At 34.1% G+C, this 288,358-nt stretch overlaps 21 protein-coding genes, 1 non-coding gene and 1 pseudogene across 30 annotated transcripts; 16 read left to right on the forward strand and 7 right to left on the reverse strand.

The window, feature by feature from the left end:
• Nucleotides 1-4,401: 4,401 nt before the first annotated feature.
• Nucleotides 4,402-7,770, forward strand: LOC100266996 (GTP-binding nuclear protein Ran-3). The gene is made up of 8 exons (XM_002285271.3): nucleotides 4,402-4,643; nucleotides 4,782-4,851; nucleotides 5,391-5,447; nucleotides 5,534-5,651; nucleotides 6,073-6,162; nucleotides 6,262-6,441; nucleotides 6,558-6,635; nucleotides 7,405-7,770. Exons 1-8 carry the CDS (start codon nucleotides 4,503-4,505, stop codon nucleotides 7,472-7,474), a joined length of 804 nt encoding a protein of 267 aa, XP_002285307.2. The 5' UTR covers nucleotides 4,402-4,502; the 3' UTR covers nucleotides 7,475-7,770.
• A 1,776-nt stretch (nucleotides 7,771-9,546) lies between these two features.
• LOC100261810 (cytochrome c1-2, heme protein, mitochondrial) lies at nucleotides 9,547-16,255 on the reverse strand. Of its 2 annotated transcripts, none has more exons than XM_010656440.3 (9): nucleotides 16,078-16,255; nucleotides 15,952-15,984; nucleotides 15,780-15,838; nucleotides 12,400-12,620; nucleotides 11,681-11,960; nucleotides 11,530-11,601; nucleotides 10,666-10,782; nucleotides 10,509-10,574; nucleotides 9,547-9,813 (listed from the first exon to the last, which is right to left on the reverse strand). In XM_010656440.3, exons 1-9 carry the CDS (start codon nucleotides 16,079-16,081, stop codon nucleotides 9,697-9,699), a joined length of 969 nt encoding a protein of 322 aa, XP_010654742.1. In that variant the 5' UTR covers nucleotides 16,082-16,255; the 3' UTR covers nucleotides 9,547-9,696. The 2 variants fall into 2 exon arrangements, with proteins under 2 accessions (XP_010654742.1, XP_002285312.1); XM_002285276.5 differs by having other exon boundaries at nucleotides 15,771-15,838; nucleotides 16,078-16,253.
• A 19,429-nt stretch (nucleotides 16,256-35,684) lies between these two features.
• LOC100263507 (cytochrome P450 734A1) lies at nucleotides 35,685-38,833 on the forward strand. The gene is made up of 5 exons (XM_002281329.4): nucleotides 35,685-36,183; nucleotides 36,809-37,032; nucleotides 37,137-37,378; nucleotides 37,473-37,902; nucleotides 38,200-38,833. Exons 1-5 carry the CDS (start codon nucleotides 35,904-35,906, stop codon nucleotides 38,647-38,649), a joined length of 1,626 nt encoding a protein of 541 aa, XP_002281365.1. The 5' UTR covers nucleotides 35,685-35,903; the 3' UTR covers nucleotides 38,650-38,833.
• A 10,928-nt stretch (nucleotides 38,834-49,761) lies between these two features.
• Nucleotides 49,762-56,517, forward strand: LOC100256713 ((6-4)DNA photolyase). 2 transcript variants are annotated; one of them, XM_002285291.5, is made up of 14 exons: nucleotides 49,764-50,266; nucleotides 50,913-50,984; nucleotides 51,156-51,236; nucleotides 51,435-51,614; nucleotides 51,688-51,759; nucleotides 53,173-53,259; nucleotides 53,414-53,512; nucleotides 53,583-53,666; nucleotides 54,179-54,265; nucleotides 54,402-54,473; nucleotides 54,552-54,665; nucleotides 55,173-55,260; nucleotides 55,349-55,444; nucleotides 56,019-56,517. In XM_002285291.5, exons 1-14 carry the CDS (start codon nucleotides 49,886-49,888, stop codon nucleotides 56,198-56,200), a joined length of 1,695 nt encoding a protein of 564 aa, XP_002285327.2. In that variant the 5' UTR covers nucleotides 49,764-49,885; the 3' UTR covers nucleotides 56,201-56,517. The 2 variants fall into 2 exon arrangements, with proteins under 2 accessions (XP_010654743.1, XP_002285327.2); XM_010656441.3 differs by lacking the exons at nucleotides 55,173-55,260; nucleotides 55,349-55,444 and having other exon boundaries at nucleotides 49,762-50,266.
• Nucleotides 56,518-59,048: 2,531 nt separating this feature from the next.
• On the forward strand, nucleotides 59,049-70,315 carry LOC100251589 (cytochrome c oxidase family protein). The gene is made up of 6 exons (XM_002285295.5): nucleotides 59,049-59,456; nucleotides 59,632-59,726; nucleotides 59,835-59,885; nucleotides 69,054-69,120; nucleotides 69,257-69,336; nucleotides 69,917-70,315. The coding sequence occupies exons 1-6, from the start codon at nucleotides 59,285-59,287 to the stop codon at nucleotides 69,980-69,982; spliced, it is 531 nt and encodes a 176-aa protein (XP_002285331.1). The 5' UTR covers nucleotides 59,049-59,284; the 3' UTR covers nucleotides 69,983-70,315.
• Nucleotides 70,316-75,417: 5,102 nt separating this feature from the next.
• Nucleotides 75,418-81,372, forward strand: LOC100246445 (uncharacterized). 2 transcript variants are annotated; one of them, XM_002285299.4, is made up of 10 exons: nucleotides 75,418-75,619; nucleotides 76,185-76,275; nucleotides 76,540-76,654; nucleotides 77,964-78,000; nucleotides 78,076-78,145; nucleotides 78,297-78,401; nucleotides 78,824-78,974; nucleotides 79,259-79,341; nucleotides 80,822-80,915; nucleotides 81,015-81,372. In XM_002285299.4, exons 2-10 carry the CDS (start codon nucleotides 76,245-76,247, stop codon nucleotides 81,100-81,102), a joined length of 774 nt encoding a protein of 257 aa, XP_002285335.1. In that variant the 5' UTR covers nucleotides 75,418-75,619; nucleotides 76,185-76,244; the 3' UTR covers nucleotides 81,103-81,372. The 2 variants fall into 2 exon arrangements, with proteins under 2 accessions (XP_002285335.1, XP_010654745.1); XM_010656443.3 differs by lacking the exon at nucleotides 75,418-75,619 and adding an exon at nucleotides 75,878-76,080.
• Nucleotides 81,373-82,600: 1,228 nt separating this feature from the next.
• Nucleotides 82,601-88,094, reverse strand: LOC100855293 (protein tesmin/TSO1-like CXC 3). 3 transcript variants are annotated; one of them, XM_059739532.1, is made up of 12 exons: nucleotides 87,889-88,094; nucleotides 87,289-87,452; nucleotides 86,989-87,157; nucleotides 86,744-86,806; nucleotides 85,959-86,241; nucleotides 85,573-85,642; nucleotides 85,416-85,487; nucleotides 84,855-85,032; nucleotides 84,675-84,773; nucleotides 84,359-84,425; nucleotides 83,015-83,625; nucleotides 82,601-82,677 (listed from the first exon to the last, which is right to left on the reverse strand). In XM_059739532.1, the coding sequence occupies exons 1-11, from the start codon at nucleotides 87,946-87,948 to the stop codon at nucleotides 83,033-83,035; spliced, it is 1,818 nt and encodes a 605-aa protein (XP_059595515.1). In that variant the 5' UTR covers nucleotides 87,949-88,094; the 3' UTR covers nucleotides 82,601-82,677; nucleotides 83,015-83,032. The 3 variants fall into 3 exon arrangements, with proteins under 3 accessions (XP_059595515.1, XP_059595514.1, XP_010654746.1); XM_059739531.1 differs by having other exon boundaries at nucleotides 82,601-82,757; XM_010656444.3 differs by having other exon boundaries at nucleotides 82,601-82,757; nucleotides 84,855-85,029; nucleotides 87,889-88,093.
• Nucleotides 88,095-98,195: 10,101 nt separating this feature from the next.
• LOC100241131 (periodic tryptophan protein 2) lies at nucleotides 98,196-112,222 on the forward strand. Its single transcript, XM_010656446.3, has 8 exons — nucleotides 98,196-99,572; nucleotides 100,208-100,459; nucleotides 100,552-100,644; nucleotides 100,872-101,243; nucleotides 109,148-109,492; nucleotides 109,745-109,972; nucleotides 110,085-110,289; nucleotides 111,741-112,222. Exons 1-7 carry the CDS (start codon nucleotides 98,328-98,330, stop codon nucleotides 110,253-110,255), a joined length of 2,706 nt encoding a protein of 901 aa, XP_010654748.1. The 5' UTR covers nucleotides 98,196-98,327; the 3' UTR covers nucleotides 110,256-110,289; nucleotides 111,741-112,222.
• Nucleotides 112,223-112,549: 327 nt separating this feature from the next.
• On the reverse strand, nucleotides 112,550-117,237 carry LOC100263408 (monothiol glutaredoxin-S15, mitochondrial). Its single transcript, XM_002285315.5, has 7 exons — nucleotides 117,115-117,237; nucleotides 116,391-116,484; nucleotides 115,145-115,279; nucleotides 114,928-115,027; nucleotides 114,352-114,418; nucleotides 112,860-112,938; nucleotides 112,550-112,779 (listed from the first exon to the last, which is right to left on the reverse strand). The coding sequence occupies exons 2-7, from the start codon at nucleotides 116,460-116,462 to the stop codon at nucleotides 112,720-112,722; spliced, it is 513 nt and encodes a 170-aa protein (XP_002285351.1). The 5' UTR covers nucleotides 116,463-116,484; nucleotides 117,115-117,237; the 3' UTR covers nucleotides 112,550-112,719.
• A 1,422-nt stretch (nucleotides 117,238-118,659) lies between these two features.
• Nucleotides 118,660-119,270, reverse strand: LOC104880310 (uncharacterized). The gene has a single exon (XM_010656625.2). The coding sequence runs from the start codon at nucleotides 119,261-119,263 to the stop codon at nucleotides 118,667-118,669; it is 597 nt and encodes a 198-aa protein (XP_010654927.1). The 5' UTR covers nucleotides 119,264-119,270; the 3' UTR covers nucleotides 118,660-118,666.
• Nucleotides 119,271-124,482: 5,212 nt separating this feature from the next.
• On the forward strand, nucleotides 124,483-132,394 carry LOC100265278 (uncharacterized). Of its 3 annotated transcripts, XR_786579.3 has the most exons (13): nucleotides 124,483-124,726; nucleotides 125,439-125,543; nucleotides 125,669-125,787; nucleotides 126,310-126,464; nucleotides 126,539-126,627; nucleotides 126,721-127,267; nucleotides 128,639-128,746; nucleotides 129,627-129,871; nucleotides 129,962-130,044; nucleotides 130,802-130,913; nucleotides 131,558-131,632; nucleotides 131,711-131,955; nucleotides 132,043-132,394. XR_786579.3 is itself a non-coding variant. In XM_010656448.3 (12 exons), the coding sequence occupies exons 1-12, from the start codon at nucleotides 124,634-124,636 to the stop codon at nucleotides 131,891-131,893; spliced, it is 1,914 nt and encodes a 637-aa protein (XP_010654750.1). In that variant the 5' UTR covers nucleotides 124,483-124,633; the 3' UTR covers nucleotides 131,894-132,394. The 3 variants fall into 3 exon arrangements, 2 of the variants coding, with proteins under 2 accessions (XP_010654750.1, XP_010654751.1); XM_010656448.3 differs by having other exon boundaries at nucleotides 131,711-132,394; XM_010656449.3 differs by lacking the exons at nucleotides 124,483-124,726; nucleotides 125,439-125,543; nucleotides 125,669-125,787 and adding an exon at nucleotides 125,805-125,939 and having other exon boundaries at nucleotides 131,711-132,394.
• Nucleotides 132,395-132,717: 323 nt separating this feature from the next.
• On the reverse strand, nucleotides 132,718-133,654 carry LOC100258268 (late embryogenesis abundant protein 1). Its single transcript, XM_002285324.4, has 2 exons — nucleotides 133,485-133,654; nucleotides 132,718-133,306 (listed from the first exon to the last, which is right to left on the reverse strand). The coding sequence occupies exons 1-2, from the start codon at nucleotides 133,536-133,538 to the stop codon at nucleotides 132,890-132,892; spliced, it is 471 nt and encodes a 156-aa protein (XP_002285360.1). The 5' UTR covers nucleotides 133,539-133,654; the 3' UTR covers nucleotides 132,718-132,889.
• Nucleotides 133,655-136,062: 2,408 nt separating this feature from the next.
• Nucleotides 136,063-137,255, forward strand: LOC100260068 (late embryogenesis abundant protein 2). Its single transcript, XM_002285328.4, has 3 exons — nucleotides 136,063-136,371; nucleotides 136,471-136,554; nucleotides 136,760-137,255. The coding sequence occupies exons 1-3, from the start codon at nucleotides 136,342-136,344 to the stop codon at nucleotides 136,952-136,954; spliced, it is 309 nt and encodes a 102-aa protein (XP_002285364.1). The 5' UTR covers nucleotides 136,063-136,341; the 3' UTR covers nucleotides 136,955-137,255.
• Nucleotides 137,256-144,401: 7,146 nt separating this feature from the next.
• On the forward strand, nucleotides 144,402-166,610 carry LOC100253140 (uncharacterized). The gene is made up of 10 exons (XM_002285333.4): nucleotides 144,402-144,729; nucleotides 149,582-149,707; nucleotides 150,271-150,358; nucleotides 154,635-154,720; nucleotides 154,810-155,028; nucleotides 161,762-161,946; nucleotides 165,201-165,359; nucleotides 165,493-165,573; nucleotides 165,658-165,712; nucleotides 166,170-166,610. Exons 1-10 carry the CDS (start codon nucleotides 144,619-144,621, stop codon nucleotides 166,371-166,373), a joined length of 1,314 nt encoding a protein of 437 aa, XP_002285369.1. The 5' UTR covers nucleotides 144,402-144,618; the 3' UTR covers nucleotides 166,374-166,610.
• Nucleotides 166,611-172,975: 6,365 nt separating this feature from the next.
• LOC100248007 (uncharacterized) lies at nucleotides 172,976-174,641 on the forward strand. The gene is made up of 4 exons (XM_002285340.4): nucleotides 172,976-173,104; nucleotides 173,485-173,851; nucleotides 174,121-174,232; nucleotides 174,327-174,641. Exons 2-3 carry the CDS (start codon nucleotides 173,490-173,492, stop codon nucleotides 174,209-174,211), a joined length of 453 nt encoding a protein of 150 aa, XP_002285376.1. The 5' UTR covers nucleotides 172,976-173,104; nucleotides 173,485-173,489; the 3' UTR covers nucleotides 174,212-174,232; nucleotides 174,327-174,641.
• Nucleotides 174,642-191,516: 16,875 nt separating this feature from the next.
• On the forward strand, nucleotides 191,517-198,985 carry LOC100242878 (uncharacterized). Of its 2 annotated transcripts, XM_002285342.5 has the most exons (9): nucleotides 191,517-191,762; nucleotides 193,354-193,545; nucleotides 195,990-196,069; nucleotides 196,479-196,538; nucleotides 196,737-196,970; nucleotides 197,037-197,099; nucleotides 198,177-198,245; nucleotides 198,560-198,605; nucleotides 198,699-198,985. In XM_002285342.5, exons 1-9 carry the CDS (start codon nucleotides 191,753-191,755, stop codon nucleotides 198,767-198,769), a joined length of 825 nt encoding a protein of 274 aa, XP_002285378.1. In that variant the 5' UTR covers nucleotides 191,517-191,752; the 3' UTR covers nucleotides 198,770-198,985. The 2 variants fall into 2 exon arrangements, with proteins under 2 accessions (XP_002285378.1, XP_059595517.1); XM_059739534.1 differs by having other exon boundaries at nucleotides 191,555-191,762; nucleotides 198,560-198,985.
• A 1,787-nt stretch (nucleotides 198,986-200,772) lies between these two features.
• On the reverse strand, nucleotides 200,773-202,092 carry LOC104880256 (UPF0481 protein At3g47200). The gene has a single exon (XM_010656452.3). The coding sequence runs from the start codon at nucleotides 202,090-202,092 to the stop codon at nucleotides 200,773-200,775; it is 1,320 nt and encodes a 439-aa protein (XP_010654754.1).
• A 2,191-nt stretch (nucleotides 202,093-204,283) lies between these two features.
• Nucleotides 204,284-207,450, reverse strand: LOC104880257 (zinc finger CCCH domain-containing protein 39). Its single transcript, XM_010656453.3, has 2 exons — nucleotides 205,919-207,450; nucleotides 204,284-204,732 (listed from the first exon to the last, which is right to left on the reverse strand). The coding sequence occupies exons 1-2, from the start codon at nucleotides 206,634-206,636 to the stop codon at nucleotides 204,500-204,502; spliced, it is 951 nt and encodes a 316-aa protein (XP_010654755.1). The 5' UTR covers nucleotides 206,637-207,450; the 3' UTR covers nucleotides 204,284-204,499.
• Nucleotides 207,451-211,740: 4,290 nt separating this feature from the next.
• Nucleotides 211,741-214,509, forward strand: LOC100244699 (disease resistance protein SUMM2-like; annotated as a pseudogene).
• Nucleotides 214,510-228,777: 14,268 nt separating this feature from the next.
• On the forward strand, nucleotides 228,778-231,587 carry LOC109123129 (probable disease resistance protein At1g61300). The gene has a single exon (XM_059739811.1). The coding sequence runs from the start codon at nucleotides 228,933-228,935 to the stop codon at nucleotides 231,438-231,440; it is 2,508 nt and encodes an 835-aa protein (XP_059595794.1). The 5' UTR covers nucleotides 228,778-228,932; the 3' UTR covers nucleotides 231,441-231,587.
• Nucleotides 231,588-258,647: 27,060 nt separating this feature from the next.
• LOC100251408 (disease resistance protein SUMM2-like) lies at nucleotides 258,648-260,685 on the forward strand. Its single transcript, XM_059739843.1, has one exon. It carries the CDS (start codon nucleotides 258,844-258,846, stop codon nucleotides 260,683-260,685), a length of 1,842 nt encoding a protein of 613 aa, XP_059595826.1. The 5' UTR covers nucleotides 258,648-258,843.
• An 18,880-nt stretch (nucleotides 260,686-279,565) lies between these two features.
• On the forward strand, nucleotides 279,566-281,742 carry LOC104880311 (uncharacterized). Its single transcript, XM_010656628.3, has 2 exons — nucleotides 279,566-279,819; nucleotides 279,909-281,742. Exons 1-2 carry the CDS (start codon nucleotides 279,566-279,568, stop codon nucleotides 281,740-281,742), a joined length of 2,088 nt encoding a protein of 695 aa, XP_010654930.3.
• Nucleotides 281,743-283,367: 1,625 nt separating this feature from the next.
• On the forward strand, nucleotides 283,368-283,461 carry LOC132254382 (small nucleolar RNA Z122). Its single transcript, XR_009466662.1, has one exon. It is a non-coding gene; the product is annotated as a small nucleolar RNA Z122 (small nucleolar RNA).
• Nucleotides 283,462-288,358: the final 4,897 nt, after the last annotated feature.

Below are 288,358 nucleotides of genomic sequence, written 5' to 3' on the forward strand. Positions count from 1 at the left end.
GAAATTGAGGGCGAAGGCTGGCTGGAATTGGGTCCAATCGTCGATTCAAGTGGTTTGTGGCCGGTTCAACCACCCAATGGTTTAAAGGAGAGGACTAGACTGGAACCACTGGTCGACAGTTAGATTGGCTGGTCCAATCCGGTTTTCAAAATAATGCATTTTTTGTACCTTAATTACATTTTTTATGCTTTAATTTCAATTTTCAAACCTAGTACTATAGACACATTCCTTATATCATAATTACATTTTTCACATTCGTCGTATCTCAATTACATTTTTGATACTCTAATCATTTTTTTTTATATATATTTTACTCACATTCTTCAAACTCGAATTACATTTTTCAAACCTTATTCACATTCATCATATCAAATCACATTTTTATACCTTAATAGTATTCTTCGTAACCAAATCACAATTCTTGTAATTTAGTAATTTGGTAATAATTTCTAGACCAATCATATTCTTCATATCCTAATCACAATTTTTATATCCTAATTATATTTTGAATACTTAAGTCATAATTTTAGTATCTTAGTACCTTAGCCATATTTTTATAAATAGAAACTTCTATATAAAAAGGTAGAAAATCTTCTATAAAAAGCATAGGCTTATTATATATCCATAAAAATTACTTTTAAATTTTTTAAAATTTGAGCTAGTTAGCAAAAAATAATAATAATAATAATAATAAAAAAAATAATTCTCAAATATTCACTTTCAAATTTTTGAAACTTTCAATAATATAAACTAGTTACAAATTCATCCTTTAATTAAATTATATTTATAAATACATAATCATTTAAAATTGAAAAAAAAAAATTGACCACAGGTTGAATGCTTTGTAATAATAAAATTATAATTCATTAATCAATAGCAATTAAATTCGTTCATTTAAAAAAAATAATATAAAAGATATAAAAATTAATTAAAAATAAAATAAAAGTAGTTTCTTTTAAATTTTATTAAAATTTTATTCGCAGATGATTTTGCAAAGTCTATTAGTTCATAATTTTAATCTCATTTGTTTTATTTAGTTACTACTTTTAAGTTTATTCTTTATTTTTTGAGAAATTATTAAGGGGTGTGTGTGTTTTTTTAAAAATTATTTAAACTTTATAGAGAATATAAATTTTACAAAAAAATTCAAATTAGATAATAATAATAATAATAATAATAATAATAATAATAATAATAATAAAAAGATAGAGGAATATTTTTGAATTCTTTTAAAAGTGAACTAAGGGGAGAAGAACAAGAAAAGGGGGAGACAACTCATGTTTAATGGGTCTACCCCTTTTGTTGTTGATCAAAGACTCAAGTTTAAATTGAAGGCCAGGTAAGCCTTACTTTTTGGACAAATAACCTAGGACCATCCTTAAAGCATATCTTGGGTCTCTTTAGCATATTTGCATGTTATATATCGAGACTAATACTATTAATGATGCTACATAACCTTGGTGTTTGCCTTATTACCCTCGATAGTGGGGTTATCGGGTTATCCTATTCTTATTTGGACTTCAATTCTCCAATGGATCTACTAACTCTGTTTAACCATAATAGAGCCCCAACCAAATTCAACAACATCCTAAACATGTTCCCCTCGTACCTTCAAAAATAATTTTATATGGCTTTCCAACGTGGATGATTATTTTCATCAAAGGAGGGTTGATTTTCTATAGATGATTCCACTCACCAAAGTTCCATGAGTCAAGATTATGCAAGAATTGAAAAAAGAAACTATTTGCTTTGATACATTTGAAAGTTTGAATCTCGACTCTTGAAACTACATAAGGGGTAGAGGGAGTTGATTTCAATCTAAACAAAATCAAATTTTTTTTTCACAATGGTAATTTTCTCAGATCAATTATGAAATATTTAAAAATAAAAAATAAAATTTAATCCCATAATAGACACATGATCTACGTGGAAAACCACCTACCGAGTTTATCAGAAACTCTATAAATGTAAAAATCACGTATAGAATCTATTATAGAGTATATTCATTAAAAATAAGAGATCCAAAATACAAATTTACTTTGACCAAATGTTAAATTCTTCCAAGGGTCTTGCCAACACTTACACTTGTTTTCATATGCCTATGACACAACACTTTATGCTCCTTAGTGAACTAGTTAACAACTTGAGGGGATGCAATCAACCATCACAAGCTAGTCTTGATCAAGAATGAGACTTTGGAGAGTATTGAGAATGTACAAAGTATAATGGAAATAATGTTACCCCACATGTCTCTCATTCAACAAAATAAAGTATATTAATACTCTAAAAACCCTAGTATGCTAGGTTGGTGACAAGAAAAAAGTCAAAATAAAAATTAACAAAAATATGCAAAAGTGGTCTTGAGCTCTTAAGTCCTCATAAGGACCACTTGAGTGTGAAGTCTAACTAATTCTTCCTAACTATACACCCGAAAGAGGGGTAAATTGAGTATTGGTCAATTTTAACAAATTTTAACTCTTAATAATGTGAAATGACAAAATAAATAATATTAAAGATAATGGGGATTAAAAGGTAATAAAAAAAAGAGATGCAAACAGTGTTTTATAGTTGTTTGACATAATCTTGACCTATGTTCACTCTTCTCAAGCCCTAAAACCAAACATAGGGTTCTATTAGTCTTCTAAGAATTCAACTAAGCTTTAATCAACTTTACACTTAGATTCTTGGTTTTGAAAAACCTTTTATAATTTCCACTTAAGGGATGTTTCACTCTTAAACTATTTCATAACTTACAATTCAAAGGGATGATATTACAACAACCCAACAATAAGTTGCACCGCAAGAAATACAATGATAAGCTAGGGTTGATAATGGTGCATTAGGGTATATAAGTTTTAGTCCAATTTTCATTCAAAAGACAATGTGATAGCTCTTAGGATTGATGAACAGTAAATTCAAGGTACCATTTTAGCAATAAATGAAGTTTGAATGAGATGCGTTAGGAAATTAGTCATATAGACATGATTTCCCTTGATCAATTGGCCTAGACAATCAACTGTTATGCTACTTGTTGGTGGTAAGAAGATACGATAGGTAGTTATGGGAGCTTGTAAAGCTCAATCGATTGAGTTCGGTTGCCAACTAATTAAGATTCTTAACTAAATAAACAATCATTTCAAAAATGTGGAAAAACAACTCAAAGGTCACTTAATGATTGATACCCATGCTTCCTTCATAGTTTTGAGAAAAATGAAAGTTTAAGCTTAAATTAAGGGGATTAACTGATGAGACTTCTACTAACACATTTTAAAAAAGCTTTTTCGAAATGTTTTTGACCAAGTTTAGGTTTTTCTTAAAGAAATTTTCATCCAATTTATAAATGAAGAAAACTAGCTTTAAGAACCTTATGAATGAGTTTTGTGCTTTAAAAGGTAAATAAAATGCGATAAACACTTAATGCACCATTCGAAATTACAAAATATAATCCCAAGTGTCTTCAATTTGTTGATATCCTTACGATACCTTTGTGATCTTCATTTTGCTCTTGACTTGTCAATAATATTTAAATAAACTAACATCCTAGAACTTAATAATCTCATTAGTCACTTCAACCTTATTTTGCAATCATCAAAATATACAACAGGGAAACCTTGGGTTGACATTGAGCACCTCAGATTGTTTGAGCGCTCAAAGCCTTTAACCACTTCTTTGGGTTGGTTCTTCATAGAACTTATTTTTTTGAATCCATTAGACCTACATATTCTAATAAAACCCAACTTTCATTTTTTATGCTATTATTCACCCAAACAAACTTGATCATACTTATGACCTTTTTGTATGAATTAATGATGATTTTCAGTGTTCAAAGCTAGTATAAATCTTAGAAAGTATGTAGAGTTAGATGTAGTAATATTTGAAATAAAATTATTAATCTAAACTAACTAATCTAATTCACTTATAATATCTATTTTAAGGCTATGTTTGATTACCGAAAATTTTGAAGGAAAATATGAAAGAAATAAAATAGAAAGAAAAAGTAAAGGGAGAAAAAAATAAAAAAGTAGATTTAAAGTTGATAAATTATTTTTATATATTTTTTCAAACTCATTTAACTTATTTAATTTTTTTATATCAAAATAAAATAATAGGAAAATGTATAATAAAATCAAATATAATAATTCTTTTTCCCTTGATAAAAAAAAACCCTAAAGCCTATTTGAAAAAACGGAAAAAGTGAGACAAAACAATTGGGATAACAAAGTATTTTCCAGTATTGTACAAAAATGGAAACAAAATTTTAAAAAATGAAAAGAAAAAGAGAGAGAAAAAATAAAAGTGGGAAATGTGGGGCAAATGGAATGAAAAATTCAGTTCAAATATCAGGCTTTAGACGGAATGGGAATCCGACACCAAAATCCCAGAACTTCTGCTCTGTTTGTGCCCTACATAAAACCCTATTAAAAAAGTAGAAGCGGATATCGGACCACGTGTAGGGTTCAAATTCAAGCGGCGTTTTGAAGCGGGATTCGATCCAACGGCTCATGCAATCGCGTCAAACAAAAGCCAAACCTCAAGCCCACCGCTTCTATTTATCTACTATCAAAACCCTTCTCTCTATCTACAAACGCAATTCAAATTCTCACTCATCTCTCCGTCTCTCTTTCTCTCTCTTCATTCATATGGTGACCTCCTCCTCCCTCTTGATCTTTTATTTTCAATCTAGGGTTAGGGTTAGTTTTTTTTTTTTTGTTTTTTTTTGTTAAATCTAATTTTTTCATGATCTGATCGGCTGCTGTTTTTGATTGTTTGGTTTGGTTTAGGCACTTCCGAATCAGCAGACTGTTGATTACCCGAGCTTCAAGCTCGTCATCGTCGGTGACGGTGGCACAGGTATAATTTTGTTTTATCTAAAAAATGTTATGCTATGTTTGGTTGGCCAGAAAGTGTTGGAATATTACGATTTTAAATATTGGATTCTTGACACTGTTTGGGAATCGGGTAATGGGAAAAATCTCTGTTTTTCTTACCGGATTACAGGGAAAGAAAGTAGTACAAGCTTAAAGGTTCAAACTTTGCTTGTGTGTGTGGTTTTTTAAATCATGTACTCATTTTTTTTCTCAGCAATCAGTGGAGGGTTATGAGGTTTCGAGATCTTTTTTTTAAACGTTGAACTATTTGAAAAAAAATTCTTATATCTTATGTTATTATTGTTGTGATGTGGAAAAATGAACAAATTAGTTTTTCATTCCCCGGGATACCCGATCAGCATGAAAATAAAATTCAAGATTTTCTTTTCCACGTTTTACTAACAAGAAAGTGGGGATTTGGGGTTTAGATCTGCTTTTTGTTTGTCTATTCTCTTCAAGGCTTTCAATTGAAATCTTGTTTATTCAACATCAATGTGATTTATCTCAATTGTACTGCTTCAGGGAAAACCACCTTTGTCAAGCGGCATCTTACTGGAGAGTTTGAGAAGAAATATGAGCGTAAGCTATTATGATTTGTTTGAATCCTTCATTGTGTGCTTCTGGTTATTATATATTGACATATATTTGAAATCTCTATTTTGCAGCAACAATTGGTGTTGAAGTCCACCCATTGGACTTCTTCACAAATTGTGGTAAGATCAGGTTTTATTGCTGGGATACAGCTGGGCAAGAGAAGTTTGGAGGGCTAAGAGATGGCTACTAGTAAGTTGTCGCCATCAAGTTTCGTTCTTGTGTTTTTTGGTTAATTGGGAATTTATGGAATTAACAAACTATATTTTGGAAGATATTCTGCCTCTTTGTTCTATTTATTCTTTCCTCTTTCCTTGGTTGGGAAAAGTTGTTTGAGGGTTTCAAGTAAAGAACTGATCTACAATGATTTAGATTGGAAGTAGTTACCTTATGGGCGATGATAGTACAGAGTCCTCACTTATATTTCAATAAGTGTTTATGACACTTGTATTAGTGAGTCTTGCAAAAGATTCTACCTTTACTGGTGGAAGAACATGGCTGGAACATGTTTTGAAGTCATCTAAAATTCATCTTTAATACATGTCTTATTTGTTAGTTAACATTGCTTTTTCATATACATCATAATAATGGTATGTAAATTCCGTATATGCAGTATTCATGGGCAATGTGCCATAATAATGTTTGACGTCACTGCTCGATTGACCTACAAGAATGTTCCCACATGGCATAGGGATCTCTGCAGGTTCTTTTTTGTGTGTGCCCTTGTTTATTCATTATATTGTATCATATAGTAAGGATATTTCACTGGTAAATTTAAATTGATTTTCTGTCATAATGTCAGGGTGTGTGAGAATATCCCAATTGTTCTATGCGGAAATAAGGTTGATGTTAAGAACAGGCAGGTGAAAGCGAAGCAGGTCACATTTCACAGGAAGAAGAATCTTCAGTACTATGAGATTTCTGCAAAGAGCAACTACAACTTTGAGAAGCCTTTCTTGTATCTTGCCAGGAAGCTTGCTGGGTAATTGAAAAATTGTTAAGAAGTCATTAATTTCCCTTTGTTATTTGTCCTGTTTCATTGTTCTACACTATGTAATTCTTTGTTATTTATGGTTAATCATTCACTACATGCTGCAGGGACGCAAACCTCCACTTTGTTGAGTCACCTGCTCTTGCTCCACCAGAAGTGCAAATTGACATGGCTGCACAACAACAGTAAGTGATAACATTGTTTATATATATTGATTTGTGATACTTGTGATCATTGCACTCTCTTTGCAATATTTACCATATCCTTGCTTCTGTTGTTAGGTGTTTTGGAATAGAGTTCACTGTTCTTAGAATTACAAGAACATCTGTGATCAATTAAAACTAAATGTTTATATTCGTTTAAACTGAAGTGAGAAACCATTACCTCATTTTACTTAATGATGCCAATGCCAATGTAGTCTTTTTAGTTTTTCCTTATCTTATCTCTATTTCTATAGAATATATAATCATATAATTTAAGCTTTTAATCTCTACTGGCTCATATTTGTCTATAAACGACCTTGGTTCTGTAGTTCACAATTAGAATTCTGTAATTTATTCTGATTTACAATACTAGAAAGAGGTATTTGTATATTGAACAAAAGCTTACATGTAGTTAAATCAGATATTTGCCGTCAATTATTTGATTAGTCGGTAAGTTAGCACCCTGTGATGGATGTTTTCAGTGCTATTTACATTGATTGTTATAGGGTAGTTGTGTATTGTGTATTGTTCGAATACAAATGTGATGGTACAAACATTTATTTATTTGTTTTTCTATAATATTAAATTGATTGAGAAAAAAAGGTTGTTTTTCAGAATTGATACAGGATTTTGATTATATGTGCAAACAATATTTGTGGAAGAACATATTTTGAATGTACAAAGATGAGAAATCACATTGAACTGTATTTCCTCCAAGATAATTAGTTGTAACATTTGGTATTTTTTGCAGGCATGAAGCTGAATTAATGGCAGCTGCAGCACAGCCCCTTCCTGATGATGATGATGATGCATTTGATTAAGTGACTGTAGAAGCTTTATCCAAATTGATTCTTTCAGAAAGTTAGAAGTAGGTTTTGGTCCTGGGGAATTCTCTACAATGTATGCTGCCTGCTGCTGTTGCTTATTGTTTGGATTGGTTGGCCTTTGGTGGTTCAGAACACTGGGGAATAGTGCCTCTGCTTTGGTCCCTAGAGTGTTGTGTTTTACAGATTGATATATAAGTATCTTTGCTTCTTTCATCTCCCTTCTACTTGGAGGGAACTATTTGATTAAAAAATTTTGCTCTGATTATATTTACCTTTTTATTTTAGCCAAATTTGTTCAAAGCTAAAAATTATGTTGCTACGAGTTACTCGACTAAAATCACCAAAAACACTTGGGAGAGGTCAATATTTCCTGCAATTCTCAATTTTGGGAAGAAGTTCTTAGATAAGCTGATAGTGGAAAGACAGCAACCTAATATGGCGTTCATTTGAGGCAACCCGAATGAGTGTCCATGATGGGTGCTCATTTTTTAACCGGACGAGTGGGGTTTGGTTTGGTGACTGTTCTTGAAAATTCAAGAGAGAATAGTTTTTTAACTCGGAAACTGGGCAGATCTTTGACAAAATATTTTTCGGAATTATTCCTTAATAGAGTTTTGTTTTCAATTTTTTTGAAAACAATTGAAGATTATGTTTAAGAATTAAAAACTGTTTTAGAAAAACGTTGTGAAACAGGCTCTTGGGTGTCCGAGGCAAACTATTTGTTTAAGCACTTGGGTTAGGTCCTTTCGGCCCTTGTTTCAGACAAACGGAATCAGGTATTAGGAAAAGCAGCTTGAGTGATTCATCATTTGTCCCCATATCAATCCTTATTGAGTCAATAGGCAAACAAGAGTTCATTAGAAGTCACCAAGAGGGCCCTAAACAAAACAGGCTATGGATCAGAAGATTCACAACTTTATTCCAATTTTACTAAATGGATCAGAAGATTCACAACTCCACTATGAATATACATATCCTGCACTCGTCTTGCTTAATTTTTTATTTTTAAAATAATAATTATAACCCAAAGACCAACCCCTTATACATGGACAAAGTTGTAAAGGTGTATACCCATTCAAATAATTGCAACCCTCAGACTGCCCCTTTAACTCCAGTAGAGTTTTCAGGGAAAGGATTATACAGCAAGTAGCCAGATCATTGAGATACTAGCCAAATCAATAGCGAGAAGAATCCTTGGTAATTGCCAGTTAAACCCATGTCAAGATTTTGGGCAAAAGGGGCTCTGCTACAGAGCCTACGATTGAGAACACCCATTGCATTGCCTCGACTACACAACTTTCTTGGAGCACGTAGTGAGACAAATTATTGAGACAGCAAATATGCTGTACCTACCACAGCACTGCCAAGACCGCCTGGTAAGTGGTAACAGAACCTCCGCTGCCACCTGCTACACCATCAATACCACTCAACCCACCCTACTCCTCCCCCCCCCCCCCAACAAGGCCACCACCATTACCATCGGTAATGTTCTCTTTGTATGGCAGTATACCATGCATGGTCTACCCTTCATTTTTTCTTTGGGGAAAAAGCACAAAAACGTTCAATAACAATAAGAAAAAGGAGTAATACTGCAACTTCCAATCCAACTCTTTAGCTTGTTGACACTCCTAGCACAAAAGTCCCTCATTTTGCAAAAGATAATATTGCATGGTATCAAATTTGGCAGAGAAATTTAGGAATAACAGAAGGATATTAAAAATAAAATAAAATTGAACATTACTCTTGTCGCTTCTCCAAGGAAGCGCTTTTCATATGCTTAACTAATTGCTGCACATGGTGGATGAAAGGATGAACTGACTTTTGCGATGGCAACTAGTTAAAAGAGATGATGACCCAGATAAATCAAAGTGACATAGAATCTACCTTTGTTATTTGCTTTAATTTGGTAAGAGAGCAGCTTCTGGTAGGAATAAAACCTTAGAGATGAGCATCTTCTCTAAAATTAACAATTCAAGCAACGATTTGGGTCAAAATTTCAAAATATTTTCAGGACTACCAATATTTCACATATGGCAGCAGCTTATTCTTTCCTCAAAAAGTATTAGTTGCAGCAGAAACTAATTTCCATAGCCATTCACTGTCTAGATCATTTTAACTTGAATGAAAAATAAAAACCTAGATCATCTACTAGAGTCATTATTACAAATTCCAATTCTCTCAAATACATACATAAATTAAACAAAATAGACAGGAGATCAGTTGACAACATCGACAATCAGCTTACGGGACTTGAAGATTGACCATTTTAGGCGTCGGTAGTAAGCTGCTTGGAGAAGTGCAAGTGACAACACAAATATCCATTTAAATCCCATCTGCATTTTTTAAAAGCCAAATTTGGTTAGAAATAGTTATTGTTACTTGGAAAAAAATGCTCTTTTTCACAAATAATCCATCTCGATTCCCATTTCTAATAATTGATAGATGGCAACTCCAAGATTATGTTACCATTTTTCTTGGAGATAAGGAAAGTGATAAGTCACACAGTTTGAGATGGATGGTTAGGGATGCATAAATAGAACAGCTCTTTTATTTGAAGAATGTCTTGAGTCCAATTAAGATAAAGTGCATCTAATGGTCTGACCTACTTTTCTAAGGGACCCTTTCTCTGAGGATCCAATTAAGATCATTGGAGTAACTCATTTGATGACTGCAAAACTTTTGTAACATCCTTTTTTTTTTTTTTACCTTTTTTGGAAAGGTTAACACTTTTATAACATCTTAACCAAACCAAAAAAAGAAAAGGAAATGAAAACCAGGTGAACCAAAATCATAATATTCTCTTATCTCTATATATGAGAGGTTTCAGGTTCAATTCCTAACAGAGACAAAAAGGAGAAAATAGTCCCCCTATATATATATATATATATATATATATATATATATATATATATATATATATTATTGTGTACAAATATTTTTTAGTATAATGTACTAGTAAAAATAAGAATTCAGATATAAGATCTTTTCTTTGTGCATAAACTGTTGATTGATAGAGATATAACATTACCAGTTTTCTCTCTTCCATTTCTGGCTCTGCAGCCCATGATAAAAATGTGACAACATCTTTCCCCATCTGTGCCAACGTTAAGATGAGAATATCAGTTTTTCCATACCTTCAGTATGAAATTTGCAAAATAAAATACATTGAAAGCACAGGATGTTACTTGTGCTTCTGTGGCAGGGGTACCATCTTCATACTCAACAGCACCATCGATGAGCATTTTGGGCATAGCTATTGCCCCACCAGGGAAATAAGGATTATAGTGCAGCCCGTCTCGAATCTACAGAAAGAGTTCAATGACATCAGGATGGAACATTCATTAAAAGAATGCAGAAAGAGCAATCAAATGATGACAAAACCCAAGTCAAGATGATTATCGGTTAGAAATAAAATAATTCCTCGCCCTTTTGCAAAGTTAGAAGTTAATGTTGCTTACCATAAGAAGCTACAAGAGTATTTTACATTCAATAGCATGCAATAACATTTGTATGTTGCTCTCTGTTGTAGCAATAGAATAGATATTGATTAACATCTAATGCAAAAATCTTACAAGTGATCTTGTATGGCATTTGGTGTGTTTGCTTCTCAGCTATAGTGCAGTTTCAGGATTAAAAAATCAAATATATTTTCTTTTTCCTTTTCCTTCATTGCTATCTCCTGAACTACAGGACCAACCAGGCGTGGTTTTAAGTGTTTCAGTGCCATCCAGAAACTAACAGATGACAGCTGATATGAAGAGAGCCATTTTCTTAACTCCACTGTTTAAGTTCTTCAGTGACTCGAGATTTTCAAGAGACCAAAGAAACCAAAAGGAAAAAAAAAAAATTTTAAAAAAATTGTTCCAAAGGGCTGTCTGTAGTTTCTTCTATCAGAATGAATGACATGGGTATACGACTTTCAAATCCATGGCAATATCCATGAACCTGGACATCATCACATAACTGAAAATATGGCAGATAAACTCAGATTTCAGTACCTAGGTATGTTCTATTACATGTTTATATATAATCTGAGATAAAGAACTTACTGAAACACCAGCTGGAGGATCACGGTAACCAGTTAAAAGAGCAAATACATAATTCTGACCATTGTGGCGGGCCTGAGAGGACAAAGAGTCAGTTATTGTAGGGGTGGACAGCCATTCACTTCTATCAAGGGATCTATAACAAAATTAATACCTTGGTGATGAGACTTAGATCTGGAGGATATGCTCCTCCATTAGCAAATCTAGCTGCTTGTTCATTTGCATAAGGCTGAGGAAAACGATCACTTAGCTTTCCAGGGCGAGTAAACATCTCACCTTCATCATTAGGCCCATCATCCACTTCAATCTCAGCTGCCATAGCCTTCGTCTCTTCTTCAGTGTATGCCACACCCACAAGATCACGAAATGAAATTAAAGACATTGAATGGCAAGAAGCACAAACTTGCTGGTAAACCTGGTGACCCCGCCGAATCCTGTTCTTGTAAAATCAGCATAAATGTATCAAGTAAAACTGAGAGAATGGGAAAAATTAAGATGGAATTTTTGCATAAATGTGTTCCTCCATAGAGGAACCTGAGCTTAACCACTGAGATCAGGAAATCGGAAGGTTTAGACATTTCCTAGTGACTACTGGGAAAACCAGAAAATCTGGTCAACTGCATCTAGCTTGCACCTGACTCAATGCAATAAGTTCTCCTAAGTCTGAATGTATTATCAGAACCATAGTTCAATTTGTTCACTCCTCAAGACTGAAAAAACTGTATTGGATATATTTTTCCAGAACAAAGTTGATAGGGCAGAGCTGGAAAGCCCAAGGGAAGGCCTTTGAACCGATGTTTAGTTTCTCAAAGTCCTATCAAGACACTTTTCTATAGATTGCGTAATAGATAACATAAGATGTAATCTGCTTACGAAGCATGGTCATATGAACTGAGAATGCCGCTGTGAGGCCATGGATAGTTTGGACATGCCAGGCCATGTTCAGCCTCATCTGAAGAAGCTATTGTTGCAAAGCTCAAAAGGCCTGAAACACCTGCCCCAAGTAGTGCAAGCACTCTTAGGGATTTAATGCCAGCAACTCCAGGTCCATTTTGGTCCTGCTTCAGAATAAGTAATGGTGGGGCTGGAAGAGCCTACAAATGATGCTACAGCCCTGTTAAATAAAAAAAGAAAGAAGGAAAAAAAGAGGAAGAAAGATATATCCAAGAGTAACAAGATTTATAAAATTGTCATATATCAACTGAAATGAAGATCACCATTAGGAACAAAACCAGGACCAGTTCAACCTAACTAGACCTCGTGCTGGGATGGTTTGGCAAATTTTATTATCCTGACAATGGTTTAACGGCTCATTTAAAGGCAGCAGACGGTCAACCAACTCATGACAGAACCAAGCCAAAACACTAAACTTATTATTTTCCAATGACTAATTGGGAACCCATACATTGTTCAACCACTTCTTCCATCCAAAATATCAAAGCCCTGGCAAGTCCAAGCTATGGCTGGTCAAACACACACCAACCAATTGACATGGATGGTCACCCACACAACAAATGATTGACACACCTAGTCAACCACACACTTGGTGGACCTAATGAACTAAGGTGTCATCTATGTTTACAATAAATAATTTAATATGATTCTACAAATGGAAAATGTATGATAAAACATGGACATGCAACCAACCCAAGTCTGTCAGAACTCAGAAGCATGAAAATATCTCCAAAATTCCATCATTCTAAATCCAAATCCTCAAGAATGATCCAATAAACTTGTGTCCATCAAATGTGCAGATCTATCTCCCCCATGATGCTTCCAGGAAGATAACACACTCTTCCATGATCAACACTCTAGTCCTATCAATGTCAACATTTTATCACCCTGTACCTTATGAGGACTATTTTCTCATCTAGAGTCTAGACACCCAGTTAAATCACATTTTCTTATCAAATGTTTAATTCTTAGCTCTTTTTGTTAATTAAACATAAAGATAATGATCAAGCTATGCAATGCTATCAATAGATATCTGTTGACACCTTGTTGCCTTTCAAAAAGAAGGAAGATATATATATGTGTATATATATATAGTCCTTTGTCAGATAAGCATGTTTTAAACTTCCCTATTTTTGCCCTTTGAATGGCTACAGTCATTAATAGTTATCTTAACCCAAAATATACCATGAACATGTGCATAAATCCCTTTGTTTTTCAGTCTATATTTCTATTTCTTTTTCATTTTGCCCCAATTTAAATCCACCAACCATTCCTTTTCCCCCTTTTGTTCAGGATGAACTTGTTATCCTAACATAAAGCCTGCAGAGAGCTCAGGTATCAGTTGATTCCTGAATGTATTATGATTAATTATAAATATCACTAATGTCATTATGGAGCAGAGGTTTTCAAAATGTCCAGCCTTGAGGGCATTACTGTGTTTTTTAATGCTAGTTCCTGCTTAGCATTTTAATATACAGTGTCACCAAGGAATTGATATCAATATCTAATTATCTTCTCCACTTTGAGGATGACTTACAAATTATTATACTTTTAAAGGCTCCTGGCTGGGCAATGGATAAACGAATTTGGGGATCCTTAAATTACACACCTTTTTTTTAATAGGTACCTCAAATTACACACATTTCTCATCCTTTTCCTCTCTTATCACTGATTTCTTCTATCCTTTATCCTTTACAATTAGATGAATCAGGTACACTAATGAGTTGGTTCCCGCAAAGCAAACGTCATTCTTTAATATTTCTGAGGGAGCTAACTTTTAGGATGCAGCTTTTTCATCAACCTTAATTATGAAAAGGAGTAAAGAGTCAATCGGTGCACATTACAAACCCAATAATATCTATATTATCCTATTAAGGGAGCCAGGTAGAGGAAACAATGTCTTGAATAATTGAGAAGGCCTTTCATTCTCCAAGGGTAACCAATAACAAAACATCAATTTTTTTATTTTTATTTTATCAGAAATAACAAAATATCAAAATTATCACTTTAGTTTGCACTTTGTCCATTGATCGCTTTCAAACATACTCTAAGGCTCCATTTGATTCTTGGAAAGTTCGAAGAAAAATTATGAGAAAGAAAGTAAAGAGGAAAAATGGAAGGAAAGGAAAAGCTAAGGAAAATTAAAAAAAGCAAGAAAGTTTTAAAGTTGATAAATTATTTTTGCATGCTTCTCCAAATCCATTTCTCTTATTTTCCCTTCTGTATAAAAAATAAAGAATTTGAGAATGCATAAGTTTTTAACTAATTGCTTGTTTGGATATATCTATATTTTTTCTTATAAAAATAGAAAATGGTGGTAGATTCTGTATAAGATATAGAAACTCTTATATAACAAGCATGAATTTACTTTTTGTCCTTAAAAATTACTTTTAAAAACTTAAAAGTTGAGGTAGTAAAAAATTTTTAATACATCAATTTTTTTAAACAGTTTTCATAAGTTACTGTCTTTTCAAAGTAAGTCTCAAAGAGTTCTTGCATTTTTATATAGGAGTTTCTATCATTTTCTGCTTTTAAAACTGGAAAACAAGAAATGCATCCTTACGACACCTAAACTTTATTATATTTGATTTTCACTTATAACCTCCATGGTAAACAAAACATGAGATTTTGGATTCCTTCCTATTTTTTTCTCCTTTACCTAATACTTTCCATGTTCCGAAGAAAACCTAAAAGAATGGCCTGAACTTACTGTACTCCTATTATCTTGGAATCTAAACAAAAATTAAACTGAGAAAGGGGCTCCTAATCATACTTAAAAATGTCAAAGTGGAACTGCCCAATCACATGATTTTTACCTTTCATCACATGGGATATTTGACGTATCATAGTGAACATAACTATACATACAAGTATACAACATAGACCCCAGCTGCCTTCCAGTTATCCATCCACAGCCTCTGACTTTCCCTTATTTTATCATGTCAGCAAGACAAATGATAACAAAATTTGACTTATTAAACTTGCAAATATTAGCTTGTTTTGTTATCAAATTCCTCAAAAAATTGAAATGAAAATTTCTCACTATTAACTCATCCCATCAAACTGACTTTTGGCCAATTTAAAGTACTAAATTGAAGGAATATGTTATAAGGTATCAATCCGTTTTTCACCCTGATACGACAATGTCAGAAACCAAACACAACTGGAGACAACAAAACTAATAGATAACGTGAACCCTAAAGTGCAAATATCAATTCATAAAGCACCAACTGAGATTCAATCATCAAATCAACAACATAAAGATAGGTAGAAAAAAGAAGATTATTTACAGCGGAGACCTCAGAATCATATCTGCGGCGACTGAGCCTCGAGAAAAAACGGTTGATTCCTGAAAAACCTGAATTGGGTCCAATTTTCAGATAAAAAAATTATTGAAAAAAAGGCCGAATTAAGAAAGTAATGAAATTAGATTTCGAAAAAAGAAAAAAACGAAAAAAATTAGATGAGTACCATCGCCTCCGATCCTGATCTTCCTCCCAAAACCTGGGATAAAAAGAAAAAAAAAAGTTTAAAATTGGAAATAAAAGATGAAATCGAAGCAACATTCAGAGAGTGAAGAGAGAAAGAACTACTTACCCATGATTCAGATTGAGAGAGAAACGGTGAAGGTGATCAGTGAGCAGAGATTAGAGAGAATTTTTGAGAGAGGAAGCGATGAGGGTTGAGTGGATTAATCAACGCCCTTGAAAATGAGCGGCTCTCGATTCGTCGAGTCACTCGGTGGGGCTGCTCCCACTCCCTGCCGCCATTTTTTAATGGAATTTCATTTATATATGTGCCAATATTTATTTATTTAAAATCGTTTTTAATATAAAATTATAGAATTAATATTAACGTTAAATCCGAAAGCTTCCATGCTGGCAATTCGTAATATTTGATGATGCTAACGTTAATAATTAATTCTATATATTTTAAAATTTATGATTTTCCCTTTCACTTGGAGTTTTAAAGTAAAATCACAATAATAAATTATTTAGATCAATACTAAATATGAAAATTTTATGGAAGGCGTTGATTGAAATCATTTTTAAGAATAATTTTTTATTTTTTAGAATAAAAAATATTTGATAATCAAAATATATTTTTTATTTTAAAAAAAATAGATAATATTTTTTTTAATTATTTTTTACTATTTTTATTTATTTTTTAAGAATTATTTAAAAAAATAATTATATAAATATATAAAATAATTAAAAATAAAACATTAAATATAAAAATTATTTTTAAAAATAATTTTAAATTTTTAAACAGACATTTATTTTACAAAAATCATAAACAATTTTTAAAAATTATTTTTTAGAATGTTTTTTTAAAAATAATTACCAAAAAAACCACTTTGTTTTAGAATTTTAAAAACAATTCTAAAAAATAATATTTGAAAATAGTTTTTAAAAATTATTCTCCAATATTTTATAAAATGAAAGTCAAATTTGAAAAAAAAAATGTATTTTTTATATATTTTTAAATGACTTAAAATAGTTTTTATTTATAGTATTTTTTTTAATCATTCCCAAGATTTTAATAATTAATTTTTAAAACTAAAAATAATTCAAACAAATGTTTTTTGAAAACATTTTATTTTCTACAAATTTTTTTTTCTGTTTTTTAGTTGCCTAATTTATTTTTCTATTTTTTAAAACTATTTAATAGGATCGAGTTTTATTTAAGAAGATGTTTCGAGGTGGAAACAAAAGGGCTACTGAAATCTATATAAAAGGTTAAAACTAGCCACGCCTGACGCCCATACCTGGTGCCCAGGCCCTGCTCACGGGAGGGACCTATTATTTGATCTTAGTAAGTGACATTTGTTTTAGGTTATGCTTGGAGCTCCGCCAATAACAATATTTTATTTTTTGAGGAAAAAAAAAAAACCTTGGACAAAGGTTATTTTTAAAATAGTTTTTTTTTTTTTATAATTATTCTCAATATAAGGTATTTTTATATTATAATTTAATTATTTTAAAGTATTTATACTCATTTTCTAATATTTGGGTTTTTTTGTTCAAAAGCAAGAGCATTTTGATAAAAACATAAAGTTACGTCCAATAGTGTTAATTAATTAATTAGGATTTAAGCTGATTGGATTAGGTAACTTAAGCCTAGTTTGGATTTAAGCCCACAAAAAGCCCTATATAAACTCTCTTAGTTGTTTAGGGTTCAAACTTTTATCATTTTTCATTTTCTAGGGAGCCGCCAAAGAGAACCCTAACCACTTTCAAGGAAGAAGAACATCGAGTAGATGAGTAGATGAGTTATACGATGTTTAATATCTTCATTGGCTTGTAATCGATCTACAAACATTCATATTATAGGTATGTGTTCTAACCTCTCTAGATTTAATACTTATTTTGATTTTTGTAGTCATAATTTTCTATTGCATTAGATTTAGAGAACCTAAAGATAGATAGCATGTACCCTACAAGATCTAGGACCAAGAAATGGAATAATCTAGAGTTCCTACCAATTGGTATTAGAGCTCTATGGTGGGTTCTAACATGTTGGATCCATATAGGATATGCTCACTTTATTTTGCAAGTTGTGATTCTTCATGGGCTAAAGGATGAATGAATGAATGAATGAATGAATGAATTTGATGGTCATATTTGTGATTTATTATTATGAATGTGGTTGTGATTGAAATATTCCTTTTCTAGATGGGTTGTAAGCCATAAGGGTACACACTTTTTATTTTATTATAAAAATATTTTTTTTAATAGATGGGTTATAAGCTCCATTATCATAATATAGAAATTTTTATTATTGTAAAAATTTTAATTTTTATATCCATCTATGGTTACCTTAACTGAGAAAAAAGAAGGGTTCTTAAAGTTTTTCTTTTGAGATCCTTTCTTGACTTCAAGAGAAAATAAAGATTCTTGAAATTTCTTTTTTGAGATCTTATGGTGACCTAAGAGAAAAGAAGGATTCTTAAAAGTTCTCAATTTTTTAGATCCATGGTAGCACATTAACCTGATTTTTTTTACTCAAAATCAAAGATGTCTCCCATAAGTTTCTTAGGGCAAACCGTATATGGTTTTGAAGCTTAAAAAGTAAAAAAAAAAAAATCAACACTTCAAATGGTTTACAAATCGAATTTAAAACGAGGGAGATATGACCAATTAAAGCAAGATTGCGCAAAGGGCATATAGTATTGGTGTTGAGTTTGGGCCAAGATCTTTTTGGTTGTTTGAACTCAGTTTGGGCCTTTTTTTGGGCTCAATTGTTTACAGTAATATAGTTTTTTTTAAGGTTTTTCAATTTTCACTAACTCTAATATTTGGTTGTATGATTATTTTGGTTATTTTGATTTTATTTTGTTAATATGAAATAATTTTTTTTTATAGATTTTTCAAAATTGGAAAACTTATTTGAATTGGAATGTGATTAGAAAATTTTATTTTAAGAAAAAAAATTTAGTTGAAAAAATATTAGGAACTCTCTTTCTTTTTAAACTTATTTTTTAGAGATTTTATTTTATTTAAAATCTTCTCTTTTTGAGATCATTAAGAATAATTTTTTTTAAGAGCTCTTATTTTTCTAAATCTTTATAAAATAATATTTTTTTTCTTTTTACATAAGATTCGAATTAAAGAAAATAAGTTAATTTAGGAAAATTCATGATAGATAATTTATAATTAAGAAGGTTACCAAAATAAGTGTTATAAAATAAAGTATTTTGATATTCTTAATAAATTTTCATGAGAAATATCTTTCCAAATATTATTTATTTAGAATTGGATGGTTCAATTTTTATTTGTTCTTTCCCTTTGGAACTTTCCTTTTGATTTAGGCTAGGTGGTACTCCATGTTCTCATAACACCTATGGTGCGTTTTAATTCAAGTAATAAATAAAGATTTTGAAAAATCTCATAATAGAAAATTTATGATAAAAAAAGTTACTAAAATATTTTTTATAAGTTTAAATAATTTAATGAGAATAAAATATTTTAAAAACTTTCTTGATACCAACTAATACTTTTGGTACACAAGTGTCTCAGCATAGCGAGAGATTTGTATCCTTTGGATTATGATGAAGTAATGAGTTGTGTTGGTGCTCATTCTTGAAGACTAAATGAAACTAACATATGTAAGTTGATCTATAAGAGGAAGAAATGAGTAGATAGAAATGTTGAGTTTTATATTTTGGTAATACCCTTTAAGATCTAATGAAAATTTTTATAATATTTATTTTCTAAATTGGAAACTCTAGTGTTATAAGGAAATTGTTAATTTGTAGGATTTTGAAAATTTTGAAAGCATCTTTATTCAAGAAGTAACTTTAGCTCTCTTATTCAAAATTCCTCATAACATTAACTTTCCTTATTCCTTATACTTTTCCAATTTAATAAATATTATCATGAAATCTAATTTTCATAACGATTTATTCCTTTAAAATTACCAAAATCTTTACATTTAGTAATTTTTTAATTGATAAAATATTTTATGAAAAACTTTCAAAAAATATTTATTTTTTAAAAGGAATCAAACACTCAATTTTGGAAAGTACCTTCAAAATATTTTATTCTCATTAAATTACTAAAACTTCTAAAAAAATATTGTGGTAACTATTTTTATCATAAATTTTGTATCGTAAGATTTTTCATCCATAATTTTCTTGTTTGAAGGATCACTATAGGTACTTTTTCTAGGTACTTTTTCTCTCACGATGGGAGAATTTGGAGAACCACCTCTCTCAAATAAGAAAGAAAGCTCTAAAAGAAAATAGCAACTCAAAAATAGCAACATTCAATTCTAAATAAATAATATTTACAAATATATTTATCATGAAAATTTATTAAGAATACTAAAATACTTTATTTTATAACACTTATTTTAGTAACCTTCTTAATTTAAATTATTCATCATGAATTTCCTAAAATTAACTCATTTTTGTATAAAAAGAAAAAAAAATTATAAAGATTTGAAAAAATAACAATTCCAAGAAGAAATTTTTTTACTTTAAGATATTTCAAAAAGAGAAGATTTTAAATAAAATAAAATCTTTAAGAATTAATTTTAAAAAGAAAGAGAGTTCTTAATCTTTTTCCAATTAATATTTTTCTTAAAATAAAATTTTATAACCATGTACATTCTAATTTAAATAAGTTTTTCAATTTTGAAAAATACATGAAAATTTACTTCAAATTAAGAATACCAAAATATATTATTAATTGCTATAAGACATGACAAAATATAGCATAAAAATATAGTCAAGGAAGTAATTAAAATTTTCTCATGACTTTTAGGGATCTTGTTGCATATTTGGAAATTAAAATTTAAATAAAATCAAAATGATCAAAATAGCCCTACAACTAAATATTAAGGTTAGTGAAAATTGAAAAACCCTAAAAAAGCCAACTTGCCACAAAAATTTAAGCCCAACAAAAGGCCCAAAACGAAGCCCAAACAATAAGAAAGAACTTGGCTCAAACTCAATCCCGAAATAACATACCTTTTGTGCAACCTTACTTTAATTGATCATATATCTCTCGTTTCAACTCTAATTTGTGAACCATTTAAAGTTTTGGATTCCTAACTTCTTAATCACACAAGAGTTATGGGCATTAGTAAGACGATTTTTTGAAAAATGTGCGAGAGAGCGAGAGAGAGGGTTAGTGCGAGAGAGGGCGAAAGCGACGGAAGGGAGCGAGGGGAGCGGCGAGTGCCAGATGGGCATGAGGGCGACGAAGAAGGTGAAGGCTTCGTGGGGGTTAGGAACAGGGCCAAGAAAGGAGGCTTTGGAGTGGAATCAAAATGGTTCGATGTGGAGGTACGGGAGCAGAAAGGTAAGGAACAAGTGTTGATTGTAGAAAGGAAAGGGGGAATCTCCTCGTGGGTCAGGTTGGGTCCAAATAGCATCGGAAGCTTCATTGATGGGTTGGAGGCTTGTATTGGGAATGCAGGAACCGGAATTTGGGAAAAGCAGTGGAAAGATAGTGGGAGGTCCTTTCTTATGGTGCGTAGCCAAAACAAGGGGGGGTTGTTTATCAGGTTAGGGGTTACAGATATGGGAAATAAAAGGTTTTGTATCTTTATCCCGAAGGGAAATGGCTCTAAAAATGGGTGGGTGTTAATGGCGGGGTTGCTACGCCGGTTGGGGTGTTACGACAGGGAAACGAGGCTACAAGCAAAAGGTGTGACGCCCCTGAGGTCATCGATGGGGAAATCCTACGCGGAAGCAGTGGTATATTCTGAGGAGAAAGCGATAGCAGTGGCGAGGGTGGAGCTAGGTAAGAGAGATCTGAGTCGGAGTATGGGGAAGATGGCTCAGTGTTTGGTGGGGAGCTGGGACACCAGCTTTGAGGTAGGGGAAGATCTGAGAGACTGGGGGACAAAATTGGCAAAACTTTGGTGTTTGAAGGGCAACTTAGGAATTGCGAAAATGGAAAGGGGCAAAGCCCTTTTAGAATTTGGGATTTTGGCCGAAGCAGAGAAAGCCCTAAAAATTGGGGGTTTCTCGTGCCTGGGGTCTCCGCTCAATTTGCAGAAATGGAGGCCCGAGTGTGGGTGTCTACAGGAAGGTAACAAGAGGAGCGAGGCTTGGGTGCGGGTTCTGGGTTTGCCTGTCTCGATGTGGGAGCGGGATACCCTTAAGAGAATAGGGGATGCTTGCGGGGGCTTCATCGATGTCGATCACCAGACGGAGATGTTGGAAGACCTGCAGTGGGCGAGGATCTTGGTGAAGATTAAGCAGGAGAGGCTCCCCAATGAAATGGAAATTCGAACCGAGGACCACCGTTATGTGCTTTCCCTATGGTGGGAACTTAGACCGACTGTGAGAAAGGTAAGGGATGAAAAGGGCAAAGGCATTATGGTCTCAGATGGCGAGGACGGGGGTGAAGGCTATGCACGCGCGGGGGGGCGAGTGAGGGGGTTGGTAGGAGGCTCAAGCCTCGAGGTCCGGTTGCAGACTGATGATGGGACGAGGGGCCAGTTTTCGGGGATGGGTCTGACTGCGGGTTCGGACTCGGATCTGGTGTCGGATGGGCCCCATGAGTTGTGTGGGTTGGCGAAGCAGTGGGCCGTTGGGCCTCATGAAGTCTCTGATTCGGCTCTGCCTTGCGATTCTGGGCTGATCCAGATTGGGCTGCCTTCTGACGCTGGGCGGGCTGCGAAGAAGAAGTTGATAGGAGGGGATGGGTTGGGGAGTCAAGGCCGGGGCTTGCCTCAGGTCTGTAATAAGGATGAGGCCCATGTGAGGGGGGCTCGGTTCAGTAATGGGGTAGGCCAAAGCTCTGAGGGGGGCCTTGAACAGCCTTGGTCGTGTTTAACGGTGAAGAATGGGCTGTGGAGGCCTTCGAATGAGGAGCAAAGGGTGGTGAAGAACTCGATGACAGATGAAGCTTTAATGGAGGAAGCCTTGAGGTATGGGACTGCCCCTAACTACTATGGTCCGTTGGTGTGTGTTCCTCCTTCTCCCCCTTCTTATTCTTATTTTTCTGGTCGGACTCCATTGGGGGAGTGTTACGACCGTTCTGGGGTGGGTCTGGATGATTCCCAGAAGGTAATGTTGGATCGGAGAAGGGGTGAAAGGACGTTTGCAGCAATGAAACCCATGGATCGCTGGGAGATGGGGGAAGACAATAATGGTGCGTTGGGAGCTTGTGGACAGGACCTTTGCCTTGTTGGAGAGACGGTTCCAGAAATTAGGGACTGGAGGGAGGCCAGCTGGGAAGAGAGTGAGCTGGCAAGGTTCAGCCAGTTCTTGGGGTTCCCTACAGCGGGCTTAGAAAAGGAAATATTGGATTTTATGGTCAAAATTAGAGAAAGAAGGGAAAAAGTGCACCGCAAGTCTCTATTAGAAAATTCGAAATTTGAGAGGGAGCTGAAGAGGCTTGAGTGTACCATTAACTATGATGGGGGAAGGAAGAAGAAAGGCATTGTTCAAGGAAGAGGGGGCCAGTCTCCAGATGATTTATGAAGTTAAAACTGGTGAGTTGGAACGTGCGGGGAGCTAACGATAGCTCTAAAAGGAAAGTGATAAAGGCTATGATTAGGAGTCAAAGGGCGGATTTAGTTTGCATTCAGGAGACGAAAATTCAGAATATGACTGAGGGGGTGGTGAGGAGCATCGGATCTGGAAGGTTCCTTGATTGGGGGGCTATGGGAGCCCAAGGCTCTGCGGGTGGTATATTGGTTTGCTGGGATAAGAGATCTCTGGAGCTTTTGGAGTTGGAGGTGGGTATTTATTCTATATCGTGTAAGTTGAAGACTGTTGAAAATGATGTGGTCTGGGTTTTTACTGGTGTTTATGGGCCGTGTAATAGAAAGGAGAGGGAGTTGTTATGGGAGGAATTAGGTGCAATAAGGGGTATTTGGGATGAGCCTTGGTGTATAGGGGGGGACTTCAATGTTACTCTATCCCAAAGGGATCGGAGCAGGCAGGGTAGCCTTAGTGGAGCAATGCGTAGGTTTGCTCAAGTTGTGGATGACCTTGCCCTCATCGATCTCCCCTTGCAGGGGGGCGTGTATTCTTGGAGTGGAGGAAGGAATAATCAGAATTGGGCGAGATTGGATCGATTCCTGGTATCCCAGGGATGGTTAGATATCTTCAGGGGGGCTGTTCAGTGTAGGCTCCCTAGGCCTACCTCTGATCACTTCCCTATCTTGTTGAAGGGGGGAGGGATGAGCCGGGGGCCCTCTCCATTCAGGTTCGAAAATATGTGGCTCAAGGTGGAGGGGTTCAAGGAGCTCCTTCGGGAATGGTGGCAAGGTGGGGAAAGAGTAGGCAGGGCTAGTTTTAGACTGGCTGATAAAATGAAGGTGATGAAGGAGAAAATTAAAGTCTGGAACAGGGATGTTTTTGGTAGAGTGGAAGTGAATAAAGGTTTAGCCCTTCGGCAAATTGAGTTTTGGGACAGGGTGGAAAGTGGCAGGGACCTGTCAGAAAGAGAAGTGGATATGAAAAACGAGGCCAAGGAGAACTTCAAGAAGTGGGTTCTTTTAGAAGAAGCCCATTGGAGACAAATGTCTCGGGAGCTGTGGCTTAGAGAAGGGGATAAGAACACTGGGTTTTTCCACAAGATGGCTAGTGCCCATTGGAGAAATAATTTTTTGGATAGAATTATAATAAATGGGGAGGAATTGGTGGAGGAGCAGGAGGTGAGGGAGGGGATTGTCAAGGCTTTTCAGCAGCAACTAAGGGAAGAACCAGGGTGGAGAGCTGACCTAGGGGGGTTGCATCTTAAAAGTCTTGATCACAGTGAAGCTGAAGCTTTGGAGGTCCCCTTTACTGAAGAAGAAATTTTCGCTGCTCTGATGGAAATGAATGGCGATAAGGCTCCAGGCCCGGATGGGTTCACTGTGGCCTTTTGGCAAGCTTGTTGGGATTTTGCTAAGGAAGAGATTCTTGAGCTGTTCAAGGAATTATATGATCAGAAGTCTTTCGCAAAAAGCCTGAACGCCACCTTCTTGGTCATCATCCCAAAAAAAGGCGGGGCTGAGGATTTAGGGGAGTTTCGGCCCATCAGCCTGTTAGGGGGGCTGTACAAGCTTATGGCTAAAGTGTTGGCCAATACGCTGAAATTGGTGTTAGACAAGGTGGTCTCGGTTGATCAGAATGCGTTTGTAAGGGGGAGACAAATTATAGATGCCTCTCTTATAGCTAATGAGGTGGTTGATTATTGGCAAAAGAGGAAAGAAAAGGGGCTGGTGTGTAAGCTGGATATTGAGAAAGCCTATGACAGCATCAGCTGGAGCTTCCTTATGAAGGTCTTGAGTAAGATGGGCTTTGGATCACGTTGGATGGATTGGATGTGGTGGTGTTTTTCAACGGCAAAATTTTCCGTCCTTATTAACGGGGCTCCAGCTGGGTTCTTTCCCAGCTCTAAGGGTTTGCGTCAAGGAGACCCAATGTCTCCTTATCTTTTCATCTTGGGCATGGAAGTGCTGAGTGCACTCATCAGGCGGGCAGTGCAGGGGAACTACATCTCTGGCTGTAGGCTTAGAGGCAGAGGGGGGGAAGAGATAATGGTGTCTCATTTGCTCTTTGCAGACGACACTATCATCTTCTGCGAGGCCAGCAAGGACCAATTAACACATCTTGGATGGATCTTGGCGTGGTTCGAAGCGGCTTCCGGGTTAAGGATTAATCTGGCCAAGAGTGAGCTGATACCAGTAGGGGAGATTGATAATGTTGAGGAAATGGCGGTGGAATTAGGCTGCAGAATTGGAAGTTTCCCGGTTAAATATTTGGGGCTGCCTCTTGGGGCTCGGCACAAGGCCTTGCCCATGTGGGATGGGGTGGAGGAAAGATTGAGGAGAAGACTCGCCCGCTGGAAAAGACAATACTTGTCAAAGGGCGGGAGAATCACCCTGATAAAAAGTACCCTAGCTAGCATTCCTATCTATCAAATGTCCATCTTTAGAATGCCCAAGTCTGTGGTTAAAAGGCTGGAGAAACTTCAAAGAGATTTTCTTTGGGGAGGGGGTGACACGGGTAGGAAAATCCATTTAGTCAATTGGAAGGTGGTGTGTACGCAAAAGGATAAGGGGGGCCTTGGCATAAGGAGGATGGGGCTGTCGAACAAGGCCTTATTGGGCAAGTGGATTTGGCGTTTTGCTGTAGAGAAGGATGTGTTGTGGAAGAAGGTCATTGGGGTGAAGCATGGGTTGGAGGGTGGGGGCTGGAAATCAAAGGAAGCCCGGGGGCCTTTTGGTGTGGGAGTTTGGAAGGAAATTTTAAAGGAAATGGGCTGGTGCTGGAACAATATGAAGTTTAAGGTGGGGAGGGGGAATAAGGTTAGGTTTTGGACTGATCATTGGTGTGGTAATGAAGCGCTGTCCCAAGTGTTTCCTCAGATTTTCGCTTTGGCTGCATGCAGAAATGCAGTGGTGGATGAGGTGTGGGACCCAAGGCTTGGCCAAGAAGGGTGGAATCTCAGGTTGGGTAGAGACTCTAATGACTGGGAGCTGGGTCTGATTGAGGAGCTGCTGTTTCTGCTAAGGGACATCAGAGTAACCCCTGAGGAGGACTCAGTGCTTTGGAAAGGGGGAGGTTCTGATAGTTTTCGGATCCGGGGGGCTTATAATCTGGTGGCAGCCCCTAATACTCTTGTTTTTCCCGGAAAAAATATTTGGGTGGATATGGTCCCTTCAAAAGTGGCTTTCTTTGCGTGGGAGGCTACTTGGGAAAAAATTCTCACTTTGGATAGGCTGCAAGTGCGTGGGTGGCAGCTCCCAAATTGTTGCTTTTTGTGTGGTTGTGAGGAGGAAAATGTAAATCACATTCTTTTACACTGTACAGTGGTTAGGAGCCTTTGGGAAATTGCCTTTGCCTTATTCGGGGTCCAGTGGGTGTTTCCAGAGAGGGTCAAAGAGGCTTTGTTTTGTTGGCAGGGTTCTTTTGTGGGTAAAAAAAGGAAGAAATTATGGAAGTCCATCCCGCTTTGTATTTTTTGGACGGTGTGGAAGGAAAGAAATAGGTTAGCTTTTAGAGGGGGTTTTTTGGCTATTCAGACTCTAAAGAACTCTTTTGTATGTAATTTGTGGAGTTGGGCTAAGCTGTATAGGGGAGAGGAGTCCTCTTCACTTCTAGGCTTCTTGGAGTGGATAGCGGTCCCCTAAGGGTCGGTGAGGGGTTTCTTTTTGTTGTTCCCGTGGCCTTGGGGCTGCTTAGTATACCTTTTGTATGCGGTGCGGCCTTTTGGCCTTCTTTAATATAGCTTCTGCTTTTGCCTATCAAAAAAAAAAAAACTTCAAAACTATATGTGGCTTGCCCTAAGAAACTTATGGGAGGCAACCCCAATTTTTAGTCAAAGTCAGGGTTAAAATGCTATCGTGGATCTAAAAAAAAAAACTTCCAAGAATCCTTATTTTTTCTTAAGTCATCATAAGATCTTAAAAAAGAAACTCCAAGAATTCTTCTTTTCTCTAGGGTCACCATAGGATCTCAAAAAAAAAAAAAAAAAAAAAATTCAAGGATCTTTATTTTCTCTTAGGTCACCATAGATGGATAAAAAACGAAAGTTTTACAACAATAAAAATTTCTACACTCCTATAATGGAGCTTACAGCCCATCTATTGAAAAGAAAATATTTTATAATAAAATAAAAATTTTATACCCCTTATGGCCTTACAACCCATCTAAAGAAGAAGTATTTCGATCACAACCATATTTATAATATTAAACAACATATATGGCCATTATATTCAGTTATTCAACCCTTTGGACCATGGAATGAATAAACACACCCTATAAAACAATGTGAGCACCTTATAAAGGATCTAACATGCTAGAACTTACCTTAAGGCTCTTATACCAGTTGCTAGGAACCCAAATTACTTTGTTACCTAACTTAGATCTCATACAGTGCATGCTATGTATCCTTAACCTCTCTAGATCTAATGCAATAGAAAACCATTACTATAAAATCTAAAATAAACATTAGATCTAGAGGTTAGAACACATACATGCAATCTATATGTTCCTATATCGTTCTCAAGCTGATGTCAAAAAATGCCATAGAACTCATTTACCCAATGTTCTTCCACTTGATCTCTCCTCATATGTTAGACATGAGAAATGTGTGGGTTTTTCTCTTTTTTCATTGAGGTGGCTAGTTTTTCTCTTCGGTGGTTCTCTAGAAGACAAAATGACAAAAGTCTAAACCCTAAACCCCTAAGGGTATTATATAAGGCTCCTTGTGGGTTTAAGTGACTTAAGCTTAGATTGGGTTTGGATCACTTAATTATTTATCTGCTCTTTCATTGTATTTCATCATTTTTGTGTGGATAAATTATTCTTTTATTGGAAAGATTAATTTTTGGCTGCTCACATTATTGGACTAAGCTCCTATTGATAGTCCAACTAGTCAAACCAATTGATCCAGTATGGCATTTAAAACAATTGAAACAATGAGGACTATGTGATGATTTCTTTGTGTCAATTTGATCACTTAAGTGTAATTTACAAAATAATGCATTTATGTGCTACAATTTATGCAAACTATTCATATAAAATTCAATCAACATGCATTTTTAATCAAATAGTTGACAAAAGTAAAAAATTAATGGCAACCAATGTAATCAAATTGTCCAATTATATTGTAATTAAGTCTAATTCCCTCATAATTTCAATGAATCTATCCTCACTAAAGGGTTTGGTGAAAATGACCATTAGTTGATCTGTGATACTTACAAACTCTATCTAATTCCAATACGCTTTCTTTCGAAGTGTTGAATGTTATTTTTAGGTATATTAATGGCTCTAATATTATCCTATTTAATAGGGACATAATCATAGAGTATCCCAAAATTTAACAAGGTTTGTTTCGTTTAAAGAATTTGTGCTTAAAGGAAAAAAATTAATGTATTATTTTAAAATCAAATCTTATTCTTATTCTTATTTTAAAAAATTGATGAATGACAATAAAATTGATTTATCATTCCTATTCTCTATTCTAACAGTCCAAACATGGTCTAGAGGTAAAGAGTTTAATGAAAATCATCAAAATAGCTATGGCTACTAATACGGGCAAGCAGGCCCAGTCAACTAGTCCAACCCAGATAAGCTCATTATAGGTTTGGACAAATCCTGACCCAGTTAGGGGGCACGGAATCTTTGTTTAGGTAAATTGGGCCCCAAAACGATCTAACATTTGGGTCACTGAGCCCAAAATAGGAAGGGTTGTAGACCCACTGATTAATAGACGCTCCTCTCGTCTAGTAGTTGCGGATCAAGCAGGCCCAGTCAACTAGTCCAACCCTGATAAGCTGATTATAGGTTTGAACAAATCCTGACCCAGTTAGGGGGCACGCAATCTTTGTTTAGGTAAATTGGGCCCCAAAACAATCCAACATTTGGGCCACTGAGCCCAAAATAGGAAGAGTAGTAGAACCCACTCGAAACATTTGGAATCGAGCCACGTGACCAGTGGCTGCATGGAAGTGATGGAAGTGATCATGGTACACGATTATGACTAATTATTAATAAATGTAATTTTAATAGAAAACGTTACAATATTCCACCAATGTTTATTGAAATTTAAAAATATATAAAATAAATTATATCTTGTAATTTTTCTTTTTTGATTTAATCAAACCTCCTTATTTAAATTCTATCCCAACCTGAAAAATGTTGAAAAATAAAAATAATTAAGAATTTGTTTGAAAGTGATTTCATTTAAAACATTTTTGTTTATACGTGTTTTTGAAAACATTTTTATTACCCGAACTATTTTTTTTTTATATTGATTAGTGTTTAGATATAAATTAAAAAAAAGAGAGTATTTTCACAATGTTTTTAATGATACAATATACAACAAAAAATAATTTTTAAAAGAATTACTTATAAGATGATTGCTGAAGAATCATTTTGAACGACTCTTTTAAATTTATTTTTAAAAGTATTTTTAAACATTAGAAAACGTTTTTAATTTCTTTTAAAGTTACTACAAAGCAAAATATATATATATATATATACTAAACCAAAACTAGACCCAAAGAAAGTGAAAAAATGAATCATAAACATAAAAAAGGGGATTGTAATGTGAATGCATCATAAGGTAGCAAGTTGCAGGCAAGGGACCAAAAACTTCTCTTTCTCTGTCACAAAGAATTTGGATTCTCTGGTCATTTGGTTAGGTCTTTATCATTCCCATGAGGATAAGGGACATCCCCCTGCAATAACCTACCCTCTCACCCTCTCACAATATCTTTTGCCTAAGAGAATGGAAAAAAGGAAAAAGAATGAGAAAGAGCAAGGGAAGTAGTAGCATATATGTTGAGAGAAACAAAAGATGGGGAATTTTGAGTAGTTTGGTTGCTTGGAAACCAACCATTTAGTAGATACATAAGAGGATGTTTTATCAACCTACCAAGACACATGACATGTGGGGAGGAATCTTTGGGATATATAAAGATTAGGGCACTTCCATAGGGCATGGGGAATAATAATCCATAGATAGAGTCAACTTTATCAAGTGGCAAATTTGTGAACTCAAAATATGGGCACCTTCCAAGATGAACAAGAGTTGGGACCCCACCACCCTCCACCCAAAAAGAGGCCTTTGATTTTGATATTTAGGTATCTCCATATTCTTTTAGTGTTAGCTGCCCCAAATTTGGATTTCAAACATCCATCCAATTGTAGTTAGACTTGGGGTCAAAAAAGTTAAAAAGGGAAAAAGAAAAAAGAGAGATAAAATAAAAAAGATTGACTAAGTAGCTTAGCTGGTTAATACTATGGATTAAGAATCAGATCCCAAGTTTGACATTAAGTTCAGATTTAAGCTTTTCATAATGAGATCTTCTAAAAGCTCTGGACAAAGATTTTCAAGAAATCATGGCTAATAATTAAAATTACTCAACTTATGCTATAACTTTTTGACAACATGATCCAATTAAACTTCGGGAAAAATAACTTTTTGGACAAAGTAATTGTGTTCATACACATATCATAACACGAATTTCACGAGGTCTCCTGAAAAGAAAAAAAAAACCCGAAGAGGTAATCATTGAACTTCAAATTTGGTTATCATACTTAAAAGTGTACAAAAATAAAATAAAATCTAGGTCGTTGAATAAAAGCATAAATAATGAAATCCAAGTACAAAGAATGACATAAAATACGATTGAATGACAGTGAGACACAAAACAACAAATACGTAAAATAATAGAACTTAAATATATATATGTGACATGAACAATAGGTACGAACGAGAAAATTGATCCAATTTTTTTAAAAAACATTTTGATGCTATAAACAGAAAAGATTGATGAGATGTAATGAGAAGTAAATGATTTAGGGGTTAGCGGAATTCAAGTAACCTAGACATTGAATTCTAAAAGTCATCTCATTATCAGCTCAGAAGGGATGAATATGGAAGGCTAGGCTACAAAGTAGGTTTATAAATCATAGGAAAATGACAAGTTTAGAGCATGGAATTGTGATGAATATGAGAGCTTAGACCATTGAATAGGCCTATAAAATCATGGGAAACAAACAAATTTAGAACATAGACTTGTCAACTTCATTAAAAAAGTGAACCTGCCCATTCTCATGAACTCCCATCAATCTCATGCTCCATACAAGACACTTGGAAAAAAATAAAAAAGAAGAAACAAAAAAGAAGAAAATCAAACATTACCTTCTAAGATTCAACAAGTGGGAATTCAACATTTGCTTAACCAAAGATGTAAGTCAATTTTCAAGAAAAAATACAATCTGAAAATGAAAGGAAACCCAATAGTTGTTTTTCATGAAGTTAACAGAAACAGTGAGACAAGAATTGTTTTGAAGAGACAAAACATAGATGCGGCAGCTTCTTGTTTTTACAAATTTATGTCAACTTCAAGCAATTTTAAATGTTGAGTGCATGCATGGAGGGTGGTAAAATAGTATTCACATTTAAAAACCAGTGGAAACTCAGCCCATGGATTCATGAGAGGGGCAAAATGGTCATAAAAATGGTTTTCAACACATTCTAGGGTTTCATAGGCCTTAGTGCCACACGGATTTTCTTAGGGAAATCTAATGTTGGGAAGTCTTAATTTTAATTCGAACACTTTTGATAATTCCACAATTTTCACATGTGAATGCTGAAAATTATTACAAAGCATTGTGAAAACAGCATGGACAGCTTTGAAAATGTCATTGTTTACCTAGTGTTTGGCAGGAGGGATTAATGACAAGAAAATGAAAGAAAATGAAAGGATTTGTCTTTTCTTTTCCCTTGTCTGCCATGCCAAATAAATAAATGAGAGGAAATTGTCCATTGTCATCTTTTGGTCTCCCATTCACAAAAAAAAAAAAAAAAAAAAAAGGAAAAAAGGAATTAATTGATAAATAATAATTTCTTAAAATTTCTATTTTCTTCTTGAACTGTTGTTGTCACCTCATGATGCCTTCTATTTTAATAAGCTATTTGAGCACATTGAATGAAATGAGAGATCACTGTTAATTATTTTTTGCTAAATAATTATTGGGTATTTTATTTATTTATTTTTTTTCTTTGATGCTTTGTATATTAACCCCTAAATAAAATATGAAATTAGCTTCAAACTAGGGCAACTGTCCCTAACCTTAGAGATGATTTGTCACGTCAATAGCTGGCCAATTGGATAAGTTTGCCAAAAATAGAACAATGACATTTTGGATTCATCTCTTATTTTTAAAAATTAAAAAAAAAAAAGGAAAAATAAATAAAAATAAATAAATAAAAGGTCATATGGAACATAAAAGATGTGGGGCTGGAGCAAACCCTTATTTGTAGGATGAATTTGGGGACAGATGTTCCAGAGGCAATAATCACTGCATTGAAGATTCTGATTAGAGTGTGAATTTGTTGGTTTCTCACATGGGCATGCCTCCCCCCCTTTTTCTTTGGGTTCTTCTCATTTGTCTTGTTATCCCCCTAAACATGCATACATTTTCCCTTTTATCACTTTCCCAATTTTCTTCAATGCCAAACAAGAATTTTGCATTCATATATTGTCAATTCTCAATTATTGCATACCAAGTGGGTCAATTTCTATCATTGAATCTGAATAATTTGTTTCCATGATATTGGTCCAATTGCCTTTTGTTTATTCTTTTATTGTTTCTCATAATTAGGTTTAATGAGTTGAAGTTCAATAATACCGATTGAAGTTTGAAGATGAATCGTTCAAATGATTATAATAGTGAATGTCATAAAAAGATATGACATATTCTCATTGTACATTAATTTGTTTTTAAACGAGATGATATAAGTTTTATTCAATAATTGGTGTTAAGAGTTAAGGGTTGTCTTCCAAACTTTTTAACTTAAAAGATAGATCATTGATGATGATAATGTTGATTATCTTAAAAACGTTTGATCTATCCTTATAGAACTCAAATGATTTATTTTGAAATTATAAAAAATATATAATTTTATGTATCAAATGAAATTATTGGAAAGTGTTTTAAATTCTTAATTAATATAGATTTTTTTTTTTGCAAAGAATATTTGTATATAATATTTTTTATATTGATGTTGTAATATTAGATTTTCTTATAAAATAAAGAAAATTATTAGGAATATCTTTATAAATATTCTAAGTTATAAGAGGAAAAAGTTATAAAGATCTAAGGATAAATGAGAGACACTTGATGGAACGATGAGGCTTGTGGTTCATGATGTGAATACAGAGAGTAAAAAAACATGAAATATTTCAAGAACCCAATAATTGTATTTAGTTATATCATCTATAATATTCTTTATGATATATATAGTTGATTATTTTATCTTTATATTATTAAATTAACATTGTTTACATTAAAACTTCCACTAATGCAACAAATATCATATTAAGATTTTAAATCTTATTAATCGTATTATTCATACTTTGATCATATTTTTCATACTTATTTATATTTTAGTTATTTTTTCTATGTAATAACCACATTTTTCGTATCCTAATAATTATGTTTTTATCTTACATGTGTTCAACGATACACCGAAAAGCAACTATGAAATCAATGTAGTATTGACTAAAACTAGATCTCATAAGAAGAAGAATTGTAAAACCATGTGTTTACATGGTTAACCAAAGTCATCAACTAACATTAGAATTTATGTAAAATGTGACCCGTACCTTAGGTGCCTCCACCATGTGCATAACAATTATTGATTAAACTAGATTTGATGTAAAAATGTTTTTACTTGTTTTTTTAATATATTTCGAAACGACATGAAAAATTATTTATATTGTAGTAATAGTCAAAAGTATTGATTAGAAAGTGTAGTTAATTTTTCAAATGACATAATAGTAACCGCTACTGATGTGTTTTAAAAATGAAAAAAAAAACTTTCAAATATTAGGAATCGGTACTTTTAACTCTTTTCAAAATCATTCTCAAATATGCTCTTACCAATACCATAGAATCAAATAAGATTTGGTATGTTTTATCATTTACGAGTCATTACATTATAACTATTTAACTGTAATTCCACAATAAGAAAAAGACAAAGCATGTATGCTCTTGCTATTATATTTTAATTTTCCAATAATTAAAAAGAAGAAAAATGTTGTAATTCATGAGTCTGGCCAAGTGGAAGACAGACACCAAAATGGTCCAAAACCTAAATCCCAATACCAAAACCAAAGAGTTTGGTGTAAAATTGGAGGACCATTGAGGGGCAAATGGCCCCAACATGTCTTGGGATTATTAAGGCAGGATTAGGGATGGTGTCCTAGAGTGGGGCACCTATGGCTGGGACAACAAAAACAAAATCTCTCCTCTTAACAAAGGAAAAGGAGAAATAAAACCCTTGTCCATGTGCAGATATTAAAGGGCAACCTTCAAAAAGACCAACCCTCCAATATAATTTCTTTGGAACCACAACCCTTCTCATCAATTCTATTAATTATGGCCCATCCTCTATACTTCTTGCTGTTAATTATTTCAGTGACTGCTTTTTAGAATTTAACTTTTTCTGTGTCTTCAATTAAATAATTGAAATAAAATATAAAATAAATATATGGTATGGGAAAACTTATGTGTGTCCAAATTTGTTTCACATGAACATCTCTAGTGGGGTTTTTCTTCTGCTACAGTTTGGAGTAGTGTGTGGTGGGACAATGTTTGTGCCTGTGAAAGAGTGAGATTGATGAATGGAAAATGATTATGTCATAAAATGGTAAAAAAAGGAAAAGGAAAAGGAAAAAAAATCCATAGTACAATCTGAATCTTTTGGGATGATGATGGATACATCACCTTCATATAGGCCTATTTCCCACTCCCAAAGGCCCCATAATTGGATTAGATTAATTCTTAGCTCAAATTCATGGTTAATTTAAGCCTAATTCGATTACATGGTAAGTATTAAGCTCTAAATATAAGTTTTCAATTATTTTCAAATATTTCAATCCAATTGAACTACTGAGCTACACCTCAAGCTTGACCTCATAAATGGATGAGAATTTTAGGCTGATTCTCCATTGACTTTCTTGTATGACAAAAATTGTCCAAATAAATATTTTAAAAAATGGTAAAAAAGAATGTACTTTATTGAACATTAATTCACTTACTGCAAACTTGAAAATAGATTTTCTATTTGGCTTCAAGGGGTCAAAGAAGTTAGTTGAGAGTTAGGTTTAATTAAAGGTTTACGTGAGGGATTTCGGAAAATTTTTAGACTTTTTGTCAGAATGCAAATCTTAAATAGGATAAGAAAAAACAAAACAAAATCTGGGAACATCCTTATGATAAACTAATGAGGGTGTGATACTCTCTTCAAATGATTGAAATTTACTAAGCCCACTTCAAAAGTTGACCCTCAAAACTCCATGGCACCACCCCTATATGGCCTTGTGCATATCTCCTCGCTTCTCTCCCTATATAACAAAGCACAAAGCCACGCCTCTCTCTGTCTATCTCTCTCTCTCTCTCTCTCTCTCTCTCTCTTTCTCATTGAAAGATAAACAAAGAAGCAAGTATGGAGGAATACTTCTTGCAGTGGTTTTGGCCTCTCTTCTCATTCATGGCTCTAGTGTTTGTGTTGAAGGTTGTGGATTATCTTTGGTGGAGACCCAAGAGAATTGAGAAACACTTCTCCAAGCAAGGTATCAGAGGACCCCCATATCAGTTCTTCATAGGCAACATAAAGGAGATTGTGGGGCTGACCTTGAAGACTTCATCTCAGCCCATGCCTCTCTCTGATCACAACATCCTCCCCAGAGTTCTTTCCTTCTATCATCACTGGAAGAAAATCTATGGTATTTTCTGTTACCCTTTTATTATATATGGCTTCTTGGTTTTCAATTTTTAGGCCATTCTGCTACCATCCCCATCATGATTTTCAGAATCTGTGAGCTTCCCTTGACTCTCTGTATTTGAGTTGTTTCAGACTGAAATTAATTCTCCAATATATTCCCAAGTCATTTTCTCAGTGTTATCATCTTTGGATAACTCTAGAGAGGTATTTCTCTAGTTTAAATGATACCTAGCTAGCCTTTTTGTTTTCTTTCTCTCTCTGATTTCAATACCATAGCTTGCTGATGATGGAAGTTGTAGGCTTTTGGTGTCTTTTTCTTCCTTCTTGTTTTTATTTTTCCCTTGTTTTCATCTGGGTTTCAATGCAGATCATTATTATGAAGTTGTAGGGCATTTGGGTGTTGTGTAGTGCCCTAGTTTAGGGCACTGTCCTCTCCTCCATTCCAACAAATCTCTCTACACTTTGCTCCATCCACTGTCCTTTGTAAAGTTGTGGTTCTGATATTGTTTCCTTTTCTCTTTCCTCCCTCAGCAAACTTGTTATGTATCCATTATTTAGGGTTAGCTTCTCTTTCACCAGTTACTTTCTGTTATTTTTTTTTGACATGAGACCATGACCATTTGCAGGTGCAACCTTCCTGGTATGGTTTGGACCGACATCTCGCGTCACCATCTCAGATCCAGTACTCATTCGAGAAATATTTATCTCCAAAGCAGAATTCTATGAGAAAAATGAGTCACACCCTCTTGTCAGAAAGCTTGAAGGTGATGGCTTGTTGACCCTCCAAGGAGAAAAATGGGCTCACCATAGAAAGATCATCTCACCAACCTTTCACATGGAGAATGTCAAAGTAAGCTCCACAAATCAATTCAAAAGAAAAAGAAAAAAAAAACAAAAAAGGGTATTTCTCCTTTAAATTATTTTAATTTATTTTACCTTTGCTTTGGATGCTAGCTAATGATTCCAACCATGGGAAAAACCATGGCGGCAATGTTGGACAAGTGGTCAACAATGGCGAATTCAGACGAGGTGGAGATCGAAGTCTCAGAATGGTTTCAAAGATTGACTGAAGAAGTGGTTACCAGAACAGTCTTTGGGACCAGCTATGAAGATGGAAAATCAATTTTCCAGTTGCAAGCCCAACAAATGGTATCTGCCATAGAGTCCTTTCAAAAGGTCTTCATCTCTACGTACAGGTAATAATCATTATTATCCTCCTTTAACCCAAATATGCTCTCTACTATTAAAAAAAAAATAAAGGGAATGACTTTTAATTTTCTATCTTTTTAGATTCCTTCCCACCAAAAAGAACAGAGATTCTTGGAAATTGGATAAAGAAATCTCAAAATCTTTAGTAGAACTCATAGAGCGGAGGAGAAAATATCCAGTGGCAAATTCATGCTCGGAAGATTTGTTGGAGGTGATGATCAGGGCAAGTATAATGGAAGATAATATTGAAACAATAAACTCCAATTCTTCGGTTTCTTCTTCTTCTTCTTCTTCTTCGTCGTCGTCATCTCCGATCACAGTTTTTGACATTGTTGAAGAATGCAAGAGCTTTTTCTTCGCCGGAAAACATACGACGGCGAATTTGTTGACATGGACAACAATTCTCCTAGCAATGCACCCTCAATGGCAAAAATTGGCTAGGGAAGAGGTCTTGAGAGTGTGTGGGGCACGTGACATCCCAAGCAAAGATGATTTTTCAAAGCTTAAGACGGTACGTTATCTCTTGTTTTACCTTTTTGTCTTTACTTGTGGATTATTAAATTATCAAAACAACCCAAAAAATTTTGGAAAAAAAAAAAGAAAAAAAAAAGGAAAATCATTTTTTTTTTTAAAGACTATGTGATAGGTATTGAAATAGGTGAGGTAATGGAAGGATTTTTCTGCTGTCGTTTCACTAAGTATAGTACTGTGGCATATCTTTTTGGTCCCACCCACCTATTTGAATTGATAAAAAACGAAATCATTTCATTGAATTTAAGATCATTTCCAATGGTTTTTCATTTTTCAGCTGGGTATGATCCTGAACGAGTCACTGAGACTGTACCCACCAGCAGTGGCCACGATCAGACGGGCCAAAGCTGATGTTCATCTTGGAGGGTGTATGATGATCCCTCGTGGGACCGAGCTCCTCATCCCCATCTTAGCCGTCCATCACGACCCAGGGCTGTGGGGCCAAGATGCCAATGAATTCAACCCCGCTCGATTCTCGCAAGGTGTGGCCCACGCTGCCAAGCATCCCATGGCATTCCTACCCTTCGGGCTTGGTGCCCGCAGGTGCATCGGCCAAAACCTAGCCATTTTGCAGACGAAATTGGCCATGGCTATGATCCTGCAACGCTTCTCTTTCAGTCTGGCTCCCACCTACCAACATGCACCAATGGTTCTAATGCTCCTACATCCACAGTCTGGTGCACCCATAATTTTTCGTGAATTATCAGACACCATGAACTATTCATAGCCATGGATCATATATATATATATATATATATATATATATATTCGTATTAACAAGCTTTTAGATGAAGAATTAATAATTTATGTTTTGATCATGTGAGTGGATAGGATTGTTGAGTGGTTTAATACATTTGGTTTATTTTTACCATAGGATTAAATTTAATGTTATTGTCTCCTTGATTGACCCATGTTTTCATCCTTGGCTACTGACCACAAACCAGGGATTTTAACCAATGGTGGTGTTAAAATTAGGTGGTTTGGTTTTACCTTTGTGCTCTATCCTTCATTTCTTCTCTTTGTATAATGTATGGATTTCCAATTCAATATCCATTTTTGTATAATTTTATATTCAATGTTATATGATAGTTTTATGACTTTTAATGATTGATAGACTTTATTTTTGTTTTTGCAACTATATGATTTGTCGAGCTCTTTAAGATTTTGGTATATTTGATTTAAGATTTAGTGTATAGTGCCAAATTCGGACTAACTTTCGAGTATAAATTCTAAATATGAACAAATTTTAGGGTTTGAAATTCCATCATCCTAACCAAAAGTTGACTTCAAAAACCACAAATTTAGGTGATTCTTACTTTGACGCAAGGCCAAGCCCCACTTGGGTTAAGGAGTTAATAACCTAAACTCAATTCAAATATTAATTTATTTTTCATATTTTATATATTTTATGTCAATGTAACTTATAGAGTTTAGACTGTTGTATAATTCTAAAAGTAGAAAGTTACAATTTGAATCCACCTACCCCGGCCATAGTTGTCTAAATAGATTTGAAAAACAAATGAAGTTTTGATCCTCTTGCTTAGTCCTCTTTAAAGTCTTAAGAGATGGAAATATAGAGGCATTTTTAATTTATGTCAAACTAAGGTAGGGACCCTTAATATTTATAGACATACTTTATGACTATATCCCATCAAGAAAGTGATTAGATAGTAGTGGACAACAAAATATAGGTAAGATTTTTCAGCCTCCATTAGATGATATTACATTATTTGGTAGTCATCAGGACTTCACCCATCATTTATTTGAAATTTAAATCTAAATAAAATATCTTGATGTGTGTACCATTAAAAGTATATCACGTCACATGTTTCTAAACTTCTCCCACTTGATCCGCATATCAAAAGAGTTAGCTTAAGAATGATAAATTATTATAGCCATAAGATACCGAAAAACAATGGGCTAAATCAATTCATAAAACAACTTCATTTACCCAAATAGAAAATCTCAATGCATGAATCATGGTGGTTATGTCCTTTTCTTGATAGATATTTCCCTCTATATTAAGCACAACATTTTCTAAATGAATACTATATCACTTTATAAATGAACTTCTATAAGTCGATTTAGGTGCTATTTAAATAATCCCAAGGGATTAATTAGTCATCATAAACTTTTGTGTGCACAAAAATAAATAAAAATTGCTTCACTAATTGAAATAATCAAAATAAATATTTTAAAAAGTTAGAGAACAAAAGCAATATGTAACAATATCGTAAAACTTCAAATGTCATTGACGGGAAGTTTATAGAAGTTGCAAACCAAGTGATTAATTGTTATCATCATCACTAAACCTTTCATGCTCTTTCATGTATATCTTTTCTTCAAGATTCACATTCAAGAATGAAGTTTTCAAATTCATTTAATATAACCCTATATCAAAATAACTACTAAATTCGTAACTATTCTAAAAGAATCTTTCTTGGAAACTAGAGAAAATGTTTTCTGATATCGATAATCAAGTTTGGCTTTATATCATTTTATGTTTCCATATGCATTTCTTTTGTCTTGTCAACCCATTTACAACCTATGGTTGTATGATCAAATTGCAACCCAATTAGATCACAACCTTGGTTTTTAGCAATAGATCCATCTCTTTTGTCATAGCATCATACCAAGACAAATAGCTTTCTCCATTAATGGCTTGTAAAAATGAACTTGGATCATTATGAAGTCTAACATTAAAGTCAAATTTTTGAAAGTATACAATATCAACACTAGAAATTGTTGATTTCCCTATTCTTAAGAATCTTCTTAATTCTGTTGTCTTGTTCTCATCTTGTAGAGTTTGAGTTATAGGTTCTACATGTTCTTGATTTAGTGGTTGTACTTGAATTGGTTGCTCCTCAATAGTTTCTAAAGTATTGATTTGGTAAGAAATAATTATATCTTCTTGAGGACATGTTTCAATAATTTCCCTTTCTCCATCAAGTTCTATGTTAATTTCTAGGATATTCACTTCCACTTGATCTATGGTCCTTTAGAAATTTAGCATATCTAGCTTCAATAATTCTTAGGAGTATGAAAGACAATAAAATGTATACTCCTTGAAGTTCACCTGACAGCCTATGAAATAATCACTAATTATATATTCTTGGGTTAAACTTCTTTAATTGAGGATTATAAACCCTAGCTTCAACTAGACAACCTCATTTGTGTAAATGACTTAAACTTAGTTTCCATTCATTCCAAAATGCAAAAGGTGTTTTAGGAACTATTTCAGAATGAACTTGATTCAAAATTTATACTCGGCTATTGACCAAAAATTAGGGACTTTAACCAATAGTACTATTAAAATTGGGGGTTTTTACCTTATACTTTATCCTTGATTTGTTCTCTTTCTAATGTATGCATTTCCAAACTCAATATATATTTTTGTATAATTTTATATTAGCTTGGTGAATCATGACCACTCGATAGCTAATGTCATGATTCATCCTAGGTTTTATATAATTTATAATCATACACACTAGTATACTCACAATGGGAAAACCATCTTGATGATTAAGATAATTTATCTCTCCAATTAGAAGGTAGTACACTACCGATCATCTTACAATAAACCTAGAGACCCAAAATATACTCAAAGAAATTAATGTTAGATAGATAGGGAAAACTTTATATGTCATATGCAAATCAGATAATTATGATACATAACTAATTCACAAGTATCACCATAGTTCTCATACATACGACAATCAATGGCAATTTGATATCATCATAAAAACATCGATCTCCATATTAACTATTCAAAACAATAATATAGTATTGCGAAATAATGGACAACAAGATCTGAAGGTGGTTCTGGTACCACATGTTGTACAATTCTAAAGATTTAGAATAACTCAAATTTACTTACCTCTAGCCATAATAATCCAAGTAGATTTGAAAAGTAAAAGAACTTTGTATTTTCTACTAGTCTTTAAAACCTTAAGAAATGAAAATATATAAACAAAACTTATTTTTCATATACATTTGGATAGGTTAAAGAACCTCAATATTTATAAGTAATCACCTAATCAGTTTTCCCCATCAATTAGAGTGGATAACAAAATATCCCTATTTTTCAAGCTCCACTTTGATGTTATGTTATTTAGTAGTTACCACTTCACCAACCATTTATTTAAAATTTAAACTTAAATAAATTTTCGTAACACATTAACCTTTAAAATATAAAGTAAGACATTTTCAACATAGATATCAAAATTTGATATTTATTAAATATAATAAAGTTCTTCATTGACAATATTTATTTTGAGATGGTAAGTTCATATTATTAGAAGTTATTAATAAATTTAATTTTTATATTAGAATTATATATTTAGTTACTATATATTTGTTTTTTAGGTTACTATATTATAATTATTTTCTTTCTTTTTAGAAATAAGGGTAAATTTGTGTTTATTTCATTTTACTACGTTTATTTAAATTCTAATGGTATTGTACCTATTTTCAAAAGAATTCATAATAAGAAATCTTATATTTTCTTTTCTCTTTTTCTCTTTGAATCATTTTTTAATTTCAGCATGGTATTAGAGCAAAATTGATCTTTAATGGGACTTTTGATTTGTGATCTCATGGAATAGAGTTTAATCTCATACACTGCCTTTGTATCTACTTGATTGTGGAATTCTTATATATATATATATATATATATATAGTAGGTGATCGTATCGTTCGATTTTTTTTTTTTTTATCCTAGTATTTGATTTTGTTTTTGCTTTCTTCTATTCGTATATACTTTCTTTTGTTTAATGGTTATTTGTTGTTTATTCATCATGATTGGTGAACAAGATGATTCTCTTCAATGTATTAGTGTGAGATTGGATGGAAAAAATTATTCCTATTAAAGTTATGCGATGAAAAATTTTATAAAGGGTAAAAAGATGTGGAGTTATATTATTAGCACTCTACATAAACTTATGAATGAAAAATATGAAAAATTTGAAAAATGTGTAGAATAGTTAGATGTTTAGGTAGTAAGTAATTCGAAAATTAACATTTGGATCAACAACTTCATTGATAATTTGATAAACATACAGTTGGTGAAATATGAAACGACTAAGGAGATCTATAAACATTTGGAAAAATTGTATATGCAATCTAATTTTGCATTTCCTCTATTTGTTTGCTGGATATGAATCCAAATTCTATATATTTCTATTTGTTTGATATAAATCCAAATTCTATTTGTCTCTGTCTATTGGATATGAATCTAAATTTTGTTCATCTCTTCTTTTTCTATGGTTTTATGGCTTCTTCTGTCTATCTCATTTGATCTTTCATTCCTTGATAGTTTTATGTCAACTTTCATCTCTCTTTCATTTATGATTTTAGTTTTATGTCTTCTTTTTTTCTTTTTTCTTTTTTTTTTTTGCTCTATTTCCTTGATAATTACTTCTTCTTTTTCTATGGTTTCCGCTAGCTTGTACTCCAAACCTTTCTTTTCTAGTTATATTTTCTTCCTTGAGTATATACCTTTTTCATTTCTATTGAATCTCATAATGTCTCTAAGTCTCAACTTGTTCATTTAGATCATTTCTTAGATGATATATATATATATATATATATATAGTTTTTCTTCAAATACTGGTACTTTGGTTCTTGATTATAATGTTTCTTCCTTTCCTCATACGGCTACTTTTATATCTTCCGAGACTATGGATCCTCCTCTCTCACATTTTTCTCAACATCTTCCAAGCTATGATTGAGAAATTTCCTGCTTTGCATAAGACTAATACTTAGGATTTGGTAACTTTACCATCTGTATGGTATGGATTATAATGAGACTTTTGCTTTTATTATAAAGATGACTATTGTTCATACTCTTATTGCAATTGTTTTTTTTTTTCTCCCACTCAAATGTATTGTGACAACATGAGTGCTATTCAATTGCTCACAACTCTATCTTTCATGAAAGGACCAAGCATATTAAGATTGACTGTTATCACCAATGTTTTCAAAATCGGATCGATTATTGAATCGAAAAAGTTATCGGTTCACGGTTCACTGGTCGGATTGACAATCGAATCGGTGACGTCATAAATATATATTTTATATATTATTAAAATTAAAAATAATTTTAAAAATAAAAATGATAAATTATGAGTAACCGAATATTTTCATAAATTTATTTTAAATCATAATATTTTCATTAATTTGAATTAAAATTATAATTTTAGAAACCATAAAGTTAAAAAAATTACAATTGTAAGTTAAAATAAATAATAATGGAAATAAACTAATAAAATAAAAAAAATATAAATATAAAGAAAATATGAAAATATGAGTGTGGACCCCGCATTTCGGCTCATGCGTTTTCCCACTCGATGGCGAGCTCGATTTTTATATTTTTGAAAAATTGATTTTTATTGATTAAGAAAAAAAAAATGACTTGGAGTCGCCACTTATTTTTGTTTTATTTTTAAAAGGGTAAACAAAATAAGAAAGAAAAACCCTAAATGTGACTCCTTATTTGAAAAAGATGATCTACGAAAAAACCGGATCGGGTTCGGGGGTCAAGTTACTTATCGGGAAGGTACGGTATGGATCGTAGCACCCCTCTAAGTCCCTAAAGCCGGGTCTCTACTAATAAACTGAAGCTGACGTGACAATCAATGAGGAAATCAGCGGATACTCAAATCAAACTTGCACATATGAAAATAAGAGCGTGCATAGAGAATAATCAAAATGAGAATGAGTGCGTACCTGGACCTCCAGTGACAAATACGCTATCATGAAAGCAAGATCAATAAACAAATGAATATGTACATATACTTATACGCATGTCAAGGAACAGAATAAATCAGATATGAATGACGATTAAATCAATCAATCAATCAATCAATTATAAAATCACCTATGTGGGGCCCCCACCAAAGCCCGTTTATTTTTGCATGAATTAATTCTGTAAATTCTATCATTTAGAATTACAGAATTTAATCCTTGCTTATTTTAAAAACCTATTTAAAAAAAGCAGAGGAGATGTGAGGATCGCTCGCCAGAAAAGAAAATGGCGGCAAAGTTTTATTAAAAATGGGATTTTTGATACCTAAGACTCTAAGGATGAAAAACTTGGATTATTTAAAGAAAAGGATTTAGAAAGCTATTTTTAAAACCAAAAAGAAGAAATGGAAGGTGACACGTGGCCAAGGGTGGTCATACATAGTTCAGGCAAGGGCGGAGGCTTGAGTTGGAATCATTTGCTCCAAGCATTCTGCATGAAACACGTGGCTGCAGGGTAGCTAGAGTAGCTATGTTTAGGTGTCTTCTTCTTCGTGATGAAGTGACGTAGGGCAACCACCCAGAAGAACTCAGGGAATCCCACTGTAATCACCACACTTGGCATTTCCCGCATCTTTCTCCTTGCGAATCAAACGAATGGTAAGGGCATGACGCACAATGCTCTCAGCTGGACGGAGTGCATTTGCTTCTGCCAGCGTTTTCTGAAGCTCGTCTTCAAACTCGGATCAATCCCATATTAAGTAATGAAAGGGATTTTGTGAGGAAGAATGCACCCTGCAGCCAGGGAGTGCACTGAAGCCTGCTGGAGCTGATCTTCCTCATCGGAATAACCCAGAGTGCCGTCCGGAATAACGCCGTCAACTGCAATCGGAGTCGTGGTCACCACCGGAGATTTTGATGTAGATGATGCCGACAAAGGCTTCACCCTCAACTCTTCCAATTGATCCCTATTCATACACAGAACTCCCTGCTCATCCGCATCTGTCAACACCAAACAGTCCAGCGCCTTATGCTCTGCGTGGTTTCCTTTAGATGTGAAACAAACTAAATGAACTGCAGGCTGAATTCGGTCAAAACCAAGCAGGCGAGGTATGTCAACACAGGTGCGCACGTGTTGGAAGTAATCTAGTGGCTCTTCAACCGTCCAGTCATGAACATCTTCAGTTACGCGCCATGGTTCGTCATCGCAGCGCTCAGCCGCGTCAACTAGTCAGGTCTTGCTAAGAGCGCCGGCGATTCCTCCAGCAAGAAGCTGCAGTACTGTCCCTATCTGCGACTGCTGATGTAATGACTTCCGCTGCTGCGTCAATTTGCGTGCAGTCCCACTTTCCGTGTGACCATATCTCATTCAAGCATGCTCACAGTCACCCATACCTAGTGGACTTCACTTCTCTTCACTGCCTTTTTGATTCTCTAAGTCTTATAATCTGGCCATCATCCCAAGTCTTCAATGGGATATTTCTGATCGCAACTCCCAACAGTCTTGCTAGTAACTCTTCAAATTCATGCATCACCAACCCATTTGAAACGCCAAAACCCAAACCCTCTTTCTCACTCACAGTCCATGCATAGAACAAGATTCAAAAACGAGAATGTGACCACCATAGTCCCTTCAATCCAACTGATTATCTAGATGCCATCGAATGAACCAGAAACTAAAGGGTCTCAACAGCAAAGACACCCTGAGATTGAATGAACTCAGGATGCCTCATAAGGGGCTTGCATATAGCCTCCAGGAAAAACCACCCTGACTCAAACTTTTCAGGTGGAGATGGGAAAACCGATACAGTCAACAACCAAAGCATCAAGGGCAGAGGGAAACCGCAAACAGAGTACTCATAATGGACACTGAATGAACCCCATGAACTTCATTTCACACATCAGTCAATAGGCTCAGATAGAAGAGTGAATTGAAACTGATTTCAAATGATTTTTAAAAATGAAAACAAAGGTGGGAATACTGATATCTCATAAGAGACCCCAAAACAGGGGATATAAAACCAGTTAAGAATTAGACAATGAGGCAAAAGCAAGCAAACCCAAATACAAGAAAAACAAACTGAAAAACCCAACAAACACATTCAAACACCAAACTAGAAACTCATGGATATCCGGAAGCAAGATAAAAATGATAATGAACATAGGCCATACCTGAAAAACCTCCTTACAAACGAGAACTCGCCTGGTTTCAAACTCTGTTTTTCTTTTTATATCACCTCTGGATCCCCTCAATGCTCTCTGGAATCCTCTCTATCTTGACCTCCAAGCCAAAGGAATGACCTGCAACTTCCAGCTTGCTTCTCCAAGAACCTCCTCTGAAAGCTCCTTCCTCTAAAAAAAACTTATACCCAGAAGCTCCCTAAACTCTCTCCTCTGCTTCCTTCAAAAATCTCCTCCGGTAGTCTCTCCTCTAAGCTACAAACTCACCCTCAAACTTTCACCCTCTTCTCCTCTGATTTTTCCTTTCGTTTTTCTCTCTAGTGTTTTTTCCCCTCCTCTGTTTTTCTTTTCAGTGTTTTTCTCTTCCTCTGTTTTTCTCAAAGGTCTCTGCTCTCCAGCTTGCTCCTCAAGAATGGATACCCTCCTTTGCAATGGAAAAACACCCACCAAAACCCCTCAGAAAAATCTCTCACCCCCCTCTCCTCTGATTTTTCTCCATTTTTCTTAGCTTCCCTCTCTCACCTAACAAAAAATCTCTAACGGCCTGCTCAGAGAGCTCCTCCAGCTGCCAGACGACACCCTCCTGCATCTCCATGCAGCTGGCAGTCCTCAAAAATATCTCATAACTGCCTGAAGAATCACTTTACAGGTGTCACCACCTGGTTTGCCTCTCAAATCCACTACTTAATCCTTCAGCAGCCTGTCAAGAGGCACCACGCGGCCTCCTAAAGCTGCTCCACCTGGCAAAATTTGCTACAACAATTACCTCCCAAAGTGGGGGTCTACAATGAGTAAAGACTCATAATCTTGTGTTTTTATATTTAAATATTATTTTTTGACATTTTTATTTTATAATTCATATTTAACAACACATATGAAATGTGAAGATTGAAATATTGATATGTTATTGAATCATTAATTCACTATTTTTTTTTTAAATTTAATTATAATACCAAAAAAGATAATTTTTCTATCACATATCTAATTTTCATCCAATGACAAACTTCTATGTATATAATTGGTATTTTCAACCAATATCAGATTTATTTGTATATAATGGATATTTAAAAAAAAAATTCTTTGAAGATAATCAATTCAAATATCAAGATTTTTTTACTTATTTAATAACTAAATTTAAAATTTACTAAATTAGAAAATTAGAGCCACAAATTAAGTCATTTTGACATTTCTATATTAAAACTTTAAAATTTTCAAAATTTATTGAATTATTGAATTATTACTTATGGAATGAGTCAATGTTATGACTGTTCGAATGCGTCATCGTGGAGATGGTGTTCGATATTACTTCGCAGTCGAGATAGGTTGTCTTCAGGATGGCGCGGTTGTCGAGTCAATAATAACGTTATACTCGAGCTAGAGAAGAGGGGGTGATAGAAACGCATTTAGCTAGAGGGGGGGCGACAGTGACACAGAGCGCTTCACAACCATGATAGTCGCCGTCAGGATGGCATCGCCATCAAGATGGGTCGCCGTTAGGATGACATCCCCTTCAGGATGGTGCAGTTGTCAAGCTGATGACAACATTGGACTAGAGTTAGGGGGTAACAACGACACAGAGCAGAAAGTAAAGGGAATGAATTTGAAGGACAAAACAACGTCGTTTTGAAAGAGAGAGAGAGAGAGAGAAACCTTTTGAACAGTTCAGTTCGCCCAAAACCGGTCAGGTCAGTAGGTTCACTAGTCCGACCGTTGCTTCTAACTCTTTGAGGTAGATTAAAAAATTGTCTAGCTCAAAGGTGCGAATCATACTAGAACGGTGACTGACCGATCCGGTTTGGTTTTTAAAATCATGGTCACCGCACTTGTCATCATCTTAAGTATAAGAATCTTACTTTGCCTTTTGTTCCTTCTTTCAAACATATTGCAGTTGTTTACCAAGTCACACCTACTTCCGTGTTTTTAATTTTTGGTTGGCAGACTCTCAATGTTTCTTACAGTTTATAAGAAGATGTTAGAAGTTATTAATATATTTAGTTACTATATTAGAAGTATTTTCTTTCGTTTTAGAAGTAAGGGTAAATTAGTGTTTATTTCCTTTTATCGGGTCTATTTAAATTCTAATGATTTTATGCTTATAATTTTCAAAAGAAATCATAATAAGAAATTCTAGATTTTTTTTCTCTCTTTTTCTCTTTGAATCTTTTTTAGATTTCATCACATATCATCTTCAAATTCTATCATGTCAAACAAAATAAATAGAGCTAAATATGAAGCAAAAATAAAAAATTGATGCTCTTGGTAATAATTATGTATGATATGAATCATGCAGATGTTATTTATTTATTTATTTATTTATTTGTAAGATCATAATTTTGTTAATTTTATATCCATTGCAAATTTTATCTTCTCCTATAACATATTTATTCTAAGTATAATTGCACCATTTTGTAAAAAAAAAAAAAATATTATCTATACTTAGTTAAATGGCTGCCTAATTGATATTTATAATGAAATATATACAACCATCCACTTGGTCAGCTAAGAGAACTTGCTTTAAATCTAATCAAATAATACTTCAGTGGAAAATTCCCAATGGAATGTGACATTAGGTTGACTTCTAAATCAACCATGCCACCAAAGTCTACCCTCGATTCAAATTGATCTAGTAAATTAGAAGCAATAAGAAGTCAGTGGACATTTTTCTTGAGCAAACATTTAGTGTATAGGATCAGACTATACGATTTCTGGGCCCTGGTTTCAAGTTAACTTTGGGCTGGGCCCAATCGTGAATCACAATTGGCCCATCAGTTTGGGTTCAACCCGGCCCGGGCCCGTTCTCTTCACTATTGATCCCAACGGCTCCTACGTCGTGCCTACGTGGCTTCTTATGGGACCAATCATATCACTTCCCCGACTTCAGATCTCTAACATATGCCATTTGCGCACAGCGCAGTGTAGCAGCTCATCCCACGACTAAAAACCTGAGATGTCACCCCAACTCTCCCCCTCCGCGCACGTTAGACAATACCCCTTCGACCCATTTAACGCGGGAAACACGTAAACCACCTGAAAACCATCAAATGCGAGTCTCACTCTGTCTCTCCTCACCCAACCGTTTTCTCCAATCTTGTCATCGACCCAATTCTCCGAACCCGTCAATGGCATCAGGGTCGAGTTCTCTGATGTGGTTCCGGAAAGGGCTTCGAATCCACGACAACCCGGCTCTGCAGCACGCAGCTAAGGAGTCGAATTGCGTGTACCCTGTGTTTGTGATAGACCCCTATTTCATGGAGCCTGACCCGAATGCATTCTCTCCGGGGTCGTCGCGGGCTGGCCTGAACCGAATCCGGTTCTTACTGGAGAGTTTGGTGGATCTTGATTCTAGTCTCCGGCAGCTGGGTTCGCGCTTGTTGGTTCTGAAGGGAGACCCCGGCGAGGTTATAATTCGGTGTTTGAAGGAGGTAAGCCTTTCTCTCCCCCTCTCTATACATATATAACTGTATAATTGTATTCTCTCACAACGTTTAGTTTGATTTTCTTGATATAATGAAAAAAGACTTTGGCTTAATCGCCTCAAGTTACCCAGCTTGATATACAGAAAAGCAAGGGTGGTGGTTTACCATGATTGTTCATGAAGTTGTTTGGACCTCTTTCTTTCTTTGTTCCACCACTTGATGAACCCTTGTGCAAGAGGAGGTGATTGGCTAAAGCCCAAATTTAGTAATGAGATTCCTTAGATTTGATTGATGGGTTTTTTTTTCCACCATGGGGAAATTTGACCAAACTTGGATAAAATTAATCACTAGAATCTTAGAGTTGGCTTAATTTGTGTTAAAAATAATGTAATAAACGAGACCTATAATATGTATAAATGTTTATTTGGAACAGAGTGGATTCAATTTCAAATTAATATTTCAGCTTAAACTTGGAATACCTTACACAAAGTCATGGTTAAACTCCAAAATTGTCAATTCAAGCATTTTGAATACTTGTTTATGGTTTTTTTGGTTGTAATGTTGTTAAGTGAGTGCATTTTAATTGCAATCATCTTATTAGTAAAGCTTATGGATGTTCACCTATATATTTTCATGACTTTTGGCTCTGCAGTGGGAGGTGAAAAGGCTTTGCTTTGAGTATGACACAGACCCGTACTACCAAGCTTTAGACATTAAAGTTAAGGTAAGAATTTTCTTTAAGAATCAGAAGTAATTGTCTTCCAATGGCCAAAAAATGATACGAATTTGTGAATTCGATTGGTTTGTGGTAGTGTCTCAAAAGGTAATTTAGTACTGTACTGATGTGCATCAATTGTAGATATTAGGTGACAAACTTTTATGCTTGTTTCATCAGAATTATGCTTCTGCTGCTGGAATTGAGGTTTTCTCTCCTGTGAGTCATACTCTCTTCGATTCTGCAGAAATCATACAAAAGGTAAGCTTGCACTACAATATTGCTTGGGTTTTTTGGTTAGACCTGCAAAGTTCTTTTAATGATAATTCTTTCAAGTGGAAGGATGTTGTTTACTTTCTTGTCAAGAAGTAACGATGACTGAAAGCTTGTGTTTGATTTGTTTGGGTTCTCTACTAACGCAAGGTTATTTTCTGTCTGCTATGACTAATTTATGAAAAGAATGGGGGAAGGCCACCATTGAGTTATCAATCATTTTTGAAGCTTGCCGGGCAACCCTCATGGGCATCATCCCCACTCTTAACCACACTTTCCTGGCTTCCACCAGTAGGAGATGTTGGAACTTGTGAAATTTCAAATGTTCCAACTGTTAAAGAACTTGGCTATGAAGAGATTGGACAGGTTTGAAGTTACTAATTTTGTTAAGCAAGTGCCATCTCTAAGAAATCTTCATGAGAAGAATTTTTTTTTGCAGGATGAATCGACTCCTTTCAAAGGTGGTGAATCAGAAGCATTGAAGAGATTGAGAGAGTCAATTCGTGACAAGGTATATTTAATGTATTGTAAAGAATCCCTATTTAACCTTGCACATCTTGCTTAAGAGAAAAGTTAAAGTGACATACTAGGGGATACTATGGTAGACATAATTAAAATCATTTCAGAAACTAGCTAAATTCTTAAGGGGATTTTTTATTATTTTTTTATTTTTTCTATATTTGATGCTTGATCTACATATTGAAGCCTTCTGACATCAAGTCACAGTGTGCTTACATGATTGAAGTAAATTTATTGGAAATTTTTTATTAATTCAATATCAACTTTATATTTTTTAACATTAAATTTTACCAATGAATTTTTTTTCAAATTTTCATGTCAAATTTATTGAAGTTGTTTATATCTGGGTATTTGACTCTGAACGTAATGCAATTTACCAGATTTGATTGAAAAGAATAGGCATCCAAACAATGGTTGTGCGTGTTTCAGTAATAGAAAATATTTTGACATTTGTCAATCCTCAGAATGAAGTCTCCACTTATGCATAATTTTCAAAACCCGACATGCTTGGAAACCATTCAGCTCACATTCAATCAACAGTGTTTGGAATATCCTTTTGTTGCTCATAAATATATAATGGTATGTTGAGTGAAAGTAAAAATGCAAATAATGGGATTACTCACGTTGCACTTTTTGGTAGCTCAACTAATGATTAATATAAGTTGGCTGATAATGTTAACATCACTGTAGACAGTCTTTCTGGCTTTCTGGCCGAAAGAGGAGCAAAGCTAATGGTGTCTCATTACTCCAAGAGCATCTACATAATTTCCTGTTACAATTTCAATTACGATGTAAAAGCTTTTTGGAACCTATGAATTTCCCTTGATTTTTCATTGAGTTAACCTTATTTTTGACTAAATCCATTACTTTTATTATCATAAACATAATGTTCATGTGATGTTTCATATCGGATAGAGGAGAAAGTTTCATGTGCTATATATGTAGAGGTTTTTCTTAACCCTGTAGATGCGTTTTAAAGTCGTGAGGGCCCGTTTGGGTCTAGAGCGAACAATATCTACATGGTTGGGTACAGGTCGTTACAAATGGTATCAAAGTTAATCCCCGACCCTGGTGTAGGGGTTTGTTTAGCCCCATAGGGGATGTTTGTCTGTTTGGCCCCACAATCCCATAGAACATAACGAGAACGTTGTGTTTGCATGGGGTGAGAGTTGTTTATGATGGCTCACATTGGATAGAGGAGAAAGTTCCTGACTCTATATATGTAAAGGTTCCTCTTAACTCTATAGACGCATTTTAAAGTCATAAGGACCCCTTTGGTTTAGAGCGAACAATATCTACATGGTTTGGTGCGGGTCATTACAGTTCAAGTTTTTGCCTCTCATTTTCTACTAAGAAGCATGTAGTAGTGACACTGATATGACTTTGTCTCATCTTTCTAATATAGGAATGGGTGGCCAACTTTGAGAAACCAAAGGGCGACCCATCTGCATTTCTGAAACCGGCTACAACTGTTCTATCACCTTATCTGAAAGTGAGTTATAAATAGAAAGAGCTATCTTGATGATTGTCATTTCTTTTTCTTCTCACTAGGATCATAATTTTTAGACCCAAAAGAATTCAAAAGAAACTCATAGTTTCACTTGCATTTCTTTCCTTTTCTCCCACCTTTTTCATCTATTTGGCAGTTTGGTTGTCTATCTTCCAGATACTTTTATCAGTGCCTTACAGATGTTTACAAGAATATGAAATGGCACACATCACCACCAGTTTCACTTGTTGGACAGGTAAGTTACCATCAATTCAGTATTCCTGGTTTCTGATGCAGCAATCTAAAAGCACCTTCAACCGGTGTAGTTGTTATGGCGAGATTTCTTCTACACCGTGGGTTTTGGTACTCCTAATTTTGATCGCATGAAGGGCAACAGAATATGCAAGCAGGTAATTACAACACACTTTACACTAAAGTTCCTCTGTGCTAGGTGCTAAATATGCATGGATTTTTGTTACTTTTCTCATTGTATCTTAAGTGTGTCCTCAGTTGTAATTATAATTTTCCACTTGGTTATGAGTTATCCTGGGATGTTGCATTAGACTAGGTAAGGTTCAAAAGAAAAATACCTTCTTGTAATCAAAGCATAGGATGAGTAAGATACTTATAATTGAAACAAAATCTCTCCAAGAAAAAATTCTCCTTAATCAGGAGGACAAAGGGTAACTTGAAGCTTGCTAACAGAATTAATTGTAATTGTTTAGTGTGAACAGATTTTGATATCTATCTAGAATCTTCTACAATTCAGCTCCCTATCTCAATGAGTTTTTCTACAAGAATCATAATCTCTTACCTATTAGCAGGAAAAAAAAATGCTTTCTTTTAAGATTCTTGAACATTATGCATTTGTGAGATTCCATATTTAGCACAAGTCTTGACAAACAACTATATGGAAATGTAGATACCTTGGAATGATGATGATGAACTGCTGGCAGCATGGAGAGAAGCCAGGACAGGATATCCTTGGATTGATGCTATCATGGTCCAGGTTAGGTCTGTTGCATCCCTTTGAAATGTAAAGTTAGTAGTTTGAATGATCGTCCATCCAAGGTATACGCTTCCTTTATATCACAATTGCCATGTTCTGGCATTGTTTGAAGTCAATTGTGTGTTTGCTGTTGCAGCTGAGGAAGTGGGGTTGGATGCACCATCTTGCACGGCATTGTGTTGCATGTTTTCTAACTCGTGGGGACCTGGTGAATGACTTTTACTCTCTTGTCGCATCATTTTCATATTCTCCTTCTATTTCCTGACATGAATTATTTTGTTGTTAGTTCGTTCATTGGGAAAAAGGACGAGATGTTTTTGAGAGGCTCCTGATTGATTCAGATTGGGCGATTAATAATGGGAACTGGCTATGGCTATCATGCTCCTCATTTTTCTACCAGGTGCCAAACATAATTTATATTACATCATTTACAAGTGCTCATGATAGTGTTTCTCATTAATAAGTAGTGACTTGCACCTGAACCTCAGATCCAAAACATGGATTCTTAGCCTTTGTTGTGGGATTCTTGAAGCATATTTAGCGGTGCATGTCAATGCAAAATGAACCCCTATAAGCATAAATGCTAAAAATGAATGTGATTGGATGACTTTGGATAATCTGATTCAGAAACTTTCTGTGGCAATTTCCAAAACTGAATGAAATTTCATGGTAAAAACCCTAAATCTTGTTGTTCTTTCTTTTACCTTGAATAATGTTCAAGGCAGAAGTAGTTTATCAAGTTTACAGTCCTTCAGTTGCGAGCCACATATACAAAAACTCAAGTATCTGGGATCATCTATGTGCTTAAATTCATGATTTTCCCTTATGGATTTTATTGTTTATATTGTGCAATCAAATGAAGATGTTCTGAAGTTTTTCATATTTCAATGATTTCCTTGTCAACCAGTATAATCGTATCTACTCCCCAATCTCTTTTGGAAAGAAATATGACCCCAATGGTAATTATATAAGGCATTTTCTCCCCATCCTGAAAGGTACGTTGAAGTTCCTTTTGCTTCCATCACATTCATGTCGCTGTCATCATCTACTGTAAGCAATTCATAATTGAAAATCAATATCCAGATATGCCAAAGGAGTATATTTATGAGCCGTGGACAGCTCCACCAAGCATCCAAGCCAAAGCGAAGTGCATAATTGGAAAAGATTATCCAAAACCAGGTCAGTTATCATGGTGGTCTTTGTTAAATGCTTCCTATACCCTATATTTAGGCTCAACTGCAGTTCATTTCAAAACAAACTATACATGGATTATGAATTATGTAACTGTGATATGCTCACTCATAAAGCTAATTTCAAAGGAAATAGTGGTGTCATTCTGCATGTTTTGCAGGGATTTTTGTAAAAAAAAGGTAAAAGAAATAAAATAAAGTCGTCGTCCCTTACTGTTATCACACCTTTTGGGTCATTCAGGGACATAGATGCAATCCTTATTTGATTTGAAATTCCAGCAATTCGAATGCCGCTCATGCTAAAGCAAGTCTGTTCTTGAGAATTGGGCATGGAAATCTTCTTGTTTGTTTAAAGCTTGATGCTAGTTGTTGTTTTAATGTGATGAATCTCTAAGAGATGCCCACTATATAGTGATATATTTTAGTTATTCATCTAGAACTGTTTAGTGTTTACTAATTCTCTTTATGCCTTAAAGACTTCTTTTCCCCATTTGATCCTGGTTGGACTCCACATATTCTGTAGATGTGATCTTTATGCTTACCGTCTCTATATTCTGTTTCAGTGGTTTGCCATGATTCTGCAATCAAAGAGTGCAAGAGAAAGTTGGCAGAAGCCTATGCATTGAACAAAAGGTTAGACGGCTCGGTGACCGAAGAAGATCTGAAAAAGTTGAGGAGAAAATTGGAGGAAGATGAGAACCCAGAATCCAACACTAGCAGGACAAGACAAAAGTTAATTGGCTGAACTCCTGGTTATTGTTTTCTCAGCTGGCAAGCCTGACACAATGCGGGACGGACTATGACATGCACCATCGCTGGGGTGGGAACAATGGGTAATAACCATCTGACTTACGAACTTAGCAACAGACTCAAGGTATCTTCTCTTCATGAGAAACCCTCACTTGACTCAGTTGTCCATTTTGTTATGAAAATGCTCTCTATGTGGTATATACAGAGCCCTGTGTCACTAAGAACAGTTGTTTAGCATCAATTTTATGGTTTTTGGGATTTGGTTAGTGTAGATTCAGTGAACAGCTAAAAGAAAATTCAGTGTTTGCATCATGTGACTTTTGATATCTTCTTGATCAGAAAAGAAAAACAGGTTGATATTTCTAAGATAAAATAATAAAACAGTAGATAAAACAATGGGCAAAATTACTTGCGTGTTAAAACCCTCTTAATTACGGGGATTTCAACACTATGAAGACAAAATTTCAACCTTTCTCTCAATTAAGAGGAGAGAACATAAAAACCTATAAAATGATGAAAGCTTTTAGTATAAATAGTGTAGAGGGTGGAGGCTTTATTTTATAACACAAGGAAGTTCCCTCTTTTTGTCTCCTTTCGATGTGGGATGACTTCAACATTAACAACTTACACTTGGGAATGTTTGCACTTTCATTCATTGTAATGATCTGTTCGCTCATGTAGACAGTGTTTGCTCAAAGTATAAAGGATTCCCATGATTTTAAAAGGAGAAGTTTACTCCTTTCCCTAACCAATGGGAAATATCATACAATTACCTTTACTCATAATGTCCTTGTTATATCCCTTAGAATTGTAGACACCCTCAAATGTCAAATAGGATCAAAGGTTGGTTATGGTAACATTTTGTAATAACTCAGTCCTTTTCGTATAGATGTTAGCTACCCAGGCCCTATAGGGTTTGTATATCTTTAGAAAGTGTCTACCACTGTTTAAAAACTTCTTTCCTTTATTGACATAATATGACATCTATTTAAATTTTCTTATTTGTTTTCTAGAAAACTATTGAATGACAAAAATTATTTAAAATTTTGTACATTTTTTAGTTTTTCATTAAAGAATAAATTGAGGATGAAAAAAAAAACAATATATATGGAGTTTAGATTTATTTTTAATTTCCTTAAATATCTAATTTAGACTTATTTTTAATTTCCTTGAATATCCAATTTTTCTCTTCATTTTGTTGAATTTGTCATTTCCATTCATTTTTCTATGATTCAATGGATGGTTGGACATGGATTTACTTTAAACCGTGAATTTTTTTTGAAAGAAAGCAAAGAGTGGAACAAAGTGCAATAGAGTAAATTAAGATTTTAAATAGTCTTCATATTTTAAATCTTTTTTTTGTAATTCATGAAAAATCAAACAATAAAAAAAAAACAAATATAAGGGTTTGTATGGGAATTATTTTTTAGACTAGTTTTTTGTTCCAAAAAAAAAGAAAAAAAAAACACATGAAATATGTTTGACAATCAAAAACTAGTTTCTATTTTTTGTTTTTAAGAATAGGAAACAAAATATTTTCAAATTATATATTTTCATTGTTTTCTAATGATTGTTTTAAGAAATAATTATATGAATATGTAAAATGATTTAAAAAAAACACTACATATAAAAAAATATTTTTAAAATATATTTAAAAATATTAAAAATAAGTAAAAAATATTTTAGGTTATCCAACTTTTGTTCTAAAAACATTAGTGAACAGTTTTTAAAAACTATTCTCAAAAACTATTTTTTAGAATTGTTTTAAAAAACAGTTAACAAATTCACCAGCAAAAATTTTGTATTTACAATATGAAACTTCTTGTAATGAAAAGTTAAAAGGTTAATTTGAAGAACAATTCCAAACCAACTTCTTGGGATATTTTGGCTTTAAAATAATTATCTTATTTTTAAATATTATATTACAAGGGTTAGAAAAAAAAAAACTTGAGACTCTTTTTGAAGGGAGTATTGGGATAAAATGATGTTTGATAGAAGTGACAAAATAATTATAAGCGAAAAAAATTAACTCATATTTTGTTGAGAGACTTTAGACAATAATTATGACACTTTTTGTTTTTACAAAAATATTCTTCTTTCTATTTTAACTATTTAAGAAATGATAAAAAAGTAAATGCGATGATGAAAACATTTATATTTGATGGATATTATTTTAGGACAGAAGTTTATTTTTGGAATTGATGATTGTTATCCCTTTTTAACTAAATATTTAAAAAAAATTAAAATTTTTGACTTTTTAAGGAAAATAATAAATTAAAGCTATTTCAAAATTTTCAAAGGGAATAAATTTCTAGGGAATTATTTTTTAATAAAATATTTTTAAAATTAAATAAATAATAAAAATCTATAATTTTATAGAAACTTGAGGTGTGTATAAAAAAAACTTCAAATCTTATTTATTTTATGATTACTCAGGGTCATTGAAAACCCAATTTTTAAAATCTAACCCTTTATCCATTTTTTTTATTATGATAAAAATATCTTTATTTTTTTCTCATAAAAATAATATATTTTTTTTTAAAACCTATATGTAAATACTTGAAATAATTAAAGACATTTATATTAAAAATGAATCCATCTTTTAAATAAAAATATGAAATGAGTTAAATTTACAGGGATTATTTCATACTTTTAAATAATTAATTCTTAATTTTAATAAATAAAATATTCTTGAAAATACCTGATTTAAAAATTATGGATTTATTTTGTTTTAATTAATAAAATGATGAAATTCAGTTTTTGAAAAATACTTTATTTAAAAATTATGAATTTATTTTGAAAAGAAAATAAAAAGGGTAAAAACTCTCATTTTCTGTCCTTGGCACGTGGGAACGCTAGGTCAACCCCAGACTTGGCTCCACCCCTAGCCATCAGCCACCACACTAGTTCTCCATCACGCCTCGCTCTCCAAAACATTTCACATTCCCGTTTTGCCATTCCCAAACACAATCAATAGAGTCCGAGAAAGTGTGGAAATAGTAGTGAGAACGTCTGATTCCTCCTCATCTCCCAAGGGGGGCGACCTGAGATCATTCCATACCCTACCGCTCAAACCACCATGTGGAGGGGAAGGCTCTCTGCTCAGCTCCAAACCCTAGCTCGTTCCCGATCCGCTGCCAATCTCACCCGCTTGGTCACCGGGGACATCAACCGATCCTTCATTTCTCCATCTCCCGCGCCGTTTCGGCGAACCGCTTCTCTCTTTTCTCGCCAGTTCAGCGCCGAATCCGGTAATTTCTCTTCTCAAATCCCGAATTGGTCCGGTCGGTTGCCGAGAAATCGCAGGAAAACTTCTGGAAAAGAAAATTTTAAATCTGAGAACGATTTCTTGCCAGCTGAACTGAGTGTGAATTTCTCGCAGATATTTGGATTGTCATGTGATTTATTTCTTATCATGATTTGTAGCTGACAATGCTGTTTCCAAGGAAAAGAAGAGAGTTGAAGATGTAATGCCTATTGCGACCGGGCATGAGCGTGAAGAACTTGAAGCTGCGCTTGATGTGATTTTATTTTTTGTGTTATTGCTTTTTCTTGATCTTGGATTTTTTTTTATTTGTTTGGTTGTGATGGAGAGATGATTATGGTTTTGATTGGCTTGTTTCATTTAGGGAAGGGACATTCTGGATGCAGACCATCCTGTTGGTCCGTTTGGTACAAAGGTTAGTATTATTTGCATTTTTCAGGATTCAGCCAATTGCTTTAACTGACTCAAGGTCAAAGTCAAATCTGTTATTATCGATTCTCAATGTGTGGCTTCACATTTGATTCCTTGAGTACTATTTGGATGGGAAATAAATGCTTAATGGTTTTTATTATGATCGATTCCTACATTGGATTGCTAGCGCGGAATTAGATCATAAAATATACCGGTTTACTAGGGTGTCATTTGGATACACTTACTGAAATTTTAAAAAGAAAAATTAGTAGGAACTTCTATATGAAATGTAGGAAATCTTTTACAGAAAGTATAAACTTATTTTATGTTCTTAAAAGTTATTTTGAAAAATTAATATCTCAATTTTCTTAAATAGTTTTTAGAAACCACTGTCTTTTTAAACTGAGTTCCTATGTTTTAGATAGGAGTACTACTATTTCCTATCTTTAGAAACAAAAAACAGGAAGTGTATTCAAACGACACCTAAATTATTGATTGGATATGAAATGATTTTATTTCTTTTGGTTAATGCCATTGACATGCATGTATTTGTTATTCTTTATGAGTGTTCAAGAAAAGACCATTTTAGGATTTCAATATGTGGCCTCATCTTTTAATTTATTGGGTTAGTATGTTAAGTCTTATGTTGTCAAAAGAAAAAGGCAATGTTAAGGTGATAGGGACTTCTATTAGTCTAAGGCAAAATGCGAAAAACAAGGTGATATGTAGATTATAGTAGCTTATAAAGAGTATACATATGTTTACTTATTTGATACTTAATTGGTATAAACGTGGTCTTCAAAAGTCAACACTATTAAATTTTCATCCCTTATTTTTTTATGAGTAAAGCAAGATGTATTATGAACAAAAAGCACTAAAACAACGTTCTGAAGTACACAAGAAGTATACAACGACCCGCTCAAAAGCGAAAACAAGAGGAGAGGGACCAAGAAAAAACTACGCCTCCCTGAAAAAGAACCCACCCAATCCACAAAATCTAAAATCGAAGAAGGACCAGAACTTAAAAACAACCTAGACCAATTCCATAGGTTACAAAGAAAAACGTATTTTAGATTTTGAATGGATTGTTCCTCATTCTTGAAAGCTCTTCTATTTCTTTCCTTCCATATGGTCCAAAATAAGCAAAGAGGAGCTGTCCGCCACACATTTTTTCGCCTTTTACCCACAAAAGAACTATGTCATCCTAAGAGGTGTCTCCAACTGAAAAAGAAAGAACCCAAAGCACACCAAACAAGGAGAACAAAAAATCCCATAACACTCTTGTCTTGACACAGTGGATAAGAATGTGGCCAATGGTTTCTTCCTCTTCAAGACAAAAGAAACATCTATTTGCCAAAAACCACCCTATCCTCTTTACACAGTCCAACATTAACACATTTTCCCAAGAAGCCTGCCAAGCGAAAAAAAAACCCACCTTTGGGGGAACCCATGATTTCCAAATCATAGTAACTTGAAATGGCATTGTACTTTCTGTCTCCAAAGTCGAGTATAGGGCTTTAATAGAGAACTTATCATCCTTCGGTCCTATTCAAATCACTTTATCTTCCTTTTCCCCACACACACTACTCCCTTGCAAACTCGGAAGAAACCGCTCCACCAATACCCCCCAATCATTTAAGGCCCTAGAAAAATGAAGGGCCCAACATCCCCCCTTCAATTGGCAAGTAGGAGAGCAGGGTCTTTCCTACACAATACAATGTGGAATTCTTGGGCCCCTATAAGAGCTAGCTTTTTTTCTTGGGAGGCAACTTGGTCTAAAATATTGACACATGACCAACTTAGAAGGAGGGGATGGAGGATGCTAAATAAATGCTACACGTGTAAGGCTGCAGAGGAAATGAGAGATCATATTATGTTGCACTGTCAGAAGGCAAGCCTATTGTGGCAATTGGTCTTTGCTCTATTTCATGTACAATGGGTGATGCATTCATCTGTGAGAGGGTTTCTCTTAAGTTGGAATAGTTGCTCAATTTGTAAAAAGAGGAAAAAGGCTTGGAAAGTTGCGCCACTTTGCATATTTTGGTCTATTTGGAAGGAAAGGAGTTTTGAGGATAAAGAAAGTTCAAATCAAACAATCAAAAGTTCTTTTTTTGTATATCTTTTGGGATTGGATTAGAGTGTACATGGGGTATAGTGTTATTTCTTTGTTAGAATTTGTGGATTGGTTAGGCTCACCGTAGGATGCGGTCGGCGTTCTTGCTCCTATTGGTTTTTTGTAAATGTATACATCGTGTATACTTTTTAATCCATTGCTCCTTTACTTATTAAAAAAAAAAAAATCCCCTTTCAACTATTGGGTGCCAAACATCCGCCACCCAATCCTCCTTAGAATTAGCAATAGCATAACATCCCTTATGGTGTGATAAAGGTTTGTGGGGACAAAAATTTAACTATAAAAAAAACAGTGTCTTATAAAATTAACAAATGGTAGTAATTATTCAAAAGTGTTAAATATTATACCGCACATCATAAGAAACATCATTTTCTTTAGAGAAATTCATCGTTTCTATTCTAAATTCCCAAACATTTAAAAATCAAAATAAAAAAAATAAATAACAGAATAAACATCCTAGAGAAGCTTTAGGCATCATAAACATGGTCATCATTGAAATTAAAAAAAATTGTCATCACTCCCATGAAGACTAGATTGATAGCCATCCATCTCATTAGCACTACAATTGAATTAAATTATAATCCAAGTATGTTTACAAAGGCAGTTGGCTCTACTCCTTGAGCCTTATGGGCATTCGCTATGCCAACTCTGATGTGGAACCTAGGATATTTCATCATAGCTTTGGATTCTACAACTAGCTAGGACTTTACGAAGATGTTGCACAAGCATAAGTGATGTCAAGTTTTTTCGGTTTGAAAACAAACTATTTGAAGTGGTCTAACAACTTTGTCTAAGAAGGTAAGCTGATGGCCTAGGCCTCGTCACCTTGCCTAGGTCTTCAAGAGGCAATTTTTATTTTTCGGGTCTCGCATGGTGGCCTAGGCGATCTAGGAGGTTGCCTTTGATAACATTGGTTAAGTCTTGGTACAACCAAGACAACTACGTTTAAATTGATATGTAAAATGTAAAATTGAATCTTCACCATGTCTCCAACTTCTTTGGGGATATAACAAGATTGGTAAAACAAAGGATGTCTCAAAGTGATTTAAATGTTTTTGGACATGTCAATATATTCATTGGTAGACATGATGATGGGCTAAGGAGTAAAGATAGACCTTTGAAGTGATGTTTTAAAATACCAAAATGTTTGTTCACGCAATGGATGCGCCCACACAATCACAGGAAAACATGTGTAAGAGTGTGCTTGGTGGTTGATACTATTTTCAATATCCTTGATATGTCTTTTGACATGTCTTATTGTTCATTGATATGATTGTTGCTACTATGATTTGATTCGCTATGTTATATAGTTGTTGCTATTAGTGTTTTAAAAGGCTATCGAGGCTTATGCCTTGAGGCTCGCCTAGAATTATTAATGTCACTTTTTAGTTCTTTTTGGGGCATCAGTATTACTTTCTTAATTTGGTATAGCTCTTTATCTGAATTTCTGCTGCCTAATTTGTTATTTTGTCACTCGTGTTTTGTTACTTCATTGAAATTAGAGTTAAGTATAGATGTTAACTATAATTAGGATAATTGTGATGGAAAATCAATATTTTATTTTAAATGTTCATGTCTATGCTGAATTATCTTATTTTAACCCATAGAATCAATCAACTTATCAAAAACTTGGAAAGAATTTCATAGTTTTATTTATATCAAGAATCTTAAAAGCTTTTGCTCAGGTATTAAACAGAATGTGTTGAATCTGTGTATTATCTGTATCCCTTTGTCAAAATTCAATTGTTAAAAACAACATATATAAAGATTGATGGGTCTCTAGCTTGGAAACATGTTCCATAAGCTTGTCAGTGGGTTGCTTTTCCTTTTAAAAATGGTAGATGTACATGATTGAATTTTCATACCCAATAATTTGGGCCTTTCTATAAATTTTTAACATGTAGGAAACTTGGAATTTTTTTTGCAAAAGTACATATTTTCACAAATTCAAGATCAGTATTCAGTTCAATTTTTATACTTCCTGTATGTTGAAAATTTTACCCCTTTTTTTCCTTGGTGCCTATTTTGCTCATTAAAAAAATGGAAGTAAACTTTGATGCATGAAGATAAAAAAAACTATATTTTGGTATCTTGATATGTTGGTAGATGCCAAAATTCAAAGGGGTTTGTGTGTGTGTGTGCGTGTATAGATATTAAGAAAAATCAAGATGCAAGATTTGCATGTTATGCTTCATTGAAATTTTTTTGCAAAGTCACCAATTTCCCCAGTCAAGATTGATATTTGGTTCACTTTGTATATTTCCCATATACTAAGATTATCCCCCCTTATTTCCTTGGCACCTATTAATATGGATCACTAACTTGCCTGTAAAAGCTTTTTTGATGTATCCAAGTGATAATGCTATGAGCAGGTATCTCTAAATGTTGGTGGATGCCAAAATTTAATGTGTATATTTTTAAATATTGTATTTAAAGGAAGATACAAGATTTGGATCAAATGCTTCATTTGTGGATACCAGCTTAGATTAATTTTATTTATTTATTTATTTTAATAGGCAAATAAGAATAGATATGTATATAAATATGTAACAAAAGTGTTAATCTAAAGTGGCAAGCACAGTACACAGGAAGCATACATGTAACACAAAACATTTAAACTACAGCAGCTACAACCCTCACTTTAGAACTTGGAACACAACCATTCTATAAAATCTAACAAAGAACATGGACCGGCTTGACCGTCAACTAAAAGATATCCATGAGACCACATGTACAGATTAGTATCACTCTGTTAGTATCATTTCCCATCTTAGGTTAGTATCACTGTTATCCTGAACCAAGCCTCATCTTGATCTCCATTTTCCCTCCTTGCAAAAAGTTTTAAAAATTGACTCAGACCCATTTTAGTTTGATTTAGTTCCATTTCATACCGGCCGAATATAATCTTCCTATTAGTTGATATAATTTTGTTGATAACAATTAAGTAACCAACATCAGCTCCCATGGCTGGTTTCATGGCAGTCCCATAGCCATCTCTTCTCTCACTAACTAACACACTCATATTGTATTCAATCTTTTCTTTATGCTCATTTTCTGGTTTTTTCACTTTGACAATCCCATGGGTGGTCCCTCACTCCCTCTCCCTGTGCTTCCCTTACATAATACACCCCCCCCTTCTCTCTCTAACACACTCATTTTTTATTCAATCTTTACACTCATTTTCTGGTTTCTCACCATGACAATCCCATGGGTGGTTTCTCTGAAGTCCCTTTGCAATTGTCTGAGCTTATAAAACCATCTTACGCAACAGTCCAAAATTTTGTCCATTATCATTAACACATTAATTTTTGTTTCAATCTTGTCCTTATGCTCATTTGTTGTTCATTATCTCTCCCTCCCTTTTCTCTCTGGTTTCTCACCATGCAGATCCATGGGCATTGCTCTTCTACTGTTTTATGCTCAACACACACACACACACACACACACAATCTTCTAAGATCTTGTCAATTACCACAAACACATTGATTTTTATTCAATCTTTCCTTTATGTTCATTTTCTGTTCATTGTTTTTCTTGATTGTCTAAAAATATAAACCATGCAGCGCAGTTCACCTATGCCATTTAATAAAATAAAATTTTGCATTCAGTATCATAGTTATTCCTCCACCTTTTGGATTACTCATCCAAGATAATGAAGGTGATCGCTTTTTGGTATCTCAGCCTTCAAATTTCCATGTTATGCTATTTTTCACTTCTAGCTTTCCTAAGGTTGCATTTTGGAACATTGGATTTTAGTAGATTCTTGAATCATTCTATCTACTAGGGGATAAGGAAAGATATTTTATACTTCTAACTTAGGGATTTCTGGATCATTCTTTTGTAATAAAAGAATAGCCTATTTTGGTTTTTTCAATTAAATATATCTTATCAGAAGCCACATTTTCGGTGGTCCACTCTTTAAATGTGCAAACTGTCACTTGTAGGCTCATAGCTAGTGGAAATAGTGAAGGTCCAGTGCCTAACACTCCAGCAACATTGTTCATGCTAAAAATTCTTTTGGCCTTTGTTCATGTTTGCTTGTAGGTACATAATTTACTTTTGGTCTTTGGTCATGTTTAGTCTTAATTTCCCAAAAATTTATAGTTTTGACGTATATGTTTGATGCCCTGATTGTTAGTGCAACTTCAATACCATGCTTGAATATAATAAGTTTTCCTCTATATATTAGGATGCTTCTAATAATCATTTTCTGATAAGCAGATGTTCTTTATTTATCTACTAAAAATAATGGGTTTTGGGCAGAGGTGAAGGTAGATTGAGTGGTATATTTCAGCAGCATCCTAATCCATTATGATGAACAGAACTCAATGGGATTTTGTTCAACACTAAAGATGGCTTAGGCAATCTCATCACCCCATTATGTATCATGACAGTGGAAGCTCTTTGTATGCTAATTCATGGGGTGTCTGAAAATGCATTGTTTAAGGGTTTAAGGTGGAAGGAGGGTGGAAGTGATGATTTATGAAAGAATTTTTTTCCCCCTAACAGCACCGGGAGGGAGGAATTACTTCACCTAGGAACCATCTTACTTTTCTTTGGAGTGGTTTTTTGGTTGAAAGTTAATTTGAGTAAGGCAGACTTGATTTCATGGGTATAGGGGTTGATCGATTTTGTGGGGGATCTTGGTTATGGGGAAGACAAATCCATAACTGGGAGCTTAGTGAAATGGAGACTTTTTTTATAAACACTGCAAACAAAGGCAACATGAAGGGATGAAGGATAGTATTAAGTGAAAGGAGGAGGTTAGGGGAGTAGGGTGGGGGGAAGGTGGTGGTGGTGATTATTGAGGTAGGTAGATCCATAACTAGGAGCTTAATGGGATCCTGGCCTTTTTTTGAAGATTCCAAGCGAAGGCAACATGAAGAGATGAAGATAGAATGGTTTGGTTGGAATAGAAGTGTGGTAAATTCATAGTTAAATCTTTTTACTTCTCTTTGTCCATGAGAAGAATAGAGACTTTCCCAACAAGCACATCTTAAACCCATGGATATCAACAAGGGTTGGCTTCTTTGCATGGGAAGCAGTCTGGGGGAAGATCTTGATATTAGATCAACTTAGAAAGAGGGGATGGATATTATTGAACAGATGTTATATGTGTAAAGGAGAAGAAATGATTAATCATATGTCCCATCGTTGCTCAATGGCAATAATCCTGTAGTTGGTTAATTCTTTGGTATGGTTTGGGTGACGCACTCTTTAGTAAGTGTAGCTCTCTTGACTTGACATGGTTCGTTTGTTGATAAAAAGCAGAAGAAAGCTTGGATAGATAGTCGCTCCTTTGTGCTTATCTTGAATAATTTGGAAAACATGGGTCATTTGACAATATTGAATAGATGGATCAAGCAACCAAATTGTCCTTTATATATAATTTTTTAGAGTGGGTTAGGGTATATATGAGTTTTTTCAATGTCCATAGCAAACTTTGTTGATTGGATAAGCTTTAAGGGGAGAGTTTTGTTTTTTGTTTCTCTCCTTTTTGTTTGCCTTTGGCTCCTTTGTATACACTGTATATATTTTAATGTGCTCGTTTGCTAGGCACTATTAATATTTTTGTTTTTTGCCAATAAAAAAAGTGAATAAATAACTTTTGCAACTTGGGGATACAAGGGACCTTTTTGTTCAAAGGTTAGTTATGCTAGACTGGTTCAGAAGTGAAGTGTATTGGCTCTCTAAAAAGATGCAGAACTAGGGGTTCCCTTTCTAGGTGAATTTCCATAATACGAATGGTACTTCTTCATAACTCTCTGATGATGGATTTGAATAGTAGAAATTGATACTTTCATAAGCTTCTGATGTGTGAAAAGAGATGAGGAACCAATATATCTTCTTATGCATGGTGGGGCCTCTTTGGAGTTTCAGGCTTTTGTCTTCTCTCTGGTCAGGATCGTGTGGATGATACGTTGGTGTACTAGAAGAGAGATGATACTGGGCTGGCTTGTTATGGGAAAGGGCAAGAGGAAGAAAAAGTTGTAAATTAGGCTTCTGTCTTCTATCTGGTCAGGATCATGTGGATGATACACTGGTGTATTAAAAGAGAGATGATGCTGGGTTGGCATGTTATGGGAAAGGGCAAGAGGAAGAAAAAGTTGTAAATTAGTGTTTCATATTATGTTCCATGGGTTTGGGAGGGAGAGAAAAAAGAAGAATATTTTTAAGATGAGAAAAGGTTGGACTTGAAGTTGATAATTGCGAGGTTCCTATTCCTGTGGCTTAGTAATGGTGGGATTGGATCTAATTATTTTCTTCCCTCTTCCCTTTTTGCTCAGGGTATACCTCTGTGTACAGGACCTTTACCTTCTTTTGTTTCTTTTCTATAAATGGTTTGTTCATCAACGTACAAAACTCTTGGGTAATACTTGCAAATTTTACAAGTTAAATTTTTAGGCTCTTCTAAGCCTTAATCTGTAAAAGAAAATGGTCTGCCTTAGGCCCTCCGACTCTCACCTTCAATGCATTTAATCCAATTTGAGTCTTGTATTTCCCTTAACTCCTCTAATTCTCACCATCAATGCATTTAACAACTTCCTATCTTCTAAAGCTTCCCTCTTACCAGGATTTGTGATTAGGGTAAAACTCTTAATGTATGTCGTTAGAACCTTATATTCCCCCTCCACATGGTTGAACTTGCTCTACTGCGTTTCTTTTGGTGTTTCATCTGAGTTGTTTCTCAGCTTCCTTTGTACTTGTATTCATTATTCATTGTCTTGGTGCAAAATTGATGGAATTCTATGGTCATATCTTCCAGATTGGATGCAGATTGACTAATTTATTCTTGTAAGTTACTGCTGACTAGGGGATCCTGTTTATACAGTATTTATATTTTAATTTGGTCTAAACTCTTCACTTCACTTAAAAACTTCCTGAACTTGTTCAAACCATGCCTCTTGAATGGTATGATTCTTTTTGCTAGCTGATGATTAAGATGATGCCTGTTCTTTTTAGTTCATGCCTTGGTGCCAATGATTTTGGAAGTAGTATTTTGTTAGTCCATAATTTATTCATTTTGTTTGCTTATAGGAAGCACCTGCTGTGGTTCAGTCTTACTATGATAAAAGAATAGTTGGGTGCCCTGGAGGTGAAGGAGGTAAGCCTCTGTCACTTACTCTCTTTAATTATTATTTTCCATTTATTTATTTCTTACAATTAATTAATTTGCATCCCATTAAATTCTTTCTAATTTTGGTTGCTCTGTTATTTATTTATTTGTTTTTCGTCTGCAGAGGATGAGCATGATGTTGTCTGGTTTTGGCTGGAGAAAGGCAAGTCACATGAATGCCCTGTGTGCTCACAGTATTTCACGGTAAGTTGAGGATAACACCTGAACTGATCACTAATTATTTAGTCCTGTTCTGGCATAGATGAAGGTGACTCTGGATTTGGATATGAAGCTTTATGTCTATGCTAGGATCCAAATTTGTTTATGTAACCCGGACCTCTATATGAAATATATAGGATTAGATTTGAGCAAGGATTCATATAATGATATGAATTGAATCCAGTCAAACTTGATGTGAATTTTAAAACTATTTTGCAACTATTAAGCTATTTTTCCAGTCCTTGGGAAATGAATTATTGAGATAACGAGTTTAATTCTGACAGTATCTGAATCTAACCTCATTCAGTTCTTAGTTTTAATATATCCTTTCTGGACCTGTAAGATACTGATTTACATTCAAATGTTCTCTGATATCCTCTAGGTGTGCAATAAGTTGACTAGAGAACTAAAGTAAATTCTTGTCTCATTTCTTGTTCTTTGAATATGGGATAAGAAAGACCAGAAAACTAGTGTCACAAGGCTGTATTTAACACTGTACAGTAAAAATACCCAGCTTTTTAACTTTAGTGAGAAATTTCCTAATTATTTCATTCATGTTTCACAGCTGGAAGTCATAGGCCCAGGAGGACCACCACCACATTGGGATGGTGATGATCATCATCATCACTGATTGCTGCTTTTGCCATTTTCATACCGGAATAAAATCTGGTGAGATGTTGGGACGGTTTCTAGTATACTCTGCAGCTTCAGAATTCAAAAGCGTTGTGTTTTGTTTGTTTTTGGTTGGCCCCTAATTCTCATGGCAGTTGCTTTGGCAACAATTGGATCATTTTTGTGGTTTTTAGACATGAGGTAGTCATCTATTAGAACTATGAATACTCTTAGTGTTCTTGGATGCATTACCAAAATAATCTATGGCTACCGCTTAATTCTTTTATGGAGCTTCTTGATGTAGAGCAAGCAAGGGAACTATAAAATCTTTTGCCCTGTGTTCTTTATGTTACTCTTTATCTCCCCCCTCATGTTTTGCCACCTGAGCAATGGTTCAGTACATCATGAGTACTGACAGCTCTATTCCACATTTAGCAAAATCCCATTGGTTCTACCAAACATATATGCGTTACATCTGAGCATGACACCTGAAATATTGGTCTGGTAGTACACCATGAGTGAGAACCGAGTCATGATCCATGTGCCGTGTCTGGTGAAGTACACTCCTTGCTAGCTGGCCATCTTGTTGGAGATTCCATTGCAATACCTGAGGGATGAATAATGGATGTACCATAGGCACGAGCATGGAATGAGATGGTCAGAAACCATTGTAGGTTGGAACATTTAGTCATGTAGATCCACCGAGTGTCCGGCTGCTAACTGCCAGGCCAGGTGTGCAAGAGAAATAAGTACCTGTGGAATTCCCAGTATTTGGAATTTTATCATATCCCCATCCCTCTCTGGCACGTTCCATTACCAGAGTCCTGAACTTGTGTCAGGAATTTATCTTGGTTTTCTGTGCGAACAGATGTAGAGTGAGTAGAAGACAAAACTATAGTCTGAACTCGGTATTTCCAAGTTGGTCTGTGAGGGTCCGCTTGAGTTCATCAAGGTTGTAGAGTGTAAGGCTTGATCTAATCTGATTAGCTCAGCCAATGAGGCTGGTTAGGAGATTGTCTTCATAAAATGAGCTCTTAAAAAGGAAATGCAATTTTATGGTTTGTTGGAGCAAGAAGAAACAGTTGAAAATGACTCTTTGCCAAATGTGGCTTACAAAATGGGAAATCAGTGGGGTTTGTATCCTCTCTCAGAAAAGAAAGATAAAATAAAATAAAAACGAAAGCACTGACATGGTGTCGGCATAAGTTCCAAAGAGTGGAAGAAAGTTTAAAAATGAAGCAAGCGAAGAGGATGATGGAGGTAATTGTTGAAGAATGTGATGGGAATGAAAGCGGAATTGATTCAAAGCTACCATCACAATCTTACCAATAATGAGAAAGGAACAATATTTACTTTTTATATGGGAATAATGGAGAGAGACAAATGCATGGAGATGTAATGCCACACATGCCCACCATTATTCCCTCTTTCTGGAGTTTCCTCCGTCAAGATTTGCCACATTTTCTTTCAGTCTCCAGTATCATTCTCTCTCTCACCAAACACCCCTCTCCCCACACCCATTAGATTTATGACTCATGTAGGGAAAAGCTTCTTTCAAGAAACTCCTAGGGTTTAAACAAAAGATAATTGGTGGGAAAAAGTTGGTATGATTTTGATTCCCCTCAGGATCAGTGGACAGGGAAATGGGAACAGATTTAGAGATTTGGTTCTTTCCATATATTTTTAAGCCTTTTTTTTCTTTTTTCCATCTATGTCTTTTCGGCATTTGTTCCTCTTCCTTCCTACTTCCTACTTCACCCTTCCCAAGCGGGAGGTGGAATTTCATTAATAAATTAATGGATTCTTTCTTATTCAAGTATTCAATACATTAAAATTAACGAATCTACCAGGGTTTCAACTCCCAAGGTTTGGTCTCTGAAATATGTTGGAAGAACTCCACATTACCCAATACATTTTGCCTTAAATCTAGCCAATTCCTGCCCCTTTTTTTGACAGGATTTTAGGGTTAAGTCACTCTCAAAATGCTGTTTTTTCTATGTGCCCAAACAGACCTTACAACAAAGAAAATGACTCTCTCTCTCTCTCTCTTTCAAGGAAGGGAAATTTCCTCATAGTCTCTGCTCACCCACTTTCATCCAAAATTTTCTTCTGTCTAAAAGGACCACCCTACCCCTATGTTCTCCCATCATATAGCCCCCATCTTTTAAATTACCATATATCATTATTAATCCCTGATATGACCAGATTCTCTTTACATTTATTTTTGTTAAAAAAAATACATCTATACTCTGCCCTCAAAAATTCCAAAAACAGGGCCATCACTTTACAAACTGAAGTTGACAGATGAATCATCATGTCTTCCAAAATATTTTGAAAATCTAACCCATCATTTATTTTCACTCCCATTTTTTATTTAAAAATAAATATAAATACTTGAAATAATTGTCAAAAATAAATTAATTTCATAAATATGAGAATTATATTTAAAAAATAAATATAAAAATATTACCCAAACCTCATGTTTATAAATTAATTTAAAATAAATATCTTCAAAAATCATACATGTAAAAAAATGAAATGCTTTTGGTTTAGGGTATGGGAAAGAGATGGCTGCCTTGCTCCACTAACAAAAGGGTAGCTGTTTGATCAAAAGATGAAGTAAAAAACAAGAGCAAATAGGAAATGTGAAGACAAAATGATTATGGAATTGAAAAATGGCTCCAATTTCTTGAACAAGTAATGAAAGCCACATTGAAATTTTATAATCTCCAAAAGCAAAGTAGTGCCAACAGCATATCATGTCTCTCTTAAACAAACCACCACAATTGCAGAATCAACCATTTTTCTTACTTACATTTGATTCTTGTCTTTGCTTGTGGGGTAGGGGGTTTGGGAAAGGGGTTGACAAACCCTACATTTCTTCCAAATTTTAATTTTTCCCTCCCCCCAAAAGGAGGGAAAAAAGAGCCCTAAAGTTGACCTAGGAAGGAAGTAGTATGCGATTCCAAGCAGGATGGAATAATAATGTACCACATTTGTGTTTTAGTCAAACACTTAAAATATACACTTACACTTTTGGAACAATATAAGGATGATACATAAAGTTTTTTTTTTTTTTAAAAAAAAAAAAACCCTAAAAATATTATTGGTAAATTATGAACTTTAACACTCTTGTTCGCATTAGGGTTATGTTATAAACTTAAAATATTTAAGTGGATGTGTCCCTGAGGTCGGGTTCAAGTGGTGAAGGGATGGTGAGGGTTTGTGGGAGATTCCAAGTTCAAGTCTTTGATCGGAACAAAAATTTACTTATGAATAAAAGATTGAAGAGGATATTGTGTGTTATGCAGAATTTTCCTTGTGGGGCAAGACCAATTTTCACAAATCCTAGAAAGAAAAAAAGGGAGGAAAAAAACCTAATTACACTATGGTGCATAAAGGACTAAAGCACACCGACCCAGCTGAAATGGGGCCACTGATTGGTAAGATTGCACTTCAAAATCCAACTTGTTGATGGAAGGATTTTTGTCAATGGGCATGTTCCATTGTGGCTATTGACTAGAACTATGGTAATTATCACAGATATGTGGTGAAATTAGGATCATATGTTGCGACCAATTTGAGTTGACTTCAACTTTATGTTGATCTTTTATTTTTAAGTAACATTTTTTAGTATATTGTTCAAAAGAACAATTCTTAATTGTTTTGAGGAACAAAAAATTGTGGGGAACTCAAATGTGAAATAAGTTTTCTCAATTCTTTCTCAATAAAAGTATTATATATTTATATATAATATAAAAGTTTTTAAAGTATTTTTCATATTTTTAAAGTATTACTCCAGATAATATACAAAAAAAAAAAAACTTAAAATTTTATTTTCAAAAATAGTTTATTTTATAAAAATTCTTAAAAAATTTTCAAACACATTAAAAATTTATTACTTTTTAGTTCTACAAAATATAAATAATTGTTTTGGAGAACAGTTTTCAAACCATTCTAAGTACATCTAAGAACGTTTCATTGAGGTTTTTCCTAATTCTTTTTCAAAATTTTAAGTTCATTAACCATTTAAATAGTCATCTCTTAAAATCAAGTCCTATCAATAAAATCAAAGAAAATCTAATTGGATCATGACTGATAGTCCACTAAAATGGATAAATTCTACAAGTTCATCTGCTTATAAGAAAGATATTGACTAAATCCTCTTTACCAAAACTAAGTTGGGTGGTCCATGCCCTCTGCAATCACCAAGAAGATCTTTTCACATTCATCATTTGGAGGAAAGGACTAAACTTGAATTTTTGTGGATGCAGAAAATGCATGAGTAAGTGGTATTGAAGTTATTGGTGGAAATGATGAATGGGGGAAAGGTGGTGGCTTATTCAGACTCCCATGAATCTAGTTTTTGAATCATTTGTATGGTAAATGGAAAATATTTAATATTGGGGGCCTAGAATGATTGCCAATCATGCATCCAATAAAGGCAACATGGTGCATCATTATTTAGCAAATTTAGATGATTTGATCAACAAAGTAAAAATTTTGTAGATTGATTTCCATGCAAAGTTGTTGAGAATAATTGGAATGAGTTTTGTCTAATTTCATCACCTTCATTCATAAACTTGACAAGTAAATTAAGTTGGTAAATTGACTTAAAAATAAAAAAATTGCTAAAATTGATCAAACTTAGCTAAAATTAATTAAATCAGTTCGATTTATAATAAATATAAAGTTTAATTTAGTTTACAAAATTTAAAAATTGACTTTTTCGATTTGGTTTTTGGATTTTTGTGAATTTTCTAATAAATAAAAACTAAACCAGACTACCACTTTAAAACTTTTTTCTCTTTTAATTTATGAATTTTTAATATTGGATAAGTGTTTTATATTTATTGTTGTATATATTATGTCGGCTTTATTAAAGTAATTCATTTTTATAAGACTATAATTAAATTAATTTTTAAATACTTTCATTATAGTATGGGTTAGAGATTCTAAATAATTTTGAAATTTAAATGAGATTAATTTTAATTATTTTTAAAGACAAGTTGAATTTAAAAACTAAATTAACTTGTATTCAATCAATCACCTCAATCAAATCGATGTTAAATAAGTTTGATTTGATTTGATTTTCCATCACTAAAAAGATTCATTCTATTTTTATTTAAAAATAAATAGATTATACCAATTTAATTAATTTTTCTTCAAAAGATCAATTAAATAATAGAAAAATCTATACTTTGAATCCTTGAGTTGATTGTATCTCCTACATGTTTTATTTTATTTTTAAAAGAAAAATAGTAAGAAGTGGAAAAAGGGTTTTGGACAAGTTTCAAATATAACTTTTATTTTGATCATAAAAAAAATAAAAAATCAGAGAAAGGGCAATTTAGGGTTAAAAATTTGTTCACATTATGAAAGGATGGAAAGGGTAGTATAGTCAATGAAAATATTGGAAGAGAAAGGGGAAGTTTTGGACTCACCCTCGGCTCAGCATATTAGAGATGTCTGTGAGGACTGAGGAGTAATTAGTAATGAGCATTAGCGAACAGAGCAGGAGGGGAGAGGAGAGGGAAGGAGGGTATAGAAGAACCATATAAACAAAGGAAGTGGGAAGCCAGAAAGCATGAAAGGAAGGGAAGCAGAGAAAAGTTGATATGCTTTTTATTGTGTCCTTACCACATTAGAAATCAAGGTTGGTGGCCCAAATGATGATTTCCGTATTAATGAGAATTTATCCATTAATTTCTGGTGTTGCTGCAAAGTTTTATGCCATTTCTCATTGAAAAATTGGAACTTTCTGGTTAATGGGTATCCATCAATCATCACAAATGCATAAACAAATGATTGAAACACGATATTTTTATTTTTCCTTTTACAAATTGGATTATTCTTGCTTGTTTTGAGTAATATTCTTGAGTTGCTGTTGGGGTTGCTTTAGTTTTTGGCCATTGCCCACAAGCATAGATTCGCTCTATGTTGCAAATCCAAGAGCCTTCCTAGCTGGTGGCTCAGGAATGCATGAATGTGCTCTGCTCTGCTTTGATTCTCTCTGCTCAAAAGATTGTCTGCTTTTGTCCTTGTCTTTACCTCTCCTTTTCATGGATGCTCTATCTTTTTGAGTTTCTAGGCGGTTTCAGGCACAATGTGTAGCTGGTGCACACAAGCATAGTGTTGCATATTCATATGTTTTATTCCATTTTCACCCTACCCATTTGTGTATAAATACAGTTTCTCATTTTGGGTTTTCTTCATTGCAGTACCTCTTCATATTCATTACAATAGGTGGCCTCTTTACTGCACTTGCCCGGTCCGTGACGATGAGCTACTCTAATCATTCTATGGGTTCTGGTTTGTTCCTTTTCCTCCTTCCATTCCAAATCTTTTCATCTCAATTATGCATGTGGTTTTGCTATTATTAATGGGAGCCCTTGTGTGGGTTCTGTTTGGTTGTCCTTTTTCTTTCATTGTGTTTTCTTTTATATGGTATGTATCAGATATGATGAATGATGATTTTTTTTCCCCTTTTTGGGATCATCTGTGGAATTTGAATTATTTTTCTCTTATTTAAAAATTATTATGGTTTTGAGCTGACTTTCTTGCTAAAAATTTCAGGTAGTAGAACTGCAAGAAGGACCTTTGAGTTTGGAAGGACACATGTGGTGAGGCCCAAGGGAAAACACCAGGCCACAATAGTTTGGCTACATGGCCTTGGTGACAATGGCTCAAGGTATTGTTGCTGTTTTTTACCATTGCTTGCATTCTTTTGAACATTTTCTATGATTTCTTTATAGCATTCTTGTAATTAGAAGTTCAATGGGTACCATTTTTATTTTCATATTTTGTTTATCTTCTCTATTTTTCGTTTCTTTCTTAAGCGGCATGTATCTAAGAATCCTGCTGAAAATCCAGTTGCTGCATCCCTCCCTTTAAAATCCTTGTTTGAGCTTCTAAAGCCCTTCTTCCAATGATGCATGGAAAGACTTGGTTCCGTTTATTTTTCTCTAATAAGATGGATTTCATTCCAAATTGGTTGACAGTATCGGTCTTCATCATTGAATTCATCTTGCTATTTGTCTGTGACTCCAAAATTTGTTAATACAACCACCATGTTCTCTGCTTATAGTTTCTGTGAACTTGCATGAATGAAAAGAAGTCTAAGATGAGAACTAAGATTTTTTTTTTTTTTTTTTTCTGTATTTATTGTTTATTCCCCAAAGTATCATAGTATAGTTGAAGCACTTCTATGGTTTTATTCCCTTTCCTTTCATACTTAGTACGCATCTCATATTTGAAGGGTGGACTTTTTTGTCCCAAAGACAAGAATAAAAAGGAGTTTGAGAATGTCAATATCTTGGCATGTTTTTTGTGTGGGTTCCATGTGATGTTAAACTTTTTTAAATCTTGAGCTCTGCATTCTTTTCTTTGAGATTCTCATTCTGAATGATACAATGGGAGAAAGCAGCAGCGCCGTGAAATAGGAAAAAACCTGATCTTTTGGCCTGTCTTTTTCTTGTCTCATTTGATGCTGAGCTTAATTGGGGAAGGCTTAAATAGGAAAAAGAATATATGCCAGATGCTTCATCGAGGGACCCCTAATTCACTAACTCTGTTTTCCTACCAACTGATCAACCAGAGATAACCTTTTGATACAGGATATCCATACATGTATTTTTATACAACCTTTTTTAAAATCCCTAAGTATGTCATGCTTACATAAATTCAAGGTACTACTAGCTCTGATCCATTGTTGAGCACTTTGTGTTTATTAACTTGACCGTATTTGTGATTTTCTGCCGATGGGATTCTCTCTTGGCGCAACTAGCATGGTCCTAATGTTATTTTATATTTAACATGATGAAGTGTGTATTTCTTAAATTTTGCCATATCGATTATCTACCTGTTGAGAATTTGAAAAGCTTCATCTGCAATTGGACTTGTCATGCTTTATGGATTGATTTTCTAAGTCTTATGACTAGCTTAAGAATGTTTCACAAATGTACATGCTTCCTCACTTTGTGCTGTGTTTACTCTTTCAGTTGGTCCCAGCTCTTGGAAAACCTTCCACTTCCAAATGTAAGGATTTGTTTTTTTAAATTGCTTTTGGGCTTATAAAACCACAAATCTTACTGTTCAAATTCTATGATGCAGATAAAATGGATTTGTCCAACTGCTCCTACTCGTCCTGTTGCAGTACTCGGTGGATTTCCTTGCACTGCATGTAAGATTAATTTCCATTTGCTTTTAGATGAAGGGTTGATACTAATTCTTTTTTATCCATCTCAAAGCCATAATTACAGCCAGCTTCTTTTGCTTACTATAATACTGTGAATTGATAACCATCATCTCAAGTGCTTATGTGATGATATCAGGGTTTGATGTGGGAGAGCTTTCAGATGATGGTCCAGACGATTTGGATGGTTTAGATGCATCAGCAGCACACATTGCAAACTTGTTGTCAACTGAACCTGCTGATGGTAGGCCATTCCCTAGTTACTCCCAAGTCTAATCTTAATACACAATGAAGATCTTCTTGTGTAAAAACTTCCTTAAATTTTTGTAAAATAATTTCAAAAATCATTTTGATTTCCACAATTAAATTCCATTTTTATGACTGCAGTTTAACCCAAAGAAATAGTTCAAAACCTAAGTCCATAGTTTAGAACCTTGGTCTTAGTGGAGTAGGTGATGGCATTTTTAGGGTGAACTTCTTTAATCTTTTGTCATTTTCGTAATTATGTATATCATGTTATAGAATATCCTGTTGTGTGGTAAATTTGTTGACTTTTAGGTTGTTTAGGGCATTATAATGGATTTGTCTTCTTACAACAACTTCAGCATCATTACTTATCAAAAAAAAAAAACAACTTCAGCATCATTAAATTATATTCTTTGACAGTTAAACTTGGTGTCGGGGGCTTCAGTATGGGTGCTGCAACTGCCCTCTACTCTGCCACTTGTTATGCACAGGCGAAATACGGAAATAACAGCCCATACCCTGTCAATTTAAAGGCAGTTGTTGGCTTAAGTGGCTGGCTTCCAGGTTCAAGGTATGACTTCATTCAGCACATTCCTTCTCAAGCCAAACCCATCTATGCTCCCTCTCTCATATGATTCCAAATAATTTTGTTGCTAGTGGATGGTTCAAAATAATCTAATCACTGAAGTTTTCTGACTTATAATATAAATTTGATGGACATTTTCGTGGTCAGGACCCAATGTTTTTCTTTTGTTTTTTTTAAACCACATTTAGTACAGAAAGGATGGCAATAGGGATGAGGATTCAGATTTTAAATATTCCCATATTTAACAATTAATGGTTATTATAATCCAGGAGCTTGAGGAATAAGATAGAAGGATCACATGAGGCTGCAAGGCGTGCTGCATCGTTGCCAATTATGCTCTGTCATGGAATGAGTATGTTTTCTTACGGTCTTCACTTTAAGTCTTTACTTTGCTGATTGTATGGCCTCAACCTCTAACATTAGAAAGCCTGCATCAGGCATTAGATGACACTATATTTCCCCTTTCATGACTGGTAATTCGTAGCGATTTGACTTTTATATTTAGTTTCATGCTAAATTCCTGAAGCTGACCTTGGCTTATCCCAAAAAAAAAAAAATAGTATCTGAATAAACGGGACCAAGCTGCTTCCACCATCATTACTATACCTGTGATTGGGATAGGCTACCCCACCCTGTTCCACTGTCTACTCTGCCAGTGGCCTCATAATATTCATGAAAATGAGCTACACAATAGGCTTGGTACTGCACCTTGGTGATCCAGCTAGCAGTATTGGCATGTAGTCATGCACTATCACACATGTGTTCAACTTGTCCAATTATAGTGCATAGGGGCCTACTTCTAGGAAAAATCAAGTGCAAGCATTCATGCACCTCGAGCTTGTTGCGTCTGGTAGATTTTGCCTCTGATGATAGAAATGGGGATCCAATGTTAAAGGGGTCCCACCAAGGCACTAAAAACACTAGGCTAGTCATCTTTCATTGATTTTGTTGGAGATAATCCATTGCTAATTCATTGCACCTGACATCAATTGATGAGTTCATAAAACTATTACTTCAATCATTACAAGATACATTGCATAAATAACTTATAAAGCATGTTTCATTGTCAAAGAACCTTACGTCAGAAATAAAGTTCTCCATTACTTCATTATGAGTCGTCTTCAAAGTCCAGATTACATCCCATAAAATCTTTTAGAAAATTGTTATATTCTTTTATTTTACTTCTATTTGGTGAAATGTTCATCTATCCCCATTCTAAAAAGATCATATTAAATTAAATAAAAATAATAAATAAATAAACAAATAATTCCAGTAAGAAGCAAACGTTTGTTTTGAAAGCAAAAGAATGCAAATAAGAGCGAAGGATAAGCAAAATAAAAGATCCTTCAATGAAAAACAGAAAAGAGAAGAATAGAAAGGAGAGACATACACCAAAACTCAGGACATAAAACAAGCAAACAAGAAGCCCAATAACACCAAGAACAACTTAACAAGTATAGTGACCTTAAAATACCTGCAACACTGCTACAACAATAAAATATGGCAAGAAAAAAAAAACACAGGTCCTCTTGTGGTTAATTTACAATCCATGTTTGTATACTACCTTATCAAAATGTTATGATGTGTATGCCCCAATAGTAATAGGTGTTTGGGAATTCTATCTGCTACATAGAACAGATTAACTGTTTTAAAGTCTTTGCTAGCAAAGTGAAGAGGGAATCTCAAAGGCCACGTATTTATGAAGGTCATGTTACGGATTTACCATAGAATAGGGTCTTCCTAAAATTTTTGGAGAACAAGATTGTCATTTGTACAACTATATATCCTGTTAGTCTAAGCATTCTTACTCTTTCCTTCAATCTACCTTGCAGATGATGATGTAGTGGCCTATAATTATGGAGAGAGATCCGCCCACTGCTTAAGTTCTGCTGGATTTCGATATCTTACATTCAAAGCCTATGATGGGTATCTAATTGACTTCCTCCATTGGCAAGATCTAACTTGCTTTGATGATTGGTAAATTGAAGATGAAGTGTTTTCTAAATGTTTGGTTTGACCGTGCAGACTTGGTCATTATACAGTTCCCAAAGAGATGGATGAGGTCTGCACTTGGCTAACTGCAAGGCTGGGGCTTGAGGGGTGCCACTCATAATCACAATTATGACATGGAATGAAATTTTCAAACTGCGGCTAGTAAGGAGAAGGAATGGGGAAACAATAACAGGGAAAAAGCATACACATCAGCGGAGTAGTTACAGATGCGGGGTGTGGGGGTATATGGTATAGTTACATTGACCTTAATTCCCTTTGGTCATGTCTATCATAAAATAAAGTTTTGGATATGCATTTTCATTTGGCTTGTAGGCACCTAGATGTGTTTTTCTGTTCATTAATGTTATTCAATCTAGTGGGTTGTGGTTTCTGATTCTTATGTGAATAGAGCTGTGGGGTGCTATTATGGATCCAAAAATCAAATGAACCTTTTTGCTGCTTGACCTCCTTACTAAATTACCATGCAAGTTGGTAGGAACGCCCTAAAATGGGTTGATATACCCTAGCAATAATACTGGCATTTACTAGGGCTACCCATCATTGATGTTAGCAGTTAGAGGATACTGAAAATTGACCCATTACTAGCACAACATAGAAGATTATTTACCTAATAGCAACTGTATACTTAAGGAAATTTGCTTCCTTTTTTGAGCGTGGTGGAGGAAACTTGAGAGAAGTGATTAAAACTTGGGGAAAAATAAAACAGAATTATTCTCCAAAAAAACAATGTAAAAACTGCAAGTTAATTTTATGCCCATTTCAAGAAGTCCCTGACTTGGTGCTGAACCTATGAGCAACAAAGTAGTAGAAGCCAGCTTCATGTTCCAAGTGAAAGAGCTTGCCAACTGGGTATGTTAAGGTAACTTAAAAATTGGTAACAGATTGTCTACTTGAATACTGATGAGCATAAAAACATCCTCCAGTCAAGAGACTTAAACAAAAGTACGTTTAGTTTTGTGAGATTTCAACATCCATTTTCTGAATATAATCTACCAAAAGTGTCAATATTATTCGTTTCAATGAGATGTCTACCCACTTGTTATTCACTTTCTATATCCTCAACACACAATCCTCTTCGACAAGAACACTCCCATACTAAGAGGCTCATTGGTTCAAGGATTGCTCCGTGTTTCCATTCTTCTTACTGTTCCCTCTCTTTTATATGAAACCGGTTTATAAGATCAAGAAAACTTTCTTCACATGGCTTGTATTGTATAACAATTAACAACCAGGACCCAGCTGCAAATCAAGTATAAGTCTAAAAGGACTAGCTCTTGAGGGACTGAACCATCAAAGGAACTGAAAAATGCCATTCACTTTTATTTGAGAGAAGTAATAGAATTCCATTATATAGAAAGGTAAGCTGGGATCAAAGCACCAGCAAACGTTATTAACAAGTCCAATCTCCTTGTCAGATGAGTAAATTAGAAAACCGTCAATGACTATAAATCTGTAGTATCCACATGAAATAACAGATGAAGTGAATTGATGATACTAATGACTACCAAGAAATGGTACCAAATTAGTCTGCCAAGTTTGCACCTGCCCCATCAGAGAAGGTTCCTATTCTGACTTTCCAACTCCCACCAAAAACGGGATGATCCTAAGAGCCATAAAAGCACTGATAGGTACTTCAATTATGCACAGAATTGTGGTTGGCCACAATTACATAAACCTGGAAAATTGTTATTGAGCTGTAAGTCCATATTGTTTGTAAACATCCTATCCATGTAGGCCAACCGCATATCATTAGCCCTACAATAGTAACAGAAAAAGAACCAAAAATTAGGACCTCCATTGGCAATGATGCTTAAGAGCCATGTGTGTTGATTTCTGTAGAATATCAGAACTGTTTTTAGCCTACCTCGTGATAAGTCGTAAGCAGCTTAACATACTCATGTTCCCCAGAAAGCACTTTCCAGCATAGAATATCTAGTGCAATTTGGGGAAGAAGCATGTAAGCTTCTTATCAATTGCAACATTAAAACAAAGTTAGTATTGTCGCTAATTACCTCACTCCATGCAAGCAGTCACTGATTGCTGGTGCTGTCATTGGGATGACTTTTGATTTGAGGAATACCATCTTTAGAATTACTACACCAGCTAAAAGGACGGACAGAAGGTGTACCCAGCCTTATGATTGTCTGTTCATTTGTCAAGCTTGGTGAAGGTCTTAAACTCGTATCCTTCAATTGAATTTGTGGAGGAGACACGCACTTCTGATTTGATGAGCAAGCTTGCATTGGTCCGTTGGGGGAAGAGCTGAGTATCTTTGGTGTATCATCATCCTTTGTCAAGGCATGTTGCGCACTGTCAGAACTGAGTTCTTGTGGGGCCTCATTCCCATGTCGCAGAGGCACAAGAGTGTTGGATGAACTGCTCCAATGAAGGGCACCAGCTGATGTCTGACTGTTATTTCCTCGATATAATTCAGCATGCAGAACTTCAGGGAAGTCTCTTGGATTGGGTGAAGCTGAGGAAGCCCCTGCCCCTGAGTGAGGATGAGACAATGGAGTAATTTGGTTGATATCAGTAATTCCTTCCCATTCTGGGGAGAATTGATCTGCTCCCCCCATGTTCAGCTCCCCATGACTTTGAACTCCCCATCTTTCAGCCCTTCTATCTGTGATTCAAACATTATAGGTAATAGGTCTGTTAGTAACTTCAAAGGAAACTAAGAAGATGAAGAAATCAATTCCCATTTCCATTCAAATTTGAATTTTTAGTTTACTCCTAAATAACAAATTCCATCTTAAAGTTCATGTGCATCCACTTCCAGTGACAACTGTTAGCCATCATTTACATATATGAAGACGGCCAAAAGTGGTAGCATGTAATTCAACCATCCAGATAAAATTCCATGGTATCAAAGCATGTAGTCCATGGACTAAATCGTGGGTCTAATCTGAACTTCTGCTAGAAAATTCCAACATTAAGATCTACATTTATCACAACCTGGTTTTCAGGAAAAAAAATGTCTGAGTGATCTAACTTTACCCAGTTAATATGAGGTTCCTCATGACATAGATATCAAGAATGATAACAAGCCAGTATCATCTGCACCTACATTTTTTAGCAAGAAATTAAATTAACAAGCATGTCCTCTCAGCCACCATAGCCGAAGGTCATCCATCATCATGCCCAATTACAGACAAAAACAAGGATAAGCTTAAATTCACTATACGCCCTCATATAGGCTTCGGCCATCTCTGAAATCTGAACTATATGTACTTCATATTTCAAAGGGCAGCATTTTTTAATAAATTAGAATTTTTTTCATTTTATCTGATGAATTTCATTATATGAGCAATAATCTAAAAGAAATTGGAGAATAGAGAGATGAGTCTAATTCTAACCTGCCTTTATGCCGAAGGAATTTCTACAATCCTCACATCGGCATCCATCAGAGCATCCAATTCCAGCCTTGAAGTAGAGGGAAAGACAAAAATTTCCAGTCAGAATGGATCAAAGCAATCTGATTTCAACTGATTTCTTACATGGCCTCCACATCATCCTTCCCTTTCATTTGAAAACAAAATGACTATATTATGGGACTAGTTTAAAAAATGTCATGCCACAACTTTGGGATGAGGAGCCAGTAGAACTGAGTCTGCAATAACATCATACTTCTGGGTTTAAAAGCTTGAGACTTAAATCAACAGAAATATAAACCTGATAGCATTCACAATATTTTTTCTGACACATTGACTTCTTGCAATTGCATCCTCTCTTATGCCTGGCTGATGATGGGGTCGTCCAGTTCCCATCTTCCTGCAGGACATTGTCAGCTCATGAGATTTCCAATTCCTCAAGTCAAAAGAACAACACAGAAACTTAGAGAAAGGGGCTTGCCACACTAGTGTCAGTGTCAGGGTTTACAATCCTTGGAGCAAATGCAAGTGGATCACGGGATTCGATTTTCTCTCGAATGATTTGTACCACGCCTTCATTTTCAGACTTGTTCAAGCAGTTAGAGCATGCACAAGAATCTGTACAATACACTCCTGCTGCAAGGCAGTCACAGTAACTGCTAAGAACAAAAACTAGGGTTGGCACAAACTGTAGCAATATAAAAAAAGTTGGATATACCATTTTCTAATATGTTACTTTAGGAATTAATATAATTTTAATGTGAAATAAGATATATGTTATATTACAGAATAATGTTTGTTTAACAGAAATTGAAGTACAGGCATATTTCATTAGTTTATGGTCACCTAACATTAATGACACTGAAATTTCTCCTAGCATCAAGATGACAAGAATTAAAGGTTCCCTGGGGGTTTTTTCAAATTGCATAACTACATATGTTGTTGGAAGAACATTAGATCTAAGAAGACTGCAGCATGCAATGCTATTATTTATACAAGAAGAGAAATTCTAAGATGCAATCCATACACGAATCTTACTTACAGTTTCAAGCATTGGGTCCTCTTACAATTGCAATGCTTGCGATCACTCTCAGTGGTGTGTGTTGCTGTCTTCCTGGACATATCACAAATCCTATGTTCAGCAAGCAATATGAAAAAGATAATGAGATATCAAAATATATAATAAGATGAACACTAGCCTCATCTTTCTTGGACTAATTCGGTTTAAATCCGCGGTCATATCATTAACTTCTGAAGTAAACAAGTTCCCTGCACATAGAGCCATCCACTGTTCAGTAAATTTCATCAAAAGAGACCAGTCTGGAGTTCTCATACCAATCAATGTTTGAAAAATGACAGAACTAGATGCCACTACAGCTTTCTTTCCTGCCAACATTCATTGGCCTGAACTAAGATTTCCCTAGATACACTAGATGAACAAGAGCCACTAACTGAGTCATCTGGTAAATCATGGCTCCCTAACTTCTTATGTACTCAGAAATCCAGGCAGCTTTCACATCTGCAATCATATCAGAGCCTACTAATGCAGTTCTTCCAATGCTATTTAAGTGCAGGCCAAAATTACCTGGAGCTAAAATGGCTGAGTTTCCAGCCATTCCAGTGAGAATTTCTGGTATTCTTGCCGGGCATAGAGACCAATGGGAAAGCAATGGTGAGTGACTAACTGGTGTCTGGTTTCTGAAGATTCCTCCTTGTTGAAATGAAAGCTGACTCTCAGGTAACCTTGAACTAGCATAATTATTTGCCAGTCTCCAAGAATTGTGACTGTTCTCAGTCGTGACAGAATTGCAAGCACCTGCAATCTCAAACTGAAGATGTCTATGCATACCTTGGTGCTGACCAGCCTCCTGCATTTAACAACAGCAATTATTCCACTAAATGAAATCTTTAAAACAAAAAATAAAAAATAAAAAATCAAATGGGTGGTGTACAGAAACATATGAAGTAATAATCCCTTTTTACAATTGTATTCTTTACTGAAGCTTCTAAAAGTAAGTGATATGCATTTGTCCAATACCATAGACAGGATTCCTTAACAAAGTAAAAACAATATACTAGAAAAAGAGTGCCCCATACTCTATAGAGCCTGTAGAATTTTCCTCTTAAATAAACCCTTCAAGGGTAAAGTCACATCTTCCTCCAAAGTTATGCATACTAAGCCATTGAAATTTGAATGGAATGCTTTCAAAATGAGGGTCTTTCCATATGCACAACAATTTTTTAAGGCGGAACACTTCAGTTACAAAACTTGAAATCTAGAGATACTAAGAATGGTAAACTAATACACTTCATCTTGAGAACTTCACAAATTGTAGATTAGGAGAAAAAATTATCATAGTTACATTGTACCTCAAAAGATCCTTTGAACACTACTCTTGAACTTCTGAGACAATCTTCATATGACACAAAAGTCTGCAAAGGTTTAACAAATGACTGATAAGTACAATAACATTTATCCTGCTGTTCCCCTGCATTCTGCAACATATTGTGATTAACAATGTAAAAACTCTCAACATAAACACACCTCTACTATCAAAATCAACTATGATAATCATATTCTATTTAGAGAAACAGAGGACAAAACCCGTCTTAACCTGAGACCCAAATTGTTCAGAATGTTGTGCTCCTGAAGTAGGGTCCCAAAGTCCATTTACTTTTCTTGTTGGTACATCTGGTAGATCATTCAACCTTCCATCAACCCCCTGATGACCTGTGGGTGCAACCAGTGTATTCAAAACCCCATCTGCTGCAATTATGTTTCCACTGCCAACACACACGAAGAGCTTTCAATAGATGCTTGAAACATTGGGACATATGATCTGCTGCTGAATTATATACCCAAGTAACAGCCATTGAAAATCAAGTGGTTTACAAAAATTTAAGATATAAAACACCTTGTGAGAAGACTGCTTTCCCGCTGCATATCTATATGGGGTGATGCAAACACAGGTGGTGGAGGTGGCAAATTAGATTCTGAAAACTTTTGTGGGTACCACACTCTGTTGGTTGAATTTTTTGGAGGAAGACTGCTGATTAAATTGAAATTGACAAAGGCCTCCTACAATTGAACAAGAACAGGAGACATGTCAATCGAAAGTTGCATTCTTGCATTAAAACATGAGCCTTCAGTATCATTTATTCCAAAATTCTATACTCATATTTCCCTCTGTAAGTAACCAAACACTGCGTAAAATCCATGATCAAGTCTGCAACACATTCAATTATAAGAACCAAACCTCAAATGCCATTGATGGACTATAAACCCTAGACCTTCTTCTCCAATCAATCTTCCAAAATAAAATACAAAACCATGCATTTTGTCAAGGAAAAAATAATTCTTAACACACTCAACTGTCAACACTCCCTAAAGCAATATCCTTTAAGAAAAGCACACAAACAAAGATTCAGAATTTTCATAAAAAAAAACACTCGACAAAGAAATTCACTTATAATCACAAATCAAAACTTAAAAATGAAAGAAAAAAAAAAGTTACTCCGGGGGGACGAGACGAAGGTGGGGAAGGAATTGGACGACGTCTAGGAGGAGAGTCCATGAAAGGCAGGTGAAAAGTGAAACCCTGCAGTGATCTGGGAAACAAAGTCTTGAATTTTCTTGGAGAAAGAAAATGAAAGAAAATTCGAAGAAACTGTGACACAGTTGTATAGTTTTTAAACTAAGCGGGAAGTGCCGCGCCGTACTATGCTGTGATCTTGCGGTTATAACGTATATCACATATGCCACGTGCGTTAGTTTCTTTCATTTCTTTAGATTTGATTTGGGTTGAACCATGATTAGAGATTTTTTTTTTTTTTTTTTTACTTGGATTAATAACAGATTTTATCTTTTATTTGGATATCAAAATTTCTCATCTAGAATATCGGAAAAAAATTATCATTTAGATTTTAGGATGTCTAGTATGAAATTTAGGTGGTTGGATGAGAGTTATCTAATCGGACAAAGTTTCTTATCTAGATTATCGGATGCATGTGATAAATTTTAGTCATTGAATAAAAATACAAATGAATAGAATTAGAATAATATTACAAATTTACATAAACCTTGGAGTAAATAAATGAAACTGAAATACATACGTGAGATATCACTTTATTATGATTCATTGTTAATCTTCGAAAATAACGGGTTTTATGACTTATTGTTAATCTTCGAAAATATCGGGTTTTGAGCCAAAACAACGCTTTTATAGGAAATAAATAAATAAATTTAATAATTTTGCTCCACTTATGCCTAAAATGACCCTTTTTATCATGTACAAATCACATCATTAATATATATATCTATATATATATATATATATATATTAAATTTAAGTTAAAGCCTATCAATTGAGGTTTCATTTTTATGAGAAAATGATGTGGCACTCACCTAAAAGAAATTACACTGAATATAAAATTTAAAAGGAGCCTAAGAGTTATAATTTTATGGTCAAATTATTTTGACCCAAAATTTAAAAATATCTTTCATTAAGTTTGATTATTTTATAAACTATAAGAATATATTTGAATGTTACAATGATTATATAAAAAATATTTTTGAAGAAGAATAAAAAATCAAGATTAATGTTTTGGTATTTTCTATTTATATTTTTGGAATGATTTATGTATTTATTTATTTATTTCAAAAGTGAAAGAATAGCTCTTATTTTTACCGGGAGAGAAGCATTTTTTTTAATTTATTGATTTTCTTTATATTAAAAAAAATCCTATTTAATTTGATTATGGAAAATAGTAAATAAAATAAAAAAAATTATTAGAAACTTATACATTCTCAACTTATTTAATCTTTATATAGAAAAGATAAAATAAACGAAATAAATTTCAAGTAATGTATAAAAAAAATAACTTATTACTTTTTTTTTTTTTCATTCAAATACAATTTTTTTAAACCATAATTCTTAAGGAATTAATTATGGGATAAAATTTAACATTTAGATTGTAGGATGTCTACAATGAAATTTAGGTAGTTGGATGAGAGTTATCTACTCGATCATCGAATGTATGTGATAAAATCCAAATTATTGAATAAATGTACAAATGAATGGAATTAGAACAATATTACAAATGTACATAAACTTTGTTACAAATAAATGGAACTGAAATACACACGTGGTACCATTTGATTGATGACTCATGGTTAATCTTTGATGTTTATAACAAAAATATCAAGTTTTGAGCCAAAATAGTCATTTTATGGGGAAAAAAAATTAAATTTAATCCCCTACTTATATTTAAAATAGTCATTTTATTAGAGTCATATCATTAAAATATATGTATTTTTATTAATTTAAGTTGAAGGTTCAATTGTCAATTGATACTTTATTTTTGTGGAAAGATGACTTGGCTCATGCCACTAAAAGAGGTTATATTGAATATAAGTTTTAAAAGGGATCTAAGAGGTATATTTTTGTGGTCAACTAAACCATTTTGACCCAAAATTCAAAATTATCTTTCATCAAGTTTGATTATTTTATAAACTATAAGAGTATATTTAAATGTTACAATGATTATATAAAAAATATTTTTCAAGAAGAATAAAAAATCAAGATTAATGTTTTGGTATTTTCTATTTATATTTTTGGAATGATTTATTTATTTATTTTATTTCAAAAGTGATAGAATAGCTCTTATTTTTAGTGCAAGAGAAGCATTTAAAGATTTTTTTTAAAAAAATTATTGATTTTGTTTATATTAATTTTTTTTATATTTAATTTTATTATGAAAGATAGTAAATAAAATAAAATATAATTAAAATTATTAGAAACTTGTACATTCCCACCTTATTTAATCTTTATATAGAAAAGTTAAAATAAACTTAATAAATTTCAAGTAATATATAAAAATAACTTATTACTTTTAAATCTTTTTTTCATTCGAATACAATTTTTTTAAACCATAATTTTTAATGAATTAAATTATGGGATAAAATTTCTCATTTAGATCATAGGATGTCTAAGATGAAATTTAGGTCGTTGGATGAGAATGATCTAATCCGACAAATTTTTTTATCTAGATCATTAGGTATATATGATAAAATTTGAGTTGTTAAATAAAGGTACAAATGTACATAAACTTTGGTAGAAACAAATAGAATTGAGATGCACACGTGCTATCATTTGATTGATGACTCATGGTTAATGTTCGATATTTACAACAAAAATATCGAGTTTTGGGCCAAAACTGGGAAAAAAAATTAAATTTAACCACTTTGTTAGGCATATGTTTAAAATGACTTTTTTATTTCCATGTAAGAGCCTTATCATTAAAAAATATATTTTAAAAAAAAAATTAAATTGAAGCTTCATTTTTGTGGAAGGATGATGTGGCCCTCACTAGATTGGAAATAGGTCACATTGAATATAAGTTTTAAAACATTTTGACTCAAAATTCAAAAATATCTTTGATCAGGTTTGATTATTTTATAAACTATAAGAGTATGTTTGAATGTTACAATGATTATGTAAAAAATATTTTTCAAGAAGAATAAAAAATTTCTATTTATATTTTTGGAATGATTTATTTATTTATTTATTTCAAAAGTGAAATAACAACTCTTATTTTTACTGCCAAAGAAGAATTTAAAGATTTTTTTAATTTATTGATTTTGTTTATATTAAAACTTAATTTTTTCATGTTTAATTTTATTATGAAAAATAGTAAATAAAATCAAATATAATTAAAATTATTAGAAACTTATACCGTCTCAACTTATTTAATATTTATATTAAAAAATTAAAATAAACCAATTAAATTTCAAGTCATATATAAAAATAACTTATTAATTTTAAATATATATTTTTCGTTCAAATACAATTTTTTAAAACCATAATTCTTAATGAATTAAATTAATTCACCCAATGATACGTAGGAATATACAATTATGACATAGACATTGAATCACACAATGGACACAAGACATACCTAGGAAGCCTCCTACAAAGTTTCAATCAAAATATTTATAGAAGCAAAACCTAGGGACCTATCAATGACGAATATAACCTACTAAATATGAAAGAGTTATATAGTATGAATGTTATCTACTCCCATGAAACTTATAGATAAAATAACATACTCTCAAGTTCTCATTTTTTTAAAGGTTTATTGAAAAGTTTTTTTTTTTTTTTTTTTTACACCCAAACCTTAATTTTTAGTCACTTCATATTAAGAATTTTTTTTTTACAAATTTTAGAAAAATTTAAGAGCAAATATATATTGGGGCTTAAACGCCTTTAACACAACGCTTGAGCATCCTTTGTTGGACATTTGGACATTTGACTGTGTTTTTTCTTATTTTATTGACAAATTGCACCCTATTAATCATAATTGTTTTTAAGCTTCCCTTTTTGTCTTTTTTACTCAAATGTACACTTTTAAAATTATTATTACTAGCAAAATTGTTAACTTAATTGTTACATTAACAATAAATAATGCAAATAGCTACTATGATATACCTTCTTTGTTTTTTTTTTTTTAATGAAAATCATAGCATAATTCGGTTATTTTAAATCTTAAAAGGGTATTGTTTGTTGGAAAGTGTTTTAAATGAAAAAGGTTATGAAATGGAGAATAAAAAAATAATATATGTATTTGTAGACCATAAAAATTATGGTGACCTCATTTTGAACTTTGGTTTTGGGTCTAGTTCATCTTCCATATTTTTTGGGCCTTTTTTTTATTTAAATTTGAGCCTAAATTCCAAGCTTATTTCTTACTCATTCTAATCTGAATAAATTCTAACCCTTCATTTTCACTTTGATATCTACCATCCATTTCAAAGTGAATATCAATGACTTCATTTTCACCTTTACAATCGCCTAAGCCATTTCTTCTTCTTCTTTTTCTTCTTTTATATTTCTTTTTTATTCATTTCTTCTTCTTTTTGTTTCTCATACCCATGGTCGCCTCACACACGCACACACCATTCTCACTACCGATTACACATTTATACCATCCCCACTGGCATCACTCCCCCATGACCCCTCATCTCTTTTTTTTTTCTCTCTCTCTCTCTCTCTTTTTCTCTCTTTTGCCCCTTCTTCTCTATCCCTCTCATTCTCACCCATACTATCCCTTACTACTACCATTGCCTCTCCTTACTGGCACAACCCACTGCTGGTGGCCATTATCCCCCCAACGAGGTGTCCCCACTCCGATTGACACCTCTCTCTCTCTCTCTCCCTTATTTCCCTCTATTCCTCTTTTTTCTCCTTATATTTCTCTTTTCCTTTCTTTCTTTCTTCATCTTACCCACCATACCCATTTTTTCTCTAATTTCCCATGTCACCATTCTTCTCCCACATCGATCACCATAAGTAGAAAACCTCACCACCGCATGGATTACCACCATCTTCATGCTCATAGTTGCTTCATTACAATATTTCATCTTAGGCATGGTTCAAAGTTGCAGTATTGGTCACTAACTCAGAGGGTCCTAAGGTATATATGTCGTCATATATCGGCTTAAGGTATATATGTCGTCATATATCGGCTTAGTATCGGACGATATGCAAAATAAGATAATTAGAAAGTTCAACAAATTATAAAAATATTATGTAAATTATAAATAAATAAATAAATAAAATAGGTACAATTAAATAAGGTCAAAAAATTTAACAAAACAAAATTAACTCATATTTAACACTATTTAAATAGTTATAAAGACATCTATTGAAAGTTATTTGTGATAATGTTAAGAATATAAATTATTTTATTTCAAATATAATAATATATTTACCAAATTAGGTACTTAATTCTCATTTTACCAATAAATGTATTTTATATTTTATTTCATAAATGATATAACCATATAATCATATCATATCAACCACCCAAATGTATAAAATATAACCATATAAAATCATACCAGCCACCAACATAACCATTAAATATAAATATAAAGGTATTTGACATTAATTTTTTTTTTTTTTACTTTACCAATTTCTCTTCCCACCCATAGTCCACAATACCCACGCAATACCCATGACTGCAAAATTCTAACTCCACAACCCATATTAGACAGGAGAAGTGGAGATGAATCTGATTGTGAGGGAAGGTTGCCAGATCAATGAAAGACCAAAGGTTTCAATCCACTTGATGAACACCATCGCGACACTATCAACACCACATCAAATATTAGGATAGAGCCTTAAAAATATGATATGATGTAATAGGCTCTTGAACTTTATTATTCATTTAATAAAGTCCCAATTCACTTTTATCTATCATATTTCCATGCACTATACCTTATAAGCACTCTAGCTTGCATTTTTTGCATTATATGTAACTTGGGTGCATTAGAGGTTTCATGGAAGATCCAAGTCATAAGTTTATTGCAAATAGATGACTTATTCACAATCAATTCGTGGGTCTAAGCAACCCATTAGAGGTTGTAGTGCACCATATCCTAATTGGAGATATAACTAATCTTAATTATTAAGATAGGTTTTCCATGGTAAGTGCACTAATGTGTATGGTTACACATTAGACAATATTTATGGTAAGTCATGACTTAAGACTATCAAGAAGTCATAACCTCACCAAGTTGGTTCATTGTATTATCTCTCAAACTTAAGAGAATATTGAGTTTGTGCAGAAGTTAGTAGTGGTTTTGACCTATGGGTGAAATCGTAAGTTGATCATATATTCCCTATGGATTAGATCACTATTATTGAAAATTGATAGCAATAGGTTTTCTCAATAGAAACATCATGATATCTCTTGAGATTAAGATAGTGTGTCTCATTGGGTGATTCTAAGGAAGTTTGTTCATAGAAACTATGGTCATAATAGTTCCTTAAGTGGAACTTGACATAGGTTCTTTAAGAGCTAAGTGAGAAAACAAAGACTATACTTAATTAAGAAAAACACTCAAAAGGGGGGGGAGAGAGAGAGAGAGAGAGAGAGAGAGAGAGAGAGAGGGGGGGGTTGAATTGGGATTTTCAAAACTTTTTAATCACAACAAATTCAAACACAATATAACCAAAATAAAGAGATAGAGTTAGAGAATTCAAACTCAGGTTTATAGTGGTTCGGCACTTTCTTGCCTACGTCCACTCTCTTCAATTTCCTAATCGAGTGAGAGTTCCACTAACTTGAAGCTTCAACCAAGCTTCCAATCTTCTTACACTTGGATTCTGGCTCCAATGGGCTCTTATACAATCTCTTCAAGATTCAAATCTCTTGAAGGCTTTAACACTAAAATTTTTATAAGAAATAATCCCTCAACCTAGCTTAAGGATAGCTCAAATACAAGACAAGGCTAGGATAACACACAAGAGTGCACTAAAGGATATGCAAGTGGTGATTTAATGCACCATGAAGGAAATGAGAGCTTTTTGATCAAGAACAGGTAGGTAGACTATTGAATGCAAGTGTTCTCTTATCAATAAATGAAGTGGAGCTCTCAATTTATAAGTTTCTAAGCTCGGGAGGCAAAAACAACAAAAGGTAACCTCGTCCAGTCGAGCTAAGGGTCGACCGATTCACTAGTCGTTGGAGCATTTAATGCTTGACAGGTTACCGTTGCCTCGACCGGACCTCGATCGGGAAGAAAAGACTACTGTGAGAAAGAAAAACTTTTTGGCATCCCTCGACCGGTCCTCGATTGGACGAGCACAACCGATCGACCGGTTCCTCAATCAGTTGAGCCGATTGGCCATAACATCGACTAGTTGAGCCTTTTTTGCCTCGAAAACCTATTTTTTTAATTTCTTTCTTTTCTAACATTTAGGCAAGGTCTTTAGGTGAATTATTAAGCCAATTATAAAACATTTTGCCTAAGGTACATTAGTTAAAAACTCGGGTTTTAATGAAATCGAAGTTTTAAAGAATAAACCGAGTTTTTTAAGATGCATGAAACGTGTGAAAATCCTAAGTGCACTCATGCATTCATCTTACATTAGTTTCCTATGATCACAAGTCTTCCAAGCGTCTCGATCTTGTATCAATTTGGTCCTTTGATGAATTTTCGAGTTTATGCTTGAGATTCTTAATCATTAAACCAATTAGTCACTTAACCATGGTTTGTTATCATCAAAACCCGATTAGGATAACCCTTGGGCTAATACTAAGATATGTCATTGAACACATAATAGGATTATTTATAACTCAAGAACAGTAGAGATAGTCTTGAAAGGCTACTAGCTTTCACCTTATTAGACTACAAACACCAATTCACGGAGATACTAGATGCAATGAATAGTAGGTCATGAACTTGAGCACATGGTGTCTCACTATTATTTACATAAGATACTATGAGTTCAGTTGCTTTTTTGTAGTGGGATGTTGAATCAACTTCAAAATTGAATTATGAAGGAATCAATACTCATATGGGTCTTATTGATCCCCACTCTGAGCTTATATACCTTATTGGCATGAGTTATGAGGGTCAGATTGACTCAAGGTTCACTTTTTGTGCATAAGGTCATTTTGGTAATTAGGTAAGGTTGCATAGGAGTAAGTGAACAAGGTTTTTGGATTTAGCTAATTGATTAATTAGTAAGCCATGTTGGGTTAATTAATCAATCAGGACCGATTTTAATCTAAATTAAGTGACCTAAGCCCTTAGTTGGCTCAAGTCATTTAAATCAAGTGAGGAACCTTATAAATACCCCCTTAAGGGTTAGGGTTTCTTTTTTTTTTTTTCTTTCTAAATAGTCATTTTCCACTTCTAAAAAAGCGAGAAAGAGTTATAGTCTCTACCCTCCCTTTTATCATCATCGAAAGTATGACAAGATTAAGGTTCAAGACATCAGGTGGAAAACTCCAGATTAACGAGACTTATTATGACTTCGTTCTTCATCTTCATTTCGTGGAATCGATTCAGAAGCATCTGAATCTCAAGTATGGTTTTCGTTATCATATTATAAATCTATATAAAGATTTTAAAATGTTTTTTTTTTTCGTTGTGCATAGGATTTAGAAAAGCCTAGGATGGTTATACATGTTCCTAACTTGATCCAAGCTTAAAAACTAGAGAGATCCAAGATTTTCCCATCACCAAAGCTCCTACACTCTAGCAATGCTCGATTTTCAAAAAATCAGGTAAGTCCTAAATCGTTTGTGTTTTCATCATTTGGTTGATTCTCTTCTTATAGTCTTCCAAAAGGGTCACATGTTGGGTTAAATTTGTTTTTTCTCCTTTTTCTTTTTTCATCTTCTCATTAATGCATTGAAAGATTCAATTTCAGAATCATGGGTATTTGATTTTGGGGAATCCCTGGTTTTTATTAAAAATTTCTAAATTTTTCTTATGATTGAAAAGAAAGGAGAATCTTCGTATTATGTTAGAAAATTTTGTGTAACTTAACCGAGTCGACCGAGTTAACTCAAAATCTTAGTCGAGTCAATCGAGTCACACTGAGTCTCACCAGTTCAATGTCAAGTTCATGCATTATATGGTATCTAGTATCGAATTCATAATGGTAGTTATCGAGGCATATACGACTCGACTGAGTCTTACCAGACTTGACTAGTACTTTGAACCCTCATCTTAGGGTTTCAAAATGGGCGAGTTTCCTTGATCTTAATAGTGTATGTATGTGAATTTGGATATTGTTTCTAGGCTTTGAATTGAGTTTCTTTTTATTTATTTATTTGTATTTTAGCCTTTGTATGTTTGGATATCTATTTGGGTTTGGATATTTCTATTGGGCCTTTTGGTATTAGATTTAAGGTAATTTTTTTAGATGTTGTCTTGGCATATTGATTTTAGGCTCTGGTTTGGGCTTCATTTAGTGAGTTTAGGCTAGAGACATTATTTCCTTGGGGCTATTGATTTTTAATTTGGGCTTGCATATGTGTTTTGGGCCTAATTAAATTTATTTGGCATTGGATTGGGATTGGATTATGGGATATTTTTGTTGGGCTACTGATTTATTGGTTCGGACCCTTAGATATTTGATTCACTATTTTGGGCTTGATCATGTTATTGCCTTCTCATTTTGGGCCTTATTTTCTATTATGCATGAGCCTATCTTTGGACACTTCTGCTTGGAGCATGAACGCTGAGCATGTGGAGGCCAGATTTTGCTGAAGAAAATGAGGCTTGGGAAGCTTATAAAAGGGCACAAAAACCCTAGGCTAGTAAATTTTTTGTTTATTATATATATATATATATATATATATATATTAAAAAATCTAACTTAAAATTATTAAAAATTTTATTGACCAATCTATAATTATATATATATATTTATTAAAATTATCATAAATTCCTTTAATATGTATTTATATTCATTTGTTTAAAAAAATCATAAATAACTAATAAAATTATTAATTTTATTGAAATATTTTTATCACATTTTGATAAAAAATAAAATAAAATAAATCTTTCAAAATTTTTAAATACGTTTTCATATAAAATATTTTATTTGAAAGTTTATATGGAAAGTTTCATTAACAAATTTGTTTGAAATTTTTTGGGTTTAGAATATATTTAAATTATTAAAATTATTGTATTTATCTTGTAAAATTAATTTTTTTATATTTATATTTTCTGAAATATTAAAAAAACCTAAATTTTTAATTCTTTAAATATTTTAGTGATTTTTCTATGTATGAGATGTAAATTGATTAGTAAAAGATTTTAATGAAATGGATATTAAATTTATATCATAATTATTATTTTTTTAGGTGAATTATTATATATTTTCAATGAATTTTTATTATCCATTTTTTCAGAAAATTAATTTATTAACTTCAAATGATTTCATCTTAATGCATCTTAGATTCTTAAACCAAGGCCTTCAAAATTTGGAAGAAACGTGACTAGGGAGAGCTATTTCCAGGATTATTTCCTATCCGAGCCATGTCGGGACTAGCACGGATTTGCAGCCAAACAAGGACCTTAGGGTTTTACAAGGGTTTTACTCACAGGATGCGCCATCGCTACTGCCGGTGACCTCTTCTGCCAAAAATCATGAATTTCAGGTTTCAAAACCTCCTGGGAGCTCCGTACAGAGGTGGAAACGTCGTCGTTTCGAACAACACTCTCCTCATCTCTTCCGTTGGCAACCGTATCTCCGTCACCGATCTCCTAAAATCCCAAACCCAAACTCTCCCTACACAGTCCTCCTCCAACATCGCCCGCATCGCCGTCTCTCCTGACGGCAATTTCCTCCTCGCCGTCGACGACCGCAACCGCTGCCTCTTCATCAACCTCCCCCGCCGCATCGTCCTGCACCGCATCTCCTTTAAAAAGCCCGTCTCCGCCATCCGGTTCAGCCCCGACGCTGCCCTCATCGCCGTCGCCACCGGAAAATTGCTCCAAATTTGGCGCTCTCCCGGGTTCAAGAAGGACTTTTTCGCATTTGAATTGGTTCGGACTTTTGCTGATTGTGATGATAAGGTCACTGCGCTGGATTGGAGCCCTGATTCGAATTACGTGCTCGCTGGCTCGAAAGATTTGACAGTGAGGTTATTTTGTTTGAAGAAATTTGATAAAGAATTGACTGCTTTGAATAAGCCTTTCTTGTTTTTAGGGCATAGAGATTCAATAGTTGGTGCATTTTTTGGCGTGGATAATAAAACGAATAGGGTTTGTAAGGCTTATACGATTACAAGAGATTGCTATATATTTAGTTGGGGTTATAGCGACAATGAAGGTAAGGTTGAGGAATTGGGTGGGGAAGATTCAGAGCCCCCCTCTCCAGGTACCCCGGAGAAGGGGTCGGATAGGGATGGGAAAGGTGGTTTGGAGGCAAATGTTGGAATGAGGGTGAAGAAAAGGAAGGGTTTTGATGATATTGGTGGTGATTTGGTAGAAGAGTGTGGTAATTTGTTGCATAAAGGAAAATGGGAGCTGTTGAGGAAGGATAATTTTAGTCAGGCGCCTGCTAAGTTGACCACCTGTGATTATCATCGGGGGCTTGATCTTGTGGTTGTGGGGTTCTCAAATGGTGTGTTTGGGCTGTATCAGATGCCTGATTTTGTGTGCATTCATTTGTTGTCAATATCCAGAGAGAAGATCACAACGGCAGTTTTTAATGACCTTGGAAATTGGTTGACATTTGGATGTGCAAAGCTTGGGCAATTGCTTGTGTGGGAATGGCGATCAGAGAGTTATATACTGAAACAGCAAGGACATTACTTTGATGTGAATTGTCTTGCATATTCTCCGGATTCGCAGCTCTTGGCAACCGGAGCAGATGATAATAAAGTCAAGGTGAAACAAATATGGGGGATGCTTAAGGACATTAATCTTGTTTTTATATCATATGGGTTATTTGTCTTGTTTGTACCTCAAAATGTCATTTTCAGCTCTTTGCTTTTGCTGTCACATTTGCATATGATTTTTTAAATCAAGATGTGTGTTTGCGTGGTGTGTTATTTGCCAACTATCAAAGTGATTTTAGCTTATAGTTTTTTTTTTTTTTTTTTTTTTTTCAAATCATCCTTGATTTTTCTAAGTGCCTTATCTCATTCCCATAGCCAGTCAGTTGGAAGCATACATATGCTTCTTTATCGGTTTATTCAATCTTCCAGGGTTTGGATCCTTGTTCTCTGGTTGATTGCTGTTAAAAGAGGAGAAAAAAAAAGGAAATACGATTTTGAGTCTAATCTCTATGTTGATTTGATTTGAAAAAGGCAAAAGTTATTAACTTAGCGTAAAGTAATATTGAGATTGATTGTGTGGGGCCTTTTGTTTTCTGTGTTCCGCGTTCAAGAAAATTAATTTCTTTTATTTTCTCTACATTTTCTCCATAACCAAACGGATAATTATTAATCACAGATAGGAAATCTCATATCAAAATACCCTCAAATATTGTTTTCTGAAGTTGCATGCTTGCTTTTCTCCAGGTGTGGACTGTTTCCTCTGGTTTTTGCTTCGTAACATTCTCTGAGCACACAAATGCAGTCACTGCATTACATTTTATGTCTAATAACAATTGTCTGTTAAGTGCATCTCTGGATGGGACTGTTCGTGCTTGGGATTTATTTCGATATCGGAATTTTAGGACATTTACAACCCCTTCTTCCAGGCAATTTGTTTCTTTGGCTTCTGATCAGAGTGGTGAAGTTATCTGTGCTGGAACTTTAGATTCATTTGAGGTACTTTCATTATGAATTTTCACACTGCACTCCTATAGCTATATTTTTTTTTTTTTTTTTCTAATACAGTATTTTTAATACATATATTTTAGATTTTTGTTTGGTCAATGAAGACGGGCCGCTTGTTGGATATTCTTAGCGGTCATGAAGGTCCTGTTCATGGGTTGATGTTTTCTCCTACAAATGTGAGTTGACTTACACTGTCAGTTTGTCTGCTCTGGCTGTATTTTACCTATACATTCAAATTAAAGTGGTTATTGTATGTATATTTCTAGTGATGATGTTAAGTTTGGTATCTACACTTCCAGTGATGTTCTTTAGTTTCTAGGAAGCATTAATTTCACAAATACTGACTATTTTAGATTCTTTCCTCATTTGGAACTTAAATGGGATGTAATGTTTTCAAATCTAGGCAATCTTAGCTTCATCTTCATGGGACAAGACTGTTCGATTGTGGGATGTTTTTGAAGGAAAGGGTGCTGTTGAAACATTTAACCACACACATGATGTTCTTACAGTTGTTTACCGTCCGGATGGAAAGCAATTAGCTTGCAGCACATTAGATGGGCAAATCCATTTCTGGGATCCAATTGATGGTTTGTTAATGTACACAATAGAAGGCCGTAGAGACATTGCTGGAGGACGTCTCATGACTGACCGTAGATCTGCAGCTAACTCCAGTTCAGGGAAGTGCTTCACAAGCTTATGTTATTCTGCTGATGGGAGTTACATATTAGCTGGAGGAAGTAGCAAATTCATTTGTATGTATGATATTGCTGATCAGGTGAGTTTGCTGAATGTTTTTGTATGAAAATAACTTTTTTCCTCTTCCAGAGGCCTTGTGCTTTTGTTTTCACACTTCTTAATTACTAAGTATTTGATGCAAACTGTTTCTAGACTATCATAACCATTTCATTTTGTCTGTGATTAAACATCATTAATGTGATAGTGCATCGATTTCTGATTTTTTCCTTGGACATTTGTGCACTCTATGAATTTCCTAAATGCTTATAATTGTGTAGATTAAGTCTCCAACCAAGATGTGAAATAATATTACAGCTAACACATGGTTGGGGCTTCTTAATAACATCTATGCTCACTATGTACAATGTTTTTTTTTTTTTTTTGATAAGCAAGCACAAAATGTATTAAAGGGCAAACCGCCAAAGGCATACAGGGAGTATACAAACGCAACCACACCCCAAAAAACGTAAAAGACGAGCAGCCTCAACGGCCCTTAAGTAGCCGCAAGCCACTCCAAAAAGATTAAAAGCGAAGAGGACTCCTCTCCCATGTACACTCTAGCCCAACTCCACAAGTTACAAACAAAATAATTTTTGAGTTTCTGTATGTCTAAAGAACCCCCTCTAAAGGCTAATCTATTTCTCTCCTTCCCAACCGTCCAAAAAATACACACCGATATGGAATTCCAGATTTTTTTCCTCTTTTTCCCCACAAAGGAGCCCCTCCAACTAAGTAACACCTCTATGACCGTCTTTGGGAACACCCAATGAACCCCAAACAAGGCGAGGATAATATCCCAAAGAACCCTAGCCACTGTACAGTGTAAAAGAATGTGATTTACATTTTCCTCTTTACAACCACACAAAAAACAACAATTAGGAAGCTGCCACCCTCGTCTTTGGAGCCTATCCAACGTAAGGATCTTCCCCCATGTAGCTTCCCAAGCAAAAAAGGCAGCTTTAGTAGGGACCTTGTCCACCCAAATGCATCTAACCGGGAAGTTGAGGGTGTTAGGAGCAGCCAGCAGGTTGTAAGCATGTCTGACTCCAAAAATACCTTGACCTCCACCTCTCCAAACCACCGAGTCCTCTTCTTGGGAGATCTTGACGTCCCTCAGCATGTTAAACAAAGCTCCTATTAAATCCAGCTCCCAATCATTTGAATCCCTAGCAAATCTGAGGTTCCAACCTCCTTGACCAAGGCTAGAGTCCCAAACCTCGCTGATTGTTGCATTTTTGTGCACCGCCAAAGCAAATAACTGAGGGAAAATTCTGGACAGCTCCTCATCACCACACCAGTGATCAGTCCAAAATTTTACCTTAGTCCCCTTGCCCACCTTAAACCTAATGTTATCCCAACACCAATTTGCCTCCTTCAAAATCTCCTTCCAAACCCCGACTCCAAAGGCCCCGCGAGCTTCATTTGTCCGCCAACCAAGGCCTTCTTGACCATATTTCACCCCAATCACTTTCTTCCAAAGAATATCCTCTTCAAAGGCAAACCTCCAAATCCACTTGCTCAATAAGGCTTTGTTAAGGAGATCAATCTTCCGTATACCAAGCCCTCCATTCTCCTTTTGAGTGCACACCACCTCCCAATTGATTAGATGTATTTTCCTTTCCATTCTCCCCCCTCCCCAAAGAAAGTCTCTTTGTAACTTTTCAAGCCTTTTCGCTACTAACTTGGGCATTCGAAAAAGGGACAATTGATAAATAGGAATGCTGGCCAAGGTGCTCTTGATGAGGGTGATTCTCCCGCCCTTAGACATGTATTGTCTTTTCCAAAGGGCTAATCTTCTCCTCATTCTTTCTTCCACCCCATCCCACATAGAAATGGCCTTGTGATGGGCTCCAAGGGGTAGCCCCAGATAAACTGAGGGAAGAGCTCCCACTTTGCACCCAAGTTCCACTGCCATTTCCTCAATTTCTTCAACCTCCCCAATAGGGATTAGCTCGCTTTTAGCAAGGTTTATTCTTAGACCAGACGCCGCCTCAAACCAAGCCAAGATCCAGCTTAAAGAGGTTAGATACTCTTTCTTAGCTTCACAAAATATGATTGTGTCATCCGCAAAGAGTAGATGAGAGACCTCCATCACCAGCCTCCCTCTACCCCGAAGGCTGCACCCTAAGACGAACCCCCCCCCCCCAACAGCCCTTCTTATGAGTGCACTTAGCACTTCCATACCCAGGACAAAGAGATAGGGAGATAGAGGATCACCCTGACGCAGCCCCTTGGAACTTGAGAAAAAGCCTGCCGGTACCCCATTTACCAGGATAGAAAATTTGGCAGTTGAAATGCACCATCAAATCCACTCCATCCACCGAGTCCCAAATCTCATCTTTTGTAAGACCTTCATAAGGAAGTTCCAGTTGATGCTGTCATAGGCTTTTTCAATGTCCAATTTGCAGATCAGCCCCTTCTCCTTACGCTTGTGCCAGAAGTCGATCACCTCATTAGCTATAAGAGAGGCATCCAAAATCTGTCTCCCCCTCACAAAGGCGTTCTGGTCCATTGCAACCACCTTTCCAAGGACCTTCTTCAATCTATTTGCCAACACCTTGGCCACGAGTTTGTACAGACCCCCTAACAGGCTAATAGGCTGAAACTCCCCAAGATCCTCCACTCCCCCTTTCTTAGGAATAAGAACCAAGAAAGTGGTGTTGAGACTTTTGGCAAAAGATTTTTGCACAAAGAACTCCTTGAATAGATCCATGATCTCCTCCTTCACAAAATCCCAACATGTTTGCCAAAAAGCCCCTGTAAACCCGTCTGGTCCAGGAGCTTTGTCTCCATTCATGTCCATCAAAGCAGAGTGGATCTCTTCCACAGTGAAAGGCACCTCCAAGCCTTCAGCTTCACAGGAGTTTAGGCATGGGAGGTGCAGCCCCTCAATATCCGCTCTCCAACTTGGCTCTTCAGTGAGAAGTTGCTGGAAATTTTGCACAATCCCCTCCCTTACCTCCTGCTCCTCAACCCTCCACACCCCATTGATTTTGATTCTGTCTAGGGAGTTGTTTCTACGATGGGCATTGGCCATCCGATGGAAGAAACCTGTGTTTTTGTCCCCTTCCTTCAACCACAACTCCCTTGACACTTGTCTTCAGTGGGTTTCTTCCAGAAGAACCCACTTCTTGAAGGTTTCCTTAGCTTCCTTTTTCATTTCCGTTTCGCTTACTGACAGGCTCCTTTCACTTTCCACCCTATCCCAGAACTCAACCTGCTGGAGAGCCAAGTTCTTGTTAACTTCTAGTCTGCCAAACACCTCCCTATTCCACTCTTTGATTTTCTGCTTCATCACCTTCAGCTTAGAGGCCAATCTAAAACTGGCCTTCCCCCTCACCACAGTCCCCTGCCACCATTCCCGAAGAAGGTCCTTAAAGCCATCTACTTTCAGCCACATATTTTCAAACCTAAACGGAGATGGGCCTCGTCTTAACCCTCCACCCTTCAGCATAATAGGAAAGTGATCAGATGTGGGCCTCGGCAGCCTGCATTGAACAACCCCACAAAATTTATCCAGCCAGCTCTGGGTCACAAGGAATCTATCCAATCTTGCCCACGCTTGGTTATTCCTACCCCCACTCCATGAGAACACACCACCTTGCAGCGGAAGATCTAGAAGCTCTAATTCATCTACAACCTGGGCGAATCTTCTCATTGCACCACTTATCCTTCCCTGGCTGCTCCTTTCTCTTTGGGATAGAATGACATTAAAATCACCCCCTATACACCACGGGTCACTCCAGATGCCTCTAATTGCCCCTAACTCTTCCCAAAAAGCTTCCCTATCCTCTCTAGAAAACGGCCCATAAACACCTGTGAAATTCCAGACGAACCCATCCTCCACATTCCCGAGTCTACAGGAAATAGAGAACTAACCCACCTCCATCTCAATCACTTCCAAGGTTCTTTTATCCCAACAAATCAACACACCACCCGCAGAGCCATGAGCATCCAAAGCACCCCAGTCCAGGAACCTCCCAGAGCCTAGACTCCTTACCACTCCCTTAGCCATTGATGAAATTTTTGTCTCCTGGAGACAAAACAAGTCCACCCTTTGACTCCTAATCATGGCCTTAATCACCTTTCTTTTGGAGCTATCATTAGCTCCCCGCACGTTCCAAATTAGCAGTCTTAACTTCATTAGACTTCCAACATCTGATCCCCTCTTTCTTGCATACCATTCTTCAGCTTCTTCCCCATTTCGTAATTAATGGAGCATTATAATCTTTTCAGCTCTCGTTCAAACTTCGATTTGTCCAGAAGAATTTTACTATGGACTTTTTCCCTCCTTTTTTTGATTTTAACCAAAAAGTCCAAGATGTCCTTCTCCAAGCCTTTTGTCGAAAACCCCAGAAATTTGCTGAATCTGGCCAATTCACTATCTTCCTAATCAACCTCCTCCCATCCTTTGTCTTCCTGTGGGACTGTACGGATCAAACGTAGCTCCTCTCCACCTCCTCCATTACTGCCATTGCTAGCCTCCATCAACTCCCAATTGGCTACTGCCCCTTGCTCCATAGACCCTAGTCCATTGACAATGCAGCACTGAGGTTCTCTCTGGGCTACCTCCCAACCAACCCCAGAGAAGTCGTAATACCCCAAAGGAGTCCGACCAGAAAAAGGAGGAGAGGAAGAGAAAGCAACAGGGACCAATAATCCACCAAGACTAGAAGTGTTTCCATACCTCTGAGCTTCTTCCATTAAGGCACCGTCAGTCTTTGGACTCTCCACAAGGCATGGTTCCTCCATCTCCTCCTTGCTCTTCAACCAGAAAGAGGAAATGCCTGCATCTGGCCCTTTCAGCAGACGTGGGCCAATCCAACCCAAATGACAAGCCTCACTAGAAGGGCCTAATTCTTTATAATCCAGCCCAGACACCACTAGCAGCATTATGGGCTTGGCCCGTTCCGAATCCTCCCTAGGCAGCAGCCCAACGGAAGGTGATCCAGTACAGAACAGCCCAGTTGATCCACCACGCGACGGCCCAACCTCGAGAACAGTTGGATCAGGCCCAGAAGGCCTAGAAACCAAGTCAGTGCTCCAAAGGGATTTAGCGGGGCCCCTCTCGTTCAGCCCACCCAAACGGGGATCCACCAGTTGCCCCGGCCCACAAAACTGTCCCCACGTCCCATCTACCAGCTGCTTCAGTGCCTCGATCCTAGTGACACCCCCCATCTCCATCACGCGCTTATTCGCGCATGCACGAGCCTCACCCCCAACCTCGACTGCTGCTGCATTCTTCACCCCTGCCGGCCCTACCTTCAAGACCGGCCTGACCTCCCACCAGAGGGTTAGCGCGTAGCACACGTCTTCAATCCAAACTTCCACCACATTGGGTAGTTCTTCTCCGTTCGTCTTTACCAGGATCCGCACCCACTGTAGCTCTTCTAGCTTCTCTGTTTGGGAATCGATTGCAAGGAACCCCCCACACTCCTCACCAATCCTTCTCAGGATGGCCTGATCCCAAAGGGAGACAGGGAGACCCACGATTCTCACCCATGCCTCACGCCTTTTTTCCCCTTCCAGCATGCACCCCGTCTCGGGCCTCCATTCTTCCAGACGGAGAGAAATCCCCTTTACCGTAATGCTTCTGAGACTTAGGACTCTCTTCGCTTCTTCCAATCTTTCAAACTCTAGCAGAATCTTTCCCCTCTCTAGTTTTGCAATGCCCAAATTCCCCTTCAGGTCCCAAGCTTTCGCCAAGAGAGTCTCCCATGTCTTCAGGTCATCCCCTCTCCCAGATTTAGGGTTCCAAGACCCAACCAAACAATGACCCAGTTTTTCCAAGTTTCTACTTATCTCCTTGTCTCTAACCACCACCTTAATCGCTGCACGACGATCTTTCCTCATCGGCTGTTTGATCACCTCCGCAAAGGTTTTCGTCGTGATAGGCTTCAACAGCATCGCCTCATTCTTCTTGCCCTCATGCCCTTTCTTATCAATACCCAGACGCCTTAGCGACTCTACCATTGAAGTCCAGCCCCCCACTGCACCTCTCCCTTTGGGGATAAAAATACTGGCATTTTTGTTCTCCATATCCACCACTTCTAATCTGATATAGCACCCGCCTCTGTTTTCATCGCGCACCATGGAATAGGCCCTTCCATTTTCCTTCAAGCTTCTTCTCCATTTTCCCTCGCTAGTGTCCTTACAGCAATGGACCAGACCTTCCAGAAAAAACCCTAGGCTCTCTATGTACCATGTTGAACCTCCTTTTCTATGTTCATATTTTCTTTCATGTTTGTATTGTGAGAAGTTACTATGTCTATTTGTTTCCTCATTTAATCATATTCTTTGGTTTATGAATGAGCAGCAAGACAATAATATGAAATAAGGAGTGAGTGAGTTAAAAGTGGCACCTTTTGGGGACTAGATGAGGGAAAGTAGTCCAAGATAGGTTATCCATGTGCAATATAGGTCAAGTAATTGACTGGCACAGATGAATGATCTGATTCAAAAGGAGCCAAAGGGACGGGAGGAAGCACTAAAATAATGTGGATTTAGGGATTGAGAATGGACATAACTGCTGAGGATTTGAAAGGAAGAGTACACTCTAGATTGAGCTAAATGGTATAAAAAAAAAAAAAAAAAAAAATCTAACTCATGCAAATGGCCTTGTATTTGTTGAGATTAAAGCTCTCTTGATTGAGTTGAGTTGAGTTGTAAACCATTAACTTCTGTTCTGAGATAACCATCAGTGCCTCTTATAGATTTTAAAATAAGCATCTGAGCTCTTCGGTACACTCTAGATTGAGCTAAATGGTATTAAAAAAAAAAATCCAACTCATGCAAATGGCCTGTATTTGTTGAGATTAAAGCTCCCTTGATTGAGTTGAGTTGAGTTGTGCTTGGTAAATCATTAACTTTTGTTCTAAGGTAATCATCAATGCCTCTAATAGATTTTAAAATAAGCATCTGAGAGATTATACTTGTCTAGATTTTATAGGATCTGTTGCAAAAGTCTCTTTTAAACTACAGCTGTCCAATGTTTTACACAGAATGTTAGTATTTTTTTTTATAGGAAATGACAAAGGTATATATTGATAAAAAGGGAAGTACAAGAGAAGGATGAGGAATCCTCCCACCAAAGAAAAACAAAACTACAAGGAAACAAATGCGAGAAAATACAAAGTAGATACAAACAACTGCTCTAAGTTAGGCCAACCCATTCGAGTTACACGCCGCTAACCAATCAAGGTGTATCACATTAAGGGGAATCCCCTTAAAAACCTTAGAACAAAAAGCCCAAAGAGAAGCAAGGAAATGAATCATGTCCCAAAGGTTCTCTAAATTCCTTGTTTTATCCTCAAAAATCCTTACATTTCTTTCCCGCCACACCACCCATAATAAAGCGATACACGCAGCTTGCCATAAGACAATCCCTCTCTTAGAAGATCCAAAACCATTAAAATTGGTAGATAGCATGTCAAAAATGCTCCTAGAATATTAGTATTTTTCTCCTTCTTCTTCTTCTTATTATTACTATTATTATTATTTTCTTTTTAATAGGCAAATGAGAAATTAGATTAAGTGGAAGAGATGAGCAGCAACCCCTCTGTCCTCTCTTTCTTTCATTCCATTCACCAAGGAAAAGCTTAGAAGCTTCTCAATGTTTAAGTATGTCTTACTCAAAGTAGTAGGTTAAGTGGTTTTATAATTCAATTTTGGAAACCTTGTGTTAACTTTTTTGTTTTTTATGGAATTATTATTGAAGAAATTTTTATATTCCTCAGAAATTGTTCTCACCTGCTTGCTATTTTCAATTGGTTATCTGTGTCCGTGGTTGATTGTTCACATATAATATTTGTCAGCCTCACTGGGATTTGTAGGCTCTTAATTTCTCTTTCTTTTTAATGCATCCACTTCTATTCTAACTTGTCCAAAATAGTAAATAGATACTGAATTGAGTTAATTTATGTATTGGAATTATGTATTTCACAGGTATTGCTGCGTAGGTTTCAAATAACCCACAATCTCTCTTTGGATGGAGTTCTTGATGTCTTGAACTCAAAGAATATGACAGAAGCTGGGCCTCTGGATTTAATTGATGATGATAATAGCGATGTAGAAGAAGGCATTGATAAACAAACACGGGGAAAGTTAGGTTATGATTTACCTGGATCCATGCCTAATCATGGTCGGCCTGTTATCCGAACAAAATGCCTGAGAATTGCACCGACTGGCCGGGGTTGGGCAGCTGCAACAACAGAGGGTGTTCTAGTTTATTCAATGGATGAATCATTTATCTTTGATCCTACTGATCTTGATATAGATGTTACACCAGAGGTAATTTTAAAAAAGAAAAAAAAAATGGAATTTTACAACCAACACCCATTTCCTGTGTTGACTATAGTTTAATTCTGGGAATTTAGATCATAATAGGGCAAAGTACTTATCAAAAAAAAGAAAAATCATAATAGGGCAAAGTGTTTTTTTCTCCATCAAATATGGCTTACTGACAGAAATTTAGATCATAATGAAGCATACAGTTTATTTCACAATTAATTAGCGTGTAACTTAGTGAATCTTGTTGTACAGGCAGTTGATGCAGCTCTAAGTGAAGGTCAACCCAGCAGAGCTTTAATTCTCAGCCTCCGTTTAAATGAAGATACTCTAATTAAAAAATGCATTTTTGCTGTCAGTCCTGTAGATATACCAGCTGTTGCTTCATCGGTTCCTTTGAGATATTTGCAGAGGTTGATTGAGGCATTCGCGGATCTTCTAGAAAGCTGCCCCTACTTGGAATTTATCCTTCGATGGTGTCAGGTATTTTACATCACTTCAATTTTTTAAAACTTTATATCATCTTAGATGCAACCAGGGTAAAACATATTTTAGCGTAGCCTGATCTCATCCTTGGGTTGTCATTATTTTGCAGGAACTCTGTAAAGCCCATGGTCACTCCATTCAACAGAATTCCAGAAATCTGCTTCCTTCTCTAAAATCCTTGCAGAAGGCCATGGCCAGATTGCATCAGGATTTGGCAGATACATGTTCTTCCAATGAATATTTACTAAGATATTTATGTACTACTGGCACCAAAAAATGATGGGCAAGGCATCAATTCATAGCACTTTTATAAGGTTTGCTAGCTATATCAAATCTGCATTGAAAGTTTTCTATCATTCACTTAGGCGAATAGCTGCATTTATGACACTTTTGAATAATAATTATTTGCTGTCTTTCTGCATTTACCTTCTGTGTCTCGGGAGAAAATAGTAATTTGAAGAGTCAAAAAGTTATTAGTGCAACATGAAGTGGCTGTATAGTGGCAGATGTCTTTTGGAGAATGTTAAATATTGCATCAGAAGCTGTTGCTTCTACATGAGAACTAGGTAGTTTATTTGTACAAGATGAACATGGTTCAATTTCTGTGGTTTGTGAATGTCAAATTTTGCATGAAAAGATGGTTCTGTACAGGAACTGGTGAATGTATTTCTACAAGATGAATATGGGTCAAAATTTGGTTGTTTAAGTGAATATGGGGCTACTTAGGGCCTGACAAGACGAGCAGATTGTTCTGCTCGATAGGATGCATCAGCTGAAGTTTAAGGTACTCAGTCCAAGCCTACCCTTGGGAATTGGCAGAAGTGAACAGTGTCTATGTCACCATGCAAAACAAAACTTTGTGCATCATTGTAGGAGCCCAATGTGAAGTAAAGATGCAATCCACCTAGCTGAAGGTGGGGTTAAGCCAGTTTGGTCCAGGCACTGTATTGGTTCTAAGTAGCCTGGAAATTGCACTTCAGTGTCCTTACTTGGCTTGATGGTTTCAAAGCTATTCAATGAACTTTTCTATCATATCGAGTGATGTTTCTCAATACAGATGAGATGGGGCAAGATTTAAGAGTATTATTTTTCAGTAATTATCTAGAGATATAATCCTTGGATATCTAGGCCTTCCATTATCTCAAGACTCATGCCCTAATTAGCGAGATATTATATAGATTAGGCAGGTCTTTAAGACTGTCATATCATGCATAATTCTTGGAATTTTGTATTTGTCTATTTTCTTTATCTCAATATTTTGAAGATTTCCTTTTGTATTGTATTTTAAGTCACAAAATATACATGTATTTTTCAAATTGAAAATGTATGAAATATATGCAAAAACTCTCTTATGTTTAAGGGAATGAAACATGTCAAATGCTGCAGTATCACACTCAGGAAATTATTCAACTCATTCATTGTATTGTATCTTGTTAAAAATATTGTATGTCAAAATCTGTTAATTCATAGAATGTATGCAAGATCCAAAATGATCTGAAATCATTACTTTTCCAACATTTGTTCTGCTATGTTCTGAACTGTTGTATTATTAAATATAATAAGCATAATAGTAGTTTGAAAGAAATGATTCGGCACTGTTCAAATTAATTTAGAAAATGGTTAACAGCAACGTGGCATGCGTGTGATGACATCTAGTATTCTTCTGTTGTTATTCATGACTTATTAGCATAGAAGTGCCCCTGAGTTTTACCATTAATAAATGTTACAATGAACCAGTATTTCTCAGATAGTGTTTTTTGTGCAGGATGTGGCCTTACAGCACAACTGGTGGGTGATATCGGTTTATACTTGCATAATCTTCAAGTCTTGCATGTATTGCAGCCTGGACAATGGTATCAGCAGGAGTTTGAGATGTTGTATAAGTCACAACAAGGGTCTGAGACTTAAGATCAATGGCTGCTAAAGTGGTGGGCAATCAGGTGGAAACTGTTATCCAGGTTCATTTTTGTTTCGAGGGCATCCCCTGGTTGGAAAAGGCGGGCATCATCTTCCTGTGCTGTTTGTTATTTTACACCCTTGTTTTTAAAAATTAAGGTTAAGAGGTATTGCACATGCCTGACAATGGCAAATTTTGCTTTCTGACCTCTCATAGCACATGTATGCCTGAAAGTGGCAAATTTTGTTTTGAGTGTAACATTAATAGTGTTGCTAATTTATTTTATTCAGAATTGATCGTGTAGGGATGATTCGAAACAAAAGGAAGAAATACTTGATTTAAATTGCATTCACTTGTTTGTTTAATTAACTCCAAGCAAAATCTGGCTTTAGCGCTTTAGTTAGTTATTGAGCAAACGATGAATTGGAATGGAGCTCTGTTGAAGCTCTCTACTTTCTTGGTATCATTGAGGGCCACAAAGCAGGTGCACATGGGGTAAGGCTGGGCATATTTTTTAATCATCCCACCTCTTAGAAAAGAGTGACACCCTGTGTGACTGTAACCGGGGGAAAACTGCATCATGCTCTCTCCCAATTATTGTGGTACCACTGTTCATTATTCAAAGATGACAAGCCAGAAAATTTCCACATAACTTTGTAACTAAAAGTCTAAAACCATGACTGCTTAATAATACATTTATTATTGTAAACTGTTTTGACATTTCAAAGCTCATCAACCCCATTTAGAATTTAGCACAAAGCCCTTGTGTCTCACCATTTTGCAGCACCAAGAGAAAAAGACAAAAAGAATTTAACAATCTCATTAATCAGTATCTAACAACAGTAACTCATTCGGACTTTTCCTGGGGTGCCGAGACGTCTTTGAGCTTTTCCTTCAGTTCACCAGTCTACACAGGACAGACCACAGTGTTAGAGCAATATATTACTGCATTGAAAACAAGAAACAGATATTGATATAGAAATTAACCTGGTGCATGTTGAGAATAATATCAGATCCCCCTATGAACTCCCCCTTTATGAATATTTGTGGAAATGTGGGCCAGTGGCTGCAGAGATGGAGAGAGTGTTCGATTAGTGAAACATGCAGGCATCACAAATCATCTATTTTTTAATAATTTGGTATTTTATGAAGCCAATGAGGGTGTTATTTAGCCAATCAAAGGATCTATTTTTTTTATTCATCTGATCATATCATCCATGATATGAAACTGGGAAAAAGAAATTGCATTTAAAGCTGATTTTTTTTTATATTCAAAAGCATCAGCCATGACCTTGAACACCAAATCCCCTAGTGAATAAAAGTCGCTTAAACATGAACACCTAACACATTTGACAAATGGTATCAAAAGATGCAAAAACTATCAGCAGAGGTTGAACATTCTGAGAATTTGAACAATGGAAAGGGTGTTAAAAGTCAAAGAGGAAAGAGAATTTATTAGTAACAAGTTGTCAGAACAAGTATTCACTTGTACCTGACATGGTGAGATGCAGGTGTACCAATTTACAGTACAAAATTGAAGTCATTGATTTCTACAGGCTAAAAGATTAGTCTTCAGAGTGTATTTCACTCTCTGCACTCATAGTTCAAAAGAAACTAATATTACCTTGCACAAAAAGCAAACCGGAATTCGTTAATGCTTTACAGTTTTGTACTTTTTCTGACTCTGTTTTGCAAAATGCAACAAAAAAATCCTACAAGAAACTTGTTTGTTTCAAGTTATATATGAATAACTTGATGTTTTTTCTTGGAAAAACCGAAGGGCCACAATATTCTACTAGATATTCTCTGCTAAAATTCATAAGTTCTTAAATATGACCAAACAAATTTTGAAAAGACATGCATTTTCATAATAACAAAACGCACATTCAAACACCCGAGATGAGACAGACAACTCCAGATATAAAACATGTCAAAAACCACCAAATCACTTCTATGATGGCACATAGTTCAACCATAATCAGTACATGAATTGTGATGGCTAACTTGTTAATTACCACTATACTTTATTCGCATCTTGAATTAATAGAGAAATTAGCAGAAAGTGGAATCTAGATTATTAAGCCAGGTTGGCTTTAAATAATCCAAGTATAAGATTCTTAGGCCCCGTCTAAAATAGCTTCTTGCTTTGCTTTGACTATAAACTGATACTGAAGCAGTGAAGTCATGATTTCAGAGGGGCAATTTTAGTATTATAAAAATTCCATTAATCATGAAACAACTTTCTAAATAAGCTAAAGAAGAACTTCTATAAGAAGCAGTATTGTCCTCACTTTCATGTTAAGCTCATTTTAAGCATAAAAAGCACTTCTATTAAAATTACTCCAACACTGATGGAAACTCTTATAGGGCTTGAAATAGAGATTTTGACCTCCAAGAAGCCATTCCAAACAGGGTCTTGTAGTTCTTTAGCTGGTTATCAATAAGCAATAAACGCACTTCGGGTGTAGAGAGAACTTACCTGAATTTTTTTACAGCAATCTTCAGCTCAGGGTCTTCCAAAATATTTCTAGCACTCAAAGGAACATCTGCAAGGGCCATGTCCATGGTAAGATATAAACAACTTAATACAATAGTTTTCCAGGAAGTTAAAAAGGCACAGCCCTGAAAGTTATAAAGAAATGATTAAATATGAAGAATCCACTGGATCAACACCAATGAAAAAAATCATCAAATAGCTGAGAAACATTACAGATTGCCCCCTTTGTAAAGATACATTTGTTTCAAAATCAAAAGGTCTATCCAGGATCAGTGACCAGGCAGAGTAATTATCTCCAGACATAGTGCCTTCCCATCAGGGCATACGTATGGAAAGTGAACTACACAAAAATGACATTCCTGTTTCTAATCTAGGTTTGGTACAGGAAGCTGTCTGTGACATTCTGAATCACTAAAACAAATATACAACATAAAGCCCAGTACGAGAATAATTTCCTCAATTAACTTGACTTATATCACATAAGCCTATAGGTGAAAGAAATTAACCATGGGTATGGATGAAAATTTAGATTATACAACCCAATATGTGAATACTTACTGTATTCTTTCAACACTCTTACTGCTAGTGAGCTGAATCCACATCGAGGCACATCAGGCACCCCTTTCATGTAGATCATCACAGGGTTGTCTTTAACATCCTACACCAGTTTCTACAATCAATAAATGTGAATCTTACAGAATGAAAAACTTACACTAGTTAGCAAGGGACAATAAAAAGTTCAATGTGTTTCATACATCAGATGATGACAACCTACCTGCTCAACAATATCTTGTAAAGCAAGCCCTGAACTTTCAAGCTTATTAGTGGATTTGAAATCATCATGTGTGTCAGGATCATTGGGCACAGTAGTCGAGTACCTCATTCCATTTTGGAAAATGGATCCAGAAACCTACTAACAATTTAATGCAAATCATTAACAAATATTATCACTGGGAAGAAAGCATCAAGCAATCATCTCCAATTAGAGCAAAGTAAGATGACTTCAAGCAAACATAAACTGAGGGGGAGAAAATGAAAAAGCATTCAGGACAAGCACCAGTATGAAACTACCAACACATGTAGATGATAGTGGAACAAATTGGAAGTTTAGAACTCATTGTTCAAAAGTACAAATAGAAGACAACTTTGAAATTCATCAAGAAAAAGTAATTTGTAAGGATTTCACTCCATTTTGGAACAACGAAATAAAATATTTGTTCACCAAGATAATGAAAATTTAATGTGGAAAAATGAAGAAACCGGTTCTAACTCTTCAAATAGATTGAAATTAGAAGAAAAATCATCTCTAAAAGCTTAGCTAATAGAAATTCACAAACATAATCAAAGTAATTCTTTCATTCCATAGTTATGCAACTACAAGAACACCAGTCCCCAACAATGTAGCCACTTGAGGCCACATATTAGATTTTTATACATCGTTAAAGCACTAGGTGTATCCAAGAAAAGGAGTGTAGTTTGGAGAATGGCACCTATTTGTCTGTTTTGGTGTATTTGGGGAGAGCAAAATCGAAGAATGTTCCAAGAGGAAGAGATGTCAGATATGAGCTTGAGGAACCTCTTTCTATAGTCTCTTCTTGACTGGTCTCAACAGATTATGGACTTGGACTATCTCTCTTTTCTGAATTTGTTGGGTGATTGGAGTGTTGGTTAACTTTGTCCTTTCTAGGTTTTTTCCCTCCTTTGTTGCCTTGGGTTTGGCTTTCTTTGTATACCACCTGTGTACATAGGGAGCGCCCCCTGTTTTGGTGTGTTTTAATTTAATTTCTTCTCTTTGTCTATAAAAAAAAAAAAGTATATACTAAATTTTTTTATAGCATTGTACACACATAGTCACAGAATTTTATTTTTTTTTCACTGAAGTCTGAAGGGAGAAAAGCCCAAAAGTACTTAAAGAACGTTGTGTTTCCTATAGTATGTGTATTGAAATCAACTCTAGTTGTAAGTCATCAAACTACTTGATTGAAGAACTGAATTACGGTCCCATAGATCTTAGTTCTCACCATTGTACTGAATCGGGCAGATGGGAAGCTGGAGATGCCCTTCAAGAATGCGTTAGATAGTGACCTTGCCATGATGTTAGAATCTGCCTAAAACCTGCAACAAATATCCGTGTGGAACAATTGCAGCTTAAATTATCTGGAAATGAAAACACAAGGCATAAGCAAAATAAGGGTTCTCCTAAAACGGTTTTATTTTCAAATTAAACAAACTAAAATTAAGAAATGATTTAACATTATCATAGACAGAACCCCAAAAGAGAAACGGTTTCTTTAAAGCTTGATCCTAGCTCTGTTTGATTTGAGGGGAAACATTTTCCCGGGAAAATAAAACTAAATTCAGGCTTAAAGAGACAAATTTTCCCAAAACCAATTCAAAAGACAGCATCAATCTTCCTGAAGATTTTCTTATCTTTCGCCTTGCAAACCCTAAACAATGAAAAACCCGAAAATTCAAATTTTAAAATTTTTGTTTTCTTTTCTTTTCCCACAACTTCCCAGCAACCAAACGGGTCATGAAATGAGAAAAAAAAAATCAGTAGATAACTATTGTCCATCAAAACAACAAAGCCTCATAGAAGAGTGTGATCGCTTACGACAACGTATTGATGCAATAAAATTGTCACAATTAACCAAATAATCCTAGATTAACACAATTATTCACAATTTTTCTGTTAATTGGAATGGCAATAGGAAGAATAACAGGAAAAGGAATCGTAGGGCTTACCAGACAAAGGAACGTAGCAATGGCAGAGAACTGACGCAGCTGCTTAGGGTTTTGGGCTTTGGGCCTTTAACTTGATTCCTACCCTTCTTTTTTTATTTGTTATTTCTTATTTATTAATGTGAGTAAAAAGTAATATATAAAAAACTGAAAATAAAGAGGAAAAAGATGTAGAAGAAAATAAATTAATAATAATAATAATAATAATAATAATAGTTTAAAGTTAATAAACTACTATAACCCTTCCAAAAAAATTAAATAATTTAAAGATGTAGGTTTTAATTAATTTTCAATTTTATTTATTTATTTTTCTCATATTTTTATGGTAAAATCATGTATGAAAAAATTATTTTCTTTCATTTTTTTTTTAATGAATTGGTTTAATTTTGATTTTAAATATATCTAAAAATTATTATTTTTATTTACATTTAAAACTAAATATTATTTTAAAGTAAGAACTTGTTTGATAATGAATTTAAAAAGTGATCCTAAGTTTTTTATTAGCATTTGAAAACTATTTTTTTATTCCAAATTATTATAAATGTTTCCTATAATTACTATCTATCGATTCTAACTTCTCATGTTTTTAAATTTTTAAATCCATGACCAAACCAAGTGATTTTTTTTCACTCAATTTTAGGTTTTAAAATTAAAGATTTGAAAATATTTTTAAAAGCAAGATTAATAAACTATTTTTTTTTTATTTGATAAAAACTTTTCTTTTTTTTAAAAAAAAAAAAGAAAGAAAGTATTAAAAGAGAATTTTGATTCTCAAACCCTTTTAAACAAATTCTAAACTAAAAAATTTACAATCACAACTGACTTTCATATTGTTCCTCTTCCTTAAACTAATCATTTTATCAAAGATTTATTGAAAATCATTTTTCAACCTGAGCTCCATTTGGTTCGGCTCGAACTAAGGTTCAAATAACTAAAGTCTAACTCAAACCAAATTTAAGGTTTTTATAATATTTATAATACATCTTATCCTATATAATAATATTTATTTTATTTTTCTATTTAAAAAAATATATTAAATTATATTATATCACATCTTTTTCATTAAATTTAAAAAATTTATAAATTTATCTTTATTTTTTTTTACTATCTTAAAATTTTATCTTATTTGTTATTTAAATTTTCATATAAATATATTAAAATAATATGATAGAGAGATTTTAACTTATGAGACCAACTAATCTAAATTTAACTTGATCAACCCGAGTTTATCTTGAACAACTTAACTTAACCCGAGTTCCAAAAAAATAAAGTTTAGTTGGGTTTTGATTGAGCACTTCGGGTTAGAGTTTGGGTTGGGTTGAGTTGAGTTGGGGTTGATTATTTTTTAATAAGGATTAGTCATCAACTCGATCAATCCATCCAAGTTGCATTGTCCAACATAAAAATAAACTAATGACAAATACATCCACGTAAAATGGATGAAATTCCCATGTCATTTGATATGAAAGAGAGTTATAAAAATAAATAAATCATCAACATCTTTATCATTTTTACTTTATTGTCCAGTCGGTAAGGAATGAGGCGAAGAGTAAAGTTACAAGACGACAAAATCGCCATAACTAAGCTCCGACTCACTCTCACTCTCAAGCACGTTCAATGCATCCTGAAGGTCCCTTTCACTCACCCTCCTCGCCCACTCACGCACAAGCTGCGGATTCGCCTCCGCAGGCCGAGCAAAAGGGTGCTCTGACCTTGCATGTAGCCGGAGCTGTGAATAATTCCCTCTGAAATCACATCCTTCGCAAGGACAACTCCTTGGTTTAGAGTCCATGAAGCACCGAGCCGGCTGCACCACTTTCCAACCATTAATTTTTCCTCGACACATGGGACATTTAACATGTGTCACTTTCTTCCCGGAGGGTCGATCGCCTATCTCTACTTTCTTGGAAAATGTCCGATGAAAGTTGTTAAGACAGTTGGAATGGTGGTCGCTGGTATTACACATGTAGGGACGACAACCCTTCTTGTGGGAAGAACAACGTAGGAGGACAGCATTATGGGGGTGTTCCCAACAGATGGGGCACCTAGTTTCTTCCCATTCACTCTCATCCTCCTTTTGCTTCAAAAGGGTTTTACTTCTGGACTTCTTTGTGTGGTCAAAGCCTCGAGGGGAAGGACATTCCCCAACCATATCAGCTTTTCTTGTCTTTGTCATTCTGAAATTTGGACAAGGAAAAAGGGAATTCATCAAAGGATGGCCAAAAAAAATGTCACCATATCAAAACAAAAGTAATATCATAGGATCAATTTAGATTAGTTAATTAAGTTGCAAAGCTAGAAATACTTCTTATGTTCTTGTCAAATGTTCAAACAAAAGAGCATAAAAACATGTTTATGTTTCATTAAAAACTAATTATACAAATAATTAAAAATAATATATTAAAGATAAAGAAAATATTGTTAAAATATATTTAAAAACATAAAATAGATTAAAAACATTTAAGTATTTTTCTGTTTGAAAACATAAAATGTTTTTAACATTTTTTAAATATTTTTAATATGTTTTAAAAATAATTTTTATATCTAATATTTTATTTTTAATTATTTTACATGTTTATATAATTATTTTTTTAAAACAGTCCTTATAAAATAAATAAATAAAAAAAAAAACAAGTAAAAGATGTTTTCGAAAAATATTCTATTTTTTGTTATTATACGTGTTTTAATAGAAAACTGCTTTAAAAAAAAGTTCTTAAATAGACCCTAAAGTTTTTAAATATAATTTTATTCTATAAAACATCGTATAATTAGGAACAGAGTTAGACGAAGGGGCAGGGTAATAGAACTGAGGTTATTTTCAAAGGGACAAATATAAGCCAAAAAGTAATATTTGGTTTAGTTTAGGTTCAAGCATATGCCCCCTCTACCCCAAGCTGAATCCTAAAATAGTTTTCAGAAACTGTTTTTGAAAACTATTAACCAACCATATCATATCTTTGACAAACTTCTATCAAATCAAATCCCAAGCATATAAACATGTTGACAATCAAAAAAACATATAAAAAGCCAAAAGCATTGCGACATCAAAACAGATGAATAGATTTTGTGGCAACAACAAGACTTTGGAACCCATGAAAGCAACACCCTAATTTTGATATTTGGTTCTTTATTCAAACACCTTGAGGGAGAAACAAATTTGTAATTAATCCTAAATTATTTACTTATAATTTCTTATAAATATGAAATTAATAATACTCGACCCTTTCAAAGAAAAATTAACTAAAATCTTAAATTAATCTCTTCTATAAAAAAATAAAAAATAAAAAAGACAAAACAAATTTATAAATAAATAAATAAACATCGAAAAACCATTAGAATGAGACTTTGAGAAGAGACCCATGTTACCTTACAAAGAAGACGAGATTGTGAATAGTTTCAAAGCATACAGATGAGACTTGACCTTAAAAAGAGGGTGTGTGTATATAAAAAGGTTAGAGTAGAAAATATATAGGCTAGGATTTATATTCCTATAAGGATTATCCTACCTTTTATATGAGAGATTAAAATAATAATAATAATAATTTTTTAATATATTATTAGGGATGAGAGTAGGATAGGTTTTTTAGTGTAGTTGCCCTTTTAAAATAAGTTATAAAAAATACATATTTATTTTAATGTAATTAATATAATTTTTAAAATAATTTTTTATAAAAAAATTAAATTATTTAAAAAAAAAAAGGTTAAATAGGGTGAGACAAGGTAGATATGAGAATTTTTCATACTTGCCCTATATTGCACCATCTAATTTAATTTTTTTTAATGAAATAATGATAAAAAATATTTTAAATAAATGAGACATGATTGAAACAAGATGAACTCATCCTGAAATCGCCCTATTTTCATTTCTATACATTACCTAATGAATTCTCATTAGCACCTTAATTAAATAAAATGATTACTTATTGATTTTAGTCATGTAAAAGTCTTCAATATTTAAAAAATAATTATATAAATATAGACAACTTTTAAAATTAAAGCCCTACAAATAAAAAACATTTTAAAAACAAATAAAATAAATTAAGAAACAATTGAACTTTCAAAATAGGTTTTTATTTTATAAAACATCAATAATAGTTTTTAAAAATTATTCTTAAAAATCTCCTTTTAAAAACACTATCCGAACAAAGCTTTACTTGCCTTAACTAAAAGGTTTCCATTTTTTTTAAAGTAAATAAACAAAATTTGAAAAATAAACGAAAAATAAATAAAGAAAGTTACCAAAAATTGAGCCAAAGACAAAATTGGTTCAAAAACCAATATGTTAATGATGATTTTTCTCACAATCGAGTTAAAATTGACTTCTAAAAAAATTGCATCGCCCAATTTACTTATTTCTTATTAAATAATAACACATTTGATAAAGATTTTATCGTTGTATTTTTAGTTTAAAAAGTATTTTTGAGAAAAAAGACTATTTGATAAATTTTAGGAAATATTTTTAAAAATATAAAAAATTATTTATAGTATTAAAAAATTACTTAATATATTTTGGAAAAACACTTTATTGATCATTATTCTAAAAACACTTGTAGAGTAAGAGTACGTTTGACAATGATTATAAGAAGTGTTTCTAGTATTTTTAATACTTGAAATATGAAAATTTTCAAATATTACAAAGATTATAAATACTTCCTAAAATCACTATCAAACGTACTTTAAGAGTATGTTTGACAATGATTTTGAAAAGTATTTATAGTCTTTTTAATACTTAAAATTTTTTATTTTTTAAGAGTTAGAAATGTTAGAAATACTTCTTAAAATCACTACTAAACGCACTCAGACCTGTTTGATAGTAATTTTAGGAAGTGCTTTTAATATTTCTAATATTTGAAATTTTTTATCATATTAAAGTGTTAAAAATATTAGAAACACTTTTTAGAATCACGCTCAAATACACTCTAAACTAAAAACATGATGAATAAAAATATTGCAAAATCTAAGAAGAAAAATTCCTTAATAAAATATAATTACGATTATTATTATTATTAGTTATTTTTATAGAATTTCATATTTTAAAAAAAATATAATTAAAAGATGTTTTCAGAAAATATTCTATTTTTTTGTTATTATACGTATTTCCTATGAAGAATAGAAAACTGTTTTAAAAAAACAGTTCTTAAATAGACCTTGAAGTTTTTAAATATAATTTTATTCTATAACGGAGTTAGACGATGGGGCGGGGTAATAGGACGGAGGTTATTTTCAAACGGACAAATATAAGCCAAAAAAAGTAATATTTAGTTTAGTTTAGGTTCAAGCATATGCCCCCTCTACCCCAAGCATCGCGACATCAAAACAAATGAATAGATTTTGTGGCAACAACAAGACTTTGGAACCCATGAAAGCAACACCCTAATTTTCATATTTGGTTCTTTATTCAAACACCTCGAGGGAGAAACAAATTTGTAATTAATCCTAAATTATTTACTTATAATTTCTTATAAATATGAAATTAATAATACTCGGCTCTTTAAAAGAAAAATGAACTAAAATCTTAAATTAATCTCTTCTATATTAATAAAAAAAAACAAACAAAATTTATAAATAAATAAACATCGAAAAACCATTAGAATGAGACTTTGAGAAGAAACCCACTTTACCTTACAAAGAAGACGAGATTGTGAACAGTTTCAAAACATACAGATGAGACTTGAGACCTTTATATATAAAAAAGTTAAGAAGTAGAAAATATGTAGCCTAGGATTTATATTCCTATAAGGATTATACTACCTTTTATATGAGAAATTAAAATAATAATAATAATAATAATAATAGTTTTTTAATACGTTAACATTACCTGATGTATTCTCATTAGCACCTTAATTAAATAAGATAATTACTTATCGATTTTAGTCATGTAAAAGTCCTCTATATTTAAAAAATAATTATATAAATAAAGACAATGGTTAAAATTAAAGTCCTACAAATAAAAAATATTTTTAAAACAAAGAAAATAAATTAAGAAACAATTCAACTTTCAAAATAGGCTTTTGTTCTATAAAACTCTAATAACAGTTTTTAAAAATTATTCTTAAAAATCTATTTTTTAAAACACTATCCAAACAAAGCTTTATTTTCCTTAACTAAAAGGTTTCCATTTTTTTTTAAGTAAATAAACAAAATTTGAAAAATAATAGAAAAATAAATAAACAAAGTTACCAAAAATTGAGCCAAAGAAAAATTTGGCTCAAAAACCAATATGTTAATGATGGTTTTTCTCACAATAGAGTTAAAATTGACTTCTAAAAAAATTGCATCCCCCATTCTACGTATTTCTTAATAAACAATAGTTCATTTAATAATGATTTTAAAAAGTATTTTTTTGTTAAAAAAATATTTTTGAAAAAAAAAAATGGTGGACGATAAATTTTAGGAAATACTTTTAAAAATATAAAAAATTATTTATAGTGTTGAAAAATTACTTGTATATTTTGGAGGATAATTCTTCTAAAAACACTTGCTCATTTGGTAGAAATTCTAGAAAGCGCTTCTAACATTTATAACACTTAATTTTTTTTTTATTATTCAAGTGTTAGAAAGACTAGAAACGTTTTGTATAATCACTACTAAACATACTTAAAGTGCATTTGATAGTAATTTTAGAAAACGTTTCTATCATTTCTAACACTTAAATGATATAAATTTTAAAGTGTTAGAAAGTTTGAAAACACTTTCTAAAATCACCACGAAATAGGCTTTAAGAGTATGTTTGACAGTAATTTTATAAAATATTTATAGTATCTTTAATATTTGAAAGATAAAAATTTTCATATGTTAAAAATATTAAAAACATTTTTTTAAATCATTGTCAAACACACTTTCAAAGTACTTCCATTAAAACACTTTCAATAAAAATATTACCAAAAGCAATCTGACAAGAAAAATTCCTTAATAAAATATAACTATGGTTGTTATTATTAGCTTTTTTTATTTATAGAATTTCACATTAAAAAAAAAAAAAAAATTTGTGTCCAAGTATTCTTCCCAAACCCATAAACTAATTATTATTATTATGATTATTATTATTTTCTAAAAAATTTCCCAATTTTTAAAAATATAATTTTTGTCCCAGTGGGCCGCGGCCCACTTTAGGCCCGGCCCGACGGGCTAAAGCCCGGCCCAAGCCCGTCGGGCCCGAGCCCGACCCAAGCCTGTTTCTGGGCGGGCCGGGCCGCCCCCGTAGGCCCGCTCCTTTAAAAAAAAAACTACAAAAAGCCCGCCGGCCCGCCAGCCCGCGGGCCAAGCATTTTAGCATGGCCCAGCCTGGCCCGGTCCGTTGACCAGTCAACGGGCCCATAGGCCCGGCCCGAGCTGGGCCGCGGGCTTCCTATTTACGGCCCGGCCCGCCCCGGCCCGCCCGTTGGAGACCATTGTGTCCCACCACCGGCCACCCTCCTAAAACCTCTAAACCCTTGCACCGCGTTTCTCTCCGCAGCTCTTCTTTCTCCCTCTTGAACAGTTTGTTTCTTTCTCTAACTTTCTCTCTTTAATCTGCTCTGTAATGGCGAGAGAGAAGAAGTTGAAGCCTGTTGTTTCGTCTTTCACTCCTGATGGGGATTTCCTCGCCATTTTATCTCCCGACGGAACAGTTAAAGTATTATTTTTTCTCTTTCTACATACATTTTTGTTTCAATTTTTGAAATGGTTTGATTTCCTTATCAATCATGGCGAAATTGTTGGAATAAATAATTTTATTTCGAAAATACAGCATTTTTTGACCTAGTTGCTGCAGGAGAGGCACATAATTCCTGAGAGAATTACTGGATTGGGAAATTATATGTTGCGGATTTAGGGTTTTATTGTATGTGTAAATGTTTTGGTATTCTTGATAGTTTTAGTTAAAGTATCAGATGGATTTTACATCAAATTAAGGGTTGCTATATGAAAGTGTATATGGGGGTGGGGTTGGGTATGATTGAGGTTGTAGTGTTTGTCACTCGGTGCAGTTTGTTTTGATTGATGATTTAACCCTTTACAAGGGAAACCCTAAAAGAACAAACAGACTAAGACTGGAAGAACTGTCATTTTAGCTTCTTTTTCTCTAGTTTATACATAAATCTATCTAGTGGGAGCTCATTACTGAAGAAAAATGCTTGCCATGGTTTCGGAGGAAGGTGACCGTGGTCCGGGCCTAAAAAATGACCCATGCATGCAAGATAAAATTACCTTTATGTGTTTTGCATGAACACCTATTTGCACATGGGGACTGTTGGTAGCATTCTTCCATTAGTAAATGAGTTAATGAATTGATATTATGTGTGTATTTGTTTATGCAAATCCTATTGAAACTAATTCACAATTTTCAGATTTGGAACACAAGTTATCAAAGTCTAGTGGCAGAGTGGAAGGGGCCAGATGTGGACTCTGGTATCGGTTATTCTTGTATGACATGTAGTTTTGTTGGAAAAAAGGTAATTTCACATTCCCGGTGAAAGTGCTTTAGATTGTTAGATCTCTTTGGTTTTGGAAACTAAGGTGGAAAGTTCTTTATACTAGATATGTGATAAATTGATTGTTTTCATTTTGGTCCTTTTAGCGTAGAAAAGAACGTGGCGCATGCTTATTATTGGCCCTTGTCACAAATGATGGAAACATTTTGGTGGTCGATATTTTTGCTGGTGAAATGAAGTGGGAATCTTCCAGATACCATCCTGGGTATGTAAATTAACATTACATTCATTAATACTTCCAATTTAACATTGGGTCTTTTATCCATGGATATCAAAGGGAGAGGTTGGTAGGCTGTGAAGATAACAACAGTGAAGAAGAGTCGAGCATGAACTTTGTTAGTATGCATAATATACATTGTGAGCCCAAATCCTGTAAGCTTAAGCTTTTAGAAAAATTGGTTGTTTAAAATGATACCCATGGATCAGTTTCATTTTTGGTTGTTTCAACTTGTCTATAATTATCTTTTGTATGTTTTTTCCTTCAAAATGGTATGACTTCCAGTATACATTCTTAGCTCATCTGTTTCCCACAGAGAAATATGCATATCTTATATTTATGTTCCCTTGTATCTGTCTTTGAAGAGCTTCATTGGCTTTATGAGCACATGGGTTGTTTTATTATTTACTTCTGAAAGAGAATTTTTTTACACATGTATGCATGGTCCTGTACATTTTGACATGCTGAACATATAGATAAGTAATAATGTTGTCTCTCTTCTTTATACAGAGGAATTGTGGGGCTTTCTTTTGCAAATAAAGGGCGTATTCTTCATGTAGTGGGTACTAATGGAATGGTCTCAACATTGAAATCAGAAAATGGAGAACTTATAGGAGAGTTCAAAGCTTCAAAGAAGCCGATCTCTTCCTTAGCTTTTTCTAGCGGTCAGTAATTGAGTCATATTGATCCTTTTGAGTTTCTAACCTATTGTTGACATCATCTACTTTCTTTTTTCCAGACGAGAAAATCTTAGCCATAGCTGGTAGCAAGATACGGGTTCTAAGCTTGGAAAATGGGAAAGAACTTTTGAAGTTCCCTGATGATTTGGTGAGTTCACTAAATTAGGAGTTTGCTTCACATATCTGGAGAGTTCTTTTGTATGCTTGAGGTTTTCATAATTTGGATATTTTGGTATCACAGGAGTCTGTGCAGAGTATTTGGATATCTAATGATGCCAATACCATTGTTACATCTGGGTTTGGTGAGAAACATCTTCAAGTGTGGAACTGTGATTTGAATAGAAAGACTGTCAGTAAAGGGCCTGTTCTTTCCATGAAACATCCTCCAGTAGTATTTGAATGCAAGCATGGTTGGAATGAAGATGATGGTTTAGTCATCCTCTCAGTTTCCAGTTCAGGTACAGCTTATTTGTGGAATTTGAAGACCACATCAGCACAGGAGTATAATCCAACAAAGATAATGGTAAAAACTAAAGAAGCTGAAATAGACCAGAAACACAGTGGAAGTACCAAGAAGAGTCGCACTTCTATCATTACTGCTAGATTAAATGCTTTACAATCAGATGGATGGGTGACAGCTCTTGTTTGTTATGGTTCCATTAATTCTCCTCAGTTTAATCTCTTGGAAATTAGTAACCCAGGGGAGGATATTGTTGTAGCAGCCACAGACAACATTGTGAAAACTGTTGCTGAGGCTGGGAGGGAGAATGGTGTTCTTGCAGGAAAAGGTGTGACTACTTGTTTCCTCACTGATAGATGAAAACAAAAAGTTTCTTTAGTCACATATAATCATTTCTTAATTTTCTTTAGTTTTCATTTTTTATTTCAGTCTCTTTGTGTTTCTGTTTTAAGATTTGGCTGTTCTATTTACTATGGTTTTTCTATATCTGTTTACTCAAACAATGGATGACCATTAAACATAACCCTTTTTTCAGCATTTCTTTCTCATTTATCAGTTTTTAGCTTATTAAAATTTTGTGTCTTCTCTAGGTTAATGATTTTATCTGAAATTTGCCTTTTCTAGGCTAATGTTTTTTTTTTCTTTGCTTTGATTTATTTGAATGTACTTGTAATGTCAATCCTTGCTAGACATCTTTCTTCATGAACTGATCTGTTTGGAAATAAGAATAGTTTTGACTCTCTAGGCCTTTTGGATGATCATAAGGTTATAATTTCATTTCAACCTTTTAGTTTTTATCTTACTGAAGTTACGTGCCTTTTCTAGATTTATTTTTTTATATTTTCCTTCTGATTTTTGGAATCTACTTCGAATGTGTGTCCTTGCTGAATATGATTTTTTTAACTGGTTTGTTTGGTAATAGAAGTGGTTTTGCTTTTCTTAGCCTTTTTCTATGATTCAAGGTTGTAATTTCTTCTCATTGTGTATACTCTGTGGGCAATGGCTTGAACACCCTTTCTTTCTTTTAATAATTTTCTTATTCATCGAAGAAAGAAAATTTACTTAAGAAGTGCATAAGTAAATGTTAGCTTAAACATTGTGACATATCATTTAATCAAAATCATCACATCTGACTTTCAATTATATACAGAATACAAGCAGGACATCATATAACAGAGTATATATAGGATACAAAGTTTGCACCTATAAAATTCCTTAGCTGTTACTTTTTGGAACACTTCAGAGGTTTCTTTTAAAGTATTCTTCTAGATGCCAGAAATTATCTTCACAAGCATAATTTTGGATTACATTTTTCCTTGAAAGAGATGCATTAAAGATTACTTGTGAAGTTTCTTTTGTTAATCTCTTTTCAAATGCTTGTCAGACAAGGATTTTATATATGACAAGAGTTATAATTATATTTTAAAATCTCATTGCATTTTTTATGATTTGAACCAGGCTAAGAATGTTCTGTTTCATATGTTTTGTCCTGTGCAATTTGTTTCTAAGAACTCCCTAGTTTGTCAAACCTCACCAGCTACCCTTCAGTTAAGAAGTAAAAGTGAAAAGGTTCAATATTTCAGCGAGTTACTATTATGAGTTCCAAGTGCCAACTATAATTCTTTACATGTGATATTCATCTTATAAATCGTGGCTCTTGGAGTGACTTTCTAATGGTTCTGCTGTATAAATTTTGAAGATTTGGAATTAGAGGCAGTAGCAGAACCAATCCAAAACAAGAAGTCAAATAAAAAGCGAGCAGCATCTGATCCTGATCTTGCTGCTGCAGAAAACATGGTTGATATTGGTAAGTGTTATTACATAATATCTTCTTCCTTTTTCTTTCTTTCTTTCCCCCTATTTTTTTTTTCCCAGAAGCCTTAAACTTATAATTGAGTGGTAATAACTTCATCGAGTTGATCTCCATCTAGTATGTTCTTGTTACTCACTAAGAACCATGGTTGTTTAGGAGACCAAAAAATAGTCAAACGCATGTTGACTGCAACCTGACTTGTTTTTAGTTTTGTGTTTGTGGTAGGGATTTTGCTGATTTTTAACAGTTCAAAAAGTCATGCCCTAATTTGTTGCCCAAAATTGAGACCATCATAATTGGTTTCTACTTAAACCGAGTAAACAGATGCATGTGGACCCAGTCTGGTCCACTTTTGATTTCCCAGGCAGCCTGTCATTGCATCACATACCTTACTATGTAAAATAGAGATGTAAATGACTGCTTCTTGTGTATAACAACTGCAGAAAGGCTAATGCCATGACTTGCCTGTGTTTTTTCAATTTCAGATCAAACAATAACTTGATGGATATCTAAGTTTTAAACATCAATCTAACTTCTATAAAAATTATGAAACACACTGAATCATGTCTATAAAATAAATGCATGAGTTGTTGTGAAAAAACCTAGCCTAGTGAACAGAAGAAACACCCCCAAATCTCTATTGCTTCTTTAGGTGAAGTGATGAGATTAACCAGTGTTATGGAAATTTATAAGTTGGATTGTTGTTACCATCTGGTGGAATCCAGTTTAAGCTCTATTTTATGGCAAACTATCGATTGTGGAATTGGTGTTTATGCTAGTCTGTCATTGTGGTTTGCTTTCCGGTATTAGTAAATACAATCTTCACACTTTCACATTAATTCAAATTATACCCTGGTTGTGGTATTGGATATAGGCCATGGAGAGGCTGTGGATGGAGTCCAAATTGATGATGATTGGGATGAGCCGACCATGGGCGAGAAACTTGAGAGTTTAAATCTAATAGATAATGCTGATAATGGCAAGACCCGTGAAAATCAAGAATCTTCTCTTCACACAATGCCTCCAAGCGCAGACTCAGTTCATGTTTTGCTTAAGCAAGCATTAAATGCAGATGATCGTGCACTTCTGTTAGATTGCTTATACACCCAAGATGAGAAGGTCCTTTTCTCTCCCTAATTTAATTAATGACGGTACAACATTTCTAAATATTGTATCTTCTAAGAAACCTGATATATTATATGTTTGCAGGTTATTGCAAATTCAGTCTCACTGCTAAATCCATCTCATGTTCTCAAGCTTTTAGGCTCTCTTATATCCATGATTGAGTCAAGGTAAATACTGATGTATAATTGGGATATATACATTTCTTTTTTATGGGCAAGTAGAACAAAATTTATCAAAAAAAATGCTTAACAAAAAGGCATATATAATTGGGCTGTATGATATCTACACATGTAAATGCATATATATGACTGATACATCAAGGTATCTTTTGGTACATTATAAATGAGTTTTCTACGACTAGCTGGCATTGCTATTGGAACACTCTGTCCCCCGGATAGATAAGAGGTTCTGAACAAGGACAAAAGAAAAATGTTAGGACCAGAAGCTTTATTAGGAAAATCACCAATTTAACAAGGTGTTTTTGTTTCTTACCCTGTGTAGTTCTTGGTGTTCCTTTAGGTAGATTTAATACTAGCCAAAAGCAATTAGAGTGAGGAATTAGAAATTCAATTTGAGGCAGGTGACAACATTGCTTCAATGGGGCTTATCCAGAAAAGGAAGAAAAGAAAAAAAAAAAGAAAAAAGAAAAAAGAAAAAAGAATATTGCTCAAAATGGTCATTGGCTGTTTGTTACAAATTTAATGTGGGTTTCTGGGGGTGATTCCAGCTTGAGACTCCCTAAACTGGTGATCACACATCATGAACCTGAAGAAGGATTTTCCTTCAGTGTTTGAAAAGAATTTGATGCGTGGGGTTTCTTTTTTTGTCAGTGTTTGAAAATTGAATGTGTGGATATTGTTGTTCAAACTTTCACGCACAAGATTATTAAGATTAATGGGTTTTTGTGTTGCATTTGCTTTATAGGGGTGCAATATTGGTATGTGCCCTTCCATGGCTAAGAAGTTTACTCCTTCAACATGCGAGCGGAATAATGTCTCAGGAATCATCTTTACTTGCCCTCAACTCTTTATTTCAGGTCAGAACTAAGACTACATTATTTCGAGTAAAACAAATAAATTTTTTCTCTCTTTTTTTTTTTGGTATAAATTGACTGATTCTATGAATGTCACTGCCCAGTCATAGTGATATCTATTCTATGAACCTTTCCAAACATATAGTTTTTCCAGGGATACCAAAACATTTTCTTGCTTTTAATAACATTTGAGATGATTTGATTTTTTTTTTCTTTTCTGACAGCATAAAGTGTGTTTATTGTACGAGATGGGAATCAAACCATTTGCTTGTTTACTTGTTTTGAATGACATTTGAGATAATTCCATCTTTGTTTTCAACAGCATATGGTGTGTTCATTCATATCATGACTGGGTTCATCTGTAGGAGTTCCATTTACAACATAACATTATCTATCTTTTAATTGCTGTGATGATTCCAAGTTTTGCAACCCTAATTTTTGTTTGGAACTTAATACTATATTAGTGAGGAATGTTGCTATCAAGTGCCATCAGATGTCCATCAGATGCCCAAATTGTATTAAGTCTAATTACACATGCCATTAAATAACCAATGCCAGTGGATTAATTGTTATAGCTAGACACTGTATTCCATGGATTAGAGGGCAAGTTATTTAACTCCATTTTTTTCTTTGTGATGGATATGCAGCTCATAGAATCAAGAGTTTCAACTTTCCGTCCAGCCCTTCAACTACAAAGTTGCTTAGACTTCCTTTATGCAGGGGTGAGCGTGCTTTTCAATAAATATTAGGTGTGGATTCCGGTGAGTCCTTTTCATTCATGTGATTTGTTTTCTGCACAGGTTGGTGATGATGGGTTAGATGAGAATGAGACAGTAACGCCAATTATTTACGAGGACAAGGATGATGAAAGTGATGAAGGGGAGGAATCTGGAGATGCCATGGAAACAAATGAAGATAGCGAGGAACTTGAAGGCTTCAGTGGTTTAAGTGATATTGAAGGAAGTGAAGGAATGAGCGACTGACTTTTGATGATTAAAAGGCTGGGTTAGTCGGAGTTTGAAGAAAAGATTTCGGGCCTAAACTGGTACTTGAGTTATAATCTCATCGGAATAAAAACCAATATAATCTATGGACATTCTATTTAATTGTTTTTTGTTTGTCTGGGAAACAGAAATCTCAGTGAAACACAGCCCAATATAGTACTGGAGATGGTGAAACCCTTCCAGAGTTGAGGAGTTAGTGATAGTGAACAAAAACTTGAGAGCAGTTTCATGCCCTTGTTGCACAAGATGAAGATGGAGAAGGGAAGAAAGGAAGAAAGAAAAAGGCCATGAGCATAGCTTGGTGAGCCACGGAAATGCACTGTGTTTTCTTGTTTTTAGGGTTCTTTTGTTCCCTTTTTGTAGGAGTGTCTGTGATGCGGTTGTAGCATTCCACATGTCGTAATGTGTTGGGGTGCAAAATTTTGATGCAACAATTTAAAGTGAATCGAGGAGAAACACAAATATTGCTTTTCATTTTTATATGCTGTGCCAAAGAGATCGAGGCGTATGATTTTACGGTTTGATTCGGGTTAATTGATTGATTAAAAGGATGAGAAACCCATTCTTTCTCTACCACAGTTTCTCCCATCACTTCCAATCTACCAATTTTTTTATGAAGTCTTACCCTCTCCTCCACCCTCTTCAACCGGATCCTTTTCATCTCTAGGGTTGCTGAGAATTGGCTAAGAAACCCAACCAGGCAGCCATCTCGTTTTGCCCCCTACACAGTATACCCAAGACGCACAAACGGATAAAATCCTAAACGACGTCGTACAAGGAATCAAGAAAAAATCAATATGGAATGAGAAGAGAAGATTGCAGCTTGCATTTATATCGAGGTGAAATTACAATTCCATCCCTTCCAAGTTACAAAGCCAACAACAAACGACACTGACCCTGACACTGACAGTTGAAAAAACATAACAAATATTGGGCCGAGCCCAACAGCCCAATAGCAAACGCACGCTTTTCAAACTACTCTTTGGGCCTGTCCTCATTGCCGGCCATTCCGAAGGTTTGCTTCATAGCATCTGCAGCGCCTTGGGCCATGCCCTTCACTCTCTCTCCAGTGGTCTGCAGGATCCCGCCAGTCTTATCTTTGCCTGCTTCGGCCGTCTCACGGCCCGACTCGACCATCTCCGAGGCCTTCTCTTTCGTAGCCTCGGTGACCCCCAGGGCCTTCTCCTTGGCCGCCCCTGCCTTCTCTGAGAGGTAGCCTCCGCTCTGGTCCTTGGACTCCTGGGTCCTGCCTTTCGCTTGCTGGGCCGTATCAGCTGTCTTGTCTTTAGCATGCTGGGCTGTTTCTGCCGTTTTGTCTTTGGCCCCTTGGGCCTTCTCCTTCACCACCTCCGATGCTTCCCTTCCCTTTGCCATCGCTTGATCGGTCTTCTCCTGTGTAAAACAGGAAACTATTACGCTTATGCAGTAGGACTTGAAAATGGGCCGTGCCTTAATGAGAGATGATTAAGTAGGGATTTACGTATCATAGTGTTAAGGTGTTTGAAAATGTGATTAATAAATAGCCAAGCATGAGAGAAGAGAGAAGAGAGAAGAGAGAAACGAGAGATACCTGAGCATGGGCTTTGGTTTCACCAGCCTTGTAGCTCTGATCAGGGGATGCCATCTTTATCTTCTTCAACCAAACTCGAACTCACTCAGCTCAACTCAACTCAACTCACTGCTAATACTCAAAAGAACTCCAGAGACTTGCATTCAAAACTGAACCCGAGGATAGGGGGTAGGCTGTGGTTCCATGCATACATATAGAATTTCATACACAGTTATTGGTCGACGCGTGTCCTGCTTTATGACACGTACGTGGCACGTGCCATCTCATCGTCATACGCCTTTGTTTATAATGGGATTGGGTTAGTGACGCTGATTCTTTAGTTTCAAGACACGTGGCGCTATGCCCTCTACCGGATGATGCGCGACACTGTGATTTTGGCTGTTAGTATTCTTTTCGTTTGTTTTCAAAATCGAACTCCACCGAATCGGAAAAATTACGATGGAACCCTTAATGTCAAATTTATATAATTTATGTATTATATAAAATAAAAAAATAATTACAAGAAATTTAAAATGTATATAATTAAAATTTTTAATAATATTTTAATTTATATTAGATATATCAAATTAAATTATAAAGATAAATATAAATATATTAATATTTTAAACTAGTATATATAATATTTAAATATAAAAATATGTTTAAGATGAAAAAAAATTATAGTATTTAATCTTATCTCTTTGTGTTTGTATTTTATTATTTGAAAATTATTGTATTAGTTATATACATTATTTTCATAATTATTATTATAAAAATCAAGATGAATGTAAATATTTGGATGAAAAAAATTTGAAAAAAAAAAACATTAATCTTGCTATATATTTAGTTTACCGGCACTAATTATACATGGATAGCATATAGCTCAATGACCTTACCCTTGCTTTTAAAGTTGGAGGCCAGTGATTCAATCAAATCCCACATCGTAAAGGCATCCCACATTGTAAGGGCTTTAACTAAATGCAAGGTACAAATACCTTGCATCACTAGCAACAACCATACCTGGAGATTAAATTACGCTTTGGTTTTTAACAATAAGTGAAAGTTCGACCCAATTTTGGGCTTGATTGGTTTTTAGGAAGTTAGATGGATCGTCGAATACGATCCAACCATCACCTCGAGAGCAGTTCAACATATGACTGGTTGATTCGATCTAATTTTCAAAACATTGTTTTTTTTATTTTTTTAACTTGAATTTTTAAAAAGAAAATGAAAAATTTCTTTCTCTTTTCTTACCTTTGATATTGGTCATCAAATTAACCTTGAGGATACTCCTCAAGATCCTATTCCTCTTTCATCTCAAACATCTACCTCCCCCTGATCTCCTCCTCTTTTATAGGAGCCTTTTTCGCCTCATTCTCCCACCCTCACAATTCGAACCCTAACGTTATAGTCATTGATTTGCTTGTCTCTTTTCCTTTTCAACCCCAACGTGACAAACAGTTCCCTTCTGATCTCAAAGAAACCGAGTTTTTTAAGATGCATGAAAACATATGAAAATCCTAAGTGCACTCATGCATTCATCTTACATTAGTTTCCTATGATCTCAAGTCTTCCAACCGTCTCAATTTTGTATCAATTTGGTCATTTGATGAATTTTCGAGTTTATACCTGTGGATCATCTAAAGTAATTGCCAAAGAAGAACTCTATGCCCTTAGGGAAAGATGTCTCATCAGCTCGTCTTGAGGTTGTTTGTCGGCTCTGAGTGTGTCGACTTTGAGAAGGGCCCGCTGTTAACACTTCCTATAATTTCACAAAATTAAATTTATATTAAATATGTCTCTTGAAGAGACACCTTCAAAAATTCTCATATCAGCCCTTCATTGAAATAATTGAATTTATACCACGAACAAATACCTTGCAACACCAATAGAACCAAGCCTTGAGATTAGATTGGGCTTTGGTGCTCATTAACCCTTTTGGATTCAATCGAGTTAGGTTTTTAATGGGTGTTTGGTTGTAGTGCTTATTGGGTTTCTATAATAAGTTTAGCCCAATTTTGAGCTTGATTGGTTCTTAGGAAGCCAAACAGTTTGTCTGATTTGATGGTTGAACCACTAGTTTGAATAGTTTAAGATCGGTTTAACATGAAATCGGTTAAACATCGATTTAACGTGGAAACGGTTCCTTAGGACAAATCGAACCAAAGATATGACCAATTAATTATCCAATCAGATCGACTGATCTTGTCTAATTTTCAAAATATTAAGTCTTTTGGCTGAAATTTTTAAAAAGAAAATGCCAAATTTCTCAGCTTTCTTACCTTTGATATTATTCACTTTGATTTTAATTGCACATCATAAAAATATTATGAATAAGATTTTCGTTTGATAATTTAATTTGAAAAAGAAAAAGAAAAAAAAGGAAGCATAACTTCTACATATATTGGGCCAACCCGGATCAAGCTCTCTAATTTGAAGCCTAGGTCTGTCCAACCTAAACATTTAGTGGGTTAGGTTAGGGTGTACATTGTTTGAACCCTTATTAGGCCTTTTGCACAAATATAATCGTTTAAAAAAAAAAAAAAATCTTTCTTTCAAAAATAGTGATGAAATATGAGTTGATCTTCAACATAAGACAACCTATTTGATTTGCAAAACCAGGTCAAGCTCTCTCCGGAACCTATGCAGAAGGATCCAATGAATTCCAAGTTTGAAACATTCCTGTCCAAACCCCCATTTTCCTTTCGGAAGGACCAACCATTACCACATCTTCTAAAACCCACTGCCTAGGGTTACACTTGGCAACAAAAGGATTATTCAGCAAACCTATAAATTCCCATCTCAAACATCATCTTTGGCTATCCCCTCAAGCATTCATTTCATCTCATTCTGTCTTTCAAGATTTTTGAGTAAGACAATGGCAAGCCAACAACAGTCAAGCAACCTGGTCAGTCAATCCATCTCTCTGTCCATCCTTTTGGGTATGTGTTATTTTGATTTATTTTCAACTTTTTTTTTTCTTTTTCCCATTTGTGTGTTTTTATAGTCCAAGAGCGGCCAAATAAGCCAAGATGGCCCATGTGAGCAGAACGCTTCTTATACTCAGCAAGCCTCCAGCTTCCTTCAACAGGTATATATACATATCCTTCCTCCTCTGGGTTTATATTTTTCAAAGACCATTTTGGGATTGGTTGAGGAATATTATTCATGATTTGAGCATACCCATTGATGATGGAATTTGGAATTTGATGATAAAGCAAAACTTTTGAGCTATTCTGAGTAAGTCTTGTAGCTGAAATTAGCTTGATATTAATGCATTGGAATTGGGGATGCAGACTGGGGAGCAAGTGAAGAACATGGCGCAGGGAGCAGCAGAAGCAGTGAAGAGCACTCTGGGGATGAACAATGAAAACGCAGACAACAGTGCCACCGCTAACATCCCAAGCAACACCAGCAACCCCATCAACCCCAGCAACCCCAGCAACCTCAGCAACCCCAGCAACCTCAGCAACCCAACCACCAGGATTTGAAGTGTCTTTAACTAATTTTGCCATTGTAATTGCTTCTATTTTTTAATTTTTATTTATTTATTTGAAAGTTTGTAATGGGCATGGCTTTGTGCTCTGCTCTCTCTCTTTGTCTGTTGTGACTTGTGAGGAGCTTTGTGATTGAGAATCTGTTGTGATCTCTCCTCTGGCATTAATTGATTTTTTTTTTTTACTTGTATCCCTTTCTATGGACACATCTGCAGAAAGGCCAAATATCAGGATGGTTATTGTTTGATGTGGTTAATCATGAGATTGATTTCATGTGGTGATTGAAAATTGAGAATATGTCTTTGTGCGTGTCGTTCAATTTTCAGGTGGGGGAGGCCTTGTTCTTCTCAGCTCTCTCCCTCTCTCTCTTCTTCTCTCTCTTCCTCTCTCTCCCCTGCTAGAATGCCATTGTTCTTTTTGAGAAAGTGAACTAAAGAAACATCAAAAAACAACTTATGGGTTTCTCTGATACTACAAATTGTTATCAAAACTTCAAATTTATTTCACTAATTTTACTTTTTATATAAAAATTAAATAATTTAAAAATATATAATTTTTTATATAAAAATATAAATATTATTTCTAATATTTTATATTATGCCAAGTTGCATATTTCTAATATTTTTAATACAATAGCAAATCCAAGGATGAAATAAAAGTAGATGGTTGATAAATTTTCTCAAAAAACAAAATTTAAGAGAAAAAAATTCTCTAATATTTTTTAAAATACAAAATTTGTTTAAAAACTTGGAATGTGTTGAACCCATTTTCCCTATTTTCAAATATATATATATATATATATATTTTAAAATAATTTTTATCTATAATGTTTTATTTTATCATTTTCTATATTTTCATAATTATTTTTAAAATAATTCTTAAAAAAAAAACAAGTGAAAAAATTAAAAACAATTAAAATATGATCTAAAAAATAATATATTTTCATAACAAATTCTAAAAAATATATATTTGCATTAAAATTTATTAAATATATTTTTGAATCTAGAAATAGTTTTTTTTTTTTTTTTTTAAAAAAAAAACTAACATTCTAAAAATATAATTATTGAAGGTGATTCCATTGCCCTAGTTAAAAATATTTTATTGATAATTATTAAATTAGATATTATTAAAAAATAAATAAGTTAACTAATTTTATTGCTTATCTTAACCATAATATTGATGAGGAATGTAACTTAATTGATTCACTTTGAGAAACGTGTTGAATGGTATATAATATTGAATGGTAAATCCCATTGTATATGCCTTAAATCTAACTCTTCTATAAGCCCCAAAGGATACACAAGCAACAAGCATATAGGCGACATAATATACTTATAAGGAAAAACCATTAACTTGTATAACCTTTTCAAGCATTTATAAGAAAATGATCAAATACTTCTATGCTTCATGCCATATGTCATCTCCTCATCTCCTTGATGCACTAATAGCATTTTACTTGAGCTTTTGCCAATGCTAATCTATCATATTCTTATTCCTTTAGGTGCTATGTTCTTGTTGTGCTAATGACACTTAGTGATGTTTCACTAACACCAATTAGTGTACCATATTGAGCCACATGTGCCATTTAACCCATTGATTGTATAGAGGCCAATATATGGTAAACTTTCTCTTAACCCACATCCTTGCTACAAGGTGATTTATAGTGCCTTGTTTTCTCTTCAACTATAAGTTATGTTTATGGCATTATTGTGGGGGATGCCTTCCACATGTCCTCCCCTAATAAAAAACCCTTGGTCTGTTCAAGGTAAGTAGATGATTCTTCTAGATCCATCCGTCTGAACCAAAACAAACTCCGTCTGACGTAAGAGGAAAGAGATTTCCTTCTTTTTAAATGTCAGACGGAATGGACATACCAAGTCAATTGAGATTTGCAGATGGATTAACCAATACAATCAGAGACTCCAGGCATTAAATAGATGGACAATCACATCCAGTGCCTAAGCAACGGTCTAAACGACATTTACATATGAAAGTCGATGTTTACTAATTGCTACACACAATCTACGACATTGACAAACGTAAATGCATAGTCAACTACATGGTTTGAGACTCTTACTCGATAGCCAACAAATGACACCAGTTAGTGGATTTTGTTTGGTATGATTGCTCAATCCACGCAGAGATGATGATGTTAACCCTCTTGCTAAGGCTTGATTTCCACCCTGATGGCAATCATTATCATAAAAAAAGGCATGAATAAACCATCATCGCTATGGTGAAGGTGTCATTCGCTCTATAAAAACCCTAGGGAAAGCTTGAAAAAGGAACGCGTGTATAGAGCCACTCGAAAGAATTAGATCCATCCTTATGCATTTCTGATTTAAGCTTCGGAGGGGTGTGCTCAGACCACCTGTTCGGACATTTTTTTGTGCAGGGAAGAAGCCTGTTGACTCCAAAGAAGCTAGACGGACTCAATCTGGTTGGCACTGCGCCAACAATTATTGGTTTATGCATGACAATATTGTTGATTTTTTTTTTCCTAAGACATAAATAGCTCATATCATGTGTCACATAGTAGCATCCCATAGCATTATGTTGATGGGTTGCTTCACACTCATGTTAACAAGACTCACTGTCACACATTACCCATGTCCAAGGTTTTATTTTATACCTTTGAAGTAGCATGCTCGTTGGAACTTATATTCTATCACTATTCTTGGAGAATGTCACAATCTCCCTTTTCCCACTTTAAAGAGTTTTTTAAGCGTTTTCCATTGTGATGATATGTGAAGATATCATAATTGTTTTGACAACAAATAAAATCTCGTACTTGAATTTTTGTCAAGTTAAGCCATCCACAGGTGCTCTACATGCACACGATCGATCTACCACCAATAAGTCACCACCAAACCAATGTTTAACACCCATAGCACTTATTCCCACACACTTATAGGCTTTGCTAAGTCTTTCAAGTAGTCTTCTTTTTCGCATCGTCTTAATTATTATGACATGCCATCCAACCTTACCTTATACGCTCATGGGCGTAAAGTGTCTATGTAATGCCCCAAACTCAATTTAGGGGTAAAATTGTATTTTAAAAATTATTAATTAATTAAAGTAATTTAATAAGGGTAAAAATGTCTTTTCGTATTTTAAACCCTTAGATATAAATTAGATTTTTCCTACTTTCTTTATTTATAAAACCCTTTTACACATAAATAAAAAAGATCAGAGAGTATAGGGCTGAAGATTTGGAAGTTTAGGGTTTGAAGTTCAATTTTTTAGGTAAGATTTTTATTCCTTAAATTAATATTTTATATTCGTTAATTAGTTTTGAACACTTTAGATATTCTTTGGAATATCTCAATTTTGATTAGAGTTCGTTTAGTTAATTTATAGGTAAAAAAGATTAAAAATTTATGAACATAGTTTGATTTATTAATGGAGATTGACAGATTTTGATTACTCAAATGAATAGATATAGAAAAAAAAAAAAAAAAGAGTAACATGATTTTCTGGAATGGTGAAAAGAAAAAAATAATAATAATGTAAATGTATGTCGTGTAGTAGAGGGTTTAAAAAAAAAAAAAAGATGTGTGTGGATGTCCATGAAGGAAGAAACACAATAAGAAAAAAAAGTGTTATTATTATTATAATAATAATGAGTGTAGTTAGTGGCTTGGAGTAATGGTGTTGCACGGTCTTTGAAAGTAATAATAATAATAATAATAATAATAATAATAATAATAATATATAAGGGTGGAATTGTGGTTAAGTGACAGTTGGATTATGGGAATAATAATAATAATAATAATAATAATAGTTTCTTGTATATGTTTTAATTTAATTTAAGTATATAAAGAAATAAATAATGAGGATAAGATTAGGAAAAAAAATGAATTTTACAATAATTTGGAAACTCAATAAATTAATTTATTCTTATTTAGTAAGTTGAAAATAATATTGAGTAGTAATAATATTAGCATGAGAAATTAATTAGGATCTCTAATACTAAATAACATATTTTTAGGATAGTCAAATTTTTACCTTTAGATAATTGTGTATGATATTATGTTAGGTGATGAGTAAATTCGTCAAGCTAAATACTTCAAGTTTTTGAGCGCTTTTTCAAGGTAAGGGAAATTAATGGAGATTTTTATAAAAGAAAATAATTTCTTTTTTATATTATATTTTGAAATGTGTAAAAATATTATTTTTATCTTTATGCATAGATCAAATATGTGTTTTGTATGAAAAATATATTTGAGAATTTTCTTTGTTTATGAAAAATGAAAAATTGAGGAGATATAATATTTTGTTTTGTAAGTTTGAATTAATTAAATAAAGTGTTTTGACTCTGGATTATATGACCCTAGTTAATGGGTTATAATTATTGACATATTCGACCCTAATCAATGGGTTATAATAGTTGATATTATATGACTCTAGTCAACGGACTATAATTGTTGACCTTATGACCCTAGTCAACGGGTTATAATAGTTGACTTATGACCCTAATCAAAGGGTTATAATTGTTGACATTTGGTTTTGTTTACCTTAACTATAACAAATTTGAAATTAGCCACTCATTTGTGAAGTTTCACCTAATTAGGCACCATTTGTTATTTGATAACCAGAGTAAAGATATTTTGAATGGATTTGATTTGGTTTTGATGAGAATTTGTTTTGAAATGGATATGAAAAAGTTTTGCTGAAAAATTTGAATGTATTAGTATTTTGAACTCTAAAGTTTTTATGAAAATAAATATATGTTATATCTCCTATTTGCAAACATGATTAAAAAGGTTTGATTCATGAAATTGTATTGATGTTCCTTATTGAGCTTTGAGCTCATGCCCATTCGTTGATAATTTTTCAAGTACTCTTAGTTCGGGCGAGGAGTGATGACTAGGCTGGGGAATTTTTTTTTGTTAGGATTTTGGTTCAAACTTAATTTTAGACATTGTTTAGATGTTAAAATTTAATTCTTATTTAAATTATTTAAATTTGGAGTTATTTGGATAATAACACTTTGGTTGATGTGTAAGTTTTTAAAGTTAAGAATTGAGGATCATAGAATTTATTTATTTTACTACTCTAAACATGAATTTGGTAATTGGTAAATTTCCAATTACAATATAAATGTTGTGTCATTCCCACTTTGAGCCTTTGGACTTGAAGTGTGAAATGACAGTCATGCCCTTGAAGTGAGTTTTGGGGCGTGACAGTCTACATATGAGATATTTGTTTCATATCATCATAGTCAAGTAATGACACTAAGGTGACGTTTATTTTTTTGACTTAATTCTAAATAGAACTTATTTTTAACTTAATACTAAATAATGCTTAATAATATTAAATATTAAGTTGTTTGTTTTTTTTAATATTTTATTTCTATTAAGTATTAAGCTGTTCGTTTTTTATATACTAAAAACCAATATCTTAATATTTTAATGTATTAAAAAAAATATAATTTAACGTATTTCTGTTCAAAATAATAAAATTGTTATAATAAATAATTTATCATTATCAGTCTTACAAAAAATAATTAATATATTTATTTTTTATATAATTAAAATAAAATATTTAAACTTAATAATATGAATTGGCTTCTTCTATTTGGGAAGGTTTCAAAAACTGAATTATTTTTGGGGCTCTGTAAACTCGTAGATGTACTAAATTCTCAAATTTGATATATTGAGTTAATGGGCTTTTGGACAACTGACTCAACCCAACCCAACCCAACTCAAACTCCGCCTCAAGAATGCACTTTTGGTTCTACTAGGATTTAAATCAAACAGGTTGTAGACATGTGATTAGTTCACCATCTCTTTTAGACATTAGAATCATTTCATCAAACAGGTTGTAGACATTTCCTTAGTTCAACATAAATCCTACGATTAATCAAACAAACAACCAGAGATGATGACAAACAAAACTACAGAATAAAATTTGAAAACATACATATTGTATCCGTAGGATAGAAACCAACACTACTTAGTTGTAGGTTGGGGTGTTGGAGGAGGAACAGCTGCATCGGATGCGTCAACATCAGATGAAACGGCAGTCCACTCGGGCGACAGAGGAGGCAGCGGAGCATACACTGTGGGGCGACGCTTAATATCCCATGATTGGGTTTTACACGGGCGAGTTTTCATGTGGTGAGACGTTGCCTTCTTCTGTGGCCGCGACGAACACTCTATCACCGCCACCCAATCTCGGGGCTGCCTTCTTCACACCAAACGACGCTGCCGTAGAACAATGGTCGGGTTGAAAATCGTATTTGGGGAGGTTTCAAAAACGGGCTTTTTCTATTTAGCCAAAAATTTTAAAAATTCAGTAATAAGTTATTAAAAATTAAAAAAACAAACAACCTAAATTCTAAAAGCAAATTACTTTCAGCAAAAAAAAAAAAAAAAAAACGCCACCTAAGTCTATATGTATAGCAAAATGACTTTAAGTAAACTCATCAAGAGATAATAGTAGCCAATCCAAGAGCACTCCTAATCAGGTCTACATAGTTCATTAGATTGAATCAAGCACATTAGGTGTTGTAAAAGTTGTAACCTTAGATAAGCTCTTAACAAACCTAGAAAAGAGAAAACTTTGTCACTTCTTATTAAATGAAGATGTTTGGCAGAAAAATCTTATCTTAAAAGGATTCCAACCCAATCTTTAAATTCATTCCCTCTTTCACATATATTTGACAAAATCTTCAAAGGGGTACATTGAGGGGAAATTTTAGAAATGGTGTGTGAAAGCAAAATATTGAGGGAGTGGGGGATTCTCTTTTAAGAAAGGAAGGTCTACTAGATAAAGAGTTCAAAAGAAAAAGTAGGTTTATATAATAAAATAAAAATATTGGGAGGCGGAAAGAGAATGTGAAAAGATATCATCAATTTTAAATGAATTATTTGATTTATAGCAAGTGGTCAAATGAAAGAGTATTTGGTAAATGAGTACATCAATAAAAAAGTAAGAAAATTGGTAGGTTGTTTTTTAATTTTTAATTTTTTAATTTATTTTTCTTTTTATAATAATCACTTAAAAATAGATGTTAAGAGTAATTACATCTAAAAAGTAACACAAAAGCACTTTAAGGTTAATTTTTTTTATTAAAATCATTCATAAATAAAAGACGACATGAAATATAGAGCAACTTTGTTGACAAGCAATCTTTTTATTTTATTTTTATATTTTTTTTATATTCTAATTTCTAATTTTTGATTATAATAAAATTATAAGAAATATGGAAAGCATAAGAACATGCTTTCAGGTCTAATAATTAAAGGAAAATTATAAATGACATAATTAACCTTACTTAAAAAGAGCATTTCAAAAGTCATTTAGTATATAAATATTCCTGATTATATATATATAGAAACAATGACATAGGGAGTTAAATGTAATTTCCTCAAACAGTGAACCCACAAGGCGGCAGGATCAAGGGTTAAGATTGAACCCATCGTATCATAATAAACTACGGCCCGTCACACTAGATCACCTGAAGGCCTGAGAAATGAGATCCATCGCCCAGAAGGCTTTCTTCCCTGCCAACACACACGCAAGGGATTATAGAGGAGAAGAGAAGACGCCCAACCCCTCGAAGATCTCGGTCATCTGTCTTCATCTTCCCGATTGTTAGATATAGAAACCCAAGATTTCTAGAGACGAAGGAGAGCAAAATCAGAGGGAGAATGTCTCTGACGTGCGTGAAGATGAGCGAAGATGTGTGGTTGACATGTACGACTCATGCATTGTCTACTGAGACTGAAGAGATCATGGGACTTCTTCTTGGTGATATTGAGGTCTCTCTTCTGATTCTTCGAATCCCAAGTTTTTTGTTTTTTCACTTCTTTGCATAGATATATGTGTTTGTTTCGATTGGTTGGTGGGTTGGGAACTTTAGGTTCTATTTGGTTGCTGGGAAAATTGGAGGGCGGGGAGAACGGGAAAATTTTGGATTTTGGAACTAAGCCCAGCTGTGTCATTAGGCAGAGTTGGGGTGGGTGGGGGGAGCAGGGGGGGCGCGGTGGTGGTATTGGGTTTCGGATAATGGGATGTGCAATGTTGAGAATTTTGATTTTTTGGTTTGGTTTCCTTGGTTTTCTCAGCAGCCAAATGAAGGGTTAGTGTTAGTTGAGATGAAATCTGTTTGTATTTGTGGGTTTTGATTTGGATTGCTTCTTGAAATGGATTCTTCAAATTATTGTTCTCTTTCTGTTTTGATATGGACTTACATTAGATTGGATTGTTGGATGTTGTTCTTTCGAAAAATCAGAAGTGGATGTTTATAATTATTTTCTGTTTGGCTCTCTTTGACTAGTTTTACTTGGGTTTTGTGCATTTCTACGTGAGAATGCGACACAATTTTAGTTGATAGACTTGACTATTGTGCTGAGATGTAGTTGGAATATTTCAAACTTTATGGGCTTGATTGTTTTCTGAATTGGGTTTTTAAGATTTTGGTTCCGTTTCATTTATTTAGTGAAAGTTCGTTTTTTTTCTTTTTTGATAGGAAAACAGAGGTTCCCATAGAAAGTGCCTAACAAAAGGGAGTGCACCTTCTGTACACAGGTGGTATGCAAGAGACACCAAAGAAAGAAGAAGATGCACACCACTCCAATAATAGCGAACCTGTAACCTTTTACCCACAATTTTTTGACTATCAATGAAGCTCAACAATGTTGAATTAGCCAACCCAAGTGGAACCTTAGATTATTTCAAAAGGGACTTAATGAGGTTCTCCTTTCGAATGCTCTGCCTCATTATGAATTTGATCATTGTGCTCTCTACAAATGCACCGAAGTGGGTAAGGGGTGGGGGGGCACTCACGAAACCTTCCTCTTTTTGCTTATCCAAGCCTTGCACCTTCCAGCACAATAGAAGCTCCCTAGTTGACTCTAGAAATACCCACTGCAACCCTGAGATATTCAACAACAACAACTCTTGCCACTGTCTAATGCTATTTAGTGAATAGAGTGTGGTTTACTAATTTCTGACCAATTTTACTAAGGTTGGACCTGTTTGCATTGACCTCCCTGTCCTCATGAGAAGGTCTATTGTTAAGGTTTTTCCCTTTCGCTATCTTCCATGCAAAAAAAGAAAAAGGAAAAAAAGTTTCTTATGGAAGCACAAGTTCCTCAAATGCCATGAACAGAGAACAAAATCATGTCCTCACAACATAAATAGTTATGAAAAGATTTCACCTTAGAACTCCTCTTTTTATCCGCCCTCCACCATTTTTTTTTGATCAATTTTATCCTCCCTCCACCATAAATTGTTCTCATCTGCTGCTTGTAAACCCTCAGAATTAATGATATCAAGAACTGCCCCACTTCCTCTAATTCCCAATTCTAAAATTGCCTTAGAAACTGCAAGGCCTAGTGACTACCACCTCCCTCATCCTCCACCTTCCTCATGTCCTTGACCCTAGTATTTCTGGAGGAAGCTAGACTGAACAGAATTGGAAAGCATCTTTTAGAGGTTGCTCTTTCACTGCTCTGTACCTCAAAAAATTAGTCCTCACCCTGACCACAATAGAAGTCATGGGGTTGAACTCTTCCCACCCAATTTGAATATCTTTATACAACCCCACACCAAAAAGCCTCTCTCAATCTTGTGATCACCACCCCCTCTCGACCTCTCTGAATTTTCCAAAAATGATCCTTCTCCACAAATTGTCATGTTCAGCAGCATATTGCTCAGTAGCACATTGTTCAAAGGGCTCCAGTTTGCTTACTCCTCATTGTCCATACTTTTCGTCCTTGCAAATTGTTGCCATTCAGTAGGTGGATTTTTCTTCCTTCTAGATGATTTCCTCACAAAAACTCTTTTTGGATTTTATCAAGTTTAATCTTCACTTTTTTGGGGATTACAAATAAAGACATAAAATACATTTGGAGGCTTGGAAGGGTGCTCTTGATAAGGGTAAATATCTCCCTCTTAGACAAAGACTACTTCTTCTAAGAGCTTAATCTTCTTTTAAATCTTTCCTTCATTGAATCTCAAATTACACAAGATCTATGAAAAGTAACCAAGGGCAACCATAGGTAAGTCGAAAGAAGACGACTGCCTTACAACCAAACAAATAGGACAAACTCTCTACCCCCACCATCTCATCAAAGTTCTGTTTTGGTTTCAGTGTTTTGTAGGCAAATAAGAATTAAACAAAAAGGTTGCACCAAAGTACACAGAGGGTATAAAAAAGGCACCAAAATGACAGAAATACAAGAGAGAAAGAAAAACAACTCCCTCCCACTAAGTAGTATCCAACCAATCAACAAGGTCTAATACAAGCATAGAGGTAGAATCTCATAACTTCCTAATCCAAAGCCAAAAAGAATTCAGTAGAGAATTGGTCAAGATCTTAAATTTTATTTGTTACTTTTTAGGAAAGGAAGGAAGAGTATGTACAAATGAGGAGGATATATACACCCTATGCTGAAGAAAGAGTGAAAAGTAATAAAAGGCATAAACAGAAAGGCCAACTACCTTTATGGAGTTAGTCGCCTAGGAAAAATCTCCTAAGTAGGTGCTCCCCTCTTAGCTAGAAAATTGACATTACAGTTTTCATTCCCAACATAAGCACAATTACATAGGTTAACAAAGTGAATGATTGCTCTGGATAAATGCCGCTATCTTTAAGAACCTTTTCACCTTGTTTTAGCCCATGAGATAACATTGGAACAACCTACTTCAATAAAAAAGTTAGAGCTTTTCTAGATTTGAATTCCTTAAAGATATGTAAGAAAGCGAGGAACTTAGCTTTAGCGAGTCATTATGAGGCAGGTTTAGATAAGGTGGTCGGGAACAACATTGGAAATATCATTTCAAGACTTACAAGAGAAGGGGATAGGTTGATTCCAATGCCTAAGCTTTGATTTGGGATACTAATGATGATTTAAAAATTCATTTCTCTTGGGATTTATCATGGTAGTGAGAGAGGAGTATTGGGTTGAGTTGTGGAAAGCAATAAGGATTGTTTGATCTTGTGAGAACTAGGAGTCTTTATCTTCTTTATTTGCTTTAGCTAGACCTTTTAATGATTAGGAGGTGGATTGTGTGGGGACATTTCTAGCATGTTTGCATGGGAAGAGGGTGTGTAGGGATGTGACAACTACTATGCTTTGGACGGTGAGAAAGAGTGACAAGTTTATAGTTAAGTCTCTTTACAACGCTTTGGAGCCAAACAATTTCGGGTCTTTTCCAATGAGAGGAATTTGACTTTTGTGGGTATAACTTAGAGTTAGCCTTTTTACGGGGGAGGCAACATGGGGTAAGGTTCTAACCTTAGATCAAATTTAGGGATGAGGATGTTCTTTAGAAAATAGGTGTTACTTTTGCCATTTGCATGAAGAATCCATAGATCACTTGCTTCTCCAATATGAAAAGACAAGGGTTTTATGGGAGTTGCTTTTTGCGCTTTTTAGGGTGTCTTGGGTGCTTCCCTCGTCAGTTAGAAAGATACTTTTGGGGTGACATGGTTCTTTTGTGGGCAAAAAACGCAAGAAGGTTTGGAGTGTAGGCCCCTTATGCATATTTTGAAGGGATTGGAAGGCAAGGAACAAAATTGTGTTTGATGATTAGGTGTTTTCAATCCAAAGGCTAACAAATACTTTTGTTTGTTTTCTTTGGTCAGAGACTAAGTTGTTTATAGATGATTGTCCTTTGAGTTTAGTGAGTTTATTTGATTGGTTGGGCACTTATTAAGGCTCTAATACTTTTGGTAATTTTTTCTCCTATTTAAGCCTTGGTGGCGGTGGGAGGTTTGTTTCTCGTATGCCTTGGGTCTTTTTTTTGGTGACTCTTTTTAATACAATTTGTTTCTTTATCTATATATCTATATATATATATATATATAAAAGTTTCTGTTTTATTTTTTTTTTAGGTTTTTATTTTAATTAGTGGTTGACTTTTTGTCAAGTTTTTGTTTCTTTTAGTGTTCTTATTATATTAGAAAATTTTGTATTTCTTTTAATTTTTAGATAATTTTTCTTTCCTATATCTTTTCCTATTCTTGCAAGGAAGGATCAGGAATTAGAAAAAAGTTTTATTAGGCAAGAGTCAACATCTACTATGCTTCCTTTGAGGGTGTGATTGCCTTGGAACCTTGGTGTGATTGCTTTTGGCTTCTTTCTTCTTTTCCATCCATATTTTATTTTATTTTATTTTAAAAATTTTTCACCTCATTCTATGACCTAAGATAATCCTATAGTGCTGAAAATTTTAATATCTTTCATTGTAAAGTAAAGCTAAGCATGAGACTGTTAGGTGATGAGGACTTGACAAGGTTGAGTGGTCTGATTCTATCTCTTTACCATGTCTTTGCAAATTTGATTTGCTTGGTTTTTTGTTAATATCATGAACAATCCAGCTATTTTGCAAAGTGGGCAGGGACTGTAGAGATGTGAATGTTGAATCCAAAGTTTTTGATATCTGGGATTAATAGAAAGTTGTTTAAATTATTATAATTTATCCGGACTATTATACTCATTACTTGCATATATGAATCTTTTACTGCCTTGGTTACTAAATCTCAGATTGCACAGTTATTCAAATGCTGTGATTGGCTATTTTAGGTTACCAATAACTGTTTGTTTTGTTTTGTTAACCTTGTTTCTTTGTAGTGATGGTTTGATTTAGCTTTGTCAATTTCAGTACTCAAAAAATGGGAGTGTGACTGCACTGATTTGGGGAGCATCACCACAAACGAGGTCTGATCGGCGGAAAGACCGAGTAGAGACCAATCCTGAACAGTTGGCGGCTGCATCAGCTCAGGCTGAGATATCCTTTATATGTTTCCTTTTCAATGCTGATTTAATTTGAAAATTGGCATTTTTACATCCTCTGGACATCCATATTTACTCAATTATTAAGATTTAAGGGACTTTGAGTTTTTGGCAAATAAACTATCTTGAACTTTCCTACAATGCCACTATCATGAGATTAAATTTAATGATGTCTAATTGTCATATCAAACAAAGTGGTTTCATATTTCTTGCAATAGGCACAGTTTTTGTTGTATGACTTGTTTGTCTAGTGAATTTTGGTCTGGTCAATCAATAATATGCAATGTGCTAAATGAACATTAGAGTGATTAGCTCAAACCTTTTATACCAGCAAGGGATTTTTGGATTGGCCATGCAAACCATTCACATGTCCCTAATGAACTGATGGCTGATTGCCTAGGAAAGACTGGTTTTCAGTCCAACAACCAAATCCCCATGGTTAATTTTTATTCTAAGGAAATTGTTATACAGCTGCCAATGGTTCTGATGTGCAATGGTATTTGTGTGTTGCATGTGCATTGCCAATGTGCTGAGCTTGTGTAATTAACTGTATAGCACAGAATGACTGTGGCAACAGGAAAAACTACAAGAGTGATTGGGTGGTACCATTCGCATCCTCATATTACAGTGCTTCCTTCCCATGTTGGTAAGCCTTGACGGGTTACACTTGCTTCCGCCTTCCTTTTTTCCTTTCTGTATGGTTGATTGATTTCATCCTTCTCCTGTTAGCCATTTTGCTGTCTAGTTTTTGGTGGTAAATGTGAATCCTCTGTCTTCTACCAGCTATCATCACTTTCAAATGATCAATAATAAGAAAAAAAAGAAGAAAAGAAACCAAAGACAAACAGAAAGAAGATATGAAACAAATGAGAAAATTAAAACCTCAGTCCCCTTACTGGGCTGCCTATGTGAAAGGTGCAGTAGATATTGCACTTCTACGCCCATTATACAAGATGATAATAAGTGGATAAATCTATCTTTCATTAATTTGTAATAGTAAGTATGATGTTACTTTTGTGGTCTGATTTAATATGAGCTAGATTACCTCCCTATGGAAGCAAATTATCTCTATAAAGTACGACCTTCAAGAGGGGGGATGGTGCTCCAAAGGTGTAAGAAACCGTTATGGGGTGGGGGTTTGGAAGGCCATCAGAAATGGTTGGGAGAACTTTCGAACTCACTCTCGCTTCATCGTAGGGGATGGCATTAGAGTGAAGTTTTGGAAGGACTTGTGGTGTGAAAATCAATCGCTGGAAGATGCTTTCCCCATCTTGTTTAATCTAACCGTCAACAAAGAAGGTTGGGTTGCTGAGGCTTGGGAGGAGGATGGAGTTAGGGGTAGCCGGGGGCTTCGTTTCAATAGACACCTAAATGATTGGGAGGTGGGAGAAGTTGAAAGTTTGTTAAGCAAGCTTCATCCTTTGACTATTAGAAGAGGTGTGGATGACTTGCTCCGGTGGAGAGAGAACAAGAATGGGACCTTTTCAGTCAAGTCTTTTTATAGCTCACTCTCAAGGGGCAGTAGACCTCCCTTCCTAGCTAGAATTATTTGGACGCCTTGGGTTCCAATTAGGGCTAGCTTCTTCGGTTGGGAGGCGGCCTGGAGCAGGCTGCTCACCATTGACCGCTTGAAGAGATTTGGATGGAGCATCCCCAACATATGCTATCTGTGTAAAAATGAGAAGGAAACCACATATCATCTTCTTTTGTTTTGTGAGAAGGCCAGAATATTATGACTTCTGATCTTCTCCCTTTTTGGGGTGCAATGGGTGATGCACTCCTCTGTGAGAAGGAACCTCTTGGGATGACATGGTTCCTTTGTGGGCAAGAAAAGGGAGAAAGCTTGGAGAGCTGCCCCCCTTTGCTTGATGTGGACCATTTAGAAAGAAAGGAATAGGAGGGCCTTCGAAGATGTTGAGAGGAATGACCAAGAAATTAAATCCTTTTTTTTGTATACTTTTGTGAATTGGGCTAGGGTGTATATAGAGGAACACACTTTCTCTTTGATAGATTTTGTAGACTGGTTAGCTACCAAGTAAGGGTTAGGCTTGTTTGCCTTTTTGTCTTTTGCACTTATGTATCCTGGTATACTTCGTGTATACTCTTTCTTTAGCCTCTTTGGCTTTTAATGAATTTTCCTTTACCTATCAAAAAAAATAAAAAAATGAGCTAGATTACCTGATTGATTCCTCCTGTCCTGCAATCTAATTCCTAAATTATGCATTGATTGAGGCACATGAGTTGCTTGGGTTGATTGAGTAAAATGAAATGGAGTCCTTATCTGAACCAATATTGCAACTTGTATGATTTAACTAACAAAAATATTTTGGTTAGCCAATAAAAGCAAAAAATGTGGAAAATTTGAAATTAACTTCATCAGGCAACAAGATAGGATACTATAAATATGTTTCATAAAAAAAAATTGAAATCTAGAGAACAAGCCTACTGTTTTTTTTTTGCTTATTTTTTTTCCTTCCTTTCAATCCTCATTTGCATCATTTGTTACTGGTCTCTAGTGCTGAATTTTATTAGCATTCTTTTATTGATAAGCAAGCAGAAGTATATTAACAATGTCTATCAAAAAGGCACACGAAGTACATGGGTTGTATACAAGGGCATCAAAAGGCCAAAAAAGAAAAAAAAGAGAGAGAGAGAGAGAACAAAGCTGAAACTCCCCTTGTGAAGATCCTAACCAATCAACCCAGTGTACCATCACTCAAGCCCACCCTTGCCCACTCCAAAGATGAACTTTGACAACGAGATTGGATGATAATTGATACATTCATGAAGGAAAGACAAACATAAAGGGTTTTTAGTGCTTGATCTGTTTGTTCCACATCTCCAAAGACCTTCAATTTCTCTCCTTTGAGACAATCCAAAATAAGCATGAGGGGTAGGCTTCCAAGCTTTCTTTCTCTTCTTCCTGAGAAAGGATCTATGCCAAACTAGGGTATCTTTAACCAATGATGACATCACCCAAATTAACCCAAACAAGGAGAAAACTAACTTTCACAAGATTATTCCTTTGGTGCAATTAAGTGAGAGGTGGTCTTCCTCATCTTTGCTCATGAAACATCTATTCACAAGGTCCAACCCTTCTTTTTTAACTGATCCATAATGAAATTCTCACCCTAGTCTGCATTCCATACAAAGAATCTCGTTTTTTGTTTGCACCTAGGATTCCAAACAGCAGTCTTCAGAAAATGATCAGATCTACCCGACAACAAAAAAAAGTAAAGGGATTTAACTGAGAACTTTCTGCACTTTGTTTCCAGCCAGAACACCCTATTCTCCCCAACTCTGCTTACTGCATTCCTCTACAATCTTAAAAGAAATTGCTCGATTTTTTCAATCTCTTAGTCAGGGAGCTATCTTACAAAATAGGGGCTCCAATGTTCCATTTCACCTTACTGCTCCTACACATCCGCTATCTAAGCATCCTTTTGGGTAGCTATAGCAAATAAAGAGGGAAAATAACTACTTAGAGACCACTCACTACACTACCGATTGTTTGAAACCTTTACCCTCTTTCCATCACCTACTATGAAGCTAGATCTACTTTTTAACACATTGCATCCTCTTCAAATTGCCTTTCACAGCCCCTCCCCATAACTATTACTTACATCATAAGAGTGTCAATTCCCTTATTTTTCCCTAAATGTTACTCTTATAAACCATTTCTATGGGGCTTCCCTTTTTGAGGCGAATCTCCAACTCCACTTGCCAAGCAAGGCCATGTTGAGAACAAACGGATTCTTGGTACCAAGACTCTCATTTTTCTTATCCATTCTAACAATTGACCAGTCTATAAGTTGAATTTTTTTCTCAAGAGCTCTCCCCACCCCTTATAGGAAGTCTCTTTCAATCTCCTCTAGTCCTAGTCCCACTCTTCTTGGAATAACGAATGAGGACATGAAGTATTCATAATTAATACATCTCTAGTTTTTTATCAAAAAAGAGGGACATGAAGCAAAGTAGCAAACTAGAAAAAGTACTTTTAACCAAAGTGGATTCCAATTCCTTCAAAATCTCCCGTCTACCACATTCCACATTGTTGCCAATTCATATGGAGACCCAAATATGTAGTGGGGAGCTCCACTACCCTCCAACTTGAGCTAAAGACCAACTCTTCCACTAGATGAGACGCCTCTTCCCCTTAGTGCCTCTCCCTCCCACCTTGAATCCCCCTTCTTGCGTTCCTCAATAGACAACTAAGAGCCTTCGTAGCCAAGGTGAATCCGTAGGGAGAGAGAGGATCCCTTTGCCTTAAAGCCTTTGAGCTCATATTACTTAGGCTTAGAGGGTGGTCCCTTTTCTTGCGTAAAAGCGATCATAATTCAAACTCACCGTGTTTTACAAGGAAGGATTGAACCATGGGAATGAACCTACAGGGCTATTAACTTCTTTGGCCACATCTTCCAACCTTTTCACAATTATGGTTCACTATGCCTTTTAATAATAGAATACCAAATAAAGGGGCTTGAAAGCTTACCTTATTATTCAAATTATACTTACAGTGAAAGAAGGCTACACAATAGGCTAAGCGAAGCGACTAGTTTACTTGCTTGAAAAGGTGGCTAGTTAGGAATTAAATAGAATCATGAGTTGAGTGATGAACCAAAGCAAGGTACTGAAACTAGGAACAATCTTTGCTTGTTAGAGCTGGGCTGTTGAGTGTGTATATATATATATATAAAGCCTTAGGCTTTGGGTATTATGAGTAATGTGGATTTTGAGTTCTAAGTTGGAAATTTACATTATTGGTTCAATTCATTTTATTTTCCTTGGCTGTTCTTGTTTGAAATTTATACTGACTTATTTATAATGTTTTTTGATCTCAACCTATACTATGAGTTTGTTGAATTGATGTTTCAGTTGGTCACTTGAAAAAAAGATTCACTTCTGCCCTCTACCTTCTGCAGATGTACGAACTCAAGCAATGTATCAACTTTTAGATTCTGGGTTCATTGGGCTAATATTTTCCTGTTTTAGTGAAGATGCTCAAAAGGTCTGTGTTAAATGCATATTATTCAGAAATGTTCTTGTAAAAGGTTTGTCAGTCCAGCTAGTTTGAGGCTGTATTTGGCATAATTTCAGGTTGGAAGGATCCAAGTTATAGCCTTCCAGTCCACAGATGGGAAGCAGAGCAACATGTCAAGACCTATTTCTCTTTCCCCTGTACACAGAAGTTCAATTATAGATGTTGAATCATCTTTTAGTTCCTCAGAGAATGCACCTGCAAAATCTGGCCCTGCAAGGGTGGAAAGCTCTGAACAAGACACTGGTGATTCAAGAACAATGGCTTTAGTAAACAAGGTATGGATTTTTCATCCCTGATCCTGAAATTGAACATATTTCTTGATCTTGCCAATGAGGTTCTAAAAACTGCATATGGTTTAGGAAGACTACATTTGTTCTAGATATATGGTGTTACAGATATATTTATGCTGATCATGGCGCCTTGTTGGATGTGTGAGTTTGGAGTGAAGGACTCACCTCTGGGTTACAGTACTTCTGATTGTGTGCACTGCATTTCATCTTATTCCAAATACATATTTTATAGCTTTCTTAATTTCTCATAAGTTTCTCATCATTGATTTCTTTTAGAACTTAAAGCTTGTGTCTTGGGGCAGATGCCTTTTGCTGCCTGTAGTCCTGTGCTGTCTCATGATTTTACCTTTTAGATTAGTGGCAATCTCTGTTTCAGTGGTGCTGCTCCATTTCATGTTGATGAATCTCTCGTGTATTATAACTGATAGATTGAGGGAACTTGGCTACTTAGTATAATTAGAATGATAGTGCTTTCCTGTGCCAACACAAGTGCAACCTCCAAATATTCACAATCAGATAAGTTTCTAAAAGTTAGGTTCTGTAGAAACTTGCATGGGCATGTTTTTTTTTTTTGATAAGCAAGCACAATTCATTAAAGAGGCTAAAAAACCCCAACGTATACAGGACGTATACCAGGCAACAAAGGCCAAAAACAAACAAAAAAACCAAAAAACAAACCACCCCTCAACTGGAGGCAATCCACTCCAGGAAATCTAAAAGGGAATGCGGCTCCACTTCCATATACAATTTAGCCCAACCCCAAATATTACAAACAAAAGAATATTTAAACCTCTGAATTGCTAAGACCCCCCCCCTAAAGGCTAATCTATTCCTTTCCTTCCAAACCATCCAAAAAATGAATAACGGAATGGAATTCCAGAATTTTTTCTTTTTTTTTCCCCACAAAAGAACCCCCCCAACTATATAAAACCTCCTTTACAATATTAGGGAACACCCACTTGACCCCAACTAAGCCCAACACTAAATCCCAAAGCTCTCTAGCCACTGTACAATGAATAAGTAAGTGATCCACGCTTTCTGCTTCGCAAGCACACAAAAAACACCTATTCGGGAGCTGCCAACCTCTTTTTTGGAGCCTATCAAGAGTCAAGATCTTTCCCTAAGTCGCTTCTCACGTGAAAAACATGATTTTAGTTGGGACTCTTCCCACCCAAATCTTGTTTTTCGGAAAGTTGACCTCCATAGACCTATCCAGCCAGCTGTACGCATCTTTCACTCTAAACTGCCCACTTCCCCCTCCTTTCCAAAAAACAGAATCATCCTCCCAAGTTATCCTAACTCCTCTCAACGCTTGGAGCAACTCACCTACCAACTCCACCTCCCAATCATTGAAATCCCTTATAAAACACAAATTCCAGCCTCCTTCCCCAACATTCTGGTCCCACAAGTCTTCAACCTTTGCATTTCTGTTGGCTGCCAAGATATAGAGATGCGGGAACCTTTGGGACAGCGCTGAATCCCCGCACCACACATCAGTCCAGAAGCTGATTTTATTACCTTTCCCCACCTTGAACCCTATTTTGTCCCAGCACCAGCCAACTTCCTTTAAGATCTCCTTCCACACCCCCACACCACACGCACCCACAACCTTTTTGGTCCTCCAACCATAATCCTCCTGACCATACTTAGCTTCCAGCACATGCTTCCAAAGGGCCTCCTTATCCGAAGCGAATCTCCAAGTCCACTTGCCAAGAAGCGCTTTATTCATGATAGTAAACTTCCTTATTCCCAACCCCCCATTCTCCTTATCCCCACACACCACATCCCACTTAACCAGATGAGTTTTCCTCTCCATGAGACCCCCCTCCCCCCCCATAAGAAGTCTCTTTGCAATTTTTCTAATCTTCTAGCCACAGAAATGGGCATACGGAATAACGACATCTGGTATACTGGCATACTACCCATAGTGCTTTTAATTAGAGTGATTCTCCCACCCTTTGAGATATATTGGCTCTTCCAAAGAGCAAGCCTCCTTCTCATTTTCTCTTCTACCCCATCCCATCCATATGCAGCCTTATTAGGCACCCCCAGCGGCAGCCCCAAATACACAGACAGAAGCTGCCCCACCCTACAACCTAACTCCACAGCCATCTCCTCTATCCTTTGCACCTCCCCTACTGGAATAACCTCGCTTTTAGCCAAGTTAATTCTCAACCCGGACGCGGCTTCAAACCAGAACAAGATCTAACTTAAATTCGTTAAGTACTCCTTCTTCGCCTCGCAAAAGATAATAGTGTCATCGGCGAAGAGCAGATGAGCAATGTGGACAGCCTGTCCTCTATCACGCTGAATTTTGCACCCTGAGATGAAACCCCCCTCCATAGCCCTTCTGATTAGGACGCTTAGCACCTCCATCCCCATGACAAAAAGGTAAGGGGACAGGGGATCTCCTTGACGCAGCCCTTTAGAACTCGAAAAGAATCCAGCTGGCGTTCCGTTCACCATAACTGAAAATTTGGCTGTGGAGATACACCACCACATCCACCTCAGCCACTTAGCGCCAAATCCCATTTTTTCCATTACTTTCAAGAGGAATTGCCAATTAATGCTATCATAGGCCTTCTCTATATCTAACTTGCAGATAACCCCCTTGTCCCCCTTCTTATTCCAGTTGTCAATCACTTCATTTGCTATTAGAGAAGCGTCAAGAATCTGCCTACCCTTAACAAACGCGTTCTGATCATGGGAAACTACCTTATCTATAACTTTCTTAAGCCTGTTGGCCAACACCTTTGCCAGCAGCTTATAGAGGCCCCCCAATAGGTTGATGGGCCTGAAATCTCCAAAATCCTCGACCCCTCCTTTTTTAGGAATCAGCACCAGAAAGGTGTTGTTAATACTCTTGAGGAACGTATTCTGGTCATGGAACTCCTTAAATATCTCCAGAATTTCCTCCTTGACGAAATCCCAACAGCATTGCCAAAAGAAAACAGAGAACCCGTCAGGACTTGGGGCTTTATCCCCATTCATTTCCATCAGGGCCGACTGGACTTCACCCTCAGAGAAGGGAGCCTCCAGCATCTCTGCCTCTTGCACACAAATTTGATTAAAAGAAAGACTTCCAATGTCTGCCTTCCACCCCGAACTTTCGGAAAATTGTTGCTTAAAAGCATTTACTACCCCCTCTCTGATTTCCCGCTCCTCTGTCAGTCTGATCCCATTAATTTTAATTCTATCCATGTGATTAACTCTCCTATGGGCAGACGCCATTCGGTGGAAATACCTCATATTCCTATCGCCTGCCTTAAACCAAAGTTCCCTAGACGCCTGCCTCCAGTGAGTTTCTTCCAGATCAACCCACTTGGCATAATCCTCCTTGGCATCCTTCTTACAAGCTAATTCCTCCATTGACAAGCTCCTTTCATCCTCTACTCTGTCCCAATACTCCACTTGCTGAATCGCAGCCTCCTTGTTACTTTCCAGATTACCAAACTCCTCCCTATTCCAAACTTTCAGCTTCTGCTTCAGCTCCTTCAATTTCGCCGATAATCTAAAACTGGCACTTCCCCTTACCTCTATATCCTGCCACCAACTCCGGATTAAATCCTTAAACCCCTCGACTTTGAACCACATATTTTCGAATCTGAAGGGGGCAGACCCTCTCCTCCAACTACCCCCCTCAAGTAATACTGGAAAGTGGTCCGAAATCGGCCTGGGAAGCCTCCGCTGACTCACCCTACTGAACTGATCAAGCCAGCAAGGAGAGACCAGAAATCTATCTAGACGAGCCCTTGACATGTTATTCAGACCCCCAGTCCACGTGAATGCACCCCTTTGCAATTGAAGGTCCACAAGGCCTAGATCATCTACAACTTCCGCAAACCTCCTCATAGCTGAAGTTATTCTCCCTTGCCTGCTTCTCTCACCTTGAGCCAGAGTAATGTTGAAATCACCACCTAGACACCAAGGCCCCTCCCAGATTCCTCTGATTGCCCCTACTTCTTCCCACAACCACTCCCTTTCAAGTCTAGTGAACGGGCCGTAAACCCCCGTAAAAGCCCAAATCACCCCATTCTCCATTGTCCTGAATCTGCAGGATAAAGATAACTGACCCACCTCCCACTCCAGCAACTCCAGAGCTCTTTTATCCTAGCAGATCAGGATACCCCCAGCCGAGCCACACGCATTCAGGACCTTCCAATCTAAAAATCTACCCGTCCCTAAACTTCTCACCACCTTATCAGTCATAATCTGAATTTTTGTCTCCTGGATGCAAAAGAGATCCACCTTCTGCTTCCTAAAAACCGACTTAATAACCTTCCTTTTCGTACTTTTGTTCACCCCCCTTACATTCCAACTTAACAATTTGAGATTCATTAAACAACCACCATCTGCACCCCTTTGCCCTGAATAGGGCCCTTCTTTTTGCCATCCCCCTCATAATTCACTGAGCATTCCAACCTCTTTAGCTTCCTTTCAAACCTTGATTTTTCCAATAATCCTTTACCATGAATCTTTTCCCTTCTTTTCCTGATTTTAGTCAGAAAATTTAAAATCTCCTTCTCCAGCCCATCAGTCAAAAAACCCAGGAAATGGCTAAATCTTGCTAGGCTACTTTCTTGCCAATCCAGGTCCTCTTCCCCCCTTTCATCTTGAATCTCATTCTGTGAAGACCCCCCCTCCTGCTCCCTTGCCGTTGCTAGGGATCCTTTGAATTCAACCAGCTCCCAACAATCACTACCATTCGCCCTAGTACCATCTGCCTCTTGCCCTTGAGAAGCTCTGTCATTTTGGCAGATCTCCCTAAATTCCCCAGAATGGTCAAAGAACTCCCCCTCTGGAGTCCGACCAAGAGTAAGCATAGAAGAAGAAGAAGAATTCCCGGATACCCATAAACCCCCTAAGGATGATAAGGCCTCATACCTCATAACTTCATTCTGGAGGGCACTGTCCACCAACTCCTCGAGTGTATTGGCCTTCTGAGCGATCTCAGTTTCCATCTCCCTTACTCTTAGGAATTCTAACTCGATGTTGGCATCAACAAGCAGCCCAGACTGAGCCAAGGCCTCCAACGGGCCTGAATTAGGCTTGCTCACCTTCGGGCTTGTTCTCTATGGCGGCCCACCTCGCTGTGCCCCCTTCTCCTGTAGCCCGCTCGAAGACGGCCCACTGTACACTCTTTGGTCCATAGATGACCCAGATCGTGGCCCATATCTCTCCTCTAAGACTTTCTCTTTGCCTTTTGGGCCTTTCGGTCTGCCCTTCGGCCCAAGCCCACCACTGCTAACTACTTTTGACGCACCTGATCCAGATATTGGAATTGGGCTAGGCCCCCCGTCCCTCCTAAGGCTAAGGCTCACATTGGATCCATTAGGCCCACTCGGGTTCGACCCCTCATCCGCCCCATCCTCTAACTCCCGGAGCAAAGACCCGAATTGGATCCGGCCCCCCGACAAGACCCTACCCTTCCCATCCGGCTGCCCATCCATCACATCATCTGACCGAAGCAGAGCCTCGAGGCCTGCGCTGCCCCACTCCTCCACTCGCCGGCCAGCGCGTGCGCCTCCGTCGTCCCCTTCCTCACCACCTTCTGCACTCCGACAGTCCTCCGTCTTCTTTCTGATCAATGGCGTTGCTTGGGCATGTTATTTGATTCATTTGCCTGCTTACCCTTTTCTAAACTGCTGTATCTAAAATGGCTCAGCCAATAGGTGTCTTAGCCATTTTAATTTAATGATGTGTATAAAAAACTTATCCAAAAGGAAAAATTTGGACTTGGTTTGAGAATCACACTAGTGCCCCTTTTAACTAGAAGGTGGTTGGACTAGATTAAAGGAGCAACTGCTTGTCCTGTTTGTTTTCACCTTTAACCATTAAATCAAACCATATTAGTGGAAACTTAATATTATTTGGGATCAAAAGCTTGCTTTTCAGTCAATATCACCAACTAGTCCCCATACCAGTTTAGATGTAGCATCAGTGAATGAGTTCCAGTTTTAAGTTTCTGTGCTGTGGCAAGGAAACAGAACACTGTAAATAAACCTTTTTAGTATGATTCTCATCTTCTTTTTTATCCAACATCTGAAGTATCATCTTAGGTATGTGAAACTGAATGTGAAGGTTTTTGGAACGGGAGTTGGCTCCTTTCAGTGAGATATTTCCTCAAAATTCAGATGCTTACTGAAATCTTCAGTATCAAAAGAGGGGTTACATTTTCAACTTAGTAGATCAATATGTAAGGCAATGTAATGGTTAACTATTTGTGAAAATGTTTTCTCAAAATGTTTTCTCAAAATGTTTTTATGCAGAGGAGCATATAATGAGATAATTATTGAATCCCATGCTCCTAAAAAGCTGAGTAGCATTCTTTACACTGGAGATTTGATTAAAATTTAGTATGGGAAGAACAGAAACTCATCTGATAAGCATCAGATTAGTTTTTATACTGTTGTTCCACTGACCAGGACCTTTCAAACATTGGGTTGTGGTTGCTTTTTTATTTTTATCTTTCATTTTTATTTTTTATTTTGGTGCAAGAATGTAATGGTGCCCATTTGAATTCACATCCTGTTTCATATTGAGAGGAAACCAAATCTCATTAGTTTACAATATGTTGTCTATCAAAAAAAGAAAAAGAAAAAAGTTTACAATATGAAATTATGGGTAATATTTTGTTCTCTTGGTGCTTTACTTGTTAGGCTGATAATATTTCCACTTCGGTTTTCATTAATGCTTGTAATTACATATGATTGGCTAGGGTGGGGGAAGATCTTCAGACTTGGGGGGTTTCTTTGCTAATGCTGATGCCAACTATCTAGGGCGAGATAAAATGGGAGGAAACTATCATACCAACAACTCTGAGAATGCCGTTGTTGATGTAGACCCCATGGATATGTCAGAAAGTATGCAAGAAGCAATGCATCGCTCAAATTTGGACATGAGGTATACATGAGTATGTACTTGATCACTTGGTACTTTTTCTTTCTCTATTCAGACTACTTCTATATCTGCTTTTACTGCAAACAAGAAACCGGTGTCCATTTGATCCAGGGGACATAAAGCCTCTCTTCTTAAAGCTGTGAGAGGAAGTTTCTTTATCCAGAAATATCTATTTCTGGATTAGTCTTTTGATGGGGAAGGAATGTTGGAGGCATCCTTTGGCCTTACAGTGCTGGAAAATTAATGATCCTGCATAGCTTTACTTCATGACAAATATTTTCTTAATCATTATTTCTTGTCAATTTTCATCTTTTATCTGTGCATTTACTTATCCAAAAAAATTATTTCTTGTCAATTTTCATCATGGTAGAGGTCTGTGTTTTGCTTTTTGGCTGCACTGTGGAACCTGGCCTTCTCATAACCTTTCACTTGCTGATTTTTTTGCCTCTGCTTGATTGGTTTGACCCCTAAATTTTAATGTTTTCAAACGTATAGTGATGCAGTGGAAACCTGGTGCAACATCTTCATTTTTTTGATAGGTCTGGTGCAACATCTTCATTCTAACTCTAGGTTTCCACTCCCTCTCTAAAGATTTTTCCCAAGGGGTAGAAAAGACATTTTCTGATGCCACTGAGCCACTCTGGACTAGCTTAGTCGTTGAGGTGGTTTGAATTGATCCCTGGTAGGTTCAGTTGCTTGTATCACTTGTCTGATTCTTAAAGCATTGATTTAGGTGTTGGATTTTGCTTATTATCTCTAATCTGAGAAGATGCACTAAACTTTGTCCTTGCAAATCTGAGACTGCCTTATTATTATGTCATGGCTCCAGAAACCTTACCCTCCATTTTCTTTGTTCTTTGTATCTCATGTCGACACTCTGATATGCAAGTTGCAATACTGACCTAAAGCCTTAAAACATGGAACCGCTTCCTAGTTAACCTGTTCTGTCTTTGCTCGTGATTAGTTTTCCTCTTAACTACTTTAAAGCTTTTTCCAAGTGTTTTTTTTTTTCTTTCTATTCCACTGTCCAAAAACTAAAAAACACTACTTTGTTTGGGGACTTTATTATTTTAAAGTCTAGTAGGCTTTCATTTCTATTCCTTTCTTTTGCAAGCCTCAGGTCCTTGACAAACTGTTCAAACCTAGTGGTGCAGCTCTATTTGCAGGCCAGAATTTAGGCCATTCTAATATGTTGGTTTATTATATTTGCAGTGGGGCCCATGGTTATCAGTCTTTGCTTAACCCATCCCACTAGTCACATCTAGTATTCTAGTTAATCAGCCCATGAACTACTATATGCCTGGCTTGGTGAAGTTTTGGACTTGAGTTTTTGTAGTTCTTTTGTTAAACTTCATTAGATGCATGGAACATGATTGACTGAGGATTCTATGAGTACCCTCTGTCATATAGGCTAATGTTGTGAGTGGAAAAATTTCACGAACAGAAGACAATGGATGATGTTTCTTCAGTGGCTTCAGTCCTGCCACTTCTGGTCCTGAACAAGTAATGAATTTCTTTCAAATTGCTTTTCTTGTTAAATATTATTTTTTGATCCCATCATCATGTTTTGATGAATGCTCCCAATGTCCTGTTAATCACTCCTTTTTTTTCTTTTTGATAGGTAAATGGAAATTGTATTAAAAAAGTATACACGATGTATACAAAGCAACAAAAACCATAAGGGGCGAATAAACAAAAAACAAACAACCCTGGGAAACCTAGCCAATCCACAAATTCTAACAATGATATAGATCCATCCCCAATGTATAGTCTAATCCAATCTCAAAACAGATACAAAAAAGAACTTTTAAATGCTTTGTCCAAACTTTCACAATTCTCAAAGGCTCTCCTATTCCTCTTTCACAACATGCGGGCTTTTGGACAGGGCAAGAGAACAGGATCACCTGTCTCTTCTTCTGCTTTGCACATATGCATCTGTTAGGCATCCTCTATCCCCTCTTCCTGAGCTGACCCTGAGTCAATATTTGAGCATCTGTTAATCACTCCTATTTGACAATTTTTAGTCATTGTAGCTGCATGGCCTTCTTCAGTTGATTTTGCAGCAAGTCGCATCCCACTGTATTGACTAATTGGTCCTTTATACATGCTTCAATATAGAAGATTGAAAAAATTATTCCATGCTAGTTTGTAAATTGTATTCTTAAAGTTGAAAGGATACCCTTAAATCTAGGTTAGGGCTGGGATATTTGTGCATGCACACTGAGTTTGGATTAGATTTGGTTGAGTTGTGTTTTTAATGTTCAGTTCCAAGCTAAATTTTACTAAATTTTCTGCATTTTTACCTAATAGATTAACTTTCAAATATTTGATTGGAGGATAGGTGTGCCTGCTATATTTTTCTTCTATCGGTTCACAACTTGTTTGTAAGTTGGGTCCTTATGTCAAGGTTTGAAGTTTTCATGTGATCCTACACTTTGTTAGGAACAAGTCTACATTTGTCAAAATTGGCTTAATAAGTGAAGAGAGAGAGAAAAATAAGCTGTGGGGAAAGAAATGGAAAAGAAAAGCAAAATCCATTACCTATTACAGGTCCCAATTTTTGGGGGGTTTGGATGGGTGGATTGGTAAGCAATCAACCTTTGGATTTGAACGTCTACTTGCATGCTTGACAGCCGGAGAAAGTTCCATGGCATAAAGAATGTTCATAAAAATGCAAGAACTCAAATAAACTGAAGAATATTCAACAGGCAGTTTGAATTAGGCCTTGTCTAGTTCAGCTTTTAACATTTAAGATATTCCAGCTGGTTTGCAAATATAATGTTGCCTTTAACTTTTCCTGTTCCTCCTAAAGGGATATACTGTCAGTTTATGAGAGAGTTTCTTTGGCTAGGACTTGAGGTGGGTGCCTGGGCAATCTGAGTATGGATCATTTATGGCTGGTGGAAATTTCATTGGCTTTATTCGTTTATTGGTTCATTTTTTTTTAAAAGAAAAGAAAAATGAAACATGACTTAGGGTATTTGATCTCCATGGGGAGGTTATGATATTTTCTTTTGTTTATGACAACCACGGATTGTGGGATGTTTGATTGATTACCTTTTTTAGGATCCTGTATTGGTCATTTTTTTTTTTCACATTGTAGATTTATCCTGTAGTCCATACATGCTTTTTATATTTATTTATATTTTTATTTTTACTATCCATTTACAGTATCTTTTCCCATCTAGGATTGCGCCCCCCCCACAAAAAAAAAAGGTTTTTCATTATTATCCACATGCTGTTTTGTATTTGGACAGTGGTGCGGAGTATGTGAGAAAAGAAGTCCCTCTCCTTGTTTTCCCAACCTTGTCTCTTCTCAAGCTCGATTCACCTTTAACTTCTTTTACGGATTTGCAACGTGTGCTATATGAAGAGGAGAGAGCAGCATACAACCAGGCCATTGTACAGAATATGAGGTGATCACCATATACTGACTCTTAGTTAACTTGGACATGTGCTACTTTTTTAATGTTCATATAATAATTTTGGTCATTCTTTCTTTTTTTGTTAATTCTTCTTTTGCTTGTCCTTATTTGCTGCATTACTCAGGGATGGGAAAGTTCATCCACTGGCTTTCATTCATCACACATCCACATATCAGGCTTCCATGTGCAAATTGATGGAGTATTGGTTAGAAGCAAACACTCACCTTGTTTAATGTTTATTTATGCTTAGATATTTGTTTGTACTCACTTTCTTTTGAATTATTTGCAGTTTAAGTCCTGCCATAAATGCCCTCCAGGACCGTTTGAAAGAAAATGAAATACGGGTATGGTACAAAACCAAATATGGAAGACTCTAATGATGGTTTATCGACTTCATAGCAGAGTTTTAAATATCAGCAAAGATAAAAGATATGAAATTTGACTTTAAGCTTGAGTCATTTTGAAATTCCAACTGCCCCTTTATTTAATTTCCAACGTTTTGTTTTCTGTCCTCGATTCTAAACCAAGTTCAAATTGATGTTCTAAGTGGAGAATTGAAACCTTCCCTCACAGTTGTGGTTCTGGCGTATACTTAAAGGGGTTCTACGTTCTACCTTTGAATGACTATTTTCTATGTGGGGCATACTCGATGATCCAACTGTGGTGTGTCCATCCTTTTAATTTGTTGGGGACACAGGAAAATATTTCTGATAAATCATCCTAGTGGTTCTTGATTATAATATCGATTGTTTTTTATGATCTTAACTATTGCAGTAGACTGACCTGCTTGTGTTGAAGCAGCTAGCAATTCTGACTGATGAAGCCAGAACTTTGGAGACTGAGGCCTTCAAAGGAAGCGAGTCAAGCTCTGGATCCCCTCGTAACTTTCAATCTCATGGCATCCGAGGAAGTGCTTCATTTGGTCATAGAGACTTATATCCTGCTGAATCCATTAATTTAAGGAGTGTTGCTGGTCCTGGTAGCCGGAGCAGAAGAGGGTCTTAATTATTCCAAGACAAATCTCTTCTGGACACATTGCTTTAGTGCTGTGTGCTGTTGCACCCTGCCATGGTTATGTTATTTTGTTTTCTGCCTTTTGTATCCTGCAGATGTTGGTGCCATTTTTAAGATTGTATGATATGAGGATGACCTGTTATCTAGTGATTGTAAATGACAACCGACTTAAGTTATTATATTGTACACAAATGGTTTATTAGGATTCCGAATTCAAGTCCTTGTTCATCTTGGGTTCCTGAATTTTCTGTAAGGCTTCAAAGAAATCAAAACTTTGTTTCTTTAATGAAGTTATAGATCATAATCCAAAACAAGTCTGTGCCTGAATTTAGTCTTGAAGGAATCAGGGTTACCGTACGAGTCCTATACTCCTATGCTTTGTAATCACTTCTTGATATATATGGGTATTTATTTCTCTTGATTTCACATGGGCTGAGATTGTCCTTTCAGTATATCTTCTTACAAAAAAAGGAAGAGATTCTGGGTTTGGAGCTTCTTGAACTGGTCCTCTAGAGTATTAAAAACATTATAGAAAGGTCATAAATTAGTAGGAGATAATGCCAAAACTTCTCATCAGGTTTTGGTAGTCTTTGGAGTGTCGATTGCTCCTACGATAAAGGAACAAGAAGCGCACCTAAATGATAGGTTCGTTGCCCTCAGGAAGGGATCTCTTGATGTGGAAGAGTATGGAAGGAAACTCAATTCAGATATGTGACAATCTAGCAGCCATCAACAAACCCGCCTCTAACCTTGATAAAGTTTTTCAATTCAGTAGAGGACTTGAGCTGAAATATCAAGATTTCCAAGTAGCTATGTTGACAATACCTTCGCATTGGAATGGCACATTAGGGTCATGATCAATTTCTATGATGAAAAAAAAAATGTTTATATGGCCAACATGAAATGAAAATTTTGCATTATTAAACCTCAAAGCTTTGAAGAGACAACAAAAAATGAAGATTGAAGGAGAGCAATAGAAAAAAAAAAAAATTGATGTCATTCAGAAAAATTAAACATGGTAGCTAGTTGAAAAGCCAAAAGACAAAGAAATCATTCAGTGCTACTCACAATTACTGGGTATTGATTTCCATGAGACCTTTACTCCAATTCCTCCCTTTGATACTAATGTTAGAATTATTATTGTTGTGGTTGCTCAAAAAGCTTGGTTGTTGTACCAATTGGACATAAATTTTTTATTTTTGAATGGAGAGTTGGAAGAAGAGATTTATGTTAAACAACCTTAAAGCTTTGTTGTTGATGGTGAAGAAAATGAAGTTTATAAATTGAAAAAGGCCTTGTATGGTTTGAAACAAGCTTCTCATGTCTCGTACACTCAAATTGACAACTATTTTATTGAAAATGATTTCAACAAAAGCACTAGTGAGCCAATCCTCTATGTGAAGAGTAGAGTTAATTAAGAGATTCATATTGTTGCTCTTTGTGTTGATTTTATTTTTATTGGAAATAATGATAAGATGGTTGAAAAATTCACAAAGGAAATAATGAAAAAAATATGAAATGAGTAACATGGGATTGTTGCATTATTTTTTGGGAATTGAAGTCTATCAAGAAAAAAAGAGTGATTATTTTCCAAAAGAGGTATGCTAAAGAAAAGATGGTCGATGAAACACACTTTAAAAGCTTAGTCGGAAATCTCCTATATCTCACCACAACAAGACTAGAAATGATGTTTGCAATAATCTTGCTTTCAAGATTCATGCACTCTCCTAGTCATGTACATCTAAGAACAACAAAAATAGTTATGGGATATTTGCAAGGCACATCGAAGCTTGGAACAATATATTTTAGGAATATTGAAATGAAGTTCAATATTAGCTATTATGATAGTGATTGGGGCGAATATGTTGATGACATGAAAAGCACCTTGGGTTATGCATCCTCCCTTGGTTCAAGTTTAATATCTTGGGTCTAAAAAAGAAAGGATTAGTGGTTAATCCTCTACAAAAGTAGAGTATATTTCAACTTAGAAACTTTTCAAATCGTATAGTTGAGAAGAATTTTGAAGGACATTAATGAGAAGGAAAATAAAGCAACAAAGTTACTTCGTAGTAAAGTACCATTTTTTCAAATAAGTTATTATAGATAGTGAGAATCAACTAATGTATTGTAAATTTGTGGAGCAAGTAGTTGATATATATCTTCACTAAACCCTTATCCTTGGAGAAGTTTGGTCACTTTAAAAAGCTTTTGGGAATAGAAGAACATCACATTAGGAGGGAAATTGCTCTGTCATATGTCTATGTTGTGTTTGAGTTACAATTATGTAAAAATCAATTTTTAATTTTTTTTGTTTTGAGTGGATATTATGCTTCCACGTGGACAGATTTACTTGAGTAATTCTCGTCATTTGAATAGTAACATGTAGAAAATTACAAAGCAAAAAAGAATAGAAATATACAAAGAAGGCACTACTCTATTTTGACTCTTCTAGTGTCTCTTCAATACCCATCCTCTATTTTTTGGTTGAAACTACAACCAACACAGTTTAAGATTTTAATTTTTTTAAAAAACTAGTTTTATCACTTTTTGTCGAAATATTTTTAAGTAGCCATGGAGGTTAGATTCATATCAGCAACATTTAACCATTAATTTGTTGTTGGATTTTCTTTATTTGATTGTTATTGTTTTTGGTTTTGTTCATTATATTTAATTACTTATTAATAGTTTGGTTTTTTTTGAAAAGGGGCAAACTTTTTCAATAGTTGGGATTAGGGTATTTAATAAGAACAAGTGGAGAAGAAGAGAAGAAAAAAGAAATACTAAAGAACTATAGAATAAAATGAAGGAAATGACGATAAGCAAATAAGGTTAAAAAGTCAAGATATATTGTCAATATATTCTCGATATTTTGGATGTCTGTGGAGTTTGATATGAAATCTTTGAAGATATATACATATATAGGGAGTACCAATATTTTCAGAAATGACAATAAGTAAACAGGGTTAAAATATCAAGATATATTGTCGATATATTCTCAATATTTTGGATGTCTATGTAGTTTAATATGAAATCTTCGAAAATATATACATAGAGGGAGTACCAATATTTTCAGATTTTTCTTTTTGTATTATTGGGATATTTTCCTATTTCCATCGATTTTTCTATCAGTTAAACAAGATTAACCTAGGTCTTCTAAGTGTAAAAAAACAACATTTATACCACTAGTGCAAACATTCTGTTATTAAATATGATAACCTACATCTTATATATTCTATGTTCATACTTAATTTTATATATATTTTAAAAATAAAATATTAAAATAAATTTTCATAAATTTATTAATTTTAATTATTTATTTTCAAATTCTATTTAATTTATTATTGAAAGCACACAAATCATAAATTAAATACAAAACATGTATAAATTTGTAAATAAAATCATAGATATTTTTAAAAAGAAATGCATATATTGTAAAGTATACAAATATTATAAAGTATATAAATTATCATTTTTATATTAAATTTATTTTCAAATTCTACCTATTATTATAAGTATCATAAACCATATTATTCATGTATTAATTTCTTCGTACATCAATTCTAATATATTTTTTATTAATTTTTAGAAAAATTTTCAACATTTCACATAATAAAAAAATACAAATAAAAATAAAAATGATAACCATTAATGTAAAGCAAAGAGCTTGATTGCTTCACGTAATAAAGTACAAAAAAGTGGGCATCCCAAACATGTTCACAAGACAGAGACTGGTCCTTTCAACTGTTTTCCACTTATGTCTCTCACATTAGCATGTGTTCATCCAACAATTTAAGGCAGGAATTTCCTTCCCTTTCCCATATACCCAACGGAGACAAGAGTGTTCTTGTGGTGCGGCATCATCTCCTTTGGACATTACAGAATATCCTTTATTAAAATATATAGAGGGGATAGCCCAAAGTTGATTTTGTAACCAGAGAGGAGAGAGAGAGAGAGAGAATGAATGAAGGGAGAGAGTTGGTGACAGTGATGGGCATGCATGGAAAGCGATTCCCAAGGAGAATCGAATCAGCCCACTTCTCTTTGTTCTTCTTCTTTACAGTTTGCCTCTTCCCCCTTTACCCTCCCCCAAGAGAATGGACTCCAGATATAGACATATCACCACCATCATCAATATATATTCCTCATACATCCTTTGGTTTTTTTCTCTTTTTTTTGGGTTTTTGAGAGAAAGAGATGAGTGAATATTATTTGGTAGATATTGAATAGGTAGAAAGGGAGAGCAGCCGCAGTGAAGAGAGAAGGAAAAGGAAAAGGAAAAGAAAAGGTAAAGAAAGGAGAAAAAGATGGTCAAATGAAGCCTCGAAGACTTGTATTCCATCATCATCATCATCAGCTTCGCCTATCTTTATTGAAACTCACCATTGCACTAGCCTTGCCCCTTTTTTTCTTCTTTTGAATTCCTCTCTCTCTCTCTCTCTTTCTCTTTTATTTATCTCTGCATGCTTATCATTGTGACAAAAAAGAAAGAAAGATGCTGGCATCTGATGCCCTCTCTCTTAACGAGAGAGGAGCAAAAAAGAAAAAGGGGTTTTAATCGAATGCTACAAATCCATCACTCTAAGCCAATTATTAGCCATGCATGCAGCTCAAACGTCCAGTTCAGTAATGGCTCTTAACACCCACTAGGAATTTGAACCACATTCTTCAAAAGCTTGCACATCCATTATTTTTTTTTCTTATTTTAAATTTTACTTTATTTATTTGAACAATGGGCTATATCTTTTGGAAAAAGGTTTGGATGAATGCCATTATGGTGAAATTTTTTGAGAGAACTTGGAAAATTTGTGATCAAGTGTTAGGGTTTTATCCCAAATATTGGCTCACTAAGAACTTAAAATCAGTAGTATGATGTAATATTACAACCTTATTTTATGAGATTTTGGTCAATTGATGGTTTAACATATATAGATATTAAAGAGATGGTCCTAAATGTTTTTTTTTTTTTTTTTTTTAAAGAATAAGCCTCTTGGAAAATACCCAACATCAATCTCATATTGGAGCCTGAACCACACCATATACTTTGTTCCATTTTCTTTCCTCTTTCTTGTTTGCTTTTCAGTGTTGCCATAAAAGAAATTTATACATTGATATCAACACCTTCTTTACTTTTAATTACAAACAAATTTTGCAAATGGCTATTATATATTGAAAAAGAAATGCAATAGGGAAATATTTCAAGCAACCATATAAACATTCAAAGTTCTGATCTGTTCTGTGAAAATTAGGGGTTTCTCCAATTCCATTTGACTTATCCCATAATTTGCAGCTTAAGTACCAAAAAGGGAATATTCAAAATTGAAAAGCACCAGCAATTTTTCCCAAATGACAGTCAAAACATTGATTCGATCTCAAAGTAAAAAATTGAAAGAGACATGATTGTTCATGAAAACAATTGAAGCTATAAGAAGTGGGCCAGTTTAGGGTTTTCTTTTATGTTTTGAATATCCTTTCCAATGTGAGAAATAGTGATTTTGGTATATCCTCCTTGTCCAATCAATGGTTTACATGGAGGCAACCTGTACTACATTGTGCTCCTGGGAACTGGCCAACTTGGCCAATGGGGGCCCTAGATGTTTTTTGGTCAAAGGGTCTTTCTAGGGTTCATGGCTCACTTGGTTGAATAGATTTTAGATGAGGGTTGTTGTGACAATAGGCTACAAGATCTCCTGTTTTCTTTATGTGGGGTCCTGAAAAGTTAACCTAGCCAGCCATAACCAGGCTGAACATTGCTGCTTTGGCTCCACTGACCCCAACCGGGTTTTGACCCTCAAACTAGAATTTAACATGAATATTCTCATAAGAAGTACGAAATACTTTGAATCGACCAATCACATATTTGTTTTTTTGTGTTCTAACCCACCAATTTCTGAGTCTAAATTGTTGAACTTCAATGAAAAAAAATCATTTTGCAGAAATTCTTTTCATTATTGAATCAAGTTTGTTTTGGCTGAGTTTCATTCTTCAAGCATATATATCATCAAATTCTTCTCAACTTTCAAATATGAGAAGGGTAAATCCGAATACACTTGCTGCATATTACACATCCTTCATGCCTTTTATATACTGTGGGAAAATTTGGGACTTGGAAATCAAAATTAATTGAAGATGCATGCACCAAAGTTAAAGGCAGAAATAAGCCTACCTTTTAGCATTATAACTTTGAAATTGAACAGTATGTTTGCTGAACTGGTAATTTAAAGGACATGATATTAATAGCATAAATATTGACAATCAAGCTGCAGAAAAAGAAATGAAATTGGAACTCCAACACCCAAATAAAAAGAAAAAGACAAAGAAAAATATACAGACAAACAAAAAGAAGAAACAAGAAAAAAGCAAATAGCCAAGCATAATGGGAGAAAATAATGTAAAAGTGTGTATGTGCATGCCCTTCTCACGTCTACAAACACTCAAAGAAGCAGCTCTGCATCAAAAGAATTTATTCAAAATTTCAAAATTTCTGTCTGTGGAATCAAAGCTCCAATTTTCTTTTGTCTCTTTTTCTTCCTTTAGATTTTCTCTGATTCCATTTATCAAGGTTTCCAGGTTAAGAACACGAAAAAGTACATACACGGCCCTCCATTTATTCCCTTTTTCTGTGGTCTGGAATTGTATATAAACACCCCCACCTCTCACAATATTCCTCAGCAATATCTCTTGTCTTCTTCCATCTCTGCACAGTTATCCTGATATTTCCTTGGGTATGTTCTTTCAAATCCTTTATTGTCCTCTTCTTCATTGCTTCCAATCACTTCTATGGCTTGCGGCTCCTTTTTCCGGTGAACCCTTTTCACCGGAGTAAGGGATGGAGTCCATTTACTAAAATATCTTGGCAAGGGGAGAATCAATTTTGAGGAGGCCACTCCCCCAAATTTTAGCTCATACCATATCACTCGTAAAGGGTTTTATAGTCTTTCCTCTGAAGAAGGATTGCTTTGGAAATGATAGGGCTGCCCTCTAAACTATGATGTGGCACATTATGATACAATTATAGTTGTAATCTATGCACAAAATTTATTATTATTACTTGTCTTTTTACTCATCATAGATATTAGCACTAAAACCTTAGGGTTTAATGCAGAAAACATGAGCAGGCCAGGAGATTGGAACTGCAGGTCATGCCAGCACATGAACTTCCAAAGGCGCGATTCCTGCCAACGCTGCGGTGACCCAAAATCGGGTGGGGGTGACTTTGGAAGCTTTGGTGGGAGGGGTGGATCCTCCTTTGGGTTCACGGGCTCGGATGTCCGCCCAGGGGACTGGTACTGCAATGCAGGCAACTGTGGAGCTCACAACTTTGCTAGCCGCTCTAACTGCTTCAAGTGTGGTGCATTCAAGGATGAGTCTGCTGGGGGCTACGATTCCGACATGTCACGCTCCCGAGGTTTCGGGTTCGGCGGTGGCAGCGGCCGGTCTGGGTGGAAATCCGGTGATTGGATATGCAGCAGGTGAAGTTACTGATGAATTTTGAATATTTTTTTTTTCTGAGTTACAGAAACGGGCTTTGTTAAAACACAATTGTGCTTTTGTTTTGGCTCATTCTTCTTTGGAAAGGAATGAAATGCTTTCTTTAGACTGCATCTTCATTTCTTTTATACTTTGATTGATTCATGTTTCTTTGACTGCTTTTCCATGTTAAGTCTCTGGCTTTTATTGGAGAATAAAAAGATGGATTCTCTGCAAAACTTTGTAGTTAAGTACAATTTAATTTGGGCAGGTCTGGATGCAATGAGCACAACTTTGCTAGCAGAATGGAATGTTTCAGATGCAATGCCCCGAGGGACTTGAGTAACAAAACTTCATACTAGACATATATCTTCCATTTTTGGGTATGAGTATTAACACGTTGTCATCTTCATCTTCTGTTAAAGCTGTAATAATCTTGTTATGGTGAAGTTATTTATAGGTGGTCTTTTCTTGCAGGTACTGCAGCCAGCCAAGAGAGACCAAATCATAGAATATCTATTAATCCTTGTGTTGTTATTAATTTCTTTGCTTTGGGTGCTAGGTTCTTAAGGTGAAACATGGCTGAAACCCAATGTGGCAATGTTCCCATAAAAGCTATAGCCCTCATGATCAGCATATTTTGTTAGGTTTCCCTACAAGAAATATAGCTATGTAGTTCTGGTGTTTTTGAGTTAATTATCTACTACCATTGTCTTTTGTGTTAAGAGAGTTCATTATTTTATTGTATGGGACATGCTTTTCTTAATTAAAATGGAGATCTCTCTCTCTCTCCCTCTCTCTCTCATGGAGTGGTCCAAGGAATGTTTTTACAATGCTTCTAGGAATTCTTGAACAAAAAAATCAGAGTTAAACATAATGAAAAGCTCACAAAGGGGCCACCATAGGAGCTATTGGGGGGTTCAACATACATATATGCAACAGAAATAATTAGGTCAAGATTCAAGGAATATCTATGAGTAGTACTTTACTTTTGAGGAGAGTTGCTTTAAGCCAAAGAATCATTATATATGAGTTTCCACTATGCTCCTATTCTACAAAAAGAAAGTACTTATTAAGATAATAATAGACTGCTACACTGTAAAGTATATGGTGCATGCAGTATCAAATTTAAAGCAGTGAAATCCACCTTTTCCTCTTTGCCCCTTCATTCAATTAAAAACACTTTCAATATGATTCCAACCTCTCCAGACCAGTTTAATTAACCATCTCTTATGTTAGTCAAACCTATGTTTGACAGTTGAATCATATCACATAAACTAAGAAGATATATAATGCCCCTATATTGAGTCAATATACACTACTCATTTGATTACAAATTGACAAATTCTCATAGGTTTTGTTTAAGGCACCATGTGCATATCTCCTCCCATGCTAGCTTCCAATTAGTATAATGTATATTCTACTTAATTAATATGTGACATTTTGATCAAGGTTATTTGGGAAATTTAGGCTATATTTGGTAGCTGCTCTCAAAAACAGTTTTTTGTTTTTGAAAATATAAAAACATGTTTGGTCTTCAAAATAAGTGTTTTCTGATAACATATTTTAATTGTTTAAAATTATTTTCACTTATTTTTTGAGAATTGATTTAAAAAATAACTTTACAAATGTAAAGAATGATTAAAAATAAAGTAATTGATTGAAAATGTTCAAAGTTTTCAAACAAATTTTTATCATAGAAAACATTAAGAACAATTTGATATTTTCTAAAACAAAAAGAAAAAAAGAAAATATATTTGACAACCAAAAACTATTTTTTATTTTTAGTTTTTAAAAATAGAAAATAAGATGTTTTTAAAGAATGTTTTTTTTAATTGTTTTATCTTGTTTTCACTTATTTTTTAGGGTTGTTTTAGAAAATAGTTATATAAACATATAAAATGATTAAAAATAAAGTAATAAATATATAAATTGTTTTTAAAACATATTTAAAAATATTAAAAAGTTGTTAAAAATATTACAGGTTCCAAACAGATTTTTGTTTTACAAAGAACTGATTTCAAAAACTGTTACCAAACAGGTTCTAAAAGAATTGTTTTGAAAACTATTTTCAAAAATTGTTTTCTATGAAAATGTTTACAAACAAACCCTTAACATGTACATTACATAACAATTGACAATTAATAAGATTAGCTTCTCTCTAGCTGCCATGAGAAACTAGCAAGGCAGAAGGGATAAAAGAAAAGAAAAGAAAAGAAAAGAAAACTACTAATGGCGAAATCTGAAGAAGCTGAAAGAGTACATGGTTTTGATTAAAGCTAAGCTGGTATAAAATATTATAAACATATTTAAAAGACAATTAATCCAGGCTAGATTCACTTTCATTGACCTCGTGCATAGCCAGGTAGCTTTAAAAAGTGGATGTATACTGGGATTCAAAAGTAACTGTGTGTTCATCAATGTCTGCTCCTCCACTCCATTATACTCGGCTGCTTTAAGCATGATTCTTGTCTTCCCTATAGGTTCATCCTTTTTATATGTCACTTCAAATTACCTCCTCTTGATGTCACCCCTGATTCTATTCCAGTAAACTAGTTTATGTAATGATCGTTTGGGCCCCAGTATGTTGGCTTACAGTGCTCTACAGAATCTTATCCCTTGAAATTAATTAAAGCAAACTACTTCACGGGTACCTTCTTTGTAGTGTTATGCATCCACCCCACCTAAAAAGTGAAAACAGGTGCGTTTGGCAGGCAGGAAAGTGATTAATATTCTGGGTATTCTCAACAACTGTAGTGGGAAAATCCTTAGGTGGTCTGAATTTGACTTAAATCTCAATACATGATTTTTTTAATTTTTTATTATTACTATTTGAATTTTGAATACTATATTTAAGTGTTAAGTTGTTTTTTTTTTTAATTAAGATGAAAGTTTCATTAAGATAAATTTGTAGTGTACGATTTATTGAATCCATTTAAATTTATTAAATTTATATATTTAAAAATTATTATTAATATGATATAGCTAAAAAATAAATACATAAACTCATTGAAGTAAATTTTGATACATTGTAAAGATTAAAAATATTTTATGATTAAAAATAAATAAATTCTATCAAGTGTAAAATTAAAAGTTTAATTATCCCCTATCTTACAATATATCATAATTTAAAATTAAAACTTGAAAATAATTAATTTTAGAAACAATAATTTATAAATTCAAAACTAAATTGTTTATAATTATATAAGAGTTAGAAGTGTCTTTAATGGGCCCTTTGTGTTAACTCAGCCCAAATTTAATTCAAGCCGATCATTAAAGGGGGCCGTAGAGATTGTATGTGTTATATGAGTGATAAATGTGTCATCTTTGGATTGAGACATTGTAAAATGATCATTAAATTATTAAATGGTTGGGCTTGATTTAAATAAATTATTCTGTCACCGAAAAATTTAATGTAAGTAAAGTTAATTAAAATATGCAAAGATAAAATAATTTACTTAAAAATACACAAATGTTTTAATATGATTTGGTCCAACGTACCATTCATTGATGAGAAACAACGATTTTATTATATCATAAAAAATATTACAAATAATAAAAATAAATATAACTATTAGATTCTTTTTATAAGTGAGACGAGTTTAAAATTTAAATAAACTGGTTTAGAATGAGTTTGAGATTTTTTTAAAAGCGTGGGATGGATTAGAGGCGGGTTTAGATATTGTCTTGTCCAGCCCTACCCCTCTACGATTATATTTTAAATTTAAAAATTAATTTAATTTAATTTTTATTTTCTTATTTTTAATATGTAATAATAATAATAATAATAATAAAGTACTTTTAAAATGAGTTATAAAAAATTATAATATTTTAATTATTTATAAAATATATTTATTTTAACAAAATTTAAAAAATTAAATAATTTTTTTAAAAAATTCAAAAAAAAATAATTCAAAAAAAAAAAATTAAATGGGGCGAGCTAGGCGAATATGAGTATTTCTCATGTCTGTCCTATCTCACCATATTTAATTTTTTTTAATGGGATGAGGACGGTAAACATTTTGAATAAATAGACATGTTGGTATGAAAGCGACCTGTCCCGACTTTACCCTATTGTCATCCCTAATTATGAACACTCTCACTCCATCGGGTATTTCTCATTTTTTTTTCTCATATCTTTATTCATAGTTTTTATAAACTCATTTCGATCTTATAACTTTTTTTTCTCGTAATCTAAACAAATTTATAAATATATTTTTAATAATTTTCCTTATTCTAAAATGATATAAACATAAAAACTATTTGATATAAATTTGACACACTTTTCAGCATAAATTTTTAATATTTTCTACGTCAATTTATGCATCCCTACACGAGACAACTCATTGTTACCTCGAGTCCTGCTCGCTTCAAAGAGGTTGACAAGCGATTTTTTCACATAAAAACATGAGTTGTATATGAGCATTGAGTGGTGTAAGAGGCATTTTCTGTAGTGAGAATTTTCAAAATTAAGTGATCTACCGTGTAGTAATTGGATGAACCAATCCAAATAAAGAGACATTTTTTGGAATTTTTTATTTTCTCATTTTCCTTAGCCAGGAAAAGCCACTATTGATGGATCCATGAATGAATGTGTGATCAATGGAAGATCATGGTTTGGAAATTTGGGAATTTCTACATGATAATTTACTCGCAGCCTTATAAAATTATAGGCAAAAAGATTTTATGTAGTCGTGTTTAATAATTATTTTTTTTAAAAAAAATTATTCTTTGAAAAATAAATTTTATACATAAAATATATCTATAAAGGTGCTACTTCATGAAATTTGAAACCAATAATAACTTAATGTATATACATTAAATCTTAGGGATGTGAATGAAATTAACTTATTTTTAGAAAATTTATTCTTCATTCCCCCGTTTGACCTAATTTAGATATGTTATATTATGTTAGTTGTTGATGCTGGATCAATCGAGAATGGTATTTCTCCTCGTTTCAACAATGAAAGGTTGGTTGTGGTGACTGGAGACACACCCTCCGAAGTCTAAGTCAATTCCTAGAGAAAGCAAGAAGAACTACTTTTTTAACCACAGTAAGGAGAGTCTTCCCTATTGCCTCCCCTTTCGTTGTAGTTGTAGGAGGGTTTTTATAGTGTTTGGAGCGAGGTCACATCTATGATGAACATCTTGACTTTCACAATCATGATGGTAGCATAGTATGTGGCAGGGTAATTATGACCACTTAGGCGGCGGACAAAGGCTGTCAGCGAGGATGTCATGATGGTCTGCCTATCATCTCGCCCTGCAGAAGGTATGGTGCGCAAATGGCAATACGCCTGCAAAGGCAGGGTGACGTCCCCTCACTCCTACTCCTGATGAAGGGGAATGATTGTTTCTTGGAGTGTGCGGATTTAAAGAAGCACAATGTTGCTCGCTGTTGGTATATATATAGGCCGGATAAGGTTCTCCGGGTTTGATTATGATCGTCCAGATAGAAATAGGAGGAGGCCACGTGGGTCAGGAGTGGATTGCCATGTGGGGGAAGTCCCCACATTAGTATGGTGATTCTATATGAGTGAATAAGGCTTCCTCTTCATGGAAACCTTTAGGGCTAAGGCCTTGTTGGGTGGTCCGATGGTCTAGTCATACGATGCCCATGCCCTTAATTATGATCCAAGTTAGGCATGTAATTTGGGCAAGTTAACCCGATTACTTTTAAAAGGATTTTCATAAGTGATTTTTGCACTTGAGTTAGACTTAGTCGAGTATTTTTGAGCTCAACTTAGCTTCGACTTGGCCTAAGGGTTAGGACAGCACACAAGCCTGAATAGAACATAATTTAAGATTTTATAATATTTATAATTTATATTTTTAGATATCTTAATATTTTGTTTATATCCTTTCAAATATTCTAAAAGAAAAAAATATTAAATTTATTAATTTAGTTATATCATTTATTATTTTTTCAAAAAGACAAATATATGCCGTTATTATTTAAATTTTAGTAAACATATAAAAGATATTAAAATGATCATTACATGTGGGTTCAACTTAAATCAACTTAAATTTAATTGAGACTTAACCCAAACTTGAAAAAATTAAATGGAGTAAGCTTTGATTGTGCGTCTTGAATTAGAGGTTAGGTTGATTAGAAATTTAGGATTAGGGTTAGCATTAAATGTTTAATAATTCAGGTTGGATTTGGGTTAGGTACAAACCCAACCCAAACTGCCTGAGTTGCAACCCTAATCACAGTTAATCTGGCCAGGCCAGATGCCAACCTACTCTAGAGAAGCACTGCAGGCATGATCCCTTCTCTCATGGCAGATGACCAGCACATTTGGTTTGGGCCTTATTGGGCTGTTTCTTGCCAAGCGTGACTGATATGACCCACAAGCTCGTTGTCCACTGTGGTCCAGAACGATTAACTCACCTGGGTTGGGCCCAGTTATATCCGACCCAATTGGGTTGGGGTCTAACCGTCTAAGTAAGTAAAATGAAAATGGGGCAAAGGAAAAAAATTTAAAAGAAAAAATAGAAGGGAAGAAAAGTGGAGAATACTATGGAATATCTATACTTACTACCTATAAAAGTACGAGGTTTTTCACCTTTTTATTTCCAAAAATACCCTTATTAATACTAATATTAACCTTAGGGGAAATTTAATTTTGTCATCTTCAATTTCTAATCCATCGTTCCATTAGGGCTTTAATTTAGGGTTTTATTTGCTTAATGTAATGGAAAACTATAATGTTGATAACTTGATTTTGATTTCATAATCGAATTGAAAATGTCCTCACAAACTTATAAGTATAACTGGAAATATTCAAAATAATGAAAATTTAATCTTTTAACTTGATTTTGATTTCATATTCGGATTGAAACTGACCTAACAAACCTATAAAAATGATTGGAAATACTCCTAAAACTGCTCTCAATATAATTGAAAATTTAATCGTTTCATTTGCCTTCAATGTTTACTCAACCATTTCAATCAGGATTTAATTGCTTATTGTAATTTAATGTAATAGAAATATTTATGCTCATAACGATTTGGATTTCATATTTAGATTCTATCTTGAAACTGCCTCAAGGAAATGTGAGAGAAGAGTCTGTTTTTTCATCTGAACTCAACAGGTTGGAATGATTTCAAACATTATCAAAGGCTAATGAGGCAGACTACTACTCTTAAACATCGAAGTCGATGAGGCCTCACCATAGATGGTAACATCATCTATTGAAACATTGGTTTTCAGGTGCCTAATCATGCATCCTGTTTGATGGAGCATCGTCCATGATCCATCAATTTGATGTTTATTGGTCTCAACCATGGATTCTAGTTTATTTACAATATTTATGGAGAAGAGTCTGATTTATTTACAATATTTATGGAAAGAAGTTTGGTTTTAGTAGGAAAGAAGTTCTAGAGTGTTTTCTGGATTCAGAATAAAGACGAAGAACAGTTAGGGTCCATTTGAAACTCTCATACAATTTTTTTTTCTTAGTAACAAATTTGAAGTATTTTAAATTATATTTGAGTGTGTTTTGAGAAAATAAGTAAAATCTATTTAATAAATACAATAAGATCTATTTAATATTTATATTTATCATTAATTGTTTTCTTCAAAAAAAAAAAAAAGACAAAATTTGGAGTGTTATGTTCCTTATTCCATTTGTCTTCAAAGAAGATAGTCCAAGTAAGTCAACCGGTTGATAGAGAAAATGAAACGGAAAAAAAAAATAAAATTTGGGATTATTTTCGTATTACCATTTTATTTGTTTGTTTTGAAAGAAAAAAAAATCAAAAGAACAAAATGGTTGGATTATGTTCTATTTTGGTGTAGAACTTGTGAAGATAAGTAGTCCTTCAATTGATGCTGAAATTGCACTGGCACATTGTTTGCTCCATAGGGAAAGCATGATTTTTGCGCATCAACATAAAACAATTGAAGTATTTGTATCGACTGCTTTTGTGTATTACTAGTTTCCTCTTTTCTTTAATGGCTAACATGCTTCAACCATTATTATGTCTTATTTTCCTTTTATTCATAACCTTTAAATTGCATTATCAGCAAGCAAACAAAATATTAAGTTTTTGATATAAAATTTATCAAAATGATGAAAATTTTTCTATTGAGATTTGATTTCTTTTGATTTTTTTTTTTAAAAATATTTTGAGAACAAAACTTATTTTTCATTTATATTTATTTGTTTTTGATTGAATAATTTGATCTATCATATATATATTTTTTTATATGAAATTATTTAATTTAATCTGGATGGTATTTTCTATTTTTTTTTTATAAAAAATAATGCCTTTTAAAATCAAATTAAAAACAAAAAATAATAATATAAAATATACAGTGGTTTTTAAAAACGAATTAAAAATATAATTTAAAAAAAATATTTTTTAACAAATTAATATGAGTCAATAATTTTTCTATAAGAGTTTTTAATTTAAATATATATATTTTTTATTTTTTAACAAGAAAATTTATGTAAATGAGATATTATTATTTTTTATTTACTCATAACTTTGTTTAGTTGCCCCCTCATAATTTGCGGATCACCCTTTATTTTTTAAGTTTCCTATTAATTGTAATCCATTTTTTTTTACTTCATTTTATTTTCATTACTTTTTCCTTTCTCTCTTCATTATTTAACTAATATCAATTCTTTAATTTTCATGAAACCTTCAATTTTAGTTCATTAATAAATATTAATTTTGATTTATTGAATAAAAATGAAGGGAAAAAAAATGCCAATAATCGTTTAATGTTATATTAATAATTAAAATGTAATATTGATGTCTCCTACATACACAATGTCTTGTCTTTCAAAATCTTCATCTCACATATATAATCCAAAGTTCAACAATTATATTGCTTTTAAAAGTGTTGGCCGAAACAAATAAAGACAATAAGGATGAGATATATGATGAAGAGTGAACATTGGGGGATTGAATCCTATAAAAGGATAAAAGGTGTGATTGGCAGCATAATGAAGAAGATGAAGGTTCCTATTATTGTTGTCAATATAACACAAATGTTAGACTAACAAGTCTTGATTCCTCTATATCATTTTTTATTTTATTTATATCTACTTAATTTGAACTATGCTTTTATGAAATGTGTGCCTTCAAATTTTCTATGTAATTCATTCATCAAGAGATGTATCGACTCCCAAACACAAGGCCCGATACATTTGTTCAATGTTTTTACATTTCTAATATTTCTATGGGTTGTTATGCTTTGTCTTTCTATTAATCCAATTTTATAACTTTTACTTACATGTTTTCCCATTTCACAATTGTATTACAATCTATCTGGTTGTATTGTCTTTGTTACATTTTTGTTTTGTTTTCAGTAATAAGAAATTGAAGGAAAGACAACAAGAAGAGAATTTTGTGGCTTTTGTTCTCAATTATAGTTAACCTAATACATATTGAATACATTATTAAGAGTGGCTTGCCTAATTTCACGTCATATGGAAATTCAATTTAAACTTTTCATATCAAAATTTCAATGTTTTCAAAAGGAAAAAGAGTAATTGACCCTGCCTTATTAAATATGAGATTTTTTTTCCCTTTTTAATAGGCACAAATTATACATTAAAAGGTTCTCAAACATAAGATACAAGTTTTTAATCTTAAACCAAGATTGTTGAATGGAGTTTCCAAATCTCCAATACTCAATTTATTTATTGAAATTGAAAAATTGGTATCTAAAAAAAGTATTCAAAGTCTTTAGAAATGGATGGTAGGAAGAAATATGATGAATACTAACATGTTAAATGAGGTTATATCCATAAAATAAAACAAAATTTTTGTATGCCTCTTACTCAAATTCCAACAAAATGGAAATTATAAGAATATTAATTTTACATTATAAGTATGCTAATGCCTCTTACTCAAATTCCAAAAAAATAGAAATTATAAGTATTAATTTTACATTATAAGTATGCTAATTTTATATTTTAACGTATATAATTATAGATTATATAACTATTGTAAAGTATACAAATTTTTTAATAATAATTTCAACAATTCTTATATATATAAATTTTTTTTTTGGTCATTCTTATAAAATAGGAAATCCCTTGTTTAAACCAAGATATTATATCATATTCCATATTTGGTAATCGGATAGATATGATAAGTTATCTTATCAATTATCTTATCTCATGTTAAACCAAATATATGATGATAGGATAAATGGTGAGATATATTATCCATTTTTTTTTCTTTTTTCTTTTTATCTCTTTTGCATGAGATATGTTAATCGCATGCTAAGATAGATAAATATCTCATGTATCAAATATTTATTTTTCAACAATTTTTATTTTTTTATTTTTTAATATACTCATTTTATAAAATAATCTTTTTTTTTATTATAAATTAAATTTATGATTAAAAAAGAAAAACTTAAAAAATAATAGTAATGTATGATATATAAAAATTATTTTTATATATTAAATAATATAATATAAAAAATTTTATTTGTAAAATTCATATATTTTAATCATGAATATTGTTAAATATAACAAAAAAAAAAAATCCATTTTTTCAAATAGAAAACATTTGAATGCGATATAATTTTTATTTTAAACATTGAAAATAATATTATTTCATATTATTTTTTATTCATTTCAAAAATTAAATATCAATATAAAAACGAGATAAGATACCTTAAAATATCTCATTATAAATCATATCCTATCATATTTTATCCCACCAACCAAACACATCCTAAACCCTAAACCCTAAACCCTAAACCCTAAACCCTAAACTCTAAAACCCTAAACCCCTAAACCCAAAACCCTAAACCCCTAAACCTCTAAACCTAAACCCCAAACCCTAAACTCTAAACGTTAAACTCCAAACCCCAAACCTTAAACCCTAAACCCTAAACCCTAAACCCCAAACCCCAAACCCTAAACCCTAAACCCTAAACCCCAAACCCTAAACCCTAAACCTTAAACCCCAAACCCTAAAACCCTAAAACCCTAAAACCCTAAAACCCTAAATCCTAAATCCCAAACCTTAAATTGTAAACCCCAAACCATAAAACCCTAAACCGTAAACCCTAAATCAAAAAACCCAAAACCTCAAACCCTAATGACTAAACTTCTCTATTGTACCAAAATACTTAGTCTTTTTACATAGCAACTTTAGTCAAGAAAAACTAGAGAAATAGTCACTACGACTTTTGTAGTACTCTAGGTATTTTTCTCAAGGACTGACTTATGGAAATTGTCAATACTAGAAAAAATGAATTGCTTTTGTTTAAATCCTAAAGTGAAAAACAAAATGTGAATAATGTGAAACTAAGTAAAAAAAAAAATTAAATTAATAAAAAAATGAATATTGATTTTAAATTCGATTGATTCAAGTTTGAGGTTTTCCACAATCCAACTTAGGGTATAGAAATTCGAGAAAATAAGGGTCTTTTGAGTAATGTGATCTTAGGGTTTTGGGATCCTTGGCTGCTCGCGATCAAGTTGAGTTTTATAACTCAAAATTGCATCCGAAACCTAATTTGTTTTTTTTTTTAAACAGATTCCTAAAACTATCAAATGAATGAGATTGATTACCAGTTTAAGATTTGACTTTTTAACCATTCCTACTCCTTATAGCTTTGTTTTGAGGTAAATAATGATAGGGAAGACGAGGATAACCAATATCAAGAATTACCAAGAATCACTAGTATTGGGTAATAATCTACCATATCATTCCCTAAACTAACTCACAAGGATAGAATAAAAAAATTGATAAATTGTCACCCAACCAATAATTAATCTCATTGTTATAATAATTTACACATTGTCTCTATAGGTTTCCTAGCCCTTAGGTTTTCATGCTTCAAGCCCCAAGTTGGCTCTTAGCCTCTCATGGGGGTGATGTCACATTCACAATCGATAATAGGGTAAAAATCCATACATTGAATCAAAAGAACCTAAAACAATATATTTAATAAAGAAGAAAAAGAAAACAAACCAAAGTTCTTGTCTTCTTCCACCTTCAATGTCAAACTCTCCGTAAAATGATCCAAGATCCCCAAAATCTAGAACTAAGAAAGTTTATATAATATCATCAATTATCTCACATGTGGCACATTCTCATTGGCCACTTATTACAAAATAATTACCTAAAAATAATTAAAATAATAATAAAATAGTGATTTCTAGTCATGTGGGATCCACTTAGGGCGGATGGAGTGCCCTAGATGCAATTCTTGAGATAGAGGAGACGAAACATCAAAGAAGCAGTGGGTGAATTCGAAATTGGTGTCATTTCAAAGTGGATTTCAAATTAATAAGTTGAATTTCGAAATCATTTCGAAATGACCCTTTAACTTTGTGCAATTGATTTCAAATGACCATAACTTCTTCATTTAAGCTCCGATTTGTACACTATTTGAAGTGTTGGACTTCTAACTTCCCAAAATTCAAAACGATATATAGTATGTATAAAATGGACTCCGAGAAGTGCTCCAAATTTATCCTCAAAGTCAAAGTATATATTACCATTAGATTTTTGAGTTCTAAATTTCCATGCAGCTGAATCTTGCTTCATGCCTCATTTCTTATGTTTTCTTACTATATAATGGATATTTCTCGTCTTTCAAACTCACGATATCCTCGTCTTGCCTTTCCTCATGGTCCATGAGTCTTGACTCACTTATTTCCTCATCTAACAATTTCTTAATCTTTCAAAATTTAAAGTGATTCAACTTGCACCATTTTTTTTTCTTCTAAACCTGAGATAACTCTCCAAAGTACAAATTAAACTCATGGTTAGGGCCTTAGCATCAATATAGGTCAAGTTGGGTAATTATTTTTTAAATGAAAAATGAGGCTTACATAGAATATGAACAAAAATTGAAAAATAAAAAAATAAAAGAAAAAAATAAAAAGAAAAAAATAAAAAATTTCCCTTATTTCTTTAAAATGATTTTTTTTTCTCCTTTCATGCATGCCCAACCCACATGATTGGATAATATTTTTGCTAAAATAATAATTTATTGCATTCTATCATCCAATATAATAACAAACCTATTTAAGCTAATCATACTTGCACCATGACTCTAATTCCTGTCAAACCAAAAATCCTAATTAACATAAGAAACCTAAATAAATAACAATTCCTAATATTTATCAAATTCCTAAAATTCATTTAATTTGAGTTTAAATCATATTATAATTCCATAGTCTCTCTTAAGTCGAGTTGTAAAGTCAATTACACTAAGCATCATCTTCAACTTCTCTTGAACACTTCTGTCTTTAATGGCTTTGTAAAAATATTTACAGCCGATCTTTTGATATATAAAACTCAAGTTCAATCTCTTCATTTTTCACAAGTTCCTAATATAATGAAATATGATGCTTATGTGTTTGCTTCTACCATAAAACATCAAATTTTTTGTCAATGCAATATCAAACTTATTATCACACAAAATCTTTGTAGGACCTTTTTATTTATACTTCAATTCACTAAGTATCATGTGAAACCCAAACTTCTTAACATGTTGCAGAAGTAATTGTTATGTATTTGACTTTTGTAGTTGATAATGCTACAACTTGTTTCTTCTTTGATCCACGAGAAGGCTTCTGTTCCAAGATAAAAAAATAAAATAAAATAAAAAACATACCTAGTAGTACTCTTTCTAGTCTTTACATCACCTCCCTAATCGCTATCTATATAGTCTACTAAACTAAAGTTACTTGAGTAGGAGTAAAAAATTTCATGATCATGAGTACCACTTGCATACCTTAAAATTTGTTTTGTCACTTGAGAGTGTGACTAATATGGTTTTTCCATAAATCGATTGATAATTCACACTTCATAAACAATATTTGGTCTAGAAGTCAAACAACTAGGACTTCTACCATGCCCTTGAAATTGCTGGGTTTTGCTAATTCTCCATGTCTTTCTTTTTCATCTCTAATACAAATTGCTAATGATGATTCCATCTTGAATCACTTTAGAATGTCTATGACATAGTTCTTTTGTGAGATAAAAATACCATTATCTGTTTTTTAAACTTCAATTCCAAGAAAATAGGACATTAATCTTAAATTTGTCATTTCAAATTGTTGTTTTCATTGTCTTCCTGAAATCTTCAAACATCTATTGACAATTTCCTATAAAATTAAATCATCCACATAGAGACATATAATAATTACGTCACTATTAGAATTTGATTTGATATAAAGTGTGTACTCAAAAAAATTCTTTTGAATTCCATGTTGTAATAGATAAGTATCAATTCAGATGTACTAAACACGTGGTAACCGTTTTAACCCATACAATGCCTTTTTGAGTTTGTAAACTTGTTTCTCTTTCTCTTTCTTAATACATTCTAACGGTAGTTGATTACTACTCAAAAAGTGTTATTTGATAGCTTATAATTAATCTTTTTAAACACTTTTGAGTAGTAGTTTTGGCCTTTTAACTCAATTGACATGTTAAGGACCCTTGAAAGCAATTTTAATCACTTTGTGTAAGTTTTGGTGTTTTTGTTAGTAATTTGATCACCAAAGCAATTCAAGATTGAGGAGAATGTTGAGGAATCTTGGGCAAAGCTTGGAAGTCAATTGCCAAGAGTAAATTCGGAATGCAAGGAGAAAAAGTAAAGAGAATCTGCCATGAAGCATATTCTTGATGACAGTCGTAGTAGCCACTTTTGGAGCACTTTATGAAGTCCAATTGATGTATTCTATATACCATTTCAAAGCTCAGGAAGTCAACAATCCAATGCTTCAAACGGTGCACAATTCGGAGTTGAAACGAAGAAGTTGCAGCCATTGCAAGCCAATCACTCCAAGTTGAAGGAAGCATTTTCCAAAGTGTTGCGAAATCACCCTTTTGTTGCGAAGTGATTCCGCAGCCTTTTTGTACAGTAGGGTGTATTTCCTTCTGAAGGTGCCTGATATATGCCGCAAGCTGGAAGCTGAGAACCTCAAGATGGAAGCCAACTTCGCAGCCCTGCGAGAATAGCTTTTTGTTGCGAAGTGATTTCGCAGCCCTTCTTGAGTGCCTGCGAAATCTCGCAGACACCATTTTCTCTTGCGAAATGGTTCCTGGAGCATCCCGATATTTGCTACCGACATTTGGAGATATTTTCTATTAGATTTTTTGTTGTCTAAATCCCAAAATACTCCTTGTAAGCCACCAATTACAAGATTCCTTAGCTTTTAAGTTAGTAAAAAAAAGAAAATATCTATGTAATAATTAGTTTTATATTATGTTCATATATATACCTCTCGGGAGCCTGTTCTCAGAGAGGAGATCCTTTTGTAAAGTTTTGGGTAAGCAAGTAAAGTTCAGTTCTTTGTATTGCCTTACCTTCTCACTTTGTATTTTTATTTTCTTACTAAGTTATGAACTCTCTGAGGAGTTTTCCCCAGAGAATGAGTAACTAAACCTCTAATTCCTTGGAGCTAAAGTTGCCGGGGAAGGTTCCAAGTGCAAGAATGCAAAGCTTTGTGGTTTTAGCCAGTAATGAAGAGGAAGTGAAATCCTTTAATGATTTCTATGTTTTTAGTTAACTTAAAACACCTTAGAGTCACATGGGCCAACACTTGGTAAGGCAAGTGATTTCCAATCATGGAAATGCACTAGTTTACCCCTTGCGAGCCTCTGGGAGGTGACTTTAAGGTAGAATTTTCTGGAATTGCCAACACTTGGTAAGCTTTTGGACTCCAAGGAGACATCCATTAGTTATCTCTTGCGAGCTTTTGACGGGTAATCCAAGGTTAAAGATCACCTTGAATGGTTGAGGCTTAGTGAGAGGCTTAAACCATTGCAAGTTGCATCAGTGAGAGAATTAAAGTGAAATCTAATTGAAGGATGTATTTGTACAACACCGGTTAGAGAATTGATTATATGTTGAATCTCTAACGCGAGAAAATGAACCATCTGACCGGAGCTATGTCTTTTGCATGAGGAACCACCCCAGTGAACCTGACTCTCCAAGGAATGTTTCTCTTCCTAAGTTATTCTTATTACTTATTGTGTTAGTTAGTTTAAGTCTAAATCTTTACCAATCAAAGTTTGTGTTTTATTTCTTAAGCTAACCTTGAAATGAAACAAGGCCAATTCACTTTGAATTGGTATCATTGAAAGCTTGCTAATCCTTCCCAGTGAACGATCCCAGAGCCACTATACTATAGTAGCTTTTTCTTTGCTACCCTAGTATATGATGTTATAGGTTATAAATTTTGTTGATTACTCCCTCATCCAAGGAGCACCAGCTGGACATAAATCAGCTGAGACGCCAATTAGGCATGAATCAGTAGTTCAACAAAAACCTCTTCTTCAAGTACACCATTAAAAAAAACTAACTTCACATCCATTTGGTGAATTTTTCATATTTTTTGAGTTGCAAGTGCAATTATCATATGAATGGTATTCTAGCAATTGGTGTAAAAACTTCAAAATGATCAATACTTTGGCTTCTATTTATAGATTTTTGCAATCTATCTTACCTTTAACCGATAAAATTTATCATCATATTTATATTTTGTCTTATAAATCCATTTAACACTTATAGGCTTCTTTTCAACCGGTGGATTAGTTAGCTCTCATGTGTTCTTCTTCTTCATTGATTGGATTTCTTCATTCATTGCTTGAATCCACTTCTTATCACTTGATACTTCTTCTTATGAAATTAAATCACAATTTGTAAATAAATAAATATAAATATATGACTAAATATAAATCATTTAAATAAACATGAAAGATAATATTATTATAATATAATAGTAATTTATCTATTTATATAATAATTCAAAATAATATATTTGATTTATCTATTTATAAATATTATTTATTAATTAATATCGTAATTTTTTAGTTTACTATTTTAATTAATTTAAGTTATTTATAAATTATTTAAAGCAAATAATTTATTTTCAAATTATTTTTTTAATAATGAATATATATAGAGAATTCCTAATTTTAATTTAAATTATTTCATTAATAAAAAACAATTCACTTATTAATTATCTTTAGAAACATTATCTCTTTTCGTTGAGGGGCTTCATGTATATGAGTTGTTAATTGAATTTTTCAAAATGATACTAATCATTATAAACTATTAGAAATTAATAATTAAAATTTAACTTTTAAATATTAAATTATTAATATTATAGAAATGTAATCTTTAGAATTTTATAATAATAATTAGCAAAAAGTCACATGTGAGCTTAACTATAAGCAATAAATTTATATGTGATCTTTTATATAAAAAGATTTATTATTCTGATTTTTTTTAAAACATTAAATAATATTTTACAAATTTGTTAGGTTATTATAATAAATTTTAAGTTAAAAAATTTATTTAAAATAATGATAGATAGAAAATTTTGAATAACGATAAAAAAGTAAATTTTGTATAATTATAAAAAAAGTAAATTCTTATGAAATTCTAAATAACTGTAAATAAGTAAATTCTTATGCGAGTTTCAATATAATAAATTCAGGAATTTTTTTTTTGAAATATTAAATTATTGATATTTTATAATGAGTATGAAAAAACTAAAAATTTACATGTCTATGACAAAATAAATACATGTTGTATTTAAATAAAAAATTAAATATTAAATTGTGAAAGCAAGACAAGCAACATCAGACATGTGCACCGTAGGTATTCGTATTCTACTAGTAGTGATTTAAAATATAAGAAAATGAGAAAGGGCAAAATGGGAAAAGTGATCCATTAAATGTTGCACATGGAACTGATGGAAGATATAGCGTTAGTCTGTACCGTGCTGTCGCCTACATGGAATTTGAAGGGGGGCGTAGCAGGCTAGCAGCCACATGTACATAAAGCTGTAATCTTTTTGGTTTCTTCCGTTTCAGATTTCAACTGGGCTCTGCTTCTTCTTAAGTTTCATCGCCCACTTGCGCTATTTGCTTCCCCAAAACTTTGACTATTCCAATGGCTTCATGTGGGTTTCTCTTATTCTTGCTTATGATCACAATTTCACTTTGCTTTCTTACTTATTTCTGTGATTGTGTTGCAAACTGAAAATGGGTATTTGTTCTCTTTGCGTTTTACTTGTTTGTTAATGTGTTGCAATGGAATTGTTGTGTTTGTTGTTGCTGTTGGATTGGAATTTTGATTGAAATTGGGAGATTGAGGGGTAAGGGTTTCTGGGTTTTGTTCTTTAATTTTTATTAGAATCTTGGGAGTATGAGACCGACCCAGAACATCAATGCTTAAATAATGGTCATGTCCCTTTAATTTAAGCATTTTAATTTTATGGTTTGGATCTTTGCATGTACACATTGCTTCATGAACTTCATCGATATTGTTTATTCTTGGAGTCTGTTTTGAATGGTTGAAACTACACATCAAGACCCGTTCTCTCTAACTAGTAAGCTTTAAACGCTCTTATGACACAAATGATCCACCCATGTAATAGAATCCATGCATCAGTATGTGAAAAACCCTGAAAATTTTAGATATGGGATGAGCTGAGTGATTCCATATCAATTTATATTCCTAAAAGAATATCACTGAATCAATTGTACAGACAGGAACCAGCTTTAGTATATTTGTTGGTGTCATTGACAGGCAAAAATCAATTTTGAATTGGTTTAGTAAATAAACTATTATTTCTATAACTGCATATATATATCCCCATTCTTTCATATATGGGGGTTGCTAAGGTTCCTTAAGTGGCATTGTAGAGCAACCATGTTGATTGTCAATGAATGAAAGGTGGAAGAGACATTTTTCCAGTTCTGCCAAATGGTTGGTCTAAGCCAGTTCTGCCAACTGAAAATGTTATAAAGCCAAAATATTGATATACGACAAGGTTTTAGGGTATCGGCATATGTTTTTATTACCTTGTATTTGGTAAAGAACTAGCGATGTACGAAAGAATAATCTTGTACCATAGATGAAAATTTGAGCAAGAAATAGACAGAATATCATGGGCGACTTCCTGTATCATTTAAAGTCTTTGAAGAGATCAAAAGATATTAAATGGTGATTGGGAAAAGCCAGTGCCTTGTGGCTTGCACTGCCAGGTAATGGACTAACTTTTAACGTATTAACTATTAAACCTATTTCAAGTTAGTATTGAACAGTGTAATAGTCTTACAAGGAATCCTCTGAGTCTAATAATATGAGTTTGAGAGCATGGCTGCATCGGTAGCTGGAGAAAAGAAATTCTAGAAAATTAAGGATTTGGATGAACTAGGAGAAAGAATTTCATAAGAACCGTGGATAAATTTTATGATGGTCACACCATGAAAGAATCTAGCTTTCTGTTTAGTCCATGTCAAAGTCATCCTGCATTATCATATTGTGTAATGTCAAATTCTTTATTTTTTTTTATCTAATTTTCTTTTCTAATTGTTGAAGGTTAAATACTTACTAGCAATGGTACCAACATCATTAATTGATGCAATGTTTGTCATTACCGCCCATTGGGAGCACAGATGAACAATTAGGGTCAATGCCAATGCAAAGCAAGTGAAAGAATATGCCCTATTTGCATACCTTAATCACTTGTGGTATGGTTCTTTCAGGTGGATTAGGAGCTCCAAGTATTAAAATTTCTAACTTGGACTTGGTTAGAACAAGACTTGGTGTTTTACAATCACGGTTTAGCATAAGGACTTCTACTGCGTGGACACCACTGAATAACTCAGGTTTGGTGATATCGCAACGATCACAGAAGGCAATAATTTTGTGTCGTGGTTCATCGTCAGAAGCTGAATGTAAGTGCTCTTTGTTGATCCATCTGTCTTTTTGTTTTTGGTTTTTTCCCCCTTTTTCTTATGCATTTTTTATTTATTTATTTTTTATAATTTTTTGGTATATATATATATATATATATGTATGTATGTATGTGTATGTATGTATGTATATCTCCTAGCTTTCTCTTGATAATCCATAGTTGGTCTTCCATACACAAACTTTAAATCCTTATGGATCATTTTACCACCGTAAATGAATCAAATATTGAAACATATGCATGTAAGCATGCCACTACATGAGAATTCTTGCCATTGGGTGAAAACGTGTTAACTTGGCCTGACTATTGTTTGTTAACAAGGTCAAAGTGACATTTGGGTATTGTACCTAGGTATAATCTTGGTATTTTGGTCCGCTCTATAATGTATTATAAGAAGGGCAAATGATCCTTAATTGAGTTCACATGTTTCAGCGAACTCTGTTACTCTTCATTTGACCTTTTGCTTCTATATCATGGTAGAAGTCAACATAACATGTTAAATAAATATATGGGTGTTCTAACTCATGATATTGCAATATTTAATTAATATTTAAAGAATCTGGAAAGGATTTAAAAATCATCACAAGATGGTATATTTGGTCTGGATCATTGTCAATGGTTGTGTGCTACCATCTCTTAGTGCTGCACAAACAATTCTAGTGGGTTAATTACTCATACTGAACAAATATCTAACTAGTAGCAATCAAAACAATCACAATTCTAGTTAGTTACTCATGCTGGTCAAAATTCAAAAAGGCAATCCTTCAGGCCTCTCTTTCAACCTTACTAAGGCACAATGAGGTGAAACCCAAGATGCTTTGAATATGGCGAATAACAAAGACCACAAACTACCTGCACACCTGCAATGGGTAAGAATATGGTTATTCCATTTCTTCTTTGGTTTGCAAAGACAATGGCAATTAACAAGAGATCAGTCCCTACTCCTGAGCTGGTTGGTTGTAAGAATTCTCTTCCATACTTCTTCCCAAACCAAGAGCCAACCTCAGAAAGAGTGCAAGAATCCCACATCTTCCTACTTAAAGATGGACAAAGGCTCTCAAGATCATAGATATGCAAATGACTTCACAAAGAACCCCACATCTTTCTTAATGGGCCTTCAGTCGAGCCCATCCTTACTCTCACCATGAACTACAATAGAATGAATATGTAGCAAAAACAACTCCTCCAATTCCAGCTTGAACAGTTTCCTCAATCACCCTCCTCATCCTGTAAATCAACTACCTACGCCTTTTTATAGGCAGTAATATAATAAATTCGGGAAGCAATATTTCAAAGCAGGCCTCCCACACCAATCATCTTACCAAAACTTAGTTCTAAACCCATTGCTCATGAAATAGAACTTTGATTTTGGCTGTTTTCATTTTGATTGCTTTTCAAAAGGTCTGTCCATTTGCCTCCCTTTTCTCCATAGATTCCCAACCTCTCTCTGTCCAAGATGCTGCCAGGATCAGATAAGTATGCTTAATTTTATAAAGCTGCAAGGGTAAGTCAGGTTTAATCGTCAATGATTGATAAAAATTGATAAAATTAATCAAGGTTTTTTTCTAAAGATGTGCTCTTTTAATACTTCACTTCCGGTTGAACTACAAAATCTCCTCCCAAAACCACACCAAGAATAACATTAATAGGCAAAGACATGAGTCTAATATAGCCGATGTTTGTCAGGTTGGTGGATACTTGGATTATCACTATGCATAATCTTATATGTGATGATTGTGCTTGTTGGTTTACTTTCCTTTGTTTTCACTACCTTATAGGAATCTTTGATGAATAATACCTGTCCCAAAACATCAATGGGATTTGAAAAGTCCTATCAAGTCAAGTTTTCTATACTGGCACATTGTTGATTGTTGCTATGACCTCTGTACTTTCAGGATTCTATTTATCATTCTGCTTTATGGAGAAACTATTGGGAAACCTACCATGAGATGACCAAGATTCTGATCTAGTCACCCATTGATAACCATCATTGCTGTCTTTTTCTTGATATGATCTCTTCAAGCTTAGAAAAGAATGGCATGCCCAGTTTAGCATGAGATTCTGAAATTTTACGGATTCCCCTTTTCCCTTTTTCTTTTCTTTTCCCTTCATTTTTGTTCTTCCTTGTTTCATAAATAACACGTCTTTTTCTCCTTTGCTTTGTTCTTTATCTGATAGCTGAATTGAAAAAAGAGTTCATGTAACTGATCCCTTATTGGTTGCAAGTTGCAACTAAGACTTGCTTGAGTTTAGTTGAGTGAATAATATTTCATAGTTCTTTACAGGCATAAAAAAATTGTTATTGTATCTTTTATATTGTTATTGTAAGAAACTCCATAGTGAGCAGTTTTATAAAAGCAGCGTCCAACTGTTAGTATAGTTGTATATCTAGTTGATATCCTCATGCTTTTTTTGATGGACTTGCAGCTGCTGTTAATTTAGAAGATGGTTCTGAAGAAACAAAATCTTCAGGTTTGACAAGCCAACTCACTCCAAATGCATATGAAGTGAGTACATTTCTATTAATTGTGATGTCTACCTTGTTTACAATCTAAATTGCAAATCCAATTTCTTTTGGTGCCACATATAAATCACAACCTTTTGAGAATACCCAAATTTTTAAATGACTACTATAAATTTAAGGTTTCTGCCAGAGTTTGTATCATTGCCAAAACACTCTTCTTTAGAATTTGAAATTATTCCTTGTACCATAGTACAGCTTGTTCTCATTTTCCAATCATGCAAGAGGGGCTACCTGGCTTCTGCTCACCACTAGGATAAATAGACAGAAGTTTCTCAAAAGCAGGCTTCATCCACACATAAATACATTCATATAGAGACTTGTCCTATATTGCTGCACATGTGTCATGTGTCTAGAAGTTTGAAACATATTTTTTTACTTCTATTGTGTTGCAGGTGGAATCTCTTCTCTCAGAAATATGTGATACTACTTCAATAGCGGAGTTTGAATTGAAAGTAAGTAGTTAATCCTCTTTATTTATTAATTTACTTGTTTGTTGTATATTTTAATTTATTTATAGGTCATGGCTCTCTTTTTGTATTGTACATAGAAGTTTGATGCCTTGGTTTCCTGTACTAAAGTCATAAATATGGTCTATAGATTTTAAATATTTTCCATTTCTAATCTGTCTTTTTTTTTACTCATCTCATTAGCTTGGAGGGTTTCGGCTGTATATGATGAGGGACTTAGCTGGGAAAATTGAGCCGACACCTCCCCCAAGTTCCACTCCTGTCACTGTCAGTCTGAATGATGAGGCACCCAAATTAAATGGATCAGCCTCTATGTCATCCTTGCCCATCTCAAAATCAGCACTTTTGTTGGGACAAAGTCAGACACTGCTTGATAGGGCTGCAGATGAAGGGTTGATGATACTTCAGTCTCCAAAGGTGAGATCTAAAGTTAAATTCTTCTATTTCCTGAAAATTTTGGCACTAAAAGTAAATATAATGCAGGTTGGGTTTTTTAGGAGATCTCGGACGATAAAGGGGAAGCGTGCACCTCCATCATGTAAAGAGGTATCCAGTTGCTGATATTTTAGTAAAAGGAAACTACATATCCTCATCTTCCAGGAAAATAGAGATGGTGTTAATTTATATGCCTATTGGTGTTCCAGAAACAAATAGAAAAGGAATCTTCTCTTTTTGTTTTGTTCATCATCATTTTAAATGGATCTTTTTATTTGGCATTTAAATATTTTTTTTAATATATGTAAATTTTTTTGCATTTAAAATGATTCCATCTTCCTTCACCTTTTTAAAATAATATTATTTATGCATTTAAAAAGAGTAATTCGGTTATCCTTTTTGGATATGAATTTGTTTTCTCTTTCTGTTAGTTTTCTTTTTTAATTATTTTTTTTATGAACTCCACTACATAGACAAACTTTTGTTCAAGTGCGTCTGAAGACAAAATGGAAACACATCATTTCTATGTAGTTAGTAAACACCTTGTAACATATGAACAGGACTAAGCAAAATTTGGAAATATAGCAAATCAAGTTCTATGATCAACCTGGTTCTGAAGCTGCAATATTTATTTTAGTTTTTGGTTTCCTTATTGTTTCTTAATTTTTCAAACAGAGCTCCAGCTCAGGTTTCCTAATTTAGATTCTTTTGCTTGGAACGAGTTGTTGCATTCTCTGCCATCAACTTTGTCTCTTATAGATTTGATTCTTATTTTAAATTGATTAGTCTTTGCCATCATTACCTCCAGAAAAGAAAAGAATCAGTGTGGAATGCTTTGGTTTTTATCATGGGCCTATTGACTCGGATCTCTAAATTAGAAGATAGACAAATATTAATGCCATGATTCATGGTTGGGAGATTCTTTACTGGGCAGATTGAGTTTGCACATCTCTCCCTCTTTATGTATTGATCAAGTTCAGGTTGACAGCATGCAGTTTTTATTTTATTTTTCAAAATACCAACCAATTTAACCCTTCCCATCAAGCTATAGTCTGTCCAAATCCAAGTCATGTGCATTACTGTGTGCTTCACAAAGTTCATATAAGCAATGTCATCACACTTTTTGTGCCATGACATGTGTATTACCTTCTTCTGAGTTCTGATAGCATTTGTGCTATTATTCAACAGAAGCAAATAGTGAAGGAGGGCCAAGTGCTTTGCTACATCGAACAGCTTGGTGGTGAAATTCCAATTGAGGTTTGGGTCTTAACTTTCATTTGATTGTATGTGTTTCTGTTTGTGTTCTCAACAATAAAAACGAGGGTTCTTGGTTTCCTCTATTTTCATCCTCCTGCTGTTTTCTTGTTTCTGCTGTAAAAGATAACTACCTTTTGATTGTATGTGTTTCTGTTTGTGTTCTCAACAATAAAAACGAGGGTTCTTGGTTTCCTCTATTTTCATCATCCTGCTGTTTTCTTGTTTCTGCTGTAAAAGATAACTACCTTTTTCTGTAAATTTAAGATTGCAAATGATGATTATTTTATTTTACTTTTTTCACAATTTCATTCCAGTCTGACGTATCTGGGGAGGTCATAAAGATACTTCGAGAGGATGGTGGTATGTTTGTTCATCTTTCAGTTCATTTCCACCCATGTTCTCTAATATTTCACTTCATTTCATCTTATTATTTTTGTATGTTTCACTCAACAGAACCTGTTGGATATGGTGATGCTCTTATTGCAATTCTCCCTTCTTTTCCTGGTATAAAGAAACTCCAGTAGATCCTGTTGGATATAATGATGCTCTTATTGCATATTTCCCTTCCTTTCCTGGAACAGAGAAACTTCAGTAGATGGGTTGGTTTATTTTTCATTTTATAGCTTCATTTCATTTCTGTAAACTGGTTATTTATTTAGGTTTATTAGTGACTTGGATGGCATGACTTATTTGCTTGGAGGGAGTAGGCAATTCATTCATTAAATCCTTGTTTCCTTTTAGTTTTAGCTATTGTTATTTTTCTTTTCCTGATAGCCAAACTGAATTTTGGGGCCAAAGTTGTCCCAATACATGAGAGCTATGCAGAAGAAGGAAAACAAGAAGGCAACTGAAGAAGGAAATAAAGCCAAAAAATCAACAAAAGAGGAGCTGCTTCCTAGAACATTCGTCCCTTCCCAAATAAAATGTCTCCAGTCTCCCGGATACAATATGTTTTGAGCTTCATGATTGGAATTTGAATTTCTTAAGAACTTCTATATGCCACTATATTCAAAGCCTTCAAAAGATTTCATGCAGAACCACACTCCAAACCTCCTTATCCTTTGTTACTGTCACCAATCTACCCACTCTTTGTCAAGATTAACAAAATCGTTTGAAATTATATATTTATAATGTCATATTGACATCACTATTTGACCATAGTTGAACCAACCGTCCAACCAGTGACTTGTGATGAGAGAGAGGGAGAGGAAGAGGGGGAGAGAGAGAGGACTACTAATATTTATTCATCAAGTAATGCATCAAATCTGTAAGGTGTCAGTCTCCCAAGATGGTAAAATCTGAGTTTTAAGTCTTCTGTCTCTGTGTGTGCTGTAAGAGAGAAATAGTGAGTAGCCCCTAGGGATATTACACAGGTGAATGTCAAGGGCTGCAGAAACCAAAAATAGTGGCGTGATAGTCATTCTTGAGGCTCTGTGAGTGTGTGTTTTTCCCCTCTGGGTAGGTTGTGGTTGCAGAATCTCACCCTTAATGATAATAGCATTTTTCAATCCATTGCATCTAGTTTGTTAGCAAGCCACTGCCTCAGGCAGTCTAATGAGCTGATGGTAGTATTGTTTTATGCTTGTTGCCTGGGATCAATAAGCATAGAGTGCCATTATTGATGCCTGCCACTCAGCCCTGCTCTTAGCCTACATAGAGTGCAAAATCCATAGATGCAGTGCCTTCATCTAAAGGAACTCCGAAAGAATGTGATATGACAGTTAATAGGCCACTGCAGCAGTGGACCACAACAGCATCAATAATGTATGATTTAGTTCAACTTGAATTCTGTGTGGAGATATAGGATCAAAATGAACAAAAGTTCAAGGTCAAAAGAGACAAGCGGGTCTGTGATTTTGCAGCATATATAAATACAAATTATAATTGATGGCACTCATAATAAATGCTGGAGGGTTCCATGCTTGAACTAGCTCTTTCTTCAGCTTAGCACAGAATCCTCACTGGGTCAGCACTTCTGGATTTAGAACTGTAGCTAGGAATTCTAGTATTCTTTTTCTTTTTGTTTTCTTCATTTTTCTCTTGTTTGTGCTGAAAAGATGCATATAAGAGGAGAAGAATCTCAACAGAAACATTCAAGTAACATAGAAAGAACAAAGATCCAATCCTTATTGTAGAATAGCAGCCCTTTGGAGTGAGAAAGAGATGCCTGATGCAGTGGCATGTATAATTTTACAGAGGAGATTAATTGATTAAGGGGAAACAAGCTACCAAGGGTAATATATATTATTGGATGAACAAATTTTAGAAAAGGGAACACTTTTGACAACATCCTAAAAGTATATTATTGGATGTAAGTAGAGCTCAATGCTTCCATAGATTCGTTTGTGGTTTACAATTATAGCTTCTATACCTGTTTTTGTTTATTTGGGACCATCTCCTTGATAAAGAAAGAGCAAGAGTAAAAGAAAAGATAGTGATTGAAATCACGATTTCTCTAGTACCTTATGTCAAATCACAAAAAGCAAATAGAGGGAAAGATACCAAAGAAATGTTGAGTTGTATTAGACTACTTGTTGTTTCCTTTCTTTAGAGAAAGGAGAGAACACACAGTTTGGATCAATGTGAAGAAGAGGAGAAGAACTGCACCAATAAATGAAATTATTGCCCAGGGATTGTTGAAATAATCTCGCCTTAAAGTTGCTCTCCATATATGCCAACGAGTCTTATGATATTTATTCACATCACGGCAAAGATTTGAGAATTGAAATTTGTCACTGTTAAACACCACTTCTTTTCCCAGCTTCTTGAAGAGATGGGACACCCCCTCATTGTCACCTAACAAGTTGTTGATGATCCCATATCGACTTAGCAGCGCAACATCCTTTGGAGAGTTTATGAGATATTCCATGAGAATCACATAGTCAGTGATGTAATGAGGAGTGAAGCGATTGCAACACTGCTCAAAGGCTATAAGATTGCCAAGGAGAGAATCAGTAGTGTCTTCAATGGTTAAAGGTGGAATTTCCAGAACCCCATTTATGAATTTTATCTCCATCAAACAACTTACTGTTCCCATCCTGAACTTCACTCCAGCCTCATGCAGTTCTGTCACGCTACGTATGAGCTCAAACTTACTCTTACTAGTTGACTTGGTTGAAGAAGGTGGTACAAACCATAGTCGTAATAGATCTAGCAAATGCTTCACATCAGGCTGAGAGTCTCTGATCAAAACTTCTTGAAGACCTAGAAATTTGAAAAAAACATAGGTGAGCTCAAGGACAGAGGTGGAAGGACCTTCTTGGTCGGTATTCTCAATTAGATTAAACAAAGTCTCAAGAACAAAGAAGGGTAGCTGATTCTCCAGTAATATGAGGTCACGATGAAGATCCGTGAGTACCATAGTTCTATTGAATATAGGGTCGTCTTCATCCCTCAATTGCTTATTCTTGTTTTTGAGGAAGAGCTCTATGATGAAGCAGCCATCAAGAAGCATCATTGTGACAAATTCATCACTGTCAAATTTGATGATCTCTGCGTAACATCCTCTTGTTCTTGCTTCCAACTCCCTCATGGCTTTAACATAGCGTTCTACCATTGTTCCCGGTTTTCGCTGGAGAAGCGCCTTAAGGTATTGCCATTTATGACCTTCCATGTCTCGTAGCCTTTTTTTCCCATGGTGGACAGGGCCAATTGAGAGGATTCGAGGCACAAAGGCTTCTTCATTTACTCGGCGGAGTGTGTCAGGCACTCTATAGATACAACACTGAGATGGTAAGGATGTAAGGGTACTTAGTTTTTCGTTGATGCTAGCTGCTAATAAGCTGTCTGCATTTCCATTGGCCTCTCTTCTTTCACTTTGTTCTGATGCAATGTTTTCATCCTCCATCTACCTGAAATTTGCTTCTGTTTATGAGAAAAATGAATCTAAAATCACTCAAAAAATCGGTTGAGAAAACCTGATGGCTGGTGATTTCTTTCTCATGGCCCTCTCAAACTGCTTTCAGTGGATTTTATATCTTTAGAAATTTGGAAAGATGACCTGGTTGATTATATTCGTATATCCCAATGTTTATGTTGTTAACAATCATAGATCCCAAAGTTTTAGTATCCATCTCTCTTTCTCTATCAACATGTGAACCTGCTCACGCGCTTATTCAGGTGGTTTGCGCACCGACATGCACCTGTAGACATACTGGTCTAGATTAAGGTTGAGTCAGTTTTGATGGGGTATGATTAGAGTGGTTTGTGTTTACTGCAATGAGATGATTGAGGAATGTGGTAATACAAGCAAGATATTTGAGAAGCCCCACAAACTGTGGATTGGTACCTGCCTAGAGACTTAGAGAATAAAAAACTCAAGATAGGATGCTACCAAAATGAGCTCTTGTTGTTTGGCATTGAAACTCCAAAGGAAGTGACTATGCCGCCTTGGAAACAACAGGAGAGGGTGAATGAAACAAAGTAGCTAAGCATTTGCTGTCTATTTCTTGGCAGTTAGAGAATATTCTGAGGATAGAAAATGCTAATCCAGGGAGTGTTTATATTTCTTGTTTGCATCACTATGCCAGAACGGAACAGGCCGATGGAATAGAATAGGCAACTTGTCTTATATTTGATGTTCTGATGTTTGATTGCTAGAATTGGAAGATGACATTCACTTGCATTGGATATCTCTGCTCTGATGTTACAGCCATTTTTTGGGTGGGCCTTAGCCATATATATAGACCAACACATCTTGAGGGGAACAACACAGAATTGCCTGTGATTTGTGTAATGCATGGGACCCTATGATGATTAGCTGTAGATTTCTGGAATGAATTGTTCAGTGAGTTGTAGGGCATATCATAGCTTTGCAAAGAAGAGAAGGCCCCTCCACTGGGAGAGAAGGAGCTGTGGGGACGTCAGGTGTGGAAAAATATGAGAACATGAACTCTTTCCATATCAAAATGGAGCTACAACTTGTTGAGAATTGGAAATGGGGAAGCAACCTAATAATATTTTTTGCTTAGTTGTTATAAAAGTTATGAATTACAATAAAATATATGACTACTGAGGACTTTTGATTGAGATATAATTTATTCATTTTCTATTTGAAAAGTTACTAGCATAGAGAAGGGTTAAATAATAAAAATCGGTTTTTGAAAAGTATCAAGGAAAGAAAAAAAAAATGCTGATATCTTATTTGATTTCATTAGGAAATATGAAAAAAAAATTAATTAAAAATTTATATATTTTAAAATTATTTAATTTTTACATAAAAAATGGAAAATAAGTTAAATGTGTTTGAAGTATTATATAAAAATGTTTTATTGATTTTAAATATATAATTTTTTTTCTTTCACTTTTACTTTTCAACTACTTTTTGTTTAAATTTTTTTTTTTCACATTTTCCTTCAAATTTTACGGAACCTAACCTTTGCAACTGCTTTAAAAATATCATTAACTGTGTCAAGTGAAGTTTTATTGTTTTATTTTTTTAAAGTGTACTTGATAACATAAATTTTAAATAGTTTAATATTCAAAATTATTTTAAAACTATTGAATTTGTTTAGTAAATTTTAAAATTATTTTCATTTTATTTGTATCTTTTTTTTTTTAAGTAAATATTTTTATTGTTAATTTTTTAAAAATATTTTCTTTGAAATAAAAGTTTTTATCTTTCATTGATATAATAAAATTAAAAAAAACAAAACTTTGATTTATGTGAAGTATACCAAATCAAATTCTATTTTATTTGATTTATTAGAAGTATAAATTCTATTTTAATTAATTTTTTTTACATTAAAAATAAAATTCTTTTAAAATAAAACTTAATATAGCAAAATTATAATTTACTATTTTTTTTTTTTTTTTTGATGATTTTAGCTATTTTTAAGGAGTTATATTCAACACCAAAGAAGACATCAACTACTTTTCACTTCTATTAAGCACTTAACAGATTAATCAATCCCCATCTTAATTTGAACTTGTTTGTCTGATAGAGAATTGATTAATATGGTCTTAACAGCAGGTTTTCGTAAAATCATATCCATTTGTTACTATATCAGAGGAGAAATAGAGGAAAATGTTCAAGACACTTCAAATCAAATCCATATGTCTTGCAATTGAAGTGAAGTCTCAAGACAAATTGGGAAGCAATGTGACTAACTTCTCCAATCTATACAAAATGGAGTGATGTTACTTTGAAATTTGGAAGCTAAATGTAACAACCTTCTGTTATCTATACAAAATGGTGTAATGAACTTTGAAGTCTAGCCGTCGACATTTACAAAACTCATATTCAGGCCTTCACTTTACTTGACAGAGCTATGCACAAGGGGCATATCATCAATCCAATCAGCATAGATGCCATTGATCTTCCCCAGCTTTTCCCATTTGAATGCGCACTTCTTCTCCTGAAGTGGCTGGTTATATGTAGCTCCTGGCCCTGTTTTATGGGTCAATGCATCAGCCTTGGCAGAAGGGAGAGTCTTTGGAGCTGCATGTTCCTTCCCACCTTCAGGTTGTACTGCATGCTTCCTCAGTTCTGTGAACCAAAATAAAAGAAACCATCAGGAAACCAAATTTTTTTTCCTCCATTCCAGAATGAGCTGTCATGAAAGAATTTGGCAGGCAGGCCGATTAAGAACAGGGAATCATCAACAAGGCAAATGGATGTGCACACATTATGAAGGCTGCCATTTTCTGCAACAGCACCCTTTCTTTCAACATGCAGTATTTGCATTGCTTATCATGGTTTTGTACATTCAAAAGACGATGTAAAAGTAAAACACAAGATAGTAAGATTCCCATGCAACATTCAAAGTTCAAATATGGCTTGATGCATTAATCCTTTCACTTGGAGGAACAAGTTTCCATTTCCATATTCAATGTTCAAACAACCATGACAAGCACTAATAATTGAAGCAAAATGAGTTACCATTTCTCCATCCAGTTCATGTGAAAATGTTGAAATTCTATTCATACACAAATTTGGGCTCATAAAAAGTACAAAAATGCACATAACCTGATCTTCCATGAATGTAAATCAACTTTCTGAGCTACTACAAAATAAAATTAAGAGTTCCCAAATGATTCAAAGCTGATAAACAATCTTAACAAATAGGTAGAACTTACAGAAATCAAATCTACTAATTTGCCAACAACTTCTGAATAAGGAATAAGCCATATTTATACAATGGTATGTACTCCCTTCAGTAATCTCGAGTCCAGATCAAATCTTATGTTCATGGTCAGATAGTGCTGGGAACTCTTTACCATTCAAGTGCCATACAGGAGTTGAATTTAAAGCTCTAGTTGATACCAAACAACCTAGCAAAAAGGAATCTAGAACTTTGATGGATGCATTGACAGTAACAGCGAAAAGAGTGAAGTGTCAAGATAATGACAGAAAACCCAAAACCTTGTTTTGAAATCAAGGCACAACTGATTAAGTTAGAAGATCCTTCTCAAGTTCTTTACTCAAGGAGCACATGATGAGCCAATGTTTTTTCAAACACTCTACTTATGTGCATCATCAAGGCCTGTGTGCAAAACTAAAGAACTATTCATAAGGGAATTAAGAGTGAACATGTATCAGAAGTTTTTATCTAAATCAATCACATATTGATATCACCAAACAAAATTGTGCAGTAGCACATGCATGTCTGAAAATGAAACTATTGGGCTGAGAATCAGCTTTGGTAAAAGTAAGTTAAGCACTGGAAGAATACCAGCTTGTCCATGAGCAAAGACACATTTCTCCCTGTATGCACAGTTACCAGACATCTCCCACTTGTGACAGAGCCTAGTTCTCCAGAATCCTGGATTTGCATTCACCTGATTAGCATTCAAACTTGAATCCCCAAACCTCTTGAACTCCAATTGACCAGAACCATTCCTGTAACCCCTTGCTGATCCAGTACATCCAATGCTTATGGAAGAACTCTCCCTAAACCTACCTGAACCTTCCCTACACTTCTCGAAACCTTCGTGAAGAAAATTACACCTTTCCCCATATGGGCATTTTTCTCCTCTACTAAAAATCCTGCATAGCTTCATTTTACTGTTTAACCTATGGTCTCGATTCCATATCCCAGCCACATATCCCTCCTTGCAACTAAGCTCCTGCCCATGAGGCAGAGGCCTTCGAATATCTCCAGTGCCATGGGCAAAGTTACATTCATCCCCATTGATACAAGTACCCAATCTGAATTTCATGCAGAGTTGGGTCTTGAAGAAAGTATCAGTCATGACTTTGTTATTTGATCCAGGCATCCTGAGATTGGTCACTGTTTCAGAAATTTTAGGCTTCTTGAATAATGGGGTTTCAATGTGGGGACAATTTTCTGAGCTTCTGTTCATTGGGAATTGAGGCCAACATTCAAGAGCATCACCGCAGGATTCTGCGTATGGGGCGAAAACTGGAGGAGTATTTGTAGGAAAGCTCATGTTAGTTCGATTCAGAGCTTGAAACCGTTCTGTTCTAGGGTTTATCTTTCAGATGAACTTTCTGAATTGGGAGCCGTACCAGTTGAAATCTCAAGAAAACCCAGATGGGGTTTAAGCAGAAAACACGCGAGAGGAGTGAAGATTTAACTTACAATCCACATGAGACAAGATCTGTTTGAGGTGAGAAATATCTTTCAATTATGAAATGACCCAGATGGAGATACTTGAATCGGAAGTGGGTCTCAGTTGAAATATCAAGAAACCCAGATGAGATTTGAGCAGAAAAGACCTGAGATCAATGAACATTGAACTTATAGACCGAATGAGATTACTTCTTTTTGAAGGTAATAGATGCCTTCAGAGGATATCGATTATGAAATGACTCAGATGATCATATCCAAATGCAAATGCGTTCGGTCGAAAAATCAAGAAAGCCCAAATGGGAGAGTTCAACACACTCAAAGGAGGAATTGAAGCAAAACTTGTCAACAAACCACAAACATGAAACACACTGTGCGTGCTAGTATCTCGAATGAGGTTTGCTTTTTGAAGAAAATCCTAATCTCCGCGAAAATTCAGGCTAAACTCGACATGCCAAGTTTGGGTATGTTCATACATTTCTTTACAACTATACACGAAGATTAAGAATCTGAAACCCTAAACCATGATTCCGGTTCCGAACAGCAGACTGTAATCATCATTCAAAAATCCTAAAACCCTAACCCAGAACCCAAAACCCTTGTGGGAAGCTTCAGCAGTGGCACAAATAACCCCAAAACTTTAAATGAAGAAAATGGCATAATTCGCATTTCCTAGGGAACAAGGAAGAAAGCGAAAAAAGAAAAACTAATATTAATTTTTATAATATTAACTCTTTCATTTTTTATTTAATTTAAAAAAAAAATATAAAGTTCATGAAATTAAAAACAACTAAACTAATATAAAAATTAATTTAAAAAATTTAATAATTTATAAAATATAATTTTTAAATAAAAATTAATTTGACAATATTAATTATAAATGCAACTTTCATTAATTTTAATAAATTTAATAAACTAACAACCAAAAATTTTCAATCAATTTTTTAAAGAGATTTTAAACATTAACTTTCAAGTAAAATATTTTAGATAAAATCATATTTAAAAATTTTGAATGATTTAATTTTTTATATTCAAAATGTACTTAGAGTGTTTTTTAAAAAATTAATAATTTTACTGATAGGTTTTAATTATTTTTCAAATAAATAAATAAAAATAAATTCAAAGGAATTTAAGTATATGTATATTATGATAGTTTTAAGTTAGTTTTTTTAATGTAGATTTTTTTATAGTAAAATTTAAACTAATTTAATTTTTTAAATATTGAAATGTAATATGCTTTCAAATAATCCAATTCAAGGAAATAAATTTTTATCTCCACATTAGTATTTATTATTCATTTTTTAAATTTACATTTATTTGTCATGATCACATATTATATTCTTGAAAATTTTCATTAATTTTGTTGTACAAATATTATTTTTATTAAAAAACTAGTTTAAATTCTTTTTTTTTTTTTTTTAACCCCATACTACTATTAAGTATAAGATTTTAAAATTCATATTTCTCGTTCTCCTTCATGAGCTTTTTAATTTCTCGCGGGGATGCAACCAACCACCATGACTTAATCTCGAATAGAAATTAGAATTTTGAGAGTGTTGAGAATGCGTGGAAGAATAATGACAATTTTAATTAAGGTTGCATGCATTTTTCAACGCATTAAAGCTTATTTATATGGAAAAAAACCTTATAATTTGGGGTGCAACCCATGTATAAAAATGGAATGAAATATATTGCAAGAATTGCCCCAAATGCTTGAGTGATCCTAGGGGTATTTTGTTTAAGCACGTCTTAGCGAATTAATTTTTTTTCAACCCAATAGTGCTACACATAAAAGTAAAAATTGATATATATATATATTGTTTCCATTATTCACTCAACCATACTTAACTAAATAACCTTAAATCAAGAGTGATGATCTCAAGTCATCAAAGGTCACTATAAAACCTAGGAAATATGTAGAGTGAACCAACACCTAATTTGTCTTCATATCAATAATGTAGTATTTTTTATGACTTGAGAGGATACCGCTAACCATCACGACTTAATCTCGAACACGAGTTAAGCCCTTAAGAGTGTTGGAAATGCATAGGAAAATAATGATAATTTTAATTGGGGGCACATGTTTTTCAACACATTAAAGCTTATTTATACGAAGAAAACCTCAGCAATTCAAGTGTGACAACATGAATAAAAATGGAACAGAAATAAGCAAGAATTGCCTCAAATGCTTAAGTATTCGTAGGGTTGTCTAGCACTCCTTGGTGAATTCCTTTTCAACATGCTAGTGATATATATCAAAGTAAAAGTTGATATATGCCTTTTGTTTCCATTATTCATTCAACCATACTTAGCTAAATCACTCTTAAGTCAAAAGTGATGATCTCAAGTCATCAAAAGCCCCTATAAAACCTAGGAAACATATAGAGTGAATTTAATAATATTAGAAACATAATTGTCAACTTTAAGTAACTTAATCTACCTGACCATCACTTTAGACCACAATAAAGTCCCCCTTTTGGTTTATATCGGAACAATAAATAATTTTATTTAAAAACATTTCAAATGGAAACACAATTACTAAGAGCACTACAAACTAAAATAAGTATTTTAACTAGTATCCCTCTTAAGTAGACTCTCTTATATAGAGTTGATATATCTGTATATATGGTTCATTATCCCTATTTCTTTGAAGCTTTCTTAAACACTAATTGCTCCAATGAATGAACGTACATACAACTCAAGGACACCAAGTGTCATGGATTGAATTTGAATGGGAAGATCAAGAGCCTATTTGAGATTTATTTTGGAAAGAATTAAAATAGGCGTTTTCTTATAAAAAACTAGGGGTTTAACAAAATTTTGAAAATCACTTTTAAAAATTTGGAGAATCATTTCAAATGATTCGTAAACAATTACTTGTTATCTTATTCTTCTAGAAGTAATGTTTTTTATTTTTTATTTTTATTTTTATATTTTTATATTTTTTAAAATTTTATAATAAATTACCAAAAATACTTCCAGAACACATTTTTTTTTAGTTTATATCCATTTGCATACATTTCCTATTTTTTATATTTTAAGAATAAAAAATCATAGATAAAATATAAAAATCTTACATAAAAAGTAGCAATTTACCTATTCAGAAAGTAAAATTGTCTTACTTCTTTAAATTTTAATTTTTTTTAAAAAAATGTTTTTAATGCATAAGACTTTACTTACTTTTTCATAAAAATCCTTAAATTTTATATAGGTCTTATTTGATAATTATTTTTAAAATAGTTTTCTATTATCAAGAACAAGAAAACAAGAAAATGCATTTGGAAATAGAAGACAAAAAATAATTTTATATTTTTAAAAATAATTTTTTTTTTCAAGGATCCTCTTTTATTTATTTTTATTTGTTTTCTAAGAATTGTTTCAAAAAATAATTATAAAATACGGAAAATAAGCATTACATATAAAAATTATATATTCTTAAAACATATTTAAAAACTATTTTTCATAACTGTTTTCAAAAATAGTTACCAAATAGGAAATGTATCCAAATATATATTAAGTAATTCTCTTTAAAACATTTCTAAAGATATATAAGCAAAGACATTACATAAACATGCTTTAATTAGAATTCCTCAAAAATGAGTTCCAAACGGATAAAAATGTTTTTGCTTTCAATAGTTCAAATCACCAAACGGATAAGGGGTTGCAATATCATGGAGAAGCTTAAAAATTATTTTACTAATAAGAAAGTATTCAATATATCTATTGTACCCCATCAACATGTTAGTATAGTATAATTGTCCACTCATATTTTCTCATCTTAAGCCTATATTTCCAGAAAATTTATAAAGAGGAAAGGAGAGGGAAAGAAATAGTGGGAAAAAAATAGAAGAAAAGAAAAATAAAAAAAAATAAAAAAGTAGATTTAAAATTAATAAATTATGTTATATGTTATTTCAAACCCATTAAACTCATTTTAACTCCTGTAGATAAAGATTAAATAATTTTAAAATGTATTAGGTAACTAATTTCAATTATAGTTTATTTTCTTCTATATTTTTTTATAGTAAAACTAAAAATAAGAAAATTAATTTTTTGAATATTTTTTCTTTTCTTTATATTTTTCTAAACCCAAACATGGCATAAAAATTAGTTAAAAAGATAAAATTCAAATTTGAAAATTAATAATGGAACCTTTTAATTATTAGAAAAATAAACTTTACAAATTCTTTTTAATAAAATAACTTATCATGATATTTATTTTCAATTAATTAATTCTCAATAAGAAGACATGATATAAATAAATTATCATACCACATCAACAAGCTTTGTCATCAATAATTTGGTGCATTGCCAAGTAATTTCCAATTTGATCATCCTTAAACACCTTCCCCTCCAACTTTGTTAATTATCTTTAAATTCTAAAGCAAAAAATGTTAAGTGCGCCTATCATTGCTTAGAGGTTGCCTTGTGCGTAGGGGTCGATTGTCTTGCCATATATGCATTCATTCCTCTTGAACCATACCAGCTTAGCAACACGTTTTTTAGGTGGACTTCATTTTTGAATGATAATCAAATGATTCATTGTGCAGGAGGGCTATAGAAGAATGCAAAAGGGACTTCAAAATGAAGGAAAGAAGATATCCAAAGAGGTTTTTCATGGCAAGAAAAGCATCTTAGCAACTAAATTGATAAGGACGTACACCTGATGAAGCATGGGATTAAGTAGCATTTGATCTCATGTTTGCCCAACAAGATGGCTTCAGCAACTTTATTCTCTCCTCTTAGAAAAGAATATTGCAAAACCCTCTCTCTGTATTTGGCAAAGCTAAGAATATCTGTAGCCAAGCACAACAGCAGCAAAGGAAGCAAAGGAAGGCACATGCACTTTATTCTTTATACTGTGAGATCACCCAAACACATAGTGATTACAACTTGGTATCAAATTAATGGATAACATAAAGCACTTCCTTCAATTAGATATTGGAGCCAATACCTACACTTTCTAAACCTTCTCTCTTCGGCTTGATTGATCATCCCAAAGCTCTCCACTCTCATCATCTCCCTAGTTCTTAATCCTCGTTGACTAAACCATGGGCAACATTTGCTCGATTTCACTCCCCGCCGACCGCATTGTCTCTAGCTTCTGGGATGGCACTACTGAGCATGCAAATTACCTGCGCAAACTCCCTGAAAATCTGGTAGAATTGGGAACTGCTTGGGAAAGATTGAAGGAGTTAAGGAACGATGTGAAGAGGAAGGTGGATATTGCCGAGAGGGAACAAATGCAGCCGCTGGACCAAGTACAAGGGTGGCTTTCAAGGGTTGAAACTCTGGAAACTCAAGTCACTCAACTGATTGGAGATGGCACTGACGAGGTTGAGAAGAAATGTCTGGGTGGTTGCTGTCCTAGGCATTGCAGGACCAGATACAAGTTGGGGAAGAGAGTAGCTAGAAAGTTGAAAGAAGTGGACATTCTAATGAGCCGAAGACCTTCGGATGTGGTGGCTGAGAGGTTACCTTCACCTCGCGTAGGTGAAAGGCCTAGTGAAGCAACTGTCGGCATGAATTCCAGAATTGGTAAGGTTTGGAGCAGCCTTCATCAAGAACAAGTGGGAATTATCGGCCTATATGGATTAGGAGGAGTTGGGAAAACCACCCTCTTAACCCAAATCAATAATGCTTTTACTAAAAGAACCCATGATTTTGATTTTGTGATCTGGGCAACAGTTTCCAAAAATGTAAACCTTGAAAACATTCAGGACGACATCTGGAAGAAGATAGGGTTTTGCGATGATAAATGGAAAAGCAAAAGTCGAGATGAGAAAGCTACGAGCATCTGGAGAGTCCTGAGCGAAAAGAGGTTTGTGCTGTTGCTAGATGATTTATGGGAGCGGTTAACTTTATCAGACGTCGGGGTTCCATTCCAAAGTAAGAAAAATAAGATAGTATTCACCACTCGATCAGAAGAGGTGTGCGCTCAAATGGAAGCTGATAAGAAGATCAAAGTGGAATGCCTAACATGGACAGAATCCTGGGAATTGTTTCGAATGAAGCTTGGAGAAGATACTCTCGATTTCCATCCTGAGATACCAGAGCTCGCTCAAGCCGTCGCACAAGAGTGTTGCGGTTTGCCACTTGTGCTAACTACCATAGGCAGGGGGCTTGTAAGAAGACGCCGCAGGAATGGAAGTATGCAATAAAAGTGTTACGAAGCTCTGCCTCAAAATTTCCAGGTATGGGGGACAAAGTGTTTCCTCTTTTAAAATACAGTTATGATTGCTTACCCACCGAAGTTGCCAGATCTTGCTTCTTGTATTGTTCTCTATTTCCAGAAGATTATCAGATGCCAAAAATAATTTTGATATACCAGTGGATTTGTGAAGGCTTTTTAGGGGAATTTGATGACATGGAGGGAGCACAAAACCAGGGTTACAACATTATTGGCACTCTGATTCATGCATGTCTATTAGAAGAAACTAATAATGATTATAAAGTAAAACTGCATGATGTAATCCGTGATATGGCATTGTGGATAGCTTGCGGAACTGGGAAGGAGCAGCACGAGTTCTTGGTGGAGGCGGTCTGTGGGTTAACTGAAGCTCCTGAAGTTGCTAGATGGATGGAGCCAAAAAGAATTTCACTGATAGGCAACCAAATTGAGAAACTAACAGGGTCCCCCAATTGCCCCAATCTCCTAACTTTGTTTCTTCGGGATAATAATTTGAAGATGATCTCTGATAGTTTCTTCCAGTTTATGCCAAATCTAAGAGTTTTAGACTTGACAAGGAATAGTATAACTGAATTACCACGGGGAATCTCTAATTTGGTTTCATTACAATTTCTCGACCTATCACATACTAAAATAAAAGAGTTGCCAATTGAGTTGAAGAACCTGGACAAATTGAAATGTTTGGGGTTGGTTTCCATGTATGAACTTTCTTCAATTCCAGAGCAGTTGATATCAAGTCTTTTGATGTTGCAAGTGATTAATATGTTCGACTGTGGAATTTGTGATGGTGATGAAGCCTTGGTTGAGGAATTGGAGTCCTTAAAGTACTTGCATGATTTAGGTGTCACTATAACAAATGTCTCTGCTTTCAAAAGGCTTTTAAGCCCTGACAAGCTAAGAAGCTGCATTTCCAGACTAGGCCTCCAGAATTTCAACGGTTCAAGCTCTTTCAATATAACATCCCTCAGCAATGTAAAGAATCTCCAAGAGCTCCATATCTCAAACTGTGGCTCGTTGGAAGATTTGGAGATTGATTGGGTTGGGGAAGGAAAGAAAACAGTAGAATCTAATTACCTTCAGCCTTGGGTCGGTGGGCATCGAAAGGTGTTCGAGGTTGAAGGACCTAACATGGGTTGCTTTTGCTCCAAACCTTAGAATTCTTGAAATACTTGATTGTGATCAAATGCAAGAAGTAATAGGTACCGGTAAATGTGCTGAATCTGCAGGGAACGGAGAAAACCTTGGTCCATTTGCCAAACTCCAAGTGCTTGGCTTAGATAATTTACCACAATTGAAGAGCATATTTTGGAAAGCCCTGCCATTTATCTACTTAAATACAATCTATGTAGGTAATTGTCCACTTCTAAAGAAGCTGCCACTCAACGCCAACAGTGCCAAGGGACATCGTATTGTCATTTCCGGACAAACCGAGTGGTGGAATGAACTAGAGTGGGAGGATGAGGCAACTCAAAACGCTTTTCTTTCATGCTTCGTACCTATTGAAGAATAAGGGCCTGCAGCAATCTTAAAGAGGCTTCAATGTGATTATAGGTGAGACCCCTTTCAGAATTAACCATCACTTGATCCTGAATAGGTATTGGTCCAAATAAAGCAGTCAATTATAGCATCTTTTCATGGTTGTATATTCAGAAAAATGCAATTCCACTTCAAGCACAAAAGGCAATTGATTGCAGGTTTACAAGAGATCATCTTCTTGTTGGAATTCAGATTCCGTAACCTTTACACATGTTGGTCAGATCTGACCTTTAAAAAGTACCCATATAAAAAAGCCCTTGTGGCTTTTCTAATTTAGCTTGACAAGTCAATGGTATATATTTTTATGCGATCTTATTTTATTTAGTTGCAGAATATAACTTCATATGCAAGAAATGCTAGCTTTCACAACCTTGGCTTGGCAAGAATCCGTTGCTGTCCGAGGTTGAAGGATCTGGATGGCTTATTTTCAAGCCAAATGCTCAATATGTTGATGTGACAAGTTGTAACCAAATGAAACATGTAATCGTTTATCTATGTGAGGTGAACTGATGGTGTATATATGTTGTTTCATATTGTTTGTGTGAATTGATGCATAATTTGTTGTGATTTAGTGTGTACAGTTGCATCATATAATAAAAATGGTTTGTGTATTTGAATTGCAATATGACACTTTTTATTCTTGGAAACAATTGTGAGATGCATGTGTGTCGAAAATTTGAGCTAGATGGCTTTTCTTAATTGATCTACTTCAACTGAAGAGCATGCGTCGAATTTCTTTGCTTGGAACCAATAATAGGTTTACTGGGCTGAAATATGTATTATCCTCATATAAATATTGCTTTTCATGGTTGTATACTTTGGGCTTCCAATGTATAATTTAAAAAATATAATGGTTGAGTCCGGGTACTCCAAGATCAGCTAGGAAATATGGAGAAGGAACTTTTTGATGGTCCTTACCTTATTCTAGTGAATGGTGATTCTCATAGCTTTAAAAGATTTTTTTACTCATCAAAACATTTGTACTAAGCTAATATCTAGCTAACACTTGGGCCATTTGGCTACTCAAAATTTTTGGCTAGTATGTGTAAGAGCTAAGTCAATCTTCTAAGGTATTAAGTGAAAAATGTATTAATTTCAACTCTCAAGCGATGATAGAATAAAAGTTTAGATGGCTTCTCAGCTAATAGTTTGTAGGGATTTGAAGGGTGTCACAACTTATTATCATTATATCCAATCTATATTGCATTTTGTAATTACGCTTACATAAAACTTGTATTTATACCCTCAATATTTAAAAAGTATAGTTGGTTGATAAAAGATTTAGTAGAAATCCTATTATTCCTAGACACGAGAAAGTTTAAGAATTTATAATGCATCAACCTTCAATAGTTATATGTATTTCGTTTGCAACATCACCCACTCACTAGAAGTAGACCTTATGGTTATATGTCAAGGTAGGTAATAGTGTTGATCCCTAGACGCATGGAGCCTTGAGGATAGTAAAACCCAAATATGAGTATGATATCAAAATAGATAAAACGTGTAGCTTCAACCAAAATTCTTTTCTTATTACTATTGTACATTTCATATAGATGCACTAAATTTACAATCCAATTACACTACCCAAATTCCACTATGGCTTCAAAATTAAACAGAATCAATCTTTATTTTTGCATGTATTTTTACTTGGTGTGTTTTTCTCTTAATTTACAACTCCATCTTGGTTCTTTAATAATTTTCTAGTATGAAGCTGAGTGAGTTCTTGAACTTAGTTCAGGATTTTTTTTAGAATTCTTTGGCCTCATATCTAATAACAATTTTTTAATCTTAGCTATTTCAAAATTCTTCAATTGTCAAATTGTTGTGCCAATGTGATAGTTTTGAACTTATTTCTATTGTGCAATTAAAGCAAAAATAAAATAAGCAAGAAACATAAAAAAAACAAGGTTTAACATGGTTACTTGGTTATATTTAGAATTTACTATTTTATAATGAATATTATGAAAAGAAAACAAGACAAATATACAATTTTAAGTTTGAAAACAATATCATATTTTCCTACTCATAATGAATTTAAGTGCTAAACATATAGTTAGGAATGGGTTAGAGGATCCATTTCAAATTGTTTATTATATATTTCTATTAATCTTGATAAGATTTCCATATTTTAAAAATTGCATTTTTGGAAAGAAAAGCATCACCATAGTTGAAATTTTTTATTATTTTGAAACTATCTTTTGAATCAAAGATTAAAAAAAAAGAAAAAAGGAATAAGATCATATTAATTTTTTCAATTTGCTTTTGAATTCCTTTTATAACTTTTCAATTTTTTTATTCATTTTTGTATTAATTTTTTTTCCTTTGTCCATATATCAACTTTCTAGATGTTTATACTTCTCCATTAATGTTATTACTCTCTATTTTAACATCTTAATTTTTTTTCTTAAGTTTATTGTTTCAAAACAAGAAGGGTATATAATGACTTAAAGAAAATATAATGTTAATTTTTATTAGAGATGTATTTAATTTTCAGGTCTGATTTACCATGTAATTATTTTAACTTCAATCATTCCATTAAAAATTATATAAAAAATAGTGGAGGAGTCTAAAAATGGGCTGAGAGAGGCAAGGCATAGGTATCATCTGAGGGTAGGTAAATGAACAAATTACTTGTGTGGGCTAATGGTAATTATTAAAATTCATGTTTTATCTTGAGAAAGGAAACAAATCCCTCTTTGTACAAAAATTTTAGGGGAGAACTCACCCTAATCAGGATGGGTAGACCATAATTGGGCACCATAACTAAGGGGTCCCATTGGTTCCCTCCTCTCTTTCTCTCTCTCTCTCTCTCTTTTTTTTTTTTTTTGTAATAATCAAATACAACTTTTAATGCTTGTAATGGGAATGGAGTGTAGGATGTAAACCATCAATTAAAGTTTATTCAAGAATAATTGTAAGAGGATTAGAAGTCTCTCCTAGTATAAAACCATTTCCTTACAATTATTATATATATATATAAAACAAATTTTTGAAAATCATTTTTAAAATCTAATAATCATTTTAAGTGGTTCCTAGATAATTTGTAAGTAGATGGTTTTATCCAAATAATTATTTTATTATTATAATATAACATTAAATCACTATTTTGTTTATATTTAAATGATAAGTGATTGTATTTAAAATTAGTCCTAATGTAACCATTACTTAAAATCACTTTTAAAAATCTCAAAACATAACTCGAAGTGATTTTTAAACAATCACTTGATAAATATTTCTTCTATTTTTTTTATAATACTTTATCAAAAAATACTAGCAAAACGTTTTTTTTTTAGTTTGTATTTGAATGCTAAGGTAGCATTTAGATATACTTTTTATTCTATTTTTTTAAAAAAAAAATAATTGATTTTTTTTTTTTATATAAAATAGAAGAACTATATCACATAAAGCAAAAGTTTATCATGTGTTCTTTAAAATTTTTTCCAAAACTTTGAGAAAGTGAACATTTTTTACTTTCTTAAAGTTTAAAAATTTCAAAAAGTCTTTTCAAATATTCAAGGTATATACTTACTTTTGTACAAACATTCCTACATTTTTTTATAAAGTTTTCTATTTTAAAAATAAAAATAGGAAATATATCCAAACATACGTTAAGGGATTCTCTTTAAAAATGTTTTTAATAGAAGCGCTACTAACAAAAATAGTGCTACAAATAAAAATAATTTTTTTTTCAATGTTTCAGATTACCGAAAGGAATAAGGGAATGCAACATTATGGAAGAAGCTTAAAAATGATTTTTGTTTAGGCTTATTTTATTTGCAATCTTGCAATCTCATGCCCCAAGTGTTCTCATTCATCAATTTCATTGGTAAAATATTATTAAAGAAATTAAATCAAGAACCCTTTTCATATTTATATTTAATGGATGGAGCATTAGCTTAGCTAAGGGTCCCACGTGTGCCCCATCTCTCTTTAACAAATTCAACTTCAATAATTCACTTTCAACTTGGTGTGTCCCATCAGACCCCTCAACCACTTTCTAATCCTTCATTTCCCTCTCTTCTCATCAATTTTCCTTTAATATCTAGAAATACAAGCCATTCATTTTTGTCATTCTTCTTTCTTATCCTCTCCTTAGAATTTTAAATACATCATGTTTGTCGTCTCCATCTCTACCCTTTCTTTAATTAGAGTTTATTTAGGAATAATTTTATGAGGTTTAGAAGTGCCTCCTAATATAGAAACACTTAAAAAAAATTAACAAAATTTTAAAAATCACTTTTAAAATCTAAATAACCATTTTAGATGGTAGAGTACCTTCTAAAGAGGAAAACATTGATTATAAAAATAATATAAAATAAAATAAAAACAGCTCCAAAATCTCAACCTAACAATAAATTCAAGTGTTGAGATTCCAAAATAAGGAAAGACTTTAGAAGTTATCGAAGGTGTCTTCTTTTCACATTTCAATTATTATATTTTCTCATACACTTTCTTCTATTCACATTTCAATTGTTGAATTTTCTCATTGATTGAAGTAACAATTAATGAGAGAAGAAAGTTAAGAGTAAGAGACAATTCATCTCTCTCTCTCCCACTAAAATGTCTTCAAGATATTAGTTTGTTCATATGTACTTTCAAACTTTAAAATTTGGATGGATTCACCTATACTTTCCAACTTGATTAATACAGTCTACCAAGTGATAGAGACTAAGTTTTAAAAGTTGTTTTTCCTTTGTTGTAAAATTATTTGTCTAGATATTTTGAGTTAAGGTCATGGTATATTCCACTTAATGATAATTGTATTCCTCGTTAGAAAGTATTCAACATTATTACATAACATGTTTATATAAAATATCCATCCATTCATATTTCGTTATCTTAAAATTTAATAATAAAAAAGAAAATTATTTGGATTTGAAAATAATTAACAAAAAGTTTTAATCATTAGAAAAATAAATTTTATTTGTTTTCAATTAGCTGATTCTTAACCCTACCACAACATAAATAAAAAATACTTTCTAACAATTTGGTGCATTGTCAAGTAATTTCCAATTTCTATAATAATTTGGTGCAATGTCAAGTAATTTCCATTTTTTTTTAAATAATGATGCATTTGCTAGGTAATTTCCAATTTGGCCATTAAAGCATAATTGCAAATACCAAATTGGGTAAAAAAATGTTATCAATTTTAAGGAAAGATCTTATGACACATTTCATTTTACATTTTTTTTTCTTGATTTTAGGTTATTATGTCTACATAATTCTTATATTTTCATTTTAAAAACTTGATAATTGGATTGGCTTTTCATTTGATTTTGCATTTTTTTTCTTCTGGATTTTAGGTGATTATGTATACATAAATTTTATATTTTAGATGATTTTAAATATAAAACATTTTTACTCTATGATAATTTTTGTTTATCTTTTTCCTTTTTAGCTTACACCTCTCAACATCTTATTTGCATTTTAAGCTAAGGATGTAATTTCATATGCATGGCAACATCTTAACCATGAAAGGGGTTTTCTAAAAAAAATAATTTAAATCAAAATTAAGAATAAAATAAATAATATCTTCTTTTTTATGAGACTTGAACTAACTTATTTCTTACCATTTTCGTATTTATAAAAATAATAATAAAGGATACAAAAAGGAAATCTTAATCAGACAAATACTTTCACCTAACAATTATCATTGCATCGTGAATATTTGAAAATCATAGTAGTAAATATCATAATTAACTATAAATAAATAAACAATTAAAAAAAATTACAAGTTTGGCATTAATATACCTTCCAAACAACTAACATCTTAAAATGTATATGAACATATACTAATTAATTCTCTTTAAAAATGTTTCTAATGGAAGGGTACTAACAAAAAAGTTGCAAATAAAAATACTTTAAGCAAAATCCCTCTTAAGCAAGTTTTAAGTTATAATAAATATTTTTCTTCAATATTCCTAATCATCCAAAGAAATATGGGTCTACAACATTAAGGAAGAAACTTCAAAATGATTTTAGTTTAATTTTATTTCCTTTGCAATCTTGCAATCTCATGCCCTAAATGTTCCCATTCATCAATTTTTGGTAAAATTTTATTAAAATTAATAATTATTAAAAAAAATTAAATTTAAAACATTTTAAAAAAATCATATCCATTTAATTACAACAAAATAAAACTTTCTTGTTATCATGGTAAAGTAACTCCAAGAGAGAAAATAATTGGTTTTCAAAAATAAAAAATAAATAAAAAAAACTTCGAAAAATTTCAAATGTTCCAAAAATTCTAAAAATTCCAAAATCCAAGTTTTGTGATCTCAAAAGATGGAAAGACTTTACAAGTTAGCGACAATTTCAAATTTTCAATTGGAGTTGTAATAAAATTTAATTTAGATTGCAAATCACCATTTCAATTAATCTCATTTTTTGTTAATCCAAATAGCAGTTAATATGAGAAGAATATTGAATAAGGAACAACTCATCTCTCTCTATAAAAAATGTCTTCAAGATTTTATTGCATTCACATATCCTTTTCAACTCAAATACTATTGTCCCCCTAATAATAGAGGTCATTTTCTAAAAGTTTTCTCACTTATTTTACAACCATTAGTTGTTCATACATTTCAACCTCGGGATAAGGTATATCCTTCTTGATAATACTTGTGTTAATAATGAGAAGGTATTCAATACATATATTCTACCACATTATATTAATATAGTATAAATGTCCATTCATAGTTATCAAATCAAAACTTAAAAGGGAGGGGAAAAAAAAAGTTATTTGGATTTGAAAATAATTAATAAAAGCTTTAAATTATTGGAAAAGGGAGTTATAAAAATTATATTTTAATAAAATAACTTAATTATCATTTTATTTATTTTCAATTAATTTATTCTCAATAATATCCAAAATATAAATAAATTATTATATCACATTAGTAAGCATTATAATACCACATCAACCAGCTTAGAACAACAAAGATACCCAATATTGAGCCCCCAGCCCCTTCCAGCCTCTCACTTTCCCCACCTTCTCCAACGTCTCTCTGTGCCTTTTTTGCCTTTTGTCCCATTCAATGCCCTTCACTCTTCTCCACCACTACGGCTCCACCGCACTCCTTCTCAGGCCTACTTTGGTCAAATCAAATGTCCTCAAACTGTATCCAAGCCTGTATTTAGGTTTAATTTTGTCCTGTAGCACTAAAAATTGAAAAGCGTAGTTGAATTCCTTTTTAAAATCTTTTTTAAAAATCTCAAAATTAATTATTTGGAATTGTATTGCGGCCATAGTAGCTATTGTAATATTACGAAGGGATAAAGAAAAAGACAAAAAAGCAATGGAGTCTAAAACAATTAGCGGATGGAGCATGATTGAGGCAAATTAGCTTAGCTAAGGGTCCCATGACTCATTTCATTTGGGTCTTGCAATCCTATGTTCTAGCTGTGCTCATTCATCAATTTCATTGGTAAAATATTATTAAAAAAATTAAATTAATAACCTTTTTCAAAAACCATATCTATTTAATACAATAAAATAAAACTTTTCTAATCAGGGTAGAAGAAGGTGATAGAGTAACTTCTAAAAAGAAAAGAATTGATTATAAAAATAAAATAAAAACACTCTAAATAAAACCAGGAAAAACTTTATATAGAAAAGGAAAATTAAGTAAGATAGATTAGGAGTAGCAAATAAAAAGAAATATTTATTTTAAATATAGTTTTTATCTTCTCTATTTTAAACATAGTTTTAAAAAGCAAAAAATTTATCTTGCTTTTTTCAAAACTTTTTTTCAAAAGTTTGAGAAAATAAAAATGTTTTAATCTTTAAATTTTAAGAATTTTACAATATTGTAACTATAAAAAATCTTTTATAATGTTTTTTGAATAAATACTTGATAGGTGGTTATATTAAAAACACTTTTGGATACAATATTTCCAATAAAAATACTTCTAATATTGCAAAAAGATTGTCAATGGACATAGTGATAATAATTGCATTTCCCACAAATTTTCTAGAAACCAAACATATTAATGGGGATTACAAGTCGCTTGGAATCAAATTAAGTTACAATGCAAACATATTTTCTGAATATGACAATGAAGTGGAATTGGAAAGTAACAATGCAAATCAAAATCAAAACTTAACTACAAACAGTTTTTTGCAGCATTTGATCAAGAATTCATGCAACAGTTCTGAGACCAAATCGTAAATAAACTCTTTCAAGTGTTTAGTTAACTTGTCATTTTTAGCTTTTTACCATTGTAAGAAATGCAATGTTTAGATATTAGCATAAAATGTGATGTCTTCAGAGATTTGAAAATATGTACTTGAATTGTTATGTTTTTTCTTTAATTTGATTTAGGTTTTATCAATCTATTATTTTTCATATTATTAAGTTTAAATATTTTAATTATATAAAAAATAAATATATTAATTATTTTTTGTAAGAATGATAATGATAAATTATTTATTATAACAATTTTATTATTTTGAACTTTTTAGAAATAAGTTAAATTATATTTTTTTAATACATTAAAATATTAAGATATTGGTTTTTAGTATATATAAAAACAAACAATTTAATAATTAATAGAAATAAAATATTAAAAAAATAAACAACTTAATACTTAATACTATTAAGCATTATTTAGTATTAAGTTAAAAATAAGTTCTATTTAGAATTAAGCCAAAAAAACAAACGCCACCTAAGTTTGTGACTTTTCTAATTTAGCTTAATATGTCAATGGTATATATTTTTATGCAACCTTATTTTGTTTAGTTGCAGAATATAGCCTCATATGCTAGAAATGCTTCCACAACCTTCTTTTAGTAAGAATCCATTGTTGTCTAACGTTGAAGGATTTGGATTGCTTACTTTCGCCCCAAATGTTCAATATGTTGACATGGTAGACTGTAACAAAATGAAACATGTAATTGTTTATTTATGTGAGGTAAACTACTGGTGGATGTATGTTGTTTCATAATGTTTATGTGAATTGATACATAATTACTTGTGATTTAGTGTTTACAGTTGCATCATAATAATAAAAAAAAGGGGTTTGTGTATTTGAATTGTAATATTACACATTTGATTCTAGGAAATGATTGTGAGATGCATTCTACAAAGTGTTTCAAAAATTTGAGCGTATAAGCTGGTAAAGAATACATGTGTTGAGCTACCAAGGAAGTAATAAGGAAAGGAATTGACCTGCCTATTCCGATTGAGGAGAACAAGTGAGATCCCACTTCCTCATGAATTTATCTTGATGGTTCAATAAATGACTCACTCAATGGTTAGTTGGTTATAAGCCTTGGAATGAGAAAAAAAAAGTCTCATAGTGAGTCTTAGGATTGTATAACCCTTTTAACTCATTTATATTGTGCAATATAAAAAAGCAAAGATAAAATAAGCAAGGAACATAAAAGACAATGTTTAACATGGTTGGTCAATTATATTTAGAATTTGCTATTTCATAATGAACATTATGGAAAGTAAACAAGACAAACATATGATTTTAAGTTTGGAAACAATCTCATATTTTCCTACTTATAATTGAATTTAATTGCTAAACATATAGTTGGGAATGGGTTAGAGGATTAATTTCAAAATGTTTATCATAATTCTATTAAACTTGATAAAATTTCTACATTTAAAAATTACATTATTGGAAAGAAAAGTATCAGTTATTGAATTTTTTTTTTATTATTTTGAAACTATCTTTTGAAATCAAAGATGAGGGGAAAAAAAAAAGAAGAGATTTATTATTTCAATTTGCTTTTGGATTCCTTTTTATAATTTGTCAATTTGTTTGTTCATTTTTATATATATATTTTTTCCTTCGTTCATTTATCAACTTTCCAAATGTTTGTACTTCTCCATTGTTATTACTCTCTATTTCAACATCTTAATTTTTTTTCCTAAGTTTATTGTTTTAAAATAAGGAAGGGTATATAAGCAGTGATTTAAAGAAAATGCAATGTTAATTTTTATTAGAGATGTATTTAATTTTCAAGTCTGATTTACCATGTAATTATTTTAACTTCAATCATTTTATTAGAAATAATATAAAAAGTAGTGGAGGAGTCTAAAAATGGGCTGAGAGAGGCAAGACATAGGTACTTATCCGAAGGCAGGTAAATAATGAACAAATTACTTGTGTGGGTTAATGGTAATTATTAAATTCATGTTTTATCTTGAGTAAGGAAATGAATCCCTCTTCGTACAAAAATTTTAGGGGAGAACTTATCCTAGTCATGACGGGCAGACCATAATTGGGCACCTTAACTAAGGGGTCCCATTTGGTTCCCTATCTTTTTTTTTTTTATCAAATACAACTTTTGATGCTTGTAAAGGGAATGGAGTGTAGGATGTAAACCATAAATTAGAGTTTATTAAGGAATAATTGAAAGAGAATTACAAGTCTCTCCTAGTATAAAAACATTTCCTTACAAATATATATATAATAAATTTTTGAAAATCACTTTTAAAATCTAATAATCATTTTAAGTGGCTCCTAAATAATATGGGTTTTATCCAAATAATTATTTTATTATTATAATATAACATCAAATTACTATTTTGTTTATATTTAAATAATAAGTGATTGGATTTAAAATCATCCCCAATGTAACCATTATTAAAAATCACTTTTAAAAATCTCAAAAAATAAGTCGAAGGGATTTCTAAACAATCACTTGATAAATATTCCTTCTATTTTTTTTTTTGTTTTATAATACGTTATTAAAATTTACTACGAAAACATTGTTTTTAGTTTGTATCTAAATACTAAGGTAGCATTTAGATATACTTCTTATTCTATTTAAAAAGCAAAGTTGAAATTTCTATGCAAAATAGAAGAACTACATCACATAAAGCAAAAGTTTATCTTGTGTTCTTTAAAACTCTTTTCAAAACTTTGAGAAAGTGAACATTTTTTACTTTCTTAAAGTTTAAAAATTTTAAAAAGTGTTTTCAAATATGATTGGTATATACTTACTTTTGTATAAGCATTCCTATATATATATATATTTTATAAGGTTTTCTATTTTAAAAATAAAAATAGGAAATATACCCAAACATACACTAAGGGATTCCCTTTAAAAATGTTTTTAATAGAAGCACTACTAATTAAGGTAGTGCTACAAATAGAAACATATATTTTTTCAATGTTTCATATTACCAAAAGGAATAAGGGATTGCAACATTATGGAAGAAACTTAAAAATGATTTTTGTTTAGGCTTATTTTATTTGCAGTCTTGCATACTCATGCCTTAGATGTTCCGATTCATTATTTTCATTGGTAAAATATTATTAAAATGAATGATTATTAAAGAAATTAAATAAAAAACCCCTTTCATATTTATATTTAATGGATGGAGCATTAGCTTAACTAAGGGTTCCATGTGTGCCCCATCTCCCTTTAACAAATTCAACTTCAATAATTCACTCTCAACTTGGTGTGTCCCATCAGACCTCTCAACCACTTTGTAATCCTTAATTTTTCTCTATTCTCATCAATTTTCCAATATCTACCAAAATTCTTCTTTCTTATCCTCTTTTTAGAATTTTTCATACATCAATGGGAAAGTCTGCTCTATCTCCATTTCTGCCATTTCTTTAATTAGAGTTTATTTAGGAATAATTTATGAGGTTTAGAAGAGCCTCCTAATATAGAAAGACTTAAAAAAAAATTAACAAAATTTTAAAAATCACTTTTAAAATCTAAATAACCATCTTAAGTGATTCCAATACAATCCCTAACTAGATGATTCTATACAAAATACTCACTTTTTTCTTATATCCAAATAATAAGTGATTCTATTTAAAACTATTAATGATGTAACCACTATTTAAAAATCACTTTTAAAAATCTCAAAAAATAACTTAAGGTGATTCATGAGCAATTATTTTATAGGTCATTCTTTTAAAAGTTAATTATTCTTATTCGATAATACCTTATAAACAATACTATTAAAACATTTTTTTTTAGTTTATATCTAAATACTAAGATTTTGGATATGCTTTCGATCTATTCAAAATATAAGAAATCTAACACATAAAGAAAAAAAAATTATCTTGTTTTCTTTAAAACTTTTTTCAAAATTTTGAAAATTTTGAGAAAGTGCAAATTTTTTTAATCCTTAGATTTTAAGAATTTTAAAAAATATTTTTAAGTATATAAAATATTCATTTACTTTTGTATAAGAATTTCTATATTTTATATAAGACTTTCTATTTTAAAAAACAAAAATAGGAAATACATCCAAACATATACCAAGTAATTCTCCTTAAAAATGTTTATAATGGAAGCGTAACTAACAAAAGGGCTAGAAATAAAAATACTTTAAACAAAATCACTCCCAACCGAGTTCTAAGTTATAAGAAATATTTTTCGTCAATATTTCTAATCACCAAAAGAAATAAGGGACTACAACATTAAGGCAAAAGCTTCAAAATGATTTTAGTTTAGCTCATTTCATTTGCAATCTTGCAATCCCATGCCCTAAATATTCCCATTCATCAATTTCATTGATAAAATTTTATTAAAATTAATAATTATTAAAAACCTTTTTCAAAAATCATATCCATTTAATCACACAAAATAAAACTTTCTTGTTATCATGGTAGAGTAACTCCAAGAGAGGAAAGAATTGGTTTTAAAAAAATAAAAAAATAAAAAAAACTTCTAAAATTTTTAAATGTTCCAAAAATTCTAGAAAATTCCAAAATCCAAGTGTTATGATCCCAAAATAAGGAAAGACTTTACAAGTGGTTGACAATTGCAAATTTTCAATTGGAATTGCAATAAAACTTAATTTAGGTTGCAAATCACCATTTCAATTAATCTCATTTCTCATTAACTGAAATAACAGTTGATATGAGAAGAAAGTTGAATAAGGAGCAATTCATCTCTCTTTATAAAAAAAAATGTCTACAAGTTAAGTACATTCACATATAATTTACGTACCTAATACTTTTCAATTAATCTAAATGTCTTCTCACTTCTTTTACTACAATTAGTTGTATTACAAGGTATTTTAGCTTGACAGTCAAGTGTATTCTACTTAATAATACTTGTATTAGAAGGTATTCAATTCATCTATTCTACCATTAGTATGTTAATATAATATAAATTGTCCATTCATATTTTATCATATCAAAACTTAAATAAGGAAAAAAAATTATTTGGATTTGAAAATAATTAATAAAATCTTTAAATTATTAGAAAAATGAATTATAAAAATTCTATTTTAACAAAATAACTTAATTATCATTTTATTTATTTATTTTAGTAAGTTTTATTATACCACATCAACAAGCTTGAAACAACAAAGATACTCAATTTATTCTTATTAATGTTTTCAATTTGACCATCAAGGTGTAATTGCAGTAATTTACCCTTTTTTTTCTAGGTTTTGATGATTATTAATGTTTACATAATTCTTATATTTTAATTTTAAAATTGCAAAACGGGACTAGTTTTTCTATCAAAATTTTTTGAGTGGACAATAAATTATAATTGAATGCAGAACATTTGTACAAACAAATAATTTAAAATCCTGATTAAAAATAAAATAAATAATATCGTCTTTTCATATATTACTTGAATGAACTAATTTCTTAACAATTTTATATATATATATAAAAAACGTAAATCTAATGAGACCGGACATAGGAAATATGAACTTTTTTACCGAGTCTACCCATATCAATTGTAATTCTTGACCATCAAGCGGTAAATAATATAGCCAATTAAAAATTTAGTTATGTAGAAAAGAAATCCCACCAGCTTCAGAGTGAAGTGATATACCTTTAAATAATTCAGAGAGAGAGAGAGAGAGAGAGCATAGCTTTGCTAAGGGCCCCATGTCAACGACTTTGTGCCCCATCACCTTTTTCCTTTCGTTCTCTTCATCAATTTCCCAATATTTGCAAATAAAAGACATTTCTTTTTTCCTACGAATTTGTCATTCTTCTTTCTTACCATCTCCGGGCCCATGTCCACGACTTTGTGCCCCCATCACCTTTTTCCTTTCGTTCTCCTCCTCAATTTCCCAATATCTGGAAACAAAAGACATTTCTTTTCTCCTACGAATTTGTCATTCTTTTTTCTTACCTTCTCCGGCCCCATGTCCACGACTTTGTGCCCCCATCACCTTTTTCCTTTCGTTCTCCTCATCAATTTGCCAATATCTGCAAATAAAAGACATTTCTTTTCTCCTACGAATTTATCATTCTTCTTTCTTACCTTCTCCTTGGAATTTTCATACATCAATGGGAAACGTGTTCTCAGTCTCAATCTCTACCGAGGACATAGCTGGTTGTTGTTGTGATTACACTACTTCTCGAGCAAATTACCTATGAAAGCTTGAAGAAAATCGGGTTACTTTGAGAACAGATCTTCAAAAATTAAGGGAGTTGAAGAACGATGTGAATAGGAAGGTGGATGTGGCTGAGAGGCAACAAATGAAGCGTCTGGATCAAGTACAAGGATGGATTTCCAGGGTGGAAGCTATGGAAACCGAAGTTGGTCAACTGATTGGAGATGGTGCAGAGACCATTGAGGAGAAACGATTATGTGGCAGTTGCTATCCCAAGCATTGCATCTCCAGCTACACGTTGGGAAAAAAAGTGGTCAGGAATCTACAAGATGTGGCTACTTTAATGAGCGAAGGACGTTATTTTGAGGTGGTGGCTGATATTGTACCTCCAGCTCCTGTGGAGGAAATACCCAGCCGACCCACTGTGGGCTTGGAATCAACATTTGACAAAGTTTGGAGGAGTCTCGAAGAAGAACATGTAGGGATCATCGGCTTATATGGGTTGGGGGGCGTTGGGAAGACCACCCTCTTGACACAAATCAACAATCATTTCCTTAAAACATCCCACAGTTTTGATGTCGTAATTTGGGTAGTGGTCTCCAAAACTCCAAATCTAGAGCGGGTTCAGAATGAGATTTGGGAGAAGGTGGGATTCTGTGATGATAAATGGAAAAGCAAAAGCCGCCATGAGAAAGGCAAAGACATCTGGAAAGCCTTGAGCAAAAAGAGGTTTGTGATGTTGCTGGATGACATGTGGGAGCAAATGGACATGTTAGAAGTAGGAATTCCACCTCCTGACCAACAAAATAAGTCTAAGCTGATATTCACCACTCGATCTCAGGACTTGTGCGGCCAAATGGGAGCTCACAAGAAGATAGAAGTGAAATCTTTAGCATGGAAGGATTCGTGGGATTTGTTCCAAAAATATGTGGGAGAGGAGACCCTTAATTCTGATCCAGAAATATCTGAGCTAGCTGAAATGGTTGCAAAAGAGTGTTGCGGTTTGCCACTTGCGATAATTACCATAGGGCGAGCCATGGCTTCTAAAGTGACACCCCAAGATTGGAAGCATGCAATTAGAGTTCTACAAACATCTGCTTCAAATTTTCCAGGTATGGGGCACCAAGTATACCCACTTTTGAAATACAGCTATGATAGTTTGCCCTCCAAAATAGTTCAATCTTGCTTCTTATATTGCTCTTTATTCCCCGAAGATTTTTCCATATATAAGGGAACTTTGATATGGACATGGCTTTGTGAGGGGTTTTTAGATGAATTTGATGACACGGATGGAGCTAAAAATCAAGGATTCAACATTATTAGCACTCTCATTCATGCATGTCTACTCGAGGAACCTTCAGATACTAAATGTGTAAAATTGCATGATGTGGTACGTGATATGGCCTTGTGGATAACTGGTGAAATGGGGGAGATGAAAGGCAAGCCTTTGGTACAAACAAGGGCTGGTTTGACCCAAGCACCTGAGTTTGTCAAATGGACTACGGCAGAAAGGATTTCACTGATGGACAACCGAATTGAGAAGTTAACAGGATCACCCACATGCCCCAACCTCTCGACACTTCTTCTGGATTTGAATAGCGATTTGCATATGATAAGCAATGGTTTTTTCCAATTTATGCCCAGTCTAAGAGTGTTGAGCTTATCAAACACGAAAATAGTTGAGTTACCATCAGATATTTCTAATTTGGTTTCATTGCAATATCTTGATTTATCTGATACAGAGATAAAGAAGTTGCCAATTGAGATGAAGAATCTCGTAAAATTGAAGGTTTTGAATTTGCGCTCCACGTCTAATCTCTCTTCAATTCCACGAGGACTAATATCAAGTCTTTTAATGCTGCAAGCGGTTGGCATGTACAAGTGTGGACTTTATGGTCTAGTAGTTGAAGGAAGCATTGAATCATATGGTAATGAGTCCTTGGTAGAAGAATTGGAGAGCTTGAAATACTTGACAGATTTAAGTGTCAGCATAACAAGTGCCTCTGAGTTCCAGAGATTTTTAAGTTCCAGAAAGTTACCGAGTTGCACTCTAGCAATCTGCCTCAAGATGTTCAAAGGTTTAAGCTCACTCAACCTATCATCTCTCGAAAATATGAAGCATCTCATTGTGCTTGCGATGGAAGATTTTGATAGTTTGAGAGAGATTAAGTTTGATTGGGCAGGGAAAGGAAAGGAAACAGTGGAGTATAGCAATCTCAACCCAAAGGTCAAATGCTTCCATGGCCTTCACGAAGTGGTTATTAATAGATGCCAGATGTTGAAGAATCTGACATGGCTTATTTTTGCCCCAAACCTCCTATATCTTAGAATAGGACAATGTGATGAAATGGAAGAAGTGATAGGTAACGGTGCAAATGATGGAGGAAACCTGAGCCCATTCACAAAACTCATACAACTGGAGTTAAATGGTCTACCCCAACTGAAGAATGTGTACTGGAATCCCCTGCCCTTTCTTTACCTTGACAGAATTGAAGTAGTGGAGTGTCCAAAGCTGAAGAAGCTACCACTCAACTCCAACAGTGCCAATCAAGGTAGAGTTGTGATAGTAGGAAAGCAAGAGTGGTGGAATGAGTTAGAATGGGAGGATGAAGCTACTCTAAATACTTTCCTTCCTAGTTTCCAAGCAATATAAGAACAAGGGGGCTAAGGTATGATTCCAATTAAAATCAGCCAAATATAATTGGAATGTGTATTATTCTTTAATTCATTATATAATTAGTTGCCTATCGTTTGCAGGATTTGAAGGTATGACAAATGTTTGGGTGTTTGTTGTGGATGTGAGGTAATGCCTTACATTTTCATGTCTTGATACAAATGGTTTTAATTTCCTCTTTTTTGGGACTTTTTTTTTCTATTAATATTTATGGAATTAATTGAGATAATAGTTTCAAGTTTTTGTCATGCTTAATCAAAGATAATACTTGTCTCTACAATTTTATTTTTATTTTTTTTAACATGTTTACTTGAAGCTCCAAATCCAATTATAACGAGAAAATGTACAATTTTAAAAACCATTTCCATACTCATACTTTGATATCTATTTTATCCTTTAAAATAAAATATTCCTATGCTTTGGTATCAACTAAGAATGTGTTTGGTAATGATTTTAAAAAATGATTCTACAATTTTTAATACTTGAAAAATTAAAAAAAAATTAGTGTTAAAAAAACCAAGAACACTTTTTAGAATTACTATCAAACGCACTTTAAATCTGTGATTTACAAAATTACAAGGTTGATTACAAGAAAATGCTACACTCAGTTTAAGTCTCAAATATGCTAGCTCTTAGTTTTTTGACTTTCCATTTCACTCCACTCTTGTCATCTCAAGTTTCAAATTAGAGGTGAAAGAACAAAAAATAAATGTATAATTTAGTGTCCAATTGGATATATTTATAATTTATTTATAAATATTTATTATTTTTAGTAAATATTTTTTCTTTTATAAAGCATATTTAATATATTTGATTATTTAAATTAAGTTAATAAATTAAATGAACTCATCACCTTGATCTACCAAACAACCCTTGATTTTTTAGAGCAATTTTTCTCTAAAGTAATTAATTTTCCTCGTGATTTGGATTTGTTGATTTCAGCTCTTTATTTATTTATTTATTTTAAAAATGGCTACAAAATAAAAGATAAATAAAGATCTAACTTGAATGTGCCACGTCATACAGAAAAAAAATTGATACAATACTTTAAGCTTATATATTGCTTCATCTTCAGAGCAGGTAACGATTTGAAAGAAAAAAGGTCAGTTCTCCAACTGCTTTTGCGTTGGAAGACTTGACTTGTATCCCGTTCACTTTCACACTCACTAAGGTGGCTTCTAAGAATACTTGATTAGAGTGTTTTACACTTCGTAGGTCTTCCGCTTTGGACAAAATAAATAAATAAATAAATAAAAATAAAAATTCAGAGTTTCCTGAAAACAAAATAAATTTACACTTAATTAAACTTTATAATTTAATTTTTCTATCATCATGGAAGGTTTTTGTTGAGTTTGAGATAAAGTTGTTAAAGGAATTGTTTTATAGGCCCAGTTTGTTAATTGTTTTTTAAAATAGTTTTCTATTATAACAAAAAGAAAAAAAAAACACTACAACCAAAAAATAAAATCATTTTCTCGTTTTTAAAAATAGAAAATAAGGTGTTTTCAAAAAAATAATTTTAGATTGTTTTAAAAATAATTATATAAATATAAAAAACGATTAAAAATAAAACATTATATATAAAAAGCTAATGATTTAAAAAAAACTATTTAAAATAACTGAGATATTAAAAAGTTTTACTTTCTCAAATTTAAATTTTTTTTAAACATACAACCTAAACCTTTGCATACACTTTCTATTTTTTGGTTTCAAAAATAGAAACTTCTATATAAAAAGTAAAAACTCTTATAAAAAAAGAAAATGAACTTATCTTATGTCTTTCAAAATTATTTTTAAAAATTTTAGAATTTGAGGTAGTAAAAAATGAACATCCCTCATTTTATGTAATACTTAAATTAATTAAATCTAAGATATAAACATTTAATATTTATATGAGAAATGATGGTCTTCTCCTGCTATGTTATAGATAACTTTAACAAGAGGGAGCTCCAAATCATCCACACACTGGGCTACATACCTCGACCTCTTAACAAAGTTTTAATCTTCAAAGTCAAGCAGTCCGAAGAGGAATTGGAAAGCCAAGTTAGGGGACACTTAGGGATTTTGTCCGGAATTGCCAACCTAACTAAACATTCACAATCTCCCATTTTGGCAATTTTGGGACAAAACCCTTTACAACACGATTGAGTACAAGTAAGTAAGCCCCACCCAACTCTCATACAAGGCCACTCACTCACTCAAAACCTCACCAAAGGTACTACAATGCCTGTAAATAAATCTCAAGAAAAACAGTAGTAGCACCTGCTCATATTACCAAGATGCTTCCACAAATTTCAAATGAATTGACTCACAAATATCCACATATATCCACAAAGATCACTTGTCTAAAGATAGTTAATATGCATTCATGAGTCCAAAACCATGTCCAATATCCACAGATACACAAAAAGGTCATCACGATCAACATATCAAATATCAAAAGCAACAAAACACAAAGAAATTGTCATGATCAACTACATGTCATATCAACATCCATGTAAAGTGTAAAATGTCTCCCCCTTTTTATCCCAAAAGAAGACAAAGAATTGTCCAAAACAAGCAAAGTATATAAGACTAACAAATTGAACATGATATCAAAAGAAAGTTATCTAAAAAGTTAACTAGCTACTACATGGCTAAGAGAGATGCTTATGGACAAAGTCTTTAAGAGCTTGCAGCTAATACATGTTGCAAAGCATTTGTCCATCAATTAGTGAGAAGCCTCTCTCCATATGAGATTGGAGTTGAATTTACTCAGACAACAAAGTGGATTGTGCATAAATTTTCTCATCCAATGCATCAAACCTATCACAAAGTTGAGCTAGGACACTTGAATCTACAATTGAATCTGAGTCACTTTCATCAATTTTTCTCTTAACTCTACAATGGCACACATTTTTCTTAGAACCAAGGGCACCCTTAATCCTTCCCCGACTTCGATTCCGATATAAGGTATCAATGGGACCCATTGGTTCAAGAAAGAAGAATTTATAGGAAATTCAACCCCAACCATTTGGCAAATTTTAGTGATTAAAATACCATAGGGAAAAACCTCATACTTAGACATGAAATGATCTCCTCGAACAATCATCTCATCTAAGATACAAGATGCTAGGTTGATGGGTTCCCGATGAAGAATTCGGGACAAGAGAATGCAACCCTTCTTATAAATATCTACCCAATGAGAAGAAGGATAAACTAAGAATGTTAGAAAAGTCGCCAACACCCATGCGGGACGAGATATGCTACCAAAGTGTGCAACTAAGCCTAGCTGACATCGAACCTCTCCTCATAAGTCAATAAACACTCTATCCAACAACTCAGAGGTGATTTCCAATTCATTCACAGAGGGTGCTTCAACCAATGGGATGCCTAAGACTTCAGCAATCACCTCTGGAGTGACTTTAACAACAATTCCAAGGAAACTTGATTTTAGGTAGGATTCATCCAAGTCATGTTCAATAATATTCGAATAAAACATTCGGACAATAGGAGCACACACAGTTCCAATGAAGCTTGTTAGAGGAAGTCAACCTAGTTCTACAAACAGTGCTGGAATTGATGTGTTGAGAAATGATTCTAGATGAAGTTGTCTCTCAAGAAAAATAGACCTTTGATGATAATCTTTGGTGTATAGGTCTCTACAGAACTTTGTCGGGAAAGCATTGAAATCAATCCCATCAATGGAAGTTTTCGTAGGAGCTTTAGGGATACTGGGAGGTTGGACAAAAGGATTGATGGGTAAATTCTCATCCCGAGCACTTTTTGGGGTCTTAGAGGATGACCCTTTAACAGGGACTTTGCTCCCACGACCTTTTGGAGGCATAGTTCTAGGCAAAAATACAAAGAACCAAGCAACCAAAGATTGAAACAGTATTAGATATAAAACAATCCACTCAAATAGCCTACTGTGAAAAAATCTCACATAAAAACTAACAAGCAAAACCAGTGGAGGATGAACAAACCTGTACACAGAGGAACAGGGGCTGCCAGAATAGAGATCCTATGGCAGAAAAGACACAAACACAACTACAAGAAAAAGAACTCGCCAAAAAGGGTGCCAACCACAATAGATGGAGCATCAATCAACGACAAAAACTGAAGCTTAGGTCAGTGAAAAACACCGGAGAAAATGCCGACAAAAAGAAATGAAATGCAGGCCGACAACAAGAAACAAGAAAAATGAGCTATGCAGATCGTGATAGGTTGAAGATCTTGCTGGAAAATATATCGACAATAGTGGAGAACTATAGGCTGATGGCAGGAGCAAGAAACAATGAGACAATTGGAGCCGGAAAAGAAAAATCGGCAGCAGGCGGAACAGAATCTGCTGATTGTGCAAAAACTGAGATGATTAGCTGTACTGAACGACAATGAGAACGGAATGGGAATGACTAGAAGAGAACACAGAATACAATGATTTCTGGTGACAGTAACCAAAATTAATGACCGAGGGTGAAGACTTAAGAGGATGTGCAGAGAATGAAGGTTCTCTTCTTTGAAACGAAAGGCTTAAGGCTTTTTAGAGAAATGAAAGAATGAAATGCATTTTTGGGGATTTTGAGTTTTTTAAAAAAATTTTGACTTTAAATTATGAAAATGCCCCTCATCCATTAAACCATATGAGTAAAACCAGTTAAGGGCAAAAATGGAATTTTTCACAAATACATGTTAGGGGATTTTGACTTTTTCAATTTTATTAATTTTAAATTACGAAAATGCCCATGATTCATTAAACCATACAAGTTGAACTAGATGAGGGCAATAATGGAATTTTTCACAAATGCATAAGTGGTATTAATCTTGGTGGATCGATCCAGCTTTCGATCGTGAGCTCTCGATGATACACAGTCACATAAGTTGGAACAGGCCAATTTTTTTTTTAAAAAATGGCTAAGTGTGTGAGAGACAAGGTATAAGTGGTATTGATCTTGGTGGATCAATCTAGGATTTGTTCAAGGGCTTTCAGTCATAAGACTGTGCACACAATGGATCGATCCACAAATACAACAGATCGATCGACACCCTATTGAAAAATGAATTGGGCAAAAACTGAAGAAAAATCATAAGAAATACACCAACTAGCTTTCCAAAAACTGAAAAAATTGATCCATCAAAGTTGAGATACAATAGGATGATATACTTATCTTTTAATCAAGGAGATAGAATTGATTCATATTGAACAAAAATGCTTCTAAGAACTGAACAATAGACAAAATTAACAAACATAGAGATTGAAAAACCTTCCAAATTTATCAAATGAATAGGTAAAAAACAAATGGTTATCAACACTCTAACAAGGAAGCTTAAGCTCAAGAAAAACTCACTCATGACACCATAAAATGGTGAGAATGTTAAATAATTTCCACTTATAAAACTATATTCATTTATGAGCCTAAAATCATTTTCAAGACACTTTTCCTTCCTAGAGAAATTCAAGATAATGTTCCATGCAGTCAATTTGCACTTCTCTTAGCCGGATTTATGTAACATGACCTATTTTCACCCCTAAAAAAAATCATACATCATTTGTTTTTCACATTAAGCATTGAATGATTACACACACATGAGTTTCACCCTTAGGATCAATTTTTGACTTGAGAATCACTAAGGTGGCCTTAACAACAACATAACATAAGGGATGTACCAATTTTGCAATGGAGACTTGTCACACTTGAAATATTGCCAATGAGTAATAACCATTCCGGGAAACTTGATTTTTTTTTTTTTTTCATTTTTTTTTAATTTCAAGGAGAGGACAAACAATTAAGGAAGAACAATCTCAAACACTTAAGGATATTCTGGGTGACTTTACTCACTCTTTAATGCTCATTAGACAAACATAAGTTTGCATTTAGACTATAAAGAGCATTACTCACCATTTATGCAATCACAAGGTTCAACCATGAGTTGTTACTCACTTAAAAGAAATGAAACTAACCTTTTGTAATTTATCTAATCAAATCAAAATAGCAAGGATTCAATATCATGTTTATCAATCAAACCATGGAGATAAAAACATCTTGAAGCTTTTAAGATCATTATGAGTCAATCTAACTTTTAAACAAAAGGATAAGCATGTCATTCTCATGAACTCAGCAATTTTTGAAAATTTATGAAAAATGAAAAAAAGATCAAACCAAAACAAAGGAAACATCAACTTGATGACATTTAGGAACTTAGGAAGACAACTAAACTCAAGAATATGCAAGAGGATGTCCTAGATAGGTTCTAGAGGTAGTCAACTGATTGTGCATAAACCTATGGATTTTCTAAGTGATTCAAACTTAGACACGTCCAAAGGTTTAGTGAGAATATCAGCAATTTGACCCTCAGTTGGAACATATTCCAATGATACCACTTTGTCTTCAACTAAGTCACGAATGAAGTGATGTCTAATGTCAATGTGTTTTGTTCTAGAGTGAAGAATAGGGTTCTTGGAGATGTTGATTGCACTAGTATTGTCACAAAGCACCACCATGGTTCCTTGATCTATTCCATAGTCTCTTAACATTTGTTTGATCCACAAAAGCTAAGAACAATAACAACCGACGATAATGTATTCCGCTTCAGCTGTGGAAAGCGAAATAGAGTTTTGCTTCTTACTCATCCAAGCAACCAAACAATTACCAATATAGAAACAACCATCTGAAGTGTTTTTCCTATCATCCATATTTCCAACCCAATAAATATCAATGTAGCAAGCAACATCAGAATGAGTGTCAAATGAATACCAAAGGCCTAGCTCTAAAGTACCAACAATGTAGTTAATGATGCGCTTAAGAGCTATGAGATGAGATTCCTTAGGACATGCTTGATACTTAGCACACACTCCAATACTAAAAGCTATGTTCGGTTTACTAGCAGTGAGGTACAAAAGGCTACCAATCATGCTTCTATACAATGTTTCCTCTACCTTTTCCCCTAATTCATCCTTACTTAGCTTTAGGTTGGTAGGCATTAGTGTCCTAAAATGTTAGTTGACTCAAGCCCAAACTTTTTGACAAGTTCATTTGCATACTTGGATTGGGATAAGAAAATCCCATCCTTGAGTTGTTTCACTTGGAAACCAAGAAAATAGGTCAATTCCCCTACCATGCTCATCTCAAACTCACTTTTCATCTCATTAGCAAAATCTAAAGCACACTCACTAGAGGCAGAGCCAAACACTATGTCATCCACATAGATTTGTGCTACCAAGAACATTTCATCATTTCTTCTAATGAACAATGTTTGATCAACTCCCCCTCTCATGAATCATTTCTTAAGAAGATAAAATGTGAGTCTTTCATGCCAAGCTCTAGGAGTTTGCTTTAAACCATAGAGAGTTTTTCTAAGTCTATAAACATGATTAGGATACCTAGGGTCTTGAAACCCTTTGGGTTGTTCCACATACACTTCTTCATTGAGGATTCCATTAAGAAAGATATTCTTGACATCCATTTGAAACAATTTAAATTTCCATACACAAGCTATAGCTAAGAGTATTCGAATGGATTCAAGTCTTGCAACTGGAGCAAAGGTTTCATCAAAATCAATTCCCTCAATTTGCTTAAACCCTTGAGCAACCAACCTAGCTTTATTTCTCACAATCACACCACTTTTATCCATTTTATTTTTGAAAATCCATTTTATTCCAATGATATTCATATCTTTTGGTCTAGGCACTAAGAACCAAACTTCATTTCTAGAAAATTGATTTAGCTCTTCATGAAGAGCCTCTACCCAAGCTTCATCATTCAAGGCTTCTTCAACTTTTTTTGGTTCAATTTAGGAGGTATAACAAACATAGCTTATCTCATTTAGCTTGGATTTTCTCTTTGTTACCATGATATCCTTATAGTTCCCAATCACATTGCTCAATGGATGGTTCTTAGGTACCCTTGACTTATTTTTCTTTGATGGCTCAATTCTCCCCCTATCTCTTTTCTTTTCTTCCTCTTCATTTAACTTTTCATCTTCATATTTATCTTCAATTACTTCAATATCTTTTGACACATCAATTCTATCCTAATCACATTCTCTTGACCGTGATCCTAGACCATCTACAATCACATTAATTGATTCCACCATATATTTTGAACACAAAATGAATACTTTATATGCCCGACTTTTGGAAGAATATCCTAAGAATATCCCTTCTTCACTCTTGGATTCAAACTTTCCAAGATTTTCATGATCTTTCAAGACATAACATCTACTTTTAAACACCCTAAAGTACTTCACACTAGGTTTTTTACCTTTCCACAGCTCATAACAAGTCTTCCTAGTGTGAGTATGCATGTGAATTCTATTGGAAGTATAGCAAGTGGTAAAGGATGCTCCCTAAAATGCCCTTACCTATAGACCAAAACGAGGGTCTACAAATATGCCTCTCTTCAATAGAGCTCATGAGTGTAAGGAATATGAACACCGAAGTGAAAAGAAAGTGAATAATGAGTGGAATGAAGTGAACTCTACTGAAGAACAAATGAGACCCCCAAAAGGATGTTAGTGAGACATGGATTCACTCAAGCCAACAGATGAACAAAAAACCTCTAATCCTAAGAGAAAAAGATGTCCCAAAATGCCTCTGAAGCCACACCGAAGACCCAGGCTCCCTCTAAGACATCTCCAAAAATGACTCGAAAGACCATATCAAAGATGAGTAACGGTCGAACCACACTAAAGTACAGGAAAGAACGCCCAAAGGAAGCTACCCTATGTGAACTACATGAGAATGCCAAGCGTAGGGTGCTCAACGACATGACTGAAGTATGTGTCATGAACCCAAGGTCCATGTCATGTGCAGTGGAAAGGGAAATCTGGAATAGCAATGACGAACAAGCAATAAGCACCAAGTAACCAAGTGAGGAGAATGACTTTGAACGCCCAAAATGAAGGAATAATGGTGACTCAAAATGCTTGGATGAGTATGCATAACGGCTCTGAAAGCAAACTAAAGATGTGACTCTGAATGTCATACTGAACAAAGACTTTGGACGTCGAACCGAGCTGATAGAAAAATGGTTGATAGATATAGGTGCGGCCCTGACTCAAACTGAACTGGCAGGATAAATGATTGATCGATATGGGTGCAGTCCTAACTCAAACTAAACACAAACTGACAAGAAAATGGTCGATCGATATGGGTGCGGCCCCGACTCAAACTGAACACAAACTGATAGGAATATGGCCGATCGATATAGGCGTGGCCCCCAAAACGTAAATTCAAACTGACAATATGATGATTGATCAATATAGGTGCGGTCCCGACTCAAACTGAACACAAACTGATAGGAATATGGCCGATCGATATAGGAGCAGTCCCCAAAACATAAACTCAAACTGACAATATGATGATCAATCGATATAGGTGCGGTCCCAACTCAAACTAAACACAAATTGACAAGAAAATGATAGGAAAATGGTCGATCGATATGGGTGCGCCTTAACTCAAACTGACACGACGAATGATTGATCGATATAGGTGTGGTCCCAAAAAAATGAACATAAATTGATAGGAAGATGGTCGATCGATATAGGTGCGGCCCCGAAACGCAACTCAAATTGACAAGATGATGGCTGATCGATGTAGGTGCGGTCCCGACTCAAACTCAAACATAAACAGACATGAAAATGACCGATCGATATAGGTGCGGCCCTGAAAACTCAAACTCAAACAAACAAGATGATGACTGATCGATATAAGTGTGGCCCCGACTCAAACTCAAAACAAAAAAAGGATAGGAATATGGCCGATTGATATAGGTGCGACCCCAAAATGCAAACTCAGACTGACAAGATGATGACCAATCGATATAGGTGTGGTCCCGACTCAAACTCAAACATAAACAGACATGGAAATGATCGATCGATATAGGTGCGGCCCCAAAACTCTAACTAAAACTGACGGGATAAAAGATCTGATCAAGTGGCCCAAAGCCAGAGGATAACTAAGATAATGATGTAAGCAAACTTGATTGGAGGGGATATGCCCCAGTATGACAACTCATGAGGATCAACAACTAAGTCGAAAGATAACGAAGCCTTTGAAAGGTCCGATGATCGTAGGGAATGAGGGTATGCCCCAGTATGCAACTCTTAGGGGTCAACAACTAGATCGAAAAGCGAATGAAACCTATGGAAGGTCTGATGATCCTAGAGAAGGAAGGTATGCCCCAGTATGTGACGGTGAACAAACTGGGATACACAATGTCTCAAAACTACTATGCTTTGAAATATTCTCATCCGTCATGTAATGAAAATGCCCAACCTCAAATAGGTAATGCCAAACAAGACCATGCATCGTGATACCATGCTGACAAAACAAAAATAATTGATGAATAAAAACAATGATGACCAGTGCTCAAAATGTGAAGAGCAAGCAAATCAACACTCAACATGCTAACTATCAAAATGAAAGCATCGCCACTAATAAGTCAGCAATCTGTCAAGCCCTGCCATTATGGAAGATATTGAACCTAAAGTCCGAAAGATGTATGAAAACAGAAACAAGGTGATCGAGGACTGATCTACATCTCCTCCTAATCAAGAGAGGGGTGAGGTCATGTGTCATGGTGAAATGTCTAGGATAACAGAAGGTGATGATCAGGCTCTGGTAAGATAGAAAACATGAAAATATCAAAGGTGAAATGTTTGAGTACGAACTGAAAGGTATGTAGGTATCCGAGATCATCCAAGTATGCCGAGAAGACTAATCCCAAGGTATTAATAGCTTCATAATCCATCGAAAGCAATAATCACAAACAGAAAGTCAAGTCTCGATGTCAAAACATTCGACTAGGTGGCTATGCTCCAGTATGCAATGAGGACAACATGAAACAATCCAATAATCTCCATATCATCCGGTAGAAGCTCCAATGTAAAGAACCAATTGGATCTCCTTCTAAAAGATGGACATGCCCCAGTGTAAAGGACCCAATAGGGTGGCTATACTCCAATGAAAAATGCTCTTCATCCCGGCTATGCCTCAGTATAAAGTAGTGTATCCGAGTCAACAGCTGCTGAAGAAGATCATGCTAGTGTATGTCAACAAATCAATCAATCTCTACTCCTGGTGCTAAAAATGGAAACATCTCAACATAATCCATATGAATCAGAATCCCCGAGCTCTATGAGTACGAATGAACTGGCTATGCCCCAGCATAAACCATCTGAAGTGACTGTGCTCCAAGATAAATCAAAGTCCATCACCGATGAGAGGGCTATGCCTCAAAATAAATTGTCATCTCAAAAATCAACCATCAATGAGTAGAATGTGTCCTAATGCAGAGTATCGAGTAAAGTGATTGTATCTCCAATAAAAACACTCTCTGAAATGGCTATGCTCCAGTGTAGGGTCATCCCACAACTCCTAATCCATCATAATCCAAGTGAAGAAGCGAACTGACTATGCCTCAATGCAAGGCATCATCCCGAAAGAAAATGTCATTGATGAGCGGGGTATGCCCCAATGTAGATAACGTCACCTCTGAAAATCCATTACTGATAAGAGGGGTATGCCCTAGTGTAAATCATCATCTCAACTCCCCATCCATCCTGCTCAGAGAAATAATCTCCGACCAAGCTTGAGTATTGCCCATGTGTGAGCTGTCAAACACAATATGAAGTAATGGCCTTAGGGTGGTCTTCAGACACGGGACGTAATGTAGGCTAAGGTAATAGGGTAAAGGAAATGAAAGGAAACTAGGCTCAAAGATCCCAATGATATAATCCCCATACCCCTCGTGCATGAGATGCAATGCGCAGAAAACGTCATGAGTCTCGGACCTAGGGGTCCCCACACGAAAAGTGATGATAAATGAATGGTCACATCGAATGAGCAAGAATAAAGTGTGGATGTTGAACCCATGTCAAACATCAAGCAGGATGAGAAAAGAATGAAATCGGATGTGGTATAGTGAAATAAAGGGATTAAATAAGGATAGAAAAAAACAAAGAGATAGAAAAGTGAGTGATGGTGGTCAACCTGCATCAAAGCATGGAAAGTAGTCACATCTGAAACAGATGGAATGATGGATAGAGCAAGGATCTAGAGATACTAAAGAAATGTCGCTCGCCTCTCTCACAAAAGTTGAATGGGTGACTCATACTCTCACCTAAAATATACCAAGATAGAATCTCAAAAAGAAGCTTTCATACGAACTCTCTCTAACACATGAACTCAATGAAGCAAACTAGCACGTCTATACACATGCCCAATGGAGAATAATAAAATGAACAATGCGCTATTTTTTTTTTTTTTTTTGCGCGTACTCTGATCAATAGTGAATGATCTCCCATGAAATACATAGTTAAATGAATAAACTCTCCTCATGTACTGATGTAACATGAATCCTCACTAACAAGACAACCTCTCAAAATAAGATCTCTGAACCACTACCCATGAGGTGAACTAAGGGAAGGATGTGACTGTCCTCCATGCAATGACATGAGAAACCACCACTCAAGGTGAAACAAGGATAATGTCGAGTAAGCAATGATGAAAGAAAAAATAGAGAATGAATATCACAAGTGGTGATATGTGATATAAAAAAATAGTGATGAGATGATGTCCAAGTGGAAAATATCACAATGAAGAGTGAGGAATGAGGCCGAATGTGTATGTCGGGTTTAGAACTCATGATGTATCCAATCATAGCATGCAAGCACTACAGGGTCTCCAACCCGGTGAAATAGGTATATGAGGTGATGAAAGAACAGGCTACGATGCTCGTACGAGGCTTAAAGGGCTACCAACGGGTAACTCCATATGTGAGGGTGATATGGTGAACAAGCTCCTAAAATGATGGCCACCTATCCTATGGCCACAACCTCGAACATCGTGCTTTCAAGATCTCACATGGTCAATACTAAAGACTGGCACCCGTCCAACAAAGTCATGTCAACTCCTCTAAAATCGTGTGAAAGCTCCCACTGATGCTCTGTGATAACCATCAATGTCCTCTAATAATCACCTCACTCTATCATCATAATCCACTCACCATCGTCTCATAAAACCACCATCTCTAATCATCCCAACTCTCTAAAGTCATGTGCAATGGCTCAAATTTGGATGCTCCAAGATAACCCCTCTGCCTCAACAATATCATCAAGCAGTCAAACCACTCTCTCATCGCGATCCACCTATCATCATGTAGAGCTCATGATTCGAGCCCAGCCGGGTCTTTTAATAAAAAATATTTATAAATCCTATGACCTTATACTGGCGTAGCAAAGCTACTATAGTATAGCAGTTCTAGGGTCGAACTCAGGGATGGGTTTTCACTCTATCAGTGACAAACTCTAAATTAGAAATTGATTCTGATGATTTCCTTTAGCACAAACTTGAAATTTAAAAGAAAATAAAATTGTTTTGAAAGTGGTGATTGAAACTAAACTCACATAGAACTAAGTAAAAGTGGAAGAAAGAAAGTCTCCCGGAGGTAAAGGTTGCTAGGTTCAAGTTCAGGATGCAAAGTGGAAAATTCCGGATTTTTCTCCTCGCATTGGGGATTTAACCTATAGTTATTTCCCGAACCGGTATAGGTTTGACAATGAAGATTTAATCCATAAAAAGTCAATAGAGATGGTAGTCAAAGTCCATTAATGGCTTAAGACACTATGGGTTATCACCTTGAATCACTTTCCAATGGCTCGTACATGATAACTAATGGACTGATATGGATCTAGCAATAAGCATCCACAGAGACCTGAAGCTTACCATGTATTGGCCAGTCAAAGTGATTCTAAGGGATTTAAAGCAAAACTTTGGATTTAGAAGCCATTTATGGACTCCAACTACCTGAATTTAATGCACGGAAACTTTCCACCTTTTAATCCGGACTTTTCACCTAGCTTCCTTCACTCCAAGAAACTATAAGTTTAGCCTCTCATCCTCTGGGAAAACATCCTCAGAGGCTGTTTGGATTCCAAGAAAATAGAAAATAGTAGAGAGGAAAAGAAAGCAAAAGAAATCTCTGTATTTCACTAAGTGTAGAATTTACATCAGTTGGTCTCCTGGAGAAAGCTCCCCGAGAGTGTATTTTCAGTGTTTACAAGAGAATTTATATAGGAAGGTAATTTTACCCTTCCTTGGATACTTCCTAGCTAAGGAATTACATGAGTGGCTGAATACAAGGAGAAAATGGAAATTTAGACACAAAAATATCAGAAGAAAAAGAGTCGGCAAAAATATCCAATTTTCGCACGTTGGAGTTCCAATTTCGCACTTTGGTTTGAGGTGTGCGAAATTCCCACACTTTGGATTGAGGAATTCGCACCTTGATTTCCATCGTGCGAAATTGTCCCTCAGCTTGATGCAGTTGTCTTCCGAAGGCCATATCTTCCTCATTTCAGCTCCAAATCGTACATGGTTTGAATCGTTGGATTCTTGACTTTCTGAGCTTTGAAATGGTATATAGAATGTAGAAAATAGACTTCTGGAAGTGCTCCAAAAGTGTGAAGGAAGACTGCAGCTGTGTCCTCTGTTTTCCTTACCCTGTTTTTCTTCTTCTCCATTGTTCTTTCCTTGCATACTTTGAACTACTAAGGCAAAGGATTATGAGACTCCAAAGCTTGGTTTCTTCATAAATTTGAGCTTTCCAAAAGCTTTGCCATGAACTATACATAGCTCTCCCTCATTCTTAAATTGCTTTGGTGAGCATAAAGCTATCAAAAAGCACCAAAACTTAACACAATTGTTAGAAACGATTGCAAGGGTCCCTAACATGTTAATTGAGTTAAAAGGTAATAATTACTACTCAAGGGTGTTTAAAAGAGATAATTACAAGCTACAAAATAGCATGTTTTGAGTAGTAATCAGCTCACCTCAGGTCAAACCATCTCAGACACTACTTGGTTAGATCAAGGAAATAATGGAAAGGAAAGGCAATGGTACTGTAGCAGGCTAAGGCGAACAAGGATAGTAAAGTCGTGTAATGGTACCAAGGGGTGGTGTCATGTCAAGCTCAAAATGGGTAGGTCATCAAGTCCACAAAGTCAGGGTATGTATATGGATATGGTACTGCTCTGATCAGAAGGTGAAATGGGTCGCAGTCTTCGAACTCCCTAGGTTGATCTCCTAATCCTAGGTCAATAGGCTCAATATCCTCCATGATAGGTCAGGCCAAAGTGATCATGATGTATAAGTGAAAGCATGTCTCATATCGAAAGCATAACTCGCATTAAGGTAAGATATGTAAATCATACCCGTGAGAAAGAGAATAACACATACTCGGAATAAAAAGATCATATCACTAAGTGAAACAATGAGTACATCATGTGTAATGATAAAGTACTACAAACGACTGGACTCTCAACATGAACTAAAGACAACGACTCCAAACCAAATTGGACTCAACAAAATAAAAACAACTCTGACGAACTAAAAACTAGACTCAACAAAATGGAAATGACTTTGATGATGACCACAATCAGAATGAAAAGTTCTCTCAGCTGAACTGCTACCAAGTGATGTACCCATGTCAACTGATCCAAGCCCTCAACCCGGGATGTCCCATAATACCATGTGACCATCAATACCATCAACATCCCAATCAATCTACTGAAGACTAGGAGGAGGAGGAACTGTATGTGTAGAATGCGTAGGCAGGGGATTGGTGGTCACTCTTGGCCTAGCCAAGTTGACCAACCCTGAATCGATCATGTCCTGTATCGCATGATGGAGTGCCGAACAACGCTCAGTATCGTGCCCCTGAATATGATGATATAAGCAATGCTCATGTGAGCGAAAATGAGGAGGAATGGGATGTGGCAAAACGTGCGACACCAAAGGAACAATCAATCCAGTGTCCTTGAGCTTCTCAAAAGCTCTAGTCAAAGTCATGCCCAATGGAGTGAACAATCTCGCAGGCCTTTGTGCATATGGTCTAGGTGGTGGGTGAGTAGCGACTCTCGGATGTGGTGGTCATGGCTGCATGCTAGTTTGAGCAATGTAAGGCTTCTGAACATAAACCGACTGATACTGATACTATGGATGAGAGAAATGAGCTCTGACTGTAGGAGGCCTATAAGGTGAGTGATACGCAGGCCTCTAATGCTGATAACTAATAGCGTCAACCTCTCCAGATCTACTAAATGATCCAATCGGCTTCTTCCCCTTACTGTCAGGGGAAGGATTAGTATCTGTCCATAAACCTCGAGCAATGGCCTCCTTAACACTAAAAGCTGCATGAACCAAACTCTTAAGATCTTGAAATGGAATGCCCACAAGACTCCTAGCAAACCTCGGCTATAGGTTTCGAAGAACCATATCAATCTGATCTTGCTCCTTAGGCCGGTCTATCATACCAGCCACTTTTGCCCTCCAATGACTAACAAAGGAAGAAATAAACTCATCTGGCCTCTATCTGGTGGCCTCCAACTCTCGTCTAGATACATCAATGTCGGCACTAAAAGCAAACTGAGTCAGGAACTCATGAGCCACATCCTCCCAAGTGCGAAGTCTCAAAGGCTCAACTGAAGCAAACCATCTCTGAGCTGCCCCACTAAGAGACATAGGAAAGAGGGCCACCAACTGTGCATCATCTATCCTGTACACTCTCATGACTGTGTTGTATAGTCTCAAGTGGATCTTAGGATAACCAATCCCACTATAGCGCTCAATGTCTGGCATGCGAAACTTGGCAAGCAAGCTAGCTGCCGGTATATCATCTCTATCATCCCAAGTCAAACCTTTATCCTGCAATCTAATCTGTCTCATCTTAGACTCAAGCCTCTCAACCCTGGCCTCCTGCTCTGCCAATCTAGTATAATCAGTGGTAGGAACAATGGGAGGTGGCACTATGACAGGAGGTGGTGGAATGGTCTCGTAATGATCTGCCAAATGGAATGGAGTACTAAGTGAAACCCCAGGTGGAAGAGCATGTGCTGTCTGAGATGCATGAGGAATCGTCTCATCAGTGACCATGCCAACTGGATGAGGATCCTGGCGAGAACTCTCTATCTCATCCAAGCGTCTACTGACTCCTGCCATGAACTCTTGAATAGAAGCAAGTGTAACAGCTAGCTCATCTGATATCTCAACTGAACTGTCTGAACTCTGATGTGAATCCGATCTGATCAATCGACCTCTAACTCTCCTCCAAGAATGTGACTCCAGACTCAACCAACTCCTAAACTGACTCCCTACAATGTAAACAAAAATGAATGAAGGATACGAGATAGAACTCTAAAAGACAACTGTACAACATGCAAACACATGGTCCTGAGGTGGCAATCCAAAATCTGGATGTATGATGAGAACCCTAGAGTCATAAAGGTGTCCACTATGGGATGGCTACAAATGTGACTAGAGAATTCCCATCAATAATCCAAGATGAAAGATGTGTGAAAACACACTATCACGAGATCAATACTCCATCTATAACCACATATCCTTGACCTAACTTTCAACCCGAGCTCCATAAGAGAAAAAATGATAAGGTGATCAAGGCAACTCTCTCGAAAAAAATGTGAATGTAAAAATGTGTCTTTCACCTTTCTGTAATGAAAATATGAGTGTCGAGTCGAAAATTGAATCAAGTATCAAACAAAGAATGGGGTACTGGGCCCGTGATAGGTGTACAGTGTAAAAAGATGATCAATGAACATATCTCAAAGCATACAACAAGTGACAACAAAGTGAAAGGATGTGTCAAGCCAAGAGAGAGAAGACGAAAGCCCTAGTGAGAAAACACTAAACTCATCGAGTGAAAAGAACAAACTAAGGCTACATGACAAAGGTGATCCAACCGATACTCAAACTCATATCGATCTCTGACCACTCTCAATTGGAGACTAAAAATAGGGAACACTAAACCTAGGTGATGACTAAAGTGGCTCTAAAGGCTCTCAGATGCACTCACAGGTGAGAAAGGAATCCTAATCAAGGATCTAAACTCATCCTACCAAGTCAAGGTGGCCCTAAAAGAAGAAATGGTAGGCTTTCAAAGATCCCTAGCAGAAGCGATCGTACCCTCCGACGGTACGCAACCCTCTGCACACCTTCAAAGAGACGGGGCACTTCCATGCAAGGTGGTCATCACCTCCACACATGCACTACCTCGCATCCTAGGGGGGCTCCTATGGTGAAAGCTCTCCTAATGGCTAGCGTATCTCACAACTCTAATCACTCATCGACGATCTAAGGCGCACAGTGAGTGGTGTGGGTGCATATGAAAATCCTATGAAACTAAAATAAAACACACTGACCACACAAATATCCAGAAATCTAGCTCTGGGCTATACAAGTCTTCAAAGTTCAGACTCCAATCAGCATCAATATGTCGACCACCTCCAAAATGCTCCCAAACATAAATATAGCCCATCGCTAGACTCTATTCCTAATCACTAGCTCGGTCGAAGAGCAGACAAAGCAACAAGTCTCATATCAAATATGAGACCCCAAAAAACAAGGTCGACCGAGACTAGGGACTTGGAGATAAGGGGATAGGTGTGTGTCCCACATAGACAAGCAACTCATGCAATCACACGGAATGATGAAATGTCACATAACAAACAGTCATGCAAAATAGGTATATATCATCCAAATCTACACACAAGCTAATCGAGAAGAATATCTGGCAATGATAGCATGCTCCATGATAATCAAGATAATATACAACCAAAAGAATCAATCATGTCAAAGTGAATGAGATAAGCAATAAGAATAATGTACATGCCAAGGTGAGTAGAGTGATCATACAACAAGAAGAGTCAATGTGTGAGGAAAAACGAAATGATCAATCAATATAATCGACATGCCAATGCCTCAAACAAATACAAGAACCAAGCATGCATCAAGGATAATGATACCAAGAGCTCTCAATGTGCAATCAACAGTCAAGCAAACACATGCACAAAGAGAGGTGGGTACCCACTAATCGATCAATCAAATGCCACATTTGCTTCATCCTATGTTCAAGCTTGACCCTCTGTCGATCCTTAGTGGAGTCACCATTTTGTGGACCCCATATTTTGGCTCATGTGCTTCCATTCGATGGCGAGCTCGATTTTTATTTTGAAAAATGATTTTATTTTTAGAAAATGACTTGGAGTTGCCACTTATTTTTGTTTTATTTTTAAAGGGTAAACAAAATAAGAAAGAAAACCCTAAGTGTGACTCTTTATTTGGAAAAGGTGGCTTGTGAAAATTGGATTCAAGGTTCGGGGGTCTAGATACTTATTGGGAAGGTACGGTAAAGATCGTAGCATCCCTCTAAGTCCCTAAAAATGGGTCTCTACTAATAAATTGAAGCAATCATGGCAATTGGTAAGAAGATCAATGGATACTCAAATCGATCATGCCCGTATGAGAATCAGAACATGCATAGAGAATGAATAGAATAGGAGTGGATGCGTACCTGGACAACGAGCCACAATGTGCTATCAAGAAATGAGGTTAGTGCACAAATAATGACATAAAACATAGCTCACATGCCACTAAATCGAGCAAGAAATCCTTCGATATCACAATTCGCTCAAATTTATTTTTTAAATCTCGAATGTTGGGCCCCCACCAAAGCCCATTTTATTTTTCATGAATCAATTCCAATAACTCCATTATTCGGAATCACGAAATTTAGTTCTTGCTTATTTTAAAAACAGATGAGATGTGAGAATTGCTCGCCAGAAAGGAAGATGACGGCGAAATTTTATTGAAAAACGAGTTTTTAGAACCTAAGAAAAATGTTAAGGATGGAAAAATTTGGAGATTTGAAATTAATTAAAAACCATAATGGAAGAATTTATTTACAAAAAAGGGTTTAGGAAAACTATTTTAAAAAAAAATGATGAAATGAGAAATGGCACGTGGCATAGGGGTGGCCATGCTAAGGGCGTTCTTTTCTGGCCCAAGCTGAAAATACACTCCTTCAGTTACCCTTCTTTTCAGGTATAACACCTTCATTGGAAGAAATAGCTTCTACACCATACTCTGGTAAACAAGGACCAATAACAATGCCTATATCTGCCTCAAGTAGGCAAACTAAGTCATCCATTGAACCTCCAATCTAAACTGTCAAGTGCTCTGTGTCATCATTGCATCCCTCCTTTAAGATATCCTTAAATATCACCTGTGGAAATGGATTCTTCATAAGCCAACTCATTTAAATATACTCTCAAAACACCTAGATCACCTGATGAAAATGCTGATCTAATGAAATCGCCACACCAACAGTATGAAAGTGCATGAACATCTGTATCCGGATTATCATTTTTAAGAATCATTTGGAAGAAACCTGTGCAACCATTTTGAAGAATTAGACTTTGACCAACTGGATTTAAACCCTTCAATACTCTGGACTGAGTCACTCTTGAATTGTCATTTTCCTCAAGTGCTTTACACAGGCCTTCATAATTGAATTTATCCACTGTTTCACTGGGAACGATTCTTCCCATGCATTTTCCAAGCTCTTCAGCATACTGAGTAGATAGAACACCCCATGAGTGTGTCCAAATCACCATGAGTGACCATTTAAACATTGACGAATGTGAGGGCACATAACATTTAAGCACACAGGCCATATATGAACATTCTCCATTAGCTTCTCTACGCCTTTGTCGCCCTCTTGACTTCCCATGCAGCCAACTGTAGAGAGTAGGTCTAGATGCAGTCACATGGAGACACATCTCATGGTCTCCCTTATTCAACAAATCACATGTTCCGTTAAATCTGCTACCCGAACGGATACCTCACCTCCATCAACTTGAATATGCTCCGAACTTTCTTCATAAAACCCAAGGAACTCCAGAAGGCATCGTGGTTCTTCTCCATCATTGAAATGATCAGGGAGAGTAAATCACTCATCCTTTACCAATATTCCATTTTTAAATCATAGGGTGCGCAAGCTTCTAGAATAGCAGCTTAGTGAGCAACCCGGAAGATCTTGCATGGCCTTAGATTCAAATTTGGCTTGGAATGAGTCCTCAACTAGTGAGCTTTTGATTCATATATGCTAGCACTTCCGAGGAAATTTGACAACACGATGGCCGATAGATGAAAAGGGTATGAGCGGAATTCTAGAACCAGATTTTCCAAATAAAATGGGAGAATCAAGTATGAGTGAAAATACCGAACTCTGCGAACCTGTCAGGCGAATGGGATCCAGAATCACTTTGTTATTACTAAAATTGAATTCATTGAAGCAAAAAGTGGCAGACACCTGGTCAACAGATTCACCATCCATTCTCTGAACAGCTTGAACATACTCTTACATTGGCTTGTTTGATTCCCGCTTTTGTGAGAGGCTTCCAACACTTATGGAGGTTTTGACAGACTGTTCCTGCTTATTAGGCCAACTAGAGAATACATTTTGAAAACTACAGGTATCATCATAATCGTTTGAATTCCTCTCATATGTTCTTAAAGAAGGTTCTTTAGTCATCTTCACCACATGAGTAGCCCATGAATCTCAGCACTGAAGCTACAACAGCAGGCATTGAGACTTCCTCACCCATCAGGCGTGCTACATATGTCTTATGTATCAGAGCTGCACTCTGAAGCTCTCCAGCTATGTCTGAATTTCCTTCCACAAGTTCTGCCACAAGACCTGCACTGACAAGGAAAGATTTCTAGTTTGGTGGGCAAGCATTGATTTCATGCTCATCCCATCGACATTTGCCAACATAATACAATTCGGTGCTTCAACTGGTATATCAATATTTTCAAGCTCCGAAATGTGACTAAATGAATCTTGTGTGTAGAAAAACCATCCATAACCCCATGAAATCCATCTGAAACGTGGAACTGAAAAACCGATGCAGAAACTTCCACTTCACATAATCCATATAATTCCCACTCACTCCTGCTCACTTTCTAAAGAACAAAGAGGTCCATAACAGTAGAGCTACATAGTGCAAACAAATTATTCAACCCATCATCAAAATTCAAACACCATAATGAAGTCTCTCTGTCTATATGAACTAATTGTAAGTGACTTTCGTTTCCGTTCTAAAAGCATCGAGAAACGCGGCCCGGCTGCCGAATCATGACCAGGAGGCGTGCCATGCTGATAGGTCCCCTTACACCTTTAAATTCATGCTCGCATGAAGTTTTCATAGAATTCGAGGAATCTAGGGTCTTGGCAAGGAATTATGGGCGTTGGAATTTGAAAGGTGTTTGCCAAAGACAAGAAAAACAGTAATGAAGGAACACATAAGGTGGATTGCATGGGAATTATAGACGATTTTTTATTATGAGTTTTAGTCAATGGGAGCCCGGTTTGTAAAACAAGAGTTAATGAAGCAACGTATGGAAGGTTCGGGCAATAGGTAGCTTCAATGGGTATGAATATTCGGGAATGATGAGCTTGGCATGACGCCTTAGGCATGGAGCGATGCTGCTCGAGGCTTAGATATGACAAAAAAAATGATGTGAATTGAGGGCTCGGAGAAGGGTTTAGGGTGACCCTTACATGGTGCGGAGGATGAAGATAGTGAGAGAGGCGTGTTTAGTGGGTTTGGAAATATGAGGGAATGCAGTGATATGGGTATGGTTGTGGTGTAGAGAGAGAAGGGTGATAAGAAGAAGAATGGGTAATGTTGGATATTGGAGGGTGGTGATATGCATGAGTGGTAATGGACATGCACGTGGTGTAGAGAGAGAAGGGCATGGGGGACATGACGAGTGTAGGGATATGGGCATAATGGAATATGAGGTATGATGAGGGCATGACGAACCTTTGCTCAAATTTCGACTGTAGCTTGGACTTTAATGGAATATTCTCCATTGGCACAACTTCTTCTTCTCCCTTTAGTGGAGCGTCACTACCATCAGGAGCCATTCCATCATGTAAACTAATATCAACTCTCTCCACTTCATTCTTTGGCTATTGGAAAGGCGCTCTGATCTTTGCGCTTCAAAGTAAGGAATGCTCTTGGTCAGAGCTCGGCCATAGTTATGGCTGGCAAGAACAAAAGAGCAGGAAACGATCATCATTTTATAGGAATGGAGAAGCCACAGTAATAAGCCTCACAAGCTCCTCCATAGCAACAAAAACCAGAGTTCCAATCTATAAACAAAACCTAAATGTCGAAACGTAACGATCTGCTCAAAAGCGAACCCAAAATAGTGACCTTGTTCAAAGAAGTTAGGGTCTTATGTGCTTTAGCAGGAACATCAGCAAAGTATATCATAGCAGGAACGCTCAAATAGGTATAGTAGACTTTAATTCTAGGTACACCTGAGTGAAGGCCTGATAACTTCATGAAAGGGAAGTCGGATCCACTGAACCTTACTTCAGTTGCTATAATTTCCATCGATTAGATAGTCAAAACAATAGCACGTCCACCTGTTACTCTTTACATTTCCACCTTAGTAGTTCCTTGTTTTCTCAGGTAGAGACGTGGGAACTGATGCACGTTGTGGGCGAGTAGCAGGAACAGGGGAAAACGGCAAAACATAGCACAAATAATAGAAGCAAATTGAACCCATACAAGCCTCATTTCATGTATCGATCAATGAGCTCAGATGTAGGGTGGATGAGATCAAATGAGTATCAAATAAAAGGTAAAACATGGTTACAAAATATCTCATGAGGAAGTCAAAACAGGGCAAACTAATCTTCAGCAAAAACCATTAGCAAAATATGAACATGCTCACTCCCAAGCAACAAATATGATCTGAGAATCAACCAAATAAAAAAAAAAAGAGTAGAAAAGTATACCGGTTGAAGCTAATGAGGAATCCACAATAAACGTACCTGAAAATGCCTTTCTCCAGCAAAGTGTGATAGATTTCTAACTGGTCTTGCTCCAAAAATTCTCCAGATAACTCACGAATTGCTCCACTGGTTCTTTTTCTTGTCTGCAATCCTTTAAAAACGACCACTACAAAGGAATTTCTTCCTTAGCTCTGATGGTCAGCAGTTCTCTACTCAAAGAACACTCCCCCCTCTCCATTTTTTGGTTTCCCCTTCAAGCAAAAGAATACTCCCTAAAAATCTCTCCCCACCAACCAGCCCCCTCTCTCATTTTCCTCAGGTTCTCTCATCTCCCGCTTCAGAAAAATCCCCTCTCTCATACACTCCTCACTACAGCAACAAAAAAACACCACTTTCTCAAATAACTGCCTACAGCTTTTTCCCTAACCCCTAGCTCCCAATCAAAACACTCCTCCTCTCATACTAACGGCATCCCCTCTCCTCCTCTGGCAACAACCAAAGATGTTCCTCCATAACGGCCGGAAGATTCTCATGCCACGCGTCAGCCGTTGATTGCCTCCAGAAAATATCACTGCCCATGCACCCTCTCATGCACATGTTCCCAAAAATAAAAGTAAAAAAGTGGTAAAGGATGCTCCCTAAAATGCCCTTACCTATAGACCAAAACGAGGTCTACAAATACCCTTTTTCATTTTGAATTTTCAAACTACTATCCTTGAAATTTATTAATGTCTCACTCTTATCTCTTAGGAATACAACCCATGCATAACTAGAATAGTCATCAACCATCACCAAAATGCATTTCTTGCCACCTAAACTCTTAGTTCTCATTGGTCCCATGAGGTCCATGTGTAAGAGTTCTAAAGGTTTAGAGGTCAAAATTTCATCAAATCTCTTATGTGTATTCCTAGTTTTTTTTTCTCTTTTGACAAGTACTACAAATAGGATTAGAGAGTTTTCCAAGCTTAGGAATCCCTTTGATGACTTCATTATTAGCAACTTTCATCAAGTCACAGTAGTTTAAATGACCCAACCTATGGTGCCACAAATCGATTGATTCAACTTTTGAACTACCACACACAAGGGAAGAAGAAGAAGAGGTAGAAGGATTTTGAAAAATGGCATAGCAATTATTAGAAGTTCTCAAACCAATCATCACACAATTTCCATTCAAATAAAATACTTTACATAAATTTTTTGAAAATTGAACATTGAACTTCTTGTCACATATTTGACTAAGGGTAATCAAGTTAGCTTTCAATCATTCCACATACAAGACTTCTTCAAGGTTAGGGATCCCAAGAGCACAAATTGTGTCTTTCCCTTTCACATTAGTAACATTAACATCACCATAAGTCACATTTTCTCCATCAAATTTAGTGAAATTAGTGAATAATTATCTATTACCTGTCATATGACGTGAACAACCACTATAAAAATACCATGAGTATGACTCACTAGCTCTAAGTGCAATGTGAACAACAAGGCAATTAAGCTCATGCTTTTTCACCCATATTTGTTTGACATTTGTGACTTGGGTCATTCCATTGGAAGTGCTTCCTTGGAAACCACTATGATGAGGGACATTGGAATCCCTCTTGAACACTCTCTTGCCTTTTTGTAACAACCTATTTCTCAAAGTGAATGATTCATTCATTAGGTTGGTCAACTTCATTTAGAAACTCTCAAACATCCTAGCATTACATCTATCAACGGTGTGTCCCATTTTAGTGCAATGAGTGTAATGAAGTTTCAATTTAGGAAGAATTTTCTTAGGAACCACTCCTTCACAAAGCTTGAAAATTTTTTTTTTACTACTACTTGAATTAACAAAACCTAAGCCTCTTTTATCAAATAATTTCCTCCTTGAATTAATCAAGTCACTAAGTCTTTTAGAACTAGGATGTGACTCTTCTTTCCTAAGACTCAACTCATTCTTAAACACTTGATTTTCACTCTTCAATTCATCACACATTTTTTTCATGTCAAAGTGTTCACCCTCAAAAAAGGCAATTTTATCTAACAAAGACTTTTTCCCTCCCTTTAGAGTTTTAATCTCATTGATTAAACTCCTTTTAGAAGCCTTCCATTCAACTTGCTCCTGTTTGAGACTTAAGCACTTCTTGTACAAAGTCTCATATGTAGAGTCAAAACTCATCTCATCACAATTGGAGTTACTTGACTCACAAGACTCACTAAGAACCTCTTTCTTGAGTGGGTCCTCAATGACACTTGCTATAAAGGCTGTGAAATCAGTGCATTATTCACTAGCATTGGATTCTTTTTCACTTGATTAACATGATTCTGTGTCACTCCAAGTGACTTGCATGACTTTCTTTCCTTTTTTCTTTGAGGGACATTTGGTGGCTTAGTGTGTTTTCCCCCCACACTTGAAGCACTCAACCTCAAGGTCCTTTTTGACACTCTTGTCTTTTATATTTGATTTTCCCATTGAATTGTTCCATTTTTTAGCATATTCCTTGGACTTCTTCTTATATTTCCTGAACTTCATGTATTTTTTGAATTTTCTAGCAAATCTAACAACTTCCCCATCCGACATTTTCTTATATACTTTTAAAAATTATATAAAAAGTAGTGGAGGAGTCTGAAGGTACCTATCCGAGGGTAGGTAAATGAACAAATTACTTGTGTGGGCTAATGGTAATTATTAAAATTCACATTTTATCTTGAAAAAGTAAACAAATCCCTATTTGTACAAAATTTTTAAGGGGGAACTTAGACCAGAAGTGGGCAATAAAGAAGTGAATAGAGGTGGTAGGGGGCGTCATCCAGCTGGACCCTCAAATGCAAAATAAAGAAGTCAATAGACGTGGTGGGGTGGCTGTGGACCCTCAAATGCAAAATAAAGAAGTCAATAGACGTGGTGGGCTGTCATCCAGCTGGACTCTCAAATGCAAAAATGGAGATTCGGTTATCCCGAATCACTAGTCACAAGTCGCGAGGGGTGTGCGGCTTGGCAATAGCAGCTGATGTGACACTTGATACAACCTCAATGTCCCAATGCTGACTGCCAGTTGGATCGTCAACGCTTCCCGATATTATTTCTATATTACAATTAATTATTTGGAATTATAATAATATGAAGGGATAAAGAAAAAGACAAAAAAAAACGATGGAGTTTAAAACAACAATGGCTGGAGCATGATTGAGGCAAATTAGCTTTAGTTAACGGTCCCATGTTCTAACTGTGCTCATTCATCAATTTCATTGGTAAAATATTATTAAAAAAAATTAAATTAATAACCTTTTTCAAAAACCATGTCTATTTAGTAAAATAAAATAAAACTTTCCTATATTATTATGGTAGAAGATGGTAAAGTATCCTCTAAAGAAAAAAAGAATTGATCATAAAAATCAAATAAAATAATATAAAAACACTCTAAATAAAATTAGGAAAAACTTTATATATGAGAGAAAAATTAAGCTAAATAAATTTGAAGACGTAAATAAAAAAAATTATTCATTTTAAATATAATTATTTTTTTTCTTTCTACCCTTCCTCTCTAATTTTTTTTCCCTTACATCTTCCTCAAAATTTATAGAAGCCAAGAGGGCATATGCAAGTAAGAAATGATGTAAAAAGGGGAGATGGATCTAATTGGACAATAAATGATGTAAACCAACTCCTCTATTCTGCTTGATTCATCATCCCAAAGCTCTCCACACTCATCATTTCCCTCAAAAGTAGCTGGTTCTTAATCCTCATTGACAAAACCATGGGCAACATTTGCTCCATTTCACTCCCCGTTGACCGCATTGTCTCTAGCTTCTGGGATGGCACTACTGAGCATGCAAATTACCTGCGCAAACTCCCTGAAAATCTGGTAGAATTGGGAACCGCTTGTGAAAGATTGAGGGAGTTAAGGAACGATGTGAAGAAGAAGGTGGATATTGCTGAGAGGGAACAAATGCAGCCGCTGGACCAAGTACAAGGGTGGCTTTCAAGGGTTGAAACTCTGGAAACTCAAGTCACTCAACTGATTGGAGATGGCACCGAGGAGGTTGACAAGAAATGTCTCGATGGTTCCTGTCCTAGGCATTGTAGGACCAGATACAAGTTGGGGAAGAGAGTAGCTAGAAAGTTGAAAGAAGTGGACATTCTAATGAGCCAAAGACCTTCGGATGTGGTGGCTGAGAGGTTACCTTCACCTCGCCTAGGTGAAAGGCCTAGTGAAGCAACCGTCGGCATGAATTCCAGAATTGGTAAGGTTTGGAGCAGCCTTCATCAAGAACAAGTGGGAATTATCGGCCTATATGGATTAGGAGGAGTTGGGAAAACCACCCTCTTAACCCAAATCAATAATGCTTTTACTAAAAGAACCCATGATTTTGATTTTGTGATCTGGGCAACAGTTTCCAAAAATGTAAACCTTGAAAACATTCAGGACGACATCTGGAAGAAGATAGGGTTTTGTGATGATAAATGGAAAAACAAAAGTCGAGATGAGAAAGCTACGAGCATATGGAGAGTCCTGAGCGAAAAGAGGTTTGTGCTGTTGCTAGATGATTTATGGGAGTGGTTGGATTTATCAGACGTCGGGGTCCCATTCCAAAATAAGAAAAATAAGATAGTATTCACCACTCGATCAGAAGAGGTGTGCGCTCAAATGGAAGCTGATAAGAAGATCAAAGTGGAATGCCTAACATGGACAGAATCCTGGGAATTGTTACGAATGAAGCTTGGAGAAGACACTCTCGATTTCCATCCTGATATACCAGAACTCGCTCAAGCCGTTGCACAAGAGTGTTGCGGTTTGCCACTTGTGCTAACTACCATGGGCAGGGCCATGGCTTGTAAGAAGACACCGGAGGAATGGAAGTATGCAATAAAAGTGTTACAAAGCTCTGCCTCAAAATTTCCAGGTATGGGGAACAAAGTGTTTCCTCTTTTAAAATACAGTTATGATTGCTTACCCATCGAAGTTTCCAGATCTTGCTTCTTGTATTGTTCTCTATATCCGGAAGATTATAAGATGTCAAAATCAAGTTTGATAAACCGTTGGATTTGTGAAGGCTTTTTAGATGAATTTGATGACAGGGAAGGAGCAAAAAACCAGGGTTACAACATTATTGGCACTCTGATTCATGCATGTCTATTAGAAGAAGCTGATGTTGATTATCGAGTAAAACTGCATGATGTAATACGTGATATGGCATTGTGGATAGCTTGTGAAACTGGGAAGGAGCAGGACAAGTTCTTGGTGAAGGCCGACAGTACGTTAACTGAAGCTCCTGAAGTTGCTAGATGGATGGGGCCAAAAAGGATTTCACTGATGAATTACCATATTGAGAAACTAACAGGGTCTCCCGATTGCCCCAATCTCTTAACTTTGTTTCTTCGGAATAATAATTTGAAGATGATCTCTGATAGTTTCTTCCAGTTTATGCCAAATCTAAGAGTTTTAGACTTGTCAAGGAATACTATGACTGAATTACCACAGGGAATCTCTAATTTGGTTTCATTACAGTATCTCAGCCTATCAAAAACCAACATAAAAGAGTTGCCAATTGAGTTGAAGAACCTGGGTAACTTGAAATATGAAAATTCATGCCAATGATTATGATTTTAGGTTATTTATTATTAAGTATGATTTGAACTTATGTCTTGGTTAAAATGTATAATTTTTTAATTATATGAAAGAAAAATAGGTAATGGTTGTAATAATTTATTTAGTTAGAATTTCTTTCATTTAGACTTTAGGATGCATTTGAGTTTTATTTGTTTAAATTATCAAGGAAACATGTGAATAACATAACATCACTAATTTGATTTAACACTTTATATAACCTTAAATGTATAAACCAAAGTATAATAGTTCTACAAACATGAAAAAAGATCTCAATGTGTCCCACATGATGGAATCTTTCTCTTTCGTTGTGAACATCTACGGTAGATGGCCATATTTGTTGTATCCATCTGTGCTATTTGAAAAGTCTCCATCTCTATAGACTGTGACACGTCATCTACATGAGCTGTCGAGATAGATGGAACTGATGGAGGTAGAACTCGACGTACACGTGGAGCTCGATGTCCTCTAGCTACCCGTACATGTAATCGTGCAGCATGAGCTATCCCCTGAAGAAAAGGTAGAGGTGCAATGGACTCTGTAACAGGTGGAGGTGCAATAGACTCTGTAACAGGTGGGGGTGCAATAGACTCTGCAATAGGTGGGGGTGCATCCAATGATATAGATGGCTGAACAGGGGTAAGGGTAGATGGTATGGTAGTCTCGGGTCGAGGTGAATAGGCTGGTATGGATACATCAGGGGGAGAAAGTGGCGACTCTAATGATGCAGATGGTTGAAATAAAGGAAAGGTAGATGTGACTGGTGGATGTGAGGGTTGTACCAAAGTAGATGCCAAAGGTACATGTCGGTGACCAACTCGACGACCACCTCTCCCCCGACCTCTAATGGGTGGTACCCTAACAGGCGTAATCAATGATTGTGGTCTCATGGATGACCCTGAAGATGTGGATGGCTCATGTGTCGAGTGTGCGCGATGGTCCTCTCCTATAACACGTAAAACATCAATAGCAATTCGGTGAGTTTCCTCCAAATCATTTGAAATAGCCATCTGTGATACGGCGGTGATCTGTATAAAAAAATAAAACATGAGGCATTTGCACATAATTTAAGTTTAACATTCATTAAAAAATGGTTTTGTATCTCAAATGCTCTCACCAATAACTCAGTGGCAGAAGCTGTATTATGGAACCTCATATGATCTCTATGCAAAACAGGTGCGATCAGGCGTCGCGTGATACGTCGATACCACTGCATATATGGATCATAAAAAGACATGGTAGTAATCGCAAGTGGTGCTGTCGCAATACGCTCAGAATGAGTAGCCCAAAGAGAAATATACTGAGCATGGAATGTGACCCAATCGTACTGATGTCGTCCTCGCCTATCCACTAAATGTAGCTCCATATCTATCAAACAAGGTGGAGGTATCCCTTGTTGCATATGAAACTGGCGTAAAACTCGCTCTGGTCTATGCCACTCAATAATATCAAAGCAAATTAGAGGTGACATAGTTCGCCAAATTTCTTCATCAGCCTGACATATAGTCGGAAGATGTGCAATCAAATTTGCTGTATATGGTTCCCATAATACCTGTAATTTTTTTAAAAAATAATTAGTCACATTGGTGGAAAATATTGCAAAGGTAATCTTACGCATCTACACTTTACCTGATCCTGTGTCTGGGCATCCAATTGATCTCGATAGAATGTCAACACATGTGGTGATGGGTTATGAGACCAAGACAGGGGTACTCTCCACCTATGGCCCAATGGATCGATTGGGAGTGCCTCATCTGGCAATAGATGATCATGTAAACCATCAACTACATCATCATGTACATGTGGGACTACTATAGGCACTGGAGGACGACCAAAATCAGGTCGACCCACATGAAGTCTCTCCCATGACCACAACTACAAAATCAGATAACATTATCAAAATTAGACAACTTACAACAATAATGTGAGTCAATTAATTATAATAGATAGTTATGTCGAAATACCTGTAATAGTGTGATAGGTCCAGAAATCTCTGTGGCACTATCTAAACTCGCACGACATAGCTCTCTATATAGGTATGCCAACACTGCACTGCCCCAACTATAGTGAGAAATCTCAGTGAAGTCTCTCAACAGTGGAAGGTAACATAACTGTACATGTGTGCCAGTCTTGTCTGCAAACAATGCTCCACCCAATAGTGCTAATATGAAAGCACACGCATAACGCTGTAAAATAGGGCATTCTCCAAAATACAAACAACCTGATTAATCAAAATATTTATTTGCAACCAATATCAATATCCAACAAGTACAATAATTTTAAAAAAATTATCAAACACTAAAGTTCACATCCAAATATTAAAAATTTCGGTAGAGTATCCCCTATAAATAGGGCATTCTCCAAAATACAAACAACCTGATTAATCAAAATATTTATTTGCAACCAATATCAATATCCAACAAGTACAATAATTTAAAAAAAATTATCAAACACTAAAGTTCACATCCAAATATTAAAAATTTCGGCAGAGTATCCCCTATAAATAGGGCATTCTCCAAAATACAAACAACCTGATTAATCAAAATATTTATTTGCAACCAATATCAATATTCAACAAGTACAATAATTTAAAAAAAATTATCAAACACTAAAGTTCACATCCAAATATTAAAAATTTCGGCAAAGTATCCCCTATAAATAGGGCATTCTCCAAAATACAAACAACCTGATTAATCAAAATATTTATTTGCAACCAATATCAATATCCAACAAGTACAATAATTTAAAAAAAATTATCAAACACTAAAGTTCACATCCAAATATTAAAAATTTCGGCAGAGTATCCCCTATAAATAGGGTATTCTCCAAAATACAAATAACCTGATTAATCAAAATATTCATCTACAACCAATATCAATATGCAAGTACAATAATGAAAAAAAATGTAATAATATGATGTTCGCATCCAAATATTAAAAATTTCAATAGAGTTTCCCCTATAAATAGGGTATTCTCCAAAATACAAACAACCTGATTCATCAAAATATTCATATTACAATTTTGAAATTAACAGCAAAGTCTCTCTTATAACATAAGTATTGTCCAAAATACAAATAACATAATATCAACATCCAAAGCCTAGCACCCATCATGAAGGCCCAGCACCCATGTTCTTATTTGGACAAGAACGACGATTGTGACCACTTTGTTTGCACAAACCACATGTAATTGAGGTTTTACCTTCTCTAACATCCATTTCATTGTGCAAACGAGTAGATTTAGGTCGTCCACCTGACACACGTTTCATTGAATCTGCAGGCACAATAACTGGACCAACATATGGTGGCCACTCGTACTCATTGTGTATCGGGTTAAACAGTGGTGCCCAAGTGCTAAAGTACGATTGTATAGTGTAATAATGTTGAACAAATGATCTAAAATCAATTGAATGAAAATGACATGCCGCTAGAATATGACTACATGGGAATCCATATATGAGTGTTTTGCCACATGTGCATACATGCTCACGTAGGTTAACACGATGTGTTCTTCCACCAGATGATGTCTTTTTACTACCCCTACTGGCCTTCACATGAAACAGTCCTTGGAAGTGATCATACAAAACAACCTCATGAGAACCTGCCTTAACAACATTTGCATTAATCTTAGCATCAACATAAGGAGTGTATTGTTCACCTGAAGCAAGTCGACTAGCACCATGTTCTCTTCTTACAGCAAAGTAACTATTAACTCGATAGAATGTCAATTGAACAAATGCAGTGATAGGGAAACTTCGTGCCCCTTTGAGCACACTATTGAACACTTCTGACATGTTCATGCAAGGATTGACACATGTGTGTGGGCCACTATATTTGTTGATCTCAAATAAAGATGTCCCTTTAACAACTGTAGCACGTAGTCTCCAAGCACATTGAGACTGTTCAGCTTTCTTGCATCTTAGGACCAACAATTTCTTTGTGGATGACAAAACGATATACTCTTGGTGCGAATTAATAGAGTACATCTTTACATCATGTTGCAAATCTCCTTTGGAATTAAAGATTTGTCCAACTATGAACTCTCCAGTTGGATGTCCCATAAGAGTGTTTCCCCATGGGGTCCATTCACTTGACACAACATGACCAATGTTTTCAACATTTTCAAACTGTGGTGATGGTGCCAAATGATATTGCATTGGAGATAATTCAATTGGGTCATCTAAATCCTCTGTATCTGGATTGTTTGACAAGTTACATCCTTCCCCATCCACAGCCACATATCTCATTTGTTCTCTTTCAATTGCCTCACGAACAGCTAAAAAAGGCGAGCTACCTTCCCTATCTTGATTATCATCATTATGAATATCCTTGGCTCCTACACTGTCATCATCACATTGTGTTCTTTCTTCGTCTTCCTCATCCTCTTCTGATCTATGCTCAACAGTAAATGGATTTTGAACATTACTAGTACCATCATTTTCACCAAGTAACAAAGGCATGCAATTACCAAGTGATGAATTCATTTGTAAGTCAATAGGTACTTGTTCAACAAATAACTCAACTTCATCCATCCCAAATCTGTTATGCATTTCTAACATTCGAGCTACACCACTATCATTCTTTACTGGGCAAGGTTGGAATTTGTTCAATTTTTTCATAGGATACTTACAACTAAGTATTAATCGAAAATGTTCTTTATTGATGTCAGTGACCGAGTATATCATTTCCAACAGTTGTTCATATGTTGTCCCAAGAGGCACATCAATAGGTTCAACCACAACTCTATCCCCAACATAATCAACATCGGTCTGTGTTCTCACCATTTTCCCATTACAAAAACAAACTATTGCCACCGATAAATTAGACATAGTTTACCTATAGAAGAAGCCAAAAAAATCAAATTAATTTCATTTTTAACCACAAAATTACACAATATAAAACATTACTAAAACATCAATTTGTAATGAAATAACAAATAACAATAATAGGGTATGTTATTAACAATAATCAAATAACAAATAACACCTTAATATCCAAATAATTCAATGTTTTTTATTAATAATATTTTCTTATTATTTATTACCATTAAAATTGAATAAAAGGTTGTTATTTTTCCATTAACAATTAAAATGTCTTTGTTTAAGCTACCCAAATTAAGTGGGAAATTTTTTTAAATTTGTTCAAGAATGGATGTAATGTGTACATATTCAACATAATTAATAGTTACGACTATAAATGTTTTAATATTTTCCACTTAAATAATTGAAAAAGAGAAAGCGGAATAGTTAATACACTTTTGCTTATGTCTGGTTAATTTTTAAATTTTTTTAATTTAATTAAATTTCTACAATTTATAATTTAATAAGTTCAATTTGAAGTAAAAACTAATATTTTCTATATATTAAATTTGGTTTTAGTGTTTTTTTATTATTTATAACTATTGAGTTCTTCAAATATTTTATAATCTTTAGGAGTCTATCTCGATCTTACAGATTTTTCCCTCTATGGCCTAAAATATTTATAAAAATATTCTAAATAACTTTCCTTATTCTATGAGGAAATATGATATCACAATAATAAATTAACTTAGAAAATACTTTATACAATATTCTTTACCAAAAGGAATTTATAATAATTGAGAATTTGATACATTTTCTAATATATGATACAATTCAAAAGCTAACCAATAATTACAAGCAATTTTCATGGTTTGGAGATCCAGCCTAGGTTCTACATGTCTTTTTACAGTTTTATAAAGTTGTTAGCATTTGTATAAGTGCTATTAAATGTTCCACATGCCATTAAATAATCCGAGTTCTAGGAACCCTAGAGTTTGGTCATGATTCGAGTTCTAGGAGCCCTATAATGGGGAAGAGATTGTTATATGCGCAATAGTATTATCTTTATAAAAATGATGATTGAAAAATGACACACTCAAATCTCCTTCATCCTAATAAAATTTTAAAATATATATATATATATATATATATATATATATAATAAAAAGTATATATTTTTTTAGAGGAGAAAAAGAAACAAAAATAAATTTAATAATCACTTCCAATTTTATAAAGTTAATAAATTATGAAAACAAATTTAAAAATAATTTGAAAAACTTAAGCATTTGTAATGATGGTTTCTCGATAAATCTAGTAATTATAATAAATAAGAAGATAAAATATTTATTAGGAAGTGTAGAGGCTTTCACTTTTCTTTTTCTGTAACTTTTTGAAGTTGCTTCCATATGTCTTATGTCAAGAAGATTCCCATAAATATGTATTAAACCTGGAAGAAGCAGATTCTTACAAAAAAAATAATGAGTCATTTTCCCCAATTTTTTACTTTAATGCATAGGTGTCTTACAAAATCCACAAAACAAAGCTTTTTGAATTTTTGGCTATAAATTTTAGTTCCAGCTTCTCACTAGGCAAATATTAATATTTGTTGTTCATATGTATTGTTGTACGTGTATCATTGTATTGTGCATTATATTTGTACCATAAAATACACTTCAGATGAGATACAACCAAGCAATAAATAAGATTTACATCAGGAAAATGAATTATATCATTGTATTGTAAGTTTTCTAACAAACATGCTTACAACCACTAAGGTACTTTTAGAAATAGTTGATGGATAAGATCAAGCAAGCTACTGCCTCATAACCAGCAATAGCAGGCCCATGTTTGTGAGGAATTGAAGCTTCTATCCGGGAGTGAGTAATTGTAAGACTGTTGAAATTTTACCAGTAGTAATGGTTGAGAAAGTTGAACATGTAAAATATGCCACAAAAAATATGAAAAATTAGCACTAATGTGAAGAGCGTACTTTGATCAGTGTAAAGCAAAGATCAATACATTAAGCTCTACATTAAGCAGGAGTGTATTTCCATTCCATATTGGGATTTCATAGGTTTCCCCTAAGCACCCTGCTAAAGGCCATATGTAATTTCAAACCCTTCAACTTTCAGTCAGTAAACTCTCATTTTTGACAGAGGCCCAATTATTGAAACTTTTGTATTTTTAAGTAATTGAAATCAATTGAGAGGTAATGACAATTCATTTATACTTTTTATCCCTATTTACAAATGTGATCCATGTTTCAAACATAATATAACGAAAGAAAAAGAATAAATCAAAATAACCAATATAGGATCATATAAATTAAATTTCATGATATATATCGATGTCAATATGTATATATATAAACAAATTAATATAAAGTGTTTTTTTACGGAAGGCCAATTATTGAAGCTTTTGTATTTTTAACAATTGATATCAATAAAGGGGTATCAATAATTCACCGGCATTTTCTATCATTTTTTATAGATGTGATATATATATATATATATATATATATATATATATATATATCTTGAACACGGTGTAAAAAATGAAAATGAAGAATTCAAAATACTCGTATGCGATAACATAAATTTAATTTCATGATATATATGATATAATATCAATATATATGCTTTTATTGTTGAATAATGCTATATCATATTTAAAATATTTAAAAAAATACAATTTAATATACCCATTATTAGATAATTTATTAGAATTTCATACAAAATCATCACAAAATTTTATTTTCTCACTCCTAAAATTTATTTTGTAAAATCCAATAACGAATATTTCATAAATTTCAAATACTTTGATCATTTATATATATATATATATATATATATATATATATATATATATATATATATAGACACATATAATAAGTGTATATGAATCCTCTATAGAAAAAATCATATCCAATGTTTATATCTTAGCAAATATGGTGTCCAATTTAACAAAGAGAGTCAACGCAATATGAGGGAACAAAAGAAAAATAGAAAGAAATAAAAAGGGTTTGACCATTTGGTGGTGTGAACTTTGAAGAGAATTTTGAGAAAAATTTTAATTAAAAAAGCCGGGAAGGAGGAGGGGGTGAAAATCGGAGCCAGCCCGCTCACTATTTTGGCATGAAATTTTGAACCCCACCAATTCAGCCCGCCCTTAACAAATTTGGCTCAAATTCTACACCCGATTCACGCGCCCACGTACCCCACTCTCTCTCTTTCTCTGTCTGTCTCTCTCTTAGACATTCACCCTTCAGATCCCTTTCGAAACCCCAATTCTGCTAAGGTATAAACCTTAACCTCTCCAAGTCTCTCTCTCTCCCCCACCTTCATCCAATCCGAAATCCATATTTTGGATCACAATGAAGATGAATCATGGGCAGATCGACAACTATCAGGATTCCGAGATGAGAGGAAAATGAGGCAAAGGTTAGGGTTTTTCGGGTTCTAGGATAAGAGGAATACAAGGTGGAGGAAAGGGTTTTTCAAGTTTTTTGGATAGCTATGAAATTGAAAACAACTTGAGATTTTTAAAATTTTCAAAACAACTTGTTTTCCTCTGTTTGGTTGGTGAGAAAGCTAAGGAAAATGAGTGGGAAAAAATTAATGAACCCGAAAAAAATTTACCTAGCTGCTGGTGGAGCTGCTGGTGGGAGCCACTGGTGGGAGCCGCAGCCGGTGAGGAGAGAAAATGGAGCCGCAGATGGTGGAGCCGCAGATGGTGGAGAATACTTTCTGGTTGATTTCGGGAAAAAATTGGGTCTCCAAAGTAAAAAAACAAGTTTGACGAAGATGACTTGTTGACGTGGATGGCTGATGTGGATTCAAAAGAGTATTTTGGCAAATAGTTTGAAAACTGGATTAGTTTGGGGTTTTTTTTTCCAAAGAAATACTACTTCGGCGGGAAACTCCTTAGCTTGTCCTAGGCGGGCCTTTAAATGGAGCTTCGGCCAAAGCTGGAAAACTAAAAATACAATAATTTTTAAAAATTGATTAGAAAGAGTGACATTTGACCATATTTTTTTATATTCTTTTTAAAAAATTTATTTTTAAGTCAAAGATAAAAAATAATTGTTTTAATATTTTCTCAAAATAAGGGTATTTCCGAATTTGACAAGTTTCTTTTTAGAAGTTTTTCAAAAAATAAAAAACCAAAAACTTGTTTGAATAATTTTTTTCCAAACAAAATACTATCAAAATAATTTTTTTACTTTATATCTAAATACTAAGGTAAGTTTTGGTTATAGTTCCTATTTATACAAAATATAAGAACTCCAGCACATAAAGCAAAAAAATTATCTAGCTTGTATATAAAAAAATTTTAATCCTTAAATTTTAAGAATTTTAAAAAATGTTTTCAAGTATATAAAATATATAATCACTTTTGTATAAGAATTTCTATATTCTATTCTATTTTAGAAGCAAAGATGGAAAATGTATCCAAATATATACTAAGTAATTTTCTTTAAAAATGTTTCTAATGAAAGGGTTCTAACAAAAGAGGTGCAAATAAAAATACTTTAAACAAAATCCCTCTCAAGCAAGTTCTAAGTTATAATAAATATTTTTCTTTAATATTTCTAATCATAATATTTTTCTTCAATATTCCTAATCATCAAAAGAAATATGGGACTGCAAACATTAAGGAAGAAACTTCAAAATGATTTTAGTTTAAATTTATTTCATTTGCAATCTTGCAATCTCATGCCCCAAATGTTCCCATTCATCAATTTTTGGTAAAATTTTATTAAAATTACTAATTATTAAAAAAAATTAAATTTTAAACATTTTTTAAAAATCATATCCATTTAATCACAACAAAATAAAATTTTCTTGTTATCATTATAAAGTAACTCCAAGAGAGAAAATAATTGGTTTCCAAAAATAAAAAGAAAAAAAAAACTTTGAAAATTTTCAAATATTCCAAAATTTCTAAAAAAAAATCCAAAATCCAAGTTTTGTGATCCCAAAAGATGGAAATACTTTACAAGTTATCGACAATTTCAAATTTTCAATTGGAGTTGTAATAAAATTTAATTTAATTGCAAATCACCATTTCAATTAATCTCATTTCTTGATAATCCAAATAGCAGCTAATATAAGAAGAATGTTGAATAAGGAACAACTCATCTCTCTCTATCAAAAATGTCTTCAAGATTTTAATGCATTCACATAACTTTTTCAACTTGAATACCATTTCATACCTAATAATAGAGACCAAAATTTTGATGCATTCACATATCCTTTTCAACTTGAGTACTATTGTCCCCCTAATAATAAAGGTCATTTTCTAAAAGTTTTCTCACTTCTTTTACAACCATTAGTTCTTCATACATTTCAACCTAGGATAAGGTATATTCTTCTTAATAATACTTGTGTTAATAATGAGAAGGTATTCAATACATATATTCTACCACATTAGTATGTTAATATAGTATAAATCTTCATTCATATTTATCAAATCAAAACTTAAAAAGGAGGGGAAAAAAGTTATTTGGATTTGAAAATAATTAATAAAAGCTTTAAATTATTGGGAAAGTGAATTATAAAAATTATTTTTTAATAAAATAACTTAATTATCACTTTATTTATTTTCTATTAATTTATTCTCAATAATATCCAAAATATAAATAAATTATTATATCACATTAGTAAGCATTATAATACCACATCAATGAGCTTAGAACAACAAAGATATCCAATATATTCTCATTAATCATCAAGTAAAAAAAAAAGAGAAAGGAAGAAAAGGGAGGAAGAGAATAAGTAAAATAAGGATTTTTGTTAAAGAAGACTTGAGAGGAATGGTACAATAATTTTTTTTTTGTTCATTTATTTTTATTTTTACTTATTTATTCATTTTTATATTTTATATTATAATTAAATCAGAGAATGTGATGAGTTGTATGGTTTGGTTTATGTAAACGAGATTAGACATGTATAATTTAGATAATTATTTCTTGTACCATAAATTTTTTAAATCCAAATATGGTTCCTTTATTTTATTGATATATTTATTGTATATTTATATTAAGAATTTTTTTATTTTTTGTTTTTAATTAATTTTGTGTGATTGTATAAAGTGAGTCATTGCTATCTATTAATAGGAATAAAACTTGTAAAATTATTTTTCTGGACTAATCTTATAAAATTATGTAAATTGATATCATTTCTCATAATCCAGCTGGACCCTCAAATGCAAAATAAAGAAGTGAATAGACGTGGTGGAGTGGCTGTCATCCAGCTGGACTCTCAAATGCAAAAATGGAGATTCGATTATCCCAAATCACAAGTCACAAGTCGCGAGGGGTGTGTGGATTGGCAATGGAAGCTGATGTGGCACTTGATACAACCTCAATGTCCCAATGCTGACTGCCAGTTGGATCGTCCACGCTTCCCGATATTATTTCTGTATTGAGCCCCCAGCCCCTTCTAGCCTCTCATCTTCCCTACCTTCTCCAACGTCTCTCTGTGCCTTTTTTGCTTTTTTTTTCCCATTCAATGCCCTTCACTCTTCTCCACCGCTGTGGCTCCACAGCACTCCTTCTCAGGCCTACTTTGGTCAAATCAAGAGTCCTCAAACTGTCTCCAAGATGTATTTAGGTTTTGTTCTGTAGCTCTAAAAATTGAAAAGCCTAGTTGAATTCCTTTTTAAAAATCTCAAAATTAATTATTTGGAATTGTAATAATATGAAGGGATAAAGAAAAAGACAAAAAAGCAATGGAGTTTAAAACAACAATGGATGGAGCATGATTGAGGCAAATTAGCTTTAGTTAAGGGTCCCATGTACACCATGACTCATGTCATTTGGGTCTTGCAATCCTATGTTCTAACTGTGCTCATTCATCAATTTCATTGGTAAAATATTATTAAAAAATTAAATTAATAACCTTTTTCAAAAACCATATTGTGGATCCCGCATTTCGGCTCGATGCATTCCCATTCGATGACGAACTCGTTTTTTATTTAAAAAATGATTTATTGATTAAGAAAATGACCTAAAGTCGCCACTTATTTTTGTTATATTTTTAAAGGGTAAACAAAATAAGAAAGAAAACCCTAAGTGTGGCTCCTTATTTGAAAAATGTGGTATGTGAAAAACCAAATCTGAGTTCGAGGGTCAGGTTACTTATTGAGAAGGTATGGTAAGGACCGTAACACTCCTTTAAGTCTCTAAAAACGGGTCTCTACTAATAGGATGAAGCAAGTATGATAATTGATCGATTAAACATGGATACCAAACAATGATCAAATGTGTGAAAGCAAGATATGCATGATAACAAATAAATCGATAAATGCAATCGAATACGAGACGTACCTTAATCACAAGTTGAGCGTTATCATAAGAGACAAGGTTAGTGCACAAATGTAGAATAATCAAGTATAGCAATCAATCAATTAATGAGAAAATCTCGTATATTGGGTCCCACCAAAACCCAATTGATCTTGCATGAGTTAATCTCATAAATTTCATTATTTTGGAATTACGAAAATTGTCTTCGTGCTTATTAAAATAGTGAAAAATGAGAAAATAATTAAAAAAAAAAGAAAAAAGAAAATCATAGGACGCATGCGTGAATGAAAAATGGTAGCACGTTTATTAAAAATTAGGTTTTGGTGAATTGGGATTTTAATGAAGAAATGAAAAATAAAGAAAGAGAAAAAAAATGATAATAATAATAATAATAATAATAATACTGGCAAATAAATAAATAAAACGAATAACATAAAATAAAATAATAAAATAAATAAATAAATGTTTATATTAAAATATGAACAAATAAAAATAATTAAGTTAGATGAATAAACAGATCAAATAAATGAATTTAAAAGATTTAAAACCATCTGAAAGACAAATTTTTGAAATTCAAGTTTTGAAACTAAATTGAAAATTGAAGTTTTAAGAAATGAATTGGAAAATTGGAATTTTAGAAAAATAATTTGAAATTGAGAGTCATGAAAATTGGAACTTGGAAAATTACTTGAGGATTAAAGTATGGAAAATTAAATTTGAAAATTTGAAGTTTTTAAAAAAAATTAAATTTAAGAATTGAAAACTTGGAAGTTAAATTCGAAAATGGAAAATTTAAAATAAAATAATAATAATAATGAACAAATGTGAAAATTGGAACTTTGGAAAATTGTGAATTAAATTTGGAAATTGGAATTTTGGAGGATTATTTAGAGATGGAATTTTAAATAAATAAATAAGTGGATAAATAAATTAATGGAATAATAATAATAACGAAAATAATAATGATTGGATAAATAATTGCGAAATTGGAATTTTGGAAATTGGAAATTGAATTTAAAAATCGGAAATTTGAAGAATTATTTAGAGAGGGAATTTTAAATAAATGAATAAGTGAATAAATAAATGAATGGAATAATAATAACAACGGAAATAATAATGATTAGATAAATAATTGTGAAAATTGAAATTTTGGAAATTGGAAATTTGAAGAAATATTTGAAGAAAGAATTTGAAAAATAAATGAATAAGTGAATAAATAAATAAATGGAATAATAATAATGAAAATAATAATGATTGGATAAATAATTGCGAAGATTGGAATTTTGGAAATTGGAAATTGAATTTAGAAATCGGAAATTTGAAGAATTATTTAGAGATGGAATTTTAAATAATTGAATAAGTGAATAAATAAATGAATTGAATAATAATAACGAAAATAATAATAATTTGATAAATAATTGCGAAGATTGGAATTTTGGAAATTAGAAATTGAATTTAGAAATCGGAAATTTGAAGAATTATTTAGAGATGGAATTTTAAATAATTGAATAAGTGAATAAATAAATGAATTGAATAATAATAACGAAAATAATAATAATTTGATAAATAATTGCGAAGATTGGAATTTTGGAAATTGGAAATTGAATTTAGAAATCGAAAATTTGAAGAATTATTTAGAGATTAAATTTTAAATAAATGAATAAGTGAATAAATAGATGAATGTAATAATAATAATAACGAAAATAATAATGATTTGATAAATAATTGTGAAAATTGGAATTTTGGAAATTGGAAATTGAATTTAGAAATTGGAAATTTGAAGAATTATTTGAAGAAAGAATTTGAAAAATAAGTGAATAAATAAATGAATGGAATGATAATAATAACGGAAATAATAATGATTGGATAAATAATTACGAAAATTGAAATTTTGAAAATTGGAAATTGAATTTAGAAATTGGAAATTTGAAGAATTATTTAGAGATGAAATTTAAAAAAATAAATAAATAAATAAATAAAATAATAATGATAATGAAGATAATAATGATTAAATAAATAAATGTGAAAATTGGAATTTTGGGAAGTGAAAATTAAATTCAGAAATTAGAAAATTGGAATTTAGGAAATTGGGAATTAAATTTGAAAATGGGAATTTTTGGAAAATTATATTTAAAAATTTGAATCTTGGAAAATTAAATTTAAAATTAGAGTCTTAGAAAATTATTTTGAAAATTGAATTTTGAAGAATTAAATTTAAAAAAATTGGAGTTTCGGAAGATTGAATATTGAGGATTAAGGTTTTGTAAACTAAATTTAAAATCAGATTTTAGAAGATTATTTAGAAAATGATATTTTTTTTTAAATAAATGAATAAATAAATAAATTTGAAACTTTGGAATTTTAGAAGAATTATTTGATAACAGAATTTTTAAAAGATGAAATTTTTAACATGAAAAAATGAACTAAGAGGATGGCACGTGACTGCTGCTGTTGGGGGGTGGCCGGAATATGGCGGTGGTCTTGCGAGAACCAAACCAGGCGCCACTCTGGAGCTCGTGCTGGCCGGACTCGTCCTAGATGAGCTGGAAATCAAGGTTCAGAAGCTTGAAGATGCGACTGAGCTTGCCTTTTAGGCCCTCCACCTAAACGATCTTCGCGCCTTTAGGTATGTCCACCGTTTCTTCAAACAAATCCGGCGTCGGCAATGCTTGACTTTCACTATAGCTTTTCGAGATTAATCCGATCAAGGACCCCACCATTCTTCCAAAACCTCAAGACAATACAACTCTAGTCGAGGCTCGATGGTCCAGTCAGGAGGCAGCCAAGTATATTGACCATCCCTCTCACCTGAGTCGCTTGCTGAGTCGGCGTTGCTGATGGCGCCACATCAACTCTTATGGAATTCAAAGCCATATTGTTCTAGGACCAAGGCTGGATTTCTTACGTTGCAAGTGCGAATATATAACAGAGGGGTGAGCAACTGCTGTTGGAGCAACAAATTGGCTAATTTTGGAATTTACTGTAACTGGAGATCACTTCAAAGATTGAACTTTCTTTATTCTATCAAGACCTGCTCTCCCATGCATTTTCCCATTAAGACTATATATATATATATATATATATTTATGGCCCTTCCAATTTCCTTACCCATTGCATGCCATCCTCTTCACGTATCTTCCCATGACCACAATCCTTCAATCCCAGCAACTTGGCCATTGACGATACCACCCCACCATCAACAAGAGAGAGATAGAGAAAAAAAACATAAAAACTAAGCATGCCCTTAACTCTATGTCATGGACCATCAAAGAGATATGAGCAAGTAGAATCCGGAGGAAATAAAAGCATAGTTTTGATACATCATGTTATGGAAGGAACAAAACATAAAATATTTTCAAGAGAAGTAAAAAAAAAAAAAACACCGAAAATAAATCGGATACAGAGCATGCATACCCAGAGTCCCGCAAAACAAACGACCTATAATATCCACACCAATCAACAAACCAAATACTCATACGAATAGCTGAAAATGAGAGTTAATCAATGTGGAAATGAGAAATAAGGAGCTCACGAAAAGTCATACCTGGAATGCTCCTTTCAAGCAAAGAGTGGGTTGGCTTCCAGCAGTGTCGTTTCTTCTCCCCCCCCCCCCCCGGTATGTCTCATTTCCAGACTTCTTTTCTGCTACCCCCCCCCCCCCCCCCCCAAACCAGGCTCCTAACCGGTTTTTCTTTTCAGTCGTCCTGTTTTGCTGCCACCACTAGCTCGGCCCGTCCCATCTAGCTGCCCCATGCAACTTAATCCCGGGGTGGTCAGAAGAATAATAAAAAAAAATCAAGGGAGAATTACCCTTAAGGGTAGGCTGGGGAAAAAAATGACCAATGAGGGTGGGTAAATTTGATAATTATTGTAAAGGGTAGGGTAAAATTATGATAATTCCTCCAAAGGCCTTATTTTGTTTAAATGCCAATACTACCCTTAATAAGTGAAAAGCAAGTAAAGTGAAAAGCAACAGAAAATAAAAAAGAGTTTATTCTCCCTTTCTTTAACCTACCTGGAGCCGAGTTGTAGAAGAAAAAGGGGAAAGGAAAAAGGTGCGCACTTCAGGTCATTCTCTGCAACCGATACACAAAACTTGTTTTTTTTTTTATGAATCTAGTAAGAAATCCATTAAAGGTCAGTTTTTTTTTTTTTTAATACAAAAAAAAACGTCAATTTATGGAAAAATAAATAAATAATTTTAAAATCGGATTGAATGAAGGAAAAGTTAATAATTTTAACAATGTAGTTGTAAGATATTAGATTTGAAATATTGAATGAGGTTTTGAGAAAGAAATTACATTTTTTTAAAATGTTATTTAAATTTATTATTTTGAATTTTTTTTTTATATTATTTAGGTCATATTGAAGATGTGTTTTTATTTTTAATTTATTTTCTGGGTGGGTTGTTTGATATGATTATTATTGATTTCCATTGAAAATGTTTGCACTTTAGTTTTGTTGTTAAGACTTTTTGACATGATTGAAGAAAAAATGTTCTCAGTTGTTTCATGCTTGTTTGGGACCACTTTGTTTGTGTATTTATAAACATATTTGGATTGTCATTGAAAACTAAAATCCCCTTTGTACGAGACCACTTTGTCTTTTATTATGAATTTGTTAAAGAGTTAAGATCACTATATTTTTGTTATAAATTTGTTACCTTTTTGTATAAGTATTATTTTGGTATGATGAGTCGAATGCCTAGTAGTTTGAAGGTTGTGTAAAAGAACCATTATTTCAGTTATAAAGTATAAGTACAATACAAATGCAATATAGTTACAATGAAAAAATATTAACATTATGATACATTACAATATACCAAAATGACAAAATATTGAATTATTTTTTACTGAATTGGCATTTCTAGGCTATCATGTTGTATTCCTATCATAAAGCATCCTTGCAAGCCAAAATTATAAAAAAAAACAACAACAAAAATACACTATTGTAATTTCAATACATGAAGTTGTTGATGATAATCCAATGATGGATAAAAAAAATCTATAAAATTAATTTTTTTTATATAAAAATATAGAGGTATAATAAAAATACAATACAATTACAATACAAATACAATAACATTACGATACATTACGATAAGGTAAAATTTTGAAAATGTCAAATTTCTTACGAAACTGGGCAATTATGGGTTCTTTGGCATATCCCTAACATGTATAATATACAACAAATATTGTTATTTATTATATAAAATATGTCTCTCAATTGATTATAATTTTCATTTGTTTATTTTGTATTCGTTGTAAAATTTTCATTGATTGTAATATTGTGAAATAGTTGTTGATGATAATCCAATGATGGATAAAAAAAATCTATAAAATTAATTTTTTTTATATAAAAATATAGAGGTATAATAAAAATACAGTACAATTACAATACAAATACAATAACATTGCGATACATTACGATAAGGTAAAATTTTGAAAATGTCAAATTTCTTATGAAACTGGGCAATTATGGGTTCTTTGGCATATCCCTAACATGTATAATATACAACAAATATTGTTATTTATTATATAAAATATGTCTCTCAATTGATTATAATTTTCATTTGTTTATTTTGTATTCGTTGTAAAATTTTCATTGATTGTAATATTGTGAAATAGTTGTTGATGATAATCCAATGATGGATAAAAAAAAAAATCTATAAAATTATTTTTTTTTATATAAAAATATAGAGGTATAATAAAAATACAGTACAATTACAATACAAATACAATAACATTACGATACATTACGATAAGGTAAAATTTTGAAAATGTCAAATTTCTTACGAAACTGGGCAATTATGGGTTCTTTGGCATATCCCTAACATGTATAATATACAACAAATATTGTTATTTATTATATAAAATATGTCTCTCAATTGATTATAATTTTCATTTGTTTATTTTGTATTCGTTGTAAAATTTTCATTGATTGTAATATTGTGAAATAGTTGTTGATGATAATCCAATGATGGATAAAAAAAATCTATAAAATTAATTTTTTTTATATAAAAATATAGAGGTATAATAAAAATACAGTACAATTACAATACAAATACAATAACATTGCGATACATTACGATAAGGTAAAATTTTGAAAATGTCAAATTTCTTATGAAACTGGGCAATTATGGGTTCTTTGGCATATCCCTAACATGTATAATATACAACAAATATTGTTATTTATTATATAAAATATGTCTCTCAATTGATTATAATTTTCATTTGTTTATTTTGTATTCGTTGTAAAATTTTCATTGATTGTAATATTGTGAAATAGTTGTTGATGATAATCCAATGATGGATAAAAAAAAAAATCTATAAAATTATTTTTTTTTATATAAAAATATAGAGGTATAATAAAAATACAGTACAATTACAATACAAATACAATAACATTACGATACATTACGATAAGGTAAAATTTTGAAAATGTCAAATTTCTTATGAAACTGGGCAATTATGGGTTCTTTGGCATATCCCTAACATGTATAATATACAACAAATATTGTTATTTATTATATAAAATATGTCTCTCAATTGATTATAATTTTCATTTGTTTATTTTGTATTCGTTGTAAAATTTTCATTGATTGTAATATTGTGAAATAGATTGATTTGATTGTCGGTGAAAGAAGACGTACTTCTGAATTGGTAAATGGACTTGGAAAATTCCATTTATGGCTACCTCATGAAGGAGGGGAGATTGTACCTAAGGAGGATAAACAAATACAATACAAGGGTGGACAACAAAAAGACATGTACATTGGACAAAGGATGTCATATGCTGAATTTGTTTCAAAGGCATGTGAACGGTTGGATATTAATTCAAATGGATATACATTTCATTACACCCTTGAGTTTGATCCATCTGCACTTCAACAGTTGGATGATGATGAGGACATGCATATGATGTTATCCCATAGTTATGATTATGCTCGTATTTATGTATTAAAACGGACTCGAAGAGTAGAAGTTGAAGGAGGTATAGTCAATGTGCAAAATGATTATTGGTAAGTGATATATCTTGTATTAGTTGTCATAAATTCCATGATGCAAAGTGATTTTAATATTAATTAACTGAGTGTGCTATAATATGCAGTCACAATAGTACGGAGGAAACACACAATTCAGTTGCATCATGTCAAGCAAACAATGAGTCTAATTTAGGACTTTCTCAAGGCTTCATGTCCAGATGTGCAGAAACTGAAGTTATGCCACATGATTTAAGTCTTTGTCCTCAACCTATTATTGGGAGTGGGCATAGTTTTCCTAATGCAGATGAATTTAGAAATGCATTATATACGATGTCATTAGTTGGTAGATTTCAATACAAATTCAAAAAGAACTCTCCAAAGCGAATATCTGTGTGCTGTTTAGTGGATGGGTGCCCTTGGAGAATAACTGCTAATTCAGTAGGCACAACCAAAATTTTGAAGGTTAACATCTTCATTGATGTACACAATCATTATGCAGATGTTGAGTGTTCAAGCCAACCTTCAATGCGGGGAAGGAGAGGTGCTCGTGTCATAGAGCAAGTAATAAGGGCAACCCCTCAGTATTTGCCCCGTCAAATTTGCAAAGACTTCAGGAGTCGGTATGGTGTTTCATTGAGTTATAAGCAAGCTTGGACATACAAAGAAATGACAAAAGAGAGAATATATGGTCTTCCAGAAAACTCATATATGTTGTTGCCATGGTTATGTCAGAGATTGGTAGACATTAATCCAGGGACGATTGCTGAATATAGCACACAAGATGGGCATTTTTGGCAATTGTTCATTGCACATTCTTTTTCAATTCAAGGGTTTTTAATGGGTTGTCGACCTGTTATTGCAATTGACTCAACTCATTTGAGTGGACCGTATAGGGGCTCTTTATTTTCTGCAACAGCTTATGATGCTGATGATGGCATGTTCCCAATTGCATTTGGTGTTGTAAGTTCAGAAAACTATGAGGATTGGCTATGGTTTTTGCAGAAATTGAAGGGCATACTTCAAGATAAAGAGGTAGTCATAATATCAGATAGGCATCAAGCAATCCTTCGTAGTGTTTCTCAACTTTTTGGAGTAGAAAATCATGCATATTGTTATCGTCATGTGAAAGAGAATTTTAGTAGCTATGTGACGAAACATAGTATGAAGGGAAAAAAATGTAAAATGGATGCATTGTTGCTACTTGATAATGTTGCGTATGCTAGGTTGGATGATGATTATGTTGTAGCCATGGAAAAATTAAAGACATATAACAGTGACCTAGCGAAGTGGGTTAAAGAGAACGGTCCACAACATTGGGCAATGTCAAAGTTTGCCAAAAAACGATGGGATAAGATGACAACTAATCTTGCTGAATCATTCAATGCTTGGCTGAAGGAGGAACGCCATTACACAATTTTCAACTTAGTAATGACACATATGGATAAGTTTGCTCATCTAGCATGTGATCATATGGGTTCTACAGAAAATTGGAAAGCTGCAATTGGCCCAAAGACCGAGGAAAAGTTGTTGGAAAACATTATAAAGAGTGGGTCATTGCCTGTATATCCCTATGTTGGTGGTGTGTTTAAGGTATTCAATATGAAAGTATATGTAGACGTGAATTTGAGAGAGCGTACATGTACTTGTAAGGCTTGGCAAATGGCCGGAATACCTTGTGAGCATGCATGTACAGCAATATGCCAGATGAAACAAGATGTTTATGAATATGTTGACTCATATTTCAAGCTTCCAATGCAAGAGTTGATATATTCTGGACACTTCAATTCAATTCCAAATCACAATATGCCTATAGTTGATGCTGATGGATGTGTTCGTGATGTTCAAGGTCGCTTATATCCTTCGCTTAAACCTCCATGCTCAAAACGACCACCTGGAAGGCCTCGACACCGTCGAATAGAGTCGCAATTTAGTTCAAAAAGGCTTATCTTCTGTTCATGATGTCAAGTTGCAGGCCATAATCAAGCTTCATGCAAAAATCCATTACCCGCTCCATGATTCTAGTGTTATGCTTGTTTGGTGACATGCTACTTTTTATCTTATTTTGATTGTGATGATGTGTGGTTTATGAAATTAGAATCTGTAAGAATTTGTTTTGGAACTTACTTATTTACTTGATTGTCATGACAAAGATGCTTGTATTACATATGCCACTATTTTAGACTTATGATCTTATCATTATTTAGGGTGGTTTGTAACCATGTTTTTAATGTTATTTTGAAGATCATTATTGACTTTGTACATGTTCATTACATTTGTTTAACTTGTTTTCCATTGAAATACAGGTTACATCATGGCATCTTCAAGTGCTTCATTTAGAAATATAAGAGGTAATATTAGAAATGGTGAATATTTACTTTATCATAACTGTATGTGTAAATGTTCACCCAGACAGAGGGCGGCTGTTAGAATCTCTGAATCAAAGGATAACCCAAATAGGTTATATTATTGTTGTCAATATGCAAATGCTAGAGATGACTGTCATTTCTTTAAATGGGCATTCCCGGAAGGAAATGGTGATGGCAACACCTACCAAGAACCAGAAGAGGTTGTTCAAAGAAAAATGTATGGCGTGGATGAAGATTTTAAACATATTTTAACAAGAATTGAGTTCATGCAGAAAGTAATTGTAGTAGGACTACTTTTATTTTTTGTTCTATGTTTGAAAATTGCTTAATCATACACTTACTTCATGTCTATTAAGTTTTGGATTATATATGTAATGCTTAATTGTATTGTACTTTGATGTATTTGTATTTGGAGTTATTTATAATAGGTTATTTATCTCCATTATGTGGACTTGTATTAGATTTTTAATTATAATAGTTCACAGTTTTGCCTACATTTTTAATTACATTTACAACATAAATTCACTAACATTACGATAAAAAAACACTAACTGTATGATAAATTACAACATAAACTAACAATGCAATCTTTTGACTAAATAAAGTCCAATTTCTTGGGTTGATTACCAATTTCTTATATATAATGGTTCAATATTTTTTTTTTTTTTTTGTAACCTCAAATTAGAAATGTCTTCTTAGCTTTGATAATGAGCTGTTGTATTTTTTTTTTAAAAAAAAAAAAATTGCAACGATCTGAAAACATTATAGAATAGAATTATTCATAAACTTATTTGCCTGTAAAAATAAATTATATTAATTTTTTAATTTATTAAATTAAAATCTATTTCTTATTTTTCTATTTTTTTAATAATTTTTTTCGTTGAAATGGACTCAAAATGGTAGCTTTTACCATGCAAAACTAGAGTGTAAAACCTTTTGTCATTTAGTTATAAAGACTTTGAAATACTTGAAATTACTCTCTTATAAGTTTCTTGAAAATGTAATATGTTTAATAGGAATTTTTTAAAATAAGATAAAATAATAGACCTCATTGTGTGTTTATTACTACAGTGAAAAAAATTTGCTACAATGAATCAGTGATTGTGCAATTTTATGTCGTTGGAGTTATAATAATAGACCTCATTGTGTGTTTATTTTATGGGTTAGATTTCTCATTGTATGACAATATAATTATGAAATCAATCTCATTTTTTGAAGTTTGGGAAATGATGAGAGATTCAAACAGGTTAGCATAGGCTTAATGGTTTTTTTGGCATGCTGAATATTTTTTGCACGTCAGTCTGATCCCAAACTTTGTGAAGTACAACAAATATGACAGTCTTTTTGTTTTGTTCTTGATGTTGTTATTTCAATTCTGCTTTGGCAGAAAAAAAACAAAAAAATTGATCACCCAAGTAGTTGAGCTAAGTTATCCCAGATTGGCCTATCATTGATGCGTTGGAGTTATCAATGTGTGATATCATTTTGATACCATGGATTTGGGAAATGATGAGTTGACAGTGCAATGCCTACAGCAATTTAGAGAAATTTGAAGATCACAAACAAATGATGGCATAACAATAATTATTAATAAATAGTAGCAGCTATGAGTTCCAAACAAATTAGTTGATGTAAGCCAATTTATAAAAAAATATCAGACTAGTAAATTTGGAAATGGAACTCCATCAGACTATAAAAAAATATCAACAACTATAAACCAAAAAAATTACAACATCACTGATCCATAGCCTGGTAGACATTTTCCCTGACTTCATTTTCTGGAGACATTATCAGTTGTGTTAGGAGTTTTTCCCTGTACTTTATGACCTTGTCCTGTACAAAAGAGTATATAATATAATATTAAGAAAAATTCATGATCATAAAAAAAATATATATATATTTTATTCACCACAATATAATACATTTGCAATTGCACGAGAAATTCCACGGTTACTCCATAATTGCATAAACTTGATTAGAAATATGCCACAATCCGTTCTGCAAATAGTAATTAAGGAAATTATAAGTCAATTGGGTATCAAATTAGTAAATTTATAACCTGATTTGCTTTCCATAGTTAAAGAGGAATACAAATCATGCAACTTACGGATTCAATTGTTGGACAACTTCTGGAACAACAAATTCATATTCTGTCATGTCCACTGATGGTCTTCTTTCTTGAATCCCAATGACAGTTGACAAAACGTTCACCTTAACACAATATTCAATTATAAATATGGACATCTTTAAAAAAATAATGACAACGATTCACATAAGTAATTGGACTATAACTATATTTACCAGTTTCTCTATGAAGGTATCCATCCGTTTTTTCCTTCCGTCAATTAATGAATCCAACAACTCTATTCTTTTCGCATGAATATTCAAAATGATTAAATACCAATGATTTTTCCTGCATATTGGTATGAACAACTAAAAGGAACAAAAAAAAAATAAAACAATGATTTTATCAAATTAGTTGTGTTCATGTATTTTCTGCACAATACTTAAAAATATCCAACTACAAAGTACTTTTATTAAACTAAATAAAACCTGTTCATATGTGCACAACCGAGTATTTTTGAAATATTTCCATAAATTGTCACATATGTATTTTGGAGATAAGGAACCCCTCTTGTTTTCCACATCAGACTGTAATAAAAAAATTACAAACCATACATTAGATTAAAACAATCTACGTAAAACAAGAAAACCAATCTATAATTCTTACAACATATCTTACAACAAAGTTTGGAGATAAGAAATGCTTCCTATTTTCTTTATCCATACCATTCAAAATTCGACAATGCATGGTTACAACCTTCATGTAAATTAATGAAAATTAGATATATAGTTTTAGAGTAATTTTATCCTAACTTCACATAACTAAATATGAATACCTTATTGTCAACCAATTTGTCGGGTCCCAAGCATTTCAAGTCAAACCTTGTCAAGAAGAAATTGTGCATGGAACATAATATTTGGCTACACATAAATAATTATGATGTTAGAAATTAAAACTAATTATTTCAAATGCCTATCTTAATTGTATTTGTTTATACTAAATTAAGTTCAACCTTACCTTTCATCACGTGTATCGTCCAATGCATATGCCAAAACTTGCTTTGCTACAGATGAAGACGCTGAAAATTTGATTGACGGTTGTACCACGTATGGTGATTGTAGGGCAGTAGCATGTCGACGTAGCCGATATGAACGTATTGGAGGATGTCCAGTCTCGTAAGGAATAATAGCATTCATCTGAACTTCATCCTCAACTATATGTATAGAAAATAAAAGAAAATAAAATTCACTAATGAAAATAACACGCATAGGAAATACTAGCCATTATTATATACTCATTATTATTTTGATATTAAAACATAAAGAAGCAGAAAGTATACTGCTATGCTGCGCTGCTGGCTGTGAGGTTGATGGGCCTACATTATCTTCACCATCAGCAAAACGATCATTCAGTGGCGATCCATAAGCTAATTTCAGAATGCATAATAACCAAAATTATTATTTCCAAAAAAAAAAAATTATACAACATTTGCAATTAAATTAAAAGTAATACAAAATTATAATGACTAGTGCTATAAAAATCGTACTACCATGTGGTGGTGATGGGAAAGAATCATTGATATCAGGTTGATTATGACTTCTGCTTTGATGAGAAGATGATGGGGTTTTATTTGTATTCTGCCGCTTTGCTAGTTTACCAATTGCTCCTCTCATTGTTCGAAGCAATTGGTGAATTTGTCTCTCTGCTGCATTATATTCTGCTATAATTTCCTACAAAATGGTACAAAGTGTCAAAGACGTATATTATTATGCATAACATGTTTGGTTTTCGCTTTAAATAAAAGAATAGATGTAGAAGGTTCTCACATCAGTAGTCTCTTCTTCAACTTCATTTACTGGATTACCAGGGTCTTCATGTGCATCTTCCTCCCTTTCATCTTCTTGAACCTAAAATAATAAAAAGAAGAATATACAATTTTTATAAATTTATTTTTCAAATATGAAAATAAAATAAAATGTTGAAAGAAAATTGTCTCTTACATCAGCTAGTCCAAAATCACCATAATCATGCAATACCGCATGCACCCTTTTCTTCATCAAGTCATCAGTCCACGCTGCACATATTGGGATGGTACGTGGTACCAACATGGTTGGAATGTAAAATTTATTTAAATAAAAAAGCTGAAACACAAATATTCCACACATCAATACGTTATTTAGAAAAGACTTGTTAAAACATATAAAATGATATGGAAACCTTCAACATTTAATAAAAAAAGGTATCTACCTATAAAAAAATAAGGCAACCTGTAAACCATGAGCCTTTACCCAATCGAAAATGTCTAATTCCAGCAACCAGTGTGTCAAGTACAAATTGACCCCAATTAACATTGATGTCAAAGTCTCCAGCAAGCAAAGTACACCACAACTCATGACTACCATCCAACTTTGATGTTGGAGCAAGTAATGTAGCACATGAGAAGAAGATAAACAATTTTTTGAACTCGGCCATGTCTTCCATTAAAATCAGCCTATCTCTAAGATCTGATAGGTTTTCCATCCTATCATTCCTATTGGTAGGTGAAAGTAGGAGCCTCCTACCAATATATGGAATACCCAGAATTTCACCTACATCAGAACAAGTTATTGGAAATTGCCTTTCTTGTCCTATGTCTAACCTACAGTGGGCTATATTGAAATGAGTTATTATCCATCTACATAAGCTATGCCTTATCTCTGTGGAAGAGAGCTGAAGTAATCCACCAAAGCCAATATGTTGAATTATACTCTTCTTTTCATCACTTAGCTCATCAAGTAGATGTCTAAGTTTTTTGCTGGAGCATCGACTATTTATTTTGACCTCCTGTAAAAGTAAATAAATGATAATATAAAATTAAAATGAAAACAGTCAAATTAAACAACAATGTCAAACATTAATATAGTCAAAATAAAATAATACTAATTAAAATAATGTTCAAACCTGGTTGTATTGTATTGTTTTTTTCCTTTTATCCATGTATTATACTCCACACTGCACTATGGAATTTATATCAAATAATCAATTGTCACAATTAAATATATAATGAATCAAGTAATGTTGTAATATATTGTACTTCTAGTGCAATTGTATTGTAAATGTAGGGCATTTGTATTGTCGCCTTATTTATTTTAGTTTAACTACTATTAGTGATCCCAAATACAGTTACATACATGCTACTAAAAACACACAGAGCCATTGTATTAGTGGATAACAAATTTAAGTTGTTTGATGGTAATCCAATATGTACAAATTGTTAATGCTCATCATGGCTAACCTTTTAAATCATATATAATTCCCCCAAATTAGCCCACTGATCAAGAAATAGACTTTAGTTGCTTATAGAAAAGCCAAAGCCAAGAACCCTTTATTGCCAGTTCACCCTTTTCCTTTTTTCTTTTCCTTTTTGTTATTTTAGTAACCTGTCACAGAACCTCAATATATGAAATATTGACAAATTTGCATATTGAATAATGCTCAAAAAGGGTTTGTGAAAAAAATTGATGAGACAGGGCTTTGTTAAGCCAAGTCAAGTTGTACATATTTTATACATCTCCACTTTTGCCTTCTGTATTACAAAATATAATATGGTCAGCCCAACAACTGAATTTTTCATCAGTTTCCTTGAGTAGATACCATGAAACAAAGGGGTAGCATATAGAAATTATCATCATATTTATAAAAACAATACTAGCGAAGATTGCTAAATGAAAGTGCAAGGATATTCTTGATGACAAAAGAAAATAAAAAAGGGACTGATGTGCAGTTCTTAAAGAATAAAAATTTCATTCCATGCATAGAGATCCAATCCTGCTAAGATGCTATCAAATTTTCTTGGCTTGAAAGAGCACTTAAATAGAAGGAGTTTAATACAAAAGGAGTGACCCCAAAATGTTTTAAAAAGAATAGTTCTCGAGAGAAAAAAACAAAATTTTCTGAGATTCTGTAATGAAAGAAAACTTACCAGGAGACCTTGTAATAAAAAGAATCTATAATAGATAAAAATTTCTTCAGACACATGAAAATTCAACCCTTTCTAGGATGATGTAAAATTTTCTTGGGTCAAAAAAGAGGATTAGAGGATTTATGCTGAAGGAGTTCACTTACCAAAAGCAACCAATAGAATGATTACATAAATCAGTTTCAT

The sequence above is a fragment of the Vitis vinifera genome, chromosome 9, assembly GCF_030704535.1.
Source record: "Vitis vinifera cultivar Pinot Noir 40024 chromosome 9, ASM3070453v1".
NCBI lineage: Eukaryota > Viridiplantae > Streptophyta > Magnoliopsida > Vitales > Vitaceae > Vitis > Vitis vinifera.

What these genes read in the sequence shown, in the direction of transcription:
- LOC100855293 (XM_059739532.1), bottom strand. Translation starts at nt 87,948, where the DNA reads ATGGACTCTCCTCCTAGACGTCGTCCAATTCCTTCCCCACCTTCGTCT. An exon ending in GAAAGCAGTCTTCTCACAAG is followed by an intron (nt 87,158 to 87,288) that starts GTGTTTTATATC and finishes GTGTGTTGGCAG; the next exon opens with TGGAAACATAATTGCAGCAG. An exon ending in AATATTGTGAATGCTATCAG is followed by an intron (nt 84,426 to 84,674) that starts GTTTATATTTCT and finishes CTCTACTTCAAG; the next exon opens with GCTGGAATTGGATGCTCTGA.
- LOC100242878 (XM_059739534.1), top strand. An exon ending in TCACTCCAAATGCATATGAA is followed by an intron (nt 196,070 to 196,478) that starts GTGAGTACATTT and finishes ATTGTGTTGCAG; the next exon opens with GTGGAATCTCTTCTCTCAGA. An exon ending in GTGGTGAAATTCCAATTGAG is followed by an intron (nt 198,246 to 198,559) that starts GTTTGGGTCTTA and finishes ATTTCATTCCAG; the next exon opens with TCTGACGTATCTGGGGAGGT.
- LOC100241131 (XM_010656446.3), top strand. Translation starts at nt 98,328, where the DNA reads ATGAATTTCAGGTTTCAAAACCTCCTGGGAGCTCCGTACAGAGGTGGA. An exon ending in GAACTTTAGATTCATTTGAG is followed by an intron (nt 100,460 to 100,551) that starts GTACTTTCATTA and finishes CATATATTTTAG; the next exon opens with ATTTTTGTTTGGTCAATGAA. An exon ending in TGTATGATATTGCTGATCAG is followed by an intron (nt 101,244 to 109,147) that starts GTGAGTTTGCTG and finishes TGTATTTCACAG; the next exon opens with GTATTGCTGCGTAGGTTTCA.
- LOC104880311 (XM_010656628.3), top strand. Translation starts at nt 279,566, where the DNA reads ATGTACATTGGACAAAGGATGTCATATGCTGAATTTGTTTCAAAGGCA. An exon ending in AATGTGCAAAATGATTATTG is followed by an intron (nt 279,820 to 279,908) that starts GTAAGTGATATA and finishes TATAATATGCAG; the next exon opens with TCACAATAGTACGGAGGAAA.
- LOC100246445 (XM_002285299.4), top strand. Translation starts at nt 76,245, where the DNA reads ATGAGCTACTCTAATCATTCTATGGGTTCTG. An exon ending in GTCAACTGAACCTGCTGATG is followed by an intron (nt 78,402 to 78,823) that starts GTAGGCCATTCC and finishes ATTCTTTGACAG; the next exon opens with TTAAACTTGGTGTCGGGGGC. An exon ending in GGCTGGCTTCCAGGTTCAAG is followed by an intron (nt 78,975 to 79,258) that starts GTATGACTTCAT and finishes ATTATAATCCAG; the next exon opens with GAGCTTGAGGAATAAGATAG.
- LOC100253140 (XM_002285333.4), top strand. Translation starts at nt 144,619, where the DNA reads ATGTCTCTGACGTGCGTGAAGATGAGCGAAGATGTGTGGTTGACATGT. An exon ending in CAATGGCTTTAGTAAACAAG is followed by an intron (nt 155,029 to 161,761) that starts GTATGGATTTTT and finishes ATGATTGGCTAG; the next exon opens with GGTGGGGGAAGATCTTCAGA. An exon ending in GCCATTGTACAGAATATGAG is followed by an intron (nt 165,360 to 165,492) that starts GTGATCACCATA and finishes TGCATTACTCAG; the next exon opens with GGATGGGAAAGTTCATCCAC.
- LOC100266996 (XM_002285271.3), top strand. Translation starts at nt 4,503, where the DNA reads ATGCAATCGCGTCAAACAAAAGCCAAACCTCAAGCCCACCGCTTCTAT. An exon ending in CTTGCCAGGAAGCTTGCTGG is followed by an intron (nt 6,442 to 6,557) that starts GTAATTGAAAAA and finishes TACATGCTGCAG; the next exon opens with GGACGCAAACCTCCACTTTG. An exon ending in GACATGGCTGCACAACAACA is followed by an intron (nt 6,636 to 7,404) that starts GTAAGTGATAAC and finishes TATTTTTTGCAG; the next exon opens with GCATGAAGCTGAATTAATGG.
- LOC100251589 (XM_002285295.5), top strand. Translation starts at nt 59,285, where the DNA reads ATGTGGAGGGGAAGGCTCTCTGCTCAGCTCCAAACCCTAGCTCGTTCC. An exon ending in CCAGTTCAGCGCCGAATCCG is followed by an intron (nt 59,457 to 59,631) that starts GTAATTTCTCTT and finishes CATGATTTGTAG; the next exon opens with CTGACAATGCTGTTTCCAAG. An exon ending in TTGGTCCGTTTGGTACAAAG is followed by an intron (nt 59,886 to 69,053) that starts GTTAGTATTATT and finishes GTTTGCTTATAG; the next exon opens with GAAGCACCTGCTGTGGTTCA.
- LOC100261810 (XM_002285276.5), bottom strand. An exon ending in AGTTCATATGACCATGCTTC is followed by an intron (nt 11,961 to 12,399) that starts GTAAGCAGATTA and finishes TTACAAGAACAG; the next exon opens with GATTCGGCGGGGTCACCAGG. An exon ending in ATCTAAGTCTCATCACCAAG is followed by an intron (nt 11,602 to 11,680) that starts GTATTAATTTTG and finishes TTGTCCTCTCAG; the next exon opens with GCCCGCCACAATGGTCAGAA.
- LOC100248007 (XM_002285340.4), top strand. Translation starts at nt 173,490, where the DNA reads ATGAGCAGGCCAGGAGATTGGAACTGCAGGTCATGCCAGCACATGAAC. An exon ending in GGTGATTGGATATGCAGCAG is followed by an intron (nt 173,852 to 174,120) that starts GTGAAGTTACTG and finishes TAATTTGGGCAG; the next exon opens with GTCTGGATGCAATGAGCACA.
- LOC104880310 (XM_010656625.2), bottom strand. Translation starts at nt 119,263, where the DNA reads ATGGTTGGGGAATGTCCTTCCCCTCGAGGCTTTGACCACACAAAGAAG.
- LOC100265278 (XM_010656448.3), top strand. Translation starts at nt 124,634, where the DNA reads ATGGCGAGAGAGAAGAAGTTGAAGCCTGTTGTTTCGTCTTTCACTCCT. An exon ending in GTAGTTTTGTTGGAAAAAAG is followed by an intron (nt 125,544 to 125,668) that starts GTAATTTCACAT and finishes TGGTCCTTTTAG; the next exon opens with CGTAGAAAAGAACGTGGCGC. An exon ending in ATATCCATGATTGAGTCAAG is followed by an intron (nt 130,045 to 130,801) that starts GTAAATACTGAT and finishes TTTGCTTTATAG; the next exon opens with GGGTGCAATATTGGTATGTG.
- LOC100258268 (XM_002285324.4), bottom strand. Translation starts at nt 133,538, where the DNA reads ATGGCATCCCCTGATCAGAGCTACAAGGCTGGTGAAACCAAAGCCCAT. An exon ending in AAACCAAAGCCCATGCTCAG is followed by an intron (nt 133,307 to 133,484) that starts GTATCTCTCGTT and finishes TGTTTTACACAG; the next exon opens with GAGAAGACCGATCAAGCGAT.
- LOC104880256 (XM_010656452.3), bottom strand. Translation starts at nt 202,092, where the DNA reads ATGGAGGATGAAAACATTGCATCAGAACAAAGTGAAAGAAGAGAGGCC.
- LOC100263507 (XM_002281329.4), top strand. Translation starts at nt 35,904, where the DNA reads ATGGAGGAATACTTCTTGCAGTGGTTTTGGCCTCTCTTCTCATTCATG. An exon ending in TTCACATGGAGAATGTCAAA is followed by an intron (nt 37,033 to 37,136) that starts GTAAGCTCCACA and finishes TTTGGATGCTAG; the next exon opens with CTAATGATTCCAACCATGGG. An exon ending in GTCTTCATCTCTACGTACAG is followed by an intron (nt 37,379 to 37,472) that starts GTAATAATCATT and finishes CTATCTTTTTAG; the next exon opens with ATTCCTTCCCACCAAAAAGA.
- LOC100251408 (XM_059739843.1), top strand. Translation starts at nt 258,844, where the DNA reads ATGGGCAACATTTGCTCCATTTCACTCCCCGTTGACCGCATTGTCTCT.
- LOC104880257 (XM_010656453.3), bottom strand. Translation starts at nt 206,636, where the DNA reads ATGAGCTTTCCTACAAATACTCCTCCAGTTTTCGCCCCATACGCAGAA. An exon ending in CTTTGCTCATGGACAAGCTG is followed by an intron (nt 204,733 to 205,918) that starts GTATTCTTCCAG and finishes TTTGGTTCACAG; the next exon opens with AACTGAGGAAGCATGCAGTA.
- LOC109123129 (XM_059739811.1), top strand. Translation starts at nt 228,933, where the DNA reads ATGAAGCGTCTGGATCAAGTACAAGGATGGATTTCCAGGGTGGAAGCT.
- LOC100256713 (XM_002285291.5), top strand. Translation starts at nt 49,886, where the DNA reads ATGCGAGTCTCACTCTGTCTCTCCTCACCCAACCGTTTTCTCCAATCT. An exon ending in TTCTATCACCTTATCTGAAA is followed by an intron (nt 53,260 to 53,413) that starts GTGAGTTATAAA and finishes TCTATTTGGCAG; the next exon opens with TTTGGTTGTCTATCTTCCAG. An exon ending in TTGATGCTATCATGGTCCAG is followed by an intron (nt 54,266 to 54,401) that starts GTTAGGTCTGTT and finishes TTGCTGTTGCAG; the next exon opens with CTGAGGAAGTGGGGTTGGAT.
- LOC100263408 (XM_002285315.5), bottom strand. Translation starts at nt 116,462, where the DNA reads ATGGCAAGGTCACTATCTAACGCATTCTTGAAGGGCATCTCCAGCTTC. An exon ending in CTGCCCGATTCAGTACAATG is followed by an intron (nt 115,280 to 116,390) that starts GTGAGAACTAAG and finishes AATTGTTAGTAG; the next exon opens with GTTTCTGGATCCATTTTCCA. An exon ending in ATTGCTGTAAAAAAATTCAG is followed by an intron (nt 112,939 to 114,351) that starts GTAAGTTCTCTC and finishes CCATCTCTGCAG; the next exon opens with CCACTGGCCCACATTTCCAC.
- LOC100260068 (XM_002285328.4), top strand. Translation starts at nt 136,342, where the DNA reads ATGGCAAGCCAACAACAGTCAAGCAACCTG. An exon ending in AACAACAGTCAAGCAACCTG is followed by an intron (nt 136,372 to 136,470) that starts GTCAGTCAATCC and finishes GTGTTTTTATAG; the next exon opens with TCCAAGAGCGGCCAAATAAG. An exon ending in CCTCCAGCTTCCTTCAACAG is followed by an intron (nt 136,555 to 136,759) that starts GTATATATACAT and finishes TTGGGGATGCAG; the next exon opens with ACTGGGGAGCAAGTGAAGAA.